Here is a 243,265-nt window from a genome sequence, read left to right as displayed (position 1 = left end):
AAACTGAAACCTAATTCCAACCTTAATTTAAATGTAAACCTAACCTTCACCATAAATAACAACTAACCTTAACCTAAACTAAAACATAACCTCACCACAGACCCTAACCTGAACATGATTGTAACCATAAAAACAACTCTCAACCAGCCCTAGAGAGTTGTGTGGCCCAAAACTCCCCAGCTTCATAAAGTGCCGTCACTGGGTATGGTCTGGTCTCAAGTACACACACACACACACACACTGGTCATAATGCACAGTGATCTTCCACTGACTAACCCATGTGTGTTTAGATGGGCTGTAAGTATAACAGTGTACCAGACCACAACGAACCCTGCTCTTTCTCTTCTATCAACGGCTGCTCACCACACATCCACCATGGCCTGTACTGGCTGAAATGAATCAGTCAGGATGGGCAGCTGCAATTTCTCTTCCCTTAAAAACTGCAGCCAATCAGAGCAGCGGCAGCCGCAGAGAAAAGGCAGCATGGGAAACTGGGTTAAAGTTCACTGAGGAAAAGAAGGCAAGTAAGGCAACGCTGCAGCCCGTTCCCACAGAGCCACTGCCGAGGGCCGCCGTGCGCCATCAACAAACCCTGTGCGTCTCTCTGCTCTGCGTCCATGGCCAGGATCTGCGCACAAAGTCCAGTGTTGCAACAACAACGTTGCGGATTATTTGTGTGCACATGAGGCGGGAGGGTGGAGGGCCGTGCTCCTGCAGACCGAGCACAGCAGAAGGCTATGTGCGGGCAGGGGTTACAGGTCACAAGCCTCCTGGGTTTCTTTTGGCCAGCCGCACGGCGCTGAATGGAGATGGGTTAAACACAAAAAAACTCCCCCCACTCAGTCTGTGTTAATGTCGGGAGTTTGCAGAAGTTATTCTTTTTATTCCAGGGATGATGCGCTGCTCCGGAGGGGAAATGGTTTCAAATGTGGTGGCGCCAGAGTGCGGAGGGGATGCCATGTTTGTGAGAGGATTTGAGGACTACATCCGCAAAGATGAGTGCGTCGCTTGTGCGCGCCTCTCCCCACCCCCACAAAGAGAAAAAACAACACACAAGAAAGAAAGGATGCTCTCACAATTACATGCATGACAAAACTTTTTGTGCAAAGACGAGGGCTGCAGAGGAGGCAACATCTGCGGAGAGAGGTACGCTGCAATACTGGGACTTTTCTGCAAACACACTCACTCACTCACAAGCACACACACACACACACACACACACACAAACACTCACACACATACACACATATATATATGTATATGTTATAGTAGATGAAGCCTATATGTGACTCAGTCACTTGGATGAACCTCAACACTCTCCAAAGGTAGGCTGCAGCTTTTCCTGCTGATTCTTTTACAGATGAGTTTTATGATTGTTGTGCTTAAAAATAAGGATTAAGATTGGAGAACTTATCATGAGCTAAAAATGCTTCTTTTTGTTCTTTTGATGAGCCTTTGATCTGCTGCTTTGTTGAAGGAAACATGAAGCATGTGCTCAAGTCACCTTGTGCTAAATCTGAATTGATATATAGCTTTAGCTAGTTAGTTTTATTGTAAGTTAAGTTGTTGTCGTTAGTCACACTTAACGCATCTTGTATTTTGGTGGTTCCAGTGGTTAGATTAGTTGTGTTAACGCTGCAGAGCTGAGGTCTTTGTTGTGTGTGTGTGTGTTGGCACATTAACTTCATCCATGTGTTTTGAATGATGCGTAAAAGACACCCAGCTTCATCCAGCCTCCGCTCGTCAGCCACAGTGTTTGTGCTCGTTACGTAACAGAATAAAAGCGGATGTGATCGTCATTGAGACGCATTTTTTAATTGACGCGCTCTTCATCACATTATATGACGCACGTTGGCGCCACTTTGTTACACGAGCCAAACACCACGCGCTCAGAGCCGCCTCACACATCCTGGTTAAACCTCGCTCAGTCTCCACACTGCAAATACAACCCCGCGAGTAAGATCATGGTGGATGAGAAGAAATAATAATGATTAGTGAGTTTTGAGTCAGATGATTTGAAATGAAATGTTTCTGATCAGAAAATGGAGTCTCGTGGGTTTCCTCCCCCTCCGTTGGTGTTTGCAGTGTCTCCACACACTGAGATTTACTGCTCTCACTCACACAATGAGGGTTTTTAATAGAATTTCTTTATACTAGAGATAGTTAATAGTCAGTTATAACACATTTCGAAGGAATTGAACTGTTTAGTCTCTTAAAACTGAGATGAAAACTTTTAATGATTCAAACAGTAAAAGTACTTGTTATCAAGTAGGCTATATTGTTAAGTACTTCTTAACGTGACTAATTCAATTTTAAGTTCTTATACAGCCTGATTCTTCTTTCAGAATAAATGTAGGTTTTACTCAACTATATTCATTTATTGTGACATTAAGTGACTTTACTGATTGAGATTTTACCTTTGTGATAATAATATGTATTAATATGATGCTTTGTTCAAGATTAATTACACAGTATATATATTAGCTCCAGCTACAACATGTTCCAATGTTAATACTTCACTAATGATGAAGTAATTTAGATTTAGTTTAAATACATTCTTCTGGTAGTGCTTCTGTACTTTCACACAAGTACAAATGTTAGTAGTCAGTATTTTTTATATAGTTTTATTAATACCTTTTTAGAATATCTTTGCATTAGCTTTTTATTTATTTCCGCATCTTTGATGGAATGATTTTATTATATCTGATAATTTCAAAGGAAACAATCACCAACTTTAGCTAAACTCATTTTACGTCCTGTTCTTATTTTTTATTTGATCAACATCTGTGAATATAGGTTTTGTTTAGGTTTATCTTACATCACATTGTGTTTTTTATGACTTTTCCTCTCAGCATTGAAAACACCTTCCTACTGCTGGAGCTTACAAAGCATTTAGATAATCTCCAATAATTAGTAATCTGATGGATTTTAACATTCAGTAATCATTCGTCACTAACATTTGATCTTGTTGTCGTTTCAGATGAACCCGACCTGCAGCAGTTGGAAGTGCTCCACCCCCCCTCCCTCCTTGCCTCTCATGGTCCTCCAGCTAAGGTGCATCTAGTGTAGTTAGTGAACTACTTCAATATCTACTGCGCTAGTTGCTCCTTCTGGCTGGAGGGCCTGTCGTTCACGCTCTCTGATGTTTTTCACTACACCTTTCCCTGCAGAGTAGCCGTGATGAAACACCTCAAGTCTTTCTTTAAAGAGCCTGAATATATTTCAGCTCTCTAAAAGTGTTCCTATTAGCTGCAGTCTGCATGTCACAGCTTTTATTTCAAGGGATAATTTGAAGATATCTTCACTGACAAATATCAGACAGCTGTAATACAGAGCATATATTTATTTATGTTATTATGGGTTATTTTCAGTATTTATTCATTGTTTAGACTCAGTAAAATAGTGAAAGATGTTCATCCCAAGTTGCAAGAGCCACGGGTTACAAGTTTTTCCGATTATTCTCTCTATGTGTATGTGAAATTTTAAGTAAACAGACATTTTCAGTTTAAAATGATTAAACCAGCCCATGAACTGTAATTAGGCTTGAAACAGCAGAAAGAAAATCTAATTTCCTTTATACATTTTCTCATTCTGTATTTGATGACTTCAAGTGCTACACACTCTCTTTTTGATGCTCCAAAATCAAAGCATATAACAATTATTAAAACAACCTGAAACAAATCTATCATAGTTTTCCAGTCTGATTTCTCTGCCTTGTTGAGACAGCAAGGGCACTGATGGAACAATTCCCAGTCAACTTTGAATATGTCTTGTTGCATAAACAGGAAGTTGAACAAACTGCTGCCAACTGGTTTGCCTACATCTCTGAGCCTGTTTGTGCTCAGGTGTTTCCCCTCACACACGTCCCCTGTGACGCACAGCTTCTCCAGCCTCTCAGAGCAGAACGCGTTGTCGACCTGGCAGTTCAAAAGTGCTCACAGTGCAGGTAGTGTACACAGTCATCTACTGCAGTTTGTGCACTTCAGGTACTGCCGGTCACCTCCTCCACGCCTCACACTGATATCCCAGCACGTGAACAGACTTGGAGATTTACAGCGAGTTTTGTTGGTTTGCCCTCAGCTTCTGTCAGCCTCTGCTGTGCAAATCCATGCAAAGCTCTCTGTTCCTCTCTCAGACACACACACACACACACACAGTCAGAAAGAAGAGATGCACCGCTTTTTGTCTTCTGTTCCAAGCTTTGATGAACTCTTGAAAGTCTGAAAAATCTCATTCCCAGCAGGCATCAGAGAGCAGCTGCTGTGTAGTCGTTTTTGACTCAACAGGCTAATCCTAACGTTACGTCTCTTTTGACACTGCTGTTGTGTCTCGCTGTTTTCGGGTGGATGACTCCGCAATTTCAAGACTTGACAAGATGAAAAGAAATTGCACAGTATCCATCTGCAATCCGCCAGATGTTGTGAACAGCTACGCATTTATTAGATAGTGGTATTTGAGATATTTGGAGGAAATGAAAATAAGAGATGTGCTGTTCTTTTGACTCAGTGAACCTTTGTGCCAGTCTGCAGAGAGGATGGGTTTATCAGGTCCTCTGTGCTGGCTGACATGGAGACTGGACACTAGATGGCACCATTTCAACTTTAATGGGAGTGGATGTAAAATCGCTGTCCACTCGAGATAAAAAAAAAACCCAACATATTAGTGTTGTTAGATTGCCACCAGATAAATGTAACAGAGTGAGATTTACTTAATTATTATCAACAAAATTAATAACTTTATCTTTGGTCTGTCCACCTCTGTGAACGTGCCACTTTTTGTTCACTTTCATGCGCCTGAATAATAAAAGCTCATCTCCAGCTCATTTACTGTGTGTGTGTCACTTTCATTGTAATGCATGTGCACCTCCATGGTCACATGTAACCACTGTGCCCTAATTGCATCCCACAACACACAGGGCCATCCATCTAACACGACAGCAGCCCTATCCTTACATCACCACTCCTGCAGCCTCACAGCACCAGTGTATCAGCTCACATCACTACTATTATCACACGAGAGCTCACATCCCTTCATGCGCGCAGGTTCTCGCCGTGGCGCGCGTTTGTCTTCTCCTGGTGAGCGCGCTCACAAGGCTTTGGGCTCCTGCGTGTGCGCAGCTACAGCCGAGAGGGGTGATGCACGTGAAGAGCGACTCTTAAGTTGTTGTAGTCGGGGTATCGCTTCACGAAGAGGCGCAGCTCTCCGGTTGGACGCAGGGGCGCACGGGGGAGAAACTAAACACTCAGCGGAAGGATGCTGAGCCGAGCGGATCCAGGAGCTGCAGCCTCACCTCGTCAGCGCAACACCGCGGCTCCGTCCTCCTGTAACTTTTAACGCACTGAAGTTGATTCCAGCTCTCTGTCGCTCTCTGCTCGCCTCTGCCATGGCTGCTTCTTCGGCCCGCGGTGCGCTCTTTCTGTGCGCCTTCCTCCAGCTGTTCTCCCTGCCCGGCGGACAGGTGCCAAACTGCCAGGAGGTGCGCACCGTGTTCCAGTCCCTCCACCCGGGCTCCAAATGGGTCCCCGAAACCCCAGTGTCAGGTAATTTATCATTAAAACGTTCACCTTCTATCCATCTCCATGCTTTACGCACAGAACGCCTGGCAATCGCATCCTCTTCCTGTGATTCCCTCACCTCTGCAATTCCAGCTCTGACTCTAAACCCTCAAATCAAACTCCAGTGTTCCAGCTTCAGGGACATCACCATTGCAACACTTCTCGAGCTTTGTTTCTCTCTGGAAGGCTGCTGACCTCTCCATGTTTCAGTGCTGAGAGTCAACCCACACACACTCTGTATCCCTCGGGCTGAACATTTAACCAACCTGCTCTGAAAAATCCAGTGGTTACAATGAGTGTTTTCCTAAAATTTCAGGTTGAATTATAAAAAATTCCAGCTGACAGATTCTTTCTATTGTTCCATGCATGGAGCCTCAAGTGACCCAGCTTTGATTGGGTCACCTCAGGTATTTGTTATGTGGGGTTGAATCTTTCTTTTGGATTCACACACACACAAAATATTTTTTTCTTTATGAGTTGATTTATAGTCGTGTTGCAGGCTGGTCTCCTGGCAGCTTCTCCACAGCCACACTGTCACAGAGTATAGATTAACTGTGTGATATGAGTTGTGTCCACCCCTGATAACAGTTTTGTCAAAGATGCAATTATCCCAGCAGGATAATTATTGTTCCCTGGAGCTCAAATGTCACTGACTGTGTTTGAGATGAGGAGGAGACGTGTCAAAGTGAATTAAGATGAAATAATTATAATAAAGCGCTTATTGAGATACAGAGAGGACGCAGGATGTTGGTGCACTGATGGAGCCTGTTGCATGCTCTCTTTTCCAGTCTGTGAGGGGAGACCCTTCTCATCTGAATCACAGCCTGCTGTAAATGTTAATTGGGTGTTTTAGTGTCATGTCAGCACCCGGGGAAGTGCTTCAGGTGAACTGTTTTGTCTCCATTCTCTGTGCAGACAACATGCCAGGGGTGACAACTAAACACAACATGCTTCAAATCCCAACGCGGGGGAGATGTGCGTTGCACTTTGAAGCATGTTTTGGTCACGCTCCCACCGCCACATATTCATCTACCATCTGTGGGTGCAGGCAGCTCCAACCACTGAGCCCCACGTTCCTCCATGCATCCATCTTTAGTCACACACCCTCCACCTTAAGGCCATCTAGCTTTTTATCTGCCACGCAGCCCGGGGGGGGGGGGGGGGGGGGGGAGTCATCTTAACAGGAGAGAGATATATAACCTACCCCAGTCCTGTGCTCCGTCAATTAGGAGTCAGGCCGGACACTACACACACACACACACACACACACACACATGCACACACACACGCACAAACACCATTACTTACACTGCAAATCAATTCACCAGTGTGCCAGAGGACATTCATCTTGGCGAGTTAAGGGATAGTTTGGTCAACACACGCCCATGATGCCACTGGATGCTGAGTTGCAGAATATTATTGGGACTTATTATAGGAACTTGTTGTACATTAAGTTCATCGTGATAAAGCACTGGATTCAGACATGTATAGTCAATACAGTATGTCTGGATTACTCTGCAACACATCCTTTAATGCTATTGTCGTGTTTAGGCTCCTTCAGGCTGCCAGTAACAACTTAAATAGCATAATTTAAGATTTATCAGTTTGATTCATGATGTTAATTCCTAATTTTATTAAAATGATGCACAGACAACCACATCTCTAAATGGGTAAACACACAGTTTTTTTTGTGTGTTCTGTATTTGTGATTGGTGCTGACAGAACCTGTTAACACATCAGAATAGAGCAGGTCTATCAGGGTTTAAAACAGCTTTGTCCTTAAGGAGTCAGGGCGTCACAACTCTTTGGGATCTAACTGACCTTTAAAATAACTGTTTGTCAAAAGGAACATACCACTGTTCCTGCAGAAAAGCTAAAACATGAATTGTAAATTTTGTTAAATGAAAACTATGCTTAATGGGGATTTCTGTATTTTGTCACCTTCGTCGAACGTACACTCTCCATTTCTGTAAAAGAAGAGTTTTTATTTTACTTATTTATATTTCCACAAGTTGTTTCAATAAGATGAGAAGAATAGAGAACAGACAATCAAAGAATATATTTCTTATGTTCAGTTACTGTTAATGTTATTACACAATGAAACCACAAAACTAAGAAAAGTATGAGTCAATACCCATAATGGATTCATGTTAGAGGCCCATTCACACACAGGCTATGTTTATGTATATTCATTAGGAATTCCCATTTGTCCCATTGAGTCTCAAAGGAAAACATGTTCGTCATCAGATATGATTCATCAAGGATTGTAATTGTACCTGGAACAAGCAAAGGACACAGGCTCACAATGATCAAGAGCCCATATGAACATTGAAGTTATAAAGATCGTTTCCTAACCACCAGCCTTTTCAGCAGAATATTCTCTCTTTGTGTTTCTGCCCTTTTTCTGCAGCTCAACTAGCAAACACTCTCCTGGAAAACACAAAGAGGCAGTTTCTCTTAGAAAAGGCCGTATAAATTTAGAAAACTTCTAAAGCCTCATTTTAGCTTCAGATCAACTTTCAAATAGACTTTTTTTTGCACAGAACAAGGACTTTTTCGTTCTCCCAGCTTTAACACTGGAAGTGTATCACAAAGGAAGGATCTTTAAACGGCCAGTCTGAACAGGTGGAACGATTATTGTGAGACCGACTTAAAAAATGATGAATCTATCCTTTAAACCTCAGAGAGAGAAAAACACACTCCCTTCATGTGCGCGCTATTAGCACTTGGAGTAAAATAATACAGAAATTAAACAAATTAAACTGAACCCTCATGGTCCCGGAGAGATCTCAGGACCTCCCTTTATGAACCACTGCAGTAAAACAGAAATGGGATGCGTTTCAGGACTCGGAGCCAAACCAAAGCACAGTGAGCAGAGAGCAGATATTCCACTGATTTAACAGCAAAGTAAGGATTTGGATTTGCACGGGGAAAATATCCTTCAGTGAGGGGCTGTTGTGTGGCCTTGGCTGCATCAAGAAGTAATTTATAAAGTCAATTTGTGAAGTCTCATCACTATGGCACCAACATTCCTGTTACAATAATGTGTAAATCCAGTGAATAATGAAAATCTGTGGTTCCTTTGATGGAGTGGAGTGTCCTCTCATGTATAAAACCATTATGTATCATTTTCAGAGGTAAAATTAGAAGGAAACCTACTTAAAAAAAAAAAGTAAAGACTAGAGCAACGTTTGACAAATAATGTAATAATTTTTATGTCGCACAGCTATCAAGTGTCTGTTTTCCTCTTCTCAGTGTGTCATCGGAATTCTCTCGGTGCCCAGCATGGGGGTCCCAACCTCCACTGGCATAATGCAATATTGATTCATTTTCAGCGTGTGTCTAACACCGAACGTTACATCATCCACAAATAATCATATTTACTGCTTTCACTCCGCCTACAACGCATGATAATGTATTCATTTTTTGTCGGTTATTTTTCAGTGTCAGTCTACACATCCACATACGAGGGGAAAAGTAGATACTGCAAAGAAGATGTTTCATTATTTTCAAACGCTCGCGCAGGCACAAGCTATTTCTAAATAAATGATATTATATTTCTTTTCCACTGCAAAACACTGCTTCCTTAAAAATGATGGCACATATCAAGCTCTTCGGACACAATCCCATTATTCTATAGCTTTTTTTAAATATCCAGTGAGGACACCGTCTTGTCCACCATGATATTTTACAGTATTTAAACACTGTATACATTTTTTCCAAATGAATATCCTTAATGAGACAGAGTTACGGGCCAATGCTTGAACATTAGGTAGGATTTTCATGACTCCATATTTCTATCTGGAGCTGACTTTCTTTCATAAAGCATGAAATATGCAGTCAATCTTATATTTGGTATATTTTTGTGTGTGTGTTATTTCTTTTTTGGCCAGGCCTCATCCATAATATAATCCTTGTCATTAATTAATGCAGAAATAAGATGGAGGTTTTCAGTCTCAGTCTCGTCCTCTGTAATTATTCCGAACTTTGTGCTCGCACAGAATTTGGCATGTAAATGCGGAACAGAGGGCATGTAACACGAGTTCCTCATCCGGGCATACGGCAAATGAAAGATTGATGAAATTAAATTTAGAGGATGGCTAGCTGTGATTTGACTGGGGAAGTATCACTTTCACTGTGTGTGTGTGTGTGTGTGTGTGTGTGTGTGTGTGTGTGTGTGTGTAGCCTGTATTGATATGGAGTATTGTGTGGGGGAGGTAGCATATTCAGGGATATGTCCTCAGGACGGCAGGACAGACTTCTAATAATGCTGCATGTGGTGCCAGAGGGCAAACACACACACACTCACTCACACACACTCACACACACGCTCAAGTTTTTCTTTGCTTTCCTTCAGCATGATTCAAAAGAAGCGAGAGCAGAGAAACAACATCAGAGCGGCGATATGAGAAATCAAAACCCAACACAGCTGTAGGAGGTGTAGCACCACTCATGTCTTTGTAGTGGTTAGTGTGCTGCTGCTGCCGTGGGTGGTGGTAGTGTCTGAAGGTGAAACGGAGGCTGCGGTGTCAGTTCACACCACCGAGTCGTCATGTAGCGTGCAACGGGCAGAGCCGAGCACGGGCAGAGCCGAGCACTTACCCCGGGACATGAGTGTGAGAGCGTCTTCATCAGAGTCAGCAGTGGTTAGAGAGCGGAGGACGCGGTGGAGCTCTGACAGGAGCAGCTGACCTGACTCGTGATAGGAGCATCTGATTCACTCTAAATAGAAAAGCATACGGTGTAAGCTGCCACTTCATTTTCAAAAGAAAATACTCCACAGTTCTCCTACAGCTTCGTTCAGATATGCAATGAACTCCAGATTATCTCCTGAAATTACCCAGCGGGGCTGCATGTGGGAACGCAAAGGTTCCAGAGTTTTTCTGGACAGCCTCAAACTCCAGATAATGTCTGAGTGAGCATACCTGAGAGCACAGGAGATTCTCTGGAGGATTCAAAGTGAGCAAGTGGGCATGTGGATGGCGTTTCTAAGGCCATGTCCACACTACTGCGTTTTCAATTGAAAACAGCATTTTCCAACTAAAACGATCTCTGTCCACACAAGCATTTTGGCTTCATCTCAGCTTTATTCCCTGTCTATAATAACAAGCTTATAACGTGACCACTGAAGTACACTGTGCATGCACGTGCTGGTGTGAACAAGAAGGCATTCCATCCTGCTGGACACAGGAAATGTCGCAGATTGCTCTAATAACAGCTTGTCTCTGAAACATGTAAACAGTCGTATCATTGTAAAATGCAGAATCTAACCGCTGCGGTTAGCAAAGACAACAGGGTCAGTGCTGAATTAAATCACCAAGTCGTTTCTACACTGGTAGCTGAGGCTAAGGCGTTTTTTGGGCGGTTCTGCACGGCTGGGGGTCATGTGATAGGAGCCCGACGAATCAGCTAAGACTTTGTTGTGACCAAAAGATCCAATCAGGAAGTAGTTGTGAACGTCTACTTCATTGTTTCTAAACAACGTTCCGCCCATCCAGAAGAAAGTGCACCCCTGGAGTTTTCAAAATAAAACAAGGCCAGCAGCCTGTTTCCAAACTTCTCAGGTTTAGCGGCTCTAAAATGTTGGGGTAGTGTGGATGCTGGTCGTTCCCCTAGCAGAAAACAATGTAGTGTGGATAAAGCGAAACCGGCAATGGACTCAAAACTGAAAAAAACATAACAAAAAGAAGAGGAGCCATACAAGTCAAGTTAGATAGATAATGACATTTGAGATCTTTTTGTGATAATGGGTGAAGATGGGGTTGATGTGCTGTAGATATAAACATGTGAGCTCAGCAGTGGAATTCATACGTCACGTCCTGCCTCCTGTATGCTGCTCCACCCCCTCACCTGAGTGTTTCTTGATAACATCCTGGGGCTACTAATGTGTCTGACCCAGAGCATCTCCTGCTGCTTTCTTCATACGAGAAAAGCAGACGTCTGACCCTCAGTCCCGACCCCATCGCCCGGACATCTTCCGGACGTCATTTCTGAAAGCGGCTTGTGAGTGTGTTTTCCACTGTGAGCTGTGTAGTTTGATATTTCTTGGAAGGATGCTAAAAGGAAGGCTTTAGGGGATGTGGAGTTCTCTGCAGAAATTAGCTGCAGGGTCAGGTCGCCCAGGCTTGTTGTTCATCATGAAAACACTGAGCAACAAAGACCTGTTGTGTAAATGACACCAGACACAACCGATAGGTGGATCAGTTTGACCTGTGGCAACAGCTCATTTTGTCTAATTAAATGCCGAGTTGTGTTGTGTTTATTCAGCTTTTCCTTTTCTGAAAAATCCATCACCCCCTCTTTAATGAAGGGCTCCTGTGTTTAGTGAAAAAAAGACTCTTTCACATTCATGCTTCCAGCTTTCAAATTATTGCTTCATCAAACGATTTAAAGGAGAGCAGCATGCAGAGCACTAAAAATACTTAAAACAATTGTAATCCCCAGTAGCTAATGGTATTATTATTCCTTGGGTGGCTTGTAAATTGCACTATCGTCATTTCATTTATTGTCTCTGCAAAGTGACACTGGCTTCTTTTGCCCCGCAGAGGAAGCCATGCATTCCCACACGCTTCCACTTGACACTGGTAGCTGATGTATAATTTATGCTCATAATGAAGAGCTTTTAACATATTCTATATCTTAATACAACTTGTTTTTTCCCCCTCCATGGTCTCCAAAATTAAACTTGCATGGAGATATCCTTCTAATTGGTGCGGGGAAACTTGGAGATGCATACTGTGTTGGTGGCTGCCCCCCCCCCGGCGTGGTGTCCCTGAGCTTGTTAAAGATGTGAGGAGTGGGACTCCTCTTGTCGTACTTGTGTGCTCAGGACTGTTTGAGCCCCCTGCTCGAGATCTCACCCCTATGGCATTTAAACTGAAACTTTCTATCTGGAAAGAAGCGGCCGAAAGGAGAGTCAGATAAGGCGGCGACAAAGTGAAGGGCGATCAATGTGCTCTCTTTAAAAGCCACTCAAAGACCTTGACACACGTGGAGAACAGTGGCCGTGCTGCATGTTGAATTGTTCGGCTCACCATTTCAGTATTGACTGAAAACACGTATAACAATTTCAACGTGTCACCTTGAGCACAAGCTTGTGTGCTTGGGAAATTTACATGTAAATTGCTCTGAGCTCTCACCTTGTCTTTCTTCATTTGGTTTGAGGGAATTGGCCATCAGGACACAATCGACTAATTAACCGATAACAGACTGAGAGAACGCTGCTCTCTGAAGAGCCTGATGGCTATTTAGGCTCAAGGGAGGTGAGGTGAAACAAACTCGGAGCAAAACTGTGCACAGATGACAAGGAATACAAAAAAGTAAGGCGAGGAGAAAGAGAACTGAGCCAAAAGCACAAATAAAAAGAAAAGCAAGAAGCTTATTCCCAAGGGATCTGTCAGTCAGGAAGAAGGCTTTATTTAGACGACGTGATTTTATTATTTGTGAGGCTCAGCGGGGAATCGCTTCCACAGCTGAATCCCTCACTTATTCTCCACCGCGCTGGAACTTCTGTAATGAAACGCATTTATCATCTGCAAAACGACAAAAGTGCAGATGAAACTGTCTGTTTGTGCTGACGATAATTGCTAAATCCCTGCCTCGTCTCACCTGTGGCGCTATTGACAGCTTAATAATTTTTGCCCCCGCAGTCTGAAATTAACTTGATCTTATCTGTCAGGAGTCTTTTGTCGGTATTGATTTAAGATATTAAGCCTGTCAGTTTGCATGCAATAGGAGCCGTTTGACAGTTTTATTGCCTGTCTCACTCATTAGACTGTGCACCTTAAACCCTGATGGGAGTCAGGAGTGAGTGTTTGACTCCCCAGTACTTAATTATCAAGGCTGTCACTCCGTGGCGTCCCCTGCTACTTTAGCTTCCCTCCACGCTGCCTGTTGTCATTGTTCCGGCCCGAGCTCTGTTTCTGAAAATCCATTGTTTGAAGATCTCAAAGAGACAAAATCAAACCAACGGAGATTTTCATTTGGAGATAAAACCCTCCACAAAAGCCTTTCTTCTGTCTTTTGACACACTTGTGAAAAAAAGTTTTCTAATATAAATTCATACACATAAATACGTATGAAAGTGTGTATACATACAATTCGGGCCCTCCCTGCAAATGAATCCGTCCGCTTCTGCATCCTACGCAGCCCGAGCAGCTGAAGCTGGCAGACTCCCCTGACATTTGTTTACCTCGCCATCAATCAGGCCCTTGTCACCGATGCCTCTCAGGCAGCAGAATCCTGCAGACAACTCCTCGACACACACGTTACAACTGCAGCCTCCACTGAAGCTTTCAACAGACTCATGGGAGAGAGAGACTGAGAGGGGGAATCAAAGAGGAGGGGAGTTTTCACCGGAGCTCCTCTTTGTGTTTAAACATCAGGTGTTTGTGGCCTATTTGTGTCTGTGCATCACTTTTAAGCAGGGACGTGGGAATAAAGTGGAAATTTGTAGCGTGTGTATAGGAAGTTCTGTCTCCACTGGACATTTCTTTTCCTCCAAGGAAATTCTTTCATAGAAATGTGTGTTAACTCTTTTGTAAAGGCATCATAGCTCGAAAACCCACGTTAGTTTTAACTACGGTATAATCTGCTTTTCAAACTTTGTGGACCTGAGGTCATACATCCTGCAGTGTATCTGTGACAATGTGATAGTAGAGGCATGTTCAGGTATTAAAAACAAGAAAAGCTCTTTTTAAAAGATGTCCTTCAGTCCGTCACCACTCAGAATTGCAGCTCATTCATCGTCGCCGCTGCACCAGCTGAGGTTCCGTCTCTATCCTTGATCAGACTGAATTCTAAGCGCACAGACTTCATCTCCCTGCTCACCGGGATTGTTTTTCAAATTAAATGAATTTCTCCAGGGCGTTTGTTTTTTGATCCGGTTTGTGCACGGCCACGTCGCCCCAATGAAGCATCCTTGTCACCCTAAGCTTTTCTCGCGCTGGCGTACAACTGCACCTTTCAGAAGAGCTCTGGGAATCCAATTATTTCTCATCTGTGTAAACAACCCTTAGTGTCTGTGGCCAGGTGCAGAAATGTTGTTTCATTGCCTTCAATCTCACTTGTTGCTTTTATTTTTTCCTCATGCCGTGTAGTGAATGCAAGAACCTGGGTTTGTTTGTGCACCGCTCCCAGCTCCCATCTCTGTGGCTACAAAAATACTCCTTTTGATCCTCGGTGTGAAAAAACGCATCCTTGAGTGGTGGGGAACCGTCTGTTGACCAAACTGATCTCTGAGGAGAGCTTCACGGCCGTGGTGTTTTGCTCAAATATATCATCAAAATGACTCTTTTTTTTTTTTCTTTAAAGCAGCAATTTATTTTTGACTTGAAGCCTGCTAAATAACACAGCTGCTAGATTATATTCCGATTCTCATTAAGGATAGAAGATAGTGTTTCCTGCATGCAGAGGATGCTGCTGCATCTCGTTGTGTGTGTGAGAAGGAAGAACGTTTCTTCTCTGTTTTAAAAAGAGAGAAACAACAACAGCTCTCCAGCTCCTTCATTAAGACTCCTGTCCTGTCTGTGTTGATTTCCTGCCAGGTTCGGATCTGCAGGTTTGCCAAACAAAAGGCCCGACCTGCTGTTCCAAGAAGATGGAGGAGCGGTATCAGGTAGCCGCACGCAGCAACATGGAGTCTGGTCTGCAGGTGGTCAGCGCTCAACTCAAACGCCTCATCATCCAGAACGCTGCCATTTTCCAAGGTAAGCAGTGAGTACAGTTTGTCCAAACCTGTCGCAAAAAACCAAGAGCGTTTTTAAACTGGCACACTGAAGAACCAGCATCATAATTACAATTTGAACCTGATAATTGACGCCCTCAAATCAACACAGTCTGTTTCCATTTTGTTGGCTTCGCATCCCTGTGAACGTCAGCAGCTCACTCCTCCAGGCAGTGAGTCACATGTAAAAAAGAGCAGGAGCATAATGCACGCAGACAGGGATGAGACGTTCAGCTGCTGTTCCACTAAATGCTAGAATGGCAGAGACGTGTGGTTTAAGTGACTTTAGATGTAGCGTGGTTGTTGGTGCCAGACATGTTGCTCCAGAAAAGTGACAGCCCCCTGAGATATTGGCGCGCTGCAGTCGGTGATGTCTGTTATTCACCGAGTGCGAAACGCCAGTCAGCGGTGGTTGGTGGAAGCCGCTCACAGATGAGAGGTCAGAGGAGGCTCACTGGTTGGACTGGTTCAATCGAGCAGACGTATTTGAAATAACAGGTGAGTGATGTGGGGGGAAAAAGTACAAATTGTCAACCCTGCGCATGCGCCGGTTCAGCTGCTGTCAGCTGAGAACAAGAAGATGGCGCTATAGGAGGCAGGTGATTGCAGAGAGTGAATGAGTGATCAGGGAAGTGACACTTGAAGGTGGTGGAAGGGGAAAGTAAGACCTTACGGGGAGCTATGTGTCTAATCACCGGATTTTAGCTTGAGAGAACAAGCTGTTCTGGAGGCAAAATGAAATCACACCTTGTAGGCTACCAAGGTGTTCAAACTATATCAGCAAATCAGTGTGGAACAATAGTCATTTCAGTATAATTAGTAATATGACTTTTTCTCAAGTGTTAGAGAATCTTCAATTAAGCAACAACAGCAGACCATTAATATGGACTAAGACTAATCCTGGCTAAATGAGTAGTTTGACACTAATACGTTCATAGCTTGCAGCAAGTTCAAGTTGAACTAAGCTAAGCTAACTAGCTTAACGTATGGACATGACAGTGTTTCTAGTATCACAGAGAAAACAGTCATAGAAGCACAGATAAAGACGAGTAGAGAAAGTCAATGACACTGACGTTGACTGTTTCTACTCGTCTTCACTTGTGCCCCCATGACTCTGTTTGTGATGTTAATCATGTCTTACCTACTGGACAGCAGAAGGATTGGTTGAAAAGTTTAGGCGATGGTTAAAAGTTAACTCCCCGACGACACATGGGTACACAACTTTTCTTTCGCAGTGCCGCCGTATTAGCAACAGTTGTTGTGAAATATCCATTTCACAGTTAATGTTGATCTTTTGTTATCACCCCACGCAGGCCTTTTCAGAACCATGCAGCCGCTCTGTTCGCCGTCTCGGGGTTTCCTCTTGAAGCCAGATGTGTGGACTTGCTGGGCCAACTTTTTTTGAGAAGGCACACTCATGGGTTGTGAAACGCAGCACCATCCTGACATGCTAATTAAAACTTGAGGTTTAATGGGGACCATGGGGTTTGACTTGGTTGTTTCACACTAACTATGTTAGAGACGGCCGCTGTGGTTAGCCTGCACTTTCCTAGAAGGGCTTCGATACTAATTGCGTTAGCATAGGACTTGAGAGAACTCCCCAAACAGCCCCCGGACTGAAACCCTTTTAACATCCTGGTCTTATCTGTTTCCATCTACTTCATTTTCATCCTCTCACTCGCTTCTCCTCTGTTCCTCTCCATCTCTATCTCTCTCAGAGCCTGTCATCCTCTCTCTACATGGCTGTTTCGCTCAGTCTACTTGACTTTTCTTCCTCCTTCTGTCTTCCTCCCTCCGTCTGTCTCTTCCTCTCGTGTTCATGCTACTATTGGGAATTGAGTGCATGCCTTGTTTGCAATCTTCTCTGCGGCTCTCTTTCTCTCTTCTTCAGCACTCACTTCTACCAGAGATCAAAGGGCTTCCCCTTTCCAGTCGTCTATCTCCCATCTCTGAGTGCTCCCTCTATCCCTGCTTCTCCTCTCCTTCCAGCTCCACCTGCCCCGCTCTGCTTTCCCAAGCCTCAGACTACACCAGAGGTTTTCACCCTTTTGAAGTCAACTTCTCCAAACAATAGAAAATGCAATCGCTGTTTCAATCTTTGTCTTTTAAGCAGTGAGATGACAGGCAGCTTTAACATCAGGCTTTCCTCAAGATCAATGCCAGGAAATAGGTACGACATTAGGAATTTCTAATGATGCATAGCTCTTGTGCAAAAAGACTCATATGCCATTTGACAGTCTAATGAGCCTTAGCTGATCTCTTTATAGGATACCAGGGAAATTCTTCGTAATGGATAACCGGCAGCATCCACTTCCATGTGTGACAGACTCTGGGATTTCATTTTGATTCACATTAGTGAGACGATAACACCATCCTCCCCAGCGTGCTGCGATCGTGCCTCGTGCTCAGTGGCATGATGTTGTCAATTTACTTGAAAATGGGAATCTGCAAACCTGTGCAGGATGCTCATCCCTTAAATCAATTTTTTTTTAAATGAGAATCTGATCTTGTGCATGCTGAGAATTTAATTTTGTTAATATATTATGGAGTCCAATATTTCTGAAGAGTGTATTAGTATGTGATGCTGCACATTTCTGGATATATGATTTGTATTGCAGCAGTGGCATAGAGATGGCATAGATTACTCAAAGTGGCCCTGCACTCTTTTAGATGTTGCAATTATCATTACTTGCTACATTTTAAGGAGTAATTATGTTCCTTTACTTATTAGTCATCAGCTACAATAACTGTATTACTCATTATATTACTTTCCATTGCTCACTTTGTTGAATACATTCTCCATAACTACTCAGAGAATGTCCTTCCATGGATAAACATCCCCACAGCAGCTTGTTACCATTATATTCTATTCTTAAGCAACATTTTTTAAGTTTGTCCCATAGAGAGTCTAAATTCTGGATATCCCGGCATAAGTGCTGAGATACCTCAGAGCTGTCTTTTTTCATCTATCAACTTATTTATGGAAAGGCATCAGATTGTTGTAGAATCCCTAATAATGAAGTATTCCTTAATTGTTATTATTAAATAATCAGTTCCAGTCGGTGAAATAATGTAAAATTATATAAATAACTGAAAAAAGTTGGAAACTCATTTAAAAGTTTAGAGCTCATGTTTGTAATCTTTCATCAATCACCTAGGAATCACGTATTCTACTGATTTATTTTGCTGCCTGACTTTACATTTTCCAGAGATGGAAGTGGGACATTTTCAATCAGCTTCAAGTTATAGGGAGCAGGTCTTATATCGTGGGGTTCACATCCATGATCTAACACTCAAACCTCAAACCCTAAATGAGTGTCTAAACATGAAAAATGTAATAATGCTGTAGTTGCTGTATTGCATTGAAAGATCATGTAGAGGAGGAAAAGGAATGAAATGCATTGTCATTGAACCAAGTATTGATAGTGTTACTAAAAGTCCCCCATCATATTAATGAAAACTTATGTTTGTATGGTGCTTTTAATAATTTGACATTTCAAAAGCAAATAAAAGTTAATTAATTATGTTATTTAATAGAAATATTAAATCCACATTAAATAGAGTAATCTTTCAAAATGTGTAAATAGCTGTTGCAAATTTTTCAGATTAGTAATTATCATTAGTAGCACTATTTACAAAAAATGAAAAAAAAAACTTTTTAGTTTTTGATAGATGACTAAATCATTATTAAATGCACTTGAGTCTCCAACTGTTTTCCTCAAGTGTCTGTCTCCTACAGTATTTATAGAAAGATGATAGTTGGTAAATCAGTGTGTCTGAAGGTTGTTGTAAACTCACTCAGTTCCACTTTGGACTGCAACACTGATCTGATTCCAAATCAGAGTCCTAACACGGTGACTCAACTGACTACGCACAGATTTGTGTTTGTGGTGTGATTTTACTTCTAGTCCCAATGTCATCCCCTCTCTCTCACCCATCCTCTCTGTCTATATCCCCTGTACAACCGCCAGACGATGCAGAAACTCATCCAAAACCATCTTCTGGCATTTTTGGATGATTGGCAGCTCTAATTGTTGTTATTTCCCCATCGATGTGTCCTTCAGAGCCGTGCTGCTGCTGCTGTAGTGATGCTCAGCCTCAGCCTGCAGATTAGGAATAAGATTATCCTCCTCTCTTAACAAGACAAGATTTTATTCTACTTTTTTTATTTTAATGACTTGTTTGGGTTATTATTGTGTAGGAGCTAAAAGCCCCTGTGCCTGGGAGGGATCTGGCCACTTTTTGTTGTGCAGCGCTTGTGTAAAATGACACATCAGGAAAATGAGCCTCTCCCGACTGCAGTGCCGCTGGAGAGAACAAGACCGTGCTGCTGTCTGCTCACTTTCATCACAGCTCGGTGCTCCTCTGCAGCCCGAGGAGCAGGCTTCACCCAGAGGGGAGTCACACTCAAGTCCAAAGAGCAAACCCAATTAATAAACATGAGAGGACGGGATTGGCCCCGATTGCTTATACAGTCAAACATGTGGTGGCGAGGGGGGCTGCGGCTGGAGTGTGTGTGTAGATATCAGAGAGTTTGTGTGATAGCGGTTGAAAAAAAGTGGGACAGCCAGCGTGGTGCTCCTGGAATGACTCTGTGAGTCCATGGGAGGCTGGCACAGTGGGGTGTTAGAAAACAGGTCTGACTTGGACTAGTTTCAGGCAGCATGAGGGCGAGCTGTACGTGGCTTCACTTTGAGCTTTCTCCACTTTACTCTGAGCTCACGGGGGCCACCCTCTGTAAATGATCTGTAGTTTGGAAGCAACTTGAAAGGACGCTCATATATTTTAGTCAAACGTAAAGATCCCGGGCAACCTGCGGGCTGCACTGCTCGACAAACTTCTGCGGGGACAAACACTCATACCACAATTTAAAAAAGTTCACTCCACGAAAGCGTGAATAAATCTCCTTTTGTGTCCTTGAGTTCCTCGTACCTCATTCCTACTGGGCTAACAAATTAACATCTCATTAGCAGTCTCAAAAAATTCTATCGACTCCCCCCCCCTTCATCTCCTGGATGGGTTTTAATTACTCTAAGTGTATAAGGAATTAGAAAGGCACACCCCCAGTGGCCCTGCTGGAGTCGGTTGGTGACCTTGAGAGGCGTTCGCCCTCATTTGTCTCCGATAGTGCTGAGTGGACGTTTGCCGTGGCGGTAACCCAAACGAGATGTGGCAGGAGGTGGACGATACAGAAACCTGGCAGGCCCCGGCTGCCTCTCCACACAGCAGCCAATAATCAAAATCAGACCTCGCTGCCCTCAGCATCCATCCCCCGTCGCCCGCTCGTTAGCCAGCCGCTCGATCCTAAGTGCTCCAGGCGTCTGGCCTGAGCAAACCTTTCCTCTGTTCTTCCCATCATCTGCTTTCCAATAATCATTCCCTGCCTCCATCTCTCCGTGGAGCCGTTTTTTGGTCTTCTGGAGAAGTTTTCCCTGAGTAATCCAATACCAGTGAGGACTGGTGGGATGTGTGCCTGCTGCGAGATGTCTGAAGTTGTTTACTTGCTGCCCCAGGCTAATCTAATAACTTAATGATGGGGAAAGGCAGTTTTCCCATGTCCAATGGGCTCCTTCGAGCGTCGTTTACCAGACATGATGGGGGTATACCAGCCATTACCACATCTTCTTCTTTCGACTCGTAATTTGGTTTTAGCATAATTGCTGCGTTTTATCATTATGCATCACTTATTTGTTTTACTTGTAATGAGATTTTTTAGGATATTTTTTGCGAGAGCTGTTGTATAGATTGATACACCATAAAGCTGTGCAATTCTGTGGAGTGCTATCTTGTCTGTTTGAGTTCTGTGATTTCACTTGAAGGAAAAAAGAAAGTTGGTGTCTGTCAGCAGTGAACAGCCTGTGAGAACATTTTTGTGTTTGTGAGCCTGAGGAAGAAACATCCGCTGCTGAGAGACAAAAGCACAAAACATCCCAGGTACAGCGAATGCAGCACCGCTGCCCTCCGTCTTATTATTTCCCCTCATTATCCAGTCTGGTGTTTGTGAAGACAGTCTCATAAAAAACAATCGCTCACCAGAGGCAAATACAAAATAGATGTTTGGGGGCACTTTGCAATTAGATGAAGATGACTTGCATGGGAATCTAATGTGTGTTTTCCCTAGTGTGTCCCATTTTCCTCATGTGAGATAGGCAGATAATGTGAACGTGATGTGTTGTAAAATATACCGGTATAAAAATATATCTCTCTACCCTCACAGATTTACCTGCAGCTGTGAAGGTAGCGTTCGGACTCTTCTTCTCTGCCAACAAATGACTGTGGTGAATGAGAGTAGGGGGGGGGTTTGAATGGCAATATGGTTTGAAAGGTCTTCCAGGCTGCAGCTGGATCCCTCTAGTATCTAAAATATATTTTATCCCTGCAGTTATTTGAATGCTAGTTTGAATTGATGTCACAATATTCACATGATGGATTTATTTAGTTAAGAATGAGTTTTTATTTTCATCCACGTTGAGACTTGTCTTCGAGGGCTGTTTAAGCAGCGTTTTCAATCAATATCAAAAGCTTTCACCTCCCGGGAGAACATTTGCACAAAATAATGAATTTCAAAAGAAAAGTGCCTTTACAAACTGTGTAGTATAGGTGGTTGTTTCTGTGGGGAGGCTACACCCTTCTGCCTCGTCCTCACTCAGTCATTCTAGGCCTTGATCTCAGTGTCATCTGACAAAATGTCCAGTGGGAGGCGATCTGTCAGGATGAAGCAGCACTTTCAACTCATTTGAGTGAACACAAATTGTAAAAAAAAAAGGTAAAATACTTTATAAATAATGTTTTTACATTCATTTGTCATGTCTCCCTTTGTTACTGAAATGCAGTGGCATTTTTCAAAGTTAATTTCTAACAAAAAAAAAACACCTCACAACATTTGAAAGCTGTGTTGGTCTTTGAGGCAGCAGCCTGTTGACCACTGCCACCAGGAGTAATGGAGCTGTAAGTGCTGAACCAACCACTCTGCAGCTTCATCAAAAATAGGGCTACTATTAAAATGACAGAATTTAAAGAATCATCCACCATGCCTCATCTGAAGCTGCGGGTCACTTATAAAATAATGAACTATACTCATACACCCTCTTTTTCTGCATCATTTGCTGTACAAAAAAGGTTTTCATATGGGCGTATATCAGACAACAAATTAGCTCTTATGACTGTGATAAATCTATATCAGTCTAGAAAACTTGGGTTTGGCCGTATGTCAATCCAATTATTAGCAGAAATCCATCATTCAACAACTTCAAATACATTGTTCTCCAGGACATTATTCAATAACTCATCTACATGTCAATGGAGCCTCACATCTGTTCTTATCCCAATGTTAAGACCCTAAAATGTATTAGAAGCACACAAGGCCGGGCTATATAGCTGCTCTGGCATCAGCCCATTTGCCCTCGGCTGCCCCTCAGGAGGAACATAAAGGTGAGGCAATGCCATGATGGCGCACGTAGCATTCAAATATTTATGAAGCGGCTAATGACTAATGATATAAAACCGGTGGGACTTTGACTAATACCCTCAAACAATGCCCAGCTTCTCATGTTTCCATCACGTCATGCAGTATGGCCTTACATTATGCTATCACATGAACCATCGCTAGCTAGTGAGCTAACGGGCTAGCTAGTGAGCTCACTGGCTAGCTAGCATCTTTCTAAGGAGCATAACATCGAGGAGGAGATCACTAGGTCAAAAATCATGATGGAATTGTCAAGAAAACATTTCCCACGTAATTGTTTTAACTAGTTCAATCAAATCATTTTTAATAACATGTTAGATAAGTGTTTTTCTGACCGAGGCTAACCCCCAAAAGCTTCAGTTCATGAGAGAGCCTGTTGATCAAGAAAAATATCTAGTTACTGTGAATTATGGGATGGTAATGATGTTAAAAGAATCGTATGATATCTTCTATGTTGTAATACATATTTCTATAAACAAAAATTCCTGGCCTTCACCTGAAATCTTTGACTCAAGTCACTGTCAGACTCACGTCCATGAAAACTCGGCTTGCTGTCCTGAAGTGTTCTGGTTTCTTTGTGCATTTCTAACAATGAGAGATGAATGTTGATGAGTCAGTCAGACATTTTGGTCTGAAGTGATTTGAAGGGAACAGAAAATGCTTTTTCTGATTCCAATAATTGTATTTAAGACGAGGCACAATCACAAGGCTCCCGACCAGAGAGTGAGGAAGAGCATGCTAAGCATCAGAAGAGACGTTAGACACGTCAGACATGAGAGGGGTAAGTGCAGAGTGGGTTTTTATATGAAAGAAACGAAAAAAGAAACTCTGTATTCTTAAAGGTGCACCGTGGAGCTTAGGCAGACTTATACTAGAGGGAGAAAAAAAACCCACATAAGCTGCTTTCAGACATGCACTAAACTCTGGGTTGTATTTAAAAACACAAATTTCCCAACCAGTTACACACAATATTTTCCAGAACTTTCCTTCCAGCCCCCTGGTAAAATCTCTGTGAAATGTCTAAGTGAGCACAGGTGGAGAAACAGCAGTGAAAATCCCTGCTGGTGGGCATGTGATGACGTTTCTTAACTGTGATGTCACAAAATTGAAAAAATGCACAAAATTGATATATATCAGGATAAAAAAGAGGTGCCATTCATGAAGAAGTTGGAAACCTGTAAAGACAACGAGATTTGAGAGCCTTCAGGGCTAAAGCTGTGTCGATTTGCTGGTTCCAAACACTAAATTTCCCCCGTAGCATTCATACGTCATGTCCTACCTCCAGCATGCTCCACCCGGGCGCCACCCCTCACCTGAATGCTCCTGACATTTACATGCAGAGTATCACAAGAGAAAGAAACAATACTTTACACCATTCAAGTAAATGCGTGCGTGGTTGCCGTTTTTTATAGATAAAGCAATAGCCCCTCACATGTCACGTCAGGGTCAGGGGTTGACTCACATATGTAAACCATAGTTAGGGAGTCATCACAGCCTCACTAACCAGAAGGTTGCTGAATGGCTGCACATGAAATCACCCCATCCTGGGAATCGTTTCAATTCTTCTTCGTCCAAATGAACCTTTGTTTTCATGTTTCAGATGCCTTCAGTTCCCATTGTTTGGCTTTCCAAACTGTCTGCCTTATCTCGGCAGGCTTTATGTAGGTTGCCAGGCACTCCTGTCTCCACGGGACGCCTCCTCATCCTATTCCCAACAGGGCTGGCATCCTGTTTAAAGTGCTCCTGTTGTCTTGCGTGCTTAACAGTACACCTTTTTTGATTTGACCACACTCGCATCCCCCCTCCAGAAAAAAAAAGAAGAAAAAATGCGACGGCTGCCTCTCTGCTGATAATATGTCAGCCAGTCAGCGCCCCATGGGGTGGATATTTGCATATTATTTCAGCTGTGGCTCTAGAAATCTTCAATAGCGGGATTATCACCACAGAAGAAGAAAAAGAGCCAACGCTTTCAGACTTGTACTTTGGGCTGTTCATCTTCTGCATTGCCACCATTATATTTGAACAAAGGCTGATTTTACCACTGAGATTTAGAGTTGGTGTTTTATGTTGATTCTGGGAGGACCTGTGGAGAGGACGGCTGTGGAGCTTTGCCTTTGGGCTTGTTTCAGAAATGACGGGAAAGAGAAAATTTAAAAAGAGAAAATTCAGTTAAAACGTTAAATCTTTTTAATTTCTCCATTGCTTGTTTTATCTTTTGTCCTTGAACAGTAATGAAGTGTCTTAGTTGATAAAGGAAACCTGTTTTGCGATGTTTTTACTCCAAATGTTCTCTTCTTTGGCTTGAAGGCAGGAGTTTGTGCTTTACTCTGCTCAGGCCAGAGACAACGCTTAGCTCTGACAGATCTGCCTCATTACATTCATTATTCCCATTCAGTCTTTGCAGGGAGACCCGCATTTTGTTTTAGCATCGGTGTCACTGAATAATCTTCAGGGACAACACATGATTCTTTTGTTCATCTTTACAATTCCTACGCCACCTACCATGTCGCATTCTTTACGACGTGACAAGAGTTGTCACGGGCGCTTTTTGGGGACGATTGTGGCTTCTCCGTGTTTGAGCCCCATTTTAATGATGTGCCCTGTTGCACGCCTCTCGAGCTGAATTTCATCATAGGGGAAAAACAAACAGTGTGGAGTGAGGATCAAAGTGTCATTTGAAATGCTATCATCAAACAGAGCTGAAGGGACTGACAGCTCCTCCCAGCTCCAGCTGAGAGAAGGAGCCTTTGTTTCTTTCAGCGTGTGATGACTGGTGCATCGGGCAGGGCGGAGAGGAGAGGAGAGGAGAGGAGAAGAGAGAAGAGGAGAGGAGAGGAGAGGAGGAAGGAAAAGGCAGAGGATGAAGAGTGAAAGCAGCATTTTGACATGAACACATCTCATACTGAGCTAATGATCTCCCTTAAATGAATCACCCAGCATCTTCATACATCACGTGAGACTTTTTCCTCCAACTTAATGGATGATAACAAATATCCTTTTCAGAAATGCCCACAGTTCTATTTAATCAAAGGCGACTCTCTGAGCTAAATCAATGCAAATGCAAAATCACATTTGAGCAGCCACAATTATTAAGAAGACGTGTTTGAGAAAGTACAATTTGTCTTCATATTAACCCAAATGGTGCCTATTCTTAGATGTCACTTTGTTAATATGTATCCTCTCTGAAGGGTCATGGGCACAGTCAGTATAAATCTAGAGCCTGAACGATTCTTTACCGCTGATGTGTTTTCGCCTGCAAAACCTTTTTTCTACCCTTTATTACGACTGCGATCACCCCCTCAGTGTGAAGCTATTTGAGTTCAGCTCTGTGGGGGCAGCCCCAGCAAGACCTGAAGCTGTTTGCATGTCAATCTCTTTCTTTGTGCGTGGCGTTTGGCAGGCTGTGGCATGGGACACCTGCTCCTAAATAAATGTTCAAGGTCTCGTTGTTTATGAAAGGCATCTTCCGCATTGGCGCTCTGCAGTCGGTTCACTCGCAGGTCTAAGTTGTTTGAACATTATTCAGATCGCAGTTCTGTAATATCTTCACAGAGTTTCCCCGAATAGAAAGATTATAAGACTGTCACGGAGCCAAGGAGCGACCCATTTATTTCTCATCATCCTCTAAGTTGTCATAGTTCTTCCCTCACCTTGCGACCCCAACGGCCTGCTCTCGTCCTCCTGCTCCTGCCATGCACTTAAAGATCAAAGAGATGCATTTTTCATTTTGGCCTATGAAATATTGAAACGCTTACGCAACATGTGCTCAGCCACGCAGACATAACAACCGTGTCAGGGCAGGGTGGAGCAGGGCAGAAGGGCTGATCTCACATCTGTGGGTTCTCATGGCTTATTTAGAACAATATAAATAAGTAATAACAATTAACCAGATTTAACTTCTTCTAAAAGAGGGAGTCTGTCCTAATTTGAAATATAACTCTCACCAACCATGTGTTCAAACACCTTAGATGACCTGTGTTTACCCACTGACAAGTGACCTCTCCATAGCTGCTATCAGACTCACACTGAACTCCACAGATCCTCTGTATTTTCTCCAGAGGAGGTGCATGTGTGAACGCAAATGTCCGAGTAACACCCTCAGCAGTTTCTACGGACTTTATCCGCCTTGCCTCCTAGAATAAATACAGCAGAAATTCAGGGAAAGTCGATGTGTGAACACAGCAGGGGATCCCCCGCTGGATTGAGAAGACACCAACGAAGATGTCAAGCGAGTTTGTGGTGATAAGAGCTGATGTCAGTGTCAGGGTGGTGTAAACATGATCATGTGATCTACGCAGCTGTAGTTTATACGTCACTTCCTGCCTCAGCCTGCTGCACCTGTTTGCTCCACCTCTCGCCTGAAAAATGGATTTGTTGCTGTTGTGAACGCGTCTGTGCAGAGAACCTCCCTCTTTGTTGTGCATGTGTGACAGGCAGATTCTGGTTAAACTCTGTAGCCAATTTCCGCATTTTATCCGGAGGACATGTCTGAAAACGGCTCATGGCGATATCATTGTCTTCTTTGTGCATGTCACATGTCCATTAAAGTACACTGGTCATGCATGTGCCGGTGTAAACAAGAAGCATATTGTCACTGCGGTTGGTTATCAGTAAGTCTCATTGTTTCCAAAAGTCTACATTTGAGCCCATTCAGAAAAATATTTAAGACGAGGACCTCCATGATAATGAGTGGGTTACCGAAGTCATTATAATTCATCCTCGCACAACTAAATTTGTTTACTTATTAGTAATGAACCACCATTTCCCAAAAGCTTTAGACCAATTGTGGTTTAGATTTCACACGAAAGTGGTTTAAACTGGCACTTACCTACTTAGGGAAGGTCATGAAAAGTGTTGGTGACTAACAATAATGGCTGCATTGCCTGTTGTAAATGTGTTGAATGGGTCATTTACTCACTGTGGTTTGCTGGTTGCAGCTTTCTTGAATAACAAAAATGACCTGCAGTAAGTGAGCCGCTGCAAGACATTGAGAAACAGTTCTGGCTGAACGCTCGAGAAACAAGCCAATGTCATGATAGATGACATCACTTAGTGATATGTCCCAACCCCTGCTGATTCACAGTACTGTTTGCGTCCTTATTTATAAAAAAATAAAAAAGAATATGTGTATATCTATATCTATATAGATATACATACATTTTAATTTTTACATGCAATTTCATTTACAAGTACACACACAACACACAGCTTTGACAAGTATTTGCCATATATCATTATATCACTACTATTTAACCACTATCACTTTTTTACTGTGTCTTTATGTTTTCTAATGTCACACTATGTATCCAGTATCCATCCATATAACATAAATTCTCACTGAAAATGTAGGAATATAAACGTTTGACCTAGCCTGGATGCCAGACGAACTTAGCCCCGCCCACAACATTTTTGGTCGGGCAGTTCGGTCTGGAGTCGCTCCATTGGGAAAAAATTATGGGGCGTGTTTCAACTGACCAGGAAGTAAAATTCCTCTTCGCTCAATTGGATAGACCTACAACCAATCAGAGCAACGTAGTATGTGACGTATGCTAAGCAACGCATTGTGAGTTATTTACTAACCCGGGTTCACACCGGACGCTTCAGCGCAGCGCCAAGCCTTAAATAACAGCTGGCTCCCATCCACTCCCATGTTAAAACTTTGTGCCGGTCACACCGGAGGCTGAAGCACCGCGAGGCAGCCTTGGCGCAGCGTGTTGCTTCAGCCTCTGGTGTGACCGGCACAAAGCCGTGCAGCGATCTACTGGATCAACGGTTGATATTATTAGCGCTGCCCGGCGGTTCAGCGTCGCTTCAGTGTCCGTTGTGAACAGCCAAGCGCCGGGGTGATAGGGATTAGCGCGGTGCTCTGGCGTCGCCTCCACGTTCTGTGTTCCTCTTTCAAAATTAATGCGCTGTCGATGTCTTCTAAAACAGACTCAATGGCAGCATTTACACATCTCAGCTCGCCAGCGGCAGGCATGTTTGTTGAAAACGAATTCAACCCGAGGTCACTGTGATGACGTGGCTGATTACGTTACCGTTGATCATCTGTCAATCATCGTATAAAGCCCGCCCTGACAATCTGATTGGCCCGGTCGGGCCATAATTTTTTCCCAATGGAGCGACTCCAGACCGAACTGCCCGACCAAATCTGTTGTGGGCGGGGCTAAGTTCGTCTGGCATCCAGGCTACGTTTGACCTAAAACCTTGTGTTGTTGGATCAGGGTTCTTAAAGTGAAGCAAATATGGAAGTGCCTGCGACGTCTATCAAATATTGTATTTAAGCACGTGTAGAGTGTCATTGACGGCTAGTATCGTCCAATGGGTGTGGTTTACAGGTGTAGGTGGGTGTGCAGTGTCCTTGAGCTGAGGCCCCACCCCCTTCCTCTTCCGAATATGGTTACTTCTGGTTTCAAACAACCAGGTTGCACTGGACAAAGTGCTAAACAACTGGGGACGGTCACACATTTTGTTTCTTCACAAAGAAAAGGGTACAAGAAGTATCATATTTTCATACCCTCTTCTTAAAACAACACCGCTGTCACCATTCAGGCATAAGCCAAGACTGCAGTTGTCTTTATTGAAGCGATTGACCCTAGGAATTATTGATGAAGTAGGACACCATGTCCGCCCAGCAGGAGTGCGTGAAGAGGTTACTGTTGGCCCAGGGTTAGGCAGAGTGTCTTAACGAAGCAAAGAGAGAAAGGATGGTGGAGAGAGCAAGTGCAGCACGCTCCTCTGCCTGCCTGGCGTGACTGATGTGAGGAGAAATGTTTGGGTGGTGAAGAGGCTGCTTCGTGTCCCAGCGGAGTCTCATCAGGGGAGCCCCTCTCCCCCACCACCTCCCTTTATATTCCTATATCACCAGGCGCACTGGCTGGACGAGAGGCTAAGTGGTGTGAAGCAGGGAGCTCTCCGACAAGCTCCATTACTCCTCCACAGCCAATTCCCCTGGTCCGCCTGTCAGTGGAGGGGTGATGGGGCGGACGTTGGGGGTAGCGGTGGGTCGATCAAAAGGAGTTAGAAATGAGTAAAGTCTCATTCATTTACCAGTTTCCCAGCTGTAGCTATATATATTCTTTAATAACTTCATAATGATGGCTGTGAAAGTAGCTAATTCTGCCTCGTTAGCTTGAGTCTTCTAGCCTACATTATAGGATGTTTTTTTCTGTTCTCTCCTCCTCAGAGAGGCAGTGAGACAGAGGAGTGGCAGGAATATGTGAAGTAAAAACAGAAAGAAGGAACTCTGTCATGGCTTACTCAGACCTTGTTAGTATCGATGTGTTCAGATTGAGAACCCTTTCATTGATAATTCATCTCTGTCTGATGCGCACAGATGAGGGCTGAAGAGGGAGGGAACAAACTGTGTTTTAGTGTGTTTTCATTAGCCGCCTGAAACGTTTTTTTCTTGTGATGCCACAGATAATGATCCACACGGGGGTTTTGTTTCGGGTTATGTGCAGGGGGCCTCTCTGTGGCTTGGTGTCCAAGGTCTGATCCCTACAGCTTTATATGGTTTGACAGGGGCTGCGGGCAGCCCCATTGGCCACCGTCCCGTTACAAGAGGCCGGGGTATCTGCTCCCGAATGCAGCGCTGCGGTCCACTTCAGGGAATGTCAGTTTGAACAAGGCGAGTGGAGGGGATCACTCCTCATTAATATGTGAGGAGCTCTCGTCGCTGCAGCTGTTTACTTAACAGAACACGCTTGGGGGCTCCCCTTAAGAGTGCACCGCGGAGGAGCTGACAGCGTCACCCTGTCACTCACTCCTCTTGTCCTCCACCCACCCTCTCCCCCGTCTCTCGTGGGCGCTGTACTGTTACCTGTCTCCTTTCCCCAGGCTCCATCTCTCCCCTCATCCATCATGATCCCATCATGCTGCTTCCTACCTGTCAACCTCTGTAGTGACTGTCATTATTTTTCATTTGTGCAGCCATGTTGTACGAGGTAAGAGCATATGCTTGCTCAGTGGATGATTTTGTTGTTTTCTTACCCCCCCGCAGTCTCGTTTTAAATTCGTAAACATATCTATATCTTTGATCTGCTCAGTCAAAATCTCACTAATGTGCCAAAGCACTGGTTGCCTGTCACCTCAGAGCAGTACAAGTGGAATAATGTCTGTTAGGACCAAACTGTGTCCCCTCCTCCAACACTGCGATGATGATAACAAGCTCTCACCCATGTAGGCCGTGCCACTCCCGGCCTCATTCGTCGCCTGTGTATATCACTGCTCTGAAGTCAGACAGAGTTCAGGAGTTCATGCAGCTTTCATAACTTAGTGCAGTTCCCTTCATTCCTCTCCGTCTTGTTTCTACATTTATTCTGTATGACACACTTCACACTCTGTGAAGGAACAGACATTTAGGAAATATTTATATTTTCTTTGAGCCTAGAATTAAAACTGGAAGATTAAAGCTGCATTATGCAACTTCCACTTTAAAACAGCAGCTTCTCAATTAGTTTGATGTTTCGAGGGTTCACTGAGTCTTCACCCCGAACGTCTGATTTTGCTCTAGTAAAAATTATACAGTGTTGCTTTAAGGACACTGTCATCCACATGAATATTTAGCAGTGGCGAACCCTTGGCTCCCGTTTGCCTCCATTCTCTGCGAGCAAGGGGGGGTTAAACATTCACATTGTGTGGCTGGCGACGCAGCTCTGTATCGTGGCTTTGTGTGGAGTTCAACTTACGTGAACTTTGACCGATGTCAAACCCTCAACAATAGCATTTTTTTGTGGTTGACCTCACCAGAAGACATCTCTTCTTTCTTCTGGTTACCAACAGAGCCAGCATCTTCCTTTCTTCTTCACTGTGCATTTTCTCTCAACCCAAAAACGGTCGTCCGACCACCACTACAACAACCACAGCCTCAAATGGACAACAGACCTCGCATTGTATTTCTGTGTTCATCACATCCTGCACTCCCCACATTCCCCAACCGATGATATGTTATTCGCCTCCACAGTCCATCATCATTCGCATGCATTTGCATATGTGTGACCGTGTTCTAATACCAGCTTGGCTCTGTCCGACAGTAACAACAGCAAATAAAGAAATCCAAAAACTCACTTATCGACAATTACATCACTCTGATTTAATCCATATTAAACTGTTTTTAAGGCTATTTATGTAATTGAGTTAAAGCTTAATTTTTTTTATTTTAACGATATCAGTCCTACCATCTGACCTAAGAAACCAACAGAGCGTGTTGCCCATAATGTCGAACAATTCCTCCAGGCATTAGTTTGCCTTCCAGGATGCCTCACTGCTGAAACACAGAGACAATAAATAGACCAGAACAAGATGGGATTTAAATTGGCCTCTTTATACTTTGAGGTCAATCTTTCTTTTTTTGTCTCCGTCTCCCTTTTTCTTATTCTTCCTCTGTACTTTACGTCTATCCGGCAGCTTCCTGCTCCCCTCAGTTGAGCAGGATTTGTCACAGGTGTTACCAGGAAGCCCTCGTTCTGTCCTGCTTTGAACCCTCCTTCATTTCACCGCACTCAATATTAGGAGCAGGATTGATGCCGGCAAACAAATCGCCTGGTCTCGATGATCGAGTCCATTTCAGGCCGGGAGGAAGGGTCCGTTTGTGTGAGCCTGTGTGTGTGTGAAACGCCCCATTAATTGAAAGAACTCGAGTTTCAGTTCTCCTCAGCCGATGCAGAATTCCTCTCATGTTGAGCTTTGTCTCGTGCAGCCTCATTTGCACATCTCACGCCAGGCTGTTAACCCTGCTGTGTTTTTGTTTGATGCCAGGCTGTGTTTTCTCTAAGTGGGCTTATTTGTCGAGCAAAACTGCACAGTCAAATGCACCGGGGAAAGTTTAGAGGCTGGTCACGTGTCTGTGTGTTTGTGCAGATACTGTAGGTCATGTACAGGTTCGCTTGGTTTTCAGATCGTTTCTATTCATCCTCTTCACCATGACATTTTGTCATGCACATGTTGCCACGTGACACATTAGTTTGTAGTGTTAAAGAATCTGGTATAACATTAGTTCTTTATATATGTTATATACAATAAGAGTGACACGACAAAACGTGTTCTCTAACAGCACTTGTTTAGAAATGTGGGCTTTGAAAGATCTTCCTTGTGCCTTTGAAGTACTCTTAAAAGCAGTGCACTGAATATGAGTATGAATGTGAAATGAAGGACATTGTGATTTCTTTACTTGGGGTCATTCTCCATTATGTTAAAGGTAGAGGAAGGACAGCTAATTTTTCAGATTAACAAATTTACTTTTTTTTTTTACGACAAAATCCTCTTCATGCAAGGTGTGCCTTTACATAAGAGATTAAAATGCATTGAAGGGTGAGATGTGGTGATCCTTTGGATGATAAAGAAACAACCAACCTTGGTATAATGACAATGGCCGCTTTCATTTTAGAAGAGCACATTTTAGAAGAGCACACACACACACACACACATACACACACACACACACACACACACACACACAGGTTTCTACAGCAACTTAGTCTGACATTTGTGTGAGTTCTGCTGGTTCTGACAATGTTTATGCAGGAAAAGGTCCTAAAGAGGTGGCATAATGAGTACACACACACACACACACACACACACACACACACACACACACACACACACACACACACACAGACACACACACACACACACACACACACACAAACAAAAACACACACACACACACACACACACACACTGTGAACTGTCCAGACTGATAAAACCCCAGGAGAGGTGTTGAGTTTAACCACGACTTCTCAGAGTAAGCTGTAGACAAGGCCCAGGGGAGCAGCAGGGACTAGATCTCCTTACAACATCCCAGTATGAGTGCAGACGCCCTCATGAGATTAAGAGGCTAAATAATTAGAAGAGCGACTGTGCGGGTTATTCACAGACTCAGGAAAAAACACGGTCGGTTGCGTGGCTGCAGAGGGGAAAGCAAAGCAGTCTGGTTATAAAATGACAGCCCGTAAAAGGGGTAGATAAAGAACATCTATTTTCTAAGTTGTAGTAATCAATACTTTTACATAAACAATGGAGGGAATGATGTATGTGAGAGGTATCACTTGTGTTAGGGACCCACGGAGAATTAACAACCAGATTTGTAGTTCCCTCAGCTCTACAGAGCTCTCTAGCATCCTTCTTAGATCACTGCAAATATCCTCTTCTTTCTCTGCTCAGCCTTGGTTTTAAGCACCAGTTAGGAGTTTATATCCGAGCTCTCAAATACCCAATAAACCCATAAAACTAGTAACTATCTAGTAGTAAAATATCTAGCAAATAATAACCTTAATATCTCAAGTGGATTTTAGAAAGGAGATAATCTACATAGTAATATTGTACTGGGCAGGTGGACCGAAAACAAGAGGCTAAACCAATGATGCTAATGTTGCTCTTGGTTACAGGATGTGTTAGTAGTCAATCCTTAGCTAAACGGTTCACTATAAACATTTTATTGATCAGATATTGTGTTTTAAGCAATTAACATAATGTATATAATACGATTCGGGAAAGTGAAGCAATTAGCATACTGCATGAAACCTTCTCTTGAATGACCAGCAGAGGGCGACTCCACTAGTTGCAAGAAGAAGTCTTCGATAGAATTCTATAAGAAAATGGCACGACTTCTCCCTGGATTTATAACGTCAGTAAACATTTACCTGAGGAGATCTTTTGTTTCAAGTCTTCTTCAATAGAGCACGATTTATGATGTTAATTATGGTCACATGTAGATTAAAATAGCCGATAAAGCACCAAACGCATTAGGGTGTGGATACCTTGTGATTGACAGCCAGTACAATTCAATGGGTGCAAATATGGCTCCTCCAAATATGGTTACCTCGTTTCAAAAAATCAAGATGGCGATGGATAAAATGTCTAACTTGAGGCTTGGAAAGAGCAGCGCCGAAATGGCAGCGCACAAACGTCATGGTGGGTTGCCACTTGGTCTTTAGATTGTTAGATCGCTATTAGTGGTAATTGATCAATACATTTATTGCAGCTTTTAATTTAAAGAAAAATGAAAGTTCTTTCAAAGTCATTCAATTAAATAAAGAAATAATCGTTTTTAACAACATCCACAAGCGGCCATTTTGAAGTAATTTAATCTAATGATATATTGAATCTATCAATATTGTATCTAGTCGCAGAAACTTGGACTATGGGCAGAAAAGGTCTCTGGTTCGTCTCTGGTTCGACTCCACGGAGAAACAACAAAAAGACGAACCTGGATTGATCTGTCCAAAAATCCAAGAGGATTCTCCCTACCCTGTCTAGTGCCCCTGAGCAAGGCACCTTACTCCCCCAACACCTGCTCCCCGGGCGCCGTACATGGTCGCTCACTGCTCTGTGTGTCCTGCACCAGATGGGTCAAAAGCAGAGGTTAAATTTCCCTACCTGCATGAGTGTGCCTGTGCATGTCTGTGCATGTGTTTGGGACAAATAAATGCATCTTAATTTAATAATATTATATTTATTTGTAGAGGGAAGTTTCCTTCATGGGCAAATTCTCTCATTAACAGCAACACCCTGTTAAACTGAAAAAATGAATATCAATTACAGTCATAACCAGATATAAATAACAGATATACAATTTACAGAAATTAACAAGGTGCCTAATAATTGGACACATAACAGGTAAATAAGAAGAAACTTTAGATACAGAGAGGTACATTGTTGATTTCTGTTGCTGTTTATTTAGACCAACTGTATCGCTGTAGGTGACAATGAATAACGGTTGAATGTCAACACACTGTGGATTTCCTCACCTTGTGTTCTTGGCTGCTGAAAACAAGAATATTGTGCGGCTGATTGCGGATATTGGTCCTGGCCAGCTATTCTTTGTATTTCTTTGGTTCATCCTGGCAGAAAGCTTCTCTGTTCTTTGAAAAATAATAGGCAGCCTTGGGAATGTACTGAAATGAAAGGACACGACATGGCGTGTCAGAAAATTACTTTTCCCTCCAAATTATTACTTTTTTCCACATCTCCAAAGCAATGTGTCCTATTGACCGATTCCCTTTGGGTCTTTTTCTTTTCTTTTCGAGCCTCTTTGTGTCAGACCTTAAATAATAAAAGGAAAAAAAATAAAAATACAAAGATTGAATAAAATCTGAACGAAATACGTTTCCTTTTATAGAAAGCACAATCAATAGCTGTTGCTGTCATTCGCGCGGCAGGAGAGACTTTGACTGTCAATGTCATTTGAAAGTCTGCACAGTTTGAATGGCAGCAGGGACACGGCTGCTTTGAGGCTCTCACTGTGACACTGAAGGGAGGAACAGAGAAATTAAATCTACGACCCAGAGCTGCAGTCTGACTGACGACCGCTGTCACTTCTGTCTGTGACTCTCTTTTAACCAGCGCTGAACTCTCACTGCTTTGCCCCCCACAGGAAGTTAAATTGGAGTCAAATAAATATGTTTTCTTATCCACAAGAAGAGTATTTTGGATAATCGATGAGTATTTGAATGCTTGTAGTGCATGTCTGTGTGTGCACAGCCCCCATGTGTCCTGCGCTCGTGGTTGTGGGTCTAATTATCGTGCGTCAGACGGAGCTAGAGGCCAACAGGTGTGTAGAGGAGGCTGCTCTGGATCAAAGCCAGTGAAAATAATTACACAACCCATCTCTCCCCTCTCCGAGATAAGAATAACTGCCTGCCGCCTCATACTCAGACACGCTCTAACCACATATCCCCAGCCCTTTAACTTGGAGGGAAAAAGAGGACCATCATTTTTACATTTATGCTCTGTGGTGCAATGACGGTGAGCAGAGGGACGCTCGGACACCCTCACACACATGTGTGGGTACACAAAACGCTGAGGAGTGATCACGGGCAGACAGATGCAGAGTAATGCCACTCAGTTGAATATTTTATCTGTTCATCATTAACACGCAGCCAGGAAGCCAAGAGCAGACATTAAAGGACAGACGCACGCTCCACCAGTGCTCTGGCATTTCCATGGCCTCATTTCAAAGCGCCTCTTTGAAGTCTTTTAACTAACTACAGTAGTGGCTAGGTTTATCTAAAACTACTATCCGACAATAAAACTGATCAGTTCATCAAAAAAAGAAAGAAAAGGAGTTTGATTAGATTAAACTCCACTGGACTCGCCCCCACTGTGCCGTGAGCAACCTTGACTCAGTCTGATTAGGGTTTTTTTGTTGGAGAGAGATATGCATTTGAAAAGATTTCCAACTGGGAGAAGAGAATAGTACGTCAAAGTTATGGCAAACATAATTAAACCCGTTGTCCACTGGACTACCGTCTGCAATGGGAATAGATAAAATTGGCCTTCACTCCCAGGTCGAATGACTCTGCAGTAGACGTGGATTTTTAATGCTCTGGCTCCAATCGGCAGTGATGGAAACATTACACCCAGGTTTCTTCTGTATTTTGACAGTCTATACATTGATGCTACACTGTTTATGGTGCATATTGAACTGGTGTGTAAATTGCCATGAACGTTTGTTGACTTTTGTATTTTTACATCTTGGAAACAATGTGCAACAGAGATTTTTGTCCTTGTATCGTGCAAGATGTAAAACTGGCAGGCCTGTGAGTTGAAAGAGCTTCTCAGTTTCCGTAAATTTTTTTGATGACATGATGAATCCCTTTTCCTTCTGTGTAGACATTGAATGTGCTCCCTGCATGTGAGAGTGTATGGTTGTTTGTCTCTGTATATTGGTGCTGTGATACCCTGCCGTTCTGTCCTGGACAAACCCTGCCTATCTCTAAATGTCCGCTGGGATTGGCTCTAGCTCCCCCCCGAGCCCATAGAAAAGGATAAGATCTATAATGGATGAGCAATTATCGAAACACAACAATAAACTATTATATTTTTCAATGCTGAGGTTGATAAACTGAGGCAAATTAAGCTCAGATTCCTTGTTTTAATCAACGCTGTTCTGAGAAGAATGTTCTTGCAACCATTTAAGATCATGTGACAGAAAAAAACCGCAGCGGAATAAATCTGAGCTAAATCTTCTGTTTATACCAAACAAGTGTGTTCATGTAACTGTGAATGCCAGTTACCCAGCTCTTTATGTGCCACAGTGTTTTACTGACTAGAGCAGGATTACCAAAAAGGCTTTTAAATGGGGATGTAACACAGTTTCAAGTTATCACTTCAGCACAATGGTGCTGGAGTGATATTTCTTATGCCTGCCCCACAGTATTACTTCAAACCCTGCAGTTACACACAGGGATACAGGGCTCCTGTCAAGATGCACACTGAATGTGATGAATATGTAAATTAAGTAATGCCTGACTTTATAGTACGATACTGCGTCTCTGACTTTGACTGCTGTCCTTGCACAACTGAAATCTCTCGCCGGTTATATGATGATAAATTTACATTTGAATCTCTATTCACAAAAATTGTTTAGTGACATTAATGAGGAATGTGTGTATCGGTGTGTGTGTGTGTGTGTGTGTGTGTGTATATATACTGTATAGATAGGACCTTGATAATTGATGCACTGTAGACATCCCTCCTGAATTCTATTTGAGAGTGTGAGTCTCACCTGTGACAGGAGCTGCAGTATTCAGTGGCTGCAGTCGGAGATACTCGGCATAAATCATATTTGCAAAATAATATATTTCCTTTCAATTCACTTTTTTTTATTTGTCATGGACAGTGCTCATTAACTGACAGACAAAATTCTGTAAGTGAGCCAGAATTAGCTGTATAAGGCAACCTGAAATAAAACAAAATGACCTATTAATATAATTACAAATTTCTATGGTTAATTCATGTGCATTATTTATATCATTCCAAATTACTGTACAACCCACCCATGATTAAAACACAGCACCGATAAGAACAATCAAAATAACGCACTACTGAGAAACAAGGGTTGATACAGAAGATTTATACGTTTCTTGAACATTTATCATGTTTACAAGGGTTAATATAGCCAACTCAGGTGTTGGCGTTTCATTTCAGGTTAGAGTGGATTGAAATAAATATGTTCAGTGATTTTATAACAAACTAAAAGAGCACTCAGAATAGCTCGTACCTCCCCTAAGGCCCAACTGTATCCTTAAATTCCATTAAGCTGCACCAAATCGAATACACTCATCAGTAGGGGAGAGCGGGGTAATGTGGGACATCGGGTCATGTAAGACACCCCCTGTATCTAGGCAACGGAACACATTTGTGGTCATGTGACCATTATGTTTTCAAGCCCATTCCACCCCCCCCCCCCCCCCCCCCCCCCTTGCCATGAAGTAGAAGTTGGTGCTGGTGCTGTGGAAAGTATGTTTTTTCACAAAAATGTGTTTTTTGGATGTAAAAGTACATTTTCTTGCTTTGAACTTAATCAACTGTTGTGTCAAAACAAATCGATTCAGGTAGAAAAACTTATATCATACATGTTTGTGAACTTCCAACATATAAAACCATGTGATTGATGCTAGCTGAAGATAAGCCTGAATTGCTAAAAGATGTTGTTTTTTCTAAAACGGTGGCTGTGGGGTAAAGTGGGACAAATGCTGTGGGGTAAAGTGGGACAGTGTCTCACTTTAACCCACCATGAAGCACAAATTAAGTTTAGTCCTAAACATATTTTAGTGTTATATTACATTATATATGTTTTATTTTTATTGTCATAAACATTGTAGAAAAGCCATCATGCCAAGAAACTATACACCAGGAAGACAACCTGGGGCCAAACACCTCTCACAGAGATGGAGAGTGCAGCCGCTGAGGTCATGCAAGGAAAGAAGTCCTTAAGAAAAGCTGGAAGGGATAGAAATATTGATAAGACAACCCTCAGAAGATTCATAAAGAAAAAAGAGAAAGTGAAAGTAAAATCATTAGCCTGGGGTGCAGTAGCTGAGGCAAAGAGAATATTCACAGATGAGATGGAGGAGGAGCTTGCCAAACACTTGAAACAACTAGCTGACCAGTTCCATGGCCTTGCTCCAGTTAAGTGCTGTGAACTTGCATTTGAATATGCAGAGAAAAACAATATCCCTGTCCCTGCCAATTGGACAGAGAAACAATGTGCAGGTAAGCTAGGGTCTGCAAGAGATCACATGAATCATAAATGTCTTTAATTGACCAATCCCCATGATTCTGTTACTAGTCCGATATTAGTGGTTGTCAATCTAGCTGTCAGGATTTTAACTATTACAACATGTGTTGTTATGGTAGTTTTAAAGTGGAAAAAGTAAGTGGACCACTTTACCCCGTAGCTGGGGTAAAGTGGGACACAAGACCACTTTTTTAAAAACAATCATATTTTCACTGCCCTTTGTCCTGAAGACATCATGATCATTTCCATTGCTAGAAAACATCCTGAATTAATGGGAAATGTGTAAATTTTACTGATATATCATTTTAGCTCGCCTAGAAGGGAGCAAATGTAAAAAATGTCCCACATTACCCCGCTCTCCCCTACCCTAAATATGCCTGATTGAAATATTCCCTGAGAAAATGGTGAAAGCGTGAAAATCTCGCAATATTAACAAAATTAAAATTAAAAAACTCCCCTTGATCCGTATCCCCACCAAGATGTAGCTCTTCCCTGATCCATATTGTATCCTTCACCAAGTTTTGTGGCATTGAGTGCAGTAGTTTTCGAGTAATCCTGATGACTGTGGAACAGACAAACGCAGATGAAAACATAATCTCCTTGTTTAATTATTTGTAAACTGCTAGCACCTTGGCTACTCCATCATCCTCATTAAAAGCTGTATGTAAAAGGAATAGGCACAGAATATGTGAGGATCTGCTTATGCAGCGAGCTACCTTTATTTTTGTTCCATGGTTTCTAATAGTTCATCTTATTTTCACCCTTTCTCCTCTCGCGGAGCAGTCAGTTTTCGAGGCTGCGCTGTTGGCAGGCTCGTGGCACCATGTCAGATTAATCAAACCCGATTAGCCTGGATTTACCATAACATGGAGAGCGCAGAGAGGTCCTGGAAAGCAGCCTGTGTTTTACTGGGACTCATTGTGTCATGGGAGCCCCTTTTTGCCTCTGGAGCCCACATACTCAACAGGGGGGCTCAGGGAATAAAATATAGTTAGGACCTGAAGCAATAACAGCATGATTCTGTGGTTTCTTAAGATAGTTGGGAGTTAACAGAAATTAAGTATAAATTACTTAATCCATCTTTCACAGATCTGGATTTAAATTCAGGTGTGAGGGTCAGTGGGGTCTTTCCTGATTTGTTTAACAGCCACAGCCTATTGGCGCTGTTGCACACAATGCACAACTTTCTGCAAACTCTGCAAGAAAACGTATCTCTGTAGATAGTGCACCGTAGCTTTCCCTCTAAAGCCACTGCACTGTACGGGTTTTATGTATTAAATTAATAATTAATTGGTATCTGTTTATTCATAAAGCGGCTCCTCTCACGTTTGTATTTAAGTGTCTTATTTCCTGCATCACTTCATGTTGTGGTTCCAGCTTCCCTGAGGTAACACTGACAGAGGCAGATTTGACATTTTGTGCTCCACATACCTGGAACAAATTGGAACATAAGCTGAAGACTAATGCTGTAAAAGTGCAGTAGGACAATTCAGGATTCTGATGAACACCTGGTTAATTAGAATCACACTGAATAGAGTGCATGCCTCTGCCAAGGACAAACAGTCCTGCACATCTATGACGCTGTTAGAACGGAGAAATAAAAGGGAAAAGGATGGTGTGATAATCTGCAAACTCAGAACTCAACACTGTTAATTTGTCTGATGTATAAAATCAAGATCTATGCATTATCTCTGGATCTTTAACCAGATCCTAAATGTATATGATTCTTCCCTGGCCTAAGTGCCATCCATTCACCAAGTTGAGTGCAAATTAGTTTATTTCTTATTTTTTATATTAACCCTTTTTGTCTAATTCTGCTGAAAAATATAACAAACCAACAGACACCTGCAGAAACATAATCTTCTTGGGGGGGATAACTAACTTTAAAGTTTTAATTTATTAGATTTTTTAAATTATTTTGTTTGTATTTAATTCAGGATATACAAAAAAATGTTTTTTTGTCCAGTCCCCTTCTCACATCACGTTTAAATTCACTACATCTGGATATTTTAATCAATATTAATTAATTATTCTCTGGGAAATCAGTTCAAATGTCAAAAAATAAATAAATAAGAAATCCTGGATCCAGCCTCTCGCCTGGATCTTCACCAAAATGTATTGGATTCTTTCCTGTCCTTATACCACAACAATACAAAGAAACAAATTAAAACAAATGCAAATGAAATGAAACCTAACCTCCCTGTTGGAGGTGTGAAAGTGTGCGTGTTGCTCATACTAGGGATATTCTCCATTTTGTCCTGTCTTCTAATAAAACACAGTCAAAGGTTGATAGAACCGAAGCGTATGCCGGCTGTAGCGGAGGACGTCGTCCTCGTCTGTCCTAGCTTATACTGGGACAGTGCAGCTCTCACCTCACAGCTTTGATTTCACAGACTGGCAGGGCCATGTCACAGTGAGAGCAGGCATCACTGGAGGCTCCAGCTCAGCCGCCTGAACTGACCATGAGCTACAATTCCTCCCTGGGGTGTGACTGCCAGGCTCAGGGCAAACTGTGTGACAGACAAACAGCCCGCAGTGGCAGTCCACAGTGGACCTGAGCAATGCCCCCAGTAGGTGTGTGTGTGTGTATATGCATATAGTCCATTTCTGTCTAAGCTACTTAATGCAGAAAGAAATATGACGGGACACCCCAGTGAGACCTGAACTCAGGCCTAGAGGCTGTCAAGCGCCTACTCCCCAGTCTCTGGGCTGTGGGATCATATGATCAGAGCTGGAGAGAGTTCCATAAAGTCCCTCTTAATGAAAGGAAACATGAAGAAGCACTGATTCAAACTAAGTGTTTAATATGTTCATGGTTGCAGAGTTGTAGAGGAGTATTAAGTTTGCTGTTATTGAGGTCGTTTTCTTGCAAGTTGTTAGTGTCCAATGATAAGATGAGTAAGAGGATCAGAGTCAAAGCTTTTACTGGAAACCGCCTCCACATTCCAACTTATGATTCTTATGGCGAGCCAAGAACCTGTGAAATGTATGGATCTGCAGTAAAGTGAAACAGAAATTTTTCTAGTAGTAAAAACACATTTAAAAAACACAGAACATTACTGTGTTATAGTAACAAGAAATATGTATCTCAGTAAAGTGCATACTTAGATATTCAGTCCAGCCTGAGGCCACCAAAACAAAGCATATCATGAAATCAAAGCTTCTGTAATCTCAAGATTTTATTTGGATCCGCACCAAACAGCAAACACTCATAGATGCCAACTCACTAAACAGGATTTTTTTCATCAAGATCCATCATTTATTCCCTGGTATAGCAGTGATAATGGAAAACGCTTCCTGAGAGTGGTGTTAAAGAAAGTAATGAAAAATTAGAGTATCTGCCCCTTTGTCTGGATCCACATCATCATTCACTTCTTCCTTGGCCCTTGGCCCAGCCTTCCAATAACTTTCGTGGAAATCTATGAAGATGTTTTTATATATTTGCGCATGAATGCAGTATTAACAAAAAAATGACTAAACCGATTTCCACTAAACCTGGTAGAGGCATGGGGCCAGAGCCCTGAGAAGAACCCATACAATTTTGGTACGGCTGGAGGTTAAAGGGTGGATCCAGGAATATTTGTTACACTTTCTTGAAGAGATTTTTAAGATAAATAATGAATTGAGAGTATCAGACCTTGGAGGAGATATATGCTCTACTGAGTGTCATTCCAGTTTTTTAAGTAAAAGGATCCATACATGCTAGACAAATCTGTGTAAATATTTAGGATTTGAATATGTTTATTTTGGTGGAATTTTTTTAATGTGAAAATCTAACCTGAAAAATAATAAATTTTAACATTTGCCTTTTAAAATCAGTAGAAACATTTCCCTCTGAAATAACAAGAAAGACTTTAGTAAAATTATAATACCTCGAAAATCCTACATATATTTAGGTAAAACAAGCTGGAACAGGTGGGCTATATTCTCACTGAATGGAGGTGAAACAATAATCTATGTAAAGTGAAGCTTATTGACATGTATATGAAAACTCTGCTACTTTCACCTGGTTGGATTTATAGTTATTAACATTGAAGCCCCTTCAATCATACGCAGCAGACTTCAGTTTGAGAAAGTGGCCTGCAGCGTTCACACTGATCTGGCTCATTGGGGATTAAAGGCTCTGTAGTACAGCCACTGGCCACTGCTGCTTTTATCTTAAAATATACTTTTCAAATATCAACCAGTTCTTACATAAGAAGAGTTAACATTACAAAACTTTAAAACTATATATGTAGATCTATGTGCTGCCTGATGAGATGCTGGACTAACTCATGTCATATATAATAAAAATAGCAGAAGTTACTGTGTGAAGGACAAAACAAGTTGATGGTCACAGCTCAGCAATAATCACATGCATTTTAATTGATGCAGATAATTCCTATTAAATTAGAGAGAATAAAGGTAAAACATAAGGTAATTCAAGCTGTCTCACAATTTTGATGAGATAATAATTCTGTTCCTTTAAATCTCCAGTTGAAGGCAACAAGAAGAGCAGGACTGCACTTGTCTGTGTGTGCAGGTCATTGTCCAGCAGCTGAAACTGTATGTTTAATGCACAGTTTGCACACATTATTCAGTGTGTCACTCATTTCCAGCACCGGGAGGTTTTTTCACCTCTGTCTGGTTGGTTTGTTTGTTGATTTAAAAAAAAATAACTGAAACCATTACATTTTTGTGCCGATGCAGATTAAGGGATGGATCCAGGATTTTTATTTTTTATGTTTTATGACAGAATAAATCATTCAGGTTATCAGACCTATTCCTATAAGAACTAGACGATCATGTGTACGATGTTTTGGCGTTGGCAGAGACATGTTCTCTACTGAGTGACACTCACAGCTGGTATGGAGAGTGATGAGTCAGGGGAGATAAGCAAGGCTCGTCCATCTTCTCACAGCATCACATCCTGTCTGTCAAAACAGTGTCCTGTGGCACAGGAGACCATGACTTTGATATTTTTTTGATATTACTAAAAGAAGTTAGTTTTTATATTTAAAGATTTTTTTGGACCTATAGTGAAATTGGAGTCCACTTGGGAAATACATACTCTCACGAGTACCTCGGCAAAGTATTTTTCATCTATTTGTCTAATATTTAGCAGGATAATGCTAAACTACTGGACAGATTATAACAAAACTTGGTAGAAGGATGTGGTAAGGGTCAGGGAAGAACCCGATACATTTTGGTACAGATCCTCTCTCTCTCTCTCTCTCTCTCTCTCTCTCTCTGATTCCTCACAACGTCAATGAAAGGGTGTGACATAAAGCTGTGTATGAGAATGAGAGTGAGGAGCAGTGAGCGTGCACACAGAACCTCCCACTTCACGGTATTGACCAACTCGGCTGTCACGTTTCTTTAATGTTTGGTTGATCATAATGATTATTGCCTGTTTGTTCTTTCATTGGATTTACAATGTTGGACTGCAACTATCTAATGCCTTTTTTTTTACTACAGAACGTTACTCAACTTTAGTGTCCCTGATGGGAAAGAAAGAAAACAGATAATGAACAAAGACTTTAACAAAATACACAAAATCAGTGGGCAGATTAGTGGGGCAGTGTTCAGCACTGTTGCTTCACAGGATGATAGTTTGGGGTTTGTCATCATGTTCTCTCAGTGTCTGTGGGTTTTCTCCGGGTCTTCGGTCAAAAGAAATGCAGCTCAAGCTAATTGGAGACTAAATTGCTCTTAAGTGTTAATGTGAGTGTGAATGATCGTTTGTCCTTTTCCCCCGTGTCAGCTTGGATCGGCTCCAGTCTCCTTTTGACCCTCAAAGTTTAATCAGTATGAATAGATGGAGGTTTTGCCGCATGCCCCACTACAAAAGTTCTCATGATTCAAACTTCGTAGCTGCACAGGAAAGGTGCTGTTGTTGAGGAGGCAGGTGTCGACCATGATTAAACCAAATATGTTTGCTTCTACCGTCAGTGTAAATGTGTTTGGCTCCAAGCAGCCCCCAAAGTGATGATGGTGACTGTTCAGCACAACACATATATCAGTCGCCTAATATGTCTCCATAGCTGCTTTCAGGTTTGCAGTGACCTGCGGACATTTTTCGTGGCATTATCCTGAGGGGCTGCATATAACAACATAGTCAGTTTTCTGGACATCCTTCTGCCTCCTGTGATAAACGTTACTATACTGTATACTAGTGCTACTATAATACACTTCATGTTTTATTGCAATACCTACCTTGCAAACTAGAAATGTCTACTCCTTTTCAACACAAGAGATACCTATAATAAAAGTTACTTCAACTGGCATCATATACATTTTATCAAGTCATTTTGGAATTTTCATTGGTCTTAAGCTGCTTTCAGACCTGCATTGAAGTCCAGACATTTTCCTGGAATTATCTGGAGGGGCTGTATGCGACAACGCAAATGTCAAAGTCAGTTGCTTTGTGAATTTTCTAGAACTTTTCCTGCCAGCCCCCGGAGTTATATGTCTAGGAAATGTCAGAGTGAGTCCATGTGATAACACAGCAGGGAAATGTCTGGATAATTCACTAGAAGAATACAAATATATCAGGATGAAAGAGAGGTGTCATACATATAGAAGACGTTGACGAAGATGTCAACAGCGGTAGTTGGTGTTGATGTGCTGTAAACAAAAGCAGTGTTCTTTCCATGGCTGAATGAATACATCATGTCATGCCTCCTGCCCTGCTTAAATAACACATCTGACCATTTTTGAAAGGCAAAGTCAAAGATGAACCCGCTAGCTTTTTATGAATTCATTTATACAGTACACAATTTCTTGTTGCTGATGTATCAGAATGATTCCATTCTCTGTCTGATGTTTGATTGTTGACCCATTTAAAACCACCACCATCCCACTTTAAACACTGTGCTGCCATCAGTCTGCCAGTGACACACACCACAGTACCTGTCATGGGTGTTGACTGATCACATGTATCACCTCAGCAGTGACTAACACATGTAGTGTAGGAGTTATTTCTTGTGTGTGACACAGTTTGGGTGTAGAACCTCAGGGACATTCACCATGTCTTCTCTCCTCTCTCGTGTTGTGTTTGTGTGGAATGTCATAATGATCAGTGTTAAGACAAATCTCAGCTGACTAATTCCTCTTTGGCTGTGTTTGTGTTCACCCTGTTTGTCTATTTGTTTGGATGATTGAACACAAGCATGATGTTTCTTCTGCAGTGTCCCATTTCATTTTCATTAATTCCTCCGTCTGCGTTGTGCTTCTTTGTCGGCCTCGCCTTCATTTGTGCGATCCGTTCTGTTCCTGCAGAGCAATCGAGCGCTAAAACAGAACGCACAAATATTTCTCTAATAATGTTAGTCTCTTACAATCATTCTTTGTGGAGTACAACTGCTCGCCTTCATTTTCTAAACTCTAAACTATTTTCTAATGATCAGTTTCTGTTAGTGAATCCAGATGATACTTTGGGTGTATATCAGCCTCAGCTGCTCCGCGTCGATACTTGCGTCCTCATGAAGGGTAAACAGATGTTCGATAAACATCAACATACTGTTTGGACAGAATGTGTTCAATTTCTCATTTACATTTATTTATATCAGGCTCTTATAGCCTCTTTTAGCAATTACATTCCTTTGTAATGTCTTTGTTTCTTTTTATCAGCATTACACAAACAGATGGAGATATTTACGAAACTGATGAGTGTGTGCAGTTTTGGGGGGGGGGTCTTGACGGACTGTTGGGCCTTGGCCAAGGTAAGCCCTCTACTGAGTGCTATTATTTTCAGTGCAGTACATCTATGCTGCTATTCGTTTTTTCAGGGAAATTTATAAGGTCAAAACAATAAATACAATATACAATCTTACTTGTTGCATTATAAACTAAGAAATTAGCTGTCAGTGATAACTTCCCTTGATGAGTAAAAACGGAGAGACACATTTAAACAGTAATATCACAATTCTAAATTATTTAAAGATTGATGGTGAAAAATGCAAAGAATTGTGAATTAGCACTGTTTCAAATTATCCTTGAATTAAGCCATAGACTCATGGTTAAAAAGTCACACTAATTATTGCAATAAAAAAGTACCTTTATTTAGTTACTGCTCTGAACTGCTGGGAATCACATCTCATTATCTTCTTCTGCAGAATAAGTTTCCCACCAAGGACTGCCCGTATGGATAAAATGTACTTAAAATACTATTATAACAGATTATTGTAAAATGCTTTTTTAAAATCTCTTAAAACCTACTTTTACGAAAGCCTTTTTATAACTGACTGAGTTTACTTCTGTTGTGAGAGTTTTTTCTGTATGTGTATTTGCATATGTATGTGCCTGTATATGTTTGTTTATGTATTTGTATGTGTTCTTAATGCACAAGTGTCACATCTTGTACCTTTAATGCTGCATGTGTTAGTTTGTACTTGGAAAGCACTTAGGGCTTTATTTTCTTAAAAAGAGCTAAATATTATTATTATTAATATTATTATTATTATTATTATTATAAAATATGACTGAAAGCTAAAGGTCAATTGAAGTAAGGATCTTAAACTGAGATTATGTATCAAAGGACAACTATTAAGACAAAGGAAAAACAAACTTGTCTCACTGTCTACTTCTTAATCATTCTCACAAATTAACCCTGAACATCTAAGAGCTTATAAACTCATATAAAATGCGTAAATCAATTTTTCTCATTTAATTATTTTCATGCAAGTCACTCAAGGTGTAATCAGTTCTTTGTCAGAGCTGCTTGTCATCTTTAGACTCTATAATTGACCCCTTTTAACTTGCACTCTCATCTTTCATTAACTTCCTTTCACACCTTTGCTTCTGATTTCTTGTCCTCTGCTTCCTTGAGCTCTGCCACCTTTCGCCACCATCCACTCCAAGATACATCCTCCTCCCTCTCTCTTTCTGTCTCTCTTCTCTTTTCATCTCTCGCTCTATCTCTATCCTTTCAGCCTCTTAATGTCAGAGACATTAAAGAGCTTTCCTGGAATGATAAATGTTTTATTGGGCATCACTCGCGCTTCTTTTTTTTGAAGGGTAAATACAAAGAGGAAGTGAAGGGAAAGTTCGTATCTCTGTCTCCCTCTTGACTTAATTTCCATATCTGTCAGTCTGCTCTCCCCTCCGCTGTGACCTCTCCTCTCCCCTCATCCCTCCTCGCCTCTCCTCTTTCATCCCGTCGCTCCATTTTGCTCCCTCATCTCGCTGTACTGGAAACCAGCATGCTACACTCATGCCTCATAAAAGTCTGGTAATGTCTGATGATAAAGAGAGAAAAAACATAGTCCCATGATGGAGAAAACCATGGAGAAAACCTAATTTCAATCTCTCCACAGCTACAATACTCTGCAGCACGTCAACAATTGTCCTCAATAGGTGGACAAGTATCTTTGATCAAATCTCAAGCAGCTCAAAAAACATTTAAGAGTGAGTGGGGGTAGGCAACGCTGGTGGTAGGACTTAAAGAAAGGATATAACTTCTCTGCTGCACTGTTGCTAAATCTTACACTTAGCCTCTAGGCTCGTAGATGATTGTATTTCCTTTTCTGTAATAGCTGTCTGTCCTCTGGGACTGCGTGTGTGCTCCATCTCCGGCACCCCACGGCTGTGCTGCTGATTGCTCCTCTTTTCTGAAAAAATGGGTCATGTTATGTGTGCTACGGCATGATACCTGCTTCTACGTGTATTCAGGGCAGAAGACCACAGTTGCTCGATGAAACGAAACCTGCTGCCGACTGATGCAGCGTTTGAAGACGACACAAGGAAAACAGAATGTTTTTTTCCCTCCTGTAGAACGAAATATCAAGACGACAGCTGGATGCAACTGCAATGAAATTCTTTACAGATATTACTGGTACGCAGACTATACCCTGGCGTATGGGCAGTTGTGGCTCAGGAGGTAGAGTGGGTTATTCACTAATCAGTTGGTGGTTCGATCCCTGACTCCTCCCTCTAGTCAATATTCCTTATCCTTAAATAACTGAACCCTAAAGCGCTTTGAGTTGTCTTTATGGCTAGAAATATATATATATATGAATACAATCCATTAACCATTTACTTTTCCTCCAGTACTATCATGATGTTCATGACGTTTGAGTGAAATGTCTCAACAACTATTGGACAAGTTTCCATTAAATGTGCATTCCAGTCCTCCTCATAAAGTACTGCAACAACTTGGTTAAGTCCTTTAAGTCATCGAGCACAATCATCAGGTCAGAAAACTGGTGACAATCCCATTCGCAGCCCTTTGTAATTAGCAAATGTTTGCATGTTAACACTAGTAGGGCACGATAAGCCTTACACCTTATGTTAGCGTGTGAGCATTGCCATTGTAAATATGTTAACATCAGGGACTGTATATAAAGATGGATGACATGACATCCTCAAAAAAGTGGAACAAAAGCTGTCTGCAGTCCTGGTTATAAATCTCACCTTATCCATGTGAGTGGATCTGGCATAGAACGAACTAAAAAGTCAAAGTAAACACCATGTAAATTATTAATGAGAAAAAGATGGTTTATGTTACTTTAGGTGGTTCTTTTCACACTGATGTATGTTCAAATGCACATTTTTCCTGTAAGTTTCTGAAGGTTTAGCAAAATCCAATATTTCCTTGTTTGTTTTAATGTTCAGCCCTCGAGAGTTGACATGTTTCCAACTTCACTTGTGCCATAATTTGCTCCGGCCTCATCCATTAATACATGCACACAAAACCCAGGAGTCCTCACACTGAGAGTAGCTCTGCGGCATCAAAGCCATTTTATCCATTTCCCCTCAGCTATCCTATCAGGATATATGGACATGTGATTGGTATGCTGGCTGGGCCAGGACCAATGATGCATGGAGGTGTAGCCCCTGGTTAGACGTCACAGACGAGATGAAGCGAGCCAGACACATGTGCTCTTCGCCCGGCGTTTCACTTTAATCGTTCATCCTCCAAAACATTAAACACGTCAAAGTGGGTAATGGATTGGCCCAATTAACATGAGCTTTGATGGAGAACCCACCTTTTAATATTTCTAACACCTACATGACTGACATTAGTATTGTAGTTGTGTGGGAGACTCTTATCAAGGTGAACTTAATTTAGAAGCCTCCCAGTCATCAAAAACCAATTAGAGTTAAAAAAATATATATATACGCAATTTAAACGCTGAGTAAAAAAAACATCATTCAAAACTCTATTTTAAAGATGTATGGAATGCAGCACATGCTGCTCGTTGAATTTCAACCCTTCACTGTGCATTTATCCATCACATGCACAGATAGTTCCCAGCATCCTGCACACTACAGCAGGGCTATTGAGGCCTGCTGTAGTGTGCAGGACTAGTCAGGTAAGTTTTGATGATATAATTAGGGAAAATATATTAACATGCTGATTGAAGATTGTTCATCTGTCCATCTAGCCTCTTTCTATTCATTTATCCATCAATTGAAAAATATTTTTAAAGACGATTCCAATTGTTTGGCCAACTATTTATATCTAGTGTTTTTTACAAGCTTTTTTCTCATCTTATTCTACAGAACAATTCCACGTGCACTATCTCATTTGTGGAGACATTTCACCCCAGCCAATGTAGAAGGAAAGGCTGTGTACATTTGCAAATACGATGCAAAGACCTATGTTAAGAATGACACAGATCCAGAAGCATATAGTCAAGTGCCCAAAGTTTACTCAGGGCTCAAATCAGCCAATGACAAAACAAATGTTTATATTTATGTCTGTATAAGACAAGGTAAATACAGTTATTATAAATTACCCACACAATTTCCAGTTAATTCCCGTTAATTCCCATGGAAAGTTTCCAACTTTGAATATTCCCGGAATTTCACAACCCTAGTGTCAGCTGCTTTTGGTTATGCACTGAAAACAAAAACAAACTAATTCCAGTAGTTAACCTTTGGACCTTTTTACACTAAAACGGTGTAAATTATTTTTTCTGATTTTCTTTTGTTGATTTTTATGTTTAAAGAATTTAACACCAGTTACTTCAGTTGAATTGAATAAGGCTGCAACGCTGTTTGCCCCTTTCACCTCCAAATGTGTTATGTGGACTCAAACACTTTACCCAACCCTCCATCCGCGTATAGTGGTGAGTAGATGATGAGTGCATTTTCATTTTTCAGTGAACTATCCCTTTTATCCATCGCGTCTCTGAGTGCTGCACATCGGCTGCTCCACCTCTCGCATTAATAATTTGGAGGATTTGATGCTGTTGTGATCGAAACCTCCTACTCTGTTGTTGTGCATGCGTGAAAGGCAAACTCTGCGGGTAAACTCCGTAGCCGATTCTCCGGATTTAGCCGCAGGTCATGTCTGAAAACGACTATATGTGTGTTTGACCCTGGAGTTCAAGGACAGTCTTGTGTGTGCTGCCTCTGGCTGCTCCTGTCTGTACCCAAGTGGTGTTTATTTAAGGAGCTCATCTACCCCCACCCACACACACACACACACACTCACTCACACTCTAACTCCAGCCTAACCTTGTGCTCTGAAACACATCACCCCAATTTCTACATCGGTACAAAACTGTCTGGAGTTTCTATCCTCTCTTTTCGATAATGTACCGGTACTCCAGTGTGTGCGCGCTCACACACGCACACACACACACACACACACACACACACACACACACACACACACACACACACACACACACACACACACACACACACACACACACAGTGACCTGAAGCTCACAGTGTGTCCTGCCACCCTGGATTAATTACTCTCTTTCCTACCTGTGATCCCAGAGAGCGTCTGAGCTGCGTTAGCCGGCCTCTAGCTCTCGCTAGTAGGCAAAGAGATGGCAGCACTCACCCATTCATCACCGTGACTTTGGGAAGGCAGACACAAGGGATGGGGTGCGTTGGCGAGTCAGTGGAAGAGAGAGGGAGGGAGGGTAGAAGTGAAGGTGAAAGAAAGGTGATGGGAGAAGGGGAGCGGAAAAAAGTCAGGCCCCCTCTGATGGAGGCCCTCATTAAAAATTAAAAAGTGTTGACGTTTTGCCGGTTCCATGGGTGGAGGTTGTAATGTATGGAATGCTGAGGTAACTCTTAAGGAAGGAGGAAGAGGAGCAGCAGGCCTGTGAGAGTACAGGTTAAGGAAGGGGGGAAGAAAAACTCAGAATGAGATACATCTTTGTACCTGGAGAAAAATAACCTAACGCATCACAGAGATGGGACCCATTGCCCCCCCACCCTCCCACCCCCCCCAAAAAAATTGTCACGTTCATTTTTTATTCTGCTGGAGATGTCTTTTTCACAGTAGATGGATGATGGCTCTGGTGGGAGGGACGAGCGCAGGCAGGAAGAGGAGGGCAGCGCCGAAGGTTAGAGCAGCTCTAATTAATGGGAGACAAAAAGGAAAGGAAAGACAGATAGAGGAGAGAAAGACAATGTGCGTGTGTGTGTTCCTGTGTGTGTAGGTTTGTGTGTGTGTTTGTTGGCCTTTGATCAAACAGTAACTTGTCAGGCTGTTTGTGAGTGTGTGCCCTATTTGTGCCTCTGTGTGTCTCATTTGTGTTCTGGTGACTGAGGTGCACACCGTTCAAAACTGGCATCAACCTTAACAGCTGTGTGTGTGTGTGTGTGTGTGTGTGTGTGTGTGTGTGTGTGTGTGTGTGTGTGTGTGTGATGAGGGCAAACAAGGGAGTCCTGTTCTGCTTGAGGGATGAGGGATATGCAAGAGAGGAGGCACTGAAGAAGAGAGGGAGAAAAGGGGTGAGGAGGTGGAGGAAGAGGAGGAGGAGGAGGAGGAGGAGGTGAGGTGTGTCTCATTCATCCAGGCAGCGTAGGCGTTTGTCTTTCATCTTTCATCTCCTCTCTCACAAACAACAAAGAAGCTCTGAGAGTTTTTTTTTCTTCTTCCATCATATACAATAGCCTTTCTTAACTCTCACCTATTTATAGTAGCACAGGTTGAGGAGTGCTATTCACTTTGCAGTATCCTTTAATTAGAACCATGTTTAGCAATAACCTGAGTGCGGTAAACCCGGCTCACAAACCCAACTGTATGAGCAAACAAGAGGCTCAGCTGAGCTCAGGTGCTCTGACAGGTGAAGAAGAAGAAGTTTGTTTTTCCAGCTTTTGAAAAGGCAGTGCATGGAGAAGGTAATGATTGTTGTTGTTTTTTACTTTCAAACCTCCTGTAATTAATAGAAAAGAAGAACCAAGACAGAAAACAAAACAAATCCAGTGATGCTTGCTGATGCTTATTTGCATAATGCTTTGTAATAATCGTATCGGCAGTTCGCATGGCAGTGAGAGCAGCAGTGATGATGTAAGCCCTGATCAAGACTAAGCCCAGCTTCCTGACGGTTTTAATACTGTAATCATAACTCACATTTATCTGATTTTATCTTATTTTTTGACATTTACATTGTACAGAAGTGTATTACAGTCACTTGACAAAAAATAACTTAATTATCTAGTTAATTCAGAAAAACAGGGATGTTTTTTATGAATTAACAGGCTAATTCTCCCCCCCCCATACTAGCTCTGTTTTTCTAAATTAGCAAGATAATTAAGTCAATAATTCAGAAAAAGGGAGCTAATAATGATTAATTATTTTATTAACATTTTTGAAGTATACTACTATACAGTATATTGATTATTCTATTATACATACATCAATTACATCAACAACGTCGTGCTCTGTGTGTTTTTTTAAAGGAACAGTTTGACATTTTTGTGCTAAGCGTTAGATGAGAGCATCAGCAACACGTGTGTCGGTGTGTTTGATAGTTGGCTGCTGTCAGAGTCCCACATGAATTAACCCTAGGTTGGGTTTATACACAGTAGGAGTGAACCACAAGCTTGATCAAACTAGCAGCACATCTGCTCCGTCACACATGCATGAGCCGTGAGATGGACGCATGAAAAATGCAACTGAAACGCCTCCTGTATAGAGACACAACCAACATGTTTTTTCTAATTTGCTGAATCAATAACCCTCATAATCATAATAATAATTATATAGCTCATAAAAAAAACCTTTGCAATAAAACAGATGATGCAAGCAATAAAACCAAAACAAGAAATGTGACAAGATTAAATACTACAGATACCTTCAACCATACCAATTGTTAAGAATACACAGAGCAAAAGATTTCTCATTAGAAGAATTAAAAAGCAGATTCTGAGTTTGCCTGCTTGTATTGCCTTAGTAGTTCGACAGCTAAGGGGCCGGAGGAAAAACCTCAGTCCCCTTCAGGCTCAAGTCATGATTTTGTCAAAGTTAGTTTAGCACTGCTAGAGGATCTCAGGCAGCTCGACCGTTCAAGACTTAAAATAGAAGCAGCAAAATCCTAATATCAATTAAAAAACTCTCAGGTAACCAGAGAAGGGCTGCAATGATTGGTGTCATCTGGTCACTTCTCCTAGTACCTACGTATAAGAAGCCTGGCAGCAGTGTTGTGATCTTTGCATGCTTCACTTGGTGATACTGTAGTAAAGTGCATTGCAGTAATCGAGTCTGGACGAGATCAAATCATGTATAAATAATGATTTTTTGCTTTATTGACAAACAGCAGTTTATCCACATGTCCTGTAACGAGCAGAGCCTCCATGGGATGCCAGGCATTGTGATGGTGATGTCAAGACTCTGGGAAGACACTGTCCCTGCCTTTCACAGAGAATCAAATACAGCACACAGCTCTCCTGAAACCACATCCGTGGGTTTCACATTTCTGTTTGTTGCTGGATAGAAGAAAACAAGATGCATCATGTTAATTAGTCAGCCTGACAGCTCGGTTACATCAACAAAGAACGCAGAAAAGGTATTTAGCATCAATTCTGTTCAGTCACTGTGTGGAGTCGAGGGTATATGTGCACAAGTCTTGTATTTAAGTGTCATCCTGGTTTTATTCAGAATAGGGTTGATAAACCTGGTTATTCATATCCTTTTTAAGGTGATCATCACAGTAACTGATGGTCTGTGTTTCCTGATTCCTCAACATTGGAGAGTGACTGGTTTAGTTTGTTCAGTGTTCATAATACTGCTGGATCATGGCCTCTCCATCAGATCAACCGTGATGGAAAGCAAGAGTGACAATATATATCTCGATCTACATTTCAAAATCAGATTTTTTATTTCAGTGTATTCATCATAATTTCATCATTTTCCACCATAATTTTTTTTCCAGTGTGACTGAATAAGTACTTCGTAACAGTAAAAATCCTTCAGAAGACAGGATGAAGTGGATGAAGTGTTTACATGCCACGGCATCCTCATGGCGTATGCTGAAGAACTCCAGCTAGCACGTTTCCCTGGGCAGGGATAATGGGTTATCCAGGTGTCTGAAAACAGGATAAGCTGTTTACATGCTCAACACTGCTTTTGTCTTCTAATCCGTATCCGCTCTGCTGCCCTTAGTCGTACTGTACGTTTCCCCTGATGTCTTTCCAAATGAATCCCTTCATCACCGCGCTGAATTCAAACAGGAGATTATGCAACGCATCGTAATGACAATTTTTGGGAGATCCAGTGTTGCGGTAAATTCGAACCGTAAAACACATTTAAATGTCCTGTAAAAAGGCTTTAACCAGATTGTTTTATGTTTGCTGTTGGAATGTTATTTTCGCAGCACACTGGTTTAAAGCCGAATGCATTTTTCAGTTGTCAGAATACAACACAATGATCGCTGCTGTGTTGTTATCGCTGGCTGAATGTAGTGCCAATCATGCTTGTGTGATTTAAAAACCAAGAGATGCTTTTACTTCCATTATCAATCTGAATTTGCTGCTTTATTATAATTTGCTCACCACTGGGCCATCATGCCTGGATGGGAAAATATTTGCCTCCAGATTAAAGGGGTTTATGGGCACAAAGTGATTTTTCTCTGTCTTGCTGTTTGAGCTCAGAACTCCTCCTCATCATCTTTGGCTGAGAGATTGTTTCTCTCTTTGTTTCACAAACTGATATAATCCCCAAATCTCAGGACATCTGTTACACTTGTAGGTTGAGTCACCAGGGGCGTTGTGAAACTCTTTTGCTGGGTTTAGAGCCATATCCATATTTTAGTGTGGCGTAGTAGCAGTCCTGGAAAATGAATAGTGTGTCCCTTCATATCCAACAACATGCCACTAGACACTAGAGCCAAGTTTGGGAGGATAACAGAGGGAGAGATAGTCTGCATGGGCTTCATGAGCCAGTCAGTGACTCTGATTAATTAATCCCACTGGTCGCATTATGACCACATGACTCTTCCTAAATGAATATTAACTTGAATTAATGGCAGGGTTGTACATTTTACATTATAAGACACATTTCCTGCTACTCCAGCAGATGATTACAATCAATCCTTTTATTAGAAACATGTTATACTTAAGTCATAGCTATCACATACTATGTGGAGATTCTCACACATGCAATTACAACATGAAAATGATAGAGGTTTGGATGATGACTGTGTGATGATCAAAGATACACTGGACTGCCAATTGAAGAATGGGTTTTGCTGGTGTCAGAACCCTGCTACACAAAAACACATGTAAAGTGTTAAGGTTTGTTTAAGAGACTCAAAAGTGTGGAGACAATCAAACAGATTCAGTGTTGAAGGAATATATCATCCACAAGGGTAGAAGGGGGTACTTTCACCAGGGCTGATTGAACACTTAAACATCTAATTTCAATGTTGCGCCAAAAGTTAATGGGTACTCACTTGACCCATACACCATCCTACTACCAAGTTTTACTAGTTTTTCTCTAATCCAGCGATCAGACTATCAGACAAACAGGAATGAAAACAACCTTCTCGGCAAAAATAAGTCAAATGTGCTGTACAAATAATTCCATGTGCAGGGGAGTGCAGACTGATGACAGAAAACCAAGAGAACTAGGACGAGGTAGTAAACAGGGGAATTCAGATGTCCAGGGGAGCAGATCAGAGGCCTTTACAGTGTCCATGGATAGTGATGATGAGGAGCTGGATTAGTGGTAAAGTAAAGGTGCAGGTGCTCCTGAAGCAGAAAGAGAACAAGACAGGGTTAGGTTATGGACGGGCGGGCAGGCACACAAAAATATTGTTATCAATACAGGCAGTCAATTGTGATGCAATTGCCTTGAAGAAACATTTATAAATATAGGTATTAGTTATATTAAGTTGTGTTCACTTCATATCTACTTGTTAATTTCAACTACAACTTTTGCATTTACTTGATTTTGGACAAACCATTGGTGTTGCAGAAAGTAGTGTACTTATTGAACAAACACAGAGCAGCATGGGAACATATAAAACATTTTTTAATAAGCTACAGTGTAAAGTTTCAGGGGTTGCATCCTTCAGAGGACACGGTCTACCCGGCCCAAGGAGACCCCCTCCTCCGAGAGCCACGTAGACCCTGAAGGCCAAATCGAAATGAGAAGGTCCGGTCTACACAGGACTTTGGTGATCTGAGTCACCAGCTGGTCCCGGCCTTATTGTTGTTGCCTAGCAACTGAGCTGAAATTGGACACGATGAGAAAGTTTCGATCGCCCTCGGTTTTTGTATCGTGATAGTAAAGTTGAGTTGAGCGAGATACTCAAGCATTGGATGGCTTCATTACTTTGTTGAAAAAGGGTGGATGAGTGAATCACAATGAATCCTGTGATCGATTGGACCAGAAAGATCCACTTGTTGCAGCCTTCGTCTCTCTGTGATAAAAGGACACCTTCCAAATGGGACAGTCTAGCCTCTAAAGATGAAACCCCTGGATTGAGACACAGCTTTAGTGTTAAATAAGCCTTTTTCAGACATGACCTGCAGGTAAAATCTGGACAATTGGCTACGGAGTTTACGCACAGTCAGCCTTTCACACATGCACAACGCAGCAGGAGGTTCGGGTGCCGGGTGCAGCAGACAGAGGCAGGAAGTGACGTATTCATTCCACCGCAGCAATCATGTGATTTTCTTTACAACACAATGACACAACTGTCGGATCTTCACCAAAATCTTTCTTGACATCTACGTCCCTACGGAGTTTATACTAGGAAGCCAGACGGAGAAAGTCAGCAGAAATTGCAAAGCCTCTCATTCGGACATTTGCATTCACACACGTTGGAGAAAATACGGAGCAACTACAGAGTTCAGTGCCTGGGTGAATGCAGCTATAGACATTTTTAGCAGCAGGTAAACACAGGTGTCACTAACTAGTTTATGTTCTGTGGTATTCCTACAGAGAATTTATTACTGTGAGAAACCTGCATATGTTTATCTTCATGTCAAAATGGCTGCTGTGAAAAAGGTCTGTTATATCTGTGTGATTTTATATCGCCACTCTTTGTTGGCCTGAGAGGAGCAGAGAAAGATGGTCATCTTGGTCAATGGAGATCTTTCAACACCATCAGCGCTTCATCATTTATTGTGGCTTATTGACTAACATCCTTATATCTTAATTAACACAGATTTTAAAGATATTAAGTCTTTGAAGACACTCATCGCAGCAAGCAATAATAGCATTGTTGGCAATGGAGGTCTATTTCTGTTGCAGAGTTTCAATGGGCGGTGCTTTAAAGGTGACCTTGGTTCACAAGGAATCCTACACTTCTTCTGCTTAATACAGTCAACACAGTTCACTGAGAACCTTGTAAGGCCAGACACTAATCTTCTCTAACATCAGGTCAAAGTCAGTCGGAGAATATTGTAGACAGCCGAAGATGTTTTGACTAAATCTGTCGCTAGAAGTGGTTTCATGTCTCCAGCTCTTCTTGCTTTGGTGCCTGACGAGACTGAAGAAAACTTGTTGCATGTGGTTGCTCAGATTTTGGTCCTTTTCAGACAGGGTTAGGGTGATTTATTTTCAATTTCTGTCAAAGACATCTCATCAATTACTTTGCGTGTGATTTATGCCTTCAGGTTTATTAGGACCTGTTTAATTTACTCTAACACATTCACTTACTGTCTGGCACGTCTGGATTAAGCGTCTGCCCTAATATGTTCAATCTGATATTTCATTTTTAGAGCAGTTTGATTCAGCATGTACCTGAATTTGAAACTATAAGTCTGTAAATGATAGTGAAATAAGACAGAAGTGAGCTAACGGGTTGTGCAATATGTCTTGTAATGAGGATGATTTAACTCCATCATGTGTATCGTTTTCTTGAAGAGGAGTATGTGACGAATTATTATATACATTTTAAATGAACCTTGTAAAATGCTGCCTCGACTCATTCTCCGTCTTCGTCTCTTCCGAGCATCCTCTGTGGTTGTCGGTGTAACGAGGGCTGCCTCCAGTTAACAGCAGTACACTGATGCATTCTCTGTCATCTTCTGAAAAGCTGGCTTTGGCAACTTGTTCTTTGCACTTCGCTGTTCGACTTGTTGTCATTTCCAAGCATTTCTTTTTGTTTTCGGAGACAGCCGCTTCCTTTTCCTTTACAAACTCCAAAGCTATCTCCCTGCATTGTATCTTTGCTCTGATAACTTCCCCAGTTTTTGGTGAGTGTCTCAAAGTCAGTCTGTCAAAAAACAAATCAGCATAAATCGATTCCTGCCACCTCCCTTTTTCATAGCCTGTGGCTATTTCAGTTATTTCCTGCTGATCTTTCTCCTCCTCAGCCGCCTGACCTCCGTGCCCTTCCCACCATGCATTTCAGTCGTGATACCTCCCTGCCCAGCAACACCTATTCCAACAACCTGCAAGCTGCAGTTTGCAGCCTTGTGCGGAACAGCAGGGTACAAAATTGTTTCCCTTCTTGTATTTAGAGACCTGTTGAGGTTACTTCCTGCCATCCGCAAAAATCCCAGCTTGATCCTTTCTTCTTCCACGACTTTTTTAAAACTGCTGCTGGTGAAAATTTCCACATTTTCCTGTTCCACATCGATGCCTGTCAGCACATTATTTCTCCCCGAGGCCATCCTGTGTTTAACTTTATACTAAGGTTGAAATCCTCCTGCAGAAAATGGTTGGTGATGTTGAATCCTTTGCTTCAAGTCAATGATCTCTGCTCCATCGAGCTCAACACGACACACACTGTTCAGTGTTTTAAGTTGCATTTGTCACAAGAAGGAGATACAGTAAACACTGAGGCCCTTACTCTGCACTCTGCAGCTCTGTAATGAAACTGTCATTGATGTCCTTCAACCCTCAGGGGCCCAGGCAGTCAATTACAAACACAATAACACACACACACACACACACACACACACACACACACACACACACACACACACACACACAATGACACACTCACACACAAACACACACACAGACACACATACTCACGGCCCATTTGATTTCATGGAAGGAGGAGAATAAGTCATCTTCATGGCAGTCCTGCACTGTAAGAGAGTAAACACAGTATGTAGCAGTATATCACCGTTCATCTCGCATACTGTATATTATTAAATATGATGAATGTGCCGTTGGTTCCAATATAACCAACGATCAATTATTAACACAGCAAGACACATGTCCCATGGAAGGGTTTTTCTGAGCGGGCCTTTCAGACACAGGGCCAAGGGATTAGTGGGCCCGAAGGCCAGGGGACCAAAGCCTCTGTAAGAGGGGACTTGAAAGCCAATGAAATTGCTACAAGACATGAACTGACCACAGAGATGCAAAATGACCACAAATAGGAACAAATTGAACCACAGACAGGTGCAAAATATACCAATAATAATATAAAAATACCCCTTTGAAGTTTGAATTGATGAAGATTCACACAATACAAGAAACGCTACAAGTATCAAACATAAAATAAAGGTTCCCTGATTATAAAATAATCTAGCCGTGATCTGAGAATATCCAGTATAATAACACTGACAAAATAACAACGGAGACACAAGATGACCACAAATAGAGGTAAAATAATTACAAAGAAACTCATAAGGATCAAAAGGAAACCACAAAGTGTAAAAGAACATCATGAGTGTGTTGGCCTTTTGAAGGAGGTTGTGGTCTTTACATTTTGTATTCATTTCAGCTTGTATTAAGTCAAATTTCCTTATTCATCGGTGTGTAACTAAATGAGAGCGAGGTAACTTGTGTTTTAACATTAGCCTTTAATACTATGAGGTCACAGAGACTTAACTATCTGTGTGGAGCCGCAGAGCGTCAGACACAAAAACCACAACTTTTAATCCTCTCAAACTTCTTTGTCCTCTCTGCAGCTTCGTAGTCACAATTAAGGCAGAATCCGTCCACAGCCATCCCTCCTGCGCCTCACTCCATCTCTCTCTCTCCATCTTCACACTCCTTGTGTCTCTCGCTCTCTCTATCCCACACTGTGCACCCATCTGCTTCAAGAATTACAGAAACAGTCTGTATCCCCTCGCTGCTTTTCTTTTGTAAGTTTGCTCCGGTTCAGTCCATCGCTCTTTTATCTCTCTCATGTCCCCTAAGCCCGACAACAAAAAGGAAAGAGTCTCATCTTTCACTATTTTAGCACTTCATGACACGGCGATGCAAACATTCCCTCTGTAATATTTGTTTGTGCCTGAAAGGGAACTGTACAGAATTAAGCCGATGCATGCGCGTGATGGTTTGTTAGCATGAAAGATAGACAGGGGGTGAATAAGTGGGAGTGTATTCATCTTCAACCACAGGATCTACTTGGAAATGCATAGTGGATTAATAGATTTGGAGAGGAGCACTCAAGCTGTGTTCGTCATGACCCCTCTCATCTCTGCTCCACTCTGGACGGCTTCTCAGCCACATCCTCAAATCACAACTCTGGAGAGCAACAAGAGGCGTGTGTGTGTGTGTGTGTGTGTGTACGTGTGTGTGTTTATCCTTCCTCTATGTTTCGGTCTGTGTGCGGGTAAGTGATCCATTATTGGAATAGCCTTTCACTCAAGTATCACTTTTCCGAGGGCTAGGATTCCTCGGAGTCAGAAGATGTATCTGCTATGTGGATTTTCTTTTTTTGTGCACGCCAGGCGAGCGTTTGATTGGAGTGTCGGCTCTCTCTCACCCGTGGCCGAGTTTTGGCGAGAGTTTTGTGCGATGTGTCTCACAGTTCTGGCATTGCATGACTCCAGCTGCCTTTGAATGCAGCTTCAAAGCCTGCCTCGCTGAATGTTTCTCTCCACACGTTCTGGCGCTATCCACCAACCCCCCTGCCTCTTCCTCCTCCTACTCCTCCTCCTCCTCCTCCTCCCCTCCAGCTCTCCGTGTTTTTCCAGTTCACTTTTGCCCTTGTGTCCTTTCCACCTCGCTGTGTCCTCTCTTCTGCTGTACACCGTGTCCTCTGACAGCGCCTGCTTGCCGGGCCGAGATAGAGAACAGCTCAACTTTGACCTCTGCCAGGACCGCAGCACCAGAGATCAATGGAGTCAATGGTGAAGGACAGAAATATGGAGGCAAAGGCAGCAGCATGGCATATTCTGTATCAGCTGGGGACGGCAGTATTGGTCTGAGCCAGAGCTGCCTGTCTTTTGTTAGGATATGAGCAGATGGGAGGTGATTTGGTTGTGGCTTTTTGTTCTTGGGCTTATTTTATGATCACTGTATATGAGGTCATGTTTTTACAACGTATGGATATTCATATGTTGATGAGTTTTTCTGATGATGAGTCTTTTTTACTCAAAACCAATTTGTAGTCAAATTCAGGCCAAGCAAACCACTTGTGTCAAGTGTTTCCAGCTGGTAGCTGAAGAATTGCCAAACTTCTCTAATCAACAGTCATTGTCAACAGGGGTGAACTACACTCACTAAAAATACCCAATATAGGTTCATATTTGTGGTTTAGCTTTTATACAATTATTAGGATAATTCTTTATTACAATTTAAAGCTAAGCCTAGTCAACCTGGAATGAATGGCAAGAGCAGGCTACTCATACAACAAAAGGCCATCTCATTAAAAGCACACTGCCTGACATCTCCAAGTAGGCAACTTTACGTTCACCCTCCTTCTGACCATTGTCTCTGCATCACCAGTGAATGTCTCAGTATGAACAAAATGATTGGTCATGTTTATTACAGTCCTGCGAGGGTCACAGACACTGGCCTTATCTTTTTTTTCGTACAACTTTATTGATGTAATCAGGACGTGAAGAGCATTTCAACAAGAATAAGTTTCAACAATTCAGAAACAACTTACTAATCCTACCACAAAGTCGTATTTTTATAGTTTGGGCCATCATTTTTGTAGTTAAAAATAACATTGGGATTGTAAAATACCATTTGTTCATGTTTCTTCTTCTGTTGGACTTAGTTGACAGGTTCACTGATCTCTAACGCTTAATTTAGTGAATCCAGTGCTGTCATAACAGATAAAAATGATGCCACATACTCAAAAAACAAGACACAAACTGAAATGATCCTGTAAGAAATACAAGTATAAATGGATAAGATCGACAGATTCTCTGTGTGACATAGTGAACAACCCTTTTTACATAATTTGTTTATGATTGTGAACTTCAGGTAATAAGTGTGTCAGATGTTTGTTTTTTCCTTCTGTTGCTTAGCTGTTGGGGAAACATGTTCCAAAATTTCATGGGGAGGAAGATAAATGAATGGAAAGTTTCAACTGCTAGTCTGTGTGTGTGTGTGTGTGTAGTCCTTACACCTGACTCACACCTTGCCCTCCCACTAAGGTTTGCCAAATGTTCGCCCACACTATCACCACCTGGCCACTGCTGTGCACTGTGTGACTGTATAGTGTTCATTTGTGTGTGTGTGTGTGTGTGTGTGTGTGTGTGTGTGTGTGTGTGTGCGTGTGTGTGTGTGTGTGTGTGTGTGTGTGTGTGTGTGTGTGTGTGTGTGTGTTTGACTCGGTGCTCTCTAACAGATGGAGTAACCTAATACATGTCTCATTTCTGCCCCGCTGTCCATTGGCCCTCATGGTCCGATGGTGATGCTAAGTGGGCCTTACCAGCATCCTGCCTGCTTTGTTCCTGGAAACAACCATCCCCGCCCTGCCCATTTTCCTGCCGCCGCCGCCATCCCACTTGCCCCCGGCACTCGCACTCAGACACACGGCAGTCCCGCAAGAGCCGCTCGTCAGGTGGAGCGGATCTCAGGTTACCTGGGACAGGTTGCTTTGACGAGGGCTGACTGAATTGTGTCTGGAAAAACAACATATTGTTTACAGTCAATGAACAGATGCTGCTTTTGTTTTAGACAGGCTCATGAGATTATAACTGAATGTGTGTGTGTGTGTGTGTGTGTGTGTGTGTGTATGTGTGTGTGTGTGTGTGTGTGTGTGTGTGTGTGTGTGTGTTTGTATGTGTGTGTGAATCAACTTTTACATACAAGCTGTTTCAAAATTTCACAAGCTAAAAAAAGTTTTTATTACTATGTTGTAAAAAGTGAGACTGTGAGTATACAAAGTTTCTGCCTGACTCACATTGTGCTGACTCGTGTCTTTGTGAACGTCTCTCCTGCCGGTCCTCTCTCGGTGTCCTGGACAGGTTCTGTTTTGTCACCGGGACCAGGTGGCAGCGGCTCCTCCATCCGTCTCCGTGGCGGCTAGAGGTGACACTCCATCAGGCAAATGGATGAGTCTCATTGGCTGTTTAATTTATTGATGTTTTCCTCTCCTGGGGATAATGGGTGCATGGGCTGCTGATTGATGAGCGTGTGTGTCTGCCTCTGCAGCGTGTCAGCCACAGTCAGCGGTCAGTCTGTCGGTCCTGTGCGTTGTGAGCAAAGGAACTGACTTTTGTTACAGCCGGCCTCATGAACATCAAATATGTTCATTCGACGGGCCTGTCTTAGATTATATGAAAAGCCTGTTTGATGTGAGAGCTGGAGTCACTCAGAGCTGAAGGGTGTCAGAAATAAGTGACCTCACTGTGACAGAGATTTATTCGATTTATTTAGCTATTTAGATAACCTGGAATCTGCTGCTCCTGATCGGGCTGTAATTGATGTCTCTGATTAATGACATGATACACAGAGAAATGAGATATGAGGATAAATGTGGTACTGCAGAGTCACTGTGTGCTCTGTGTACTCGCTGAAGACTGGACTTCCTTTAACGATGGGGTAACTCATTCTGGGCAACGACTGTTGATATTTGAAATTCAACCCTCCCTTCAATGCTCAATCTCAAACAGTTGGAATCGGCGACCACAAACATTTGCATTATCTGTATCCTCTGTATTCACACAAACTACATGTTCAACGACCAGAATCTGATCCTTTCCTGTGAGATAGTGTTGTTAACGTTTCCACTGGCTAACAGTAGTGGATACCTTCTGAAACACTGGTGGTGTATACGTTATCCTCGATAGTAGAAGGCAGAGGAATTATTACATTATTTTTGAGATGTAACTTTTGATGCTTTTTACTTGTTTTATATGTACTAAACATCGCTCAGAGAAAGAGGATCAGCATATCACTAGCATGCACTGTTCATGACCTTTCATAGACTTTCTTCTTGTGCACTAAACGAATACCCTTGTTGCTTATTGGCTGCAACAGTGTTGTGCTGTTCTGGTCGTCCAGTTTTCTATGTTTCCAAAATACATTGCCAGGGCTGTGTGTATTTAAACCTGATTATTTTCTGTGCACACACAGAACTTGCATATAGTAAGGAGATATTAGCAGAATTTAACAAAAGGTGTATTAAACTAATATGGTTTACCCCACCTTTAATGGATCTGATATCTGTATTTGTATGCCCAAGGAAGTGGAGAGGCCTAGAATCCTTGGGGGTAAACATTATCTGGCTGGTGTTTATGTGGACAGAGGTAAAAGAGGAGCAGAGAGGCAGAGACATTTCCTTTTAAGCCATGTCTGTAAAAAGCCCAGAGTCTCAGAGGAGGACCCAGTTTTCCTGCAGCCAGCCTTCTGCCTCCATCTGTGAAACCGACACAAAATATATGCTACTGCTAATTTTAAGCGTGACCCAATATGTTTCTGAGGGCTCCGGCTCCGGTAATGTGTGCTCTTGACCTCCTGCAGCTGGATCCAGAATGTCCCAGGTCCCTGACACACAGCCCCCTCTCCCCCTCCATTAGCGGATACCTGATCCCAGGCAGGCTTTTCACTGATGAAAGAGAGCGAGCGGTGTGCGCAGGAAATGGGCTCACAATGCTTCTTACCATGACCCCCAGAGCCATTGAATTGCATTTATGAAGAGCCCTCTAGTCTTTCGCTTTACCATTACAAAGTGGCTCATCTCTTTGTGGTGTAAGAGATACTACAGGTAGCAGCTGAATTACAGGGTTTGACGTAAGAGGCTTTCGTATCACCAAGCAAACCCAGGCAGGATGGCTTAGGGGTGGATGTGCATTTTCTGACAAATCAATCAATAACCAAATATAAGTGCTCTTTGCTCACATCCTACCAGAGATAGAAGACTTTGTATCAGAGAGTGTGTTTTTCTGCTCGTCTGTGTGAGGGCGTGTCTTTCTCTCCTCCCGCTCCGTCTCCTTGTCTCGGCTGGCAATCTGCACATCTGTCTGCTCATTGATCACAGAGGGAAGTGCCTCAGAGGCGCAGCAGGGCGGCCGTAGCCTGAAGATCCAAACAGATGTGTGCTGGTCCCAAGCATCCTCTCGTGCTCACCCAAACACCCACAAATGTTTTTTTTAACCTTTTATTCATCCGACAACTGTTTTGCCGAACACACATGCTGTCATCCACCCTGTTTCACATGCACAATGGTGTACCACTCTCTTCCACCGAGGTAGAAGGGGGATAAACAGCTTGCTTAACACAGCACTTAATGAATTCTGCTGAACAGTAACCACTGAGTCTCATGTGGGAACTGGAGATAAGATTCCCTCGATTCAGTGAATTTCCCAAAAATCTTCTTTTATGAGCATCTTGGAGTAACACATTGTTTTGGTTCGAAAAAACATCAAATTCAGACTCACACAGACTCTGACTTTCAAAGGAGGCTCGGACTACGAGGTAAAATCACTTATTTTTTAGGATTCTTCTTTTTTTTTGCTTTTTCAATTTCTTCTAGAAATGGGCAAAACTATGCAATGGACACTGTACACTTTCCGAGCATCAATTAATATTATACTGAAGTAACTGTGCATATGTTTCATTGCTCTTCGTCTTTTACCAGGATTATGCAGATGCAAGAACCCATTTAACTTTTGGAGTGGATTTGATTAAAGGCATGGATCCATGACTTTTTTTTTCCTACGTTTTTATCAATTTCTCAAGAAATAATGAGGAGATCTTTACGAAAAGAATCAGGCATATTTAGAGAACCGATGACTACGATTGTTGGGGGAAATTCTGTGCAGCCTGATTGAATTTTATAGGACGATTGGGCCTTGGGGATGTGAAAAATAATCCTTGTCGGAGTCATACCTCAAATAGGTCAAAGATTGACCCAGATTGAAAGTGTGACTTACACTTCCTAAGGATATTATTATCTAGGATGTCTATCTTGAATAGATGTCCATTAATCTGCTGAGTAAGCAAGGAGAAACAAACGCCTCAGAATTTGCCCGGAGATTCATCTTATTCTTTAAGGTTTTCTCAATATCAAAGTTATCCACTGACAGTTTTCCACTGATTCATTAATAACACGAGCTGCTAATAGCTAATGTGGCAAAAGTAGCTGAAGGAAGAAAACAGAGCACAAAAGAGAATATTAGTACCTACTGAGCTGAGCTGGGCAGTATAACAATAGATTCAGGGAGCCTTTACAGGGTCTCCACATTGCTTTTATTTTTAGAGAGATAAGAAGCTATGTGCTTGATACACATGCTTGACCTAATGTGAGTACTCTCAGATATCAAACATGAAGTTTCATCCCATTTTTATATTATAAAATAAGAAATTAAAACCAAACTTACTGGGAAAACTAGAACACTTGAACAAATCTCATTGCAATTAGTATATTATATAAAACAAATGACAGAAACCATCTTTGGAATCAATTTATTTCAAATTATTTATTTATTTCTGTCCATAACCCTAAAAATGTTTGTCATTATGAGTCACATTTTGAGTGGAGCATAGTCCAACTTTTACACATCAAATATTTGATTTTAGATTTAAAGAACATTCATCTGTATAGTCAATCAGACGCAGAAAAGTAGAATGTTAGTAAACCTGCATCCTGTGTGAGAACTGTCCTGTGCTGAATATGGCCTGGTGATGCTTAGACATACAACTAATTGGTGCTAAGTTTGCTGTGTGTTGAAATGTAATGGCCATTCAATTTAATAAAAAAATTGGGAATGAGTCATGCTCAGAGCCCCCAACTCTGACTGACTTTTGTCACTGCTGCAGCAAAACCCTGGAGTCCATTGAACATATTTCTCTTTTGAATTAAACTCTGATTTAAGTTATGAAAGAAGATTGTGTTCATTCTTCTTTCAGATGTCACAGAGCTACATAATATGTAGGAGTGGTGTTTCATTTCCTTTTCTACTGTTGTCATCTTCTCATATAGACGTCCATACGCTTATAATTAGTCACAGAAACACATTATATGTCCAAGACAAAAGAGGCAGAGCCGTCACTTTGTTCCTAAGAGCTGTCCAAGGACCCAGAGCCCTGTGTAGGCTGAGCCTCATTTGACCTCAGAGAAGAGGAAGAAATTAAACTATCCAAGCATGGAAAAAAAAGTGCTGCTGTAGCACAAAAACCAATCACTTCCACTAATGTCCCCTAAACCAGTGCTTCCAGTCCCCCTCAGCCCTCACAGAACAGCTGTGGCTGTAGCTCTCAACAAAGTGATGTAGAGGACTGGCTTTAAATGGGATTCCAACATCCTTCGCTGTTCTCCTGTCCAATGCTTCATTTCACCGAGTCTCTCTCTGATGCTCCCCCGCTACGTTCAGTAATGGAGCTTTAAATCCCCTCTATTGTGAGGTCCTCGCTTATTTTGCTGGCGGGTCGATGATGGCACTCTGTCGCTTCTTGTGCCACCTTGTTGATAAGACTTCACTTTGTGCCGAGAGACGTCACCGATTATTTTACCTCCTCGCGTTGGCCATGGACCCCTCCCTCCCTCCTGCATGCTGTTTGTTATCTTTTTGTTCCCTGAAGGCATCACCCATTAACTGACTAATGCCATTAGCCTCTGCCATTAACTGACTAATGTATTGACTTATTGACTAATATTTACTCAGGTTGGTAAAGGACTCTTTAAGATACTCTGAGCTCCTTTCTAGTCCACTCTTCTGTAGTATTGAAAGGTCAAACCTCAAATCTTGTTTTTCATCTGATACAGTAGCTTTTTCCTCTTTATATTTCAAATATTCTTCTATTATTGGAATGTTATGTATGTTTGGGTTTTTAATTCCTGTACGTGTTTGAACGTTCCCATTAGAGAAAACAACAGATCGAGAAAAACTGGGTAAAAGGTGTGTGTGGGAGGTTTTTCTGTCACTGTGATCATTAAGGATGGGGTGGGTGTTATGGAGGAAATGCATCTATTTGACTGTTTCATGTTTTGGAGCTAAATTGCTGCCTATTTTCTGACAGCTTGTCACAGTTTGTGTGATATCCTGAGTTGAATCGTCACCCACTCTACACAACAGCTTTCAAAAGGTGGCCTGCATTTCACCTCATCTGACTCCTCATCTCTTATTCTGTCTCCCTCTTTTCAGAGGCCTTTGACCTGGTGCTGCGTCATGGACGCAACTCCACCCTGGCTATGCTGAAGTCGGAGTTCCCAGGGCTCGGAGCTGGGGCCCAGAGCTCGGTCGGGCAGCTCTTCCTCGACATGGCGCTTTACATCCTTGGCTCAGATTCCACAGTGGACCACATGGTGGCGGTGCTCTATGGCCGCCTCTTCCCCCTTGCATACCGCCGCCTGCTGGGAGGCAGTGTGTCCGCTGCGACTGAGGAATGTATAAGAGGAGCCTGGAAGGACTCGGCAGCATTTGGTCCTTATCCCAAATTGATGATGACCCGTCTGTCCCGTTCCCTCCTGGCCACGCGGGTCTTCCTGCAGGCACTGAACTTGGGCATTGAGGTTGTGAACACGACGGACCACCTGCGGCCCAGCCGGGACTGTAGCAGGGCCCTGCTGAGGCTGTGGTACTGCCCACACTGCCAGGGCATGCTGGGGCCGCCAGCCTGCAGAGGCTTCTGTCAGGCAGTGATGCAGGGCTGCCTGGGGGGAGCGGCCGAGGTGCAACCTCATTGGAGGACCTACGTAGACGGACTGGGGAAGCTGGCTGGTTCCATGAGGGGAGAGCAGGACATGGAAGCTGTTGTTCTTAGACTCCCCTCAATGATCAAACTGGCTCTCAAGCACGCTGTGAACGCACGCAGCCGCCTCACTGCCCTGGTGAGTCCAGTACACTAATGCACAACCACACACAGGTCTGCATAGCTACCCTTGTATGGACTTTGTACTGAATTCCATTCATTGTGCGGAGCCAAACCAGAACCATATCGCTAGCATTAACCATGACATACTTAAACCTAACCTTAGTTGCACTTATATTGTCCTTTCATGTAGCACTTGTAGTTTTACTTTTTTGAAGCAAATTGTACTTAATTGATTCTCGTTGTTCTGTGTTTGTACCCTCATGGTTGAATGCACTTATTGTAAGTCGCTTGGATCAAAGCATCATCTAAATCAAATGTAACCTTAACCTGTCTGGAACGTTTGGTTTTATCTCCTGTTTCGTTAAACCCACCCCCTTTCGATAAAGTTGAGTCTGTTCTGATTGGCCTGCTGGTCCAGTCGGTTGCTATATCTGGCTTTGTTAGCCTCATTGTGACTGTGGCAACTCTCAAGCCGTTTGCATTTTTCAGAGAGATGTTTTCGGTCTCTCAAAATAGCAAACAGGGGAAGCAGTAAAAGACATCACACACACAACATCCAGTTAGTCACCTCTGTTTCTCATAACAAGAGCGGGAGGAGCTCCGGGTGTGAACTCGTCCTCATCACCTGCTGCCGAATCTTTAAATCAGGTCAGTCTGGACCATGCTCCTTTATCCTCTTTCCTTTCGGCTGTGGCTGAGGGGTAGAGTGGTCGTCCTCCAACCTGAAGGTTGGCGGTTCGATCCCCAGTCTGATCCATCTGCATGCCGAAGTGTCCTTGGGCAAGATGCTGAACCCTGAATGGCCCCCCCATAGAATAACAAAGTGCTGCGATTAGATGCACTGTATGAATGTGTGTGTGAATGGGTGAATGTAAAACTGTACTGTAAAGTGCTTTGAGTGGTCATCAAGACTAGAGAAGCGCTATATAAATACAAAACCATTTACCATTTACCATTTCTTCCCCAGAGCCACCACTGGTGTTTTCTGGGTTGAGAGGAGCTCCTTTTACTGGTTTTTACTGTGCTTTTTTGAATCTTTTACTCAACAAAACTTTTACATAAACAAACTAGAACGGTTCTCTGCTGTATACTATCTCACCATGTCAAAGTAGTGTTTCCCATTAATTATCTAGACTGAGGTTGCCTGCGATATTCTAATTTGATCCACCACAGTTTCATAGCTGTGTGTAGCGCTATTTGCCGTGTGCATACCTTTTCATATACACACTATGGTGCTTACTCGCATGCTCGCACTGTTAAGCCGTTACTGTTCACGCAGACAGTCAGAATTCACAGTTTCGGATTCAGTTGTGCACATACCGAGAACTTGTCGTTCACACTTTACTCTGTGTATCTCTCACTCGGAATATAAAGTGTGTGAGAGTGATCTTTGTGTGCATGAACACATGTGCAACACCGCTATCACCATTGATTAAATTATTCTGTGGAAAACACTGCTGAGAAATGGGAACACAATTCTTTGATCTGCCCATTTATTTGGATCTGCACCAAAACTGTTATCGTCTCTTTCCTGAGATATAACACATCCTTCCACCAGTTCTGTGCTAATCTGCCCAATAGTATTTGTCTAACCCTGCTAACAGACAGACAAACTAAAAGAAAACATAAAATCCTTGGCAGAGGTAAAATAGAGGTTTAATAGGTCTCCTTTCAAAATACAGGGGGTCTGTGTTATAGTGTGTACGTTTGCAGCGATACTGGGGAGACTTTTATTGAGTACTAGAGGAGACCTTTGTTTTGCAGGATTAAGTGACCCATGGTGACATATTTTCACTTCAACAAAGAAAAATCACTTTATGATAAGAAACAAACAGCAGCTACAACTGAACCACAACATTGTGCAAGAATGCACCTTGAAAACTGAAGAGGATGAGATGAAGGAGACAAAAGAAAGGGAGGGATGAAGCATGTGTTTTCTCGGGCATCCTCCCAGTATTTCTCTCGCCTCTCACTCCTCAGCAGCGGTGACCCGTTATGTCTGGTTCCAACTGCAATAAAACAGTGGAGTTTGTTCTGTAGCCCACATGTGAAGTCAGATAGAAATGCTCATGAAATATGAAGGCTTTTCTCTGCCGGAGCTACAGAGCTGGATGTGCTTGCGCTCCTTTATATCTGCTGAACCTTTCACTCTTACACCCCAAATTCCCACTGTGACCAAGTTTCCACTCAGAACCCATCATTTATTAACGCACAGGTTGACCTCACTTATTCTGCAGTGTGAGGGCGTGTCTACAGCCATGAATCGCTGACTTAGGGGAAATTGCTCTCTCCTTCTCTCTCTCTCTCTCTCTCTCTCTCTCGCTCTCTCTCTCTGTGTCTCGGTGAGATCCTTATCCAAAATTAAATACAGCCTGTGTGGGTTTATTTAAGACTGCAGTTCCCGTCACCACAGATGACTTTACACTGTGTTTATGGCTCTGTGTCTGGTTATAGTGTATGGGATTAAAGCTGCAATGGCACAGTATTGTTTTGCCACAAGGTCATTAGTGTGTGTCTGTGTGTGTGAGCCTTTGAATGTAATCTTGTGGAGACATTCTCTGCTTTGTGGTGTCTTTGGCATAAAGCTTATAGTTAGAGCTAATTAGTGCGCCAGAACGTTACTTGTTCTATTTTATGACACATGACACACGGAGCTTCTCTTTCCAGCTTCTCCTTCCTCTTCTCCATCCCTATCCCCCTTCCCCGGAATCCCTTTGCTTTATCACCCGCAGATCCAGGGCCTCTGTGGCCGCACCATGGATTGCGGTTTGTGGATCGTACACCGGGGGTCGCGGTGGTGGATCCATTGTGGCGGATTCTGGGCTGATCGTGGTGCTGGTGGCGGACCCTGTGTCGCGTTGGCATTGGGCACGAGCGGTGGACCAGGACCGCGGTGGTGGCTTGTGATGGGTCCTGGTGGGCGGCGGTGGACGGTGACTGAGGACTGGAGTGGCGTCTGGTCTGGATGGTGGATCGTGGTCTGGATGGTTGCTGACCATGGACTGTGCTTGCAGCGGGACTGCTTGGCATGTCATGTTGGGGTTGTCCTTCGGGATGTCTACCCTCATCAAATGCTGCTAGAGACTTTGATTATTGATGATGTTTTCCTGCACGTGGCATCTATTGCACTTCTGTCCGTCCTGGGAGAGGGATCCCTCACATGTGGCTCTCTCTGAGGTTTCTACATATTTTTACCCTGTTAAAAGGGTTTTTAGTAGTTTTTCCTTACTCTTGCTGCAGGGTTAAGGACAGAGGATGCCACACCCTGTTAAAGCCCTATGAGATGAATTGTAATTTGTGAATATGGGCTATACAAATAAAATTTGATTGATTGATTGGGATTGGAGGGACAGATGCATTGTTTCCCTGAAGGCTAATGTCATCTCACTGAGGAGTCATGGAAGATCAATTTCATTAAGACAACACCTGATTACTTCATCTCAAATAAAGTGAACTTCTGCATTTGGCTGAATGAATTTCAGAATTAAAGGGACATATTGCAATGTTTGTTTGTTTTTTTCATTAAAACAATTTATCACCACTATTTTTAGCCTGTAAAGTGAACACTTTATCACCCAGCCTGCCTGTGTGTGGTTGTGGGTTAAACATGCATTTGACAAGACTATACACATGACAAATAAATCAGTATGACATCAGAAGTGAAGTCAACCAGGTTGAGTCAGCCAGTCAGAAGAGATGCTCAGATACCACCACTAAACACTCCCTGCTTGCTGGAGAACTGGAGAGAAATGTGAATAAGTAAAATTGTCATCAACAATATTATAGGAGATGTGAAGTTATGTCAAGATCTTATTTAAAAAACACAATTATATCAAATATATCCTCTTATGGGTATCAAAACATGAAATGAAACACTGAGGGAAAGTGTAAAATATTAGACCTTTGAGAATTGAGAATTAAATCATATGAGTGGTTCAAGTCTAATTGACATGCCTGTTCAGCAGAGCCAGAGCCGTGATCTCAGTGTCCTGGGTTAGACCAATAGAGGATATTAATTTAGCTGGATGTCTCCCTCGGCCTCGTCTGTAGACTTGACGTTTGAAACGGGGAGCAATATGAAATGTATTGTCCAACACACGTCACTCAGGTATATACCAAGTCATATCTCCCACTTCTCCGGCTCAGTCTCTCAGGATGGATTCAGGGTGAGTTTTCAAAGTTGGGGTTTCGGTTTGGATTTCATTCCGATCTTTTTCCTGTATTTGAAGTGCAGCTCTAGTTCAGCTTTTAGATAAGAGATTTCTGACTTGAAGCTTCATCTTGTAGAAGTTGAGATCAGGATTAACCCTCTGACCTCTAGGTTCCAGACCGAGGCATCTATAGGACGAGTGGTTAGGGTTCGGACAGGGGATCTTTTTTTATGCTAACATGCACACACACAGAAACAAAAGTCAAAAGCACTTTGAACACTGCATAGATTCAACGGAAGGACCTTTTTTATTGTACAAATGTAATAACAGGATCACGCCACATGTAGCACTGAAGACACTGATGGTGGTTACATTTGGGGGGGATTGATTGACACATCCTTTTCATGGATGGGACACATACCAGTTCCCTTCTGGATTATTCAACCATAGACTGACAACTCACAGCATGATATTTGTCTGAGTTGATTTGACAACAAGATATTGATACAAATTAAGAAAAAATATCTGCAGGCTGAGGGTTATCATTCACCCCAAATCTCAGTGATTAATTGATGATGAGAACTTTAGTTAACTGCAAAGATAACAAATAGACATCAGTTTAAAAGGACCACACATATGATTTATTGGCTACAAATGTGTCAAATTGCTGCTCTGGTTCTTCTAACCATGACTTCAGCATGTGTGCACTTGGCTGTGAGGAGGAAATTACTCTTTGTACAGCAGCATCATGGCTCCACAGAGTAGTATGTCTTGTCTTGTGGTTTGCAGTGAGTGTAATAGTTGTGTCTGTGGTCGTGTCCCTCACTTAACCTCCCCTCCAGTGAGAGTGCAGACCCCTGTTACTGTGGGTGACAGACGAGTCCACTCTATCTCAGTGAAAGACTCCTCGAGGTGCGAGAGGGACGTCTGTTCTCTCCTCTGCAGACATGAAACATTGTAACTGTGCTGCTGAGATGACCACTCACTGTCCGCCAGCCCGCTCCCTATAGCACGTTTCCTCCATCCAGTGCAACTCCAGCGTGAGTCAACCGCTGTTCAGAGAGAGAGAGACGAGGAGGGCGGCCAAGAGCCCCGCAGCTCCAATCTATTCCCCTGTCAACTTCCCGCCCCACTCCCGGAGTTTGATGTCATCCACCTCCGTCTCCACATCTCATCCTCAACATCCTTTTGCTCTCTCTCATCCCCCCCATTTACTCCTTATGCTCTCGTTCTTATACATGCTGCTGTGAGAGAAGATGCATGATTTATGAAGCTCTATTTTTACCAGTTTCCGAGGAGAAAGAGGGAGGGAGAAGCGGCGACAAAAGAGACGGCGAAGAAAGAGAAAAGAAGAAGGATGGAGAGGGTGAGGAGTGAGCCCAAGGTGAAGGGAGGACAGGAGAGTGTGGAGCAGACATCCATCACCCTGCGACCCCCTCGGCTGTAAATGAAGATGGGAAGAAGGTTGAGACGGAAATATGATGGATCTGACCAAGATTAGATGAGATGGACCGCAGAGTGCAGGAGTTCTGATTTGTTACACCCTCGACACAGTTTGACTCGTAGTTATAAGTCTAATATAACATCCAGTATCTCTGTGAGTACTGTCAATAATACACATTTCATCAGCTCCCTTTTGTGGTGTCTTCTGCCTTATTGCACAAAAATAACTCAAAGAAATCCAACCAGGTCCAAACTGTTGCTTGACAGAGCTCTTATTAAATCTCTGCAGTATTTTATTAATCCACTTAAACATGTAAATTACAGAGGACACAATGATCAGTGTCCGTTCTGAAGATTTAAAATCCACTTGAGCTTTCAAACGTGCAACAAATCATGTTTCTAAGTGCTCTAACCTTGCATCTAAGTTATTATTTATCAGGTCATGTGTTCAATTTGAATTATGCAAGATAAACCGGGGTGTTTAAATGTCCTCAAGAGCCTGATCCTTAGCTGGTTTGACCTGTAGACTGTATATAAAGATGGACGACATGTCCTCACAATCAAGACATTTTGGCTTCACTTATGTGGGAGCGATCATGGCGTCCGCGTTTACATACAGTCTTTGGTTTGACCGTCTAAATTACAATTATATTTGTATGCGTAATTAAAGAGCTAAAAAATGATAACAAATAAAGATTGTATTTTATAATTTAGTAGTAGAAACTGAAAAAAATACTTTGATTAGTCATTTAGACACCAACATGATTTAAATAAACCTTGGACAAAACAAGGAAACATCAGATATAATCACTTTACCCGAGATTGTTGAGTCTTATTTCCTCAGTTGTGATCATCAGTTCTGTGTCACGGAATTGATAATTCGGTCACAAATCTAATTTAGAAAACAATCATTTGCACTTAACAGACACTTCTCAGTGTTCTGCTAATGCAGTGACTCACAGTCACATTAATCCTACGTGTTCTATCTCGCTTAGTAGGAAACATCGTGCTGCTAATTCAGATCGCCCCTGTCTCATCTGCCTCAGACATTTGAGACATCATGCTATAATAACATTTCACATCTCTGAATGCTTCAGGAATAGCAGAACAGTGAGTGAGAAGTGTGAAATCCATTCCTCTTACAAGCATTTCCTCAACTGTGATGAAACAAACGACTAACGTCTCATTTTAAATTAGACTCTTCATCTGGAAATCATCAAATCTAGTGAGATAAACATTCCCCGCTCAGTAGTTAGCCTCCCTGATGTTTTTCATTATGGGCCGTCTAGGTTTTATCTCGTAGGACCGTTTTTGTCGTCCAACTTTATGCTTATAAAAACTGCCTACTGAGATTTGTTGTCGTATTTCTTTAATGTGAAGCAGAGCTTTCTGAGCAGGTGGATTTTCTAAACAGGCGAATGGAGCTGAACTGATTAGTGAGATTTAAAGATTATTTTGAAAGAATCACCTCAGGGTGTTCACCTTCATGTGTGAATACACGTAAATACATGTTTTATGTTTTAAATAGCTCCAATCAGTGTTTTTCTATGCTCCATATTCACAGTGTACAGTCACACATATAGCATACATCCTTAGGGTTTAATGTTTGTCAGCAGTGACTGATGCCGAAATGCAAAAATCTTTAGCTGCAATATGGGTAAATGGTTGAAGTAATAAGCCAAAAATAACATTAATAACACATTAGACTGAAGGATATTGTTTCACCAAATTCTGGTTTAAATACCGATTACCCAACGATGTTTTACCAGAAACCAATTTCAATGCTGGTGACGACAATGCATGGAGTAGTGGAAGCAGCAGAAGGAGAAAAAGGAGGAGGAGAAGGAGAGGGAAGAGGAGGAGCAGAGCTGAGCGCTGACTCAGTTGCTCCCCTGAGCCTCGACTCCCCTCGAACATTACTCACCTAATACTCCCCAATACGTTGTTCTAGCGGAGCGGGGCCTCCTGCCACCTTTGCCACAGTATCTTCTCTCCTGAAACTGTTTGCTTATTAATAACTCATTGTGATCAAGATGAATGTGTAAGCCGATTATACGTTTAAAGCGTCGGGATCCGCACAGAATTGCCGCGGATTTGTTTGGAATTTATCTTTTCCACTGTGTTTGCACAAGCAGGGCACCGCACAGAGCCTTAAGATGCAGGTGTGCACAGACACGTGGGCCTGTGTGGGTCTGTGCAAGTGTGTGTGTCGTGTTACTGGCCGTCAGCAGCCCTCTATCTCTCCCTCTCTCCCTCTCCCTCTCTCTCTCTCTCTCTCTCTCTCTCTCTCTCTCTCTCTCTCTCTCCCTCTCTCTCTGTCTCTCCCTCTCTCTCTCTCTCTCCCTCTCTCTCTCTCTCTCTCTCTCTGAGGGAGGCAGGCTGCTCGGTGCAGATAAAAGTGTGCAGATACTCTGGAGCTCTCACGCTGAGGCAGGCTTTATCTGCACTCTCTCCTGTTGGGTTTGTTAGTCCAGCCCTGGGTGATATTAATACCCAACTAATAAGCCCTTTCCTTGAAGAATCCAGACACAATCATCAGGTGGAGGGGGTGGAGGTGGTGGTGGTGGTGGAGAATCAGTCTCTCCCTTGTGCCACAACTCCCCTACGGCTTCCTGGGAATGCACAAACAAAAAAAAGCTCCAATCACATTAATCATCGCCTGTGGGAGCACCGGCACACGCTCCAGGCGCGGGAGAACGAGTGAATTTCACAAGGGGAAGATGAAGAGCGAGAAAATGGGGTGGCAGAGACAATGGGCCGAAGTGTGTGTGTGTGTGTGTGTGTGTGTGTGCGTGTGTGTGTGTGTGTGTGTGTGTGTGTGTTTCCCTCAAGTACACAGGAGGGGAGTATTAGTGAAGATTGCTAGTCAGGGATGTTGGGTATTAGTGAATGTCTGGTGCTGGCGAACCTAACCATCTGCGATTATCCGGATGTTTTTGTGTGTGTGTGTGAAAGAAAGAGAGAGAAAGAGAGAGAGAGAGAGTGGACTGATTTGTGTGTGCTGTTGCTATTACTGTATCCTTGGATGACAATGCTGTATTGATTAACCCTGATGATTCTGTTTTACAACTAATCAGCATTTCTGTGTGTCAGCATGCACGCACTAAACAAGATTTTGTGTGTGTGTGTGTGTAAGTGTGTTGGCAATGCCTTTATTATGTAGGAGTGCCTGTTCATCATATTAATGGGCTTAGGTACATTATATTCAAATGAATAATTGCATGAAATGATTTATTTTCTGTTTATGCTGTAAATTCTGTTCTGGCTGTGTGTATGTGTGTGTGTACTTGTGTGCGTGTTTGTGTGTGTGCATGTGGCCTTGGTTACCACCAGATGAAGATGTCCACTACCGCTCTATCAGGTCCCATCTGTATTCAGCGGTGTCGGTGCCAGCCTATTCACTTAAACTGGAGCTGGGCACAATTAACAGTTAACATTACATGGCAGAATTAAACCCCGGCCAGTATCCCTGAGGGAAATTAAACCACCGGCAAATCGTTAAACCACAAGCTAAACATTAACATCCATTTGCATTTTTATTGCACCTGAAAAGAACGTGCCAGGTCCATTATCTCTGAGATACAGAGAGGGACGTTTTATTTATTATTGTTATGTCGTCCCGCGTGGACACACTATGGCATTTATATGGGGGGGGGGGGGGGGGGGGGGGGCAAAACGAGAGGCGTCATTTTCACGCTCGCGAATTTTGGAGTGTTATGATTACAAATTCGAACAAGGCGGCTACGGCTGGCAGAGGATACAATGACTTGTTTGTTATGCAAATCCCCCGCCTCCTTTCATCCCTCCCAAAAATAAACAAACACAAACAGATGACAATTTGCAGCAGGGCTCAGCTGAGTCTGGCGGGCAGTTTGGCTGTTGCCAGGTTCTCTCTGTGTGCAGTGTCATTGCTATTGCTATTACGAGTACGAATAAACAGGCTGAGGGCTGTGAACTGGGAGCGATGAAACATAAGTGGGGTGAAGAGGTTTGGGGAATTGCATTCACTCACTCTGTGCTGGTTTCTCATTTTCTCCTCTCCTCTCGCAGGTGAATGGGATGTGTGGGCAGACTCCTCAGCGGGCCTCTCGTTCAGTCGGGGCCCCTCCTCCTCCTCAGCCTCCCGCAGCCTCTGCAGCCCGCAGTGCACAGACCTCACCCTCAGGCGACTCTGATGAGACTTTGGCTGGCCTCCGCAGGTGAGGAAATCAGGGACTGTAATCCTGAATCTACCTACATGCATTATTGTACGTTTCCATTTAAAAACTGCAATTGGAAACTAAAACAATCGGTGTCCACACAAGCGTTTAGCTCAGTTTCAGTTTTAATGCGTGTCCATACTAACACGACTTTAAACACATATCCCCTGACCACTCATGTAAACAATGTGCATGGCTGGTCTCCTACATATGTATACAGTTGTATTGTTGTAAAATGCAGAATCAACATTGTGACAGAAAAGACCCAATCAGGAAGCGGTTGTGTGTCAACGTCATTGTTTCCAATCATCTCCGTTTCTGCTTGTCCAGAGTAAAACTAACACCCTAGTTCTCAAACATAAAACGGGGCTAGCACTGGTTCAACGTTCTCTGTTGTAGTGGCTCTAAAACTCCGAACCCGTAGCAGAGTTGATGTGTTTTCAAACAAAGACATAATAGTGAGGAATCAGCCTTTCACCCTTCCAGCTGATGAAGCAGCGCTCACACTTCAGACTGCAATACTTGTTATATTGCACCTGACACTGAGGGCAGGTTTCCTATTGTTTCTCCACTCTGGTGTTTAACCACTCTTATGCAGTAACAGGCTTAAATGAATAGAGTAATAATGCCCAGCGGGGCCGCTGGACTTGGCAGCAAAATAGCCAGATTAATGTCAATTAGAAATAAAAAACACAGTGTATTTTATCCCTTTTACTCCCCTTCTTAGGGGGGATCTCATCAACGTGCTTTCACTGCTATCACAGTGAATTTGACTGTCTCGTTCTATCTCTACCTCTTCATCTTTGTCTGTCATTCTTTTCTTTCTTCTCTCTTTTTCTGCAGGACAACTCGTCCCTGATGACGAATATGAGTCATATTCAGTTTTATGGTCTGTCTCTCTCCCTCTCGCTTTCTGTTGAACTTTTAATGTCTTTCTCTGCTGCAGGGAGTTCATATCCAACCTGAGGGGCTTCAGCTCCTTCTACAGTGGTCTTGGGGAGGCATTGTGCAGCCGAGAGCCTGCACCAGCGAACCACTCCCTCTGCTGGAACGGGCAGGAGATGACAGACAGGTAAATCAGTGTTTCATTCACACACTGCAGTCCCTAGATAGCAGACAGATCCACCCTCTAGCCCACCCTGCAGACTGCAGGCAGTTTGTGCTCAGGTTCATTGGCTTTATTAATGATGGCTTATACAAATAGTCTGCTCTGATTCCTTAATTCCCTGGACTCCAGCCGCACATCTAGGAGAGTGTAGGTGAGTTGAAGGGTAAGTTTGCCCAGAGCTGATGAGCTTCACATACGGGGCTCCCCTTCTCCCGCTGAGTGTGAGTGTAAATCTTGACTTAGGCTCTATGGGATGTTATTAATGTCAGCGTGCTGTCACCTTATTCTCGCTTAGTTAATTGCAGTTTCAATCACGCTCCCCTAACATCTCCCGCGCACTCTGTAGAACCCTATTAGGTTTACGCAATATTTCACTTACCCCCTGTCCTTTGGCTGTACAAATCATAACTTCTTACGTTTCCGCCCATGCCCGTCAGTCGGCCCCAATTTAAATTTGGCTTAGATAGTCACAGATATCCATTTTCTCTTTTTGCCTTATAAATTATGTGTGGAATTGAATCAGTGCACAGGCGCAATTTTCAGACGAGATGTGCTGCAGGTTAATGTTTTACCTCTGGTTACAGAGGACGGGGAATATATATTCTGTGCTTTTCTCAAACTGCTGAAAAGAGTCCTTCGCAGAGTTAGAAGCGGAGCCTCGACCTGAGGAGGAGACACCAGGTTGGCGAGGGGGCAGAGATGTCCTGAGGGAATGATAACAAGCTGGACCGAACTGTGATAGGAAGGTGCAGGAAGGCAGAGGAAATGATGGAGAGATTACAATGTCCCGAGGCAAGCAATTCTCCATGTCACCTGTGAGGGCATATGCCTGCAAATTCACTCGGGGTACATTTTCACTCAAAGATTTGCTCTGGGTCATCCTCCATTATCCTCCCAGACAGGACCTTGTCCAGAGCCAGATGGGGGCCCTGGTTCTCATCTTGTCAGATGCAGATACATTTAGATTCGGGTGGTTGGTGATAAGTCCCGAAGGCGTTTGGCACTAAATGTCTCAGATACGGGAGGAGCAATCTTTGGAGCTAAATGTGAAACTTTTTATCAGGCGTATTTACCATCACACCTGTAGCTAAGATCAGAAGAGCAACACCTTTCCAAAAGAGGAAGAGAATCAAAGTGTGTTTCACTGATAACAGTGATAAGAGATGAGACAGCTCAAAATATTACATTTCCACTCCTCGTTTAGATTTAATGACAGTGTCAACCGTGTTTATGGCTGTGTGTGTGTGTGTGTGTGTGTGTGTGTGTGTGTGTGTGTGTGTGTGTGTGTGTGTGTGTGTGTGTGTGTGTGTGTGTGTGTGTGATAGCTGATAAAGAGATATGGTGCTGTGTCAACTGGAAACATTTTAAATTACACAATGTACAAACATTTGAGTTGGGGATGTCAGGAACAGGGGAGGGTGTTATTTTTCTTCTAGCTGAAAGTAAGATGGTTTTTGAAAAATACAGGATGGTCTTATTTTTCTCTTGTACTAATGTTTTATTTAATTTCACCCTTCCTTTTAGCTATATTAATAGTTACATCAAAAGAAAAAAAAGAAAAAAAATGCTTCACATTGACCAATATCACTGTTAATGTGTAATTACATGGACATATGCACATTTTGCCTGTTGACTGTCTTTAAAGAGTCAAAACATTATAGTTCATAAATCCCCCCTCCTCCATATTAGTGGAAACTAAGAATTCAAAGTTCATGTCAAAAAATGTTTTCTCAAAGATAATTTGATTTAAGTACGTTTGGTTTTAATTAGTAATTGAATGATATATCAACTGGGTGAAATCTCATTATTGATAGCAGAGGCTGACTCCTGATTGGTCGAGCACTTTTATCGACAGGACCTCACTTCCCTCATCGCTCCACATTAGCGTGATGGCAGCGTTTGTATCCAGGATATTTAAGCTTCATTTCTGGATAGTGGGAGGAAGTGCAGACATGTCATCCATCTTTACATACAGTCTATGATTAAGCCATTCAAAGATAAATATTCAATCTACATTAATAAAGGACATGTTACACTAGAAAATAAATGATTTGTTTTTCTTTTTGAGTTTTCCTCTCAAGTGTGAAATTTAAAATGTTCATACCTAATCTGAGCAGCCTCAAAGATGGAGTGAACATCTTCATAGAAAATTGAAGATGATGATTACAGATAGTTGTGTCAAAATTGAAATAACAGATCTAGAGAGAGAAGTTCAAACCTGGTGTATTTTCTCAAGTCCATGGCTGGGCTTTAATGTCACACTACTTTTTAGAAGTTACGTATATGGTCATAAGCATATCTACCTAATCCTTTGTCAGAAATTGAATTTGGAAAGTATTATTTTATTCCCACCCATCCCTACCCTGTATCCTTGATTATCATACATTATGTTATTCTTCCCTAAACCTAACCCAATCAGAGGCAGGGTAGAGGGTAGGCTTTCCTTTTACTTAGGGTGGGGAAGAAAATAACACAAACCATCTGTCAAGCAACTCTGCTGGAGAATACTGGCGCCTTAAGAGTTTACAGCCACACTAACTGCTTTATTAGGAAGTACTTTGTGCTAAATGCTAACATCAGCATGCTGACTTGCTGATGTAAAGCAGGTGTATTGTTTTCCTGTCAACTATCTGACTTCAACATGTTAAAAAGCAAATTGATATTTAGCACTAAACACAAAGGACAGCTGAGGTTTGTTATTGCAATTAGATCTTAAATATTGATCCAAAGCATTCGACTAATTATAATGTTGCCCTTGTTGTTGCTTTAAAGGAAACTTCCAGGGATCACCAACATGATTACAGCTTCTCCACAGGGGAACATGGATGTCTTCATTACATTTGATGATAATCTATCTGCTAGTGGATGAGAAATTTAACTAAAACACACAAATGTCAAGCTCACGAAAGCACTAGAGGAAAGGTGAAGGACCACCTAAGTAAACAGGAGACATCTTCTAGGGACTAATGGTATTTAAATACAAAATGTCATGCCAGTTCATCCAGCAGATGTTCAGATATTTCATCCAAGGCAAAAGTGGTGGAATGGCAGATTAACAAAACCACCCAGGAGGAGACTTTCACTTGTCTAAATTGGTGTTGTACATTAGAAATCCTATTAAATATTTAGATTTTCTATATGGGGTAAACAATGAAATGAAATTGTATGTTACATTAAGCCTCTCTTCCGTTGGTCAACAAAACCCACAAACACCCACTAACATCTGACTGTAATGGGAATGGGTCCAATCCAATTCAATCGGCAGTGATGGGAACATTACAACTGTGTGAACATGCTGATTTCTTCTTTATTTGCATTCCAAACTCCTGTATATACCTTTGGAGTGAAATATTATTTTGAAAGTGAGTGGGTGTTTGATTGTTGCAGCTTTTTTTCAAACTTGAAAAAAAACCTACTTTGATTGTTGACAACGACAGAGTTCAGCTGTAAGCCACACCAATCATTTTCAGACAGTCCCTTCCAGCTATTTTCACAATGTCATTTAAATTTGATTCACTTTTTGCTCAACACGACATGACACACCGGAGCAGCCTGACTGTGTACACGCCACAGACATCACCGTCTGACCCCGTCTGTGCTCGGGACTGGAGGTGTGATCCATCAGGTGGTGTGAAAAGCATCACACTCCATTATGTATCCTCACAACACCTGGACTCCTGCCTCTCCTCTCCCGTGTTTATTCTCTCATGCAGACTGGACCTAATGGAATGGTATTTGGTGTTAGATTAGATTAGGTTATCACTGGAGGTAACCGATCAAATCACCAAACAATAACACGCAGGAAACGATCGGATAACAAACTGAGAGCTGACAACTGAGACTATCAGCGGTGAAAATGGGTTCAGTGGTGTTTCATGTTAAATTATGTCTCGGTAAAAAATTATCCGGCATCTATAATGTGAAACACTAACCTGTTATCCCCGCTCAAAATCTCTCTCCCCTAATCCTCTATCCTCCACCCATATTTCCTCTATTCCTGTCTTTAATGGATCGCACATCTCTTTCCATTATTAATGTGATAATTAGCTGAGGAGAAGGGTTGAGATCATGGCTAATAAGAGGAATAAATAACTGGGGAAATGTAATTTGAGTTTAATAAAAAGTCTGGGGAGACTTTGGGGAGAGCAGAAGACTGATGAATGGAAAGGCGGGTAAAAGGTGTGTATGCGCTCGTCTGTCGTAGTGATATGAATATTACCTCATGCTCTGCACACACACACACACACACACACACACACACACACACACACTGTTTTCAAGGCCGTTTTTTTCCTCTCTTGTTCAATTTTTTCCCGAAAATACTTTTTCTCCAACACTGACCCATTTAATCCTTAGTTTTTCCAACATTTGCAGGAACATAGACGTTCACTTCTCAATCTCTGACCTCAGTTACACTCACATCTCTGTGCTGCCTGAGGAACATGTCTTGTCTATCCTGACTACACCTCATCAAAACAAACCCGCCTCATGCGTGCCAAAGCAGCTACTGTCCTCCCCAGAGCAGAACAGCATGCTGGGAAGGGGTTAACTCCTGGCGCTGACACAAGGGAAGCAACACCTGCAGGAGAGTCTCCACACCAAAGACAACAAACAGAGAGAAATCAGCCTCTCAGACTCTCCAGCTCCTCCTCTTAATAACATGCACATGTGTCGACAGAGCTGCGTTCCCTCACAGAGACTTGTGAGCACCTGCCTGTAGGCTGCTCCTTCCTAAATATACCCCCGGTGCTAAAGCAAGACAAAAAGTACATCTCTGCTAATGTCCTCTTATTAAAACCAGATATGATTAAAAAGCCACTAATTGCCCAGATTCGTGTGCATGGAATTAATCAGCAGCCAGACTTTGCATAATAGTTCAACTCCTTTGAGGATATTGTAGCCTCCTGGTAAAGGTTGTAATTATAAAAAAAAAATCTTTGAGTTGGATTTCATTTATAAATTTAAAATTCCTTAACAATAATGGACCGCACGTGCTGAAACCAACTGCCTGATGGTCTTGATTAAGGTGTACTCTTAAACATTTTGACCATAGTCCAATAAATACATTCTTTCTTCAGAGAATATCCAATCTCCATAACTTTCATTACATTTTTCTAACTATCTTTAGACATCTGCTGGTAAAAAAAAAATGTTAATCCCTATTTAACTGAAGACGTAATGTCTCCAGTGAGAGAGAAGTCAGTGCTCTTGTCAGGGTTGTATTACAAATGAACTTTCCAGCCACGAAACTGAGACAGAAGTGCTGTCATTCATCTTATCAACACTAGATGGTGATAAATGCCTTGTTTGGAGTGATGGGGCAGCGGTCAGTTCATCGTGTCCTGCGCTAATAACAAAGTTCAGCCAGTTCTTTTTAAAGCCGGTGAAATTCATAAAAAAAAAAAAAAAAAAAGATTGAACAGCAAAAGCACTGACTCCCTTTTTTTTTTGTCTCTATCTGTCATGTCAGGTTTCCCGGGCCCAGCCTGAAGCGAGTGCACCCAGGCTCCGAGTCCAAGAGCAACAAGCCCCCAGAGCCAATCATCAGCCAGATCATAGACAAACTCAAACACATCAACCAGGTGAGCAGGGTGAGAGAGCGTCTCGGGGTGTGTGCGTGCTTGTGCATAAACTATTTTGCTCCTCTGACTTCTTTTGTTCAACTGTGTCTTTGCTTTGAACTAATAAAACTTTTTAACAACTCTAAAAAAGATACAGATCAGATACAAATTGTGTAAGTAATTTGTTGATGATTTGATATGAACTTCTGTGTGTAACCAATTGAAGTTATTTTTGTTATGTTGGTACAACAATTTTCTTTTTTCATTGATGTCTGTGGTAAGTCTACATCTGTGCCCTGTCCTCTGTGGGTTTGTAAGTTTGTATTGGACCAGTCTATTAGTTGCACTTCTTATTTCACAATTGGACTTTAGATTTGGAAGTTGCTGCAGGTCTGACTCTGCGGCTCCTGTGGGTGTGTTAGGGGGCCGGGTGGGTGCTGACATCTTCACTTGTCAGCACAGGACAAGTGAGGAGGTTAAATCCAGCTTCTTTGTGCGGCGTAACGCACCTTCCTCTCTCATATTTGATAGAAACTCCACTGGGAACCATGATTTCAAGGTGATGTCAAAACCCTGCTCATCTTAAACACAACAAAATAGTATAGACAGAAAAGCTCTGATAGATTGTTTTGGGGTCTCATCTGCACGGCTCCAAAAAGCACAAACAGCAAAACAGAAAGCCCCTCTTTTCTCTGGAGTTGTGACAAGAGGAGTTGCTGTGGTCAGGAATGATGTCGTCCATCCACAGTAGCCCCCTCGACCCCCCCACACACACCTGTCGTCAAGGCCAAAGACCCCCTCTATTGTTTTTAGTGCTGCCATCACTATGGAAACCACCTTTTTGGAGTGGGCTGAGATGCTCACACAGAGGCTCAAAGTCAGCCTGGGTAGGTGGATGTATCAGCCCCCAGATCTGTTTGTAGTTCCTGGTTGCTGGTGGTTGCACTTGTAGCTGTCAACACGTCAGATTGCTGTAGACCACCTATAAACCCCCCACCCCACACACACACACACATATACGCATAGTGTCTTCTAGCGGGGAAGTGTGTTTTGCGTGTGTTGGTCTTTGTGCGGGAGCTCCTGAGTGCTGCAGGCCTGTCTCCGTGGATTACAGACCTCCTCTGCTGTTTAAACAACCTGGGAGATCTAAAGAGCAGCCGCGGACCTTCTTCCACTCCCCGAGTCTGACAGCCTGAGACCCTCGAGAAAAAACATGAACGGCTTGTGGGCTGGGACGCAGCAATTTCCCCATTACTTTGGCTGTATTACCTCATGCTCGCTATGGTCGCACGCTAAGTGAGAACAGCAGGATTTGTTAGGTGTTTCCTCAACCACCACCTCACATTCTTCAAATGGCAGACTGTATGTGTGTGTAATGACAACCCTAACCCCTAACACTTAAATTCATTTTTTTAATGCAACAAACGTCCTGCTCTGACAGGCACAAACATTTGTTCTCATATGATTAGAAGCAGAGCGCACACTGTTTGCCATCATGATCCTGATCGGCTCCTGATGAGAATTTGCAAGAACAAGCAGTTTGGTGAGAGGCCTGCGCTCGCTGTGTTTCAGACAAATCACACAATCCCTTGGAATTATGGCAACAGTCAATTCAGATGCTCCCAGAAACCTGATACTCTTTTCTCACTGGCCCTAACGTTGTACTGATGACGTGGCACGTACATGTGGACATTTATGGCTCTTTAATTCTGTTTACCTAAACGCCTGATATTTATGCAGGTTGACTATTCTCATGGGAGCTTTTAATCCCATATCTGATGACCATACAGCGGAGTGGAGCACATTCCTGCTTGACCTCCAACTTCCCTTCAGATCTCGACTTCAATGGGCTGGATTAACATCTGACAAAAGACTGGCTGCGCTTGATTACATATTTCATGTGGAGTAAAACTGTGTATGACTCATAGACGTACCTCGTCTTTTTATTTGTGCAGGAATCAGATGACACTAATATTTTCACCACAAATCATCACTAGAGTTGGATACACAAAGTAACAGGAACGCCTTTCAACATGATGCAACATAATACAATAATCCTGCAATGAAATTCACCCTTTGTAAAGTTTCAAATATTCCATTTTTCTAGCCATAGAGTGTGAGGCATTCATTTGCAGTGTGTGTGTGTGTGTGTGTGTGTGTGTGTGTGTGTGTATCATTTCTTGTTATGTTTAAGCCCCTGTATAGTCTATTTCTGAAGTTTGCAAACATGTTTGAAGCTAACTTAATGTTCATGAACAAGAGTATGTCCTCAATCACTTAATATTGTATTTATTGTCCGCCATTTTATTTAAGTGAACATGGCATCTGACAATCGATTCCTTGTTTTATATGGCGTTTTGATTTTCCACTTTACAGTTTAACTATTATACTTTCACATACACTCTGCTACAGACGTCAATTTTGGGTTCAGTATCATGCCCAAGGGCACTTCAGCACACAGTGGGGAGGAGCAGGGAATCGAATCAACTACCTTCTAGTTAGTGGACGACCCGCTCTTCCTCTGGAATTCAAATGCATCCAAAATCCGAATGTGTCAATTGGTCCACCACTTACTGCCTTTAAAAATGAAGTGTCTATGACATGTACACTACTTGCTGCAATGCAATGCCACACATTTTAGACGCAACACTCCCCAGCTGTCAGTGTAGACACAAACTGCTGATGATAAGTGTCTGAAATCTTAATTTACTGCTCTTAATGTAAACTACAGCATCTGTTATATAGGGGGAATGGGCACAGGAAGAGTCTACCGCTATGCTAGCAGCTCTGTATTGCTTAGCTTAGGTGGTGATTATGTAAACGCAAGCTTTGTTTCCCAGAGTGTGGTGAGCAAAAGGGGAGGAACTCATTGACTGAAATGCATCAGCTATCAGCTTTTTAATCTATCCGCGTTCAGATTTAGATATCTGTGGAAAGATTGATTGAAAATCCCGTCTCTACTTGTTTGAAGAAATGCTCAACTTGTGCGATAAAATAAAGTTGGACTGTGAACAGTGTCCAGATATTATGTCTTGGTTGTTGCCCCCAGAGGTTAATTCATGAGAAGAGATTGACCTCATGGTGGCACTTGAGCAAAGGAACCATTGATTTTTGTGCCATTTCATCCAGTAGATTCAAAGAAATCACAGGATAAGTCAAACTCTTGACCTGCTGCTGGTGCCAGACACAAACAGGGAATCATCAGTAATGTGGTTTCATCCTCAGGGGACCGTGCCTGTCTGCACATAATTTCATGAAAATCCGTCCAATAGTTGTTGAGATACTTCAAAGCTGATTTTACCATTGTCAACAAAGCATGGAATCTGCCAGGGCACAGAAGAGTAATGTCACATATCACCAAAGACACAGGACTGAGCTTAATAATGCTGCTAAACGTTTATAGACTGTACACAGCATGTCAAGGTCCACGCTTCTCTGAGCCTGCGTGTTGTAAACAGCCTCTAAAGGCAATGGAGAAAGTGATGTTGTTTAGTTAAAAGCAGTTTTACAAGGTCTCCGCCTCCCCGCCTGTTGAAAGACCACCGGCTCTGGATGATGTTGCAAGGGCTCAAAGCAAATGGACCAATTAACCATCTCATACGAGAAAATAGGCCACGGCTCAGAGATAATTACTTTCATCTGCCTTGTTTGATTGCATAGTGTATGCGGATGGTCCAATAATGCGATAGTAATGTTCCTGGAAGTCAACCAGCATGGTGCCAGGCTGATTATTTCAGTCCCTCGCTGTCGCCTGTGTGCCGGCAGCATCTCAGACAGCATGTTTAGAGCTGATGAAGGTATAGGGTGTTGTCGTCTACATTCAGATCTGCTCACGTACTGCTTTTTACAAGTCCTATTAGGCTCTTTTATCCTGCACACATTTTCCATCTGAAGGAACATTGTTTCCCTCTTGCGAACTGACCCACTTTCAAACCACGAATCCGTCCCAGCCCACGGTAAACGTGAGACTATGTCATAAAACATAGGGGCTACGCTCTCCAGCAGTGAGGGGGAAACATGGGACCCCACCAAAGAATCCACTTCCTTCCAGCTTTAATCCCCCTGATGTTTCCCTTCTCCACTGTTTAAGTGCTCTGTGACGATTCAGCTATGCAGCGGAAATGTGTCATTTCTCACGTTGTCAGTTTTGATCAGAGTATCAGCAGATACAGAGACAGTCTGGCAGGGAGACCGGTTGCCTTTGTGCCTCTGTGTTGCGGCTAAGCTAAACACCAAAAGGAAAAAAATTGATATCCTCGAACCGGTGGCCTCAGCTCATAAAATAGCGCTTTCTCACGCCTAAAGCGGCTGATGTCATGACTTAGCCGTGGCCAAGTTTAAAGTGAGTCGTGCACTATAAATGGATGAAGAGAAATGACTTTCTCCTTCGGTTATTGCTTCTTGACTTGGAATCTTTAAACAGTGTACGACTGTGAGGAGCCACGGGCATTTTGAAACGTGCGTGCTTACACTGCAGGGTAACATGTTCCTGTGTGAGGTCCTGTGTGTGCGTTGGGCCTTGTATATGCAGCACGGTTTAAGTGTGCGACTCCACAGCCTCGCCTTGTGGCAGAGTTGGTGATGTTCTAAGGAGGCCAATCTGATGAGTCTCATGAGTAAATATGACTCTGTAATGCTGTCATTTTAGATTTTTTCTAAACTGACCCCCCAGGAATGTTACTAAGTGGGGTCCGGACTTTTTCCGGAGTTTGCCTTTCACAAATGATGAACGCAGCATGAGGTTCTCTGGTCAGACACGTTCACAACAGGAAAATCCCTTGGGGGTTCAGGCGAGGGGTGGTGCAGCATACAGACGCAGCAGGACGTGATGTAAACATTCTGCTCGCATGTTTTTGTTTACAGCACCAACACCGGCGACGGCCCTTATCAACAACAACTCTCTTTACATCTTCATCTGTATTTCCTATGTGTACAGCAACACTTTTTCATCCTGAGATATTTGCACTCATTTAATTTTTTTTTCATTATTGCCTCTGTCGTTTTTTAGAGGTGTCATAAACATGCCATCTCACTTGTGGTGAATCCCACTCGAACATTTGAGTTCTCACATACAGCTTCTCCGGAGAATGTCGGGAAATAATCTGGAGTTCGTTGCAGGTCTCAAATCAGCTAATGGGAGAACTGGCCATGCGACTTCCCGCATGGAGCGACTTATCTGGAGTTCTATCTTAAATTAGAATCTATATTTCTGATGATGTGTTCTTGCTCTGGAGAGAAATGAGTTGTTTTTTTTCCAAACATCTGCTTAACTTCCCAGAGTATTGGGTTTCTCCTCTGAACAACTAATCTCCAAGGAGATGGTTGAGCTAGTGGCAAAATAGACCAATTATGTGATTGGTCTTTGATTACAGAGCGTTTCCCACTCATTTGTCGGATGAGTTTGCCGTTTGAAGGGTCAGACCTCCTGGGATTGTTCTGACGACTTCTCTTCTTGGCTATGTGACATGTCTTTGGAGAGATGGAACACCGTGAATATGAAAGACAAAACTTTCTTGACGATTATTTTCTTTTTGGCAAAACACAAGTATTTCATCTTAGACCATTACATTGGCTTTGTCATGTGATGAACACCAGAGCTTTTATATTATAGCATCTTTTTTAAATGGTTTATCTTTCACCTCCATCACTCTCTATCTCTCCCTCTTCACTTCCTTTCTCTCCATCCATCCAGCTGTGCTGAGTTGTGTGTGACAGACTCCAGTTCTGTCGCTCTTCCCACCTCCCCCTTTTTTCTTACCCCCTCTCCCTAAACCTCCCCCCTGGACCCCCCCCCTCTCCTCCCAGCTTCCCAGCCTAATTGAAGCCAGAACCTGGGGAAATCCTGCAGGTACAGGACAAGAAATCCAAGGTGGAAAATAAACCAGATCCCAAGCGGTGCAAATTCCATCACGCAGTCTCACTTCCTGCGAGCCACCAGAGCCTGGGCAGCGTGCACTCGACACCTCGTGCAGGCTCTCACAGAACACACTTGCTAATGTATAACTCTCACACACACTCACACTTAGGCACGGACAGTTTTTCACTGTGCCCACTTGCAGCAGTTAATCTTGTGCACACATAGTTAGGAACCCAGCTACAGCAGATACATTTCCTGCTCATATGCAGCTGTGATACACACATTTGAGTGGCTGTGAAATAAAGCAACACTTCAAATATCCTCTTTGAAATTCACGGGTAGATGCAATGCAATGTATTTATTATAATCGCAGCAAAGATAAAGATGGAAGCTGCGTCACGACAAGGCCAGCTTGTGTTGGCTTTCTCCGACAGGGTGTGCTTACAATCTAACTAATAGACACTATGGGTGTCAGACTAGACCTGCTGTTTTGTAAACTTACACTTGCTAACCTAGCCATTATGCTCACTCCAGTCAAAGAGGTTGACTTCTGTTTGATGTTATTTACTGAGGGGTTATTTAATATACCCCCTCAGGGCCTTCGTCCTTTCGCCCCCTTCTTTTTCCTTTTTTTTTCTTTAATGTGTGTGGTGTTACAACTGCTCTGGAAGTGAAAGAGGAAAAGGGGGCTGTTATGGTGCTATATGTTCGAGCAGGGGGATAAGCCATGAGGGTTCTTTAAATGAAGTGTGACACCTGGTGTAAACCTCCGAGAAGCTGCAGGGCGTTTTTGTGCAGGCAGAGGCGGTATGTCCTCTGCAACAGCACCGCACCGGCACGTTATCCTTTCATTTTCTGGAGACTTCTGACTGCATGGTAAGTTAAGGATTCGAGGAGTTATGCTTCCTTGACTTTAGGAATCCAACTACGAGATACAGACCCCCGGCCCCTCATTTCCAGACACACACAAAAACACACACAAAAAACACACACACACACACACACACACACACACACACACACACATTCTCACACACCCCAGTCCCACCCTGACTTTCTATCCCGCTGGCTGGGAGGTCAGACGGGGCATGTGAGGGTCTTTTTTCCTCCCAATTAGTCTGCCTGCTAATGAGGCCCAACCATCTCTTTCCACCACTGCCACCCATTCCTTCGTACCTCTATACCTCCACCTCTCCCTGCCTCCTTGTCGCCTCTTCCTCCTCCCCATCCCCTCACCTTTAACCCTGAGGCCAGGGTCGGGGTACCCTCTCTTTATCCCTAACACCCCTTCACTCCCATACCTCCACCACCCCACTCGGGTGTAATTATCACACAGCCTTCATATAAAAACCTTTCTGTACAAGCCAACCTGCTCAGGATGTCCAGCATCCACTTCACTCACTGTTTTCACCCCGTGATTATTTTTATTTCTCTCTCTGTCTATAATGAAGATGCTGACTCTTTTCCTTCCTGTTGATTACTGTTGGCGAGCAGAGACACAAACAGCTGAGTCTTCCTGCTGAAGTCTCTGAGCTGATCCGCACATCCTGGGTTTGTTGTCACTGGGCACAGTCACGTGTGGCTGTGTAACAGAATCCCCCCCTTCCAAAAAAAGAGGTGAGGGGTCACACTTCCTGTTTCCTGTCTCTGCTAGGTCATCAGAGGGTCTCCTCGTGAGGGTCAGAGATCTCCTCTGTTCCTCCTCAGCCTTTTGTTTGGCACATCAGCGCTCTGGTGGGATGGGGGTGTTTATGTGTGTGATTTTTTTTGGAGGGGGGGGGGGGGTGCAGAGCAGCGTTTAGTCTCTGTTCGTCCTGTCAAAGTGTTCGCACTCCCTGACTTTATCATCTGCTCACATCTCAGCCTACATCCCTTTGCAGTATGTGGTAGTTTGTTTCCTCTTTATTTATTTATTGACTGCTCCATTTTTGCCCCCAGTTTGCTATTGTCTGGCACTCTGTTAACTACAGGATATACAAGCCAGCAATTGAACAGCTGGCTGTAGCCACATTTCATTATCTGCCCACCCAAATGAGCATCCATGGCTTCCTGCCAATAGTGGAGGAGGTACACAAACATTTGACTTGAAGGGATAGTTCACCGAAAAATGAAAATTCACTCATCATCTACTCACCACTAAGCCGATGGAGGGGTGGGTGCCGTGTTTGAGTCCACAAAACACTTTTGGTTTTTCAGTGCAGGTCTCAAAGCAGCTAATGGGAGAACTGGTGTTAACCAGTGTTGCAGCCAAATCCAATACAATTGAAGTAACTGGGGCATCATTTACAAAATGTTTTTAGCCTTGTCCTTGTCCTCTGATATTCTTTGGAGCTGCGTTCAAGTTTTCCCATACACACACCGCACACGCCTCACACACCACACACAAGCTCTCGCCCAAGGGTATGTGCGGGTTGCGGAGTAGCATCGCTACTTCTGCTGACATTCAGGCTAAAAACATGGTGTAAATAACACCGCTTAGAGTCAGATTTGACTGTCGGGGCTTACAGACACGGATGAAACCACAGGATCAGCTCTCATTATTTATGACCTGAAAAAATATAGAAAAAATTGAATGGGGTAGAAAGTACAGATATTAAGATGAACAAAAGTTAAACCTACCTGAAAATCTGTACTCTACTTTAGTAGAGTACAGATACTTGAAGTAACAAAGTAAATGTATTTTTTACATCCCGCCCATGGCTCCCACTAGGTGTGATCATGGGATTTGCACAGATAGTCTGCTGATGTCAAAATAGAGGTATTCTTAGCAACACATGACTCTGGGAACAACGGCGATATCGTTTAAAGCAGACAGGCAGCAGACAAAAAGAGATTGTCTGTGGGATGTAATCAGATTTAGTGACCAGCGGCCTGTTCAGGAATGGGACGTTTTTAAACTATTAAACCCCATGCAGACAATCAGGCACATTCACAGACATAATTCAAGATTTTCATTTGGTTAGCCTAAAAAAAAGATTGAAGATTGTTGTCATACCAGATATATTTAATACTGGGGGGGGGGAGTTAACCCTGTGCCTTCATGCGCCGCCCAGATCTGAATTGAGAATGTCTGACTAAACAAGACAGAAATGTTTTAGTTCTTCCAGGAGATGAACTGGCTGCAGTTTATTTAATCTGCTATCTTATATGTATGCAGAAGAGTTTTCATTAGCATTAAAAGATTATCTACCAGAGGAACGATGTCCCTGCCAACAACCTCCATCCAAGTTCAGTCCAAACTACAGAAATCTGGAAATAGCCTTATGGGCTTAGTCGGGAAGGTGGAGTGGACACACGCCCAGTTTAATGCATGACTGGAGAGCTACTTTTTCCCTCTGTGTGTTCTGTTCCAACTGGAATTAACATCAGGAAATTAATCTTGTCTGCATTAACTGTCTGAGGCTGGGCTCCTGTTGCGTGACATACTCGACCGCGGAGAGATACAGGAAGACTACAGGATCCAGAAAAAACCCCAGAAGAGAAGAATGAGAAAGCGTGGCTCCTTACATTTCATATTCAATAAGAGTTGAGTAATGAGTCAGGGAAAGCGGGTGGGACTGTTGGGCAAGCTGTGTCGTCCGAAACGCTGCTCGGTCTGTCAACGTGCTGAGGTGCTTTCCATGACTCATACTGTGGAAAGTGCCTCCTGTCATTCCGCTGCCTGTCTCTCCCATGGAGTCCCTCATTCATTCCCACCCTCTTGCTTCTTCTCTTGGCCCGCTCGTCTAAACAGCTCGTCTAAACAGTTCGACACAGGCGCAGCAGCTCAGAGTGCATGTGGGGATTAGGTGCAGAGGAAAAACATTTCCTTCATTTATTAAGAAAAATAGTCGGGGCTGAAAAGTCGTAAGTTTGATCTTTCTAAGGCTGTGACCTGGAAATCAGCCTCGACTTAGCTTTCAAAATATGCTATCGGTCTTACAGTGCAGGTTTAGTTTCACTGGAACTCTGTGATTAATTCTAGACAGTGTAAAATGCAGCAAGTTTTCTGAACGCACATTGGTTTTCTAGATAAATGAAACCATAAAAGCATTTTGTTTTAACTTTGAATTTCTCATTTGAGAACCTGTTTTGACATCACTATTAAAAACTAAAGGGTAAGTTTGATTATTTTCAGAGTTTTAGTCATTACTCCTACAGTTCAGTTAAGTGCTCAGATGTGGGAACTCAGAAACATTGTTGAAAGATGTAAGATGGGGAGGTAGCTTGAATGTATTGACATTCACACCATAGTCTCTATACAAAGATTCACAACATTACAGGTCCCCAAAAGTGAAGCCCAAGCATTTTGACTACCCCCTGGTGGCTGGCTGCAGTATTGGTCATAAATCACACCTCCTCCATGTTAATGAATGGGAAATAGACCAAACCAAAAAGTCCAAAGGGTTTGTCTCAAAGCTGGTCTGTTATTTTTAGTAGTTTTTAATCACACTTTTGTTTTTTCAAATGCTCCTTTTACCATTATGTTTTGTTTGAATTACCACCGCCAAGGAGGTTACGTTTACGTTTGTAAACATTATTCTTTGTTAGTTGTCAGGATTACACTAAATCTGTTGGACAGATTAGGGTTCAGGAAACAACCCATTAAATACTTTTAGCATTTTCATTGATTTCTCAGAGATTCATTTACATTTATTTTTGAAAAAGGAGCCATGTTTAGGGAACTTAAGTGTATGAGTGTGTTATTTGGTTTTTATTTGGTTCAAAAACAGGAATTAAAATGTTTTTTCATGAGGGGACTGTTGGGCCTTGGGGGAGGTATGCACTCCACTGACGGCTTTTCTAGTTAGTTATTTGACGCTATAAAAACGAGCTGAAACACCATGATTGACAGCTGAGACGGAAGAGAGGAAGCGGAGACACGTCGTCGGTCTTTATGTAGTCTGTGGCAACATTAGCATGCATTTGGAGTCATGTCTCTTGCCACCTGCTGAATTTAAGTCCAATATCCACTCTCCTTTTATTTGTTTGTCTCCATCAGCTCTAAAGGGAGTTATCTGGCTCTTAAGCTCCTAAACGCTATGTTCTCCAGTTAGTCGTTAACTTTATGTGGTGTTCGGACGTGGGCAGGTAGCTTACTTGTTCTTCTCGCTTTCATTTTTTAATACAGCTGCCTGCTTTGGCTGAATAAGGAATAAATGAGATCAGTGAGAGGGAACCAAGAATTGAGGGTTAGAAAACCAAAACAATGAGCTGAAAGCAGCTAAAGAACTATAAGCTGCTTCCAGACATTTTCCTGAAATTCTCCAGAGGCTGTTATGTGAGAATGCAAATATCTGGTTCAGTTATCCATTTCCCCTGAATTTTACCTGCTAGCCCAGATGCTAAATATCCGACTGAGACCATTTGAAAATACAGAAGGAAAATTTTGAAAATTTTGAAAACATTTCTAACATGCAACAGAAGCAAACTGAAAGAAAAAAAAAATGCAAACATCACAGTAAGCAATTGTAAAAGCCAAAGATGTCTACTTGGAAAGACATCACAATTCAAGATCTTTAAGTGATATGAGCCGACCCCGGTGTTGATGTGCTGTAAACAAAAACATGTGACTTTGTACGTTATGCCCCGCCTCCTGCATGGCACCTCCCCTTGCCTTAAAGTTTTGGACATTTTTCCAGTTGATGCAGTCAACGCTTGAATCCCTAAAAATTAGGTCAGTGGCTGTCATCACTGTGCTAAATTGAAAACAGTATGCTGATGGCAGTGTGCATATTAAGCATTCAGCTCAGAGCAATTACAGGAAGGATCGACATTAGACAGCGAAGCAGGGCCTTTGTTATGAGCAGGGGCTAAAAAGAAGTCTGTTTGGGAATTCAAGCTTCAAGTTCTTCTAGATTAGATTTGTAGATGAGATGTGTTGAGGCATTGATAGAAACATGCAGTGCAGCAGATTCCGTCTGGGCCGAGTCATGAGCAGCTTGTGCAGACAAGTCCTGTGCGCGGAGAGGAGGACATAACACAGGCCCTGATCCCAATCACACATCTCCTCTCTTTCCATTGGCTTTCTGTCTCCATTACTCACCCTCTCCCTGTTTTACTCACAAGGGCACTTCAACATTCACTTCTAAATTACTATGTTATTATATTGCATTTTTCCAGCTCATTTTCAGATATTTTCTCTCTCTGCCTGTGATTCATGTTTTGTGACGTAGGACCTCCCGCTGAGGACTCCCAGCTGATGGGCAGGTTGTTTTCTGTCGCTGCAGGTCAACCAGTGGCGGGTCTCTGGGGCTCGGTAGCAGCTGTCATGTCAAACAGTGACCCTGTGTGGAGTTCATGTCATGTGTGGGAGGCAGTGACAGACTTGCGGTTTCTGTGTCTCTGTCTGGGCTGCCCTGCACTGAGCAATCTGCCACATGTTTGGGCTTTGTGTGCGGCGTTTGAACCCGTGTTTCCTTGGTGTGACTTGTGCTTTTGTGTTAAGGGGAGGTGAAGCCTGTGGCCTGCGGGATGCCTGTAGCTGCACTGATTACATGTTCTCTGTGTCCAGCTGTCTGTCCAAGCCATCTCCCGATGTGACTCTCAAAACATTGAAGAGAGAAAGAGAGGGGAATAGTGAGACTGCCAGATTTCTTCTCCTAATGGAAAACATACTGAGCATTTCTTTGGACATTTTTTCTATTTTATTTGTTTCCTCGCTGCTTCCTTTTGCTTTTGGTTTTAAGATTCCAGCCTCAAGCCCCTTGAGGTTTCCCCCCTCTTGTGGTAAATATCGAGTCTCTTGCCGGATCACGCTGGGGCTCAGCCGTGCCAAAAGTGCAGCGTCACTTTCGACACAACCATACGTCCCACCCCTCCCCTCTACCGCAGCTGTGGCAGAGGCAGCCAGCCAGCGAGCAGAAAACACAGTGCCCCGCCACAGAGGCATGGCTCCGCCACCCCCCATATTTAAACATATTTTTCATCTGCTGTTCATCTGATACTATTTATATCTGGTATGTTCCTGATCCTATGATCCATGTGTGCCTGAAACTGGAGTTTGACTCCAAATTGTAAAACTCACTTTAGAGTGAAAGATGTGTCCTATGTCTCTTGTACATCAAAGCCAGCAGCTTTACGTGGGTTTTTCAAACATGGGTAAACAAGCTAAAAAAGGCATTTGACTTCTTTCCCATTGCCAGTAGAGGAGTTTGCCTTTCTGTTTTCTTCCCTGGCGCATCATGTTTGACGTCACAAATGCAGTGAAGAATAAAACAGTGCACTCTCACCTTTGCCCATAGGCCAAATAAGCGTGGGATACACGATTAAAATCGAAAGGCATGTTGATCCCCTGATGTTTTCTCTATTGCCACTGTCCGGTCAAAGTTTTCACTCACCATGTGAAATATCATCTACCTGAGAGATTGGCACAAAAGTTGGTAGGCACATAAAGGATTGGCTCAGTGCACTGCTGTGTCTGTGAGTGAAGACAGAGTGAATCAGAGGACAGCCTGTCTGTTTACGTGTTGGGGAGCTGGTGTGTATGTTAGCAGGAGGTGATTTACACCCAGTCTCAGCTCTAAAAGGGATATGACAGTCACTGTTTCCCCTCGCTCCGCTCACCTTTTTTTAGGTTTTGTTCCAAAATACCCTGAACCACATCTTCCTCTCGTTGCTTTACAAGTGTTTGTTTGAGTTTTAATTGCCCCGCGCGGCGCCTCACCCCTCCCAAAGTGCGACCGAGTTGCCAGGATACAGGCCGTGAGGAGGAATTTCAGCACCTCAGTAAATCTCTAAAGGACTCTGGCAAATGCCGACAAACATGGCTCTGCCTTTAACAAAATGGTTCAGTGCATTAAAGTCCCATTCGTCACAGGGGAGAGTTTGTTTCTGGGAGATAACGCGGTGTTTAATGTGACACCTGAGGGCTCTGCTCGGTCAACAGGTGGCGCTTTGCTATGCCGCCACAAACGGAGGAGAAATGTTCCTCTGGTCCAGCCGTGCTGTCTGTGACTTACTGGTCCATCCCTCTATCTAAGGGACCAGGGGTTATGAAATGTTGTGGTCATCGTCCGTGTATGGCCGCAATGTGCCGAAATGAATGGAGGGTTGTTCGGCAGCCATTCTGGGAACAGGCTTATGTGTGTTCCCTCTCTAAACTTTAGAGTTTATGTCCCTTGTAAAACCCGGATTGACTGAGTTTGTATATGCAGGCGGAGGGAAGAGGGATGTTTATCCTCTGACTGACGTAATCCTGTGATTAGCTCTGGGTTTTTATACCTCCTCTCTCTGTCTCACACACACAGATCCCAGGCAGATGTCGCAGCTGACCTGAGACAAAGCCCATATGAACTCAATTTTCTCCCATAGACAAAAACAAGCAAAAACAACAACAAAAAAATGCATGCTGACGTATACAGATAGGAAGGAAATCAATAAAAAAAAAAGAAGGCGGAGGCAGAGCGGTGAAATGAAAGGAGGCTCACAGGGCAGGCGGCTGGAATTTAGCACATCTGTTAGCTTGGCAGGGCTCTCAATCATGTGTGATGCTGCATAGTCTGAAGGCTGGTCAGAGAGCAGTCGTGACGGGTTGTCTGCAAACCTTCTCACATGTTTTCACCCGTGGTCTTGTGCAGACAGGATCGCTCTGTTTCATCAATGTTGTTCTGAAACTACACAAGGAAAAAGTTACTGTGAACAAAGTTTTTCAGTTTGTCACGTTTCACTCACTTTTATTGATTGAACGTATGTAAAGTTAGCTTTCTCCCATCCTTTATTTTTGGTTCAGAGGAACTATAAGACTTTTTATGAAATAACTTTAAAGCTCTTCAACATTTATTTAATTATTTATGACTTTATTAGTTCACCACAGTTCTACATAAACACTGGTGGTATGTGTTGCACAACATATTATGAGCTCCTGTAAATCACTTATTGGGAAACTGCTTTTTTTACAAGTACATTAAGATTCTGCTGCAAATTAGGTTATATTGTGTTCAGAAAATTCAACACATTTTATATGTTTGTTGGCTTCTGTGTGTTGTTGTCTTTTGTCTTTAAGACTTTACTTGTCTGTTCCCTGCTTGTGTTTCATTTATAATTTTTTTCATGATGCCTCTTCTAATCAATAACATGATTTGAATAATATTTTAAAAGTAAAAGCACAAAGTGTCAGAATATTACAAACCTTAACATCTCTCTTTTTTTCCATCATTACCTTTCATTATCTTTCTCGTTTTAGATCTTGGGGCTTTAGTGTCCACTGGGCCAGGGTGTGTTATGTGATATTATTGTATCCTTGTTGCCCTGACTCAACCACTCAGGACAATGATGTTTGCCAAAACCAACACAATCATACCAGTCTGCTTGCCTCACTGTTTCTTTTTTCTACCAGTAAATTACATGAATCCACAACCACAGCCCTTTGAATGAATCTCTTTTGGGCAAAAATAACAAAACTGGCACCGATAACGAAACGGTTTTCCTGCCTGGTGATTATAATTAGAGTTTGTCAAAAACCAGCACTGTTAGATCTCGCTGCGTTTTTGTCTGGACTTCCCCTCGTACTGTTCTAATCACACAGTGCAAAGTCAGTTCAAGAGGCAACCCTCACTTATTTTCACAGCTTCGTTAAACCATTAATGCACACAGGCACATTCCGGCCACAGAATGATTCACTGAGCGGCTAAGAGGATTTTAATGTCATTACCTTTAACTACTTCCTGTTTGTCCCACAGCTGCTGCGGCTTGTGACGGTGTCTGAGAAACGCTGGCGAGCCCGGTCCCGTGGTGGCGGAGTGGACGGGTGGAGTGACGATGGGGACGAGGGATTCCAGAGCGGCGACTGTGACGATGAAGACGAATGCACTGGAGTGTCAGGGCTGGGGCCGCCACCGAGACGCAAGCGGCTGCGCATCTTTGCAGGTTGGAAGCGCGTTATTGAAACTCTATCGCAAAATAAACTTCAACTGCAGAGTGTATGGTTTCAAATGAACTGCTGCACGGGTTGATAACGTCAAATTACTTCAAATTGCATTTATGAGATGGGCTAAGAATAAAAATGTTGGGCACAAGCTATTAAGTTGTTTACATTTAAGCCTGCAAACCAAAGTGGAGCTATTTATTTTCATAGTGGTGAGTGCATGAATAGATTTGGCTTCTTCCGCAGTGAGTCAGAGCCATCACAGTCCAAACACAGGCCGTGGGCACAGCAGAGAGGTGTTGACATGACTACTGTACATGTTGACACCACCGTGACACTATGCCGCAGGAGAAGTGAGACTTCCTCAGGTAGCCGCCTCACCTCAACCTTTCGACCTCTGCGCTGTCAATCCCATGAGAAATGTCAGATGGGCTACCTGAAAGTCAAACATAGAACAAATGAAGCTACAAACTGTTGGGAGAAAAGAAACCAAACAGAAAAAAAGGGAGTAAAACAGACAGGGAGCAGGAACAAGGGGGTTTGATCGCTCCATACGCAGACACAAAGCCGACGCAGCTGAGCAAACAGTGCGCTGGGAGTAGTCCTCCTCTCCGGGGTGTTGTGGCAGAGATTTGGGTTTGTCAGGCAGGGAGCGGGAGCAGGAACCTGGGGATAACACAGGAATCCTGCAGGGCCATCACTTCCAGCAGGCCGGGCCGCGAGAGTAAGACCCTGCTGTCCTTACATTGCTGCTTCTATACACTGAGTCATTACACAGTCGTCTCAGGTTTACTAACTGCTGAAGGTCGACACTGTGGAAAGTTAAAGTTCCCTTTATAGACTGGCTTCAATCTCTTTCTCATAACCCCCAAAATGTCTTATATTTTTCAGTGAATTAGCACATTACCTTACCTTACATGTGCTTTAAGGCTACACCTACTCTACTACATTCTCATTTGAAAACACATGGCGTCCACACTACTCCAGAGATTTAGAGCTTCTAAAACTGAAAAGATTGAAAACACTGCTGCTCTCTTTTAAACGTAGATGAAGGAAACAACCGGCATTAGCCGCGGCTACCAGTGTAGAACGCAACATGATTAATCATTACAAGTGTTTTTGACTGTTGTCTTTGCTAACAGCTGTTATACAGATAAGTTCTGGATTTTACAATGATACAACTGTGTAGGAGACAAGCTATTATTTTAGCAACCTGCAACAGTTCCCATGTCCTTTTAACACCGGCGTGGACATGCTCAGTGCACATGAGCGGCCACATTATATGTGTTTTCAGCCATGTTAGTATGGACACAAAGCAAATACGCTCGTGTGGACAGAGATCGTCCATGTTTTCATTTAAAAAGACACTGTCTCCTCTGGTTTAAAGGCGGCTGAAGGTTGACACTGTGGGAATTTAAAGTTCCCTTTATAGTCTGTGTGTGTGAGTGCTCATCATATGAGTGTAGCACTGGGTCTGCAGGCACATGTAGGCCTGTTTGAGCCTGTTTGTACACAGGCCAGTAATGTTTGCAGACCTTGTGGAGGCCCTGCTCATTGGCTGATAAACAGATAGCCACTGATAGCCTGTGATGACCCAGAGAAATGCTGACCCAGCACGTCCGCTCAGCCCACTTTGGTCAAACAGGGGACTGGAGTTCAAAGGTCGACCTACAGAGTATGAGGCCTAATGGGCTGCCTGTCTGTGCTCTGCTGCTCCGAGATGGACGAGGCAGATCTGTTTTCACAAAGCCCGGAGCAGACACACACACACACACACACACACACACAGAGATGAGAGGAGTTGGGGAAAGGTGACAGGAGCTACAACAACAACAAGGTGCAGACAGGACAGAGGCAGACCTCCCCCCCCCCCCCCCCCCCCCCCCCCCCCCCCCCGACAGTCCAGCTGTCAACCTGCTGACCACACAGAGGATGTTCCCGAACGTGCATCATGATTGATCTCTCCTCGCTCATTCTCTCCACAGATTCCATAACCTTATGATCACTAACGACACTCACCCACAACACATACAGACACACGAAGACACATACAGACACACACACATGCTGCACATTCACGAGAGAATTCCAGGCAAGGAGAGCTATTCCAGGACAGTGGGACCCCCCCTCACACACCACCCCCAACTCTCAAAAGCCAGGCTCAAAGCCAGGCATCGAACTAGTTACAGCTCCAACATGAGATCCGATCTGGGCTCTGACCTCGGGTGATGGGTTGGTTCCTCTAATTTTCCTCATGATTTGAGTGGTGGGAGATCTGTTGTATTCCAGTGTGATCCAGGCTCACAGCTCATCTGGTAGATCCCCATCACAGCAATCAATGACAACATCACACTTTGTAAGATAGTAGTGATGGTCAGATAATCAACTGATTTTGTCTGAGGTCAATTATTGTACAATAAGCACATTGTTACAACAAGCCTATGTAACTGACAGTTATCGAATAACATAAGTAGGCTGTCCTGAATTCGTAATGACAGTAACACAAGCAGTATAAATAAATAAAGTATGTTTGTTTGTAGTTTTCGTGTAATCTGAAATCTCTGATGGTGTCTTTGGCCTTTTCAAAATTAGCGGGTTCACACAGATTTTTTAAATGTGGGTATTGCGATTGATTCCTTTACCATTGCCAGTGAAGGAGTTTGCCTTTCTGTTTTTTATCGCCGGTGAGTCATATGCGACATCTTGAACGTATATGGAAACTAAGGCGTTCTCTCACTTCCCTTTCTTGCCAGTGCTGTTGCTTGTGTTCCAAAGAATACTGACACAAGCGTTCTGGCTTTTTAGCCATCAACGCCCTAAAGTCGCCCGTAAAGGTGCAGAGTCAGCATCTAAACTGACAAAATAAAGAAGAAAGTTGTGCGTTCAGCCGAGTGTCATCTTTCCATCGCTGATGTTCAGAGCAGGAACCGATAAAAACCAGCGTCAACTTGATCCAGGAGTGAATAGACAAAAGCCAGATGTTAGCGGATTTTTTTAACCAGTGGAAAAGAGTATTTTCACACTGGATGAGGGCTCACCTGTGTGTTCCGATGCTCTCATATACACCTGGCCTCAGACTGTACAGCCTCTGTGTACGGCTCAAAGCGCCTGCCACCGTCTCCTCACAAACCTGCTCACAGATTCCTCTCAAAGCCTCTCTTCATTCACTCGTCCTTGCTTCATTTTTTTTTCATCTGCTGCTCTTGCTTCAAATGTGTACTGCAGTGTTTTCAGACTGCAGCCTCACAAAAACAGTGAGTAATTCACCGTACAGTCTTACAACGCTGCTCCCCCTGTGAAACATGAAAACCTGGCGTCGAGGTGAATCATTTGTTTCCAACTGAGTTTCAGCTCTTGTGGGAAATAAATGGCGTCGTGGTGAGACATCAGCCTCAGCATTAAAACCAGTAAAAAACGGTTAAAATGTTGCATTTGATCCGTGTATTACATCGCGTCACTAGTCTTAGAGTTAACATTAGGGTTCCTTCTTGAAAGAAAATGATTGACATAAAGAAAAGGTGGAATCAACCACAGAAATGTCAATTTTTATAACAGGAGCCGACCTCTTAATTCTAATCCACTTATAGAAACGGCGACTTAAGAGTTTTAACATCCAACTGCTCGACTTAGTGACATGTTAAAATGGGTTTTTGATGCAGTTTGGAAACAGTCTGAAAGCCAACAGTTGGTGGGATCGGCCCAGAGCTCTGCCTTGGGTGTTTCCTCGCTGAGCTGGACGGGCCTTTGCCGTGCGCTGTACCTCGCCGCACTCAGCAGGAGCCGTGTGAATAGACCTGTTGTTATGCCCCCGTGCTCAGACGTTTGGTCACTGCAAGCACTCTGGAGGAAAGCTGTTCTTTCTTTCTTTTTTTTCGAAGCTTGTGAGCGTTTTATTATCGCCAGGGGTTAGCAAAATAAAAGTCGAAATATTCCTGTAATGTGAAACACGCAGCTTACGGTGAGACGCTGGGCTGGGCTCACCTTTCAGTTCTGCTACAAATTTTGCGGCTGGAACAAAGGGGCGAGTAAAGGAAAGAAGAAGGTGATGAAAGAATGCGGGGAAAGAACAGAAAGAGACAAAAACACCTTTGATAACTCTAAAGGTTGATACACTGTGAAACCTAAACATCCTTCGCTCTGTATGAGGGAGGAATTAACAGCAAAAAGCGCTTCCAATAGGACAACCCGGTATGTTAATTAACTACAGATGTGACCCCCGACCCTCAGCACATGATAGGTGAGTCACACGGCGCCGGTCCTCCACATTAGTGTTTGCCACATGTCTTCATCATAGTAGCCCTAATCCAGACACTGTTGACACTAGCTCAGGCATCTCTGGTTAGGTCCGCCATGTATTTCTGTTGCCTCCTTATTTCAGTTTCAGAGAGCTGACGATTTGAGCTACTGCACTCATGACTGTGTGCCCAGTTAGAGTGGTCCACATGTGGCTGCCAGGTCGAGGGGCCTGCGTGCCACGGGTTGGCGTGAGACCGAGGGAGACGTGCTCAGGCGTTGCAGATGTGCGCAGGTGTTTGGATGACGAAGGAATCTGGGTGCCCACATGTCCTCTGTGGTCTACAAGAGCGAGCAGATGATACCAAGGTGCAACAATAAGCAGGCTTCAGTATCCCTGTTTGACACAGCAGGAAATCGCCAATTATTTATTTATATCGCACTTCTCAAAACTAAGTTACTAAGTGCTTAGAAGTAAAGAAACATTAAAATGTCATAAAAACAAATAAAAGCATTCAAAATTTATCAAATCTCCGTCATTAAAGAATTTACCAAGGAATAAAAACACTGAAAGAAGGATAAGCATCACCTGCCAATACAACAAAAGAAAATTAGAATTCAGTCAAATCAAGACATGCGGTCTTGTACATTTCACCGCATACAATAAACACGTATTAAAAATAAAGCAACATTTTTAAAGATAATTTAAAATACCGACAGATTGTATCTCGCCATCAGAGAAGCATAGTCGAGTCTATAGACAAAAGATGGACGACCAAGCCAAAGTGTCTCATTCACCCCCCAGTAGCTGGCTGCAAGATAGATCATTGACAGCTGGGACTGACTTGTGATTGCGAAAGCGTGTGTATTGACAGGACCTCGTTACCATGGCTCCCTCCCCTGATCACTACTTCACAAATTATCTCATCAACACAACATGGCAGCTTTCATGTGAGACTGTTTGGGTTAGTCAAAGGAAATAGAAACGTGTTGTCCATCTTGAAATACAGTGTATGGGTGTGATCTGCAGCCTGGCTGGAAATCAGTCCTACGATGTTTATTTAAAAAATACCTGCCGTTGTCATCCTCTGCCTGGAAAAACTAATCTTAGCCAACCATAATCTGTTTACGTTTCAGATGATTAATGGTTAACTTGAGGTAATGACTACTGAGGAGGTGTTGAGAGGTTGGATGGTTGTTGGTGGTGGAAAGGCTGATAATGTGCAACACACTGGAAATGTTCTGACCCAATGTTCCCTGCCCCTGTCCCTCCTCAAGCTTATAAACAACCTCTATAAATGCAGCCAATCCTCCAAGTTCCCCACCTCCACCACGCCCCTCACAAAAATAATGAAGCCTGCCACCATCTGTGTAAACAGGCTTGGTTAGTATGAGCTGCAGTCTCTCACTCTTGCTCTTACTGGAGTCAGCCACAGGGCCCCGTGTGTTGCCAGCTTTAGGGCTGACTGTGGTGGCAGTGGAGGCGAAGATGGTAAAGGAAAGGGAAAAGAGGGAGGAGAGGAACAGGGGGATGAAATTACCCTCTTATTGGATCCTTGTTGGTCTTCCGCCATGGAGCTTTCTCAAATCAGTCCGGGGATAAAACCCTTAAGATTAGCCAGAAGGCAGGAAGAAGAGCCCTGGTTTTAATTTCTGTGGATACAAGTGCACAGTGCCGACTGGGTTCTCATCATGTACATGAGAGGGGGCCCAGCAGTGTTTGATTCATTTTGTAGCCCGTGCATTTTTCTGTGTTTGTGTGTGCCTCACGGAAAAAATGCGTTTGTTTGCCCAAGAGCTTTATTTACATTCACAGGCACTTTTTGGACGCACTAAATTGATTCCAGGCCCGTTCCTGGGTCGTGTCCATCAGCTCAGCCACAGTCCACAAACACTCTGCACACAGCGGGGCCATTCTCGAGGCCTGCTGCTCTGCTGCTCGCCGCCGCAGTGACACACTGCAGCCATTTTGTGGGAATGTCTTAAAAGCCTGGTTGGGGGTTTGGGGTGATTTGCATTTTACATGTTAACCCTCTACTTTCATCTGCACCCTCCTACATTCTCGCGCTATCCAGTGTTTTCTCACTGCTGCATGCTCTGACTCTGTCTTTCCAGCCCATTCTTGAAAGTAACTCAACAATGCAGCAAACATTGCGGAGTCCTGCTGTCGATAGACTCTGAGCTGCTGGAGGAAACCACAGGCTGACCACTAAAAAGGGCTGAGATAGACTCAACAGGAGCTCACCGTATGTACAGTCAGACCAGCCAAATTGTCACTCTTGGCTGTATTTCCACTCTGCCTCTCTGTGACAGGAATGTAGGGAAAATTCGGCTTGTTTGTTGGCAGAGATTTTTGCACTACAAACACGAGTCTCAATCTGCCAGCTACATTTCCTTCACTGGACTGACTGCTGGACCCGGGAGGAGAGTGTAAGCAGATCTGTGTGGGATGTCAGCCTTCCTCATTATTAGAAGATAAAGATAGCATCCAAAGAATGTGTTCCTTAGAGGCTCCCTGCATGGCCAGGACCAGGATGTCCCCCAGGCCAAACATTGACCTGCCGGTCATCAGCTCGGCTCCATGCACGGCCACTCCTGCCTCTCTCTCTCTCTCTCTCACCCTGATAAGAAGCACCATTGTCCAATCTTTTGAAGAAACACCCTCAACCGGCGCTCCCTGCCAACCTCTGACCCTCCGTCAGCACCGACCTCCGAGCTGCAGAGGTTCACAGGCCTCCTCTGTACGCGGCGGAGCTCCCCACCCTGAACGAGCCCCTTGCCCTCAGCACAGAATCAACTCTTTGTATGTTTGATTTGTTATGGTTTTTTACCTCTCTCACACTTTCCACCCTCACAGCGTCAGCACTGCAAGGAATTCTCGCTTAAAATATATGTCTCTGTTTCATGCTTTTATTTCTCTTCATGCTCTTTCGATTCCTACTTTCTACGTACTTACTTCTTTTACTGTAAATGGAGACTATTGATTTATTACAGAAAGGAACGTATCGAGAGGCCAGTGGGTTCAACATGATAGTAAACCCTTCACTGACACCACTTCCCCTCACTGACCAACTTAATTAATAGGCGTTGACTTTCGCTTGTCCCACAAAGCAACAATTTAGAAAGTGTCTGGGAGGGTTTTTTCCTTTCCCTTCTGACAGCTGTGTATATTCCTCTTATCAGAGGTAAGCAGCACATTCACGACTCAGTTTAAAGTTTCCGTTTTTCAGATTTAGACTCACTCAGCCATCAGTTTCTATCCTTCTTTTTTTGCTTCATTTAGTCTCCTAACCCCATTCTTTTCAGTTCTGTACCTTTCCTACTCCATTATCTCTGTTTGTGTCCTCCATCCTCTGTGGCGTCACATGTCCCTGTCTTACACTCTTGCCCTCTTTGTGGGAGGGTCCCTCAGCCTAGAATAACAGTGAGTGCTGTGGAGGTTGGGAGGCCAGTGCGGCTCAGAGAGTGATTCTGTTGCTAAGGCCAGGGGAAGGGCCTCCTCCAGGCGTCCCGTTTGTGTTGGCCTGACATTCCCAGCCTCTCCGAGCGCCCCTGTGGTCAGCCTGTGGGTGTGGAGGCAGACGGTCACATTCCCTCCAGCCCATGGACAGAAGCATCCCGCTCCCTTCCCAACTCTCTGTCAGCAACGTCCCGGGTCAAACAGCCTTGGACAAGTTACAAAATATGACCAACAAGCCAATAGTTACAATCCAGCTCCTTATCTGTTGCCTTCTACAAGATAAGACCCAATCAGTCCTGCTCCTATCATGTTTTCACAGAACCATTGTCTCTGAAGCTGCAATGGGCAGCTCCCAACAGAGGATTGCACACACACACACACACACACACACACACACACTCACACACTCGCATGCACACTCCAGTCCCTCGACTTCAAAATTTGCTGAGTTTAATATGCAAGTGAATAGTTTGCTCTGCAGAGATGAAACGAGCGATAAAATATTTGCTTTGCTTCGGAAACCATAATATCTTTTAAGCTGTTGAATCTTAAAAACCTAGATCAAATTTGACCAGCTTAGGTGTGTGATGTGCACACATCGTCTGCCAGTGTAGCGGCAATCTAAACCATCTCTCCCCATTTCATAAGGAGCACCTGTGTTTGGAGACTTAACATTCCACATACTTATCTGACCAAAAAAAGGCCTTTGTGCATAGCACACATGTACTGAATAAACTGTACTGGACCATGAAGGTATACACACTCAGCAGAAGGGTCATAATAATGTCTCGACTGGCTACTGATGTGCATCATCTCCCAAAGCAATTCTGATTTATTTATGCCTCTTAATGAAAAATCTAAACTCAGATTCAGCTGCATTTAAGAAATGTGTCGACTGTAAATACAACAGAGTACAAGGTAACCATTTCCTGTGAGTTTCTGTGTCATGTAATCATCCCCTGCACTTGTAAAAATGTGTCTTTCCTCTGCAATTGCAATTTCTTTCGACATAGTTTGCTTGTTGTGACAACTGTGGTTTGGAAACGACAAGCCTCAGGCCCAGAACGCTGCTGAAAACAAGACTCCAGACTGTCTCCCCCGCTCTTTCCCTGTTTTCCTCTGCGCAGACAGACATGCCACACAGACACACATGTACAAACACAGTATATACATGCATGCAAACACACACACACACACACACACTTCAGCCCCTTTGACCTGTAAATGGGATCCAAACAGGGCCGGGTCTAGACAGGCATGTATGAGGGGGCAGCCCCAAATCTTGAGGGGGCATTGTGCCTAACCCTAACCCTAACCCTATTTAGTTTGAGGGGGCACAACATTTATTTGAGGGGGCCAGGCCCCCTCTTGCCCCTGCCTAGACCCGGCCCTGGATCCAAACAAACGTCCGTTCCCCGTAAAACTGTTTAAGTATTTATTCCTCTGTTCTCCTGAGGACAGGGCTCTAAACAGAACATAAAGTTAAGGCCTGAATGTGTCATTGACTTGCATGTGACCGCCCAGCCTGCTCATTCTTAGCGCAGAGACTTCAGTGTAACCAATCAATGGCTGGACTGTTGACCTCTCCCCTCCGCTCGTAACTCGAGCTCATAAGGCCACGACAAAGCTAGCAGGGGTACGTTAGCGAGGTGGTGTCCTTTGAGGAGTGATAGCCTTAAAAATGGATGAGCTGGAGGAGGGCTCGGCTCCACTGAGAGCCTCAAGGGCCCACATTGGGGACATTAATCACAGCCCGGGATGTGGCTCTATTTTTAGCCAGACGTTATCCGTCTATTTGGCTAATTTTCCCTTCCTGTCCGCTGTCCTGGTTCCTCCCCAAATGGCCATAAATGGAAAAAGACAAAGACTGCAGAATCAGGATTAAGTCTGTCTGTGTTTTCCTCTCTTTCACTCTCACTCTGTCTGTACTTTGCTACACACACACACACAGGCACAGGTGTTCATCACTAATTATACCAGGATATTATTAGTCCCTGCAGCCCTGGGTAGGAGTGTAGGGGATCTAAGTTTGCGCAGTGTTCAGTCCCCAATGGATTGTTTTTAAAGCCTGCAGAACAGGGCCCCTCTGTGGTGCTGCTCATGTCGAAGTGTTTAAACTAGCAAGAAAGACCCTTTTTTTCCGCCCCCTGGTTTGAGGGATTTTTTTTCACGGAGACCCTTTTTTTTCCACTCACATTATTGCCGCTGTAAAGCACACCAACACAATGCTCTCCGACTTTGTCTCTCGCTTCCTCACAAACAGGGACGGGGCGCGCACACACCCCACTCAATCATCCCGCACGCAGACACACAAATGCAAACACGCATGCCCCCCCGCCCTCCCTCTTATCCGCAGTGTATATAAAAGCTGTATCGAATTGCACCTTGAGCTTAATTGGCACGGCAGTACAGTGTGCCGCTGTCGACAGTGACAAATCGTTCTTTCAGAGCCCTGAAGAATGTCTGCCCACTGCCATGTCAGAGGACACAGGAGGAGAAAAAAGTTAATTGTCCCCTGGCCGCCATTCAAACGGTGTTGTAACCGCATAGAAATTCGTAGGAGATGGGGTCTGGAGCTTTAGGGGTTTATTTGTTTGCCTCCTTCCGCCGTTTGAGACGGTGCCTGGCAGCTGCGGGCATCAGGGACCTGGAAGGAAGGGCCCCCGCTCTCTGTGCTTCTACTCACGCAGAGGAGGCTGGAGGTTGAGCCGGACTCCTCACCGCTCCCTGTGATCACACAGTGGCTCAAATCAGCCACTTCATCCCACTGGATCACTCCCACTGGGGAGGACAGTAGACACATCAGATGAGATGGCTAATTCAATTTGGAGCTTTCTGTTATTTTAGGAGCTCTGTGACAGTGTGCATGTGTACGTGCGTGTGTGTGTGTGTATGTGCGTGTGAGTGAGAAAGTAATTGTTTATGCACACAGCCCCCTGACTATGTGAGGCTCGGGTATGTTAGAAATGCACCAGCGTTTGGGTTTGTGTGTGTGTGTCTGGAGAGGTGTTCTGCATCTGGCATGACGGGGGACAGCTCTGCTCATAGTTGGCGTTCCAAACCATGAAGTTCCTTTATTACTGATATCCTCCTTCCTTCTCTCATAACTCAGGCGTCTTATTTCACTCTCCCTCACAACTCTGTCAGACAAAGTAGCACAGAATATGTAACACACACAAACACACACACACACACACACACACACACACACACACATGCACACACTGGGAGGAAGAGCTCTGCTCAGCGTCAGCCGGAGAACAGCTGTGGATACAGAGCAGCAGTAAGTAACAGCAGAGCAGCAGGTGACCATGAAGTCACTGCAGCGTACAGAACAGATGGAGAAGAAGGGAGGAAATACAGGAGCGAGTGAGGAGTTAGGAAGAATTCACATGAAAAACTGAAGAGCGAGAGAGCTGTTTACTCTTTTAAACTTTCATCTAAATAAAGTATTCAACAAAACCTCTGCCTCGTCTCCAGAAAAACACACTGACACCTGGGAGTTCCCCCGTCTAACCACAGTCTGCTGTTAAATGAAAAGCCCAATTGCAGCAAATGAGTTAAGTGCCTTGCTTGAGGGCATATTTACAGTAGTTGTGTGGGGAGAGGTGAAAGTTAAGGATGACAGGCTGCTCACAGTGGACGGGGGTCACCGGTGTACACACTGGTGTAATGTCTCCCATAACTAACTATTTTCTCGAAGTCCCAGAGAGGCTCACTGCAGACACACAACGACGTGCATGATTAACGACACAGTGAAAATATAGTGTGATCACAGGATTAAAAAACGGCTGCATGGGAGGGAGTGCATTAACCTGACAGCACTGCCGCAGGACGTCTCTGCATGCTGATGTCTAGTCACTGGTGATGATAATATTCACTCTACAGAGTCACAGTCGTTAAAACATGGTATCAGATCCAAGCATACATATTTTGTACTCAGAAAAGTGGAGGTTTCGTTTTATTTTCTACACATATAGAATCTCTGTTATCTGTGAGTCTATAGGCTCTGTCCCCTGCTCGCAGTCTTTCTGCTTAGCTAAGCTAACTAGCACCTGGCTCTTGCTCCATCATTAAGGCAAAGACACAGGAGCAATGTCTCTGAGTAAGAATACTATAATTCCTGTGGATACAGAAATGTTAGACCAAATCAGATCCTCTTGTGCTGTAGGTATAATCTGTCAAATTCACATGAATGCCACTTCAAGTCAGAACAATAACTCAGATGATCCCAGAGATGATGTTACTCAAGATGCTGAGTTTCTGATGTCATCACCATCAAACTAATTAACATAATTTTACAATCAACCATAAATAGCAAGTTTTCATGTCAAACACATGAACCCACCAAAGTCGGAACAATGACTTCTCAACTCAGGAAATTTGACTTTTAGAGGAGCATGTGAATGCACAATTCTTTAGATGAAAGATAGAATATATATATTTTTTTTTTTCCCCTCCCCACTTTGAACTAGATTGACAGTTTGTGTTTTTTTTTCTTTATTTTTTGTTTTCAGCATCAAACCACTGAAGTACACATTTCAGCACTTACTCTCAGTAAAATATGTCTGTGGGATTTAACATGTGTCTACAGCAATAACATGCGACATCTGGTTATATGTGGAGGTTGGATTTCTCCTTCTCCCAATGTAACATTGTTTGAACAGCTGTGAGAGACATCATGCAGAAAGAGGACAGACATACCGCACGTGTTTTTCAGATTTTGTGACCGTGTTTCGTCTAATTGTCTCCATCCTCTCCTCCTGTTTCTCTCGTGTTTTCCATTCTTTTGCCTCCTCTCACTATCTCATCTCTCTGCCTCCGTCTGTGTGTCTCGCCCTCAGATCTCGCTGATAACCTGGCAATGGAAGACTTCACCTTCCAGGAGCAGCTGCTGACCCCCCGGCTCGCCACAGCAGGCGTCGGAGGCGTCTCCTCTCCCACGGCTCCGCTCAGGAGGAGCTACCTGGTCCTGACGCTCCATGTGACGCTGGCTCTGCTCCTGCTATGTCTCCACTGACCTGTGCACTCACACTCTCCCATCACCTCTTTACCTTAGGATTCAATACAAACTATAAAACTGTGGCTCATCGAAAGGAAGCATGAACTACAGAAATTGGTACATTCCTTCATAAAGAACTTGTTTTGTTTTATTAAAAATCACTCGACAAACGTATAAAAGCACACCAGATAACCCCTTGGCGTTGTGTAAATAAGAAACCCATCTTCTGGTGCACTCCCACTATACCCTCTTATTCACTGGTCAAAAAACCCACTAACACCCACTAACTTCTGGCTTTTGTCTGCAATGTGAATGGATATAATCAGCATTCTATCCTGGGAATCCCGCAGTAGATGCAGGTTTTTATCAGCTTGGGCTCCGGCAGTCATTGAAATGTGACACCAGGGTTAACATATACTTGCCTACTCTGGTGGAAAAAGAGGTATGTGGTAGTGACTATATTGGTGCTCTGTCGCCTCACCTCCTCTTTGCCCTCATACTGACATTTATAGTTACAATGTGGCAAAGACCCCCCATCATTAGTCAACTCTGACATGGGGCCCGTAAGGGAAGCACTTCTTGGGAAAACAGACACTCAACTGTACTTGTTTCGCAGCCTGCAAGAAGTTATTGCCCAGCAGGAGCACGTTGGAGGAAGAGCTTCTGCTACTTTCCTCTGTGGCAGTGAGTAATCTCCTGCAGGGAACGGAGCTGGTGGCTCATTCGACGTGATCTCCACATCCCAGAGAGCCAAGGTGAAAGCTTCAGTTAAAGACGCACTGTAACCTCCATATGCTCTTTGGAATCTCCTTCCTCTCGCTCTCATTCCTTGTGTCCCTGTGATATCAATATTATTTCAGACTGATCCCAGCAATGCAAGTGTTTTTGTCACTGCTGCTGCTGTTAAAGTTTGCTTTATTTCGTAACACTGATGATGATTGTTTTGAACAGTAACAACCCTAAATGAGACTTAAAAGCCTATAAAAGACTCAAGGGCTATCCACTGAGCGCCGGTCCACAAATCAGCCTGATAACTGTACAGATGTATGTTTCTCTGTGTTGGTGCCATGTTTACAAAGATATGTTGATTTATAATATTGACATTTTTTTCATTGTCATTTGGTTGGTGGACTAGATTGTTGGCCGGTCTGTTAAGCATTTCTAGCTCATTCTTTAGCACTGTTGGTGAAGAAAGGAGTGATGTGAAATGTAAATATGTAAAAACGTGTGTAAATTGCATTCTACTCTAATGTTACCTTTCTATTGAATTGTTTGTTCTTCGATGTTTTGTTGAAACCGGATGCCAGATTCTTCTTTTTTCCTATTGTTTGTTGATTTTGAGTTTGTTGTGAAAAGTGGATCCCAGCTCCCTGGTTGCTAAGACATGTGATGGATGTGGGGAGAGACGCTAATTAAAAGCCGGAGCTGCATGTGCTGCCGCCACCCAGCTGACTTCACAGCTGTACTGTACGTGTTGACTGTACTCACTCCAGACTCTTTGACTCATGTCAGAGGAGAAGCACAGGTGTTAACTCATGACAGCAACAATGGCTCGGCTCCACATGGGTGTGCCAGTGAATCATGTCAAGGGTCCAGCAGGCAGAGCACTAGGGTCCTGACATCAGACATAACTGCCAGGAACAGAACCAGACATGGAGGATGACATTTCTTTTTCTTTTTTTTCAGTTGAATGTTGATGGGGAAAGTACAATGTAAAATAAACTAAACATGATTTACTGTTTGTGGTGTCTTGTCTCTGTATATGATATTTATTGTGTATTATATTTGATTGATCATGTGTTTTTTTCTCATGAAATGGACTCCAGATAATTTGCAGAAAATTGGGTCCAGATATTTGAGGCAGTTTTCCTTTCACACATGACGAACGCAGCAGGAGATTGCCAGGGTCACATGCTTTCACGGCAACAGGATAATGTGCGGAACATTCAGGCCAGGGGTGGCACCATGTTGAGTATACAGGAGGCCGGACATGTATGAAGTCCTGTGTTTGTCTTTACAACGACGGCTCTCATCAGCCTTATCCTTGTCTTCTACGTGTAGGACAGCTCTTTTATATTCTGAGATAATTGTCACATGTTAAAAATGTCATCAACACGCCTGCCAACACGGGATGGCAGGAAAAATTCCCCAAAATGTCAAGAGCAACTAACTGGGACATTTGCGTTCTCACAAGATTTCTGGATAATATCCGGAATTTAGTGCAGGTCCAAAAACAGCTTATGGCGCTGTGCCATGTGACACGCTGGTGACCTGCCTCAGCTGCAACTAGCTCCCCAGGAACCTTTAAAAGGATAAGTTGATCCTATTTTATGTATTCAGTATTTCCTCATGAGATGGAGCCTTGGTTTATTAGTCAACAGTGCATTTATCCAAGTCATGAAAAATATGATTTCAAACATATTTTTGATATGCAAATATACAGCATATTGACAAGAAGGATCCAAGCTGAAACCCCTCTCACATCAGATTTAAGTCCCACAAAAACTTGGTTTTAACTTTCAAGTCTGTAATATTAAAACTCTGTAACTATATAAGCAGCAATCCTGGCTAAAGTTTGGATAGAAAAACAGAAAAACAAAGTCAACCTGCTTCATCAGGACTGTGTGGCTGTGTTTGATCAGATTTGACACTTCAATTCTAATGTTGTAGAATCCTAACTGGTGAACACATGTGGGTAACGTGTAAAAAAAATTCTATGGCACAAAAATATTTATTTGCAGGAATTTCCAGAAACAGCATGGGTAACATTATGTAAATATTAAAAAAGAAAAACAGAAATTAAAGTTAATTTATTGATAAAATAAAATAAAATAAAATAAAATTCTAACTTCTAAACCAGTGTACAATTTATTATCCTGAAGCAGTCTCCAGGATGTTTTTGTGTGGATGATGCAAAATCTCTCAGCCCTCACTGTATCATCAATCTTATCTGAGAATGCAGCTGGTTCACAGCAGCGGGGCAGTCACTTGTGGAGAGATGATTATGCAGGGCGATTGTCTTTGTGTCATTTTGCATCACATCAACAACAACAAGGAGCTGACTGATGAAGTATTTTGTACTGTGATGGGACAGTACCTTGTACGCTGACGGTATCTACACAAGGCCTGTGTAAATAGAGTCGGGGTGAGTTACAACATCAGTGACCATGTATGTAGATAACCTTTTGGTTCTTGGGATCTATATTAACAGGCCAGTTTGGGTCTGTATTTTCTTTAGAATAGAATGGGCCAGTTAGTGCCGAATGGTCAAACTGGACCTGTGTAGGCCTCAGATCTGAGGCATCACCAGCAAATGTCCCGGTTTGTTTTTGTTACTTCCTCAGAATCAAACACCAGGTCCTTTAAACAACAGAAAGGATTGAAGTGCAGCACGTTTTATGAACACGGCACAACATCCGCCTTTTCTCCAAATGATAAACCACTTTACTCTGCAATGCTTTTTCTTCTGCTTTCTCCTCTTACACATGATCCACAGTTACAGTAATTGGAAAAAGACCAGGTCTTGTCCCACCTCCTGCTATGGTTTTGTTCCACTATGGTTTCTCTTCTAAGTTTGTTGTCTGATCCTTCTCTCAGTGTCTCTTGTTGCATTTGTTCCTCTCTGTGGTTTCCTGTAAAATTACAGGACAGTAAAAATCTAATACCACCATTTGGACCAGGAGAAAACAGCTACTTACTAATGTTAATAGCTATAATTTAAATTGAAATGATGAAGTGCTGAATTCCTACTCAACTACAATCATTAAATCTTTAAAACAGTAAAAAATCAGTTCTGTCTATGTTTCTTCAAAGCTTTTCACTATAAGCTGCTTCAATAAAAGGGGTTGTATGTGAGATCCTCACCGCCAGAGTCAGTGGCTTCAGACATGTTTTTGGGAACCTTTCCTGCCAGCCTGTGTAAAATGTTTGAGTGAGACCATGTGAGAATGCTGTGGGAAAATGTCCAGAGAATTCACAGCAGGTGAGTCGGCTTGTTGATAAGATGCTGATGAACGAGAGTCGAGATCTTTTGGAGAAGCGAGCTTCATCAGGGAGTCAGTCCTGTTATCGGGGTAGCTTATTTCTTGTTACTGCCACCAGGTAAGAATAGACTCGTCTTACTTCACATGAGTTAGTTCCAGTCATTTTAGATAGTGTTGGCCTTGATGGCTTCTGCCATCATTTAGAATAACAACTGTCCGATCAGGGTTTAGAGGGTGGGATTACCCTGCTCCATCCGTGAAAAATATAGAAATAAAGAAATATGATGGATATGGTTTGATGTTATTCCCACACATTCCATGTCAACTGCAAGTTATGTTGACAGGCTGATACATTTACCCTCCTACCAACCAGAAATCAGCTCAATAACACAGGGTCAAGCTGGATGAATGATAAGGAACAAAACTGCATTTCAGTGTAATTGTCAAGCAGATTTTTACATTAGTATATGAATAGGGAAAGGATTACACTGTTAGATTGGTGCTTTTAAGGTCTGCTTCAAACCAGTTCTCTGAGGCTGTCCAAAGTCCTGCTGGGAAATGTAGCCAGGTATTACCAAAGGGAGCAGTGAGGAACAGCAGAAAGTTGCATAAACCCAAAACACCAACGACAGATCACTAAGTACTTTCTGGAACACCTTGAACGTCACATATTCATGGTTTCAAGGTGTAGTCTACTTCCAGAGCGAGGAAACATAACCAATGGAAAAAAGAAGGTTATCTGCAGAGGTTATGAATAGGACGTGTATATGTTGCAAGTATATATGTTACTTTAATGTGCCTTTCCCCGTCGGATCCACTTCAAAGCCCTTCGTGAATCATCTGATTTATGTGTCTCTGGACTCTGCTCGTAGTTCTCAGAGCAAAGCAGCATCTGAGTTATGTGTTTTTTTTTCCTCTGCATCTGTTTTCCTCACTCTCGGCTGATAATGGACCACATTATTTCCCCTCACACTGAAGCCCATTAGCTTGACCCCCAGTGTCACCTATTACCCAGGTAACAGACTATCGTCCTCGGCCCCACAATGGAACTCGCTTCATTAGTCCTAATTGTTTGTGTTGCATCTCCATTTTTAAAGCCTGTCTACTTTCCTTACAAGGCCAATCACTCACAGCTCCTCACACAAACACGCCTGTCCCTGCAAATACACTTAGAAGATGTTTCCGCCATCCTGCCTCTCTGCTGTAACTTTTCACACCGACGCACCCTCTGCTCTCCAGATCCAGTTAAAAAAGCCATTGTTATCCAGCTGTGCTTTTCTCTCCTGAACTGGATTTGCTGCCTTTAAGATGGTAAAGAGAGGCTGATTATCAGTCGATGAGCAAACGCTGGCTGCAAGAGAGAGCAGTGGCAAGCCCAGGGTGGTGCTGGTGGTGGTGGTGGGGGTGGGGGTTATACTCTGAATGCTAATGCGTGGATGGAGAAAGGGCAAACAGGCCCATTCGAATGCAGAGTTCATGTGTTTTCTTAGGGTAATATTGGGGTAATGTTGAAACAGCACGCATTATGAGAGTGAAAGGTCAATTTGATGTTAGTCAGCAGGAACAGGGGGAAAGCTGACTATCAGGAATTGTTGCATTTTCTGCCTGAGTGATTGACCCTCCCTATGAATATGTATTTCAGCACTATTTCATGGTCACACAGAGATGTTTGGGGCTTGGCTACCCTCGTGAGCTTGAACTCATAGAAATTCAAATAACAATTTAATTCGGGTGCTTTTGAACGTGCACCCGAGCCCATTTTTTTTTTTTTCTTTAACCAAGCTGGATGCTGAGATTCCTGTGCCTAAGAGAGAGAAAAACAGAGACATGTCACGTCGTTCAAAGCTCATTCATGTCTAATTACCATGGCACTGGACCATTTTCTTACCTTTTGTTTGGCCCATTGAGAGCAGCGCCGGGCCCACGCTCTCCCATGCACACACAGCTCCCGGCATCCTCCTCCTGCTCCTCGGCAAAACCCCTCGGCCTCCCCCTGCAGCCGCCGCAGTCACACAGAATGAATGGAGCCGCCTGAGGAATGTGGACACAAAAGGAGGAATGTCATTTTGCTGAGTGCTGCACCCCCCCCCACCACCCCCGATGGAGGTCCGTACACACACACACACACACATACAGAGCACCCCACAAGTCCAGGCATGTTTAAACACAGGGGGTTGAAAGTCTTACTACAACTTTTTTTCTGTACATTTGAGGATATAAGACAGGAGTCGTATTGTCGCATTTTATAAAATTCTATACATCCATTGAGTATGTGCGATAGATGAGGAGACAACATGGACATGATGTGAGGGGTTATGCTTATATGAAAACCTTTACTTTGCTCGTCTTCTTTAAACTCAGTCTTTAATCACCATCGATTTCGACTGCTTGTCTTGTCAGTGTAATCTGAATTTAATTAGTTTTTTCCCCCGTGAAACTAGATGCAGCGAGGGGCCAAAGGTCAGAGAGCAGCAGGACAGCAGGACAGCACATAAAACAAACTTGTGTCTGAGAATAGAAAAAGTAAAACAGGAACAAAATATATCATAAAACATGACTTTGATTTAATTTTTGCAAGATGACCAATGACACACTTAACTTGGGTCTCAGGGTTTGTTTCTGGGGCGATCGCAGAAGCTACAATGTTTTCAATAAAAGTTTTGGCCTATTTTTGCTTTATTATTTCAACTGTACGCCGCAGCAGCAGGATACTCTTAGAGCCCCATCTTAGAGCCTTAAATGAATTGTGACTGTTTTAAACCTTTCCCATTCATTTCTGTCATCTCTATCAACGTACAGCTGCTGCGACACGCTTCCATTCCTCTGTTTACTGTAGTTTACAACACTGGACGCTCTATGTGACAGGCAGCTGCATATTAAAAACACCACCACTGCCCCGTTACTAACAGGACACATGCAGCCTAACCCGTGTTTGTGTAAGGAGCAGGCCTGTCATTTGGACTCCATGGTTACTGTAACACTAGCCACGTTTTAATCTCAGGCTTTTAAACAAACCAATGTCCACTGGATTATAGCGGCTGGACAGAAATAACAAATTTTGATTAAGACAGAAAATGTGTCACATGCTTTGTTCTCATGTACATGGCTGTTTTGCTATCATTTGTTTTTGTTTGTAACAAAAATATCCTCACTGCTATTACTATTACAGCCGGTCGAGGCAGATGTTGGCTCACACTGAGTCGGATTCTGGTGTTCGCTAATTGTAACTTCTCAACTTTGGAGAAAATTCTTCATTTATTATATTATCTCCAAGTTACTTTTAGTTTTTATATTTATCTGATGTTAACTTTAATAAATCAGAGTGACACATTTTATTTGCATTATACCTTGAATTATGTTCAGAAACTTTGCATATGATTAAAAATGGTTTGAAGTTGAAATAATATATTTGTTGGTACTTTTAACAATGCTCAAAGACACTTTACGTAGAATTAAGGAAACAGAGAGCAGATCAAAAGGAAAAAGTATAAATATAAAATACACGTCATTATCACACACTGACATATAAGATGCGCCTGATAATGAAACAAAGCAGTAGCAGCACCTAAGAAACCTGCATATTTATTTATTATTAGCTCATTATTATTGTTGTTGCGGTTGTTTATATCAATCTTTATTCATTATTTATATTGTATTATCACGTGGTGCTTTGGTGTCATACCAATCAAATGGAATTGAATCATCATGGATAAGATTCACTGACACTGCATGAGGTGATTCCCCAGCACACTTAATCACCGCTGATGACTTCGTTTTATGTTAGGACAGTGAAAGCATGATGAGGTATGTCTGTTCCCTTCAAAGAGTTTTTTATCTGCACATCGGCAGATAAGGAGCTCTGTTAAAGCACAGGTCAAACCGGGGTCTGCAATAAAAAGAGATTTGTGATTTTCACCACTTTGGGTTTTTTCTTCGTGTCATGCGGGCCAATAATAGCAGAGCCCTCGTGTTGTGCCACGGCGCAGCTCCACCCTCGAGCTCCAGTCCTGATTTTCTAGCCTGGTACTTACCGCTGAAGTCTAGACACCATCACCGAGAGAGAGGGAGAGAGAGAGAGAGGGGGGAGAGATCCTGGGTTTAAAGTCCCTGCTCCACGCTCCACCCCTGGTGTTTCTCACTTCCACCTCTTTGTCCCCCGGAACTCGCACTCGTCCCTGCTCCAGGGTTTTCTGCCCGCATCTGGATCTCTGAGCACGGCCAGCGGCACAGTCCAGGCTCCTCACGCACAGATACCCGTCGTTTACAAGGGAAAGAAAATAAAAGAAGACAAACTTTCCCGGCGTCTCCTCTACTGCTTGCTCCTCTGGTTTATCGTCGAGGCTGGGGAGCGCTGCTGGAAAGTTAGAGAGAGAAAAAAACTTTTTTTTTACAGGTTTTTCAAAGTGTTGCTCTGTCGCGTCTCCGTGTTTTTGTCCTCTCGAGTCCGGGACTCGACACGCACCTTAGCCTCCAGGGGGACGAGGTGTGCGCGGCGTTTACCCCGGTGTTTGGAGCCCAGGTCGTCGGAGCGGTGGCCTCCTCTCAGCCGCTGTGAATGAGGTGTCGGTGGAGCTGAAGAAAGCAGCGTCTCCATGAGGAAACTCAGCGTGGGAGTCGCTCCAACTCTGTCCTAGCTTTACCTGAGCGGCCATCGTTGGCTCTTCTCACTCTCCCGAGCCTCTCGAAGTTTTTTCTGTCGCTGTTGTTTCGTCACTGCCTCGCCATGAAGACGCTGCTGTGTGTGGCGTGCACCCTGCTTGTCTTGTCTGTTTCTGGGACCGCGGAGCAAAAGTTGAAGAACTGCAATGAAGTCCGTACCGCGTACAGCTCCAAGGGCTTCAACGTCAACGACGTCCCCAACAAAGGAGTCAACGGTGAGTCTTTTTAAACACATTCTGCTTTTTTTGTAAATGTAAACCCGAAACCCATTCGGTCCGGAGCGGTGGGTTGCCAAAGTGCGGCTGGAGGACGACCCTCGGCCCCGGGGTGGTCTCCCGGTGGTCCAACGGCGCCTGGGAACTTTTTTAAGCTAGCAGAGTTAGCATCAAGAGAAACCGGGTTAAATCGGCCAAATATCTGTCTACCTGACCTAATGTTGGCTCCAAAGGTACAACCGAGGCAGTCATGGTTAGTAATAACTAACTTTCAAAAAGTTTTCCACACGTTCTTTGAGGCAAAAATGTTGTAAGTCATTGAAACGTCAAAGTTAATCGGTCATTTGTTGTTAGCAGACATTTTGTCAGTAAAGATAAATGGTTAACGTTACAGACGTGGTGCGTTTGTGTGTGCTACATGGCACCTACAGTGTAAGTGTGGGGAATGAAGCAGTGACACATTTTGGGGGTAAATTTTTCACAACAGTGGTTCAGTTATTAATCTAAACCGGTTTCTTATCATCCGTATGGGGACAGAAAGCAAGTCCCCTTAATGTAAATTGTAAAATGTTACGGTGGAGGACATGTATTTTAGGTTGGTTTAGGACATCGTATGTTTACGGTTTAGACAAGAAGTGGTAATGTGTAAGGCAATTCTCTAGGAAAGCAATGCAAGTCAATATATGTGTGTGTGTGTGGGAGCCATTCACTGCTCCAGTGAGTAAATATAGTCCTCATCTAGGAAATACTTGCAGGTAATTCATAACAATAAAGGGCTATAATCAACACACCAGCCCGGCTCCCCCACTGAAAGAAGCCAGGCCTGTGTTTATTTCCAGGCTTCCTCACTACGGGCTCCTATGGCTGTGAAGTGCGGGCAGCCGGCAGTGATTTAGTAAACATTGCTGTGCATTGTGAACAAGGCTTATGACTTTTTCCTTATCCCTGGAGTTGTGATTTTTTTTTTCTTTTTTCTATGGCTTTAACATTTTCTTTGAGGGCACACGTTGTACTTGTACTTCTTTCTGCAGGATAGGATGGAAGGGCCCCAAACAAGGCTGCTCCATAATAAATAAGCACAGCTTTGTTAGCAGGCAGACGAGAGGTGAGAAGGCAAATTAATTAGGCTAATCATGAGTTAAACCCAAGTAATGGAAACTCATGTAGAGGGGCTTTTACAGTGAAGGCTCGAGGGGGAGCAAGGGAAGGGGGTTGGGGTTTGAAATTCCACTGTGTCCTTCATACTTTAAATCCCTCCCTTCTCTGATTTATTTTTTATGGTGGATAAAATGCATATGCACACATATATTCACCCACCTAAAATCAGTCAAGTTTTTTCGACCTAGGTGATCCGGGCACGGCTACTGTCATGTTAGGGTCTTCCCCCCCCCTATTTTAAGTCACTTTGGATTGAATTATTCGCTTAATCTGGCATTATGCCACATAAAACAATTACCCCTTTCTGTCTTTTTATATATATATATTTTAACAGAATCCTCTCAGGAGTGCTCACTGTGTTATTTCTTCTGAATAGGGTGACCAGTTTGTATATGTCCTCTTTATTGTACCGATGTCCTTCTTGAGTTTACGCTGCATAGTATGAGGATGTTCAGATTGTCCTTTTCTGTTGAAGCCACAGCAGCTCATTAGAATTTGATTTGGACCAAACTGTCACAGAAATAATATTTTGCCCTGCATTTCACACAACTCTATAGGTCCCTTTTGGTTTTCCGCCTGTATGTCTTTGTGATGCTAAACGTCATTGAGAGTACCCCAACATGTCTGCATTGGTCGGATCTAATTGTCTTGGCTTCTCTGGATTTTGAAAGAAGGAATGAATGAAGGCAGTTTTATTGTGCAGGTTTGTGTTGTATACACACGTGCCTTTTTCTTACAATAGATTCCTGGTGTATGTCTGGGCCCTGGGCAGGACCGACCTCAGTGAGTAACCCTTTGTCATTGAGAGAGACTGAGATAATTGATCAATAGAAAGCAACAGGGTCTACTGTCATTAAGGAGTGTTGGGGGGCTCCAAAAAGCAGACACAAAAGCCCTGCACTCTCGAAATGTTTCAGTCGCTGAGGAGAAATGGCTCCAGATGTGCAGCCTGATTGAACTTCCGTCATGTTTGTCGGAGTTTCACTGCTTCTCTTTGTAAAAGGTCAAACTTCTAGCATTAATTCTTTCCCAACCATAACACAGTCAAAACTAGTTTTGAGTTTGATCAAGGATTAAACCATTACTTACTTGGAAATGTATAACACAATTGTACAGTTGATAATCAAGCAAATGTGTATAACATCTGCAAGAGTACAAATAACACAACTTATGCAATGAAATAATTTAGTTCCACAGATAAATCCAGAGTGTACAGTCACAATATGTGACACTTTATTTTAACCATAACTGTTGAGGATGATGTAGCAGAGGAGACCTACTTAAAAATTATACAGTATTTTTGCCAGTCGTCTTGGAAGTATTTTTTGAAATATTTACCTCCTTTTGATACACGTATGCATCATAAATCTGATTGGTGGAATTTGAGTCTTATTAGAGACATGGGAATCAAATCTCGCCTCTTACAACATTCAACATCATGTTATCGTTGGCAGCCCAGAGATAAGAATGTTTGTTACCACTCAAATTTCCGACAGGCTCAGCCGAAACCAGACTCGAGATTCAATAAAGATGTCTTAATGCAGTAAAACTGAAATGGAAACCCTTATGGCCTTAGCATAGGCAGAATTAAGGGATACAGAGGAACAGCAGGCCCAGTTGGTGAATTCCTCGTTGATCCCACGGTATCAATCTTTTACCGCTCACATGGACGCAGTTCAAGACTTTTTTCCCCCTAGTTTCTTGTTTAGGGCTTGTGGTTGAATACCTCACATGAATAGGAAATAAATCGCACTCACACTTTTATCGTTGAAAGATAAATATTGTAAGCAATCATAAAGAATGTAAATGTGATTTTACTGTCTGTAGAAATCAGCTGATAGTAGGTATGTTATATTTGATCATTGTTAGGGGGTATCTGTGGATTACTGCTGCATAGCTGCAACATGGACCAGCTCTTTGAGCTCACTCTGAAAGCAGAGCAGCTAACTCTGACCAGATTGGAATGTCAAAGGCTACTCGTTGGGCTGGATGTTGTGCTTCCCATTTTGTAGCTCATCAAGCAAAATCTGTTTTGGTTTACTCTGACAGTTGGGCTTGATGTCATGCGTCAGGTATGGGACAATGGTCGAGATCAAAGTGAAGAGGGTCGTTTTTCCTCCCGTCAGCTCAACGAACGTCCCTTTCCTCATAATCAGTTCAGTGCATTATGACTGAAACTCAAAGCGTGCATGACCTCAGCACATTGGCCTCTCGCTGAGCCCGAGACATTCTGCAGTCTCACATTGTGAGGGCTCCTTCCCCCTTGCCTGCTGGCTGCATGCTCTGCATCATTACGGTTTGGGGAAATAACAGGTTGTGTTATTGCAGTGACATTCAGCAGATAAGATACGAGCGGGGAACGAGCGGGGGGCATGCAAAGTCTGTGTGAGCTTTTAAAGCTCAAAGTCCAATATTTGAGTGGCTCTGCTCTGTAAGACTGGCCTTGTATTTTAATGCCTGTAATAATTAACCAATAAACTACCAACCAAGTGTCTTACCGGCCTCTCAAGGTCAATCCCATAAAATATAGATGGCCCTCTATGTTTCATGTGAAGAACAATGCAAGTCTTATCATTAGGGTAAGCAAGTCTTATCTCGAGTGCCGCACTTTGCAATGAAGAAAATTGTGCCTAGTGGTTGTACTTAATGTGTTTGTATCTACTTTCATCATTGTTCACACCACCAACTGAGTGAAATGTTAATTTAATGAAACTTTATTCTTCCATGAGATATACAATTGAATCAAATCAAGTTGAAACACAGTTAACCTTCTGGGCCCAACACTGTGTTTTCCAAGAGAAACAATAAAGCTTTGAATGTGTGTAAAGATTTTAGCATTGCAGCTTTATTTGTTATTGAATGATCCTTAAAAGAAGAACAACACCTTTTAGCCCAAACTCGTTTTTTTTGTCAGGCACAGCAGGATCAAACTGATTCAGGTGTGTCATTCAAGAAACCGTTTAGTCCCTCCCACAGGTGTGCAGGGTGCCGTATACTCATGAAAGTCTGACTCATGGCAGTACAGTGTAAATAAAGAATTACTCAGTGTGGCTTTGGATTAGTAGTAGAAAAATTCACAAGTCTAATGTCAGTGGTTTAAATCTGTATTCTTTTTGGGGGGGAAAGCTAAGTAAGATGTAAATTTAGTTAAGAACTGCTGCATAGTTTCTTCCAGTTTAAACGGAAAGTTCTTGGCACAACAACACTTTTTTCCAAGAGTAATTCTTTTTGCAAACTAGTATCAGTGATTAATTGGAAGTGAAAATTGATAAAATGTGTGGGTTGAGATTAAATATCCCTTATTAAAGCCAAAGCATTCTCTGATAACATTCCTGAGGGTTGGGATAGACTTCTGCAGCTTGTTGGCTTGAAACATTACCAAGTATTTCTTTGAACTCTCCTTAATATGCATTTTGAAAAAGGCGTTATAGTTAAAATATTAAATACAATTATCTTAGCTTTCATTGCTGACTTCAGTTTTTGTTTTGTCTGCAGGTTGCAAGAGGATGACTGGGCAGGGCTCCTTAACTACTCAATAATGCAGAGGTGTATTTATGAATCATCAAATGTTGATTCGCTAATCAATAAATATGTTGTATGTGGTTGGAGTTGAACCTCTCTGGTTTTATCCTTGGAGATTAGGTGAAAGCAGTGATACAGGGAAGGCTCCTGTTGCTCCGTATTTGTGACATGTCCCCTGTAACTCATCGCGAGCCTTCAGGATAATCGAGTTTAGGTATCATGAGGTTAAGGTCTTGTGAACCTGGGGGTAGCCTAGCTGCGACATTCAGTGTACAGATGGGGCCAGGGGAGGGAGGCTGGCTACACGTGCCTGTCAGCTCTGCTGTACCCGCCACTCTTATCAGCTTCCTGTGATCACAGCCCGGCAGCTCTGTGATCAGTGGCTCTCACTGCGTCCCTTTCTGCTCTGCCAGAAACAGTTATCTTTGAATTATCATTTGTCCAAAACAAATCTGCTTATCACAGTGAACACAAAAATTGACAACACTAAAACAATCCCTGCTTTAGTTCCATGAATCTTGTTTGACAGAATGATTTTGCCATGTTGGACCTGATTTGCTGATCGGGTAGCCACCTTCTTCAACAACTGTGGAATGTTAAGTTTCCCTCTTTCACTCGCTTAGTATGCTCTGGGTGTAGCATCAATTCAATGGCTATGTGTGTGGACTGAGCGTTTGTATTTCCATCTCTCTGCATCCTTTGCTTTGACCCCCCCCCCCCCCCAAATGGCCAAGTGAGCGACAGATCAGTAGGGGGTGGTTTGCTGTGTGTGGGAACAATTGAGCAACCCCTTTTCGGCCGGCCTACCTCCCCCCTCCTCACCGCATTCCACACCGGACCACCAAGACCTGCACACAGGGAACCCCAGAGCTGGGAACACATGGCAACAAAGAGTGCAGGAGGGACTAACTGAGGCATACAGAGAATGAGAGGGGGGATTTGAGTGACAGGAAAGAGTTTTGTACGGTGGCGTGTCAGACTGAATACCCAGGAGAAGTGATGGAACAGGCAGGAGCCAGAGAGCCACTGCGTTCATGTGACCCAGGCTTAGGGAATCTGGGGAGGTAACTGGAGGCAAACATGCATGCACTATGACTCATCTTCACACCAACACACAGGCTTATACGTACAGTGTGCTCCTTTTTAAGCTGCTTTCAGACATCTACTGGACTCTACAGATCCTAAGTATTTTCTCCGGAGGAGGCGCTAGTGTGAATGCAAATGTCAAAAGTGAGACACTCTGTGGTTTTTACAGACTTTATCTGCCTGGCCTCCTAGTATAAAATCCGTAGAAATCTAGGCAAAGTTGATGTGATAACACATCCCCTGCTGGATTCACAGCAATCAGGTGGAGGGTTTTAGGACGCTTCAAACGTGCCACTGACGCAAAAATGAAAAAGCAAACAAAAGGGAAACAAATATCTCCTGGTGAAAAAGCAGTGACACGCACGCAAAAAGACATTAACAAAGATGTCAATGGACTTTGTGGTGATAAGAGCTGATGATGGATGATGGGGTGCTGTTAACAAAATCATATGATCTACGAAGGAATAGTTAATACGTTACTTCCTGTCTCAGCCTGCTGGACCGGGCTGCTCCATCTCTCGTCTGAATAATGCAGAGGATTTGTTGCTGTTGTGAACATGTTTGTTCAGGGAACCTCCCGCTGTCTTGTGCATGTTTGAAATGATTCTGGGTAAACTCCGTAGCATATTCTCCGCATTTTACCTGAAGGTCATGTTTTACCTGTGGCCACAGTTAAACTTTGACTCTGTATTTTGATGGATCTGGGTTGGTCTTTGTCTGATGCAAACTGTGAGAAATTCAGATCTGGCTTTGTGGTTTTCCCTACTTTGAGTTAAGGGAAGTAACCCCCCCAAAACTCCTTGTTAACACGTCCTGTTAGCACGCTGTTCGAGACCCCCCTTCCCCCTTATCCCGACTAACATCAGTCAATTTTCTTCCCCCACTGCTCGCTCTTAAGCAGCTCCTCTGGGAGGTTTTGTTTCATTTCCTGGCCTTTCCTTTCTTCCTCAACTCTGGGTTGTTTCCATTTTTCAACCGTCAACAGTGGTTTACTGCTATTTTCCTGCTTTGCTGCGTTTAGCCTACCTACCTCCCTCTCGTCTAGTCTCAGCTTTTTATCTTTGCCGTTTTCTCTGTGAAGAAAGGCTTTTGGATGATGCATGGGCCAACTAGAATGCATCTCTTGTTAACACGCATCTCTCTAAAGCTTTGATATCTAATTTCTGGGAAGCACCAATAACCCTTTTATCCTTTGATACTACATACAGAATAGTATCCGAGTGCAGCATATTTTTGGATAAACATGCACAGTGCTTTGTGAGGTGACATAGCTTATTAATACAGTAAATGCAACACTTAAGGACCTCTAATTAATTGTCTTGGCACTTATTATAATTTGTTTAACTACCTCTGCCTCCATTGTACGACTCGTCTGGCTTTTGAAGTCTGTTTGTGCAACTCACTCTTGGTGGTGTAATATTGTTTGTCGCTCTGATATTTGAGCTGCTGTGAGTCTCCTTTGTGTTGATCACCTCGGAACTGGTGTCACTCAGCCAGCTGTGCGGAGTGTGGCGCACGGCTGTGTGCTCTGATCCCAAACTGCAGGGGTGGAGTGTACCCCTCCACCCCCCCCCCCCCCCCCCTCCTCCTACTCGCCACCGCTCCACTCACTCACTGACTGAAGCCATCTCAGTGTGAATCTGCCAGTGGTGCGGTTATGATGTAGGTGTAACTCAACCAAAGTTAATTGATTTCCTATGAAGCCACAGTAGGGTTCATGTCTGTGTTGATAGTCATGATCATCATTAGGATTTGTGTGACTCTCCAGAGGCCAGTGTGGTTACAGAATGAAGCCAGGGACTTGCCTAGGTGTTTGGGTTGAAACCCTAGTGCTGGGTGCAGGCCAGGCGGGCTGTAATCCCTGTTAATTACTCCCAAGGCCTACATTAAGACTCCCACTGATGAGGCAGTCACTCACACTTATCTCACTTTTCCAAACTGCAGTTAGCATAATAGGTTTCCTAATATTTACCTAATCCCTCCGTGTGCTCCTCATGCTCTGATTTATTTTCAAATAAATTATATTCTTTGAGATCAAAACCTCAGGTTTTGCTCTTCAAAAGTCCTTTCTTCTTTCAAACAGAAACTAACCAGGCGGCTCTTTGGCTCCTTCACGTAGCTCTGTGAGTTTGACTGTAGCGTTGATGCCATGTGTTAAAGGCAGGTCATCAAAACAAAAAAAATAAACATGAAGAAAACAATGGCAGACGTCCTGCTGGCTAGGGGCTGATAAGTAATGGTAGAAAAAAAAGGCACAGGTGAAAGATCAATACTCTGTTAAATGATGGCTCCAAAGCTGTAACTGATTTTAGGAAAACGGCTTTGATTCATCGACAGATTCAGTATATCATCAGGGAGGGACTAAGCCCTCCATGGCTGAGGCCCATTAAACCATTGTACCGTTAGGTTTAGACTTTCTAGTCCCTTTGACGGTCAGCGATGAGGGGCTCTCTTCCCACCGCCACGCTGGTGTCTAGTTTCGTATAGCCCAACAGGTATATCAGAATCTTTGTTGCCCTTTTGTAGCTGTGAGCTTCCAGAAACCTGATCTTGTACCTGACCTCATTCTGCCTGGGGGAGCTCGCCGGCCCCGTCCTGCCGCAACATCTGGTGGACTTCAGCTGCTTTTGGATGTCTGTTATAAACATTGTTAAAGAGCTCCCTGTCCTTAAGAGGGGTTTGCTGGCTTTTACTGGCAGCGTCAAAATGTATTGTTTGTGTGTCTTTTAAAAGCTCTCGTATGTTTCAACAAAGTAGAATTTTTTGAATTCTTCTATAGTGGAGTCAGAGGGAGGGGCGTCATGATTTGTTGTGTGAAAGTTACTCATGCAAATGCTCAGAACCAAGCATCAAATTATCCTTAGATAGTCTAGTCTGAATGGCTGTCTCAGGGCTTCAAAGCATTAGCGAGTAATATCTGCAAATATTTGAGGTTTGTTGCAGCATTTCAGCAGTTACAAGATGGCTAAGCTGTTAACATTTGCCAAACTCGTCGATTTGTAATATGCCATTTTCCATTTTCATATCTGGAACTTTTCAAGGCCCACATTCACTAAATTGGAAGTTACTTTAGTTTATTACTTTGACTTTTTCCAATATCTTGTTAGTGTTATATCACGTGTTCACATGCAATGCTGCTGCCATTGCTAGTAAGACAAGATCGGCCACGCACAAAACTAGAATAGCTAACAATGATCCATAATGAGTAATACAAATAATTAACAGACACAACATTGGAGTACTCATTTTGTATGCACAATACCATAGCACAGTCAAAGCTTTGGAGCATCGGGGTCGACCCTACTAGTGGGTGGCTCTCGAACAGTGCGTGTGGAACATCTTAGGACCTTATTGCTTAACAGTAGTCCATTTCTCTGACAGCACAGCAGTGTTTGTGCAGTGTCCCATGGTGAAGCCCTTGGCCTTAAGTAAAGAGTGTTTTTTATTTTCTCCTTTAAAGACTGTTTTCATTAGTGTGCCATGAGTCAGTGGAAAGATGGAGGGCTAGTGTAGAGGGACAAGCCAGGAAGGTCTTTTGTGCCTCTTTTTTTTTTACCCCTTTCTTCCCTTCCCTTGTGATAAACATGCTGTGCTGTAACTTGTCCTCGCTTTTTGTCCGAAAAACCTCTGCCTGTCTCTGCAAATCTTAAACATAACACAATCTCGCTCTCTTTCACTCAGATTTCCTTTGCTCATGCACACACACACCCACACAGACCTGGCGATAGCTTCAAGGTGGAATCTGTAGTAAAAGCAGTAGATCAAACACTGTAACACTGCGGCTCATCAAAGGGCACAACCTGAGAGAAAAAGGTGAAAGATTGGCGGAGTTGTTAATGTGAATCACTGCCTCTGACTTGCTCTGATAGAGGGAGCAGTGGTTAAGTAGGGATTCCCATAAGATCAGTGGTAGGAAGGAAAGTTTCTCGATTTACTTGTGTTGTTTTTTCTTTTATGCATGAATCTGTTGTCCATGCAGTACTTGTCTTAGGCACTCACGATGAAACCAAATGGCTGAATGGTCGGACCTTGCACTAGTCTGAACAACAGACACCAGTGGTTGCTTTATTTAGCAATTGGAAATCAAACAATTTGTAGAAATTTTGTGTTGGAAACGCAGTGAAAAAGCTAGAGACTCACCTTCAGGGGTTGGGAGTTTGACCTTTTGTTGTGTATGATCTAATATCTTCAAAGCTAAGCTTGTATATTATTTGACCCCTGCTTCTTTTGGGCCAAATGTTTACCTTTAAGTTAGAAAACTGTTGTATTGTGTAAAGATTGTTTATGACAATATGAACAATTAACGCTGATTAATTTGTTTAGGTAAATGAGCTCCAGCTAACATATTTTGAACTCTGTTTCGACAGTATCTAGAATAGTCAGTGTTTATTCTTTAGGTGTTGAGGTGTAGCTTTTAGTAAATTTTAATCGCTAACACCGGATTTCCACTGTCCTATCAAGAGACTTAATGTAAATGCTTTAATTCCACTTACACTAGTCTATAATCAGAAAATATCTTTACCATCCGTTGCTCTAAATGCAGATGTCACAGTCAAACTCTTTCCTCCAGGCTTTGTCACCATAAAAGAGCTCATATAAACTGTGCTGCAGGTGAACTTTGAGAACAGCCGAAGTGGGGTGGATTTGGGTGTCTTAACTTATTTGGGAAGTGCAGGAGCGAGTTGAAGCCCTGACAAAGCAGTGACCTGGGAAGTGGTGAAGGCAGGGAGCTTTTGTGTTGGGAGACAAAGCCGGAGATGCAGGGCTGGGACAAGAGAGGGAAACAGACAGAGCGAGAGGCCACGGCAATGTTGTGGAATCTCCCCAGGGGCTTCTGGGTAAATGTTCATGGATGACAGCGTTTTGGAATGTTCACAAATGGAGAGTTTTAATTGGCCAGAGGCCCCGACTGGTTTAGTAATCAGAAATGGACTCTGGTGGCAGAGTGCTCAGATTTATGTATCCCAGGGTGTTTGGAGTTTGTCAGACTAAGTGCCTATGAGAAAGTAATTGACGTGTTGGACAATATGTATATGAGTTAGCACAAATAAACATCTTAATGTGACTATCTTTCTATCTGAATAAGAGATCGGCTTTGCAGATCTTTCCAAAAGTGAATTTCTTCTGTGCAAAAAAGCAGTAAATGAGACATCGACGCTGTAATACGTTCCGCTCTGCTTGTACCGCACAGCAGTACACATGGATTTTTCTTTCTCATCATAGTCATGCCATGCGTCAAGAAAAGTTTTGGCGGTTAGGTGTTTTGACAGCTGTGTTGTGGAACAGATTTTGATCCCTGATTCATACGAGGAAACAGACATTATCCAAAGCTTTGTGACTGGCTGCATAGCTTAAAATAATCACTCCAGAAAATGCTATGCTAAACCAAAACTTCCTGCCTCATAAATGGATAATGAACATTGTTCTAAATTGAGTAAATCTGTCAGAAGCAGTGTAAGTGTTTCCCAGACTCACTGCTACTGGGAAGCATCCTCCTAGTCGTAGATCCACTTATATATGGATTACATTTGATGCTGAATCATGCTTCGATTCAACCTCAGTGTCATGACTAGTCATGTGAGGGATGGCTGCTTTCTGATCAGCTGACAACATGCGTTTTGAGGCAAAGTCAAATGCATGCTAATGTCCTTACTGATTAAGGTTAGACACAGCTTAATTATAAATGCAAACAGTACAACCAAACGTTGAAAAATAGTGCATGCAGCTATGATATCACTCTTTTTGTGACAACTATGAACAGATTCCTTAGACGGTGTATATCTGTGTATGGTTTATATACAATTTAGTTTATTTTATGGTACTCAGTTTCTCCTTCCCGACTGTACTGCCTTGCTTAATGTTGACTATCTAATAATTGAAAAAGCTCACATCTATTCTTTTGAACACGTGCTCTGATTTGTAAAAGCGCTTAGGATGGAAACGGCAAAGAAAATAAATATGGCTCCTAATCCCTAACCAGCAATTTGCAAAAATAGAAAACATACAATATCACTCCCAATAGCAGCCCAGAAAAATTATAATATAGACATATAATTAGAAGGTTGCATTCGTTACCATGGCTTTTTTAAAAGTAAGTATCCTTCTTGACACATGCACATAAAACCCCTGTGGACATTATTCAGACCAACTTGAGCTATACTGTGTGTTCCTTAACTTTTCAGTTAATTTAGGCTTAAAGCTGCTGAGCAGCAGTGAAGTGAAACACTTAGCATTAGTGGAATGGAGACGTTTTGGCATCACGACCCACATTTTTATTAAAACACTTCAGTCATATTCTGATGTCCCCTGCCAGCACATGTCACTCCCTTGGACTTTCCTTATGGAACCGAGAGCTGAAAAGCATTATTGGTTTGGCCAAAACTGCTATAAACTTGTCATTACTCTATTTTTGTAAGAGGCTGAAGTGTAGAAACGACGTAGGTGGAAGTAGAGCCCTGCCCCGATTATCTTCATATGAACAGCTTAGCCTCTGATAATGGTTTCTGCTTACAGCATAATCTTGTTGAACATTTCCCCATTATGCGGTGACTCATCCATAGCTAAAAGTACACCCATGTACACAGGATATTAGCGTGTCAGATAATTTTAATGTATAGAAGGGTGTCGACATTTATCTTGGCTTGTAACATTTCAATTTAACTAGTTCTCTCTGTTTTTGAACATGACAGTGGTTTTGCTCCTTTTAACATGTTTGGAAGTCTACACAAAGATTTTAAGAGCTCAGTTTTCATTGTGAAACCATGCTCAATGTTCTATAACATTTAATCATCTTTTTTGACTTTTCGGAACATTATTATGTGCGGTCTCATTTTCTAATCGTTAAGTAGAACTGTTGCTATGCACTGATGGCAGCAAAGTAATGGTTATGTTGTATGGGATGTCATTGGTCCAAGTCCCTAGAGATGAACTTGGAAAATCTGGATAGGAAAAGTGAACAAGACTCACTTTCCCCCTCTTAAATTAATACTGGCTTAATACCCTTGAGCAAGTGTCTGTGGTTGTGCTGAGCAGCAGCTTGATGTGAATGTGTGGAGGTTTGTAACCTTCCCTCCCCCTAAAGCTGCTCCTCCAAGGTTGTAAATAAGACAGAGCTCTTACTCAGCTCACCCAGTTAAAGGATTTGTTGTTGTATAGAAAGAAATATCAAATTGTACCCGGGCACTTCTCCTAGCTGTACACTGAAACTGTAAGATGCAGTATATAACAGGACACTGGTGGGATTTATAGCACTAGACTGTCATGTGGGAGAGGTCCCTGCTAAACCCTGTACAATTATGGAGCCATGACAACATTTCATCCTCCGTCTTGAATACGTGGTGTGTGAGTTTAATTTCAAAATGACACATCGCACATTTGAACAAAATTATGCCTATTCAAAGTTATTACTGAAAGCTGATAAAAAGCAAATCATTTTGTAGACTGTTGCTTTCAAATTAGAGATTTTTTACTTTATTTGTTGAGGACTAAACTACCAGAATCGTTTAAAATGCTTACTTACTGGCTAAGAAAGTAATTGGAAATGTTTTTTTCCAAATATGTACAGCTGGAATGTTTTTGTTCATTTGTAAAAACAGATATGGACATCTCTGAACTCTCTGGTTCTCGCTGATGAATGAAAGGGAGACGAAAAAGAAAGTAGTGATTTGACAACATGCTGCAACAAGAATGAATTTAAGAAGGGAATAATTTACGAAACAGAATTGCTATGATTTTGAAAGTGAAATATGCAGCTGTTGGTCTTTTTTATCTCTCCTTTCAGTTGTGGCCTCGCCTCATCCATTTTTTCAATTTGCTTCTTTAAAACAGTCCACACAAATTATTACACCTATCACAAACAAAATGCTTGTTTGACCAACTTCACACCTTTTTAAAAACAAAACGCCATGGACTCTTGAAGACCACAAGTTCAGCTCATGTGATTGTGCCTGACAGGATCTAGAGCAGAACAGAAAAGTTACCCAACAAATGGCACCGATCCTTAAACCCCCCCCAGGATAATTACACCCAAGACAGAGGTGAGGAGCAGGAGAATGTTATGGCTGCAGGGCGTGCAAATTTACAACAGTCTGTAAGAAATGCTCAGTAGACTGGCAGCGCTTTCCTTTACATGTTACAACAGGGTGCATAATACTGTATGCCAATTAATAGTCAACCTTTGTATTTTAGTGTTGTTTCTCATACTTCACTCTACTGACAACGTTTGGAGCTGAATTTTACATGTTGGACTAAGATTAATCAGACCAACCTCTGATATTTTCACACGTTTTTTAAGTTTGGAAACTAAATTGCCCCAGTATCCGCTGTCACACATTACCTAGATTCCACTGGGATTGGATTAGTATGTACATAAACTATGAGCTGCATACAGTTTATCATGTAATTATTTACAAATGTCGAGTGCTGTGTGTGTGAAAGCTCTGAGGTAAGGTTTAGTTGCACACCACCAGGCTCCAATTAGTGACAGACGTCAGTGAATGGTTCATGACATGCCGTACCCCATGGCGTCCTTCATGGCTCTCTTAGCAGTTTAAGTGAGGTCCTGGATTCAGAAATAATCCTTGAGGGACCTTTATGACTCAAGATTGGGGAAGATTACTGTTTTCCTGTGACTTTCCAGGCTGTTAATTGCCTGTATAGAGGTGTAAGGGGGCTTTTTTGTATGTGTATTGGTGGTGTTATTATTGGGGTTTGTGGGGGGGGAGGTATGTTACTGTGTGTGGTGGATGTGCTGGTTGGGGGACAGGGAAGGGGGTCAGAGGACAGGACCTCACTCAGAGGAGTGGCTGTTAACCCCTGACCTCGCTGGTTAAGCCTGCAGGGTGGTGGCAGTCGAGGCGGAGGTGGGGGGCACCTTGAGGTCTGTCTGGTTCAGGGCCACATGATGGCAGGCAGAGGGGCGGTGAGGTGTCTAATCTGGTTTTTGTCTGTTAGGCATTTTCACCTCCCCCACCATCCTTCCTCTGAGTTTGAGAGGCAGGACAATGTCAAAGGGAAGTGACTTATTTTATGAGCCATTTAAAGGGGATGGTGGTCTCTCCACAAAGGAAAGCCAGAGAAGTGGTGGAGAGCTGATGAATACCATGACACACAGTCACATGCTTGTTTACAAGATGCTCTCTTGTTTTGTCCACCATAAATGGCAGTTTTCCTTGTCTGACTGACACTTCATTAACGTGCTGCCTCTGTGTCTTATTACATTTTTAAAGTACTTGGGAAGCTTGAAGATTGAGAGGCCCCTGAAAGGAACTCCACGAGACAAGTGAGAGCCAGCTCGCAATCCATACAAAGACTATTCATTCCAGTCATGGTAGAGAAATGATGCGTCAACTTACACCGCTTATTGTGAAACAGTGAGGCTGAAAACGTCACGGACAGTCCGTGTTGAGCTTATTTTACTGGATCTAACTGTTCTCATTAACCGTTCACTCTGTTCTGCTCCAACAGTGCTGTTTCTTCTCTCCCAGCGGTTTGAGAAATTGGCTGCCACAATGTTTTCACAAAGTATGCATTAGCTCAGAAACTTCACTTTTCAGAGACTTAATCCTTTGCGCTAACAATGTGACATTTGTGCAGACATTCCCGTGAAATATTGACCATCTCACTTTTATTTGTGTTCTTTGGTAACTAGGGATATTTTCAATGTGGATATGGCTCTTTTAATTGTACGCCTGTGCTGTAGGCGAGCAGGGGGCCCTGCTGGAGGAGAGACTGGATGGCTTTTTCACCTAAAAGTCAATCTGTGTGTGTGTGTGCATGCTCCTTGTACCTCCAATCATGCTGGTACAAAGAGCCATGTGTTGAGCAGTGATGTGATGTGTGAATATGTTTAAGTAGGGGCTGCCAACTGTGCCTGGGTGAGCGGGTGTGTGGATGCGTGCATATGTGGAGAGCAGGGGATCGGTTGGAGGGGGAGAGATGAGTTTGGGGGAGAGGACTGTGAGAGAAGGAGTGACTGGAGGATTATTTGGACTTGATCCCAGACAGAGGGGTCCGGTTTATGGCGCCAGGGTGCATCCCACCCTCTGGTGCCCTGTTTAGATGATTGTGAAGTTATGAGTCACTTCTGATTCTACAATTTAATATTTGTTTTACATTTTAAGCTACTATTTTAAACACGCAGGGAAGTTCTCTGAAGTTTGTGTGCTATTATTGACTTTAATGTTTGGTGTGGTGAAGTAAAAGTGAGATGTTTGTGTGTGGGTTGAGGTGTTACAAAGTTAACAGTCCTAGCACATAAAGCTCCTAAAACTTAACTTGCGTTAATGTAAATGTACAAAATCAGTGCAGTAGTGGTTAGGGTAAGTAGGTGATTGGGACAATAGAAGGTGCAAGATTCAGTTTACACCTGTTTGTTTACAGTTGAGCCAGCCCGATACAGATATATTTATTTTAAAAACCTGGAAATTATTCCTTAGATGTAAGAAATGTAATTTATTTGATATTTTACAGTTTATTTATGAAGAACCAGATATATAGAGCATAAGCTTATAAAAACATATATATAAATATGCTCATCTTTTCTGCATTTTCTACTCTGTAAAACAAAGTGCATGCCAGCAGACATAAACTTCCATACTAACGTCTCTGAAAGGCTCATATTGACTGATTTTATCAGCCAATTGATTTATCTGTCAGGCTCTAGTTTGTAGTTTTGAGTTTCCTGTAGCTTTCAATAAAACACTTGTCCTTTCAAGGTTTTATATAAACGAACATGTATTTCACTACACAGTCCTTGTGCAAAAATGTTTAAATTGGTCTTGACATGTTAAATGTGTCTTTCAATAAATGCAGGAAAATGTTAAAGGTAATTTTAAAGCTTAAGTCCATATAAGACACACAAGACCTTAATGTTGCAGTAACTTGCAGGCACTCAGGCCTCGAGTCAGTGAGCACGAGATGGTGGGGAAAACCAAACAGGCCGTTGGTGCCTGGATGCAGTGAAAGGATCACTGTGTTCCCCCAAATTCCAGCAGCCATGTTTAAAACAAAACATTATTGCAGCTGCAACTTCGCATTCGTTTACTACTGACCCTCATTGTGATTGGATGTTCAACTCATTTCCAACTACTTTAACATTTGCTGTTTTATAAAAGAGAGTATTTGAGTTTCGAATAATCATTTCAGTCAGAAGACGTAAAAATTCAGTTTTTTACAGCCTAACCCTAACCTTTTTCAGAACATTGTTTAACTACAATGATGCTTCAAAACGTTGAACTTCAAATTTCTCCTAGGAGGGCTACGTTAGCCAGGAGTGTGACACTTTTTAAAACAAATAGCAAGCATTAATACGAGCGTCACCAATTTAAAAATGCATCACTTGACCGTCAGAGTGGTCACATGGAAATTGCCCTATTCACTTTACAACAATCAGCAGACCAGTGCTCTCTTGTGTGTTCTCCACTGTGACACCTTTTAGACCTTTTTTCCCCTCAAATTTATGGTGTCTGAAAAACCACCCTGTGTGGCTGCAAAGCCAGAATGACCTTAAAAAACTCTGCTTCAGGTTTAACCACGCCACAGCACAAAGCTGAAGTCAGCCGTCTTACCTGCACACAGGGGAGAGCTAATTCCCTTTTTTTTTAAGTTTGTGTTTGACGGCATTCAGCACTCAGAGAAAGATACAGTGTTAAACTATCTATCAGGACAGGATAGTGCCAGGATAAAGTGGCCGGCTAAAGACTGCTCTGAGCTAAGTGTTGCAATTACTCCACTGAAATGCAATTTAAGGGGGTTTTCACTGCCAAGGTGCGATTTATTTAGTGAGGATGTCAGGTTGTTACTTAACAGACGGTTTTATTCTATAGAAATGCAAAATATTCTGTTAATGACTAATGTGAATGTGTTTCATTATCTGCGTTAATTGTCCAATTGGCTCAGTTTATTGTAAATCTACACATAATGTTTTTTGTTTTATGAGATGAAGCCTCTTCTGAGCAGATTTGTATTCTGACACTTATTGTTGGTTTACAACTGATCTGTTTTTATTCTATTCTATTATTTCTCTATAATGTGACTCATGATGACAAATTCCTGTAGAAGATGTTGTTTAACAGCGTGTTCTTGTCTTTTCCAGGAGCCCCCCTGAAAGTGTGTCCGCAGGGTTTCTCCTGCTGCACAGTGGAGATGGAGGAGAAGCTGAGCCAGCAGAGCCACTCAGACATGAAAGCTCCCGTCTCAAGGCTTAGCACCAACCTACAATCCACCTTCAAACAGAAACACGACCACTTTGACAGTAAGCAAACAACCCTACACCAAGAATCACACACACATGCACACCATGCGCTTTTCAGACTTCACTGTGCTGGTGTCCCTGAGTGTCCCCATTGGAGCACTTGTGTTGCATGCATTTTGACGGACGCTCCCACCTGCCAATGCACTGCCCAAAGTGGAGACAGTCAGTCTGTGTCTGTTGGCCCTTCCACCTGTCTCTCAACGTCTCAGCTCCCTGCCTCATCGTCCCCCTAACAGCATGGTCCCCAGCAGCTCGCTTCCCTCCTCTCCAGAGAGACGTGTGCCCTTCCAGACGGACCACACACATCATCAGATTTAGTCTTCTCTGTACTTCCTGTTCCACTGTGTGTGAGCACATGTGTGTATGCCTGTAAATATTGGGATCGGGTTACTCTTGTTGAGGGTGGGAGCGCATGGGAACGTAACACTGCTGAGTCACCAAGGAAGTAGGGTGGCTTTGAAAATCCTTAACCACACAACCGTGCCACCTCGGCAGCTCCGCTAAAAAGAAGCTTACTAATACATGTAGAGCATGAGATGTTTTCCGCTGCGGATTCACAAATAAGTGAGGGAATCTTTGAGTTTCTAAATACAGAGGAGTTATGCTTTTTTTTTTTAGGGTAATTAATGGGCAGGGTTTGATGTTTATATACAGTACACATGCATGCACATGTGTGCATATGCAGGTCAGGGGCCTTCACATCTTATGTGTCTGTGAAAGGCAGCGAGGGATCGTCAGTAACAGGAAGCGTGTGTATTACAGCCAGATGTGAACAGGAATGTGACGTGTCGGAATGCAGTCGCTGCTCGAGCCGTCCGCCCTTCTTTTTTTCCTCTCTTACTGCCCTTAGTCCCCATCCCATGCCTCTCTCTCCCAAAAAAAACCCTCTCTTTGCCCCTCAAACTCTTCTTTCTCTTTCCATCTCTCTCTCTCTTATGTCTCACTGTTGATCGTGTTTCACAGCGTGCATGTCTAACAAATGTTGTTGTTTTTCTGCTCAGCTTTGTCCTCCAGCCTCTTTATAAATCTTTGCAGATTTCTCGCTCTGACTCAACCGGTTCTCTCTTCGACATTGATTAAGCACTACAGCTGGCCATTTTCACAATTTATACATTTATTGCATTATCTTTTTAATTAATTATTTGGTCTATAAAGTGATGGCAAGATGCTTATGAATATATTTAACCTAGACCCTAGGCGGATGTCAAATGCCAAAACAGTCCTGAACCCAAATATGTTCAAAAGTTAAAAAAAAGAATAAGGCACATTTTAGAAGTAGAAAATAATGAATGATAAAAATTGTTTTGTTGGAATGATTATTGAAATATTTTCCTGATTCTCTTTCGATCAATGAATCAATAAGTGATCGTCATTTTTACGTCAAAAAAAGGCCCTGTCATTATATACATAATAGTATAATTCTATTTAGAAAAGGTTTTTACAACAGTCTTTGAATAAAGCTTTGAAATTGATATTTTATTGTCCTGAGAACATAGCAGTACTTGAAATAATAATTTTCTTATCAAATAAAGATGTAATTTATTCTCGCTGTATTGTATTGGTCTGTTGAAGCAGGTGTTGAAGTATTTATCTGCGCACTTTGTGATGGATGAGACTAAAAATGATTTATAGATCTTAGATTTGAGGTCATGATACCGGAGCCAAAACTATCTAGACAATTTCCACTGAAATTTTACATAACTTAAAAATCGTTTAAACTCTACTGTAGCTTCACAGTCATATCCCACCACCAAACAAATAATGTTTAAATACTGTTAGGTATTTTCTTCCCTCTTAATATATCTCAAATCTTTATATAACAAAGTGATTACTGCAAGTCATACAGAAATTAACAGAGCTCAAACAAGTGTAACAACTTGTCCAAGAGGGGGCAGACCTCAAGCTTACAGTGAAACGTCTTCCCTGTGTTTCATTAACCTTCCTCCCCCTCTGTGCCTCCACTCTCATCACTGTAGGCTGCTCGCTGCTGTCTCTGAACTGTTAGATGTAGGATCTCTTTACAAAGGCCTGCTGTGCTTTTTTCCACCTGGGCCATTAGACCTTCTCTCTCACTAGATACGATGACAGGCTCGGGTTGCCGTCCCATTATTTCCTGTTGTCACACCAAGACACCCAGGAGCAGGCACATCCCGTCAGTGAAACCGGCACAGGAAGTGCTTATCATTGTATTGACTCTTACTGAAAAAGACGGCCATGTCAGTGATGTCAGCTGACTGCTCCTTAGCAGAGTGCATAGGTGCAAAAAAAGTACATGTAGTTGGATGCAACAGCATGCACTCGCACACCAACAAACTCAGGAAGTGGTGTATGTGATTAGGCAGGCTCTCATGCGCCTGGAGCTAGGAGTCATGGCCAATTAAGACCAGAGCCAGAAATAGTTCTCCCCTCTCTGCGTCTCTTCACTGTGTGTTTGTCCTGGCCTCAGCCTGTCTGTCCTGTTGCATTGACCCTGTCCAGCAGAGCAAGCCTATGTCTGGGATTTAAGCACATGGATTAAGGCCCCTTTACTCCACACACACACACACACACAATATGACACATCATCCGAAGCAGTGAACTCCAACAGCAGGAGGGACAGGATCCCATCCCATAAGAAAAGTGAGAAGCGCAGGGACTAATTGTCACAAATAGGATGCAATTACTGCCTGGGCTGGGATTGGGAGGAGCAGAGTTTATATGGACACGGGTGGGGGGGCATGGGGAAAGGGGAAGGTCCTTGGAGGGGGAGGAAGTGGGAGGGAAGAGTGGGAGGAGATCAGTCAGCTCCTCTATTCCTGTGATGGATTGGGCCTAACATTGCTTATAATTTAAGGCTCTTCTCTCTGCAACATGTGGAAACGGTGACAGGATGAGTGAAGGGAGGAAGGAAAAGACAGATCCTCACAGAGACAGGAGTCATCGCTGTTTTACATTTCACTTCAGCCTACACACTCTCCAATTGTAACCTCTCACCCAGATTCTCATAGACCATTGGCTGAGCGACAAAAGCATTTTTAATGGAAAAATCCTGAGGGAGTGTTCAGCCCCTCGGCCTGTTGGCAGACGGCGGTGTGTCATAAACTGTTTTTAATGACAATGCAAGATGCCTATGTAATGCTGCTCATACTTCAGAGCCTCGGCTAAGGGCCAGATAGCGTCTAAATGCCCCCTCCCTTACACACACCGTTCACAGACCGCTCTTTCTAACCATTGGGTTTGTCCAAACTCATTACAGGTCTTATCTGTTTAGCATATAGGCATTACCACTCTTAATAAAGTGTAAAGGAAACAGAAGTTTAGGACTGTCCTGCTTCTTGCCGCCTCCTCTTCAACTCCTCTGTCTCCTTTCACTGACTTTAAACTTGTGGCTACTATGACATTCCAGGGGGTGGGGGTGGACCTTTTGTTTTAATCTCTGTCAATGGAGCGTGGAACTTGGTGCCCTCTCCCCTGGCTTTGTGTGTGTGTGGGTGCATGTGCGTTGGAAGGAAGGGGGGGGGCAATGATGGTGGGGAGGTAAATGGAGGGGCTGCAGTGTTTCCGGTATCCTTGGCAACACAGTGGGAATTTGGAGTTAAAAAAGCCCTCAATTTAACCCGCCCCAAGTCGCCCTCGTGTGTGTGTGTGTGTGTGTGTGTGTGTGTGTGTGTGTGTGTGTGTGTGTGTGTGTGTGTGTGTGTGTGTGTGTGTGTGTGTGTGTGTGTGTGTGTGTGTGTGTGTGTGTGTGTGTGTGTGTGTGTGTGTGTGTGTGTGTGTGTGTGTGTGTGTGTGTGTGTGTGTGTGTCCGTCCCCTTGTGAGAGCATGGGAACTTTACATTTCAAAGGCAAGCAGAGGACACTGAGAGAAACTTGCAGCGAGACAGAAGTTTTGTGGAGGGAGGATTAAAAAAAAGAGAGATGAGTGAAAGGGAATGAGTGTATGCTTGCATGCACGCGGCACAGAAGATGAAGCATTTTTCAGAGACTCTGAGGAATTCTAATTTTGTCCAGATTAAGAAAGTTATGGGTTAGGAATGGGGGGGGTGTCTGTGGAAGAGGGGGGCCTGGATTATTGGGGTGGGAGAAAGTGGTGAGGGAGGGGGGTGATGGACATTCCTTAGGATGAAGTAGGTCATTGTTCCCTGTCTCTCGTGAAGAGAGCTCTCTGAAGGAACTGATGAAGTGAAAGCAGCGGAGGGAGGGAGATGCAGGACTGGTTTGAGGGGGGGGGAGTACAGGTCCAAATACGGGAGAGGAGGGGGGGAGGGAGGGAGAGAGTCGCATTATTCAGTAATCCTATTGAAAATGCCTCTGAAGGACAGTCCAAGAGAAGCTGGGAGAAAGGAGAGGGAATGGAATGTGACAACAGAAAAATGCCATTGATGCTGGTCAGTTTGAAGCTGCTTGATATGGAGAGACGTCTCCACTGAATGGCAAGTCCACAGAGACGAGGAGCAGCGCCGCTCGTTCAGCCTGACAGAGATGCTCCGGCTCCACCTTTCACCCCACCCGCTTCACTCGCTCCTCTCATCTCCTCGTTGTCAACCGACCCCCTTCACATCGCACATTCCTCTGCCTTTCAGCCAAGATTTTATGCTTGAGCCGTTTCTGTTGAGATGCTCAGAATTGCAGGACATGGGTACAGGTGAAGCAGAGTAACTTAAGTCTGATTTCATAAGTTGGCAGCAGCTCAGAGCCAGAGAGAAAAGGTGTTGATAGAGAGCTTTACATATCAAGATCTATAGATGTACTTTAATACAGTCATTCGGTCAGAAGTTTTACAGCTGCAACATATTGTTTATTTACTATATGTAGACTGTAGTGATGATTTGATACAGTTTTTCTCTGCACGATACCATTCCAATACCTGTACTTTGTATCAGCCAGTATGGACTACTAATCCGATACCAGTACATTAAAACAACTTGTACTTATATTCTAACAGGTGATTACTAACTCTGGATGGGAATGGTTCTTCAGATGTTTTACACCGCCGCTTTACTTACTTGACTTTCCTGGCTTAAATATTTGCTAACTACTGACAGTGCAGCTAGCTCTGGTTAATGCTGCACTACCAGAAAATTCTTCAGTGCTCAAAAGGAAGTACTTACCAGGGGCAGTACAGCACAACTGGTGTTGTGGAGTCTCAAAGAAAATTGCAGTTTTAAAGTATAGACGCGGTTTTGAATTGGTATATTGATTTTCTTACTGGTGTTTTCGGTAGTATCGGAGGCATACTGGTATTTGTATTCTGACATCTCTACTTGACTGTGGTGATAAAGCAATCACAATGTGTTTGTGTGTTGTCGGTTTTTTTTACAGAAGTTGTTTGAATGTTTCATGCATTTAATATCAAAGAGGAAGAGTTCTTTGGTTCATAGCATCTTAAACTGAATCCCCATCTCAAATGTTAACCACTCTTTGATCTGTATCTTTTCAACTTCAACATTTATTCATCACATTAACTTCCATCTCTTTCTCTTTTCTCCAGAGTTTTTCCGTGAGCTTCTGGTAAATGCCGAGCTCTCACTGGACAACATGTTTGTGCGAACATACGGGATGATGTACATGCAGAACGCGGAGCTATTCAAGAACTTTTTCGAGTCCCTGACTCGGTACTATGTGTCTGGCAGCGCTGCTGTCAACCTGGACTCCATGCTGTCGGACTTCTGGGCCGACCTCCTAGAGCGGATGTTCCGACTAGTCAACGTACAATATGAATTCAGCGACGCCTACATGGAGTGCGTCAGCCGGCACACAGAGCAGCTGCAGCCATTCGGCGACGTGCCCCGTAAGCTCCGCATCCAGCTGACCCGGGCCTTCATCGCCGCACGCACCTTTGTTCGCGGCCTGGCTCTTATGCCAGAGGTGATCAACAAAGTTTCAATGGTAAGCGAGAGTTGCTTGTCAAGCTTTTGTCTTTCCCAAAAAAGGATATAGCAGTCAGTCAACCTCTGGACACGGAAAAGCTCACTCTATCCCTCCCTCCTGTTTCTGACTTCATATCTTTCTTGGAAAAACTGGCAGGGTTTCCAGTGCAGTGTCTATGATAACATAAACCTCTTTGTCTGCTCTGGTATTGCATGAGTTTTCAAGTTAGTGAATGATTCATTGTTGATTAGATTCTCCTGATTTGTGGAGTGGGATTACAAAATGAATGTTCTTACTTATACTCTAAGTATGTGTCTCTGTTGCTGTTGGATGAGTGTTTTTGCTGTGGTACAGTGATAGCTGAATGCTCACTGCCCCCTTCCTCTTCCAGGTTAGTGCATCTCCCAGCTGTGTACGAGCGGCCATGAAGATGATGTACTGTCCCTACTGCTCGGGCCAAGTGGCCCTGAAACCCTGCCAGAATTACTGTCTGAATGTCATGCGGGGGTGTTTGGCCAACCAGGCCGACTTGGACACAGAATGGAACAACTTCCTCGGTAAGCAACCATCATGTGAACAAGGACACTTTCTGCAGTTGTTATCAAGCAAACCTGACCGTAAATGCACCCTGCTCTAACCATAATGACTTAAAGTGTTTGATTTGGCAACAAGTCACATTCAAACATCTCCCTGCTTACAAATTCTTTCACATGTTGTCACCGCATGCTCATATTTCAAGTTTTATCTAATCTAAGCTAGTTTTATGTAAACATTTTTGCCTCTTTACGACTACGGGCATGAAACCATGATGACATAACAGGATTGGTGGCTTGATGGAACTGGGGTAATTACATGTGAGGAATATTTTTACCGATCGTGTTCACCGGCTTTATGGCACTTCGGTTAGGCAAGAACATGTATAACAAAGGAACACAGTGTATTGTAAAAAGAAATCGTGTACAAACACATCCCTCATTCTTTAGTATCGTATTGAAAATAAAGGGAGGGAGGGAGCGGCTGTACATGCTGTACATGTTGTGGCCCTCAGGATGACTACAGCTCCTATGTTGTGTAAACACAGGCCCAGATCAGTTTCCTTCTAATGAGGGTGGCCGACATATCACTCTTTTGTATAAATTATATTTGCTCTACATAACTAGCTGGGATATCACCATCACATGTGTTCGTCCCTGGCCGAGGACACTGCTCTGCAAGAATCAAGTCTCTGTTTAACTGTTTATCAGTAGCCTGCTCGCTTGTGTGTGCTTCCCCCTAGTGGCCTTTTGTAGCATCCACCTCAGAATAAGGGGAAATAGATATAAGACGACTTTAATGATCACACTCTTGGGTAATAGATGGGTAGATGGGAAAACATGTGAAAGTATAAAATAGAATTAGATTTTTCACCAGAGACGGAAATGTTATTTGTGGAGAAAAATATACTTGAATAAACTAATTTTATGAAATATCTTTGCAGTGAATAATTTTTCCGTGTGTTTTTATTTTAATGAAATTCTAACATTTTCTGCTCCTCAGATGGTATGCTTAGCCTGGCTGAGCGGCTGGAGGGTCCCTTTAACTTTGAGTCTGTCATGGATCCCATCGACGTGAAGATCTCCGAGGCCATCATGAACATGCAAGAAAACAGCATGCAAGTTTCGCAGAAGGTCAGTACATTTTTACACAATAATAAAAAGAAAATAAGTATGAAAGGATTCAGTTCCACTCACATAACTTTATTTCTTGTTCACCGCCGATAGGTTTTCCAGGGTTGTGGGCAGCCCAAACCGAGCATGGCCTTCCGTTCCAAGCGTTCTCTCAAAGAAACCGGCTTTACTGGCCGCTTCCGCCCGTACAGCCCTGACGCAAGGCCCACCACCGCTGCGGGCACCAGTTTGGATCGATTGGTAAGGTCTAAGAAAATCCAGAGCACACTCGGACTACTATTGCCCTGTTTTAAGTCGTTGGGTCTGACCCGTTCTTTGTGTCTTTACTACTTAGACAACTGATGTGAAGAAGAAGCTGAAACATGCTAAAAAGTTCTGGTCCACATTGCCAGACACTGTGTGTGTAGGTGAGAGGATCGCACCTGGCGATGAGTGCTGGAACGGAACCGCAAAAAGCAGGTAAGAAAAAAAACACACCAAGTACATGGAATTGAAGTTTGGCTGTATTGTTGCTCAGTCTGACATTTTTGACTAATGTTGATTCTCCCTCGTCACAGGTACGAGTCAGTTGTCATTGGCAACGGGCTGGCCAATCAGGTATCAAACCCCGATGTGGATGTAGACATAACAAAGCCAAACATTATGATTCGCAGTCAGATTGCAGCTTTAAAAGAAATGACGAGTAGGCTCAAAGCTGCGCACAGCGGCAACGACCTCTCTACGGAAAGCGGTGAGGACAATAGTTTTGAAGGATTTAAATCTATGATATAAAGTCCTCGTTGCCGACGTCTGACCCTCTGTGTCTTTTATGTTCCCCAGATGACGAAAGCAGTGGAGGAGAAGAGAGCGGCAGCGGCTGTGACTCTCCATCCTGCGAAACAGACCGGGACATGTACTTCTCCACTCCACCGAACCCTGTCAAGCCTCGGGTTGATCAAGTGGTGGTGGGCAAAGCTCCATCGACTGGGGTCGCCACACACGGAAGCATGGCGCTGGCGCTCTGCGGGCTGGCCCTGGCCCTGCTCGCTCCCCACCTGAGATAAGACTGGCTGGGCAGGGAGAGGACGAGAACGACCAGGAATGATTGAACGAAGGGGGAAACTGTCAGAGAGACTTTAAAAGACTGCCTTCAGGACCTTGAACTGTCCGCCATTGGGGAGGGAGACTCTTCTTAATATTATAATAACTTCACTTTTAATTATTTGTTTGTATGTTTTTAAGGACATCAGTGTACAGCAATATGATTTTCGTCCCAAAAATCCACTTTATTCCCCTTTTCCCAGATAAATCTTAACTCCTTATGGCTCTTAGGGAGCTTCACTATGGTTCTGCTTGCTGCCTTACAAACATGATATAATTGCCTTTTATTGAGGCAATTTCATAACTAATTAGTGTGCCTTCTTCAGTGATTGCCACCTGATAACTCAGTAGGAACGAGTGAGTGAGTGAGTGCCTGTGGTGGGACATGTCTTCATAATTCTGAGGATTGTCTTTCTTTCCATTATTCAAAGGTCAACACATCATGTGGTTGTGGGTGTTAACATCCCACAACGATGACTTTTCACACTGCCAATGTGCACACTGTGAACATTTCTGTGCATTCATACATTTACACACATGAACCAGTCAAAAGCTCTGATGCTGCCTGTTGATCTCCACTCAGGAACAATTTGAGCTTCAGTTGAGTTTGAGCTGCAGAACGCTCATAAATCCAGAGAGAGACGTTACAGCACCGGTGGTAATGTTTCACCAGGAGATGGACTCAGTCTTTAGAAGAGCTTTCGGGCGTCTGTGAGCCCGAACAGGCAGGTTATATGTCTGCTATGAGCGTTATCACGACTTCACTTTGAATTTCCACATGAATTTGTTAGTTTCCTCAGCTTCAACACTTCAATACTAAGTTCATACCTCATGCATGCCCTCAATGTCAATGCAACCGAGTGAGTTGAAAGTGTCTGAAGGAGTTGAGATGAGCGGCTGGCGGCCTGCTGAAAGGTAACCCCCGTGGAAGGACTCCCCTCACACAACCCCTAAAGAAGGCAAAGCTGACAAGTCCTGAAAGCCCTTTTTGGTACTGTAAGCTCAGTTCAGCACAGAAGATCTGCCTCTCAGCAGTCTTACTGTTGGAGAAGAGAGGGTGGCGACATGTATGTTCAGAGCATTTCACATTAAACGAGAGAAGCGGAACAAAAGACAGTGCTTTGATCAAATGAGAAAAAAGAAAAGATTATTTTAATACAGGGTTTAATGTTGAAGAGGTGTTGTAATTTTTAGATATTTTTGGTATGAAGATATATATTAGGTACTACAGTGGATTTTACTGCTAGTTTTAGGTGGTGGAAGAGGTCAGTGTGCACATGGGGGCACTTTTGGTCAGTGAGCACAGTGTGCTGGGGCTTCATTTTATCTTTTTTTTTTTCCTGCCCTCATCACCTCCGCCCCACAAAACACACGTGTACCTCTTAAATGGCCTTTGTCACTATAATGGAATCATCCTGAACCAGTTGATCTACCTATCCTCATGTTCTCATCATTTCGACTCGAGGTGGAATGTTGAAGTATTGCTACCAAAATGAATACAACATATGGTGCCTGATCTTCATTTTGTTTAATTAACCTTGGTACATCATTAGCAACTCGGTAAAGTCTGAAAAAAAAGAATGTAGATGTTTTATCTTCTCGCCTCAGATACCCTGAAGGGTCTTTGAGATCATCGTTACCGGCAGAAGAGCACATCAGATTTTTCTATGTGGTTTGATCTGATGAGTGCGTCTGTTAGTTGCATTACCTGGTCATTTCATCTCTAAAGATGCTGCCTCATGTAGCTTCTGTACAGTAATTTATGCATGTATTTGAATGTCATTTCCAACTCTTTTATAACTGACGTAGATTATTCACATTACAGTATTCAGGAGGTTTCTGATATGCAACATTCAGGGGACGAATATTCATTTTTCAAAGTATTTGATTTGCTCTAATATTGGGGGTTTTAAATATGCATTTTTACCTAAATTGAACAATGGATTTGCATGATTGATATTTGTCTGCAGCTGTGAAACAAACAGGCTGCCATTTGACAATTGACTGACAGAAGGTGAATACTGGACACATCCTATTCACCTCTTTTTGGCTTTGAGATCAAATTGAATAGTCTCCAAACAGTGATCAACAAGGAAAGCGACATAACGAATCTGATTTGAGGATTTTATAAAACATCTATGCAACCTGTATAAAATCCTGAAGCGCTAAATTAGAATTATGAAGCTGGGCTTCAGCAGCTCCGTTTGACATCACTTCTGCATGTAACTGCCTCAATTCCCCAGAGATTTTTTTGTTTTTGTTTATGTTCCACCAACATTTCTACAAGAGCTTATGCATGTGTTTGTGTCATGTGACGCAGCGTGTGAGGAAACCCAACGTTCTGAGAGGGCTAGGGAAATGTCTTTGGGTGATGATGGTAAATGTCTGTGCTTGCGGGCCAGGGCAGCAACATTTCCCAGCTGGCAGGAGTCGGTCCAGCTGCTGGATGATGTTCTCTCCATCAACAGAGCAACTTCAGTCTTGTGACTTTAAAGTTGAATGGGACAGGTGTCGAAACCCATCCCTCTGCCTTTGGCCCACAAGAACAGCGAGGACTCGCTCTCTGAGGAGCGAGTGAGGGACTTGACTGAAGAGAATAAAAGAGATGTAAATAAAGAGCAGCGGTTTTTAGATGTCTCTAAAAGAGGCCATAACATTACACCAGATTTTTACTTGTCAGAGTATCTCCTAAATGCTATGAAAAAAAAACAAGATGAGATAGATGTTAAATTGTAAGAGGAAAAAATGTATATTAAACAACATTTCTTAGTCTTGTTGAAATAAAGACTGCCAATATTTAAACTGGTGTGAATGTCGTCATTTTCCTTAACACTTGTAAATACGATGGTCCAGTGTTGTCAGTGTCTTTGTTCTTTGTCAACTCAATGAGGGTGTCCGGCTCACAAGCTTTAGTTTCATCACAGACTTTTTAATTGATTGTTATGAATACATGAACCGGAAAAATTATATTGTACAGTGAAGAGGGAGGCAGAAATCCCAATGGAATTATTTTGAAGCCTCTAACAAAAAATTGTTTAATTTCACAATATTGAAAAATATTAAGTTGACATGCTGAAAATGATATGACTACCTATGAGAGCCAGCAAATTAACAATAACAAATATAGCCCAATACAAACAATTATACTTTATATTTTCCAAATGGTGTAAAGCGTTGGTCACCAACCTTTGTGAGCCAAAGATCACTTTAATTCCAAAAGTAAGCCGATGACAGGCAGATCATATTATTTTTTGCAATTTCTGTTAAAGGCTGAATTTACTAGAAATAAATAAACACAAAGAGAGGCAATTGTGCAACTTATCATTCAATGCACAGTTTTCAAATGAATATCAATTCATATTTACAATGCTCGATACGTAGCTTCTCAGTTCCATATCATGTTCTGCAGAGGAGCTGCTACTGCTGCACATGTTTTTATATATAGGCTTTGATTTGAATATGGCCACATATATGATGAAGGCCTTGTATGAAAGAAGTCCCTTGTACACAAATAAATACTAGTACTACACAGTATGAAGCCTTGCATCTTCTGCTCTTGCAAATATTTCCCAATGAAAAACCTTTTTATACAAGGGAATGGATTCCATTAACAGAAACGCTGGAGTGCTTTTATTTTGAAAAGGCATACAGAAAGTGGTTCAATCTTTTGTTTGTTACACAAAATTCATCAGATAAACATGAAAACTCTGGGGCTTTGGTTATTAACGACAGACCGAAAGATTCGCATCTTGATTCCGTAGAGTCCTGACATTTAGTTTATTACATAAACCAGCTTGTTGTTGAAGGAAATGCAGGAGAATAAACCTGCAGCACCGTCAGTAGCGGACACAGCGCGTGTGAAAAACAAAACAACTGACACACAGCTGATCTGCGGCGCAACGACAGCCAGTGAGTCCAGAGAGCTGGGGGATCGACCTGTCTGGAGACACTTCTCTTTGGCACTACGCATGCAGGTAGAAATCACTTGATTTATCAGATCTTCAACAAAGTGATTGCCATGCTGAGACGATCCGGTCCCAGCTACACCTCCAGTGCAAAATATAATGTTACTATATTATGATAATAGTTATGATAATCATGAGCCCGAAGTAAGATCCCATCTTAAAAGTGTGTTAAGTTAATAAACACATATATTTATACTATATATTTATACTAGTTGAGTCAGTTAACGTTTTTGAAGCTTCTGTGATGGCTCCAAACCGTGCCCTGCAGACACGTCTGTCCCTCAACACGATGGAAGAGGGGATCTTTTTGCTTTTAGATACACAAGTCTGTTCACGCAATCTTCACATACAAAATGCTAAATTTCCATTACACCCTTCAATTTTGAAGTAATGTATTTTATATCCAACGCCATTGGTCAGCCTCCTGAAATACTGTGACATGAATATCAGCAGAACACAGATCATTGCCCTCTGCTTCGGTGATACTGACGTCCCTGAAACTATTGTGTCTTGTCTCTAGGCGTGACTCTTCCCCTGTCACCACACCTCATCACAATGCCTTATCGCCAATGTGCCGTGGAAATTAAAAACGAGTCTAGCCGCTACACTCTAGCCAACCCAAGGTGATGTGTTGCTCATTTTCTGACGTACATTTTTAAACCTGACTTAAGCAGGTCTGTGAGTTGTAATAATTGGTAAGAAGCATCCCCAAACTTCTTTCATCTGGACTTTGATTTAGTCAGCAGCGACATTACAGGATGGCCAAAAAAGGGCGGTTTTGCATGTTTACCTGCTTGTTCAAACTGCATCTTGTTGGGACACCCTGTGACTGTTAAAGTTGTGACTGCTCGTGGGTGAACTCATGTGTTTTTAATAAGACGGCAGCGTCTCTCATTAACATACAACTGATGGTTTGACTTGATACAAAAGGTTTATGTCGGTACTGTCTGACACGTTGTGTTTCTGTATTCAGGGTGTTCATTGTGAGTGGCGTCTGTGAGATCCCTCTGACACCAATTGTGGGTCCCTCCTCCACTGGCAACGCATTGTTCAACAAGACCACCGGCTGTGCAACTGGAGCCGTCGGCGTCTTCACCTACGACCTAATCATTGCCGATCTGAAGGACTACAACCACTTCATGGCTGCCATGTACTCTGTGCCCTATGACCGGAACATCTTCTCCTCCTGGTTTGCTCCGGGCATCTTTGGAAGAGAAGTTCAATGCGACCGCGATCTGTACGATTTGATGTATTATGGTGTTGAAAACAACTTTGTAAGGGCAAAAGCAGATGGCTGGCATTTCTTATGAGCATGATAAAGCTATTGTCAGTGCCTCCAAAGCAGTCTTGAGGGTGGATATCAGGGATACTGGCAAATACTGAGTTAAGAAAAGTTCTGATTTGATCATGTAAACTACACTGTAAACCGACAGTAAGTTACATAAAATATTCCAAGAACCTAAATCAACTTTGGTGTTGATGAATCAAAACAATTCAAGTATGAGTGTACACTGAATCCTAGTTATTGGATGTGTGATTTTGAAAAGCTGATCCATCAGATCCTGTTCTCTTTTGCTTTGGCAATGTATAGATACAATGAGCTAATGCAGATTTAATTTGGCTGATGACACCTCCTAATACACACAGGTCTAGTTGATGGGTTTCTTATGGGTTTAAGTCTATAAGATTGGAATTATATTAGTTTATAAATTCAGACAGTTTGTAAGTGAGGCAGTGTGAATAAAATATGTGAACAAAGGAGATCAGGGTATTATTATATTCCATGAAGTTGCTCAGAATAATAGCAAATATATAATGTGCTGTGAATGTAATAGAAGACTCCACAAGGTGGTCCTACAAAATCAACCACACTTTTCAGGACCCACAGTGGAGATGATCGTAACTGATCCCCCTGCCCCCTGATCAGACTGTCAAGATCTCAATATAATTCAGGTTTAAAGATATCATAAGTAGTTCAGGCTCTCATGCAAAGTGTGGGAACTATGAGCGTTGAGTCTTCGAAAAGCAATCAAATCTGTTTTCACCACATTATTTGTTCTCTCTTTTTTTCCAATAAGACAAATCTTTTCTACTCGAGCACAAACCTGTGGTGCTTTATTTGCCAGGTTCACAAAGATTCAATAAAAGCTACTAACTTGCTTCTGTGATCATCCCTTTATAAGCTTAAAATATTTTTGAACATAATGTGAGGCCATCATTACTGGACAGTTTGATGTCCCTGGACTGATCTTTCTATATTCAATGATAATAATTATAGAACTCTATTATGAATCGTATCTTGGGTTTATCAAAGCCTTAAAACAGATAAAGTAATTGTTGTAAGCGATTTTAATATTAATTTGGACATTGATAAAGATAGACTTAATTGGTTTCAGTTGGTGTGTACATAAACCCACTCGTTGTTTTAATAACACCCCTGACCTTGTTCTAACATATGGTGTCAAATTTGTTGATGTTTAAACATTTAAACAACATTAATATTTAATATTTTTTCCACACAATCCTTCACAAAACAGACCACACAATAAACCATTAATTAAAAACTCATTTTCTAGACATTTATTAATGGAAAATAATTCTATAGACAAATACCTCAATACTAAGCCCGGATATCACAGAGGAGTCCTTTAAAAACTTTAGTTCCACTATGATCTATCATCTTGTCAATAGCACTGCAAACTATCTACAAGTAGCACAAGACTCTATAGAAAAGATGAATTTTGTGAAATGTAAAAAATATGTAGAAAGGTTTTGAAGCTCCAATAATTGTGATGAAATTCCCTCAGTTAAGATCATCGCTGTAGCCAGGCTGACAGAGTCACAGCTCTATTGAACCCAGTATTCCTCAAGCAATTATTTTATGCATTTATTAGGTCCCGAGCACCGACGTTGATTAACGCCATAAAAACATGAGGTTCTATATCTCAGACATATTGGGTCCAATCGAGTCCAAACTAGACATGTGAGACAAGAGTCCCGGTCCTGATGACATCTGCACAGAAATCATGACTTAAAATCACAGCGTCCCTGGTGGAAACAGGAAATATCTTGTTTTTGAATGTCATATCAACAAGATGGAGATATGAGCTACCTCGGTATACAGTATATGATATCATCACATGGTGTGACCGTTACGTGGGGGAAGACTCTGGATGAATCGCCAAAAAAGAGGTAATTATAATAATTCCTCTGTGCATTGTTCTTTCAGCCTCAAACCTAATTCACACATTCACAGTCCCGCCCTGATCCGATCCATGTGTCAATATTGACTCACCATTACAGTGCCACCTGCTGGCTATAGGAAGTGACACGTTTTACACTTTGATGCACTGCTCCTGGCTGCTTTACAATATACAGCTCAAATGAGCTGAGTCATTGGATCATGGTCAGAACTGTGACATTTCCTCAAAGCATGTAAACATTGATATGCGGCGAAGGTTCATCCTTCACCAAAGGACACGATGTTGTCATAACTCCACTGTGAATTGTCCTATCACTGCCAAACTTCTGTCACATGATCAGAGACTAAGCCTGAACAGCTCTATGTGTCAATATTTCCGCAGTGTCATAGCGCCACCTACTGATTCGCCATGAAACAGGAAGTACTTTGTAAATCCACTCTGCATTATCCAACCAGCTCCGAACTACTGACCTATGATCACAATCCTGACCTGAACAGCTCCATTTATTAGTATTAGTTCAGGGTCATAGCGCCACCTATTGATCAGTGTGAAAATTAAGTTGTTGTTACATTATTGCAAAATTGCTCACGCTACATCAGAGCCCCTACTTGAACAGATCTATATGTCTTTATGTAATAATAGTGATGGCGCCACCTACTGGCAACAAGAAGTAAGCTTTTTTTTACAACTATTATTCGATTTACATAAAATGTTCACCTTGTGATGTGCAAATGATAGTGTGTACCATAATGAGCAATTAGCAGGCAAGGATCGACATTGCGTGACGGATGCAGGAAGTGAAGTGTTTATCCTTACCGCAGTGCGCAAAAATGCATGCAACGCGGAGACGTGCGATTGGTCATTGATCGCTCTCTCCACTAACCGCAACAGGCTTCAAAATGCCTGTGCTCGAGCCTGTTAGTGCTACAACGTAGCCCTAGTTAAAGTTTGTTTTCTCACCCACTCTATAAGAACTTCACCCTCCTTCAAACTCACAGGATTTTAACTCCAATATATTTACTCCCTGTACCTCCAGATATGTTTGCCATACTTACCCTGTGTGCCAAAATGGACCCATATTGTGTTTGCAGTGGTTTGTGGAGGTTAGGACTGTCTGGCCTCACGTAGCAGAGAATGGGCGGGGCTACAAGGCGACCCATCACACAGGTCTGAACATGAGGCTGACAAACACCGATTAGACTTTTATTTGTTATGGCAATTCATTAAAGTGTATGTGTGTGTGTTAGTTGGTCTGCTTTCTGAAATTATTTTAAAATGTTATTTGATATTTTTAGTAAATCTCTTCTATTATGCAAGATAAAGTGGCCTCGATGTCCAGATGTAAAAACAAACATGCCTCCATACTGCTCCTGTACTCAAGCTCTCACCCAAGGGTGCACGGCAGCATCACTAGTTCCAGTTGCATCGCTGCTTTCGGTACCATCACTAATTCTGGTATCATAGCTGCAGTTACTGCTGAGTATCGCTGATGTCGTCACCTGCCCATGGGACGAGAGCATAGAGGCATGAGGCAAGAGGACTCAGTGAACTGGTGCCATCTATGTCCACTTGTCTTAATACCCCTGTGTTTGGCTGCAGAAGTCTCCATGGGGATGTACGATTTGATACTCTGATAATTCTGACACTCTGTGTTAGAATTCGAACAACAGATATTCAGGGACTCTAACACTCTGAGCTAAACATTGGACCTGTGTTTTCCAGTGTCTCTTTCTCACTGTCTTCTACCACTCTGTGTTTGATTATTGTGTTGTACTTTGAATTATTCGTTACCTGTTTTATTTTGAAACTTTGTTCTTTGTGAATCTCTCTCACTTAAATTTCTGTCTTTGTCCTGTTTCCCATCGTGGTTTGTCTCCATCTTTTCCTCATGTGTTTCACCTGTGGTCTATTATCTCTGCTTCCTCTGTGTCTGGAGTCTTTGTGTTTCTCTTTGTCAGGTTGACTTTTACGTTCGGGTTTATTCAGTCGTCCTGGTCCTACATATATATATATATCCAGTAGTACTAGCTGTATATCTTGTTTGTCTGTATTTGGGTCCAGCTCAGCAACTTTCTAAGTACATCTAGAGACAGGTGGTCTTTTAATGAGCTTGTGATGTCTTGCTTTTCCCTCCCTTGCGTATGCTACATGTTGATATTAATCTTATTCTGGGTCAGAGTGGACAACACATAATGTAGCTGTAATCAAATGGAAGAGCTTGTTTCAGAATTTGAAGCCAATATAGTCAAGATTTTTTGTCCCATCTTTTCTAAATAATAAGCAAGCTGCAATCTTTAGTAAAAGATTATGGTGAAGTGGTTCAAATGAAAGTGTGTAAATACAAAAGATTTTAAGTGCCCTGTAACATCACAGATTAAAATGCCAGCAATATGAAGGAGTAATTTCCGACCATTACGATATCTGATGTTTTTATCTCATCATCACACTTTACATCATAATAGACACACAACATGGTGAGATCACAATCTTTGTAGTTCAGTAGATCTCGCTGTCATTTGTCCCAGTTTAAACAAAGAACCCAATAAAGGACCAAAGTTGCAATTAGAACTTATTTTAATGAAAGAAAGTCAATCTTGTTGCACTGTATACAAAAGTGCTCAGTGAACTGGTGCCATCTATGTCCACTTTAGATATTCAGGGACTCTAACACTCTGATCTAATCATTGGCTCTGAGGCCTCAGTCTTAGGACATGTGTTATCCAGTGTCTCTTTCTCATTGTCTTCTGTGGCCCCTTGTACCAGTGTCAGCTCTCGTGCTGATTGCTGGACTTTCACCTTGAACACGTCACACTTCTCAGGTAACAGGCCTTTGTTGAAGAGCACAGACGTCAGATAGGAGAACAACACGATGGCAGCAATGGCAGACAGCATGGAGATGGTCTTAATTGGAGCGTGCTGGACAAAAACTCCATCCTGAAGAACACATCCTGGGAAGTGGAGGACAACTGTCAGCCCGAGTGATGGGAGTCCAGTGAGAACTCTGAGCACCAATCCCACCACACAGCCCATAACAGCTCCGTAACCATTGGAGATATTGACGAAGAGGACGCACACCAGTTGAGGGAAGATTATTATGTAGGCCAATTCAGCACTAAGAATCCAGAAGAGTAAGATACTGTTTTCATTGCTGGTTAGTAATGTACCAACCAAACCCACGACCATCACAGCAACTCGGATCACCCACTGAATCTCTCGGTCTGATGCCTAGAGAAAAAATAGAGAGGAGGATGTGAAGAGGTTTGAGATAATAACTATTAATGTCATAATTCAATGTTCTCACCTGTGGCCTCAGGATGTTCTTGTATATGTTGGAGGTGAAGACAGAAGCAGCAGAAATCAAGGCAGAATCAGCAGATGACATCACAGCAGCAGCAACACATCCAGTTCCAATTGTGGAGATGAAGGGCGGCGTGAGGTGTTGTAATGTGATGGGCAGGATTTAAGCTGCTTCTCCACGTTCATATGGAGATGGAGAACCATAAGACGTCAGGTTCCAATCTGATGGGCAGACCAGAGAAAATTCATACAAAAATAAAACATTACAGTGGACATCGTATAAAGTGAACAAGGATAAAGTAATCAACCGTCCAGATCGTCAACAGAATCGCTCCTATTCAAAGGCTGGTTAAATAATATGGTTATAGTGATCAAGAAGTCTGCTTAGAGTGATAATTTAGGGTGTTGGTACCGGGTATTTGTGAAGTACAGATCGGCCCACATGTGTAGTCAAAGCCTTGAGCACATGTTCTTTGTTCTGGAGACAAACCAGAGCTTCCAGAACTCAGTTTCAACCACTATTGGTCCCTCTGGGCCCCATGACCCATGAAGTCACCAAGCCAATATAAGCACAGTTCTCCCTTCCTTTTTTCTTTTTCTATGCAACTCTCTGAGAAAAGTGTGGCTGTCCAGCTCACTTGCTCTTTTCAACTCTTCCTTTCGACTCAACTCTCCGAGAGGCGGTCACCTCTTTCTGCTCAACTTCAATGGAGGAGAGGTGCAGCTCTCCACTCACCGAGCGAGGGAATCTTTCTCCCAATCCAAGCTCTACCAACCTTCTAGCAGGCCTGACTGGAGCAGACTGCTAAAACCTTCCAAAAGGCCTAAGAACCAGCTCAAGAGCTGCATGTCACAGCAGAACCACAAAAACAGAAGCCACAAACCAGCAAGATGACTTCACTGGACTTCGAACAGCACATCAACCTTTTTTCCCTTTCTATGGACGGGTAACACAACTGGGCTTAATAATTATACTAGGCTCAGCAAAGACGATTCCGTGTGATGTTTATAACTTTGATTTGTGTTGCTGTGATATTTTGGTTATAAGTTATTTGAAAGTTAATGTTAGTTATAACATTACTAACATTAACTTTCAAAGTGTTGTTTTCATTAATGTTGCATAAGTGTACATTTTGCCAACCTCTACACTGTCAAGAACTCTATATCCTTACTTAACTAAGTATCTATATGGTAATTTGGGTTATAGTTATTAATTTAATTGTTAATCAGAGTTCCAAATTTATAGATAGTACTTTCATGAGACTTAATCAATAAATATTTTTCCCTTCCATTGAAGGGTGGTGTCCCGAGTAATTTTAATAAATTAAAGTTATTTAATGTTAATGTTTTTAATATTAATATTCAATATTTTTTTGTGAAAACCACATTTATTGAATGCCGAAAGGCACACCATTTAATTGTGTCACGTTTAATGTATAAATTGCACAACAGGGGTCTTTTTATGTTTGGACGGTAAAATAGTTGTTTTTTGACGGTTGACTCTCCTGCACTAAGGATTGTGACTCAGCACTTTGTGTTATATGGTAATGGATCAACCTTGGTTTCAAAACCCACTGTTTATTACACAATCATAAAAGGTCACCTTGCTCTTTACCTGCTCACTAAGTTATGCAAATATGTTGCTCCTTGGTTTCCTGTGATTTAACCATTGATTTAACATGTTTTGTTCTTTCAGTAACATTAAATACAACAGATAAGTGGATGTTAGATTTCACAGCTTACATTAGTATGTAGAAGTTGTCGTACCTGTAGATGCAGCAGCTGCCCCAAGCAGAATTGGAGGTATTCCAAACACAAGTATTACGAAAGCAGCGACTAAGCACAAGAGCTTAGCTGTGGGTAATGAAGAAGCTGCCAACGTCCTCTGGTGTGAACACTGATATCCCAGACTTCCCAGTGACTTGAAAATGAAACACAATTAAAATATGAGTCATGTGTCTTTATCTTGAGGATTTCTCTGATCACTAGTGAAGTACATTTGACACCAGCCACAGTTTTGCTCCATCTTACAAACATCAAGAATTCATCCATCACGATCCCGGTCTTCTCCAGTCCTGGTGCACCAATCCAGGGAGCGTGTAAGGTGTTGTTCATCAGTGTCTTGCCAATGTCAAAGCAGTTAGGGTTCATCAAGACAAAGGGAAGACACAGCCACTGCAGAGACAAATACAAATGTAAGTAATGAGCAAGGACTCAAGCACTTTATAAAACCTTAAAGAACAGCAACTCACCAAGCTAATGAATATAAGAACAAGCTGAATTATATCAGTGTAGGCCACAGAGTAGAGACCTCCCAGCAGAGTGTAGATGATGACAACTGCAGCAGAGATCCAGATACACAGAGTGTAGGGCAAATACAGGACCACACTCATGGTGCCTCCTGTTAAACACCTTGTATCAGTGGAATTATACTTATATACAACCTGTACAAATATCTATGACTCATGTTCCTTCAATTGCATTAATTTTAATCTGACATTTAAACACACACATATATGAGGAGAGGTTAAAGTGGTCCTGTTTATTCTTACTTACCTAAAGAAATCATTGTTAATGCTATCCATAGTATATCAATAAGAATTGAGGTCAGGCTCAGTCCAGCAGTCAGAACTTGTCCATACTTGATGTGGAAAGGGTCCATCATTGTGACGCACTTCATTTCTCTTAGTGGTTTAGCAAACACCAAGCCACCTTGATTTAATGAGGGGAAAAACAGAAACTAATGATATCAAGATATCACATCAATATTTATTCAACTTAAGGTGAATTGATTAAGTAAAATTGCCAACTTCAACTTACATATAATTAAAGATAAGCTGTATGCAGTCATCATCATGGCTGCCCAGGTTAGTCCCATTGACGGAGTGTACACCATCTCAGCTGTGCCAACAATTAAGCCTCCTCCAACCCATGTAGCTGCAGGATGGATCAACACACAGCAGATATTTGGACAAAGACTAAAAGTTAGATCATAATTCAGTATTATTGATCACCAGTAGGACTTCATCCAACTATGAATGTTGTAAGTCAAATCTGATTTGGCTGTGTATTATTCATATTAAACAACAATTCATGATGTATTCTTGTAAAAGTAATGCTTTTATAAATTGCCAGATCTTTCTGCCTCCATGCCTGCGACAGACAGTCTCCATCCTGTTGTCGTCAGTTGAGCTGTCCTCACCTGTCATGGTGAAGATCCCCACCACCCAGTTGATGCTCCGGTTTCCCAGTAACGTCATCTCCGTCTTATTGGCTCCACTTTTCTTCTGTTCCCTCTTGGACTTGAAAGAAGCCCAGATGCCGGTCCCAAGGACCAACAGGTAGAAGAGCACCATGAATATCACTCCTGGGATGTTCACTGCCATGGTGAAGAATGTTGACTGTCTTTCACACCAGCATTTTTCAACTTATATCATGACCAACGAGAAACTGGAAAACATAACGAGTTTAACTGGAAAAGCAGCATTTCTCTAAAGGTGAGCATACTGGAGAGACAAATGTAAAGTTTCCATGTTTGCACTCTTACCCATCTTGAACATCTTAACGATAGAGCCTGATTTACTGCTTCTCTTTCTGTAATTACTTGGTGTTAGTTCTGCTATACTTTGCTTTACTTGCGTGCACAAGTGATATCTGTCGGACCGCAGTGCATTTCAACTTGCTATGTTGTGAAGAAAAGCAGTAAAGCTAGAAAGATATTCATATATTCAGACTGTGGCGGTTGCTCCATCAGCTCCCTCAGTCTTAAAATGTAAAAATGTATAATTTGTAACATTCTGCATTTCATTCCAATAAAAACTTTACACAGTCCTTTTTTTTCTGAGTACATCTTTATTTAATTGACAATTTATTTTCTAAGTTGGGTGCACATGATTTCACTTTTTTTTTTCATTATTTTTCTTTAATTATTCTGTCTTTTTATTTAATTTACACTTACCCTTTGTTTGTAAAGAGCTCACCTGGCAAAAGGACTGAAGCCTGCAGGAAGTGGTCTTTTAGATTAGATTTACACAATTGACCATCAAATTTTATTACAAAGACTTAAACAGTTAATTAACATTAATGGAACCGCCCTTAACTGGTTTAAATCTTATTTTTCTGATCCCTCCAAATTCGTGCAAATTAATGATGGGTCATCTGTGGGCACCAAAGTTAACCATGGTGTTCCACAGGGCTCCGTGCTCGGCCCAATTTCATTCTCACTATATATGCTTCCACTAGGAATCATAATCAGGACACACTCGGTAAATTTCCACTGCTATGCGGATGACACACAGTTATACTTGTCATTAAAACCTGAGCAAAGTAATCAATTAACTAAACTTTGAGCATGTTTCAAGAACATAAAAACCCTTGATGACCTGCAATTTTCTCTTATTAAACTCAGTTAAAACAGAAGTTATAATACTTGGCCCTAAACACCTTAGAGATACATTATCTCAAGATATAGCTGCGCTAGACGACATTGCTCTTGCTTCCAATGAAACAGTCAGGAACTTGGGAGTGATCTTTGATCCTGATTTGTCCTTTAATTCACACCTAAAACCAATTTCTAGAGAGCACATTTCTCCAGTATTAGCATCGCTGCACTGGCTTCCGGTTAAATCTAGATTAGAATTAAAAATTCTCCTCCTCACCTTCAAGGCCCTGAATAATATGGCGCCATTTTATCTTAAAGAGCTGTTAGTACCTTATAAACCCACTAGATCCCTCCGCTTCCAGAAATCAGGCTAACTGTTGTCCCTAAAGTCTCTAAAAGTAGAGTAGGAGCCAGAGCTTTTAGCCATCAAGTCCCTCTGCTGTGGAATAATCTACCACTTTCGGTTCGGGAGGCAGACACTATCTGTTTGTTTAAGAGTAGGCTCAAAACCTTTTTTTTTTATAAAGCTTATAGTTAGAGCTAATTAGTGCGGCAGAACGTTACTTTTCCTATGTTCTTAAATAGGAAGCGTTTAGTTTAAAAAGGCATAGAGGTATTGATGGCTGATCTACTGAGTGGGCCACATGGTTTTCATCGTTCTACCATACAAACCAGTAGCCTGTCAGATTTACCTTGAGCCTCAGTGTACTCTCAAGTTCGGCCTGTATCATTGTATCATTGATTACAAGGCAAAAACCCCTGATGACGCTAAGACGAAAAGGGAATTTATGACACATGACACACGGAGCTTCTCTTTCTAGCTTCTCCTTCCTCTTCTTCATCCCTATCACATTGAAGTGAGTCATATCTCATCAGTACATGTTACTGACTTGACCCCTTCCCCGAGTCCCTTTGCTTTATCCCCCGCAGATCCGGGCATGCTGTGGTCGCACCATGGTTTACGATTGTGGATCGCGAATCAGAGGTCGCTAGGGTGGATCCAGTATGGCGGATTCTATAATCTTGCGGGCTGATCGTAATGGTAATGGCGGATCCTGTGTCGCGTTGGCATCATATAATGGTGGTGGACCACGACCGAGGTCGGCAGTTGATGAGGGATCCTAATAAGCGGCAGTGGACAATGACTGTGGACTATAGTGGATCCGATCTGGATGGTGGATCATGATCTTGCTGGCTGCAGACCATAGATTATGATTGCAGCAGGACTACTTGACATATCATATTGAGGTTATCCTTCAAAATGTTTACCCACATCAATGCTGCTAAAAACTTTAATCTTGATGATGTTTTTCTACACCTGACATCTATTGCACTTCTGTCCGTCCTGGGAGAGGGATCCCTCATATGTGGCTCTCTCTGATGTTTCTACGTATTTTTACCCTGTAAAAGGATTTTTAGTAGTTTTTCCTTACTCTTGCTGAGGGTTAAGAACAGAGGATGTCACACCATGTTAAAGCCCTATGAGACGAATTGTGATTTGTGAATATGGGCTATACAAATCAAATTTTATTGATTGATTGATTTTAGAATGTGTTGAAACTTCCTTGTTTGACTTTGTGATTATTTGATCAAGGTTAAGGCTTATTGTTTGTATAAACTTATTGTGATAGGTTGTTAATGTTTGTATGTTGTATGTAGGTTTTTGCTTGTTCAGGGGTTTTTAAAGGATGGGTTAAATATTGCAAATGTGGAAGGACACCTGTAGGAGTGGGCCCCAAGTTCGGAGGGTAAGTCAACATTCTTTCGGAAAAAAAATTCTAAGTGAACAGGTTCTACCGATCATCATATGATCATTGTGAACCAACACATAGTGGAGCTGAAGTAATTGTCGCAACAGACAGCTGCCTCGGTGTGATTGTACTGATAGTGTGTCTCGTTTTGCTTGAGGCAGTCCCATGTGAGGATCCTCTCCCAGGACACAAGTAAAGTAGATGCTGCATGGAACTGAACACATCAACACAACAACACACAGAAAGAGAAGAGTTAAGAAATGGGACTGTGGGAGCGAGCTAGACAAGTTTGACTGAATTGCTCCTTCAAGAAATTTCCTCTCAAAATGATCAATAGACTCAATGGAGAGAGGCATCAAAGAACTAAGTAAATAACTCAATATTCTCTCAAAATAAAAGTTCATTTCTCATACTAAGGGTTATCATTATTGTGCTATAATATTATCATTATATCAGTGGTATAAAATGGTTTCAAAATGATGACAATAGTATAATAATATTTTATTATAATTGCTGGGACAACTTATCACCAACAATATTTCTTATCCTGACAGACCTCCTTTAGTATTTTCCATAATGCACCAACTTAGAGGTTCTCTTGTTCAGTTTACAGCAGGGGTGTCGGACATCATCGTTGTAACAAAGTGATTATAATTTAATTAATTTCTTTCTCTATTTTTGAAAAAGTACAGACCGATGGAGGAATGTAGAGATAAATGTCACCAAAACGTACATCAATTAAGTTGACTTTAAGCAAAGTTGAAACAGATTAACAGAAATAAATGTTGCATGTTTTAATATCTGTTTCCTACCATCATTGTTGTGGAAATCATTGTTAATAATTATTGTGAGTAATAATTAACATTGACGTGATCTCCTCACATATTATTATTATTATTAAAAGGTGATCTTTGCAACTTTGTTATTCAGGAAGGTCGTATCAAACAAGTAGCCCTTCGTACAACTCAGTATCTTTGAAGTAGCTCTCAGTTTCCAAAAGGTTGGTGACCCCTGCTGTAGACCATCGGTTCCCAAACTGGGGTCCGGGGTACGCGAAGTGGTTCATGGGGTACGCAGTTGTGTGCACGGAGCCCAGGGGGGCTGGAATCCCACCTCAGCTGGCCCTCACCTTTCACTTTCAATGCTTGCGTCAGACTCCTAGGTCTGTGTTCCAAGACGGGTTGGACCCCCCCGTTATGTTGGTTTCATGCTGGTATCCGCCGCCGCCACGCCCCCCCACCCTGAGCGACACGACGTCGTCCAGGGCGGAGGGATGTGTCCTGGCCCACTTGAGTTCAAAGTGAGCAGTAAGCTGCCCCGTAACTAAAATGAGTTTGAAACCCCTGGTTTACAGCCATAGTTCTCTGAGAATCTATATCATATCACACACAAGTTGGTGCTGAACAATGAAAAAACCTGAACTGAATCGAAACCTGAAATGAATCGAGACCTTGTGAATCGTAGTTGAATCAATTTGGGAAATCAGGGGCAATACTCAGCCCTAGTTGCCAATTGTAAACTAATCGTATGTGACAGTGGAATCCGATGAGTGTTCTTCTTCTTCTTAGGGCCCGAGCATCGAACAGTACGGGACAGTGGGAGGCCCTATTGAAATTGTAAGGATTTTTTTTTCTCTCAGGCAAATGAATTGGCTTTTTGAAGTCTTTAACATGCTCAAATTCTTACCAAAGTTTGCAGAAAATTTGAAAGTGGTGAAAATGTACGTATTTTGGAGTAATTTTCAATGGAACCCATCTTCACAAAAATAGTAGCCCTGGTGTATCATGACCAGCCAAACAAAAATGTCTCAAGGGGTATAATGAAAAATGCAACTGGAAGCCATTTTGCATTTAGAGGCCATTTTGGCCATATTCCACATTTTTACTTTGAGGTACTTGTACCAGGTCTTACATCAGATCAACTTCATATTGAGATGAGTGTCATCACAACAAGATGGAGATATAATCTACCTCGAACAAACGGTGTGACCGTGGCGTGGCGTAGAATGTTGATGATTCGCCAAAAAAGAGGGATTTATTATAACTCCCCTGAGCTTTGTTCTTTCAGCCTCAAACCTAATTCACACATTCACAGTCCTGCCCTGATCTTGAACAGATCTATTAGTCTGTAGGTAATGAAGTAAGCGTTGTTTTACAACTATCATTCGATTTACATAAAATTTTCACCGTGTGATGTGCAAATGATAGCGTGCACCGTGATGAGCAATGAGCAGGCAAGGATCGACATCGCGTGACGGATGCAGGAGGTGAAGCGTTAATCCTTGCCGCAGTGCGTAAAACGCATGCAACGTGGAGACGTGCGCTTGGTCATTGATCGCTCTGTCCACTAACCGTAACAGGCTTCAAAATGCTTGTGCTCGGGCCCGTTAGTGCTACAATGTAGCCCTAGTTTAATAATACAATTTTAAATATTTGAAACTAAATTCATCATCTCCTGACCATAATCGATGCTAGTGTATCTTCAGGCACAGAAATCTCAGAAGCAGCTGAGAATCCTGTTGTACATTTAGACAGCTTCTCTCAGATCAACCTCGATAACTTAACTTCAATTAGCTCATCAACTTCTATTTTAGAACTCATTCCAACAGAGCTACTCAAAAAAATTAGTTCTTCACTTAATACAAGAAATATATCATTATCACCAGAATAGGTACCACAATCTAGCTGTAGTAAAACCTCAAAAACATCCACTCTGGACCTGGATTAATGCAGAGCCGACAATTTAACTGATAAGCACGAGCTGGTCTTTATATCAAACAATTGGGAATGAGGGGATCGTATTGGATTTAGACTAATTGATGATTAACAACAATTTTGACTGAAATGACTGGAGACAGAGAAAAGACAGATATCATTGGAGGATACGATTGATCTGAATCAAAGGGAACTTCTGTAGTTACATTTCTAGAGAGGTGCATGCCAGGTTATGATGCAGGGTACGCAGCTACATCAGCGTTTATTGAACAGAGAAATATAAACTGGCTTTTAGCCATTAAGACTCTGTAGTCTTGTACAGCATATTCATGTAATTTAAAGACACACACACACACAGAGAAAGCAGATATTGTATTACCTTGCACAAGACAATGAGATAATGAGATACACAATACACATCCTTAAGTAAGTTCATTTTTATCATTACATTACATTACATTACATGTCATTTCATAGGCATACATCCAGTACAAAAGATAAATGGACCAAGGATAGAACCATTGGGCATGCTTGATCATTTAAATCTTTATATTTTCAGCACCTAAATTCAAATTATCTACTTGAAAAATAAGATCAGCTTTAAAGCTCCAGTGTGTCAGATTTAGGAAGATGTAATAGCAGCAAGATTCGTGATTGTGTTTCTGCTACCTTAGAATGAGCCTTTCAAGTCTCTACATCAGAAGGGGTTCCTCCTCCACAGACTCCTCCATGTTGTACCACCGTGTTTCTACAGTAGCCAAGAATGGACAAACCAAAAGCTGGCTCGAGAGAGAGAGGGCCTTACACTTTATCTGTGTTACCTGAAGGGCACCGTATACTCACCTGTACACTGTAGAGATAATAGGGTTTCATTTCACAGCTGTAGACTCTGTGGGTAAAGGTATGGCGTCTGGTGCTTCACTCATTTTATCTGTTCTGTTATAATAACATTATAATAAGAAGAATGATTGCAGGGGCAGAAAGCTTCAATAACAGATTTCACCCCTTTAACAGATGCTACAAGTGAATTTATCTGATTAATTCCTCTTTAAGATCCCTGAAGCAGCAGCATGAAGCCACAATACTTTAATTTATCTCCACACAGGATTTATGCATCTAACTGCCTTTGTACGACATAATGACTTACTGATTGTATATTACTGATATCCTCCTCTGGAGCTGCGTTCCCGCAATTGGTCGATCATGTTTATCGCAAGGGTCTTGCTACTGCGGCCCCATTGGCAGTCGCATACTTTAGCTTCATTTCTGGACAGTCTTAGGAAGTGGACATATGTTGTTCATCTTCAGTCTTTGGTTATAACAGGTGCAATGAAGTATTCTATATGTCAGCATCTACTGGGTGGTAGACAACAGCTGCACAGGCAACAACTGCCCAGAGAGAATCAGTGTTTTTGGATGTTACAGTGCTGGTGCTCATAAGATTTAATGTAAATAATTTCATCTTAATACTGAATTGTTGTTCTCCTCTTAATACCTTGTCTGATCAGATATGCAATGATACATATCTGCCACCGGGAGGCTACTGCTGGTTTTAAGGTCATCTCCTCTTCTTGTGATTAGGAAGAGCAGCTCTGGATCTCATCTATTGTCCCTAGACAGTTGTTAAAATGTCAACCTAAAATGAAGATAAAATGACTTGTTATAGTCAACTCATACCTGCGATATATACACACTAATATTCCGACAGGTACAATACAGCAATTTCTTCAGCTGACCAGTATAAGAACGTTTGGTATTTACTTCTCTTATCTGCATTGGCAACAGTTTCATTTTTTAGATACTGTCACAGAGAACGCTGACTAACAAAAGCACATGTCCCAGTGGGAATGATACCTTCCCCCCTGTGATACCTCTGGTAACCTGAGTGCTTGAAAACACATGTTTTCAATGGGGGCGGAGCACTGTTGTGTAATATCTTGTATAATAAAGCTGTCCTATCTTATTAACTAGACAGCAGGGAAATTGTTACGTTTCTGATCTAAAGTTTTTTTGTATAAGTTTCAAGTGGCTTCCTTGTAGAAATTTTTAGCTTGTGCCCAGCTTGTCAAAAAATACATAAAATGCGGAATAATCATTGCATTCGTTTATATCTTTGCGGTTTCAAAGCTGAGTGATTGTCTAACAAATCTTGAATTCCTAAATTAAATCTAACTCGTTTACTCGCCTATTCGTTTTGGATGAGATCTATAGGAGAGATCGAAATCAATCCAGACACCCAGATACTTATACTGAGTCACAACTATCATTATATCGGAAATCATTATATGTGATATCATTGTAGCTGATATCATTACATCGTGATCGTTTTGAAAAGAACATACAGTTTTGGTCACATTTAGTTTCTGACTTGATCTTGGGTTCATGTTCTGTTAACTGTAAATATTTTGGTGAAACTAATAAAATAAGATGACACACTTTTGTCCAAGAAACCCAACTGCATCATGATATGCACTTTTTCTATTTGTATCAAAACGTTATTAGAAGTGCTGTGATTCCCAGTGTGGCTCCCTGTAAACGTGATGCATTAGATTAACACACGATATGAAAATATATTTGAGCTTCAGACAAAAGCAGAATAAACAACCGGCAAAGTCAGGATGGCTCAGAACAGTGAAAAGTTTCTTCAGTAAAGTGAGGAAAGTCGTGTGTACACCTGTTATTTCTGAAAGGGGGAATTTTCCCTTCTTTGGAGATTTAGGTGAAGAACCAGTAAACATGTTACCAGTCATAGTCCGTGTTTATCCTCTATATAATTAAAGAAAGAGCAGGTGCCATGACAACACGAAGACCGACAGGCGCGAGTGTACCAGTCAAACCTGTCCGGCGGAAGTTGTGCTCACGGCCTGCTCACAAAAGAAATGGCGAGCGGTATCGGCAGTGAGTAATATTTTCTAACTCCTCCTCGATCCTACTTGTGATTTACAACAAAAACACCAAACCAGCAACACGCGGCTTAGCTCCTTTAGTTAATTTGACTAGAGTTGTGTCGTTCTTTGTTAAAACGCTGCACAGTGTAGCTGTGTGTGTCTCATCAATAGGTCCCCCGTAACCAACTGTGCTAAGCTAATGCTGCTATTATAACAATAGCTAGCTGCATGCTATTGTATATGAAGTAGAGGTCTCTAAATGTGTGTATTTTACTTTTCTGTTGTGTTCACACGTCAGCACATGCACACAAAGAGTGATACTAAATAAACACGTCTTTATGACACACGGTACACACTAGTAGCGGCACTGCAGCTAACGGCAGTTAGCTAACCTGGTTTAATAAACAAAACATATGCGTGAGTTAAAAGTGCTGCTGAGCTTGTTTTATGTTGTTTATCTTGACTTTAGTGACGCATCACATGCCGTGCAGTTAATTTTATGGATGTGGACAGTAGCGCGCGCACGTACACACAGACACACGCACTCAAAAGACATCCACCAAAACAAAACACACGACCAACCTGAGAAAATACGAATTAAACAAAAATCTGAAGGAAAGATTAGCTCACCAGCTCTTAGAGAGGGGAACTGTATCTGAGTGTTCTTATGTATAGTTGGTCGTGGATATTCGGAGTTTATTTATATATGAACACATTTTGTATTAATTTGTCAAGTCTTGGGGATTTCAGGGATCCCTGGACACGTTATAATGTGTATTTGTGTTGTTGTGTTTCCTCCACAGAACACAAGATGCTGACCGTGGGGCCCACGGAGCCCTGGTCAGTCCGGGAGAAACTGTGCCTGGCCTCCTCTGTTATGAGGAGCGGCGACCAAAACTGGTAAAGAGAAAATCTGCTGATAAATGCAGCGTATCAGCAGATACCAAATCTGGGCCCATTTCTGTCTGTGGTATTTGAAACATTAATGTGATGGACAAGTTGCAGGAATGGAAGCAATAAGAACGAGGTCTTTTGCTTTTAGTTGGACTCATAGTAAATGTAAGAGGACATACACCATCTACCATGATGATCATTATATGGCTGCTTTCCTCATCCTTTTCATTATGAGCAGTTGAACAGATGGATGAATCGTGCTGTCAGGAAAAGATTATACTCACCTAACATACAACTAAACTTTAGCCCTTTGGCTATTATACTGAGTCCATGGAGTCCAACTACAGTTGGATGTGCAACAAAAGGAGTAAAAAAAGCAAACAAATCGATTCATGAGACAATTGTCTTTGACCTGAAGATTGTGTCCATTAGGCTTCCACTATAATGATCTCCATTAACAAACGAAAGCATCAACCACAACAAAAACACTTGGATTCACTAGACGTGAGAGAGACAGACTGAACGTTTCTCTCTTATGAAATGAGCTGCAGGCAAATATTAGTTCACGTCAGAGTTTTAGAAAACCTCCATTTTCCATTCAGCAGGAGTGGCACAGACATTTGTAGCATTCTTTAAAAAGTGGGAATTCAATATTTTTGCTGCAGAATGTGCAGAACTTTTGAGTCATGATCTTACTGTAGGACGAATCCCTGACCACCCTGTCTGTCTGTTACTTTCTTTTTCATACCACTCTGATAATAATACGCAGCACCACCCCCTAGTTACTCATTGATAAAGGTTGCATCACCTGAAGGAATAATGTACAGCACAGGCCAACCTGCTGTAAGTTTACCAATTTCATAATCCCTTATGGCTTAGCTTTTTACATTTTAGCTTACTCCAAGTGAATTGCTTTAATTTCAGTAAAATCGGACCAGTAGTGTACACAGTTTGGCATGTCCATGCAAAAAGTACTGCTGTCTCAGTATGTGGCGTTAAAACAGGTCATCTCTGGTCTCTCCAGTAGAGGTCAGACATGTACAAGCAATAGTGACTGACCAACAGTGACAGGTGGATCTTGGACAATGATGGCACAGAACTCTGACAGTCAATAAGTAATTTATAAAAGATGATAAATACCAACCTGGTAACTGTGAAACTCTTAAAAACAACCAGCCGAACCCTAACAAACAGAAATTAATCACTGTTACAGTATTCTGTGTTTTTTCTTTGAACTGTTTTCAGTGCTGCAGATCAATTTAATTTGTTTCACATCACCCTGGAGTTCTTTCATATGTCCTTTTAAGTGATTTATTCCCAATATTTAATGGTTTATTCCTTATATTAATGAATGTCTTCAGTCACCAGATGCATTTATTTTCTGATTGTCTTGTCGCCTCTCTTTGTCTTCCAGGGTGTCTGTAAGTAGAGCAATCAAACCTTTCTCAGAGCTGGGTCGTCCTCCTGACTGGTTCTCACAGAAGGTGAGAGAAAGTTGAAAACCTGTGCAACATTTTTCACCATTTGCTTCTCTCACTATCTAACTCTTTAACTTTGTGTTCTGAAAGGACAGGCTGCAGCCTTCGTCAGCATTTGCTTCATGATAACACCTTTTCTTTTTCGCAGCACTGTGCCTCACAATACTCCGAGCTGCTTGAAGCCACAGAAGCACCAAAGTTAGTACTACTATGCACACTTACACAGACCCATGAGAAGAATCCTGATAATTTTACCCTTTTCACCATAAATATAATATTGTGAAAGTTATCCTAAAGCCTATGCATCTGTCTTTGCTCCAGGCGTAAGCGTGGCGAGAAGGGCGAGGTGGTCGAGACGATAGAAGATGTCATCGTTCGTAGGCTGACCACCGAGAGGATAGAGGAGCTGAAAAAACTACTACGAGAAACACAGGACCAGTACAGGTACATAGACACCTGAAAGAAAGACATTTGACGATTGTGAGATGTGACTCTTAACCTCCCTGTGATTTCTGTCCTGACAGGAAGTTGAAGAAGGAGGTGGATATGATACAGACAGGTCATATGGACTCTCAGCTGAAGGAGCTGTGGGCAGACATCACACTGTAAGACTCTTCTCAGTTTTTCTGTCTGATGTCAATTGTTTGGATGTATATATAACTGTTGATGCGTGACCCATGTTATATAAAAATACCAACACATACCCGTCGGTTTTACAAGCTACATCTTGAGATATGAGAGGGCTTGTGGATTTGGTTGGTCTTATCCAATTCTTCGGTCCAGAAACCAAGACATTTTATCCAATGAATGGATTGCAGCAAAATTGGCTGCATATGTTCTTGGTTCCCAGAGGATCAATCCTTTGAACTTTGTTTTCATGTAGCAACTTATCTGAGTGCCCATTTATACAGCAAATTGGTTCATGAGAGGGTTTCGGAAAACTTTACATCAATCGTTTTTCATCTAATTTCCTCATTTATCTAGAGGCAAATTCATAGTCTCTGTGTCTACCAGTATGCTGAGGTCCTATTGGTCCTCATGACATCAATTTGGTCATCCGCCCATGTCTGCTAGCGTAGCCACTGACTGTAATGTGGACGTCCGCGTTCAGCAAAAATATGTGACCACGCTCACTGATGGTGTCGACCAACTTTAATATATTTATTGTTATCGTCGTTTTTTTATTAATAAAAAAAATACAAATAAATGTGACCTACTTAAATTTCCGCCACAGTATTTCCCCTTAGTTCTTCTACATCTCATTACACCTCATGTGTGATCTGAGTGTTTGTTGTTCCAACTCCAGGAAAAAGAAGCAGGATGAGGACGAAGCCGAACAGAAGAGAAAAGCAACAGAAACAGCGTATCAAGGTATGTTCAGTCTGCACATTGTGACGACCTTTATGTTGAAATATGTTATTATATAATATATAACAAAGACGTTTTAGCAGAGTTTTTACACATTTATATACCAGCAAATGTTTTCTTTGTCTTGATGCATCTGCAACCACCAGAATGAGGCTTTGCTCTGGCCTCTTCTTGGAATTGTTTTTTTCTTGTTAGGACAAGAGGTGGTTTTTCTTATGGCTAATGCATGAGGCCATACTCGTGATTTCTCTGCTGCAGTTTCCTCACGTCATGAATTAATTTCTCTCTCTCATTTCTCTCTTTGTCACAGCTCGACAGGCAGTAAAAAACACACCTAAACGTTTGCCTAGTGTAACTGTTCGTTCTCCTCTGGGTGCCAGCCCACCAACACTGGATTCTCAGGCCGAGTCCTCAGTCTCGACACCTCCCATGGATACAGGAGGTGGTGCCTCCGATGACACCACTACCCACTCAGTTGTAAGAACTTACCCGTTGATAAGATGCCACGAGAATAAGGCACATGCTGAGGGAAAATATGCTATATAAGCATTATCCAGGCTTCATTGAGATGGATTTGGCTGTACACTGTCACAGGGACTGTAATTGACTCCTTTTGTTTAACCAGTCTAACCATCTATTTAGTATGTTGACTTTGAATTCATCAGTGACTCCACAGACGTGCCTCTCTGTCCTTCAGCTTCTTTATTGTGTCAGTATGAGTCAGTGGAAAAATCTAATCTCACATGATGGCGTTTTTGCAAAGCTGGATGGAAACATTGCCTCTAATGTAGCTGACCGTTCCAACCACTAACTGATTGTCTGCTACACCTGACAGGTTCAGGGGGTCGGGGTTTTTCTACCAGTGACGGACACTCCCGGGCCTGGGCCCAAAGATGGAGGCCTGGCTGCTCTAGTAGATGACTCGCCGCAGAAGAGGCTCCTGACCCAGAAGTCCACCCCGCCACCTTCTCCTCTTCTGTCAGAACTGCTGAAAAAGGGCAACCTCATCTCAGCTAGCCCCCGCTTGGTGAGTGGCACTTTAAAGCTTCAGTCGGTAGGTTTCTGAAAATAGAGGAGTGAGAGAAAGAGAATTTAAACAAGTACTTCATCAACCATATCAAAATAGATCTATGAAATGCTCATAATGATAGACTATAATAAGACCTTTTTAATTGTCACTTCAGAAGGAGAGATGGAATATCCCTGAATGCATTCATTCTTGTTTGCATTTCAGTTTTATTCACTGCTAGCTGATCTTATTGCACCATCCAATATCAAGTCAGCTTACTCCATAGTATTTTTCACTGTACTGGGTTAAAACATTGCTTTTAGGGTTTTGCTCCCCTTTTTATTTTGTATTTGTTGATGTCAGGTTGCAGAAGGAGACTTGACTGGAGGCCTCTCTAATGGATTACAGACTGCCATTGCAGCCACTGCCTTACCCCCTGGTCATGTGGTCATCACTGGTAAATATAAATAAATCTAACTGAACCTGTGTCCTAATCCAGGGGCCGTGTAGTCTACATGGCTGTGACAGATATTCATTGGGATTTCAAAACATGCAAAATGTCCCAAGTATGTAGACTATATCTGTATCGTAATATTATCAATAGACATACAAATTACCTTTGTACGGTAGATAAAATAAACAAACATTACCAGGCATTAAAGAAACATAAACTGCGATCACAGTGCCACCAGAATAATTTCCATTATATTACTAACAATGTTAATATTGCAGTGATGTTTTTATTTTGTGCTCATATTCTTATTTACTCTGCTGTGTGTGTTTGCAGAGGGAGAAGCTGAAGCCGCAGTGAAGGTAGAGCTTTGTGAGGAGACGGGGTTAGTGGAGGAGGACCTTGTATCTGTGTCTTATATGGGAGACGAACTGGACCTGGAGACAGTAGGAGACATCATTGCCATCATAGAGGAGAAGGTACAGGAGATGTCATTCTGTTTGCATGTCTGAGTCATTTAATCTCACTTGAATTCTCAAAACAACCCGTGATTAAAACATTATAGAACATAAACAACTGTTTCTCGAATCATTAATATCATAAAGGTATTATGTGCTACTTTTGTCTCATAATATCCTTTTGTCTAAATCTTTCTCTCACCCTGTCGTCCTGTCCTCCTTCCCAGGTCGATGACTCTGTGGAGGCTTTAGATGCAGCAGCGGTGGAAGCGGCGCTCTCTCTGTGTGAAGAGGCCGTTTCAGAGGGACACACCCTCCCTGGCCCCTGGGAGACCCATGAGCTGAAGGCTTCGGTCCCTGCGCCCTCAGTCCAGGACTCCAACCCAATACAGGAGCCTCAGGATGTGACCACAGTGTCGGCCCCAACACCTGCAAGCACAGAGATTCACGCCCAGCCGGAAACCAAAAGGGAAGAGCAGCTGAAGGGAAACTGTGAAGGACCAGAGGTGACAGGAAGTGATGTCACTTCTTCTGTCACGTCTGATGACGGCGCCACAGGAAGTGAGGTTACGGAGGAAGCAAGGACAGGGAAAGCGGTCATCGAAGCTACAGTAAAGAGTGAAGTAGAGGAGTGGAGCCAGCCTGAGCCCAACCCACCTTGCCTAGGTGGGTGGTGTACAAACACACACTTTGCCGTTTATTTAGTCTCAGAGTATGCCCACGTAAAAACGCCTGCGTATATAATAGAAGTAGACACAACAGTATCCATGAGTGTTAAACCATACTCTCGAGAGAGAGCATCTTGGCTCTGTGTGCACAACTGGGGTTCCATGAGAATTGAGCTGAGACCAGCGCGGACTTCCTTCCCTACGCGCTCCCAGACGCTCAACGCTGCCTGACAGTTGCTTGTTCTTCAAGTTGAATTTGGAGCGGAGACAGTAGCTGATGCTCCCTTCCTTCGACTGGTCACGTTGAACACTCCCGTCCCTGACTATCTGAACCCCTTCCCCTTCAAATTTCTGTCGCAATTGTAGTGCCCCCTTGCGAATCTGCCTTTCCTCTTCGGAATAATGATCTGTTTCCTCATGAGTGGTTTTGCTGTCGCAGATACTTTTCTGTGCACTCGTTAAAACCTGTTGTAATTCCTGTTCCACAGATTCTGAGGATAGTTCTGTGTCTGGGAAAGAGTCCAAGGTAAATCACTTAGTTGCAGACTTGCACACATGAACACCTTTCCTACATTTCCGTCATGTCACTGTATTTTTGTTCTTCCAGGAGGTAAAAGAGGAGGAGGCGGGCAGTGAGGGTGACCCTGAAGAAGGGATGGAGCTGAAGGAGGAGTGTGGGGAGGGCCCCTATCTGTCAGAGGTGGAGCGGGCAGCCAGCGAGAGTGAAGACGGCTACGACCCACCCTCTCAACGCTACACGGCAGATTCCATGGCCAGCAGCCCGGCCTCCTCTTCCCAATTGTAAGTATCATACACTGCTTCTGGAATGGTTTGACAATTGTGTCAGCATAACTAAGTCTAACTTTATAGTGGTAGTGACATTGTGCATCAATCCAGGGCAACGGCCTGAGATAACCTCCTTCCCTTACTGCAACAAAACATTTTAGTTGCTCTGCTGCAATAAAACTAGATAAGGCTCAGCTGACATTATCATGAATATTGATGTCCTGACCTCTGAATCAGATTAGGACTCCATTTCCCTGAGCTAAGCAGTCTGTGACTGCTGACATCAAAATTGTAACACTATGTGCTTTTGTCTCGCTGCCACTTGGGCTTTCTCTTCTGCTTTCATTTCCATTCACTGTGGATCCTCTCTTCGTTTCCCAATAACTTCCTCTCTTCATCCCCCTTTTCTCCACTGTCTCTGCATCAGATCTACATGTGGCGAGGACCAGGAGGCAGTTCAGGCACAAAAGATCTGGAAGAAAGCCATTATGCTGGTGTGGAGAGCCGCAGCCAATCACAGGTGGAGGTTCTTGGCCTGTCCAATGCGAGATAATCCATCAGACTTTATTACTCACAGTCGGGTTCATTTAGAAAGTGTTGTTTTGGCTTCTTAAGTTTTTAATGTCATTACAAAAGCATAGTGTATAGAGCTTGTGTTTGAAGAATATTATTATATATAAACCATATCGGGTCTATTCATGAAAATACATCCTACCACCAGTGCCATGTAGCCAGCTCTTTGAAAATACTGAGCTTTTCCCAGGCACAACCCCAATACAGCTAAAATATTTGAAAAAAAATCACACAAAACTTGAATCATATTTTTAATCAAATCAGTTATGAAATATGTGATTTTATCTTCCAACATGATGGTGCTTAATCCATCTATTATATTTTAATGTAACGTTTAGCTGAATATAATGTTCCTGTTAAGAATTGGATGTAGAGAGAATCAGTCTTGTAAACTGACCTTTTGTATTTTCTGTCTAATGGAATGTAGAATGTGATAATCCACTAAAAGTGATTGGGCCATGAGTATTGTTTCTGTTTTAGATAAAACATATACTCACAATTTTGTTGTATAGTTTAAAATTTTGCTTGAAAATTTAAGTGCAGAGAAAAAACATATTCATTTCAAATGCAATCAGTAGCTTGTAACAGCCATAGATTTATTATTATAGAATTGTTGTGGGATCGCATTAAATCAAAAATATATTATTTTGGATGTAAACCTAGTCTTGTCTTTTCTGTTGACTGTCACTGTAATGTTTCTAGACAGTAGTTTTCACCTTTTTCTTTCAAACAAACCTGTTCACAGCAAAACACATAGTTCACCTCTTTGGAGAAATAAATGCAAACAGTCTCCTGAAAGAAGAGCTGCTGGCAGCTGTATTTAAAGGGTTTTAACGTTTCTGATGTCCTGTGTCTCTCAGGTACGCCAGTGTCTTCCTGCAGCCTGTGTCAGATGACATCGCCCCCGGTTACCACAGCATCGTACACAGGTCTGACCAAACACACATACAAAGCTGAATTTGAAATAACACTCAAAAGCTATTATCCTGGTTCAAATAAATGTGTATGCTTTCTTACTCATGTCCTAGAAAATAGTGTATCATGCTTTTTGTTGCACGTGTCAGCATGACAGGGCAGAGAAGCTCTTGTTTGTTAAGATCAACCAGCAACAAAAATCCCTGCTGCTGCCATTCCATTAAACTGCAGAATATATAAAACCAAATAATAATACAAACAACTCCCTCCGTCCTGTTCCAGACCCATGGACCTGTCGGCCATAAAGAAGAACATCGAGTCCGGCGTGATCCGCACGACAGCCGAGTTCCAGCGAGACATCATGCTCATGTTTCAGAACGCTGTCATGTACAACTCGTCGGACCACGATGTGTACCACATGGCACTGGAGATGCAGCGTGATGTCCTGGAGCACGTTCAGCAGTTCCTGGCCACCCAGCTCATCATGCAGACCTCAGAGAGCGCCATCTCTGCCAAGAGCCTCCGCGGCAGAGAGGGAAACCGTAAGCCAGGAGAGCCAGCTGAGAAGGTGGGTTGGGTGTGAAAAGTAGGAGTCTCTTAAAGTTTAAGACTCAAGTCTCATTGAATTTAACACTGAATTTACATAGTTCATGTTCCGAAACACAGCTGTATTTGTCTGAGGTCCCTCATGTTTATAGCCTGACTCCCTTTTGCTTGTTCATAGGCCTGAGTAATAAATTCAATACACGTAATGATTTAATAACTTGAGTAGACAACCAGCTTCAGAGTGGCAAAAAAACATGTCCACAGAAACTATTCAAAACATGTTTATAGTAAACTCCACTTCTCCACTATCCATCTGTCTGTGATGACCTTGGAAGCCTTGTATTGACTTGCTTTCTGCTCCTACTTTTCTATATCTTTGATCAGCCCTGATCGAACAGAGGGCAGAATCTTAGGCCTCCACCTGGCTGCTGCTTTTATAGAGGAACAAACTCAGTTTGATACAGATCAGGTTTTTTAAGCGAGCGGATCATTTTGTTCAGACTCACACTTTACTTGGGAAAGTCCAGTTTAGGAACCATATCAGCTGTTGACATCACAGATACAATTTAAAAACTGATAATGGGCTGATACTGTGTTTTTTAACTGTTATTTGATGGACTAATATATGTGTGTCATTCCTCAAATAACAAGTACATTTGTAATAATGTTTTCAGATCTGGATTGAACAGATACTTAACATTCTTGCAGACTGGCATTTTGGTTTCATTTAGAATTTTAAATACCAAAATCATCTAATCGTTTTCAGACATGAACTCTGAAAAAAGTCAATAAAAATAGGTCCGGACCTTTTCCAGAGTTTGCACGATGAGTTTTCACAGATGAAGAACGCAGTAGGAAATTGTCAGAGTCGGATGAGCTCCCAAGTATTGCAGAGCGTGCCAGAGGCAGGACATGATGTACAAAATCCAAGCGAGTCTCTTGCTGTTCCCACAACTTCCCTGAGAATTTCTGAGTTGGTCCCGGTCGCCAAAAACTCCTGAATCTTGTCAAGTTGACATCTTTGTTTGCATCTTTCGAGTGTATGAAATCTCTTCTTCATCCTTAGATATTTGTATTCTGTCGGTTTTATGTTAGAAGCGTCCTCAACACACCCACACGCTCGCTGTAAATTTCCAGACATTTTCCTGCTTTATTCCCACATGAGCTCAATGTGACATTTTCCAAATATTTTTCTAGGGAGTTGGCTGGTTAATTTCCAGAGCAACCGACTCAGACAGCTTCTTTTTGTTCAGAAACAGCCCCTCCAGAAAATGTCTGGAAAATGTGTGGAGTTCAGTGCTGAAATCGGCTTATTTGTGTTGCCGTCAGTGTTTCACACTCAATGTAAAGTGTGGTTATGTAAACACAACACAACATATGATATACAGAATACACAATGGTAGGTGCTGACAATGCATATAAAATTGTGGTGTTTCAGGTGACAACATGATTACTCACAATTACTTCTTTATTTTATAGTTCAGGCTCTCCACTGAAAATGTATATTGTCATATTGATGCTACTTTTATATTTAGGAATATATATTTTGAATCATTACACTATCATTCACTCACAATGTGTAAAAGGCAGACATTCGCACACTGTTGAATACATGGAAGATCTGATCCACACTTGCCTCAGCCTGCTGTATTGTGCTTCAGAGAAATTATTTCTGGTCTTGACTCCCTCGCTGGTTCATGTCCTGCATGCTGGCTGCTCCTCTCCTCACTAACTTCTGTCTGTCCCTGACTCAGCTGTTTGTCTGCCGCTGTCCAGCTGCTTTCTGTCTGCTATCAATTCCATTACTGCATGAATGTGCGAGTTGTGAGTGTGTGTCCAGCGGGGTCTGTCCGACTCATGGCGGATTGTTATGGAAGTATTGTGTTGTTTTAAAGAGATCATCTCAGGATAGGGAATATCCAGGAATGCGCTTAATCTTCATGGGATGTCCAAAGATGTACTTTGGTCATAGAACATATTTAGCAAGTTTTTAGACAAGTTAATTAAGTTTTAAAAATAATGTTTGGCTGCTTCTCCACAGCATGCTCAGCTGGGTTGGATATGAGTGTCATATTATCGTTTAATATTAAATATATATTGCAGCTCATACAAATGACTGAGAGTCTTGAGACTCTGGTACGGTGTTTGTGAGCTGTGTTGAAGAAGTGTTGGTGTGCATGTGTGCCTGTCTTCTTGTGTCTGTCATTGATCTCACTATTTACGATCTGCATATCTGACTCTGAGTGTGGGTCGATATCTGTCTGTCTTTCTGTGTGTGTGTATCTTTGTGTTTTTGCCGTGCAGCGGTCAAATGGACTCCCCATCCCCCCCGCGTGCTCCCGTGTTTGACGCAGACTTGTATGAAACTTGCTTCACACGCACGTGTTTCTTTTCTCTCTTTCTCACTTCAATGTTTGTCCACCTACAGGACAGTGTCCCAATGGCCTCTCCTGCTTTCCTTCTCTCTCTCTTTGTAAGTATTCAGGTCCTCCCTCAGATTTCACCAGAACCAGGAAACGCCCCGCACATGCTTGTCTCAGCACTAGCACACAGACACATACACACACACACACACACAAACTCTACGCATTAATCTGTACCGCTCATCTCCTTTCTTTTTCTCGGTTCAATTGTGATTTAGTTGAATTAAAGGAAGCAAACCTGTCGTAGAAATACAAGTTGTGAGGATTCAAATAATTATAAGAGACCCTTTTATTGGTGCTATTCAATAATATAGCTCAACATTTTCCACGTGATCAGTTAAGTCATAATGAAACTTTTAATAACTATTTAATTACAACCCTTAAAATTGCTGAAGCTGTAAATATATTATTATTAGATATTCCTAAAAATATCTCTTTGTATAATTATATATTTTTTGATTTTGTTTTACATTACTGATATTTCATTGAGTTAAAGTTGGAAATAAAAGCAAACAAAATATGATTTATTGATATACATCGAGAATCTCTGCGCTTGATCAGATTCCGTTGTCAACTTCAGTCCTGGAACAGTTGTTTTACTTTCACACCAGTGATATGAGAACAACACAAATATCTCAGTGTTAACTGTGGGGCCCTAACAATAGGTTATAATGGCTTTAAGAACAGATCAGAATTTTTGCTGTTTTCTTTCTAAAGAAGTCTTTGTGTTTCCTGTTTGTGGATAACTTTATTCTTCCATAGTCAACAGTCGAGGAAAATTTCTCAGACACAATATCACTGTATAGATGTGTGTTGTGGATAAGAATTGAAGAACTTCTTTACCTCTCACTCTTGCTCTTTCATACAGTGTCTCTCACACACACATCACACTTCACTAGCTGTGTCACCCTCATAAACATCAACACACACACACACACAGGCTCCTTCCATCAGCCGAGCTTCAGTCGACCTTCGGTTTTTGACCCATGCCGGTTCCCTTTGTTTTTCTGTTCTCGTGCGGTTGTCCATGTCTCTGCATGTTCTAATTTCTTTTCTCCTTCTTTTTTACTTTTAAATGTTTTTCTTTCTCATCATAATTTTTTAAGTTCTTCATTTGGGGAGGAAGCCCTCTGAAGTGGACTGTGCTGTGTTTTTGTGCGGCGCTCCATCACGTGAGGAGGCCCACCTCAGGGCCTCCCTTCACACTTTCCAACTGACCACCACCCTGCCCACTCCCATGTTAATTCTTTCTCCTATTCTCTCTTTCTTTTCTTTCTTTTTCCCTGTTCTCCTAATTTGTCTCCCGCTGCAGGACGGAGGCACCAGGGGTCGGCGCAGTGCCATGGAGGCGGACCTCAAAATGAAAAAATAGCCTGAAATTTCAGAGGAGATGCTATGAGTGACAAACAGCCACTTTTGGAATCAGAGAAGGTGGAGCTGAATACTTATTGGTCTCTTCGGTTGTTTTGTGAAGAGGACTGCAGCGTCGTGCCTGGTTCGAGTGTGTGTATGTACACACCTAGTCATCCGTGCTTTGGCGTAGACAAGGGTATATGTGTCAGTGTGTGTCAGCCAGTGGACGTGACAGAGCTGCATGGAGCTTCCTCTCCTCTGGTTCATATGATTAGTTTGTGTGCAGCACTATAGGATTTCACTCCGGGACAAAACTAACCAGCGCACCACTTTACCCAAGTATCATTTCACCAAGGTAGTCGGTCACCATTTCCTCCAGCTGAGAGGGAACAGCGGAGGACTGAGAGGAAAGAGACAAAGAACATTTTCACCAGCAGATGTGTTTGGGATCAAATGATAAAGGACGGGTGAGTTCTACTCACCAGATTGTATCATGCTAAGTCGTGGACGCATCAATACTAGTCAGTGACTGATCATTGATCTTGCACCAAACTGTGCACTAGCCATTGGGGCCGAAAAAAACCACGCCCAGGACGGTCACACAACAAATAATGTACAAGTTTAAAATGATGGGAACTAAGATCATCTCTGTCAGATCACTACAGTGAGAACCACTAGTCACATCTTTATGAATGGAGTTTCAGGGTTTTTATCATTAACGGAGCAAAGGTGGTTAAATTAAAGAAATCAGATCATGTCACTAAACTGGTTATTTATATCGACTTTGTTTAGTACCTTACTTTATTGCCTTAAGGGAACATGTTTTAGCATATTAACTGCAAAATTCATATACTTTACATTTCTGCTGATATTTTTCCAAAGAGCAGGTTCCATAAAATACCACCTTTAATTAAATTCAACCTCATAATCTGCAGGCAGAAAGGAAACATGCCTGAGTTATTTCATCACTCTCAAACCGTTGTCTTGTGTTAGTGAGAATTAATTTCATCATGTATTTAATCTCCTTGCTTGTGCGTCCAGGTAAACTCAGGCATCTTAAGTACTCTAATTATCCGTTAAACCTCACTATGCTGCATGAAGCATAAAGATATATAGAACCTTTGTTTTATTGCTGTTGATGAAATTTGTATTGATACGGTTTGATCGCTAAGCCCTAAATTCACAGATTTAAAGAGTCACGGAAATTAGAGTTTTCAAATCAGTTCCTATAGATGAACAGACCATTAGCTGCTTAGTTAACATGTGCAAAGTGAAATGATTGGTATTCATGTAAAACCAATGTTGTGTTGCGTTAAAAAGGGCTAAAATACAGAATGATGATTTTTGTTGCCAAATTAGTATTGATGCGTCACTTAGGATGTAGCCAGTGTGCTGTGTAATGAGTGTTAGCTGAGAGTACAAAAACAGGTTTGTCCTCGTGACGGATCATGTAGACTTTGTTTTGGTAGCTGGTACATGTATCACGTGTTCTGTTGTACATTTGTTAAATAAAGATTTGATCTAAGCTTAAATTAGGTCAGATGTTTTTTTCCTCTCCTGCCGTGTCAGTGGAGATGAGCTGATTGACACACATTGAAACAAAGTTCTATGAAATACTGTCACATTTATTAAAAAAAATTACTTAAATAACAAGTACAACACATTTCAGGAGTGAGACCTGCCCATTCCTGAAGAAAATTTCCATGTTTACAATGTATGTAGCAACATTCAACTATGTGCAAAAATACTACAGTCACGCTGTCTATGTAGTAGAAAAACAAATAAGACATTCATGTAGGACACAAAAAAACAGTTTAAGACTAGAAATACAACACAAAAGCATGTTACAGAGCACACCGAGCCAGACTGTGCATGGAGCCCGACATTTGAAACATGAAAAACAAGGTTAACAGTGAAACAGGGGTTTACTGTCTCGACTTCGACCCCTAGCTGAAATCATGGATGACAGGACTGGCAGAGGAGTAAAGCTTCCTCTTCACCAGCCGGTACTCTGCTCTCAGCTTCAACACTTTGTTGGTATCAAAGATGTTCTTGAGCGGCGGCCAACTGTCGTCTTTATCTGCCTTGAAGATCACAGACAGTTCAAATGTGGGGATGACGCTGGGGTCCGGGATGATGCTCCCCACGGATTTGAGGCCATCTTTGAACTCCACGTAGACTGCGATGGAGGCGCCACGGAGCCCACAGGGCTCATCGGCTGAGGAGCGCACCACGTCCTGGCCAATCCTCATGGTCAGGCGGCGAGGCAGCAGCAGCACCTGGCAGTGGAGGCTGGACACCTTGGCCTGGGTCAGACAGCGCTCGATCTGCCGGGTCACATCCTGCTGCAGCAGCTGCTGCTCCTCATGCTCCACAACAGTGTCCAAACTGCAAACTGTGGAAAGATAACCAGTATTGTAAGAACAAGTGGCATTAATTCACAAAAACACATGAAGTACATTTTTACACATGCTTAAAGAAACATGCAGCTTTGTTGCTTTAAAATAATATTCCTACTCCTCACCCTGAACGTCTGTTCTTGCTCTGTGTAAGGTCGGTGAGGAGGATGCAACTGACTTATGGACTGACTGATCAGGAAGACTTAGAAGTAATTAAAACAGTTGCTCAAATATTCATCATTGAAACTTAAAAACAGCAGCCGCTCTTCTGGATTAACACGGTTGTGTTGTGTTGTGTTTCAGTTCAGTGAGCGACAGTCGACACATTGACAAGCCTCTTTTCCCCAGGAGAGAAACAGCCTTTAAAGAATGAATGACCTCATGTGGCTGCAGAGGGCGCTGTTCCTCAGTAAAAGTTCCCCAGTGTTGCTTTAATATCGGTGCCGACAGCGGAGTTCAGTAGTGAAAACCTTAAATCGGACCAACACCACTTCAGACGGTCTCACTTCGACCTTTTTGCTGTCATTCTACTTTCATCTCAACTTTGACCATGGTCACGTGAGTGAAACCCAGGAAGTGATGTTTGAATCTGCTGATCAGCTGATCCAAGACCCGATTCACTTGCATCAGACTCATCCCTGTCAGGTGGATTAGGGAATTAAAGTGTCCTTCCGCCAATAGTATAGGACCATTTCCAATAAAGGTTATTTAACTTCAGTTAGCGGATTTATATTTAATTTATTAGGTTATGGGGGTCAACTAGAGCTGACCTCCACGACTGTTCTGAAATGAACCATTTAATATAATTTCAGAGTTAAACGTGATAGTTAACTTTTTAAACTACTTACAGCGTGAGTTGTTGTCTCTCTCGTCCCAGCTGTCGACGCTTCCCCGCCGGGTAGAGCTGCTCTCGGTGCCCGGGGATGTCAGCTGGGACCAGTACTTTCCTATCATGTCCGTCACGCTGTGCTCCGGCTTCGTCAGGACGGACGCTCCGTGTCCAAAGAGCAGGGCCGCGACAAACACCATCCTGGTTCTGGTTCGAGTTGACTGAGCTCCGGTTTCTCCTCCGAACGTACGCGGTATGTTTTCTCCATGTATGAAGTCGATGTGGATGAGCCGAGGCGGAGGGAGCGGTGCTTTTAAACCGGAGGAGCCGCAGGTTGCATCAACTGAGAGTGTGGGCGGAGTTGGCCGCGTCCATCCAGAAGGTTCCAGCAACACGCAACATGTCCGGGCATTACACAGGTGAGGAGGCCGAGAATACACGAACTAACAGTTAAAGTACTAATACACTGGCATAAATGTCCTCGAGAACCACATTAACATTTCTACCCGAGTACTTTTAAATATAATTGAGTATTACAAGTAAGAGTACCACATAAACTTGATACTTTAGTAAAAGTAAGTGCGTTCTTGAAAGTAAAAGCACCAGCTAAAGTAAGGAATAACTTTTAAATATGCTTAAAGTATTAATGTAAAAGTGATCCATTTGCTTCTACGTTTGTAAAAGTAAGGAGCTACTTTTTGATATGCTTAAAGTATTAAAAGTGTATTTATCAAATATATTTTAATTTGATCAGATAAATCTTGCATCTAAGACACACAGTCTGGTGTCACTTTATTAAGCACACTCAGCTAAAATTAATGCAGCTTAAATACTGTAGCTCAATCAATAAGTCAATTAATTGATTAATCCATTTTTTTAATTTGTATCATCTTCTGTTATGTGAGATAATCCAATCATTAACCTATTGATTGGATTGATTGACAGTTACAGACATTTTTTAAGGGTCCTTAATTTCCCATGGACAGATCATGAACAATTTAACATGCAGCTGCTAACAGATGTTTTATTATTTACATTGAACACTGAATGAACTCCAATGGTTATTTTGAAGTATTTTATGTTTAAATGGTTCCACCAGAGGGTTGTCCAGTCTGGATGCATTTAGAGGAGTCTCTCTAAATCGGTCCAGACAGAGGGATAGTCAGAGTTGCCCCACCTTTTATTTGTCAAAAGCACTAAAGGCTCCAGGTTTGAGGAGGTCCTTATTATCTTTTCAAAGACACAACACAAACTGACAACCAACAAAAGCTGGTGGGAATCATTAAATAACCTTCAGGGAATCTTTGGTGATTTTATTTTCTTACTATTGCAAACAATTTAAATTGCTGAATTCATGTCTAAATGTATCAGGTTCTTAGGCCACAGACAAGTCAGTTGTTTTCTTTAGGGTCCAGTTTTTCTTATTGACATTTATTAGAGTAACAAAGCAATAACATGTCAATAATAAGGTAAAATTAGGTCGTCTCAGTATTTCTTGCATTAAGGAAAAATCCAGATTGGGGAAAGACTGAGTTCTCGGCATTCTTTTACATTAGATTACATTACATATAGCTAATGCTTTTATCCAAAGCAACTTACCATAACAGTTGGCGAGAACAGTTTGACCATTTATGACCAATCTGCCATATGTACTGTATAGTCAAACAAGGTCACTATAACAGTAAATAGAAGAAAACTTTTGTGAAAAATACTAGTTCCTTCAAATTATCTCTTCTGGTTAGATGAAACACTTTAATTCATCTTTATGACCATGTCACAGTAAATCTAATTTACTTCTAGTTTCCCCCGAGGCTCTGTGTGTGTGTGTATGTGTGTGTCTGGTCTAGACATGGTAGCATGAGCCCTACCTTACTCACAGGTGAGTAAGATTTTCTGACACTCTTGATTTACGCGCACAAACGCACGCACACACCTGGTGGAGCAACGGAGGCGTATCCACTAAACTCAGGATTGTATCATGCGTAAGCTTTACAATAATAGCTTGAATTTATATAGCGCCCAAGGACGCTACTCCCACCGCTATGAAACACATTCACCTAAAAGAGGCTCACAATGGGTTGACAAACATACAGACGTCATTAAAACACACCTTGGTTCCTCATCTTATTACAGAGTAGGAGAACAGTCAAACTAGGATCAAGGAAATGTAAACCATTACACTTGTTGTTGCTGCTTTTCATTGACTGATCAGTTTCAAAATAAGTGTTAAGATGTGATTACATTCCTAACCTTTAAGATCTTTGTCGTCTGTTTACGTTTTTTAATCTGCATTCCAATAAGTCACTATATGTATCTTTGTCAGATATCTTTTATTTAATTTTATTATAAAGATGTTCTGTCACACTGATAGTGTGCTATCTAAATAAAGTATATAATATACATTAGGCCATATAGTTAAATGGTACTAGTGACAAATATGGAAAGTCTGGGCACATATTTCCTCCTGTTTAATACAAAGAGACGTACATTGGTGTGACCCACAACAGACACACACACACACATATATATTTACACATGTGTCATCATGCCAGTTGTCATATAAGTATATACAAATATGTGTATGTATGTGTATATGCATATATGCTCCAAAACATGATAGGAACACTTACATCATCACAGTATAACACAGAGTCAGTTAAACTTCAGGGATCAATCTGTCCATTCAGGAAGACCAAGTGTTTGTGTTTGGTGCACAGCTAGTCCAGCTCCCCCAGGATGCCACATCCATACCTGCGGTCCCAAGAAGCTTTGCTGTGTCTCCAGGAAAAGTCTCAAGAGCACAGAGGAGACACCCAGAGGCCAGCCGCTATACAAGGAGAGCTGGAAAAGGCCGTAGAACCCAGTAGCAGGACCGGTTTCTGCTAATTTACAAGTACCATCACAGATTGTCAAGGAGTTCACTGATGATCCAGGTTTGGGAGGAGATCCCCCAGGACACCAGCCGCCGACTCATCAGGAGCATGTCCAGACATTGTCTGAAGTGCATTATAGGCCCACAGAGGCCATAAACACTACTGAGTCACATTATGAGTTGCCCTAATGAAATTCACACAAGTTGGATCAGCCTGTGATTAAAATCATTTACTTAGATTTCCGGCGTGGTTTTGAATCCAGCCCTCAATGGGTTGATGATTTTGGTTTCCATTGACTGTTGTTTTGTCAATTTGTTCTCAACAAATAATACAAATTACATCAGTAAAGATCATCAACTTGAATAATTTGTTCGTCTAGATCTGATGTGTGATTTAAGTGTAATATATCCTACTTGCATGACATGAACAGACGGACTGAATTGGTTCACCTCTGACTCACCTTCCTGGGGATGTCCCTGCTTCTGTTACATCACAGCTGCCAACCAATCACGTTATGATCTGATGCTGTCATCACAAAGACCTGACACCGAAGGAGGAAGTGTCTCTCTCCAGACCTGCAGGGGAACTACAGGATTTTCTTACGGCATATCCTCACGACATTACCAAAAGGAAATTTGTCTGTGTGTGTGCTCATTTTTATTCCCTCTTTAGAGTAAACGCTAACTGTGTGTCTTTTTCTGTGTTCCAAATGAACACCTAATCTGATGCATCAAAATTATCTTGAACAAATATTTCTGTGTGATGAAGGTCACAGATTTAATGTTTCATGAAGTCATGGATGACTTGAGTCATTCATGAGCCAGTATGACGACCAACAAGTGTGTCAGTAATCACTGAATCAGATATCATTGCAACATGAGTGCAGGTCACTGATATCCAGTCTCCTGAAATCTCCTGTGAATAAACAGTCAGTCTCATACTGTGTTTAAACTCTGCCAGTGTCCTCCATCCACAGTTCCAGCTGATGTCAGCTGGTCGGGATGTTGTGTTTTTGGTGGAGAACAGGTCAGACCAGTCTCCTGTATCTGATTTGAAAAGAACTCACATGTCTGCAGCTGAGTGTTGTTTTTTTAAATCCTAAATGAAGACAAACTAGACGGGTGAAGAAAAGACACACAGTTATCTACACCACTGTTAACACTTTATCTCTGAAATAACATTCCTGGGTCCATCTGTTTATCAGGAAAGACTCCACAGGTGCTTCCATGAGTCATGTCCCACCTATCCACAAAGTTTTAATGATATAAACTCAGCAGTTTTGCGTAATGCTGCTAACAGTCAGAAAAACGGCAATAAAATCAAACCTCATTTCTGGGGGTAAACGTGGTCAAAACACAAACTCTTATCAGTGTGCTGTGGAACACAAGTTATTGACATACCCTCGTATATCTGCTTAATGCAGTTAAATACTTCACAATACCGTGCAGTGCTCAAACTAGTTAGAATATATAAAAACAATAGGTACAACATTTTTTTAAATGATGCTACAAGTGAATGTTCAGATGACAACAGGAAAAAACCCAGCAGTATATTGATTATAGTAAAATTAAAAGGAGAAAAGAAAGTTAAATGTCGGTTTGAGGTCCTGAGAGTTCTGCTGAAAAGAAAGCACTTGTTGCGTTGTTCAGATTCTGTTATCAAAGGTGTCATTCATGGTTCATCACAGATCTGTCCATGTGGAGCGAGAAGAGTGAATTTTAAACCTGTTCAATAAAACTGCAAAGCCGAGGTGCCAGCAGGAAGTGCTGAGATTTGTGTTTGGTTTGGACTTTATGTTTCTTAGGAAGGGAATAAAATGCTGAAAAGCAACAGCTCCTTGCCATGGTCTTCTGCCACACCCTGTATTCTCAAACAGTGTTTTCAAAACTTCTTGACTTGTGACACTTCTTGGAAATTAACTTAGATTCAGGTGAAACAAATGGTACAGCTCTCATGCCTGTCTATGTAATATGAAAGAAAAAACAGTAGCACTAAGACTGAAAGCATGGGGAAACAGCTGGTCTGATTCTGTCAAAGGTCACACAATCTAACACCTGATTTGTCCACACTGTGTGGTGCTTTGTGCTAAACTCAGCAGATTAGATGCATTGTAACAAGTGCTTTCACCATGAAGATACATTCCCAGACAGATAATCTTTGAAAAGCTTGTGACCTTCTCGCACCTGAAATGTTTGATTGCCGTGTTTGACGGATAGATGGTGTAGTAACTGTTTTACAATAAATTGTTCTACCACTGGTGAAATATCAGGCTCAACCAGGAGGTGGTGCTAATGCTGTGTGCGGTAGGGAAAGATGCAGGTGAAGGCACTATACTGGACTAAATATTAGATTTTTGTGTCTCATTGTACAAATTACCTTTGTTAAACAAAAACGTCACTAAATGTCTCAATATATGCTCAAGATCAGAATTTATTGCCTATTACACTAATATTTAAGGTGAAATAAATTCTAAACAATGGCATTATAAAATTTCAAAATTATTGTCACAACTAATTCAATTAAGTTTCTTAAAGGTGGTGAAATGACTAATTGTAATTTGGATCAAAAAGCACCCCAGCTAATGTCAGGGCAGGTTTAGAAAAATAGGGTCTACAGTGAAGACTCTTGGTGAGTGTGTAGCAATTTGCTGATGAACCCTTTTCATACAATGTCTGGGAATAGTTTAATGCAGCATTTCAGCCGAGTCAATGCAATGAACCATTTCCACATCTATTCTGCCAGAAACACAAACATAAACTCCACAGCAGCCCACTAGAGAGCGAGGCAGTCCCTATGTAATGGTCTCAGTGTGTAGTATTCAAAAATGTGTCTTGCTAATGCAGTGTGGTTTGGATCACATCCTTCTGTCCTCCTCCCCTGTCGAGGAATACATGCGAGCTGTTAACACATCTGATGCAACTTCACCGTCCTGTTTCAGCTGCAGCGCTGCTGGTCATGATGTGTGTGTGTGTACATGTGATATGCAGATAAACAGGCATGCTGTCAGGTGTCTCCTGACTGCTTCTTTTGTTTACACTTGAACATAGTTTTCTCCCCCCCGGTCTCCCCTCACACAATATGTGCTGATCTGAACCTTCCTAAACTGTCCTCAGTGTTTGTCCCGTCTTTTCTTTGTTCAGGTTTATCTGTGACTTGACTTCACCATTTTGCCTTCAAAATGATAGGGTCCTTATACTTAACAATTATAAAATCAACATGTCATGCCTTTAATCCCATGTGGAGGATTTACGGCACAATTTGAATGTATTAACCTGGTCATTGTTCAAAATTAGCTGCTGGGATTTGTTTGAGACATCACCACGGTTATATTTTAGAAATGAGGCTAAGACTATTCAGTGAGCCGTCTGGTAGCATCAGCCAGAGTACAGGACCTCATACAGCCTTTGTGCTACTCCAGATGATTAATTGAACTATATGTATTGACTGGATGTTGGCAGAAGATCATGACCTGGTGTCTTCAGGGGGAAGGACAATGGCAAACTCTTCTAAACAACTTTGTCAAGTTGCAACCCTGACGTCGCACTAAAGCATAGGGCACTCCCTCTTCAGACTGTCCCATACTTAAAGATGGATGACAGGACTGCTCCCAAGTTGTTGTGATAGTTTCCACGTTTGCTATCAAGGACAGTAATATATTGTACACATATTAATCTAGGGTGACATGTCTGGTCACTGGTCAGGCTGCATCTTTCTCTAAGAACTGGGAACAAATTATTCATTACAGATTAAACACAACCCGTTTTCTGAGAATTCTCTTTTATTTATTTAATATTTTCAGATTAGATTTCAGATTTTCTTCAAACTAATGTAAGAAGAATATTGTATGTTATAAATTGAGTATGATAATGTGTGCGACCGTGCGTGTGTGTGTTTATATTCCTCTGACTGTGGGTCTGAGCATGTTAATGTTGGTCCATGTTAATGTTCGCTGGTTTCGACAGGTACTTTCAGGGGTCGAGGCCTCTCCAGGCTGATCATGATGGTGGGCTCCCTGCTCAGTGGCTCTGGGTGCTGCCACCTGCCGTTTACGTGCAACGCACTCGGCTGCACGCTTGAAGTGTTCGCTAACGGGTTCGCCATGTCCGGTTTGGGAGGAGGCGTGACGCAGAACTCCTCTTTCTCCTGCTGCTGCAGGTGTGTGAGGATGGCCTTGGACAGGAAGTGAGGGTCGTCCTGACGCTCATCTAGAGGAAGAGGAAAACATAGTCTGAGGTTTGTTTGAACACACTGCCTCTAATTACTTTCACTGTTTTGAGTTCACCATGTTTTCAACAGTCTTGACCTTCATTCTTTATTTTAGTCATAAACCATAACACCAAAATCCTGAATGTCTTTGTGGGGAGTCACTAGATAATCTAAAAACTGAAATGCCCTGACAAGCAGTCTGTCTCACACCGTGTGGCAAGAGACATAAACATATACAGACACATAGCGGCCCCCCTGACCATTGAGCAGGATGAGTGTGTAGCGGTTTCGACACTCCAGCGACTGCTCCAGGATGTTCTGCAGGGTCCTGAAGAAGATCAGCACCTGCTGCCTGCGCTCAGACTCCCCAAAACCAGCACTGCTCTCCTGGGACATTTTGTAGAGTGTCAGCAAAGGTGTGGCATACTCCACTACACACTCACGGGCCTGTTGACACAAACACGCAAACACAAATCTGAATACACACATTAAACAACAACAGAGGGGTGGATACGTTCCCTAGACAGATGATCTTTGAAAAGCTTGTGACCTTCTCGCAACAGAAAATTTTGATTACGTGTTTGACGGATAGATGGTGTAGTAACTGTATTACAATAAATTGTTCTTCCACTGGTGAATTATCAGGTTCAGCCAGGAGGAGGTGCTCATGCTGTGTATGGTAGGTAAAAATGGCAGGTGAAGGCACTGTACTGGACTAAATATTAGATATTTGTGTCTCAATGTACAAATTGTCACAAGTAATTAAATTAAGTTTCTTAAAGGTAGTGAAATAACAAATTGTAATTTGGTTCAAAAAGCACCCCAGCTAATGTCAGGGCAAGTTCTGACATTAGCTGAGCTGACATAAACAGTTCTGCTGTTTTTTTTTTACATACTGTGAAGACTGTTGGTGAGTGTGCTGCAATTTGCTGATGAACCCTTTTTATAAAATGTCTGGGAATAGTTTAATTCAGCATTTCAGTCCATTCAATGCAATGAACCATTTCCACATCAATTCTGCCAGAAACACAAACATAAACTCCACAGCAGCCCACTAGAGAGCGTGTCGGTCCCTATCCACATGGTTGATGGTTTGATCCCTGGTTCCTCCAGTGTGTATGAATGATGAATGACAGAAATAGCACTGCATAAATGGTTGAAAGCCACTTGCATTGTAAAAGTAAAACTGGAAACGCTCCACTAAAATTACAGTTCACACAGTCACTGAACGGGAGTAGGCCCAATAATTAGTTGGTTCTTTCTTAATAGCGTAAAAGTTTGAGTTGACCTCATCACCTAGAGCAGAAAGTTTCCTTCGATATTTGATTTTTCCAAACTTAATAAAGTTTTGTTAGTTAGTATGGTGAACATCACAGCATTTTTCACACTTATCACCTGTGGTGGGTGGAAGAAAACCTCTCTTGTATTACAAGAATGTAAGACAAAAACTGCTCATTTTTGTCAGAGCAAGAATGTACGACAGAATATTATGGCCGATTAAAGAATAAAGTCATAGCATTATGGGAAAGAAAGTCGAAAGGCAGATTCTCAAGAAACAATAAGTTTCTTTACTGATAATGTTCTTTACTGATTACTCATTACTTTATTCATTATTATACTTGATGTAAGACAGTATTATAAGTCTCAATTTAACATTTCAGTAATAGATTAAACTCAGATCAGGGGAATTTGGAGCCCAGGTCAACACCTTAAAATTGTCATCACCAAAATGTGTGATTTTTACTTACATCATCTTATTTTCTGTAGAATACAGCCACAAATCTGTTCTGGTTATCACTTTGAAATAACTGGAGGCTATTTTTGGTCTGACATAAAACACGGGATGTTTTCATGCAGCCCCAACCTTCCTTTCCCTTCACTGGAATACAGAGCCAGTTCTGAGCCCAGTCACTGTCAGATTTGTTACATCAAAAACATTGAATATAGAACACATTGAAGTACTTTCTTAAAATACTGAAAAAAACAATATACAGAAACAGTCCCTTGAGTCTGTCACTTTCCTGTGACTCTCTCTCTCTCTCTCTCTGTCGCATTCAAGATGAGAAGTCTTTACAAATCTGATCAGAGGAGAAAATATCAGCACACTGAGTCTCTCAGCCTACACTGGCAATAAGAGGACAGACACGGAGTTGAATTATAGCACAAGAAGTTCAGCATGGAGGCTGCAGTTTCCCTGGGAGGTATATTTATCTGCCTGGAATATGATACAGATGAACTTCTTATCAATTTAATGTGTAAACATGTAACAGTGGAACTTTAGAAATAAACGATCATGCAGTTATTTACCTTCCCGTCCTCGCCCACCACTCTGTAGACGCTGTGCTTGTAGACCCGGCCCCGGACCCCTGCCCTGTCAATCTCGCTGTTTGGGAGGTTGTCGTAAAAACTAATGTTGTCGTCCTCATCTTCTAACTTGTGCGAGATGTTGGCGTTGAGAGGAATGAGGATCAGGAGCTTCTTGGAGCCACGACCCCAAGAGGAGCCGCTCCATTGATGGCTGGAATGAAATGATGCGATGGAATTCTCCAAACCTGGAAGGACACACTAGTCTGTTCATTCACCTTCATTTATATCTGTAGGATTACTACAACACAGTGCAAAGTTCAATACTATGTTGTAATATTAGGGCCATGCCAAAGAAAAAAATATTTCAAGCTTTCGAAAATAAATTTGTAATATCATCAGAATAATGTCATAATTTTACATGAAGAAAGTCATAATTTTAGGCTACTCGTCATTTTACAGGAGGAATATCAGAAAATCTGGACGTTGGCTATGTTAAAATGAGGAATGATAAATTATTCTTAAGTTAAAGTTTCACACAAAAATGAAATACTTCTTCTTTTGAAAAATCTGTCTACTCTAAAGAAAGAAGCACCCAGTCTTGGAGGCAATGTTAGGTCGGCTGGGAGGTTATCCTTTCTGTGAACTTGTACTTTCTCTAGATACAAAAAGAGCATTATTGTGAAATTCCAGTGAGCACTGGTTCTCCTTTTTGCTACAAAATGTTACAAATGTTATTTATATTTTTATTGTGAGGAATCTTTGTGAGCTCTGAGAATCCGAAAACACAGAATCACAACTGGTGTTGTTTTATAAACTTTTTAAATTATGACTTTACTCATAAATGTATGACTTTTTTCCTCACAGTACTATGACCTTATTCTGAGAATATATTTATTCCCTTTAGGGGCCCTAATACCCTAGTGCAATGCTGTAGCCCTCTAAACCTCTTGAGTGTCACCAAAGATGAATGTCTGAGGTTTGAAGTTACCTGATTAACAGGCATATATCTACTTGCACTGTTAAAATGGTAAAATGGTATGGTATTGTGTTAATCCACACATTCTGGTATTCTAATTATAGGTGATTTATTTCAGAGACCAGGAGCATAATCCAGATGCCCATCATGTGTGTGTGTGTTGTGGCGTTACTGACGTGGCAGCACCAAATGCATGTAGCCCAGGTAGAAGGACCAGGCCAGGCCGTGGGCCACGTTCATCTTCCTCCCCTCGCAGATGTCTGACACCTCCACCTCCGACGGACCCTACACACCGACCACATACAGTAAACAGCTGGAAGCACATCACAACACCTCAACCTCTGCTCGGGAGCTGCCTGACACCCTTTGGCAAGAGAAAAGGGCATTCCTGTACCAAACTGCCCTTTCCTAATCAGGACAAAAACAGGACACAGAGAGACAGAGCTGAGCCTAATCTATAACGCTGTAAGTTTCTGTAAAGAGTCTGAGGGAAGCTTTGTACAAAATGGCTCAATTCTTTGAGGACAGAATTAGTGCTATTGTCATTCTCGCTGATGAAGATGAATATGGAGTCTGTTGTTACTCCACATATATCAATTACAATCAACCGATCCCCCAGCAAGTGTTCTTACATATAGACTATTCTGTCTGAAGTGTAGTCCTCAAAGTAAAGTTAACTCTAAGATTATGAAGTATCTGGTATATAATGATCTAAACTTGCCTGGGTTGTGAAGACAGACTCCTTTTTCTGTCGTCCAGGAAGGGAGACTCATTGATACAGGTCTAACTAGTCAGGAATTTTTTTTGGGGTTTAAGATGTAGAATTTATTATTAATGGTTTTACCGAAATTAAGTGTAGAAGATTGACTGTATATAAAGATAGATGACAGGACAGCTTATCCTAAACCTAAGCCAAATTGTCTTGATCGCCCCCTGGTGACTTACTTTAGTACAGGTCAGAAACCATATGGGACATTGACTACATTAAAAAGTACACATCAAATCTAGGTCCAAGTGCTCATTATTATGGTTTTAATTTGTTATTTGAAAATGTGTGTACAATTTGGTGATGTTGGACTGAATCTATTGGAATGTTGGGACTTATGTTACGAAGGAGGTTGGCCTGATATGATGTAATACACCCTCTAATGATCCTGTAGTCTTGCCTGTACGATCACAGTTATATCGAAACCCTTTGTCTTCGAAGTAGAGGTGGACAAAAGGGAGAGCAGCTGTGCATCGGATCAGGGTGCGGGTAATGGCATTCAGGTAAAACTGTAAAGCAAAGCAGTGGAACCAGCCAAGCCAGAGCCACATTCGATGGAATGTCTGGTGAAATGTCTCCATGGATGTCATGTTAGATGTTGTACTAACACCAGTGTTTCATTTCTGTCTGGGTGTGACAGTACTGAACATTCGCCCTCTCAAAACTGTCTTTTCTTAGCCACATCGGAAACATTTTTATGAGACAGTGACTAGTAGTGAAACAGAAACTGAATGGCACTGACTCATTGTTATAAGGATTTAAGTATTCTCTGGAACACAGACAGAGAGCTGTTACCCAACCTGTCAACTAGGCCTGAACTTACCCGAGATAATGACAGTTACTGTGCATTAAGTGATGCCTGCTGTTGTACCGATGTTTTTCTATGTTGTGCGATGGTTGTTGTAGTCTATCTTTTTCAAATTGCTTATGAATTACATTCCCCAGAGCACATTGTTGGATGTTACAGCTTTCAATATTTTAATGTTTACTAATGTCAGCCTGAAAGGACACTTAAACATCTGTCATGTAATGATTCAAATATATATTTTTTTGTCTTTGTACTAAAGTGGAAGGGTCAAGACCCCAGAAAATACAAAACCAGTGGTGTTTGTGTTTGTGTGTCAGGTCTGTATCTCACCAGGAAGCCCAGGCTCTTAAACAGAGCATAAAGAGCTGAGGCCAGAAGGAGGTCTTTCCAGCCCTGGCCTTGGTTGGACAGTGGTTGTCCATTCAGGTAGAGCAGAAGACCTGCCATCCCGGCAGTCAGCAAAGTCTTTCCCTCCAAGCCACAGGCAGGAAGCACATGGCTCAGTAGCCCTCTACCTCGATACCTGGTAAGAAAAAAAAATATATAAACTGAAGGAATGAGGGCAGTTTGTGTGTGTCCTCCACTTACATGTTTTCATGTAACCACATTGACAGAAAGGGTTTGGCAGCATACGGTTCTTATTTAAAACTGATCTACTCTGTCCAGAATGGAAAGAGTTAACCAGACAGTAAAGTTGCATCACTAGAGCGAAGAATCAGGTTTTCACCGGATTTGAGCAACAAGCCAGATATTACGCAAGATCACTGAGACATGGTTTAAGTTAAAAGATCAATTAAAATGGCTTTCAACGATACTTAAATAAAGGTACTGTTTAGAGATATATCAAAAGAAAACACAAGCACAAGCATTGAACACTTGAATCTGTCTCCTCTCTTACTCCAACTGATCTCTCACCTTGTGTTTGAATGGTACAGCATCTCCTCTGCCAGCAGACAGAGCCCGTGCAGCAGAGGGCCAAGGGTCAGGCTGAGTATTACCATAGCAACCCTTTCAAATAACCTTTCAGGAGACAGAAGCATGATGCATCCCACTGTTATGGCAACCAGTACCGCTGCACACATCTTAGGCAAAGTCCCACGAGGCTTCGGGATGAGAGCGTCTTGATCTCGGTGGCATTGCATCTGTGGGGGAAGAGACATCTGGTGTCAGGAGTCCTTTTATAAAAAAAACAGCTGTAACACTTTGTATGCAGAGCTAGCTGAAAAAAGAAAAAACCTAAACAAACCCATCTGAATGAAGTCTAATGTGGAAGTCAAGTGAGACTTCAACAACGCCTTTACCGACTGAGAAAAAAAAAGGTGGCGACGAACACTTCCTGTAAGTTCCACCTTCTAGATTTAACGTTGAACATTTAGATTTAACATTTGACATAAGGTTGAAATTTAATATTTACATTTAACATTGATATCATCTTCAATATTTATTTACAAGATATGTATATATATATATAGATATTGTCATAAATCTGGTAAAAAGGTGACTTAAAAAAATACACACCACATTTTAACATGTTTTAGAACTAAATTTGGTGACAAGTTGCTGTTATCTTCAGCATGTGCTTTACAATCGGCACCCCCTACCTTCTGTCTAATTCAGAAGGTCCAATTTTTAATGTACACACCATCCTAAAACAGGTGCAAGTTTGTCTTTAGTTGTGCCACCTTTTAATGAATGAATGCTTTGGCCAACCTCTGTCAAAAATAATAATGCGTCTTAAAATGTTCTGAGTCACCTGTCTCAAGAAGAAAATTTGTAATCCCAATTTGTGGCAGCTCATACTCTCACGGAGAAAGGTCTGTAATCTGTGTTGCCTCTTCTTGTCCTTTGTTTTAAGTCATGCAAAAAGTCTAAACATAACTTGGACCGGTTTGTCTAAATCTATGAAAGGGGAATTATAAAATGAAACAACAGAAAGAAATGTAAGAAAAGACACACCTTGGTTAGTTTTCTGGATCCTGATTAGAGAGACTCCTTCTCTTGTTCTTCTGCCTCTCCTTTCCTCCTCTCCTGTCCCCGACCTTTTATCGTAGTCCAACACTTTCACTTTTAATAACCGGTAAATCAGCCCTCTGCCTGTACACACTCCATTTGATCACGTGTGCACTGGTTCACATTTCCCTCCGCTCTGTACACCAATCAGCCACAACAGTAACCATGCTCTCTATGCTGTAGTTAATCTGTGTGTATATACAGTGTACCTCCTCGTTTCAACAACACCAGTTGTGCGTCTTTGTTTTCAGATTCTCAGAGCTTAGAGAGGGAAAGCGCAAAGATTTCTCACAGTCAAACTATTAGATTTTTTTACTTTTACTTTCAGTTAAAGCTGTTGCCAAGTATCTGACAACTGAGAAGGTGTTGGTGCCTGTTTCTTTGCGTCATCTGTACATAAAAGTGTAACAACATCCTCTGTGAGGCGTGTCTCACACAGGATATTGTTCTTTGTTGCTCTTTGTCTCTACAAGTCTTTGGACCTCTGTTGAGGGGTTTGAGGGAGTTGCAGGTCGTCTCTCATTTCAGTATTTTATTTAGACATTGTTTTTAGTGTGTTAATTTGCCAAAGGAGGATCCAAATTTGGTTAAAGGTCCAGTGTGTAAGATTTAGGTGAAAGGGATCCATTGACAGAATTTAAATTTTTTGTTTTCGCGAGTGTGTTTCATCTAAACTATACAAATTGTTGTTTTATTCACCCTAGAATGGGCCCTTTATAATCAATACTTGATAATTAAATCAGGGGATGTGATATTTTGTTGTGTCAGCAGTCGACATAAAATAGCACAAAAAAAGGATAGCTGGAATGCAGTTACACCTTCAGTGAGAGCTGTATCTATTGAAAGTCACCTATATTGGTTTGATCTCAGAATTCAATTCAAACACAGAAGAGAGAGAGAGGGATGGTGCAGAGTTATCTGAGCTGGAGCTGTCCATCATTGGAAACACAGCACTGCAGGTGAACCCTCAGCTGAAGGGACCATCGGGACCGGACATGCTGGGTCAGGTTCAGACAAAATGTTTTCAATAATATTTGGGTGAAGGTGCCACTCGGTGCACAATCAGGGAGCTCTGCATAAACAGACCCGAGAGCAGTCAGCACCACAGCCTCTCCTTAACCATCTCTCCTCTCAGAACAGATAATATTCAGTTTTCAGAATTAATAGGCCACACTTGGAGGGAACATCTTAAATAAAAGCTGTAGCCGTACAACTATGTATATAAACACCAGTATGTAAAACCTAAAGATGGGGGGTCATATGTTTAAAACAACTGTAATATGCACTGAAACTTGTCTTTCTTTATTAAAGATAAAAATGATCAAATATTGTGCAAGTTTAAATTGTTTTATAACTGTAGAATTAAAGAAGTAAATAACACAATTACTGATTATTCACAAGCATTTTAGTTGTCAAAACTGCGTAAGTGGGTTTTAAGAAGACTTTTCTTCTTAAGACCGGTGGGTGGATGAGGCCCAATGAGTGATAATGTGTCTTTAGCATATGTGTTCACTGCCTGAAGCATATTGTTCATGTTCTTCTGTGAACAGGTATTGCCGGTTTTTGACTGGTTTTGATTGAGAGTTTCTCTATGGCATCAGTGTGTGTGTGTGGACTTGTCTCCCTTATGGGGACAAAAAGCAAGTCCTCATAATGTTAATCATTACATTATAAGGTGAAGAATTAATGTTAGGTTAGGTTAAGAGTTAGGCAAATATATGATCATGGTTAGAGTAAGCCTTTACAGTATGGAGGAAATAAAGACAAGGTATCGATTTCAAAGGTTCATGCATATTTTATTCAAGAGTAAAAAAGTGGATCGTCCCATGGGGCATGCTTACAGTGTTAGTGACTGGGGGAGTCAAACCGAGAGAGAGAGAGGGACTGTGAGAGAAAGAGAGAGAGAGAGAGAGAAGGACTGAGAGAGAGAGAGGACTGAGAGAGAGAAAGAAAGAGAGAGAGAGAGAGAGAGAGAGAGAGAGAGAGAGAGAGAGAGAGAGAGAGAGAGAGAGAGAGAGAGAGAGAGAGAGAGAGAGAGAGAGAGAGAGAGGACCGTGGCAACATTTCTATGGCACAGGGTCTCCCAGGGGGGTTCACCTCTCCCAAAGAAGCACAAGATCAACCAAGGAGCAACGAAACATGAAGAGCAACCAGCAGAGAGAGAGAGCTTAAATATTAAGAATAATGTCCATAATAAATAGAATCATAATAATCATAGAATCATAAATATCATCAAATAACATGAGGAATCATCAAGAGTCATGATCAGAGAGAGTACACTTTTTTCCTTTAAATCGTGACGGCAACACACCGGCTCTTCTGTTTAAATGTGTCTTGCTGCTTTTTGCTTTGAACAGCTCAAATTTTAACCATGCAATCATGCTTTGGCTGCCTGAATGCCTGTGCCTCTGTATATAGTATGGTCATTCGTCATTGCTAGTTTAATATTTGTTTATCATTATTCATATTTATCATTTAAAAACAACTCCTGTACATCGACAAAGAAAAGAGGAGAGAACGTGGACTCGACACTTTGAATAGTAGCTTACTGTCATTCTGTACAGTGTCGAAAGAAACCGGAAACACAGGTTGTGAAAAAAAAGAAAAAGAAAAAAACATAACACAAAATGAATACAAAAAATAAATTAACATTATGTACAAAATAAATAATTCATTATTCCTCAGTTCATTTATATCAACCAGAAAACCAGAAAAAAATTCCTACCATAGTGAAACACAGAGCACAAATATAATCTTCACATTATTATCAAAGAACTTAACTCTGCATGCACTGATGCGTTAATATAAATGCTTTACAAAGACCTTTTCTTCTGACTTCTTCTGTTGTCTTGGCTGCTACCTTCACCACAAGAGTCAGTTTCCTGTGTGAAATATCAATTCCTGCTATTAAGGCTGGAGATTCCCAGCCAATGCTGCTGTTTAGAAGCAGACAGAAAGGAGGATGTAGAAAGAGAATGGATAGAGAATGACTTCACATTTCAACTCCCCCCGGCCCCCTCAGAGACAGAAAGCATCTTAATTCCACTATACTGCATCGTGCATTGTGTGATCATATGCATCAGATGTGCAATAGAGCCTCTCTCTGTATCCTATTTACACATGGTAGGTAGGGAGGAACACCTCAGATCTGATCCGGCCCAGGTGTCAGGCCTTTCCACTAGAGTTAACTAGCCTGGGATCAGAGTTTTGGGGGGTGGATGGTTCGGGGAGGGGGGATCCTCCACTTCACTTCAGCTGGAGGACGGGTGCAGTGCTACAAAAGCAAAACGGGAATCTCCTCCCGAGAAGAAAAGGTCAGCTAGGACTCAGATTAGACGGCAGCCGAGATTATCTCACGCCGACAGACAGACCTCCACACCACACCACACTGCATGTTCGAACTCTTCTCACCCGCTGCCTGCTTTAGGACCAGATCTGCCCGTGTTTGCAAAACCAGGAGGAATTTTCAAATGCCTCACGGACATTACGTTACATGTTGAAGCATGTGCACGCAGGCAAGAGCAATTACAACCATATAAAATCAACCCACAGAAGGTTTGGTTCCATTTCCTGTTTCGCAATGCAAACATGAAAAATAACCAGGCAAATCTTTAACGTCCCAACCTTCCTTGATTGCCACTAACAACCCCCCCACCCCAATGTGCAAACACTTGATCCCGCCAGACACGACACATGCCACAGAGACAGCCACGTCATGCCTACACTGGTGATCCCCAACATACGAGGTGAACTGCAGCTCCTCCTGTTTAGCATGGGGACTGTTTTAGTAGTACTTTTCCTTGTTGTTGTGCAGTGACATGGGAGTGGTACTTCTCTAAATAGGGCTGATCAGTACAGTGAAGAGACTCAGCCTTTGGTGGTAACGTCCAGGTACACTCATGCCTTTACATACAGCTGAGGGCATTGGGAAGGGGGGCAGTAATCATGTGTGTCTGTTTGCATATGTGTGTGATGTTGTGTGATCCTATTGAGTGAATGAAATACTGTGTCGCTGTGTGATGCCTTTTTTTCTGGTGTATATATGCCTATGTACAGGTATCTTATAAATATGGTACCATATCAGTGTTGTAACTGCAGGTTTGGGCTTGTGGGAGTGTATGTCCATCACTCTATATTGCTGTTGCTGTCCGTCCCATTGGGCTCTCCCATGTTCATGCGGCCCATTGACAGGCCCACGCTGTTGACGCCGTCGCGCCGCGGTGGCATCCTCTCGTTGATCCGGTCCAGACCTTTGGCCTCCTCGAAACTGCTGATCCGATGCTGCGGGGAGAAGCCTCTGATGGCTGCAGAGACAGACACGAACACACAAACACACACACACACAAACACACACACACAAGCATACGTACATGCACACAGAGAGTTAATATCTTAAGAAACATTCAGTCAAATCTTGTGTATCCAAACCCCCTGGAGGACATATTCAGAGCACTATCAAATGTGAATATACAAACATTTACAAAACATCCATTCTCCTCTAATTCACCTTTTAAATGCTTTTGATTGCGTGCACCAGAAAGAACACTATTTTACCATTCTGATCTTGATAGTGCTCGCCATTTGGGAATTTGGATAGACAAATTTCTCTAGCAAATAATATGCAAATCTTCAGGGCTTCTACACCAATACAGACACACACACACACACACACACACACATATACATCAGCCAGTGTTCACAAGTTGTCTGAATGCTGAGCTAGGATTACTTTGATCTCACGGCTCACAGTGGTCAGTCAGTGCGACTTGGCCATTGATCCTAGATCAGTAGTCTGAGATGTCTGGTTCGAGCCACTAGGAGACACAGTATGGAACAAAGCTGCATGGGAGCAGTCGTTCATAAGTCCTGAAAACACGTTTCACTTCTGTGCGGACAGTTTGACAGTCAGATGCTGTTAGAGAACATTTAGCGTAAACTCCAAGTTTCCCTAAAATGCTGTGAACTACAGACGAAAATTCAAAAGAAGGACAAACGTGGGGTGTCAGGTTTGAATTTTCTCTCAGGTTGGTTTTTCCTAATTTTACAGTAAAACTATGCTTGAACTTGACGCTTTGAAATCAGCTGATCTGCGGTCCCAGGTCCGGAGGTGTGTCCTGTCATTTTACCTTTTCACACATGCGGCACACTCACAAATACAGTCATCTACTGTGTTACACAGCAGACAGCCTACACCCACCTACAAGTCACATAACATCACAGAAATACTCAACACAAGTGATTCCCATAATTTATTTGCTCAAACAAATTATGGGCTGTAGTTCATGTTGGCCAAGGACAGCAATAAGGGTACAAACACAAACAACTACAATTAACTAAGCGTGCAGAGTTATCACATCACCTATGTACACATAATATTTAATACAATAGAACACAAACACCATGACCACAATCTATTCAGTAGCAGAGAATAATTTGGCAGAACTGTCCTGGTGACGCCCGGTAATTCAGTAAAATGTGCAAAATGTATTTTATCTTCTTATGTGTTATTATATTCTCTCTTTTTCTTTACACTGAGGTTTTCAATTTTGAGATTAAGTTTTAACCTCAAGAACACATCTGTAGTAAAAATATTCAAAATTCAAGGTTGACTAAGTCATAGTTAGCAAATAAGTAAAAGTAGTTGCAGGAGCACTTTGACAGTAAAGCAGCGCAGACATCTGGGGCTCAGTTTGGAGGGATTCATGTGAAGGTTAATTTACTTTGCCTTCCAAAGAGACTACCACCATCTCCTCAGTCTTCTTCAGCAAATGTCTCAGGTCTCATCACATGATCTAGGTCACATCACCTTCCCTCTGTACTCACCAGACCGAAGTTCTGTGCTAAGGTCATATGATCATTTACTGGAGGAGGTCACAGAATATGGCCGAAAGCTCCTTGAAAAGCTGAACTGAACCTTGAATTAAGACTATTTTAACCCGAATAGAGTTTGAAGATTTGACAAATATATATTCCATCAACACTTTGCTTTTATTTTTTATAGCTTCACGAGTGACTGGTGTTCTGCCGTATTGTTGTAGAGCTACAGATTGATTGCATGTTCATTTTCTACAGTACTACAGTACCTATGAAACACAGAGATAACACACTGCAGACTACAAGAGGTCTTAGTGACCCTGCCCACCCTCACAACACCCACTCCCTCCCACAGTCCCGCTCTTCTCGTATGTGTAAGAAAAAGTTGTGTGATGTGTGTGTATGTGTGTTGACAGAGCAGGTGTAGCGGTATTCCTGTTTACCAAGTGAAGGAAAGAGAAAAATGTGTGTATGGTTGTGTTGTTTAATGTGGCGGATTCAGCGTGGAGCAGTTTTAGGCTTTATTGTGAGTGGCTGATGCGGTTAGAAGAGCTGAGTGCATCGTGGGTAAAGAAATTCTATGACCTTATGAGCATGGGTTGCTGAGAGCGCAGCCATGCTGCTCACATGCACACCTGCACACATGTGCACACGTGTGCGCACACAACACACACACAGAGTGAAATGAGTGGGATTTTACCTTCAGCGTCCTTAACTGTCTCGATGGCTTCTATGGCCTCAATGGTAGCTGAAGGATGGGCAAAGATAAAAGAAGAGACAGGAAGAGAGAGAGAAGATGACAGTCCAAGAGGGTAGATGAAGTGCAAAGAAGGAGGAGTAGAAACGGGTGGAGGCTGAAACATGCTTCTGTGCAGTTATGTGTAAATGTATTGGCTTCAAGACACAAAGAAGTGGTTATGGGAAATCCTAGCCCAGGAGAGGCCTCAAAAATCTCAGATAGATGTCAAACGGTTGGGTTGGTTCATCACCAAAGCATTGGGCGATTTGTGGAGGAATGAGGTGGGATTCCATCCCCATAAAGCAAAAATCCTCCCCCCGGAGGTCAGGGCAGAGGCACACAGTAAATTTCAGACAGAATGGCAGTGGAAAAACATGATAAAGGGCAGGATGATTGTCAAGGGGGTAAAACGTGTACATTGTAAACTTCAACGTCTCAGGTTTGAGGCCAGCCAGGGACATTTGTTACATATTACCCCTCTCTCCTCTCAATCCTCACGTTTTCATGGACTTTTTCCACATGATGGTTTAACATAGCCTGTCTTCAAATGGAGTCGTGCTCATATGAACGCCTCCCTCTTCTGGTATCTCCACCTTTTCCTGTGATCTGACATTTATCAGAAGTGATTCAGGGCATGGTTGTACATTTTTCATTGAATTGTGAAGTGTAGACCATTTCCCTCTATCTCTATGTATTTGTACTGATTGTTACCTGAAGGCTAGCTTGCTAAATTGTTAGCTGAGAGTACTGTTAATATTAGGATCCATTTAGCTGTTGCCTAGTAGTGCTGTTCTCACCACTCTACCACTTAAACTCCCGGTGCACTGTGTATGTGACCTTGCACATCGTAACCAGGAGCTCATGAGTTCCATTTGAAGGCAGCAATACGTCCCGCTTTGACAAATCATGGTTTTTTGCAGTTTGTGTTGGCAGACGAGTGCAAGCATGGACGCTCAGCGTTCACAAATTCACAGACTTAAAAGGATGTCTCAGGCTTTAGTCAGGTGAGGAACTCAGGGCACTGAGGTCATGACAGGTTCAGAGTTAGCAGTAGCTGCTGTTAGCTCACACACACACACACACACTTTAGCTGTATGTGCCCTCAATGCCTGTCTCCGCAATACTGTCCCTTAATGTAAAGGTTATTCTCTCGCTCACTCACACACATAACCAGCAGGCTGTTAGTATCCTCAGCGCCGGTGAGGTGAGGTGAAGAGGGTGACTGAGTCAGTGAGGCAGAATGATGAGGAGAAAAACAGCAGTCGAGTGGGAGATAAGGAAAGAGGGCAGGAAGGAAGATGGTCCAAAGCAGATATTCAAATTGAATCTGTGTCTGCTTGTGTATCTTTTAAATCTACTTTGGAAGGTGGGCTCTCGGTTTAGATGCGGAGTGTGTCTGTGTGTGTGTGCAGGTGTGTGATACTCACCGCTCTGCAGGGTCTGTTTGCCCCCAGACAGCACTCCGCTGGGCAGCATGCCTGTAGGGGTCAGTCCCTTCAGGGTCAACACGTTCTCACTCTCCTCCCTGAGAGATAGAAAGAGATAATATGTGTGTGTGTGTGTGTGTGTGTGTGTGTGTGTGTGTGTGTGTGTGTGTGTGTGTGTGTGTGTGTGTGTGTGTGAGTGTGAGTGTGAGTGTGAGTGTGTGTGTGTGTGTGAGTGTGTGTGTGTGCAAAAAGGGAGATGGTGAAGGAGTTACATAGAATTACACACTTCCTGACGCAGGACATCTGCAAGCAGTTTAACATCCTTGTGGTTTCAAACCCACAAAGTGACAATCAGATAACTTCTGTTTAATTTCTGCAGAAATGAAATGAAATACTACATGCGTTGGCAGTAAGCACACACACACGCACAACCAGGACTCAACCCACCGTAGAACAGAGAACATTTTGGCCATCTTCCCAATGGCTCGGATCTTGTTTTTGATCACCTCTTTCCTTGCTGCTGCTGCATTGGCTGAAAGACCAACAAACACACACTCAGACATACATTAACAAAATAAATGTTACAAAAAAAACCTGGTTAATGACATATTAAATAAAAAATGTAATTAATTCTATATGGCTCTAATGTTAACACTGTGTGTTTGTTACCATCGTAGATTTCCTCTCCGTCGTTCACAAGTTCGTCGTCAGAGCAGATACTCAGGACATTTACCAGCATCTCAGTCACTGCAGGATCAAGAGAGACACACACATTCTCAGGGACATGGGGACACCCTGGTGGTTTAAACACCCAGCTGGAGACTCTTGTTGTCTCCATTTCTCCCTTTCTCCTCATTTCCTACCATCTATCTACTGCTGCTCTAGGGAAGGAGAGAATCACAGTGAACTCTAGTTACCCACATGTCTCTAATCCAGTAAATAGGGGTTGTTTAGCTTTTAGAGCTGATGTCACTGCTATTTTTAGAGAGTTTTATTAAGTGGTGCTTCAAACAGAATGATTTTACCTAACACAAAAAGTATGAATCTCTCATATGGCCAGGAGGACTGCAACAACTATTGGACACATATTTCATAGTACTCTGAGGAACTGTGTCCTTACATTACTCAATATAAAAATACAAGTAGCCAGTACCAGTCTGGCGCTAATCAATTGTTAAGACAATTATGTCAGTGTCAGTACTTTCAGTGTACTGTGTGGAAGAGTCTAGACAAGGTTGTGTGTGTGTGTGTGTGTGTGTGTGTGTGTGTGTGTGTGTGTGTGTGTGTGTGTGTGTGTGTGTGTGTGTGTGTGTGTGTTTGTGTGTGTGGTACCCTTCTCTCCCACGAAAGGCAACGACCATGTGAAGACGTCCATGAAGTTGGGAAGCCAGTAGGGATGAGGAGAACAGTTGAATTGACGAATGTTCATCACATTGTTCTCATACTTCAGCACCGCCGCTAGACACACACACACACACACATACAGATATTAGCCTTTTCCCTAAACACTAACACACACGTAACACATGTGATACTAAGAAGAAGTGGAAGATTGTGTACATGGGTCACTGTCAGACCTTTGTTGTTGTAGACATCCAGGTAGTTTGGAGCAGAGAAGATGGTGATGAGCGAGGGAAAACCTGTAGTCTGACTCTTCCTGTACATACGGTACCTGAGGAACAAGCAAGACAAGCAAACCACCCACATTACAGCCGTTCAAATAAAACACTACTCCGTGGCTGAAAACCAGAGGATTTGCTCTCAGCCGTTTAAACCAGACATGGACCGTTTGAAGACTAGACAGCCACATGATTAAAAATCAGAACAGAACAGAATCCCTGGCATGGCGGAGAAAATCTGAGAGCTGCTGAAATCTCCTTGTGTTTAAAAGAATGAGTGAGAACCAGAAGCTAACACTTTGAGTTTAAGACTGGCACTCAGTAGAGCACATACCTCCGTGTAAGGCCCCACAGTTCCCCCAAATGTAATCAAGCTGTACCAAATTTTTAACACTGATAAATATCAGTCTCCTAAACATGCAAGATTTTTTTTAACAAGATGCCTGAGTTATTACCAGGGAAATCATTAAAAAAGAAACTAAATTAAAACACCACATCTCGTATTGTTAAAGAAATAGACAAAAATCCCTGGATGATCATTTGAAAGCATAAAAGCTTCCTCTGCCAGTTGTCTCCCTTTAAGGATGGACTAATTACAAAATTCATTACTAATCTGGTATTCCAGGTACAAGTGCAGCAGCTTATTCTACTAAAAATATCATTTCTATTGTCCTGTCCTTTTTCCAAGTGCACCTAGACTAGATGGACGATTACCCAGACTACCCGGCTGCATGACCAAAATACTGTTAATGGGTTCAGCGAACAGCAAAACTCAGAATAGCTCTGTCTTAATTGCAGCATTATAGTTCGAGGATTTTCACTGAGATAACAGATGCTGGTAATGCATTTGGATTTGTTTGGGGTCAGGAAATGTGTTTTGCCCCCACTTCTTTTTTTTTATTGAGACTAGTAGTGCAAGCCTCACATGGCCGTGTTGCCTTAACGTGCTGTTTTCAAGAAGTGAGTTATTCAACCTGGATTTTGTTATGGATGCTCTCAGTGAGACAAACTCTACCAATAATAATAACACAGTTTAATGGTGACAGGGGGTTAAATTGTGGACCCTCGTTTTCCCTTAATGTGCCAATTCCTGCACAAAGAGAAATAACAGGCCGGCACATGATCAAGGTAAGCAATTAAATTAAATGGTGCTCCCTTTTTAAGCCGAGAGAAGGACTGAGCTGTGACAGTCAGTCAGCTTACCCAGCATCCTGTGCTTCATGTGCTCTGATGATTGACAGCAGGTTGTTGGTCTGTAGGAACTCACACACTGCTGGGTAACTGGAGACAGAGAGAGAGAGAAAGACAGACTTAGAGCGAGCTAAACAATCTGAAAAATGGCAATGGAAAAACATCCAGGAGAAGAAATATCCAAAAAGATCCAGTAAAGACCGCATTACATAAAAAACGTGTCATTTGCTATAACATTAAGACAGTTGTATACCACAAGACAGATGAAAGTGTTTTAAGTCTTGCAGTGGGAGATCAGTAGGCCTCTTATTTTCTAAAGTCATGTCTGACAGGGACCAGCAGGGGCCATTAGTGAGCGCAGACAGGCCTCAGTTCTGTGGAGGTAGATTGATGCCTTGTCCGCTTAAAATGTAAAATGTCATGTCATAACACCAACTTCTACACTCGAGGACGAGCCCAAAGCAGTTCAACTTCAGCTTTGCCTCTTTTACATTCCTTTATTTTGATTTTTTGAATTACAGCTTTCATCGTCCATCCTTCCACCACCACCACAACCCTCCTCCCATGTTGCTCTCCCTCTTTCTCTCACTGTATCTTAATATCACTTCATATCTGGCAGGAGTAGCCAGTCGTCATAGCAACAGAACCGCGCAGTCTCCCTGGGGATTGTGGGATATCGTTTCATGCTGAAACGGAACTGTGAGTATGTGTTTGTGAATGTGCTGTTTGTGTGTGTGCGTTTGTGTAAGTGTGTGTGTGTGTGTGTGTGTGTGTGTGTTTGTGTGTGTTTGTGCGTGTTGTGTGTGTGTGTGTGTGTGTGTGTGTGTGTGTGTGTGTGTGTGTGTGTGTGTGTGTGTGTGTGTGTGTGTGTGTGTGTGTGTGTGTGTGTGTGTGTGTACACTGGCCAAGATTTTCTGTCTCTTGTTCAAATCCCAACCATTATTGTCTTATCTTGGATGTGGTGTAACCAGGCTGGACGGGTCTCTCCTCTAATAACCGACATCCCAAACCAACTACCAGAATTCCACCTTAAACTTATTAGATTCCTGGTTTATACATGAAAGCCACATCTCACTGAATACCAGGCACTCGCTTACAAGGAACCCACATCATTAAAACATATTGAATAAGCCTCACACAACACATTTGAGAGAGCCTACCTCACTTCTGGCTGCATGCTGTAGCTGGTAATTTCAAAGAATATTGTTTCTAATGTGTAATTTTTTTTAATATATGAATATTTTATTCTTTCTGGGTTGTTTGGACACCAAGTTGGTTCATAACACTGGGCTTCATAAGTGCAGGGATCTGTTATATCAACACGAACAGACTAAATTCATTCAAATCACGCTAATTTTCTATTTATCAATTTTTTGTCTGAGTCATCCTGAGGAGTAGTTTTGTCCTGTACCTGTAGAAATAGGAGCAGCCTCTGACTGTGTTGTGGCCAAAATACTCCTGGGTCTTCTCGTTGCCAAAGTCTTCCAGGGGGTCGGCCCACAACAGGTCGCACATGGGCCCAAACGCTGGGGGCTCCTTGAACCGGTCCAACTGGGACACAGGAGGCACACAGACAAACACACACAAAGAAACACACAAAATGTAAGCTTACATGTCAAGACCAGCACACACAGAAATGTACATGTAGGACCAAATAATATATATATCACACAAAATGTTCTAATCAACCACACACATATATGCATAAATAAATACGGTATAAATCGGAGGAGAAAAAAAGCGAACACATAGTGCACACAAATGCACACAAACACATACTGTCAGAGCAGAGCATCTCCATGGCAACCCTCACCACACAGGGGGAGAAGATGTCACACCAGCAGATTCACCATGGAAACACTGCAATTAGATGAGGAAGTGTGTGTTCTCATGTCTCTGTGTGCATGTGTGAGCCTTTGTTTTCTGTATTAAGTGAATACATACAGACTGCGTGAGCGTCTTTTTCACTAATGCATCTTCTGGTGTCTTATGAAGTATCTACCTAGCCAGTGCAGGCCGAGGGTAGAGTTAACTTACAAAAATATAATTTTTTCTTTAAAAGTAAGGAATGATTAATTAAGTGAATCTAGTTTTAGCTTTAGTGAAGGCTAGCTATGGTTAGCTCACAGCTAGTAAAGATGGACAAAAGTGAAGCCAAGTCTTCATTGCCCCCTGGTGTCTGGCTGCAGTATAGCTCACTAACCCCACCTCGATAGGACATGGAATGCATTTGTTTCGAGGTAGTTCTTATCACAATGAAGTATCTTCTAGTGAGCATGTATCTGATATATTTGGTTTTGTATTAAATTAGTAGGTTATTTGATGCTTTAATTTAATAATATAACAACAACGCGGAACTGGACGAGCGCATGTATCAGCAGGTTTTTAATATTGTCTCAGAACACCACAATGGCAACTGTGCAGGCTCCAAATGACACGAAAGGTGCAAGATGTTTTAGCTGCATTTTTATAAAACAGGAGAAAGTGGAGATGCATCATTGCTCATTATATATATGATTTTCATTGAGAGATAACTCTTTTGCTTTAGCTAGTAGTTATCTCACTCTGTGTGAGTTCAATCTGACCACAGCTTCTAGATAAACAAACCACAGTGTAGATATTGCTGCTTATTTTTTTCAACTCTTTTATGTACTAACTCTAAATTTCAGAAAGCCTACACTATACACTATATGGCCCAACATTTCCATACAGATGTCACAACCCAAATCTTGCATAAGTAGGGTAGCACTGTTCCTTCAAACTTTGTATATGTGCGTGTCTTATTTTACCTTCTTGATGTCGTCCAGCGTGTGGATCTCTGGTGAAAGCCCCCCATGCACACAAAGGAACTGCTGGTTCATCAGGGCTGCCAGGGGCAGGCAATCAAACGCCTCCATGCAGGAATCATACACCTGCTCCGAGTACTTGATCTTACCTGGAGGTGGATGGAGCCGTGGAGAGACATTTTCAGACGTAAGACAAGAGAAGCGCCCGAGTATGTTTTGACATGCATTGAACAGCCACTATCCCCAGACATGTATAGTCGGTCCCTGTCACTCAGGGTGTGACTGTTTCATATCATACACAAACACACTGTACAAGAAGAAATGCAGAGAAGAAACATATATGAAGCCTTTACATGGATGGATCTGAAGAACTGAGTCATTTTAAGGCCTCAGACTGACTTGTTTGGTTCCTCTCAAAACATACTTTAGTCCACTTGAGCATAAAGGCGCCAACATGTAGGATTTCCAAATAACACGTTAATAATGTATGCTTCCATCTCTTCTCCAGCACTTGACATGTTTATCTCCTCTCGAATGATTTCGAAATGCCACTTCCTAGATAAGAAGGCATGTTGCTAAAAAAAAACTGATCCATATTAGTAACATTGCATATTATTACAGGCAACATATTGATGCAAAAACTCCCGTTCGAATTCCAGTGAACAAAATCTGACCCAAATATACACATGAGGCAGCGTAACTGTTTGGCAGAATCTTTGCTCCATGAAAAACTCCTTTGATTTGGCAGGGATGTCGATAGAGACATCCAACACGCAGCATCTTTAAGGACATTTCACACATCAGCGTAACAATACATCTGACACAAAACAATATCACAGAATTAAAATAGCTGAAAGGAGATAGGGGGATGGAGAGAGAAGAAGAAGATGGAGGAAGAAGGGTGGATTTTGGATGACAGCGAGCAGGGAGGAATGGAAAGGGAGAATGATAATTTTATAAAGAGAGATTGATGGGAGGAGACAGGAGAAGGAGGAGAGGTTAAGAGTGGTGAGAGGGAGAGAGTGAGGAGAGGCGACGATGAGGAGAGAGGGATGAGAAAGTGGAGGGGGAGTGCGAGGACACAGGAACGACATGTACAAATCAAAGCCAGTATTGTAGAGCGTTTCAGTGTTTGTGTGTGTGTATGTGTGTGATAGCGAGGAGTGTGTTTGTCAACCTCTCCATCTGCCTCGTGTAGAGCAAGAACTCATTACTGCTAGTCCACCAGTTGTCAGCCCCTTACTCACACACACGCAAACTCAAACATTTATGAAGACACTCTTGCACACGCATGCAGTCAATGTACATGCACTTGCACACATATACACACATACACACAGCAGATGGTAATTGAGGGCGACCACTATTCGCCATGAGCACCAGGGGAAATTAGCTCCCTCGTCCCTTGGCCAATCGGACACAGAGGAGTAAGTCCCTGAGCCAATCATTACAGGCCAAATTAATTTGCTGTAAATCACCCACTATCGTACAGGACGGCGAAACTCACTGGCAGAGAGAGAGAGAGAGAGAGAGAGAGAGAGAGAGAGAGAGAGAGGAGAGAGAGAGAGAGAGAGAGAGAGAGAGAGAGAGAGAGAGAGAGAGAGAGAGAGAGAGAGAGAGAGAGAGAGAGAGAGAGAGAAACAAGGACTGGGGGTGGGAAGAGGAGATGTAAGAGGGATGAAGACGAAGAGGAGGAGAAATAGGATGTGGAGAGTGGAAAAGGAGGGAGGATGCAACCTGCTAGTGACAGAGGAGGATGAGGAGAATCTTTGAGAGGGAGGAAGATAAGAGAAAAAGCCCCAGAAAGTATTAAAGTTTAGCTGAGACAGTCAGTCGATGTATCGATCAGTAGATTGACAGAAGATTAATTGACTTTTTGCTAAACCTCTCTCCTGAGCAGCAAATGATCCAATCAGAGTGTAACTAAGCACAGCAGAGCTGTCAGGGTTTGAGTCGCACATTGTTGAAGAAGTGTGTATAATGAGAGTAATACTCAACATCTCAAGAGTTTCGAGGGGGGTAAAGAAGTTTTAGTTTTTGTAAAACCAAGGTTACAAGAGCGGATGTGTAAGGAGCAAGTTAATTGCTGCAAACATTAGCATATTCAACTAGCTAGCTTACTTCCTACAACATAAGAATACAAGGCAAAGCAGGAACCTTCTTGTTGTGAGGTGACAGCATTACTGCATCATTGTGTGGTCTTAGAAATAACATTATTTCTAGAGCGGCACTTATTTATTCCTAGAAATGTTATATAATGAAGTCAAACTGATGTTTAATGTTATGTCAACTTGTGCTTTGAGCAATTATGATGGACAATTTTATTAATTCGTATTCTAATAAAGTCTTTGAAATCAGCAGATTAATACAAATTAAAATAATAATTAGTTGTAGCCTTAACTTTAACAGAGAGATGTGATATGATATATTATGAAGTAGGAAGCAGAGGGAAGAACAACAGAACGGTTGAAGTGATGAAGCAACATGAAACATCAGGAGGAAACAAGAGTAACTCACATTCTTGTTTGAAGGTGAAATATTCGGTTAGATGTCTACATTCATGGTTTCCCCGTAGAAGAAAGAGCGTCTTTGGGTAGAGGATTTTCAGTGACCACAGGTATAACACACACTGAGGGTTCAACCAGGAGAGAGACAATGACACTGGTTAGAGAGAGCAGCTCGATGGAAAGTACAACATTTAACTTTAACATTTTAATTTTGAGTACATTTAAAAAAAGAAATTTTAACAAAGTAAAACACATTCTAAGTATTTTTGACTGATTGTGTATTTTAGATCCAGTCATGAATTATTTTGATCAACAGTATTTGTAACATTCAAAGCCTTTTATTTTGCTAATACTTCTTCTTAAGACATCTGGTTCACGGACATAAAGTGGACGTCCCATATACTGTGCATGCTACACTTCTTTTAGATTTTTTTAGGGCTAAGCTAACAAAAAACAATTTCCATTTTGACCCTTCCGTTTTTTGTGTTTTGAAAGGTTTGTATTACTGTTGGGAAAATAGTCTAGATAAGTATAACAGTTTACCACTTTCTGCTGTCCTAATCCTATTGCTCTTGTAGCTATAACTTCATATAAAAAAAATATCAAACTATTCCTTAAAACCCACATTGCAGAGAAAACAACTTTTGCTTTACTACATTATTCCTTGTTAGTAATTGTATGAGACAGAGTTTGGGGTCATTTCACTTTCAGCTCTCCCAAATTAAATTCAAACTGGAGATCCAACGTGCGACACAGAATCACAATGGAGCCAGTTTCTAGGAATTCCTTCACTGTCCAAATTAATTGAGCTGAAAGCAAATTGATCCGCACTCCAGTCTAAAGATAGACAGAAACAGCATTTTGACAAGAATCATCCCAAATCAGACTGTGACGATCCAGTTAGCAGGGGAAAATAGACTTAAAAAACACCTGTAGCTCCGACCAGTTTTTTCTTTATTAACCTACTAATAACTCATGGAGTGTTATCTCACTTTTACACAGTATCACCACTGTGTCCTTAAAGTGTGTCGGGAAGGTGACCGACCTGAACACTGCTCCGAATCACTGTATGTGACACATCATGTCCTGGTGGCTCAACAAGCTCAGTCACTCGCGTCTAAAGAATCAAATGTCCAATCAGCCCTGTGGCTGATCTCCTCTCAGCTTCCACACATATTTCAGATAGCAACATGTTCTACTTGTGTCAGTGACTACAGACCTTGAATCCTTCTTTGTCTGTTGTGTCCTATAGGAAAACACTGGCTACTAATTCTGAATAGTGCCTGAAAGCTGATCTTTATATTGAGACTCCCTGTCCATGAATTTTAGATTAACTCACCTCAGTCTATGTGCACATTGTCAGACACACATTGTGTCAATGCCAAACTGAAGTCCCCTTTGTAAATTTATAATACATTAAATACAGAACAGTAGTGTAACTGTATACCACGTAGTGACATAAACCTCACCCCTGGAAAAGGCCTAATGAATTTAAGGGCAATAGTGCACTATCATTCAGTTGTAATCTCACTGTATATGTAATACATTGGATACACACACAGCAAAATGGAGATGTGCTGCAGAGAAGTGTGTACAGTGTCCGTCCTCACCTCAATACTGAAGTAGCCCCTGTCCACATAGTCCCCCAGGAAGAGGTAGCGTGTGTTGGCAGGAGAACCTCCCACTTCAAACAACTTCATCAGGTCAAAGAACTGGCCATGGATGTCGCCACACACTGAGGACACAGCACACACATCATGAACACTCGGAGCTGCCACACAACTCAGCTAACAAATGTGGGAGCGTCTCTGCCTCGGTGGCTCCATTTGACCGGATTTGCATCTGCAGAGGTATATGTGTCCTGTGTACTGAGCTAGAAACCCCACTCATCTGTCTGATGAAAAACCCAAAGAGAACACTTGATAAAAAGGGTCTAGTGAGATCATTTGAAGGCCTTTGTTTTGAAATGCATCAAGGATCTAAAAAATTAGCCTCTACATCAAAATTCTCTGCCAATTCACCTTTAATGCTTTGATTTCTGTGTGAGTATTTAGAACTGACACAAGTAGTAGAATAATTGTTGGTTAGTTCATCAATAGAAAATGATTGGGTGGCCAACTTTTAATTTGATTCATTTTTCAAGCAAATAAAAGAATATTTTTGGTTTATATCATAGACTGTATATAAAGATGGACGACATGGCAGATCCCCAAAAGTGAAGCCAAAGCGCCTTGATCGTCATAAGCCTGACTAATGTGGAGGGAACCTGGTCATAACTAAAAACTCAAAGTACACGTCAAATGTTCATCATTATGTCTATGAAACATTTTCTAGTCATAGCAAGAAATCAAGAAAATAAACAGAAAATTAATTAATATTGCAAATAAATAGTTTTAGCCCTAATGCTTAGTTTGAGTTTACTGTTGTACTCCAACACCTGTAATTTTCAATGCATCCTTTTCTGCTAACTTCCTGGATAGAGCCTCATAAGGTCGGATTCTGTTCATTCTTTTTCCGATTCTCTTGTCTGTGTTTCCCACAATTTCTTCAAGTGACATCCAGGAGAATTGGATCTAATTCAGAATATGCTTCACATGCTGAACATATATTCTGAAAGACTTCAGCACTGTGCCCATCTGTATGACGTGCCAGCAGACATCTTCCCATCCACCTCCCTCACCATCTGTCTGGCCTCTCCTTTCAATTGCAGTTGATGTCATAGTTGCCCCTCTGCAGACATTATGCGATGGTCATTTCACATCTGTCTGTCGTCTGGCGTTTCTCCATCTGCTTGCCATGTTATTCTCTGTTTTTGTGTCGACTCCTCGGCATTCGCTTTTAATTTGAACTGGGAATTGGGAATGCAAAAATTGGCATGAGCGAAACTGATCTGTGCCCGTCGGCTTTCTCAGACCTGTCTCAGTGTTCTTCCAGATGCCTCTGTGTGACACCCGAAAAGAGTCAGCTCAGATTTAACCCTTTCACCTGCCTGTCTGTTTTATAGATGGCCGAATCTTAGAGCATTTCTCGAGAGACTGCATCAAAGTGCTGTTTTCTGAATATCTTCTCAACAATACTTTTGCATGTCTACATGGATCTGGACATCTTTCTGTAGTTTTATCGGCGAAATCTTTTTTAAATCAAACTTAGACAAAGTGTTTCTGGGTCAGAATTCGTACAAGTGGAGAAACTTGGAAAAAGGGATCGATAGGTTGCTCCTTGGGAACGAGCTGGTCTGAGAACAGCTGTACTGAGCTCCCTATGATCGACTGTCTCTCCATCTGCCTGTCTGTCTGTCTCCGTCCCCGGGGATCTGTACCTGTGAAAGCTGAGCGTTGTTCCCACAGTGCGTGGGCCCGACAGCCCACTCAAAATTGTCTCACCACTCGCACTTGCACAAACACACACATGTACAATCCGAGACACACAAGTACATTAACTAGGTGGTGTCAGGAGGTTGAGGTGGCCTGAGTCCGCCTGCCAGCTAGTCTGTCTACTCTGACATCGTCTACCAATCTTGTTTTCCATTTTGTTTCTCATTCTCCTCCTTCTCTCCACATACCCCCCGGTTCATACCATTTCCTTGGCAGGGGAATACATGCAGAAATTACCAAAGCCAGCACCTGCTGCTGTGAGGTACATGAGGGCCTACTGGTTTTTCTCAGTGATGTGCCACCGAATAACATTTCACATTAAAAATGAGGGAGATTATGAATCAGCCAATGATTCTGGAATCTGATTATTTCATAATTGTTAATATTCTGCCTTTTGTTGTGCAGCTCAATTCTCTGTGTCACTGTTTCTATCCGTGTCCTCGCTGTTAAAGTGCGTGATCTGTTGCCACTCATGCATGTATATAAACAACATTGTTTTTTCATGCAAGACGCCCCAGACTGTGCTTTGTAAAACAATTTTAAAGGAACAGTTCAACTTGTGGATTATAACTATATTCACCTTTTTGGTTAGAGTTCCATGAGATTAAGAATAATACAAGGAGCAGATTTACAGTTTAAAATAAAGAGTAGAAACAGGTGGAAACATCTCGAATTAACCTGTCAGCAAAGCTCACCAATGCTACATCCATACAAATATATTCTTTGTTTGAACACACCACAACTATTAACCTTATGTTATGCTCTGGAATAGTTCTTGTCCAGAAGTAGAGACTGCAGGACGTTACCACTCAATAAATAAATAGTTTGGCACATAGCTTAAAATTGGTTGAACAAATGACATATTAAAGTTCAATTGTTGAGCAAGCTGTTTCCCAGTTTCCAGTCTTTATGCTAAGCTAAGCTGTTTACATTAACTGTTGTATTTACTGTGCAGACATGAACCAGTGTGATATGTTTCCTCATTTAACTAACAAATGAAAACAAATACATATTTCCCTGAATGTCAAAACTATGTCATTTACTGATATCAGGATTAGCTACTGTTATTGCCCTGCAATTCTTCACTATATTACAGATTTATTTTCAGTTTCATCACTGTACCATACCCGTGACTGGCGCCTCAATGTCCAACATAGTGCGCTCCTGGCGCAGAATGGCGGCACCCTCATCGATGATGCGCAGGGCCACAGCCTCCTCCAGTCGGCCCTCCTTGGTGAGATGAGCTTTGAGCAAGTCCACCCGCGGCCGGCCCTCTGCGTCGAACACCTCCTTCATGGAGAGCTGGTGGGCCAGGGGGAAGGGGACCGCTGTTGAAGGATGTTGGGATGATGGCCAGGTGGGCGAGGAGAGAGAAATAAGAAGGTGCAAATAGGAATGGAGGCAGAGGATGGAGCCAGTGATGGAGAGAGGGGGATGAATTATAGCAGGTATACGAGATTAAGAAAGAGGAGTGTTTAAATCAGTGGATGTATGGGTGGAGGGGAAGTAGATTACAGAGGGAGTGAGAGATGTTGATGCAGGGAAATGAGAGAAGAACATTTATTAAAATGCAGAAAATGATTTAGTGGCATTTCCTGTATACTTCAACAAGCTTGTCCACAAACATCAGCGGCCTTCAATCTTCACCATTATCCCGATCACACTTCTGCTGCAGGTTTTGATTGTGTCTGTGTGTGTGTCTGTGTGTGTGATGGAAGCCTAGGCGTGTTGTAGTGAAGCAGGGGCTGCCAGAGTTATCAGGGCTGCCTGCCTCTGTTCTGCAGTAATGTCTTTCTTACATAATGAAGGCCCTCAGGGCGCTGCTGGAGAAGGGGGTTGACTGACGACGGGGGTGATACAGCAAGAGCGCACAGCTGCATGTGAGGAGTCACATACACACACACACACTTACACATACACACATACGAAAACACTCTCGACAAAATGCAGCCACGCACAAGTGTTGTTAACAAACAGGAACAAACTCAGTGGCAAGAAACAAAAGGCAGTGGCACAGGGGCGCATGCGTACATTATGTATGGCACAATGGAAGTAACATGCATGAACGCACGTGTGTGAGCCTATAGTGGCGCACACTCACATGCACACACACACACACACACATTGAAGCTCATAAAGGTATTGTTATGCAGGATCCACAGAGCCTGTTGGAGCCCCACTAGTGCTAACACAGATAATGGCCTAGATCACACACTAAAAACTAGGCCTGGCTCTTTCACTCTTTCACTCTCTCTCTCTCCCTCTACACACACACACACACACACTTTAACTCTCTCACTTTTGTCTCCGTTTCGCACTTGCCCCTCTTGCCCCTGCTCGTTTTTTTCTTCTCTCTTTCTCTCGCTGCATCTCTCTCTCTCTCTTCCCGTCGCGGGGACAGGCTGCAGTCTTTGCTTTCACACTGAGGTCCATCATTACACTTTAATGTGATGCTCACATTTAGGAGTAAAAGCATTTCAACAACATCCACATGGAAGCAGACAGCATTGCTTTATGTAATCACTACTGAAACATCAGCACTGTTTAGCCAGCTAGCTATTGGGTGGGATGGGGTGTTCAATAACCAATAATTTACAGTAAGTTTACAGTGTCATTAGGAAATCTTTCAAATACGTCTGTTGATAAAACTTATCTACATAACGCACCCCTTTTTCACAGCATTACACTGAACCCAACACTCTGAGATGTCCCAGCACACTACGAGCTGCCAAGCTGAAGGAGGTCGGTGTTCCATCTGATTAGAACAGTGGATTCTACACATTAAACCCAGTTTTGCGCTTCGGGTTTGGTCTGATGTTATATATGGGAGGTTTTACGTACCCGAGGCTGTCAGAGAGAAAAAGCCAGAAGACGAATTATCTTGCATGTTGGTATTCGTGTGACTTTGTATTTAGAAGAGAAAACTACAAGTGTTTAACCTCCTCCTTCACTGTACTGTCCTGTATTACTGTACTGCACCACACTGCACTGTACTTCAAACTAATGAGCCCCGAACATCTCATGTTAAGAATCTGCATGTATATTTAAGAAAACCTTTCTGATGTGTGTGTGCATGTGTGTATGTGCGCACGTGTGTGTGTGTGTATGTGTGTGTCTGTATGTGTGTGAAAAATGGAGAGAGGGGTGAGAGGGAAGGAGTGTGAAACTCGTAAATTGTGAGAGCAGTGTGAAAGTAGGGCAGGTATGAGAGAGTGGAGAACAGCAGAGCTTTATGAAAGGAACTAAAGTTGGTAAAACTATACTCGGCAGTTGGGGAATAGAAAGAGGAGAGGTTCAGAACCAACTCAGTCAAACCAAGAAGACGACTGATCGTCTGATGGAGGGGCAAGACTCTAGGATTTTAGACAATCTCCAGAGGTTCAAGTATGATTGGAAGGCTAAAGACTGAGAGGAAAGCTTTCTGGGGCTTAGAGTTGTAAATTAGGAAGAAACCTTGTCTGAAGTTAATATTTATTCTGACATTTACTTGTAAAAAGTGTTGCTGAAGCTTTTTCTCCACATATTCAGTTTAACTCGTAAAACAGTACTGGATTATTCTTTAAGGGGTCTGGACTGTTAAACATAATAGACAACAATTGCAATGAAGGCGTGTTCTAGCTCACTTTTTGCACACGTCTCTGCAAAAAAGATTTTATCATGTGATTTTTATTGCTTTTATGATATTTATTTTTATTCAAATTATAATTCACACGAGTTTCAAAATGTTTGTTGTAAAGCACTCTGTTACTTGTATTGAAAAAGTGCTACACAAATATAGTTACTACTATTAAAGTTATTCTAATGACAGAAAATGTAGTATGTATGTAAAGATGGAAGACATGACAGCTCTTCCAAAGTGAAGCCAAAGCGTTTTGTTCACTACATGGTGTCTGGATGCAGTATAGGTCATACATCCTGCCTCCGACGTGCAGTGGCTTTCAAACTTTCTCTGCCCAAGGCACACTGCAGGGCAATTCAAAAAATGCAAGGCACACCTGTATTCTTATTCATGCAAAACCATTGTTATCCATTTTTTTATCATGTTTCTCCCTTTTTTTAAGTTGCTCTCCTTCTCACTGGCCGTCAATGAAGGTCTTTGATGTGTCACACATTAATAATTCCCACCATCTGACAACTGCGCCAACGGCACAAATTAAGTTGAAAATAACTGATATGATAAATTAAAAAGTAATTCAAAAATGTTTGTTTCAGGTCTCCAGAATTACTTTTTACATTGTTGGAACCGGTACGCCTACCTTTTTCATTTAGGTGCACCCATAATACCTTTACTTGACAGTTCTCATATGCATTGGTAATTTCTTAACTGGGGCGGATTCGATGCTATTTGATTTGTTGGATATTGATTAAGTTAAAGATATTTCAGTGTAGAATCATTTGGCCTGGATATGAAAGATATTCTCAGAGATCGAAAGCTGTAAACTGTACAAGGAAACCTCTAACTTTGTGCATTCTCAAAAATATTAAGTTGGGTCCTTAACAATAATCAATATGTGTGTGTGTGTGTGGGGGGGGGGGGGTTATGTGTGTGTGTGTGTGTGTGTGTGTGTTTGGTGTGTGTGTGTGTGTGTGTGTGTGTGTGTGTGTGTGTGTTTGTGCTTCTGCTCGTCAAATTTTCAATGTGATTAAATGATGTGTTTAAGTACTTAAATAATCATAAACTCTCCAGAAAACCCAACAAACACAAAGTAAACTTCACTACTGTTCAGGTCCTAATGTCTAGTCAATGTAAATATCAACTATATTTATATAGTACATTTAAAACAACTTGGTTGACCAAAGTGCTTCACAAATTAAAGGTACAACAAGAAGAACAGCAACACAGAGAAAGGCCAAAGAGAAGAGATCTACCCTATAAACAGGGTAGATCTAATATGGAGCAGTAAGCCTGATTAGTGTTGGTGTTTATAGTTAAAGTATAAAGCGAGCGCAGGTCAGCAGCAGCATCGAGGGAGGACACTAAGACAGAGACTGACATGGTACAAACCAACAGCTGTTTCTGCTCTGATCCTGAAGCAGCATCACTCATCATTTTACAGCGTTGGTCCAAAGTGGAAAACCTCCATTCAAACTTTTTGTTTCTACTGTTGGATATACATTGTTCCTTTCAACTCCTCTTCTCCATCATCTCTGCTTCATGTGTGTCGATGTGAGTAAGTGGGGGAGGGGCCAGCCCAGGGCCCATTTAGATAGTTCTACGCGGATGTCGTCAAATGTTCGTTTTTTAGGTAAATTTAATTTAATTTAGTTATTTGATGCTATAAAAAACAGGGTGAAACATCAAAGCACCTAGCACAAAGTACAGCTGAGGCTGATTGGAAGCATGAGCTCTGCAGGTTCTTTTTATTTTTATGAAAGCAATGGATACATTTCAATTTTATCATGTTGACATGGGATGTCAGGGGATCATCAAAGATGTTCGGATTCCTTCTCTGAGCACTGGGAGCATCTGCAGCAAAAAGTTGTCAAGAAAAAACAAACATGTCAAAGTTGTGGAGGTGTCTTAGGAGACAGGGATACTGATCGACAGCAGTTACGTTCTAGTCTGAATCAATGTGGCGAATGCACTGACAGACTGATATTGCTACGCCTACACCTGCTAGTGTTGCTAGACAAGCACACACAGCACTGTTCTCATATAAATATAGGGGATGTTTTAGTTTTACCGAACAAAACAAAAAAAGCTCAGTTCAGTCAATTTAAATTATAAATAGTAACCGCAGACCACTTCTATCTTCAGTTGTTTTAGCACAAGGGGCGTCTAGTTAAAGTTCAATCACACTTATAAAGAGGGACTACAGAGATGAAAATTATTTTGTTCAAATTATGTTTTGGGTTCCCGGCAAAGGATCATTATGTATCATTGGGCGACAATAAGAACAAACTGTACAAATTAAGTGCTTGAGCTTGTGCGAAACAAATTGCACCCACTGACGATTCAATCCATTGAGTGATGGAACCAGCCAACTCTGAGTGTCACTGTGTGAGACCAGAGGTCTGCCACAAGTCTGGGTCGTCTGTTGCTGCACAAGAAATTACGCATGATTTGCAGCAAGAAAACAAGCAGCAAGAAAACAAGCAGAAGGGCTTCACTGTTTTCTCTGTTGAGAAAGTCACATCATTCACCCGGGCCTGGAACATTTCACGATCAATTTTGATCATTTACGATAAAAGGTAGTCTTTGATATCAGGTTATTTCTTACTCCATAACTCACTAACACTGTTTTCCCAGATTTTTAGAGAATTAGATATTGTTGCACTAGAGGTATGATTCTCACTTAGGGTGAAAGAGATCACGTGTGAAACTCTTGGACAAGCCTTTGACATTAAGATCTCGCACTGTTTACAGCGCCAAGTTTCTGCCAATAATCTTCAACAAATGAGTGTCTCATCAATACGTGTTACTGAGTTGACCTCTTCTCCAGAGCAGGACAGGATCGAGACTACTCAGATTGGGGGGGGCAATTATAAATTTGGGTTGGGCACCTTTTCACACTGGACTTAGTGCTGAGAGTTTTTCAATGTTTTAAAGATCGCTGCACAATAGCAAATTCAACCAGCTTGTGGTATTATAATTATTCTTTAATTACATTTTTTGTGATGGACTGTCTAGCGCCACAGAACATTTCTACTCGTGCACAGAAGCAGAAATGCAGGTGATGAGTTCCAATGAGCTTATGTTATGACTGAATCATTTATGGACGAATTCTCACAGTTGAAGCATCTGATGTTACATGACGCTCAGTGGACATTCAGTCAGAAAGACTAGTGCATGCCTCTGAATTCACAGTTTCCCCTCATCTCATTCTCTATAGTCATGCAATCAAAACATGACACGTTGACCTTGAGCCATTCGCTTGTAAGCTCCACACCTGCCCCAGTACAACTCTGGATACCTGGTCATCTCCCTTCCAACCATTCAATCAGAAGCCTTCATGTCTTCCATCATCACATCCAAAACACCTAACTCATACTTCCTGCCAGGGTCTAACTGCCACAGTCCCTCCATTCACAGAAATGGTATTTTATTTTAAATTACTAATTTCATATGTTTCTCAGTAAGGCGCACCTGATTAAAATACGGGATGATCTAGTAAAAAGTAAGAGCAAATTAAACCCTAAATTATTCAAATACAGACCCTGGGGTAGACCAGAAATGTAAAGGTAACTATAGGCTAATGCACCATGAAAGCTTTTGTCCACTGATGGAGAGACTTACTTTATAAGTAGCAACTCTTTTTATTATCAATCATATTTACATATACAGGCGATAAATGCCACCAATCATCAGTTTAAAAAAAGTAGTACTGTACCATGGAAATCACCTCAACTGAAAATAACTACATTTTGAAACAAAGGGTTAACTTGTCATCAGCACAGTCAACTTACAGCTAATACCCAGTTCACTTGTCATTAGCACAACGCAATTAACAGCTGATTTTGAACAACTATGGTTAATATATGTACGCTGATGTTTTTGCTGATTGCCTAATATGAGCAATGTGAAAATCAAAAGTAAAAAGTGATTCTGCGTCATTACCACATGTCAGCAGTGGAGGGAGCTTTGACCTATGATGAACTCACATCATAAACGCCACACTTCTTGAGTAAAGTCACGATGATGATGAACTCAGTGAAAAGAAATGTACTCATACACGACTGTCAACCAATCACAAGAAGCACGGCTGGCAGCGTGTGAGGTGAGATGGACTGAGCAGTGAAAGATGAGCGAAGAGGTGAAAGGCGTTTTTAGCCTCTGCCTAATGTACTTTGTCCTGTTTTTGTCTTCTGGCCCAAAACTCCCCTGCGTGGAATTTATTAAGCACCAAAGCTGCCAGCTCAGCCAAAAATCTCCACATCACAGAGTGGCGAGGGGGAAGCCTAAGAGAAAATCTATGACATAGCTTTTAACCGAAGCTCCTTTATTCGTTTGGGTTGGCCTCATAGCCCAACTGGAGCAGAATCTGATCAGAATCATCTTGTTATAGTGTGAGCCCTTCCTAATGGCTAAAGTTAATTATGGTGGAATATTTCATCCGTTCTTTAATAACACTGGGACACCGTTCGCAATCAGAGGGGCTGCTGCGGGATGGAGGAAGTGACTGTGATCGAGAACAGACATACTGCAGAAGGTAGAAGTCTCTCATGATCCCTGTGTCCTCATTTGTGTCTGTCCTTGGAATCTAGCTCAAAATGGCTTAATAGGTATAAAACCACACAACCTTGTGTTTCTCCATCAACGGAGTAGGAATTCATCTTCAGAGGCTGAACAGTGAATATGCCAGAAGTTAAATTACAACAATTCCATTTGGTCGAAATGTTACACATGCACTAATCACAGAAGCATCATAAACAGCCTGTATGTGCTGTATTGCCATTGAATGAATTCATGACAGTGCAGTACAGTGTCGGCCCAGACTGTAGCTGGCTGGTGACATCGACCAGAAGTGATGGCATTCCTGTGTGTGAGTGTTTGTACGTTAGATGTGTTGCCCTCAGCAGGACCTCATTTAAAGTGATTACACAGACACCTCCTGAGATCAGCCCGTCCTGCTGCCTGTCTCAGCAGGAACAGATGAAGGAGGGTGGAAAGAGTGAGATCAGCAAAGAAAAAGAGAGATAGCACAAAAATTGGGGTGAATGAAAGACATCTTATTGTGTGTGTGTGTGTGTGTGTGTGTTTGTGTATGTGTGGTAATCGACCATCTTTGACCCAGATCAGCTAACACAGATACATGGGTCTTTGAAGGCGGTGGAGGGGGGACAACTAAAGAGGCGTTTGAAGTCATTCAATTAATGCACACTACACACATGAAGGACCATCTGTGTTCACACACACACATACACACACACACACACACACACGAACAGAGACAACGGCCCATCCCCTAACAGCCTGTCCTCATTAAACAATCTCTCTCTCTCTCTCTCTCTCTCTCTCTCTCTCTCTCTCTCTCTCTCTCTCTCTCTCCCTCTCTCTCTCTCTCTCTCTCACTCTCTCTCTGGAGTACCTTTCATATAAATAGCTGTTGCCCTGCCACCCTCCCCATAAGGTGGGACCCCTGACTCCCAAGAATAACATCAGAGTCCAACCACACACACACACACACACGGCTCACATAGGGCTCTGAGGGAACCAAGGGGGAATGGGACAGTATGTTACACTAAAAGGAAATATTCCCAGTGTGCCTCGAGCCTTGCCAGAGGTGGTGTGTGTGTGTGTGTGTGTGTGTGTGTGTGTGTGTGTGTGTGTGTGTGTGTGTGTGTGTGTGTGTGTGTCTGTGTGCTACATTCATGCATGTGTGCAAGTTGGGTATGGCTCAACTCAGCTTTTTTATGAACTCTCTTCACACATTCACCGATATGTTCAAAAGGCCAGAACTTACAAAAGACGTATAGCCCCTTTACACAATAGAAAATATATATTTTTTAACTATATTTCTATTTGAGGATGTTATAACATGACTGCCCAACTGTATTCTCAGGCACTTTAACACGCAGGCACCCTACCTAAGACATTTGACAGTAAAATGATATCTCTGTCACGCTGCCTGGCATCATGCTAGCATACATGTTGTGTGCTAAGTAATCATATGAAACACAATGTCCTAAAAGTGACGAGTCAAGCAAGCGAGCCTGGATGGTGACTGAGTTAAAACCTCTCCTGATGTAAGACAAACAGCCAAAATCCTCCACCTCTTAGGTACTGTGTGTTTAATAGAAATAGGGAGAAAAAGGACACAACACACAAATGGATGCCTTATTTTCAATAGTGCATTAAATGTAAACAATTTTGGATTACTAAAACGTTTATTTCTTTATCTTGGATAACAATTATCCCTTGCAATTTGACCTAGTTGAACACTATGTGCATTGTTACAGTCAAGACTAAGTTATAATATAACTACCAATACATTGAGTTTCAACTTTTATTAGATAAACCAGTTTAATCAGATGCAACAATGCAATAGATTATAAAATAAATATTATAATCTCATTAACATGGTGTCAGAGAGGTTTCGATTCACCTTTACAGTCATTTCAGAGATCTTTCTCACGCTGTTCAGTTTGAATTGTCAAAGCAAGAAAAGAATGGGTGTTACTAATTGCAATGATGATGATCTATGGCATTAAGGTGAACTGGTCGTCTGTGACAATGAGCCAGCAGCACATTACCAGGGCCCTGACACCTGAATGAAACACATAGATGCAGCACAGACATCATCAATGTTATAAGTCACACTTCAAAATATGAGGAAGGGCTATTGGACAGTATTTTGTTATGAGATAGTCTTAAGTCTCATTTATGCTGCCTTTATGTTCGAAGAGAGCTACGTCTGTTTCAATCGATGTAACCGTCACAACCCACATACTTTCATGTGTCATTTATGTTGGCATGGATGTTAAGCAATACATCCACTAGAGGGCAGCGAACGTGGCGCAGCTGGAGGAGGTTACGATAATCTACCTCTTGTAAAGTAACTCACATAGACGGCTGTAGTTTCTAAACAACTCACAAAGTCTTCAAAAAGTCCCACCATTGTTGAAATTTCTTCTTCTTGTCTTCTGAACTACTAGCAACACTGCCTCCCCATGACTTCCTGTGGTACTGCTCCGTTTGGCCTGTTTCGTCAGTCTCAGTTAAATTTCAGAAGACGTGCACTACTCAGACGGAAATAATGCAGCGTACAAATACATGGCTCAGCTGTCTCTACTTATATATGTAACGTTTGTCATAAATGAGCCTTTAATACATCATGTCCACCAACGTACACATTACCTGTTCACCTGCTGAAAGCTGACTTAGCTGATAAATCTATATATTTTTAAATATTAAAACCTTGAATCCATGTTTTCCCACCTTCTGATGATCCGTCTCATCAAATAAACAGTGTGACCACCAACTATTATTCTCATGATCTGCTCTTCAGATTTATGTCCGATGTCCATATGTTCAATGATTGTTTGTCTGAGGTATTTATTTGACAATTAACCGTAATATGCATGGTCAGTCGGCTGGTCACACTAGTCCTATATGCCAACAGACCTTTTTATACACTTGACATTTTGACATGTGTCATAGACGGAAATGTTTAAGTGTAACTAATAACATTAACAATGGTATCTTTCCATGTCAGTGACCCAGCGTGCACACAACCCTGACACAAGCTGTTATATGGAAAGCAACCATCAGTAATGCTACTAATTATAACTGTGCGTATAATGTGATAGAATGACTGCTATGAATAAAATCTATATATATTTTATTTTTCATTTAGCCAAGAAAGTCCCATTGAGATTAAGAATCTCTTTTTAAAGGGAGACCTGGCCAAAATAGGCAGCAGCACAGGTAAAAAGACTTGTAACACACAACCAGATAAGTTTAAAACAGCAACATCTTATAGAATCTGCCTCCTGTTCTTTTATCGTGGTTTAAAAGGTCCTTCTGTAATAAATTCTGCGTGGTATAGGTGCAGACTAAGCAAAAGCCCTTTTCCCAATTTATGTGTGGACATTTGGAACAGAGAGTAAAATAATTTCTGTGAACACAGAGAGTAATGTCCAATAAATGTTTGCGTGTTGCAGACATACAGGTAATGACCGAGCAGGCCCAGAAGCTCCTTACACATAAGGTTGTACCAGTGGCAGAGCCTACTGGTGGCCAGAGCAGGGCATCCTACCCGAGAGTAAAACTCAGGAGGTGATGCCTTATGACTTGTGACTCAAGGGTTAGTCCAACTTAGTCCAGTATCACATGTTGCCAACTGGAATCATACAACTCTTTAGGTGGGAACCATAGGTTCAATTTTTACACATTTTCAACAACTTTAAACTGTCATTGATTTTGCTTTGGCCATGTCCAGTGTTTGTATCTATATCTGGACCCTGTTTCTGACCCCCAGTTCAGGATTCTAGGAAACGGACAGCATGATTAGACCCTGCAGATACACCACCCTCCATGTGCATTGTACATCCATATCTGTATGTGTTGCTGTCACTTGAGTCCAAGTTCCCGTGCTGTACCCTCTACGGTACAAGGAGATGGAGAGCGGTGTGTCTCTCTCTTCTTTGTGTCACTGATTGTAAAATAGGATCCATAATGTTGTAGAAACAGGTAAGGTTGTAGCATGAGGTGGAAGTAAGATAACTTAATTTGTGTTCCTGCAAACTGTGACATGTTCTGTTCTGTTCAAGTCTGTACATTCAAAGGCAATGATTGGTGGAGACTACGACAAAATGACTAAACCTGTAGGTAAGCTTCACAAAGCTTGCACAAACACACAAACAAACACACACACACACACACACACACACACACACATGGTCTTGCATGATAAGTGAATCAAACAAGGGTGTGAGAAGTCCGTTGGTCAAGTAACAGAGGACTGTCCTGCTGCTTAGCTTTTGGAAACACTATGTCCCTTATGCGTTTTTCTTTTTTCTCTCTCCCTGTTTCCCTCTCTCTCTCTCTTTCTCCCTCTGTGCCTCTCACTCCCTCTCGCTCCAGCTACTTCACCTCCTCCGTGGCCTTGTCACAATCTCTCCTTCCCTCTCTCCCTCACCTCGCCCCCACACTCTCTGCCCTACTGTCCGTTTGTCTCGCTATGGTTTGTCCTTTTGGCTCCATCTCTGTGCATTGCTCTCCGTGCGTGTGTGGGGACATCCATCCACGCAGGAGGGACGTCCCTTTGAGCCCCCACATCATCCCACTCACCGGCCCCGTATACAGCTAAATCTTTCCCGTGTTCCGCTGCATGTGTTTGAGAGAAGGTGCATTTGTATAGGTGTGTGAGTGTGCACGTGTGCCGGATGATGCATGAGAATATGGGACACATAGTTTGTTCCAGTGTTGAGGCAGCAATCGGCGGCCCAGCTGCTACAACACACACGCACACAGAGATAACGATGCAAAAATACACACTCATAAAGAGGCGATACTCATTTGGAGGTTTTAGGCAGATTACTGACGGATGCGGGAGAGTGGTGTGCGGTCAGTACTGAGTTGGTTGCAGGGGACCCAGATTTGCTAGCACCAACCCTGCACAGCTGCATACGTGTAAAGGCCAGTTACACACATTCACACACGCACAGCCATACTGTAGGCATATGCAAATGCAGTCCTGAAATCCTACGTGCAAAAACTGCAAAAAGCCCCCCCCCCCCCCCCCCCCCCCAAGCCCCCAAGCTCACGCCCCCCACCCCCTTCCCAAGCACGGAGACTAGGCATGCACGCACGCGCGGAATACCGGGGCATGCCCGAGCGGCGCATCCAACTGTCAGCTCCACTTCTTCCGGCAGAGAGACCTTGTGAGTTTATTAACGCGGGGCCAGTGGGAGAGACAGAGCCAGCCAGGCGTCGTCGCATGTGACAGGGCGGCCGTGCGTGGAGGAAGCGCCGCGGCCGTGCACAGCCCCCCTGTGACCCGATGAGCAAGACAATCTGTGCAAGCTCCGCGGATCACAACCTGAGAGCAGCCCCTACTCGCCTCGCCTTCCCCATAGATATAGCCGCCCACGCGTAAAAGCAGAAACAGACGCTCGCATTAAATACATTAAATATTCCATCATCCAATGATTCAATACTACAGTTAAAGGCGGCAGGCAGCATCCTCGTCGGGCAGAGAGGCTCGGATACCCAGTCCAGCATCTCTATCAACTCCATTTTGTTCTCTCTTTTGACACTCAGGGAAACCAGTGGGAAGAGGGGGAAGCCGGGGAGACCTTTACGGAGACGCGGAGGAGCAGTACGCACGGGAGAGGCACCGTCACCTGCTGACATTCAGGCCTCACGGAGGAAACGTCGACTTAAAATGACTCGCAGATCCATCGTGCGCTCACTGGCGGCTTTTCAGCGTGACATCAGCAAACATCGGCAGAATTTCACCCAACAAGGCCCGGGGAACTAAACCCAAACTCGCGGGTGCGATGGTGCGCACTCGGCCTGATGGCAAAGTTACACCTGCCGTTCACACCAATCGATTCCCTGACGTGTGGCTCCGATTTGGGCTAAAAATAAAACGCAGATCGCAAATGTAGGCACCCATATGAAGTTGAGTCGGCACGTCCAACACCGAGGCACCGCTACTACGCACAGCCACACAAACTGCACGCGATGCAAAGACAGAGAGCGGACAAATCCTTGACAACCTCCCGAGTCCAAGTCCTCCACAGCATCTCACCCGTCATGCCTCCGCTTCTCTCCCCCTGCTTACACGCACCATGCTCCCGTGACACCACATCCACAGCAGAGCCACAACAACCAAGGATCGCAGGTTACGCGTAACATGTATTTACCTTTATGTCTGCCTTTCGCTGTCATCGTCACACTGCTTGATGTTTCATTGGAACAAGATGCTCATCTCCCTCTCTCTCTCTCTCCCTCCCCTGCTTTTTGCCCCCCTCTCTCTACCACACTCTCGGCTCTGTCTCCGTAGGGTATTATTCAGTAGCACGAAACCACCGCTAGGAGTGGATCTCGTAAATGGAGCTCATGCAGCACAGGGGTGTCGCACCATAGCTTTGGCTATACATAGAGGGGGAGACACCCCCCCCCCCCCCTTTAGAAAATGGGGTAATGCCTCGGTGAGGGGGTGAATTCAAATAGAATAACGAGGGAAGACCCTGATTATGGCGCACCGTGCTGGGTATGCCCCCACCCCCCCTCCCTCCATCACCAACTCCTTCCCCCTGAAAGGTTCATGGACACATGCATGTTGACTTGCCACTCAAATTTTCATCTTTCATTACAAGTTGCTATGATTATAATAATTCACAGGGATGGGCTCAGAACCAAAAAAAAAGAACGTGCGAATCAGAGACGGCGGTGCAACGACAGGGATGCAAACAGGAATGAACGATGAGCAGAATCATTGGCACAGAGGAAGCTTTCACTGGCCGTGTAGGTTTCAGTTTTTTTGGCAATGCCTACGTTTGATCACCCGGTCAGTGGCACTTGAGCTGCAGTCGGACATCCTGGAGTCGGGACGGGAGAAACGGAGCCGAGGGGGGAGTTGGGGGTAGGGAGTCTCGCGCGCACTCTCTCTCTTTCTCTCGCTCTCTCTCTCTCGCTCTCTCTTCTGTCAAGGGCCGAGACCGTGATGTCCAGTCCTCAGACAGGCGTCGAGGATGATGTGCGCGGTAGCCGGGTGCCTCTCTCTCGCGGCAGAAGTGGCATCACTCGGTGGAGTCTCCGTGCGCTCTCGAACGGGGGAAGCCTGCTGCGGCGCCTGCGGTGACTTGCGGGGAGGATTGGTGGATACCTAGCTGCTGTCGCGGCATGCTTGGACCCCCAATTTGTGTGTGTGTATTATTCTTCTTTTTGAGAGGGGGCGGGACGGGTGAGGGGCTAGGGGCTGCTGGTGTAGCGGTGGCGATGGTGAAATAAGAAGTGGGGAGAGTGGGTGGAGGGGGCAGACTCTGGAGGTGAGATGGCGAAGAGACGCCGTGAAGAGACGAGACAGACGCGCAGGCTCTGCTCTGTCTCTCCAGGACGCCACTGGGCGCGGGGCCGTGCAGCTGGCAGCACCCCGGAATGGCGAAAGAAAGAACTCCCACGCAGAGTCACGCACAGACAGGAACAGTGGAACACACACATACACACACACACACACACAAACAGAGTTACATTCACTCATAAACACACACCCACACATACAGTGCTACATTCACTCATAATCCCCCCCCCCCCCCCACACACACACACACATATAGTGCTCCATTGACTCATAAACACACACACACGAACACACACACACACATACAGTGCTACATTCGCTCATAAAAACCTATGATAAAAACGCGCAGAGACACACACATATGGGCCTACATACACACACATGCACATCTATACACAGTACACACACACACACATAAACCAACATCACACATAAACACATACAGGCCTACATATGCATGTACTGTATGTGTGTACACCCATCCATACTGCCATCCTGTGGATGCATTGATTACAGGGATTTCCCTCCTTAACAACTCTGTGCAGTGTTTGTGCGTGCGTGTGTGCGTGCACGTGTGTGTAACTGCACAGGATAGGCTATTTGACAGATGATCACGTGGTCCGATAGGATGGTGTTTTCTTTCTGAAATACAATCTGGAATAAACCAATGGCTGAAGGTGATTTGATATTAATCCAGTGTCTCCTGGGTGAATTGGATATGATATTGACTGATGTGACAGAATGTGCATGTTATACATAAACAAAGGTTATTGAGTTCATCAATTCATCCAAATGTATGTGTGGCACATTGCACATTTCATACGAAGTTAACACAATGTGTTATGACAAGAACATGGAAACCATAGTAAAACAAACAATTAATATAAAATGAGATGTGATAAAATAATTTGCCCCCTGCACAGCCATCCACACACAGGTATAGACATTTGTCCGTCCAACAAGCCAACTTTCTACAGCCAAAGACAAAAGAGACAGATGAAGAGATGAAGGCACAGACACCTCAGGCCTGTACAGGAAGGTCTTAAACAACACATTTATGGTCCATCTTATATCTTCAGGGAGTTTTTTTCTCGGATTTACTTTTTAATATGGGCACAGTCAAGAAACCAGTGTCTGATAACCATTCCAAAGGGTTTGTAGTTAACGGGCAGGTCAGAGAGAGCTATAAGAATTACTTTATTAAGTGATTTTTAGTGAGCAGTATTTTGAAAGAATGTCTATATTTTATCAGAAACCAATGAAATGATCTATGTGTGGAAATAACATGTTCAGTTTTTTCTTACCTCAGTGAGCAGCGATTAATATGAGGCAGTGTCGTCCCATAGTGTTTTGGGGAAGACAAATAGGAGATTACATTCTAGCCTCAAAAAAACATTTTTGTCAGCATCTGCCTGCAACAACATGGATTTCAAATTGTATTTATTTATAACTACTTATTTATATTTATTTTTTTATATTAATTGGTCACAAAAGCTGAGTTATCCTAGTGATGAGGTTTGTCAAATTGCTTTCGTAATAAAAGATTACTGGACTGGAGACAGAGATCTGGAAGAAACTGATATTTTCTCTCTTATACTACAGTCTAGACAACAGGGTCCTTTGTTTGACAAAAGGATCTAAACAAGACAGCATCCACAAAGACCACTTTGAGGTATTATTTCTCAGTAGGCCTACAGAAGAAAACAAAATTGTTGATGCACACTGAATGGGACAAGAAATGTGAACATTGGCCAGAAGGTGGCTCTAAAGAAGAGGAAACTATGGTCTCTGAGCAGAGGCCAATCAGCACATCTCTGACTCACAATCACACTGTGTGACTCAGTGACATCAGTCTAAAGCACAAATTATACCTTCTGTATCTGGATAGTTTCAATGAAGATTTGATCATCTGTCTTTGTCTCTTATCTGGTCCTTTAGCTGAACTCTTCTTGTCTGGCTCTGCTGAACTTCTGATCTGATCTGTGCACTGGAAGATTCCTGACATTTGCAGCTGCTAATGAACCTGAGCCGACAGTATCCTGTGATAGGTAAAACCAATTGGATGCTAAAAGGAATTTGTTTAATAACCAACTAAATGGAGGCTACTGAAGTGCACATAATTTAAATCGTCTTGTCAGGCAAATGTATTTTGCAATTAATCTGGAGTCCATTTAAATTGAATTATGTTTCACACCATAATTAATATTGATCTAGGTTATGTTTGATCAAAAGTATGGGGGTAATCAATAGCACTACTGTAGATGTGTCTAAGTGTGGGTTTTGCCATTATGCACATTGATACACCTGCATGGATTATTAAAAGAACCACCAACAGTCACATTACTTAGACATTTCCTCCAGGTCTCAGCTACATGGATTATAACTCAGATCTAAACAGTTGCTACAAATTAAGACATATATGAACTTAATTGGATTCTTATATTTAGAGTTAGGAAGAAGCCAAAAGATGTAACTTGCCGTTTGCTCGCTGCAAACCTATAAATTGTTTGAGAATGTCATGGCAGATACAGACTTTTGAGTGGCACACATGCTGTGGAAATATTCTATTTAAAGAACAAAAACAGCCTCATTTAATACCTTATATCTCTACTACTGGTAATAGTACCACCATCAATGATATTTAATCTCTAAATACTGCATACTGAGTGCTGAAGTAAGAGTGACTCTTGATTGAGGATTCTAATGAAGATGGACAAGACCTCATCTTATTTAATCAGTAATCAATCATCACTCTCCTGCTGTTAATGTAAAAGACCACGGCCATTTTGTTTAATCTGACATTGGTGCTGAAAACATATGATAAATATTGGAAATGACACAAACATCATTAAACTCTCAAATGTTTGGTTGAAGACATAAATATGTCTGCTCCATATAAACAGTGACAGGGCCACAAGTCTAAAAAAGACAATTGCAATGAGAGTTGCAAATTATCAATTAGTTTCTTATTTAAAGAACTTTGTAAAGTACAATAATACACTACAATTTCGTAGGAATTATAGAATTAAGATAATACGAAGCCTCTTGCTTAAGTGTTTTAAACATTCACTATGTAGGAACTGGACCATTCTTGTTTATCTTTTTTATAAACTTAAGTGTGTCCTCAAAACATTAATTATGAAATTGTAACAGTAAATCAATAATAAATGCTCTAGCCTATTACATGTTTAGCTGCAGAGGTAAATATGAACATATAAGTATTTGGAGAATTAATTCACATATATATATATATATATATATTTAACAGAGGTGCAAGGAAATTATCTCACATGTTTTTATATGGAATAAACGTTGAGATTTGTAAATAATGGGATAAAGTGTTGTTTTAGGAGCATGCGCAAAGACGCCATTTGGAGCAACCTGTTTGCTTCTCAATAACTGTAATTTCAAAAAAGAGAGAAAGTAAAAAAAGAAATTTCCAAAATTTTGAGTTGCAGCTGCTGGAGATGTGCTGAAGTTATAGTTCCACTGGTAATCATACTTTATATTTGCACCCTCACCTGAAACAGTTTGCTGGGAATTATAAATTGAATTAAACCTGAAACTGAGAAAACTGAATTTCTTTGTACCCCATGATCATATCATCCAATCAGAATCATCTTATATTAACGTATTAAAAATGTTGCACTGTGATGTCAGCAATACTATAGGTCTGACATGAACATGGAATCTGGCGATCGCAGTGTTTGCACTCGTATCACTCCGCGCTGGACTCCATCTATATGACAGCCCCCCTCATTGTGTTATTATATCCATAGATACAGTGAAAACCCCAAACCCTCTCAGTGTCTGTGAGCATATGAGCGACGCTGTGTCAGTGAACCATTTTAACACAGGAGGTTACTTCATGCAAAATAAGCGCAGGGGAGACATTTTGGCTCCGGCCGGGCCATGTGAACACAGGCGCACCGCCTCGTGCACGGAGCCACAATGATGCCAGTTGCAGCAGCAGCACTTGTTAGCCCCGTGCGTGCGCATGAAGGAGGGGGCTCTGGCGGCGGAGCAGTGACAGATGCGGTCCAACAATAAGACTTCCGGTTTCAGCGGCAGGCTTTCAGAATAAAAAATTGTTCTATCATTTAATTGTCGCCAGACACACTAAATCGATTGCAAATAATGAATTGGTGTAAGTGTAATAATTCAAATGCAAAGGCTATTTGACAAAGTAATCATCACCCACATTTTCTCATGCAGGTGCCAAACATTAATGGTCAAATTGTCTGATGTTTAAATTAGTTTTATAGCATTGCAGACTTATTATATTCATAATTTGTATACAGAATCAGCAATTTGAACATTTCTCCTCGGTTTCACAAAGTAATGTGTTTTGATGTTTTTTTTACTGTTTCTCAGCAACATTGTGTAGATTTAAAAAATGATTGAGAAAATAAGAGAGCACAACCAATACTTTCCATTTTCTCTGATGCGGCAGATTTATCATATTTGGGATTTAGACTTTTGATCGGACAGAACCAACCATTTGAGGGTTTCTCATTAAGTTCACAAAATATGTTGATGGGTATTATTAACCACTGTTTTTCACATTGCATAGATAAAACAAATTAATCTACAGAACAATGAAGAATAACAACCCATGATAAGAGCAATACTTACTTGTAGTCATGCCTCTTTCTTGCGCAAGACTGCACATTTTGTAAGCCTGAGAGCCATTTAAGATAAGATAAGATAATCCTTTATTAGTCCCATACTGGGGGAAATTTGCAGTATTACAGAAGCAAGAGTCAAAAAGACATCAGAAAGCAATAAGTGACATACAATACTCAAGTGTAAGGACTATACATGAATATAAAGAGATATTTGGAAACTGTGAATA

At 42.4% G+C, this 243,265-nt stretch overlaps 7 protein-coding genes, 2 long non-coding RNA genes and 1 pseudogene across 19 annotated transcripts; 5 read left to right on the top strand and 5 right to left on the bottom strand.

The window, feature by feature from the left end:
* Positions 1-5,383: 5,383 nt before the first annotated feature.
* gpc3 (glypican 3) lies at positions 5,384-117,453 on the top strand. The gene is made up of 8 exons (XM_053429034.1): positions 5,384-5,540; positions 15,101-15,262; positions 70,185-70,870; positions 80,499-80,647; positions 81,594-81,719; positions 87,226-87,337; positions 102,833-103,019; positions 115,555-117,453. Exons 1-8 carry the CDS (start codon positions 5,384-5,386, stop codon positions 115,728-115,730), a joined length of 1,755 nt encoding a protein of 584 aa, XP_053285009.1. The 3' UTR covers positions 115,731-117,453.
* LOC128446079 (uncharacterized) lies at positions 57,240-64,604 on the bottom strand. Its single transcript, XR_008339544.1, has 3 exons — positions 64,526-64,604; positions 60,934-60,989; positions 57,240-57,689 (listed from the first exon to the last, which is right to left on the bottom strand). It is a non-coding gene; the product is annotated as an uncharacterized LOC128446079 (long non-coding RNA).
* Positions 117,454-123,756: 6,303 nt separating the features above from the next.
* gpc4 (glypican 4) lies at positions 123,757-153,987 on the top strand. The gene is made up of 9 exons (XM_053428734.1): positions 123,757-124,569; positions 142,430-142,588; positions 148,059-148,456; positions 148,830-148,995; positions 149,975-150,105; positions 150,199-150,345; positions 150,440-150,564; positions 150,663-150,835; positions 150,925-153,987. The coding sequence occupies exons 1-9, from the start codon at positions 124,419-124,421 to the stop codon at positions 151,146-151,148; spliced, it is 1,674 nt and encodes a 557-aa protein (XP_053284709.1). The 5' UTR covers positions 123,757-124,418; the 3' UTR covers positions 151,149-153,987.
* A 922-nt stretch (positions 153,988-154,909) lies between these two features.
* On the top strand, positions 154,910-157,242 carry LOC128446240 (DELTA-stichotoxin-Hcr4b). The gene is made up of 3 exons (XM_053429235.1): positions 154,910-155,159; positions 155,671-155,773; positions 156,124-157,242. Exons 2-3 carry the CDS (start codon positions 155,706-155,708, stop codon positions 156,458-156,460), a joined length of 405 nt encoding a protein of 134 aa, XP_053285210.1. The 5' UTR covers positions 154,910-155,159; positions 155,671-155,705; the 3' UTR covers positions 156,461-157,242.
* A 3,772-nt stretch (positions 157,243-161,014) lies between these two features.
* On the bottom strand, positions 161,015-165,036 carry LOC128446206 (high-affinity choline transporter 1-like; annotated as a pseudogene).
* An 8,280-nt stretch (positions 165,037-173,316) lies between these two features.
* Positions 173,317-187,838, top strand: brd8b (bromodomain containing 8b). 3 transcript variants are annotated; one of them, XM_053428191.1, is made up of 19 exons: positions 173,317-173,394; positions 174,188-174,284; positions 175,693-175,762; positions 175,905-175,954; positions 176,078-176,200; positions 176,281-176,361; positions 177,063-177,127; positions 177,435-177,601; positions 177,960-178,151; positions 178,497-178,590; positions 178,921-179,063; positions 179,270-179,708; positions 180,199-180,236; positions 180,318-180,511; positions 180,924-181,016; positions 181,930-181,998; positions 182,267-182,552; positions 184,959-185,003; positions 186,266-187,838. In XM_053428191.1, exons 1-19 carry the CDS (start codon positions 173,376-173,378, stop codon positions 186,323-186,325), a joined length of 2,325 nt encoding a protein of 774 aa, XP_053284166.1. In that variant the 5' UTR covers positions 173,317-173,375; the 3' UTR covers positions 186,326-187,838. The 3 variants fall into 3 exon arrangements, with proteins under 3 accessions (XP_053284166.1, XP_053284167.1, XP_053284165.1); XM_053428192.1 differs by lacking the exon at positions 184,959-185,003; XM_053428190.1 differs by lacking the exon at positions 186,266-187,838 and having other exon boundaries at positions 184,959-186,238.
* Positions 187,839-187,910: 72 nt separating this feature from the next.
* si:ch211-39i2.2 (DNA damage-inducible transcript 4-like protein-like) lies at positions 187,911-189,882 on the bottom strand. The gene is made up of 2 exons (XM_053428193.1): positions 189,554-189,882; positions 187,911-188,701 (listed from the first exon to the last, which is right to left on the bottom strand). Exons 1-2 carry the CDS (start codon positions 189,732-189,734, stop codon positions 188,253-188,255), a joined length of 630 nt encoding a protein of 209 aa, XP_053284168.1. The 5' UTR covers positions 189,735-189,882; the 3' UTR covers positions 187,911-188,252.
* LOC128445486 (uncharacterized) lies at positions 189,095-193,352 on the top strand. The gene is made up of 2 exons (XR_008339474.1): positions 189,095-189,953; positions 192,222-193,352. It is a non-coding gene; the product is annotated as an uncharacterized LOC128445486 (long non-coding RNA).
* Positions 193,353-196,167: 2,815 nt separating this feature from the next.
* On the bottom strand, positions 196,168-203,826 carry sting1 (stimulator of interferon response cGAMP interactor 1). Its single transcript, XM_053428189.1, has 7 exons — positions 203,427-203,826; positions 202,386-202,612; positions 201,801-201,993; positions 200,073-200,181; positions 198,921-199,165; positions 196,874-197,060; positions 196,168-196,612 (listed from the first exon to the last, which is right to left on the bottom strand). The coding sequence occupies exons 2-7, from the start codon at positions 202,610-202,612 to the stop codon at positions 196,347-196,349; spliced, it is 1,227 nt and encodes a 408-aa protein (XP_053284164.1). The 5' UTR covers positions 203,427-203,826; the 3' UTR covers positions 196,168-196,346.
* A 1,651-nt stretch (positions 203,827-205,477) lies between these two features.
* LOC128446502 (protein phosphatase 3 catalytic subunit alpha) lies at positions 205,478-224,107 on the bottom strand. 9 transcript variants are annotated; one of them, XM_053429581.1, is made up of 14 exons: positions 224,065-224,107; positions 221,111-221,298; positions 219,574-219,691; positions 217,060-217,205; positions 215,682-215,821; positions 214,283-214,360; positions 213,038-213,132; positions 212,793-212,918; positions 212,130-212,207; positions 211,908-211,992; positions 211,461-211,558; positions 210,011-210,042; positions 208,035-208,053; positions 205,478-207,784 (listed from the first exon to the last, which is right to left on the bottom strand). In XM_053429581.1, the coding sequence occupies exons 1-14, from the start codon at positions 224,090-224,092 to the stop codon at positions 207,606-207,608; spliced, it is 1,410 nt and encodes a 469-aa protein (XP_053285556.1). In that variant the 5' UTR covers positions 224,093-224,107; the 3' UTR covers positions 205,478-207,605. The 9 variants fall into 9 exon arrangements, with proteins under 9 accessions (XP_053285556.1, XP_053285559.1, XP_053285557.1 ...); XM_053429584.1 differs by having other exon boundaries at positions 219,574-219,685; positions 221,174-221,298; XM_053429582.1 differs by lacking the exon at positions 208,035-208,053 and having other exon boundaries at positions 209,995-210,042; positions 219,574-219,685; positions 221,174-221,298.
* Between the last annotated feature and the right edge of the window lie 19,158 nt (positions 224,108-243,265).

The sequence above is a fragment of the Pleuronectes platessa genome, chromosome 8, assembly GCF_947347685.1.
Source record: "Pleuronectes platessa chromosome 8, fPlePla1.1, whole genome shotgun sequence".
NCBI lineage: Eukaryota > Metazoa > Chordata > Actinopteri > Pleuronectiformes > Pleuronectidae > Pleuronectes > Pleuronectes platessa.
This window is presented reverse-complemented; position numbering and strand designations above follow the sequence as displayed.

Coding starts and splice junctions, on each gene's coding strand:
- gpc3 (XM_053429034.1), top strand. CDS start 5,384: ATGGCTGCTTCTTCGGCCCGCGGTGCGCTCTTTCTGTGCGCCTTCCTC. Junction 15,263..70,184: donor GAACGCTGCCATTTTCCAAG/GTAAGCAGTGAG, acceptor CCCTCTTTTCAG/AGGCCTTTGACCTGGTGCTG. Junction 70,871..80,498: donor GCAGCCGCCTCACTGCCCTG/GTGAGTCCAGTA, acceptor CTCCTCTCGCAG/GTGAATGGGATGTGTGGGCA.
- gpc4 (XM_053428734.1), top strand. CDS start 124,419: ATGAAGACGCTGCTGTGTGTGGCGTGCACCCTGCTTGTCTTGTCTGTT. Junction 142,589..148,058: donor GAAACACGACCACTTTGACA/GTAAGCAAACAA, acceptor TCTTTTCTCCAG/AGTTTTTCCGTGAGCTTCTG. Junction 150,106..150,198: donor GCATGCAAGTTTCGCAGAAG/GTCAGTACATTT, acceptor CACCGCCGATAG/GTTTTCCAGGGTTGTGGGCA.
- LOC128446240 (XM_053429235.1), top strand. CDS start 155,706: ATGCCTTATCGCCAATGTGCCGTGGAAATTAAAAACGAGTCTAGCCGC. Junction 155,774..156,123: donor TACACTCTAGCCAACCCAAG/GTGATGTGTTGC, acceptor TTCTGTATTCAG/GGTGTTCATTGTGAGTGGCG.
- brd8b (XM_053428190.1), top strand. Junction 175,955..176,077: donor GAAGCCACAGAAGCACCAAA/GTTAGTACTACT, acceptor TCTTTGCTCCAG/GCGTAAGCGTGGCGAGAAGG. Junction 180,512..180,923: donor CCGGCCTCCTCTTCCCAATT/GTAAGTATCATA, acceptor TCTCTGCATCAG/ATCTACATGTGGCGAGGACC.
- si:ch211-39i2.2 (XM_053428193.1), bottom strand. CDS start 189,734: ATGGTGTTTGTCGCGGCCCTGCTCTTTGGACACGGAGCGTCCGTCCTG. Junction 188,702..189,553: donor GAGAGACAACAACTCACGCT/GTAAGTAGTTTA, acceptor ATCTTTCCACAG/TTTGCAGTTTGGACACTGTT.
- sting1 (XM_053428189.1), bottom strand. CDS start 202,612: ATGCAATGCCACCGAGATCAAGACGCTCTCATCCCGAAGCCTCGTGGG. Junction 197,061..198,920: donor TGGTGGGCGAGGACGGGAAG/GTAAATAACTGC, acceptor TTGTGTCAACAG/GCCCGTGAGTGTGTAGTGGA. Junction 196,613..196,873: donor CACACTCATCCTGCTCAATG/GTCAGGGGGGCC, acceptor CTCTTCCTCTAG/ATGAGCGTCAGGACGACCCT.
- LOC128446502 (XM_053429581.1), bottom strand. CDS start 224,092: ATGTTGGACATTGAGGCGCCAGTCACGG. Junction 219,692..221,110: donor TTTTGCTGTGTGTGTATCCA/ATGTATTACATA, acceptor TCCTGGTTGAAC/CCTCAGTGTGTGTTATACCT. Junction 212,208..212,792: donor GCCTTTCGTGGGAGAGAAGG/GTACCACACACA, acceptor TTGATCCTGCAG/TGACTGAGATGCTGGTAAAT.